The sequence below is a fragment of the Manis javanica genome, chromosome 12, assembly GCF_040802235.1.
Source record: "Manis javanica isolate MJ-LG chromosome 12, MJ_LKY, whole genome shotgun sequence".
Taxonomy (NCBI): Eukaryota; Metazoa; Chordata; class Mammalia; order Pholidota; family Manidae; genus Manis; species Manis javanica.
This window is the reverse complement of record NC_133167.1, coordinates 69,524,745-69,813,102: the sequence shown is the minus strand read 5'-3', so window position 1 is coordinate 69,813,102 and position 288,358 is coordinate 69,524,745. Positions and strand designations below refer to the sequence as shown.

Below are 288,358 nucleotides of genomic sequence, written 5' to 3'. Positions count from 1 at the left end.
AACTGGAGTTAACATTGAATTGAGCCTTAGTCTCACTACCACCTCCTTAAATCCTTGCCTCCAAAAGGTAGTTATGCTGAATAAGGGACTCCTGCATATCTTAATTTTGGTGGATTCTTGGCAGGTAGTCAGAAGAAGATATTTGAAGTCATAGAAGCTTTTCAGAGTGCCTGTTTAAACCACAACTTTTATGAAAATATGTAAGTTTCCAACTAGGATTTCATGGGTCTCAAACAGGGCTAACACTCCCCCCCCCCCCACAGACATATATATGGGTGTTCAGGTAGTCATTAGATGGATGAAGAACAAATAGCAATAAGAAGGTGCAGGCACATTCCAATAATCCATTTCATCCCCAGTTATAAATCCTAAAAAGATAGGACATGCTAGACAGCAAGGCATATGTGAGGAAAGGTTGTTGTCCCAACAGTGGGATGGGGGGCACCAGAGGTGCCAGGTTTTGACAGTGAACAGCTGTCCCCCCAAGAAAGCATTCCTGCCCAGTTCCTAGGAACCAGAACTGGGCAGCACGCAGGCTGAGAGTCTTGACTACAGTGTTCTTACAAATACATTAAGGGAAAGTAGCATTACCCCCACAAGCAAGAAAGGCCTCATCATTGCAGAGTGAAGATTTGTACTTGGAAATGTAATGCTTCCCCAAGGAGAAACTTTCTCAAATAAATTTTTGACTTTTTAATAAAAGAAATAGCGTCCTCAGGTAAGGAGCAAAATGCATGTATTTTCCTAGGGTCCAGCACTTTGTAGCCCACCACTGGCCACTGAGCCAGTCTTGGGAGAAGGTGCTAAAATAAAAATGAAAGATACATGGGCAAGTGCTTCGAAGGGGTAAATAGTGTATGGCGTTTAGCAGTTATAATGATGGGCTTCGCCTCTGTCCTGTAAAATCCTCAGGGTGTGAGGAAGAGCTTAGGAAAAGCGCCTTTAAGGACTGAAAGAGCTTGCATTCACCTGTAGCTCTTGTTTCTTCTTAAAATTAGGACATTCCCTGAAATAGTGTGTGAGTCTCTTCTTTTTGAAATATTTGCAGTGGCTTTCCATCGAGTAAGGCTGGTGCTTATTAATTACAGGGATCTTACCTCACGGGTTGTTTGCCTGTAAGTTCCGTGTGCTGAAAGCTCTGGCAAAGCATTTGCCTACAACTTGGATTTTTCTGGAAGCTTGGATAAAAGAAAGTCACAATTGTTCTCATCAAATGAAAACAGATATACTGGAGTAGAAGGGAACATTAAGATATATTATTTTACTTATTTTTTTACATTATCCATACAAATTCTTATCCTAAAACTTCAAAAATTTTCCCTTTACAGTCAAATGAAGGTAGGAGCATTCACATATTGTCACCAGCCTTGGGGATACGTCTGTGGAAAACTCGAGAGGCTTTACCTAAATGTACAGCACAGACTCTCTGCCTGGTATTTTAAACTCCCTCATCATGTGGTCCTGACATTCCTCTTCAAACTTTTTCCACCAGCCTTTTATCTGAAATCTGCATGCAAGCTGGCAAGTCCACCCCCTCCCTGTCCCTGAGGCATGCCAAGCCCTGCACAATGCCCCAACCAACTCCTGAGTAAAGGTTGTCAGCACAGCCACGGGATGGCGGGGCAACAGAAGCACCAGGTTTTGATGGTGAATTCCTCATTGTCCACCACTTCTCCCTGACTTCTGGTTTTCCAAGTTCAACTTCAATAAACTCTCCTGCAACTTCTTAGTGGTTAACCTCTTCTCTAAACCACATCTATGTATTTTTTTCATGTAATTTTTCATTAGCAGCAAAATACATTGCATGGTTTAAAATATATATATATATATATATATATATATATATATATATATAGCTTTATTTTAATTATATTTATCATCTTCCCACCTTAGACTGAATATACCCAGCAGGGAGGACCTTTGGTATGCTCCACAACTGCTGTCCCGCTATCAAGCACGCAGTAACAGATGACAATACCTGGACAGGACGTTAGAGATCACTGAATCTGAATTTCTCACTTCGGAGATAAGAAAATAGAGACTAAAAAAAAGTGGCTGTGGAATGAATGTGAATGAGAGAAAAAGAGAGAGACAACCTTGACGACAAGACAGACAGTGATTTCATTGAATCTCTTTTTAGTTCTGGTGAAGGTTTTACATAAAACCCTCTACATTTAGGAGAAAGAGAGACAGACGGGGGACTGTCACTATAGCCTAAGGCACATAGATTAGGTCAGAAATATGGAATTTTGCGAATGGAAAGGATTGTTTTGTTTCCTCTTGGCCTCTGGGGATCTTTCCTGCTGATCTGAGAGAGGTCTGGTATTTCCTGCAGTCAGGAGGCACTGCATTCTTACAACTCCCTCCTCTAGACCAGCGCTAGGCTGGCCTCTGGTTTTAGGATGGCTTTATGTTGGAGTTCTACCCATTCATAAGCAAAACCCTAGTCCTACACCAGCCCTCTGAAGGTTTCTTGATGATCCTCTCCCCACAATTCCTGCATCAGCATGACATGTGTTTGCTCAGACGTGCTGAGCCCCTTCCCTGGCGTGATGCCATCTGCGAGGTCGGTCGTGGCCCAGAGCTTAATGCAGTGGGAGTGCTAAGGGTGGGGAGCTGCTCCAATAAGATACGGGGAGTGACCAGGTCTAGGTGGGTGCGGGAACTAGTGAAGAGAATGGAGCTGAGTCATTAGTAGAATCACCATCTGAACAGCGGCAGTCAGAGGAGTTCCCGGCCTCCGTCCCCACTGAGTGGGTTTCGGGACAATTACTCAGCCGAGCGGCACCACTGTGTCCAGGGCAGACTCCCGTGGTAAACAGGTTTGGTGAGTTCCCTGGCAACCATACAGAGTTGAGGTTTATGACTCTTAACTATAATGATTTCTGGGACAGGATTGGTTTCTCCAAAGACAAGTTTGTGCTCCCAGCTGGGTTGTCTGTATCTTAAAGTCCAAGGAAGTTCCCTGGATCTTCAACTGTGACGTTTTTCACTCTCCCCACTAATACTGCATGGGGACGGTCGGGTCCACACCACAGGACCATGCAAGAAGTATCCTTGCAGAAACTAACTCCAGGGCTTGTGCCTGTCACGGCTGTTAGGGTGCTCATGGAACACAAGTGACCACTGAGCCCTCACTTGGCTTAGTAAACAGGAAGGAAACAAACACTGATGGGGGCCTTTTGCTACAAGGAAATGCATACGTTGATTCTCCTGTCCAAGCAGGGCTGCTCCCTAGTAAGGCCCTCGGGAAGGCATGGGGCAGAAACGTAGTTGGGGAATTAAATAAATGAATAACCCTCTAAAGGCTTCTCCTTGCACTTGAACAAAGACATTTGAACATGGCTTTCTTGCATGATCTGGCCCTTGCTGACCTCACCTGGACAGGCCTGGCTTGTCAGCATTCTGCAGTGATCCCCCCACCTCTCAGCTCAGCCCATCTCACCGACTTCTAACACTCCAGAGAGCTCAGCTCAAATAGGATGCTGTAATTGAAACTCATGCAAGGTTGGGGCCTCTCGATGACATCCTTTTAGAACCGCATGTTATTTTTCCTTCCAGCACTTACCAAATATGACTATTTGATTAAATCCAACAACTTCACAAGACTGGAAGCTCCCCCAAAAGCAGACATCACATCTAGCTTATTTGTCATTCTGCACCCAGCGTCCAGAACTGTGCTGGATCTAAGCAGCCAGTGGACCACTAGATACTTAATTCGGGCATATGTTTCTATGTAGGTATTTGACTTGTCTTTTCACCTTGTCAAATTTGTGTTTAATGTTTGTTTGTTTTTAATTGGAAGTAGCATGGTACGGTAGAAAGATCACAGGCTGTGAAGTTAGATGTACCTCAATTTAAATGGAGCTGTTACATTTTATTTGTATAGGCTCAGGTGAAAGAGCTATCAGTTACTAATGTTCACTGGAACACCCACTTTCACTTGAAAGTATTCACTTGGCTTGATGGTGTCACTTTCTCATGTGTCTCCTTCTAAATGTCTGAACATTGCCTCATTTTTCCCCCTTTGACTCCAGAGTTCTATTCTGCATCCTCTTCTCACTGTACACCCTTTACATAGGGCTCTCATTTTGTCTTATAGTATCACAACTTAAACCTGCATTTTTCAGCCACCTTACTGATATGTCCACAAAAGCACAATATCAAAGTATTGTAGTTCACCCCAGAACCATGCTGTAGGGATGTGCAAGCATCATTTGTAATTTCTGTGTATTTTGAAGCTTAAGATAATATTTTTGTGCATTACTTATGGTTTGTTCATAATTACTGTAAAAAATGTATTTGGCACAGAACTAATTCAGATTCACTTACTCTAAAAAAGACAGATCCTGTAAATGTACAATCTATAATATACAGCTGATATACTGTCTATTGCAAGAAGAAACATCTAGCATTTTATTGAGTGATCTCAGAGATCAGAAATCCCTTCTAGTCCATCCATAGAACTTTGAGTTTAAATACAGTGTTCATCCATCAGATTCTAGACAGCTTCTCAGGGCAATAAAGTCCACAGGGAGGGAGATATGTGCTTTAAAAATAATTCCAAAAGAAGGTTCAGATATTAGGATAAGAAATATGTCACTCAGACAAATTTCTGTGTTAAGGAAGGCAACCACAAACTTAAAACAATCCGAAATGAAATGGCCTTCCTTTAAGAGGAAGAATAAAGATTTGACTGATAATGATCCAGCAAAAATCAAAGCTGCCATTCATCAAAGAGAAATTGTTTTCTTTGTATTTAAGCAGCCTCTGCCCAGACACACTTTGAGCTTTTGAATGATCCCAGGTTATAGTAAATGTTTTTCAGTTACTCTGCAGTCCTACAGAATAAGAAAGGCAAAAAGAAATCAGATTGTAGTTGTAGAAAGGAGAAGTGAACAGACCCTAGCCCCTGAGACTTGCTTTCCAACATACTTCTGCCCAACAACATGCTCATGTTATCTCAGAAATCAGTCATTGCTTGGAGACACCTGGAGGTAAGTGTCTAGCCTGAGTATTTCAGCCCCAGACAAGTTCACTGTGGATTCGATGAGACCAAGAAACAACAAGGGAACATTCTTAGGGTAAACGGGGTTATACCCAGCTTTATTCTCCCTGCCATAGGTCCAGCATTAGAACCACATCTGTGTCCAGCAGTCTGCAGGTCCGTAATCCACCTCCGTCTCTGCCTCCGCCCAGAGCACTGGGCAGTGCTCTTTATATAATGACTCAGTCAGTAATAGCTAATTGCCTGTGGGTGTGGAAGCAGTAGCCTAGCAGGAGACCAGTTACATCATCAAGTAGCTTAGGGTCAGGTGAGGATCCTGGTGGTGGGAACTTCCCTTTTTCCCACAGTGAGGTAACTAAGAAGATGTCTCATTTCGGCTCTCCTGAACACCCACAACACAACAGACACTAGAATAGTTGGCTTCAAAGGTATAGCCTAACTTCTCTCTTTTTTTTTAAATAGAAAAGTGCCGGGAGCCATGCTACTCAGGCTGTGTAGGGAAGCTCAGGCTGGAGGAAGACCCCTGCAAGGCAGGGGCCTTCGCAGCTGGCTCCCTCTATTACCCACCTTGATTTTGTTATTTTCCATTATACTATTAGCTTTGTTTTTGCTTGCATTGTTGTCAAAGACTAAGCTAACCTTTGCTAAGCAGCACAGAAAAGATGAGAACATAAACTTCCCAAAAGCTTTTCAGGACAGTGCTCCTGAAGAATAGAACACGCAGGGGCCAAATGGTGATCTTGGCATAAAGTACTGAAACCTACTGTTAGTTAGTCAAACATTGACCACCCCATTTCCACTGAGAATGCCCCCCTTGTTTACAATGCTAGTGAAACTAGTGACGGAAAATTTTATAGAAATAAAGTTATGAAAGAATATTGAATAGAATAACCCTGTTGACACTTAATTAATCATCTCATGTTTTCTTCCCTCTACTACTTCTATAGTTTGTTTTTCTTCTTTCCTAATCACAGCCCTTTACTAGAATTTGTGCCTCATACATGAAATTACCAAGCACCATGATTTTCCAGGAAGTAAAGATACCTCAAAACAAGTGCTGGGCATAGAAGCCATGGAGCATAAATCTGCAAAGAAGTGAAAAACTAACCTTTTCAAAGATAATTACTTCTCTCTCACTTACCAGCTTTACATCTCCCTGTATGGCCCCGTAAGATGGCTGGTTAGCCAGAGACGGGTAAGATTCCTCAAGGGAGGAACAACCTAAGACAGGCACAGTCACAGGGGGGCCATCAGGTGAGAAAAAGGGGGCCAACAGAGGTGAGGCTTAGAACCTCACCCCCCCAGTTTTGAGAGAAATCTTCTACACCTGTGGATGTTTTGTTGCCCTTGTTCAGCTTGGATTAAGACCTGGTCTGTAGGCACAGACCTGATCATCTACACCTGCCTTCTTACAGTTTTAAATCATGCTTTCTATCTATATCTTGCATTTACCTACTACATTAACACTTTATTAGATTCACATATGAAGTATAAAAATCAGATGAATAATTGTACATCTTATTAGACTTGTTTATAGTTTAAAGTTTGTAGTTAAAACAGAAACAGTTTCTATGATATGAATGGCCTTGCGTTGTTCACCATGTAAGAACTTGTTTAGTCCCTGCAGTAGCGGAGTCATAGAGAGCTGTGTAGCATATGTCAAGGAGATTTTGGTATCCACACAGAAGAGAGATATGTAGATAAGAAAGGGAAATTTAGTTTGTTGCCTACTGTGCCCTATAAAGGGGTATATGAGTTTATGATTTTAGATTGATTATAAATCGATTAAAGCCTCTAAGAATATTTTTGTGGAAAAAAATCCTAGCTAACTGTGGCACTAGGTAACCTGTATTTCACCCTGAAGCTGATAGACTCCATAGTCACTGCTACATACTGCACGCTCCTACAGTCACATGCACTACTTAGAAACTGCGTTGCATAGAAACGTAAATCACAATAGAGTACATGTTAATGAGAAAAGTTTTGGTCAAAGAACAGAAAAACAATCATCTGTCTAAAGCTTGACCAACCATGAATAGATTAGAAAGTAAAAGAAAGAAAAAAGCTTGCCTATACTTATTAACCAACTGTGTATTCTAATTAATCATCAAAATAATAAAAAATAATCATATGCTTTTGCAAAATAATATAAATAAAGCTGTCACCGGCACTTTGTCGAGAGAACACCTCCATCTGACTCCGTGTCCTGTCTCTCCGTGCGCCAACTCCATCCTGCACCTTTGGGCATCCCACCCCTAGGCTAGAGCTGGACTCCCGCAGAAAAGGAAGGGCAAGAAAAAAATAAAGAGAAATACTGAGAACACTTTCCACACAGACTCTACCCAACACCAGTAATCAGGTGTGCAACACACTTACATGCCCAGAGCTTAAGAGCAGAGCCTCGAAGAAACTGTCAATAATGGTGCCCGTGACCTGATTTAGTCCTTTGGCTTGTAGACAAACCCTTCAGGCATTTATTCAAGCCCATTTATGATAATGTTATGCTATTTTACATAAATTTCCATATTTGATAACTGAGCCAATACAGTAATCGGAATATGGAAACAAGCAGGCCTCACTTTCAACTATCACATGAATCATTTTACCCATTTGATGGATAGAAAGACTAACCAAATCGGTAATATGTCTACACAGGGGCTGGGCAGGGAATAGTATCCAGCACAACATATCCTGAGAAGGCCATACATAATAAAAAGCAAAAACCCTGCTGCCCTTAACAGACCAAGAAACAATTAAGTTCAGAATCTCTGGTGATAGAGAATGGAAGTTTTCCATTGTTATTTAAAATGGATACAATTCAAGCTGTGGTGTTTAAAGATGTCTCCAACTAGTGGGAGCTAATTATTTACTCCTTTCTCTCATTTCCAAGCCTATCCTCTGTTGTCTGGAGTCTCCTTTGCCAACTTTATTTTCATGAGCATCTGACACCAGAGAGCACTGGGGAGACAGAGACAGGGGGTGGGAAGAAGCCGGTGGAAACTCCTCCCTGTGCTCCAGCACCCAGGAGCAGTGCTCAGCAGCAACAGACAGTGATTGCAGCTCTCAGCAGCCCCGGCACCTGCCCCAGATTCTTCCTCAGTAACTGACCCACAAAACAGTGAACATGACTACGTGTCCTCTAGTTTGTGCCACTATATCTTGGATCATTCCTCGTGCAGCAATGGTAACCAGAACACTAGACTTTTTAAATTTGTCCTCTTGGTAGGTGGTCAGATAATATGTACTGAATAAAACATTACATGCAGAGAAACCAGCTGGGAGATGGTGGTGGCAAGATCCCAACAATATACTCAATTGACTCCCTAAATTTTCACTAAATTAACCCTGGAGTGAAGGAACAATTCAGAAACAGTTCAGAAAACAAATCCATCTATATAAAGTAGTTTTATCTCCTCTCTTAGTGAAGAGAAGATGGGTTTGTTTTGTTGCTTTTTAACTTTATAATTGAAAAAGCTGCTTGTTAAATATTGACACAAAGTAATCTCCACATTTCCTGTCCTACCAACTCAACTTCCTTTTCATTATCATCAGTTCCTGAGACTAGACTAGATTTTCATGCTGTTTCAAGAATTCAAGGAATTTGTATTTATCTCAAATCCCAGAATTAGTAGACTTCTGAAAAGTGATTGTTAAACAAGCTTTCATTTTTAACAGATCAGCCCAGACATTCCAGATGAAACTCAGATTTTAAATGTGTATGTGAACACCACAATAGCCCCTGGCACAGTGCCGCCCAGATCTCAGTTTCTGACATAACTCTCCAGTAAAAAGAACCAGGGCTCCTTAGAGAAGAGACGGATTCTTCAACTGGGAGATACACAAGAATACAAGAAGAGCCAGGCTCTCTTTGTAGTTTCAAAAAGTTAAGAACTGCTCAAAATATCTCCAAGTCCATATTGACAGGGGTGTGCTGAAGAGGGTCCAGGGAGTATGTTTGACATAGGAGCCGAATCAAATAGCTCCCAACATCCAAATTTAGAATAATTTGTGAATAATATAAATAATTATTGGGTTATAATCCATAGGATAAATATCCATGAATTCATACTTACATATAAATAAATGATGGAATAAATAAATAAATGGAGAGGACAGATAAATTTCCCATTTGGAAGAATTCAAAATAATTAATGCAGATATTCTGCTCTTAAGGAAGTGTACCATAACTCCTACTCCCCGCACTGTATTCTTTCCAAGCAAAGAGTAACTGTGCTGTGGAGAAACAAACACCACCTCAAGCCGGATGGTCATGTTTAACCTACCATAAATGAGTCACAGTCTGTGCCCTTGATTGGATGTGATAAGGGGATTTCGCCTCTGTGACTTTTTTCTAAAAACACATTGCCCCAATCCAATCATGAGAAAAACATAAAATTCCAATCGCTGGACAGTCTAAACACACCTGACCAGCACTCCTCAAAACCATCAAAGTTATCAAAAAGAAGGAAAGTTACAGAGATTGTCATAGCCAAATGGAGTCTAGGGAATACGAGACTGGTCACTATAATATGATACCCTGGGTGGGATCCTGGAACAGTTAAAGGACATTAGGGAAACATTGAAGATATCTGAATTGAGTGTTTACTTTAATTCATAATAATGTACTCATATTGGCTCATTAATTGTGACAAATGCACAAACTAATAAAAATCTTACTAGTAATGATAATAAGAAGGATTGGCATATACGGCCACCTTCACAATAGTCCTGTAAACCCAAAACTGTCCTAAAGTAAATTTATAGTTTTGAAAAATGTTCACGTGTAGTAAGTTTTGTCAACATTAAAAAAAGGTGACAAAATTCAATAAAGTGCTGAGCTACATGTTGACTGCCGTTGCGATGACTAGATTTGCAAGTACAAGCTGAATCTAGACGTGTGGCTGCTCATAAAGGGCCGCATCAAATCTGCCAAGTTTGGTGATTAAAAGGGTGGACGTTGCTATAGTAAGGCTGTTCCAAAAGTTTAGAAAACACGGCTTAGTCATCTGCCTATTCTCTCCTTCATTAAGTTTAATTTATGGATTATGAATTTCAGTGCAGTGAAACTGAAAACAACAGCAAATTGTTCCACAGCAGTGGGATGGCATGGGGGCTGAGGCCCACAGTTCTTAGAAACAAAGAGAGGAGATATTGAAAGAGAATAATGGTGTCACATTGTTGAACTGGTCCTGTAACAGAATAACTACACCTAACTGTCCCCTTGCCTTCCCACTTAGCTCTGTCCCAAGGCCATTGCAAAGAATTCACTTTAAGTATTCCATGGGTACTCGATTTTAACTGTTGTCTTAAACTTTGTGAAGTAATTAAAACTGCATTTTTTTTTAAGTTAAAGCAGAAACAGATCCCCATCTTACCGATGTAGTTGCAAGAAATTAAACTATTTTTCAATTGTAATATTTAAAATAAACTCCTAAAAAATGTGATACAAATGGGAAAAGTCTGCAGCTCTTCCAGAAGTGACTCTGAAGGCAATCTCTGTCACACTGGGGCAACAGGTCTACCTCAAAGGACAGAGAAACATAAATTAAGACCTAAACACTGACCACAAAAAGGGGAAGCCATCATTCAAGACAGAGAAGGTACTTTCCTCATGGAGCGTCACGGTTTTCCACTGGCTCCAGGTTAATTTGCTTCCCAAGCAGGGTTCTGAGAATGAATCCAATGGAATGATCAACATATTCAATTATTGAATTTAATAAATTTAAATTATTAAATTGCTGAACTATTTTTGAAAGTTTCTATTTCACTTCAGACTCTTGCCCTGCCTTCATCTACCCTGTCTGGCAGCCCCGCCTCGCCGTGGCTTCTACTCCAGCCTGTTTTTTATGAGAATCGGCAGGCTTTCCTTTAATCCCTGGCACAGAGAGAGCTGGGGCGCAGTCAGATCCTGAGGAGGAGCAGCATTTCCGATGACCCCTGGGGCTAAGGTAGCTGCCGTGGCAGGACTCATAGAGGCAAAAAGAAGAGCCTCCGAAGCCCAAGAAGAAAGGTTATCTCTTTACCTACAAAAGGGCAAAAGCAAGAGTGAGTAAGGTGGAGGCAAGAGCAGGTAGGAACCGAAAAAAATCAAGACTGTAAAACATCCTCAGGAATTTGGCAAATAGGATTCCCTTTAAAATTCATCTATTGGCCAAATGACTTTTTGAAAATTGACCTATCTTTCTTTTAACAATACCATACATTTTTCATGAAACCGAATTGTGGACTTTACTAAGAAGTCCTTTACTAAGAAGAAATTCTTCAGTTTTTATAAATTAACAGGGAAATGAACTTTTGCATAGCCATGCACACATTCCTCTTTCTGATTCGCTACACCACTTACCCTGTGCCTTGAGTGACAGCCCACAGTGATCTGGGTTTGGACATTTCTCTCTATTTAAGGGAGGCCAGAAGGTGGGGGAAGGAGAGAGGAACATCTTCCTTTTCTAACTTCTGAGTAAAACCGGCCTGCGTATGACTAGTGTCTTCTGTCTTCCTTGAAAGGAACCCACTCTGACCCCAGGAACCTCTTCAAAAGAATAATGTGATTCTCCTGTTATGAAATCATTTAGGAACTGATAACGACACTGGAGAACATGCCAGAGATCTGGGGCAGCAACCTCCCTAAATTCTATAGGATAAATTTCCACATCCTCAGAATAATATATAGGCCTGAATGATATCGTTGTGTTCTCCTCGGCAATCTGTTAGAAGGAAGAAGGGACTGGAAGGAGAGAGGGAAAGCTAGCTGGAACACCCTTTGGATATGGCCCACGTGGAGCCGTGTTGAGGTTACAAAATAAACATGCTCTCACCTTTTCACACTCGTCTCTCCCGGGAACAACCTTGTCCCTGTTCCCTGAATACACGGTACTTCACCTGACCTTCTTTCTGTGATCACCTCTCCTTTCTGACTCTCTGAACCCCACCTATTTGTCAGGGGCCAGTTTAACAGCCCCTTCTCTATGCCTTTCCCCACCACCCTGACCACTTTTCATCTATCCCTTCTATAAGTTTACGGCAAAAAACTAGGTTTAGGAAAGAAACTCATCTGAATTTTGAGCCCTTTTGATTTGTATAACTTAGAAGTTAATGAGCAACAATTGAATAGGACATTATCATTTTCTGTATCACATAATAAGAGCATGAACAGGCCCCCTAAATACAGCATCTTGCAGTTCATTTTCCATTTCCATGTTCGCAGCTGTTCTGCACTTGCTGCAGGAGCTCTTTAAAGGCCCACTTGGTAACCATGCAGATTAATGAATGAATGGACGGGTTAATGGTGCAGCGACAAACCGTTGCAGATGTGAATGGAAGAAGCCTGAGGACAGGAAGCGACAGAGCAAAAAATCAGATCAGAGCAATTTCACTGGCTCTCAGCTTTCTTCAGGGATTGGGGCTCGGTTGTTCTGGAAGAGCCACGGCACAGAAAGTGAGAGGACATCAAGAGAAAAACGAATGCTTTCATGAACATGGACCTCTGCATGCACAGCCTTCTGTGGACACTAAAGTCATGAGAGGAAAACCTAAAAAAAGTTTCCTTTCCCAGAACCCAACAGAAAAATAATCACTGCACATCTTTCTTCAATAGAGTCTGCATTTCCAGTAATGAGGAAGCTCAGACAACTCCATCTCCTGTTTATAGAAAACGTGTCATCACGAGAAGCAGGGAGAACTATGCATCTGGTTGACTTTCCTGTGAGCTATCACCCTCCCTCCAATGCCCTATTCTTTCAGAGTAGAGGTCATTGTCACTACCTGTAACCCAAAGACCATACTGGGACAACCGTCATGTTCCTCGAGGTCCATAAGGGAAGAAATTACACCTGCCTGAGATTTCATTTTATCCCACACTCAGGGGTTTTGGAAAGCAGGCTTTAAAGTTCAACACGGGGTTCATCTGAGCGAGCCCAGGATGCAGACTGGTTCGGCTTTCAGGAGCAAGCCTGCCTGAGTGCAGAGATCTCTTTTGTGTAAACTGAACCAAGATCAGTAACAGATGCAAGGCATTTGTGTTCTGACTGCCTTCAGCTGGCAAATGCCAACACTATACATTTGTTCCAGCGATACTGTTGTTCGCCAACGTACTGCAGAGACAGCATCGCCTGAATAATGCTGGCCGTTGTTACTGCTGACTATGTCACTCAGAGGAAGGGGACAGCATGTAATTCTGCCTCGGGTAATCTGCGTATGACAGGACTTCTAAAGTCTGCATAATTTCCTCACTGTGTCCAGATGTTGCACCACTTTACCAGTAATGCATATTTTAAAGAATGTGCCTTAATGGTTTATTTTGAAATCATTTTATGCATACACCATGTTTGTTTTATCATCCTCTGTGTGTGTGTGTGTGTGTGTAAATACTTTGCTCACCATTTGAGAATAAGTTGCAAAGAAAATGCCCTTCTACTTCAGTGTGTATTTTCTAAAAATAAGGGCATTCTCTTACAAATCCAGAGCATGGTTTTCCAAATCAGGAAACTTACAGAAGCTCTATTATCTAACCTACAGACCTTAGTCAAGTCTCATCATATCTCCCACTAAATTCTGGTAGCATAAGGATTTTTTTTCTGGCCCAGTCCAGGATTAGTGTTGCATTTGGTTGTCTTGTGTTTTTATTCTCCATTAATTCAAAATAGTTCTTCAGCCTATCATTGTCTTTTGTTATCCTAGTATTTTTTTGAGAGTAGGGCCATTTATGAAGAATAACACTCAATGGGGAATTTTCTGAAACCTCTCTGTGGTTAGATTTGCATTACATTTGTGGCAACAAGACCCAGAAGCGTTGTGCAATTCTCAGTGCATCCATCAGGAGGTATATGGTATCTATTTGTCTCACAGAGGGTTAAAATCTCTGAATAGTTTAAGGCATCCCAGAGTGAAGGTTCAGTTATGGGTGGAGCGTCCAGTAAATCTTTTCCATTGGATAAAAAAGACTCAGGTCAGAAGGAGACTAAGCAATGTGAGTCTCCCATCCAATATCAGTATAGCTGCAATTGAGGGGAGAAAGAGAGAGGAGAGGCAGAATACAGAAAGCAAAGACTAGCTCAAAAGAAGAATGTTTGGAAAATAATTGCAGCTATTGTAGAAAAAAATTATAGAGCTCAGAATTTAGGGAATCTGACCTGTGTCATTGACTAGAGATCTGCAGGATGAAGCTACCAGTAAGCCAAGTGATAATTGCACCTCCCCTCAGTACAAATGCATCAGATATACAGCCCTCTTTTATTTATGAGTGCAACCCGAGTCCCTTCCAACACTACCATCTTTCCAGAAATTGTTTTGGAATCCATAGGGTTCTTAAAAAGTAAAAACAACAACGAATAATGTACATTTCCATATGATGCATTTTCCTGACCTGGTTGTTTATTGCGGGGCTTCTCCAATCAGACCATAAGCTCCATAATGAAGGCAGGGAATTTGGGTTCTAAACAATCTGTTCCCAAAGCCCAAAACAGAAGCAGGTACTCTTATCATCAAAAGTTTAACTCCCACTTAAGAATTCCGAGAGAGAAAGTGTCTGCCTCAAAATTATGAGTAATAGTCTGTGTCTGAGGGATGGTAAAATTTCTTTTGTGTCCATTTTTCAGAAGATCTGTCTCCCACTATCACTCGGAAATGCCTCTTCTCTCAAGAACTCAATGAAAACTCCATGTCATGGAAAAGAAGGTTCCTTCGCATGTGCTTCAGCAATGTCACTGCCCTTGGGTGGTGGTGGGCTGTTCGCAGGGGGGACCAGGAAGAGCCTGGAAGTAACTACGGGTTGGTGGAGCAACAAGGACAATAATATATATTTGAAAACAGTCCAAGTATATATTTTGAAAAAAGGGGTGATTAAAAAAATAACCCAATTTACAATTTGAAAGTAGGGCAATCGTAGTAAAGAAGGTGAAATATATGAGAGATTAAGATAAACCTTTGAAAAAGGAGATAGTCACAATATAACCTTCATTCAGAAAGACATGCAAGGATATGATATGTAATATAGGTAAAAGTGTTATGATTTTTGTTCAAGGGATAAAACATGGCATATTTTTTTATTAGCATCTCATCTACTGATTCCAATCAGCCCCGTTGCCAGTGGCCACATTTTAGAAGAAATGCAGTGCTTTTGTCAATGCAGCTTTGTGTCAAACAGTCTAAAACTTAAAAACTCCATTTAAAAAGCTCTAAAGTGGGTTTTTCTTGAATTTTCTTGTCAAAATACTCATCTGCCTGGACTAAAGGAGATGTGACTGTTCAAGTTTTAAATGAACCCTTGTACCTTCCAACTGTTCCTAGGCAAGAAGTGGAAACTTTAAAAGCCTCTTAGTCTCTAAGGATGGTAAATTTTCCCAATGCCCTTCTCATATGTAGTCAAGGAGGATAATGAGAAAAGAACTTCCAGGGAGCTGCAGAGGACAGTGGACAACGGATCATGAGACACCCCCACCCCAGCAGTGACTGAGGTCCTGGTCAGAGAACATGCCACACACCCAAGGTAGACAGCCTCCTAAATATCTCCCCAGGGAATTCAGGAATGGCTGTCAATTTATACCTCTGTCAACTGTGTGCCAACCATTCTCCTCTCAGTAAAGAACAGTGTAGATGGATTTCCTAATCCTTTTCTACCCCTATATATTGGTGGTGTGTGTTGAGGGGGACCAATTAAGCTTGCATCAAGAGGCCTCACATTTGGACAAGAGGCAGAGGTGACGGCATGTTTTCCCTGACGATGAGACTCCTGAGCATCGTCTAGAGACACTAAACCTTGAGCTGGATGCATAACTGGACTTTTGGTTGTTCCCTGATTGGAAAGGGTTGTGAGCATTTGACATGCGGAAAGGAGAATGCACAGAATGTTTGGTGGTCAGAAGAGAAAACTGTGATCGGTCATTATGGCTGTGCATAAATACTCAATTTCTCCCCGCCTCAGGCATCCAGTAGGAATGGATTCTGTGCTTTATTTCCACTCTTGTAGTTAAAGGTGGTCAGTGACCTGTGTTGACCGGTAAGACACAAAGCAGGGCATCTGTGCCCTCCCGTACGCAGGCCTCAGGATTGGAGTGCTTATCACTATTTGCCTTTCCTCTCTGCCACAGCGCCGCCTGAGCCCCAGACTGAGGCTGCTCCATCAGCCTGGGCCTGGGGTGAGCAGAGGCAAAACAGAGCCCAAGGGGGGCCCTCAGGGCCTGTAGGAAGAGGAAGAATTTCTTCTTAAATTTTGCTGCACCCCAGCCATGAGATTTTAACATTGTTAATGCAGCCTATACTAACCTATCCTGACTAGTTCACTGACGATATTTTCTTAAGTATAAGTGCAATTATATTACCTGCAGAGTGACATCCTTTTTTCTAGGAAGAAAAGGGGAGAGAAGAGAGATACCTAAGAGAAGTGAACTAGAAGGAGAAAATGCAGATGATCTCTCTCAGTGAGAGAGAGACATGTCTAGGGAGGGAACTGTCTCTATGGGATTTAGCCCAAGTGCTTTGCGAAATTTTCGCAGTCATCCAAAAATAACTAATTTAGCTCTCGGGACAGCAGGTCATGTGCAAAGGGGACTTCCTATAACCCACAGAGCTGGGAAGATGGGAAAGCAAAGCATCAGCCAAGTCTTAAAATAACAAGGGCTAGCTTCTTGGACTCTTTCTGACCTAATAGCTCTTTGTGGTTAAAAATGAGACCAAAGAAAAATGAGTAGTCTCTCTTTTCTCACCATCAATCAGCAAACACTTCTAGGAGACAGGAGTGAGGCAGTCTTGTTTCTTTTTACCTTCCTCTGCTATGCATGTCAATAAGTAATTTTAAGTGGAAAAATAAATGTGAAAGAATGTCTAATTGAATGAAATCTGTATCAGTGGTTTGGGCCAAAGACATACCATTTTGGATACATACAAGTCATTTTTTGGCAGCTAAGTAGAGGATATAATGTAATACTCCTTTCACACATGCTTACACATTTAGGCCATCCCAAAGGCTCCTGATTCCATCATTTAAATATCCCATATCTGCTCCTATTCTCCAATTTCAGGGCTTCCTTTGGAGCCTCATTATGTCTTGCTTAGACTATGTCCATAGTTTACTAGTTGGACTACAAATCTTTATCTTCACCCCACAGTCCATCACCACACAGCCCTCTGAATGTGAAGCAGATTATTTATTTTCCTACTACAAAAATATTTTAGGCTTCAGTTAAAACATAATCAAATTCAACACTGTAGACAAGTTAAAGGAATCCACATCTTGGTTTATTTATACTCTCCAGTAAAGTTTTATCCACTTCATTCTTAGCCAAGCGCTGAATTTCCTGCATCACTTGGCTATTGTCTTCTCTTCATTTTCCTCAACACCTTGTAAATGTGCATGACCTGTTCCATACTATCCTTCAGCAAAGACCTGTCCGTCTGCCTGAAGATCCAAACATAACATCAGTTGACAACCTCTATTTATTGAGTGCCTCCCATATCCCAGGCAATGTGCTCTACATTACGGGTGTCCTAGGATTTAATTCTCACAGCCTTTTGAGACAAGTATCATGAGGGCCATCAGAAAACTGAAGCTTAGAGATACAAATTAAATGCACCTAAGTTCAGACAGCGAATAGAGTCGAGGGCTTGGGCAGATCCTGGGCTCTGCCTGAAGTCCATCACTGCCACCTGAAAATTACCTCAGACCAAACTCAAATGTCCACTCCTACCTCTCACCATCTTTCTGGCACCTTGAAGCAAAGTTCCCATATATTTTGCCCCAGATCCTCTTACAGAACTCAATATATTATAATTACTTATTACACATCCCTCTCTTCAAGTACACCATGAGTCCTTAAAAGTTAGATAATGTATTTTATTCAACTTTGCATTTTCTTTTGGGATATATATCATTGCCAAGTCTTCAGATTAGGCAAGAGAACTTAACAAATGTTAAGGAAAAGAAAAGTGGGTAAAGCATGAGGGCAAAAAGTCTGTTCACAGTGTGGGGTGGGGCACAGGCACAATTTGAAAACCAAAATCGTACAAACTCTGTTAACATTATGTGAGGGTGAAGATAATGTTCTATAGAGATATTATGCATTCCCAGAAAAAGGAAGAAGATGTAATGGAGTTTAGAAATGACAAAAGCAAGAAGTTACAGAGTTGATGAAATCTGAAATACTTAGGCATTTTTCAGTTTGGTTTGTTTTCATAAACACACCTTTGCAAAGCTCACAGGCTGTGTGATTGCCACTGCAGAGAGACAGCTGTGGTCAAAGTGGCAAGTAGATTCAAAGCAGGTATAAGTGGCAGGGACTGCCAATGCAATGAGCCAAAAAGAAGAATATAAAATAAAAATTAAGAAATAGAGTGCCAAAGACTTGCAGAAGCACATGATGATGATATAAAGACTGTGTGGACACAAACATTAATCAAGAGATCCATTCAATGAACTTTAGAAAGACATTAGCAGCCTCTCAGACACTTCAGTAATGTTGACCAAGGAATATTTTCATGCCCGGAAAAAGACTTTCAAATTTCTAGGCACTAGGCCACATAGAATATCAATTAATAGTAATGAACATCATAACAGTGCAAATAAGTACCAATGCAAGTCTGACTTTGAAGGCTAGGACAGATGCACTCTTATGCAACTTGCTGAAAAATAAACCACCAGGTCAACAAGAAAGCCTGAATCTTCCAGCAGACCCGCACAACCTGGTTCTAGGATATTAGCCAAATGTACCAGCCACTGTTAAAATGGGGAAGCATCTAAAATCCAGTCTGGTTCCACTTCCAGTGACCACAAATTATAAAAGTAAAAGAAGAGAATCAGGAAGAATAGTCCTTTGTTTTGCACAATCTGGCTTCAGGGATTGCAGGATGCAAATGGACACATTGCATGGATGAGAAAACCCACTCCTAGCAATGGAAACAATTCCAGAAGCAATGGGGTGTGCCTGGAAATTCAGCTTTGCAGAATTCTAAACAGAGGGAGGGGGCATCCAAGGTTAGTCAGCCAAAGCTGGCTGAGGAGAGAGAGTCCCTGAGTGAGAGGAGAGGCGGAAATGCTTGCAGAGTAAACAAACATCCAGCTTTTCCAAGAAAGCTTTTCTGAAACACCACGTGCACTAAACTTTCTCATCTGTTTTGCTACTTAAAGGAGTGAAATCAAGGCCACCAGCTCTCTTTTCGTAAAGTTATGCTCAGAAAGTCAATTTTGTACCAAAGGAACACCTGTAAAGCGTTTTCTGAATTAATATGGTTTAATATGGTTTATTGTGATTTGAGACCAGATTGTTAATGGCTCAATCAGCAACTATTTACTGGGGAACAATAAAGCACAAAGCCAGGGAGGCCCCAGGTGAGAACCAGAGTTTGATATGCATGTTTGAGAATGGCCCGTTGTGGGTCATTTTAGCACATTAGCAGGCACGTTAGTGTTTATTTGGAAGAAGGAAAATGAAAAGGTAAGTCTTGTAAAGGACTTATCTGGTTCTCACCTCCTTAAAAAATACACAAACTTATTTCTTAAGAATATTCTACACTCACTGACTTAACTTCCTCATCTCCAACTTATTCTTTTTAAAAAAGTACTTTGCATCTATTTTTTTAAATGCAAATACAGTTGGCCCTTAAAGAACATGGGTTTGAACCATATGGGGCCACTTACATGCAGATTTTTTTTCAATTAAGTACATTAGAAAAATATTTGGACATTTGCAACAATTTGAGAGAAGTATTTTCTTTCCTGTAGTTTACTTAAATGCAGGAATACAGTATATAATATACAAAGCATACAAAATATATGTTAATCTACTACTTTTGTTCTCGGTAAGGTTTTCCTGTCAACAGTAGGCTAGTGGTAGTTAAGTGTTTGGGGGAGTCAAAAGTTCTATGGGATTTTTGACTGTGAAGGGGTCCACAACTTTAACACCCACATTGTTCAACGTTCAGCTGTATTTAGGAAGTGCTACACATAGAAATATAACATATTTCTGTAGAAACAATAGAAATATAGAAATATTCTATAGAAATATGTAGAAAATAGGCATATGTATATCTACCAGATTGAGCAAACATCATTTTTTCCATATCTGTCTTACATTAGTGTTTAACAAAACAAAATATCACGGAAATACTTAAGAAGTTCCTCCCCATCCCATCATCCTTCCTCCTATCTGATTAGATAATCATTATTTTCAGGTGAAATATTGTTTCTATCTAATTGCTTCTGAATTATTTTGCTCCTTCTCTCCTCTGGGGTTCCATTAGGAGGCATTTCACTGAATGTTTATTTTTATTTATCCAGCTCAGGAATCCATACGATTCTTTACATTGAAGATTCACAGTGTTTTTTCAGGTCTGCGAATTCTTAGCTATTTATTATTCCGCACATTTCTTTGCCCAACTATTCACTTATTCTCTTCTTCTGAAGTTCTCACTAAATAGTGTCAGTCATCTCCATTCTATCTGCCATGATGCTCAAAATTTCCATTTTCCATTCCTTTATCTCAGTGGGTTATTTGCCTATAGTAATTGTCACAGACCAATCTCTCAGTTCACTGATTATTTATTCAATTGTGTTGAAAACTCTTTTTGGGGTTTTGTTTTGTTTTGTTGTTTTACACACAAATGGCCTTTATTGCTTGCAACCAGAAGTGGAAGAGGAGGGGATAGGACCCCTCGGCTCCTGGGGTGGATGCAGAGAGTCCGTAGCTGTCCTCGGACAGTTCAAAACTCCTTAGTCAATTGTGCTCAACAGGATGTTTAACTAAACTGTTGAGTATTTAGTTTCAATAACTGTGCTTTCATTTTTTTTAATTCTTTTTGTTTTTCTTTCAAAAAAGATTCTTTCTAAAATTCTCCCATTATAATTTTATTATGTCTTTTGATTCTTTGATAACTTTAAGCACATTTTGTAATTTTGCTCTTACTTCTAATTCTCGAGGCTTTATTCCTGGTGTTTATTATTAACCAGGTTCTCCTGCAGAACAGATTCCATTCTTGTGCGGCTTGTAATTTCTGTGGTGCCTCTTCGTTTAGTTGAGATACATTTTCGTGTGTGTGTGTGTGTGTGTGTGTGTGTGTGTGTGTGTGTGCATGTGTGAGCACGTGCACCCTGGGTGAAAAATCCTCCTAGAAAAAATTTTCTTTCTGTTTACTTAACTCAGTATCCCAGCCTATCTTCACTCTAAAATCAATATTTATGCCAGATTTTTCTCTCTATTTGGCTAAAGCATGGATTGGGGCTTTTGTTTCCTAATGATTATTCTTCCTCCCTACAGTTCCAAAAAGAAATCAGGATCCTTGTCTTTTCCTTGAGTTCAGTGGAAGAAGGTAGGGCAGCGCCATGGCCCAAGCATCGCGGTTAACTTCCCTGCCTGTAATGAAAAATGCTGTGATATAAAGAGTATAATAAGAGCAGGAGGGACTCCATCCTAAGGCTAAGATTACATTTTAAAAACCAAGGAGTTAGGAGGTAAGATTCCTAACATATTTTATAGTAATTAGCCAAAGACTGACCCTATCTTAAGGCAGGACAAGTAGTCCTAAATGATGGGTTCCCACTGCTTGAGGGTGACCACTATCTTGGAGAAGATACCTTGTGTTAAGTTTCTCTTACAGAATATCTAGAGGACTGACTTGGATAATGACAGAATGTCTCTCACTGGAGACAGACATCATGAGACCACATGTCAAACCCACGCACCCCCAAAATCCCCTCCCTGGCCTTTGCCCAGCTCTTGAAAACCTTAAGAGACAGATTTTTAAGCCTTTGAGCATGCCTCCTCTCTGAAGCTGCCCATACTCCCCTTTAAGTGTGTACTTTGCCTTAAATAAGGCCTTCTTGCTGCTCAATTTACTACATTTTGTCTCTGCATTCTTCCAAACCCCTTGGGAGGTTAATAAGAGACCCATTTTCTCTGTGGTAAGCATCGTTGTTACTACACTATTTCATTCAATTTTCTAGACTTAAGCACAAGTTTTGACTCTCTCTATTCTCCTTCAGACAAGTAGGGGAAGAGCTAAGATCTCTGATTTGGGCTTCCAAGTTCCTGCTGCCTGGGTGACCCAGATGGGACTGCCGCTGTAAGATCACGCTCTTTAGTAGCCTGCCCCCAAATCTCCTTTCTTTGCCCTGGGTAAGTTCTCAGAATATAATTTCACTCCCTCCAGTGCTCCTTAGCTCCCCCAAATCCTGGGGTGTTAGGGGCTCAGTTCCCACACCATGCAGATCCAGGCAGGCACTGGACACCAGGCGACCCTGGCTTCAGAAGTTGGCAAGGCATCTGCCCCATGCCAGGCAGGAGTTCAGTGGACTTCCCTCTCCTCCCCCACTCTTCCTTGCTCTCTACTCCCTGCACAGCTTCACGTGTGCTTTAATGAATTCCTTTCTTACCTACATTCATCTGACCTGTTCGTGAATTCTTTCTCAATCAGAGTCAAGCACCCTCCCTGTCCAGGTTGAGGTTTCACTAGTGAGCAGGGAGAGACCTCCCCAGATGCATCTGCCAGGCAACAGATGGGTGTATTTTAATTTTCCTTTTACTCACCGACCAACCATCCCCAGTTCTGAATTACATATTGCTTTTTCAAATGCACCTGAAGTCATGAATCCCACCTCTTCAGAGGCACGTTGCCCTGGTCCCCTGGAAGTTAAGCCTCATGGGGATTTAGTTCCCTCCTGGGCTACACTCATGAGCATGCCTTTTTGACTTTAAGATCTTTCTTTGTGTCTGGCATCAAGAAACTTTATCTTCTTTCTTTTTAGACCAAATATGTATTAAAATGTTTTTGTTTACATATTACCAGACACTGCCATGTATTGGTAGCAAGGTAGGCACATACCTCAACATGCCATGTTGTAAGACCCCAAAGTCAGTGCTTTTATTTATAAACTTTAATATTTAGACACGTGGTATGTGAGCCTCCTTTTATAGTTGTGGCCTAGGCCTTATAAACATTAGATATAGGACCACATGGGCTAGATCAACAAGTCCTTATAGGTCATTAAGAAAGTAGGTTAAGTTTATTCTTTATGTAATAGAAAATGTGAAGAGCATTTTAAGGCAGAATAGTCAAGTTAGTTGATTTTGGATTTAAAGGAATGATTCTCATGTTACGTGGAAAATTTGCTGTAGGGAACAAGAGTCAGTAGAAAGGACTAAATTAGAAGATTCTTATGATAATCTGGCAGTGTAGAATTGTGTTAAGACCAAAGTCTTCTGGAGACAGGCTTTTGAAGTGTAAAGTCCCTTCTTGGGCATAAGCTATGACCTTTTGAAAAGGAAAACCTCTGTCTTTGTGCTTCCTTATCAGCAAAATAGAAGTAAAAATAGCCTATTTCATTAATTTTTTTGTAAAATGATTAAGAAAAGCATGCAAAGCATTGCAACTGTGCCTAGCACTTGGTAAACACTACATGAGCATTAACCCTTCTTACTGAATGTGGAATAAGAAAGAGTGCAATTGAGGGTACCTCTCATGTTTTTGGTTCAAGCAACAGGATGGATAGTGGCAGCCCTGACCCAACTAAGAAACATTGAGAGGCCAGTGAGTTTTGGTGGAGAGAATGGAATCAAGAACTCAGCTTTACACTTAGTAAGTCTGCAATTTCCTTCAGACATTTAAGTAGGGGTTGGATGTTGTGTGAGCATCTGGGTAAAGGAGTCTTGTGGGAGGAACAGTTAATGGGTATAAACTGGGAACCAATGGTGCACTTGGCTGAGATCACCTAAGGAGTGAACAAATATTTAAGAGAAAAAACATACCAGGAAAGAGCCTTGAGACATGACATTTAATGGTTGGGAAGGAAAAGGCACCCAGCAAAAGAGAGTAAGAAGGAGCAGTGTGCTAGAAAGGGGACCAGACCAGTATGGCAGCGTGGAAGTCCTTAAGAAGGACTGTGTGGGCATTTGTGTAATGGGCACCTGAGAGGTCAGGTAAGGTGATCAAGCACCGACCATCAGATATGACACTGTGGGGGGCATGTCGGCCTTGATGGCAGTGGTTTCAAAAGCGTGATGAAAAAGTAAATATTGTCTGTCAAGTGTACTCAAGACAGAAAGACAAGTGGAGATCCGTGAACATAAACTCCTGAGGTGGTGTCTGCCACGATTTTCCCCTGTAAATTTACTCTTTCCTCATTTTGAAGTGAACCAGTAAGTTGTGGGTAGTTACTTTGATATTATGTACATATTCCATTTCAAGTAAAACATTCGATTTATTCATTCATTTATTTATATCAGACTAAGGCTCATGATTTCCTATTTTATTCAGTGAGTTACAATCTGTTACTATCATTATTTATTTTGATGCCCAAATTGTTCCTTATTTGCCTGGGGGAACCTTGCTCAAGCTGGCTTCTACAGCCTTTGACATGTATGCCTCCTTTATCCGCTTATGCTGTGACATCTCATGCCAGGCTGCCCTCTTGCAAGGGTTCCCTCCTTACCCTCCTTGGGGACATGACACTCTCTGTGTTCCCACCCCCAGTGCCCCAGCCACAGGGCCTTCTTTACCCGGTCAGGGCTCTGATGTACTACTTAGCACCACCTTGGGGCATACCACCCTGGTCAGACACCTACCTAATTCAGCTCCCCTTAATGACTTGTTCCAGAAGGGAAGAGAGTGGAGGGAAATACAGACCACAGAAAGGAAGTGATATGAAGGAAAAGAAAGGGAATTAAATGGAAGAGGTGGCAGGGAAGGGAGGGGAAGGGGAAGAGAAGCAGAAGAGGAGGAGGAGCTAAGAATCACCTCTTAGCTGGTCTTTCCACGCTCGCTCACGCCCCTCCCATACCCAGCATCCACAGGGCTGAGCGTTATTTGCAAAATATACTTCAAATCATGTCAGTGATTTGTTTATTCAAACTCTGGACCATGACCCAAGGGCCCAGCATTCCTGTCTCCTGAGGCTTCTCCACCGCCCCCATTCACTGCGATGCTGCTGCCTCAAGACCCTCTGACCTTTCAGAGTGTCGCACTGCCGAGTATGAGGTGACCTTAAAGTCCTCATCACGTGGCTTCCTGCATCTGGAATGCCTGCCTCCCTGCTCTTCTCCTGGCTAACTCCCACCTATGCCTCCAATCTCAGCTGTGCTGAACTTCCTCAGAGAGGCCATCTCCAACCTGACCAACTATAAAACATCTCCCTTGTTTCCTCTCTCAGCACCCACATCCCCCCTCATTGCACTCAACACAATGGGGAATTATGTGCTTGTTTTCTTTTTTCAATGTCGGTCTCATTCATTAAAGATACGATCCACTTTGTCCACCATTACGTAAGCAGGGCCTAACCTATAGAAGGTAATTAATGAGTATATGTGTCCAGATGAATTTCAGAATAAACTGATAAACACAGATAGCTTTTTTTAAGCCAGGCTTAAAAAGCCAGGCTGAACCATTAATCTACTGACTCTCAAATGCGTCTTTCTTAGAAATCATGCTTTCTCTCTGACCATGGTTACTTTTGAATCTGCTGCCTTGACCTTTAATGATGGTCTGGGAAATGTACACCAGAAATAATTCTTATTCTTGTGTCATCCTGCCATGCTTTATCCTAGAGACGGCCCCCAGAGGAGGCTGTTGGGTGATTTCCTGATTCTGAGACTCTAATGCTCACCAGGTGGGAATCACATTACAAAACCAAAAAGATCTCGCTAGGGCAAGATCACAATGAACGTGCTTCAGATCAGGGAGCCCAGGGGGACCACACTGCCTCTTCTACTACTGCAGGTAGTGATGTTTCCATGTACAAACGCTTCCCAAAGACCCGTCATTTCACATACAATTGCATTCACTTGTGTCATTTCACTGCATTCATTTACTTCAGCTTTGAGTTGAATATCTGGTGGATGTTACTGTTTTCAGTGTCCACATCTGGAAAATGAGTAAAGTAGTCCCACACTATTCCCGTCCAGGTGAGAGCTCTGAGCACCAGCACAGCAGATTCTTTGGCGAGAGTCCCACCCGAGTGATCCTAACTCTTGACGTGAGGACACCCTGCAGCCTTCTCTCTGCAGGTCCTGCCCTAGCAGACCACACATTCACACATGGAATATGCACAATAAGCACCTAAAACTGGGTAAAAACAGAGGAAGAATAAGCCCTCTGTCATGATTCGCCAATCCGTGGCTGAAAGAAGCCCTCTCCAGAGTTATGGGGAGGCAAGAGTGATGTCCAAATCTTAATGTCCCTTTTCCCTCCTCACCTCTCCCATCCTCAGAGCCCGAAGCTGTCGGACCTCAGTGCAGGCCCTCCTTCTGTGGCTACACATTACCATTCTGTGCTCAGGAAAGGGGACCTTGACAGAAGGGGCATTTGCCTATTTGAGTCTACTGAGGAAAATATCTGACATTCCTTTTCCCTTTCTGACTTCCTCTACTGCATCTGGGAATAAAAAGCCCAGGGCTTCTCCCAATCAGTGTCACGGAGTCACTTAGCCCTTCCTGAAGAGAAAGGCAGTCCATTGTGAGGAGTCACAGGCTGAGTCACCTGCTGACTAGAACTTTCTAAAAGGAAGTGCCTGTAGACAAGGACCTTCATACGCAGAACCCACTGCTGTTTGTTTTGGAGACCGCTTGCTCCAGAAACTTTGAAGAAAATATGCCTTGAGCTAAACACTCTATAAAGACCTGCTACAATTCCTGGTAGCCTGACCTCTTGGGGGTTTTGATTTCCTTTTTTATGTCAGAATCTGAGTGACCAAGTGGCCAGATGTTTCTGTTTTGCAAAGTCATTTCTAATGAGTGGTACGATGGCCCTTGCAACATCCTCCCTACCTCACAGACTGAGATTTGACGACGTTACAAGAGACTCCATCACCCACATGTTTTGGGAGTGTTTTGCTGATGTCTGGTTTCATGACACATTGACAGAAATTAGGATAATATTTTTGAGAGTCTGGACATACTTTTTTTTAACTGTAACAGTATTGCCTTTGCGGGATATCTGTCTCCAACTCAAACACTATATTTTATATTCTGACTCCCCAGTGAATACTAGTACTGCATTGTGCCTCACTCCCCAAAAGATTGGAGTCAACTTGCAAAACTGCAAGGGAAAATTTTGATTGGATTATAAAATGGAGCTTGGAAGGAGTTAAGAGAATAGCCTCATGGTGGGGAGCATGTCTTGGCTGAAAAAACCTGAACAGGAACCAGGCAGCAAAAGCCCTCCCCAAACCGGGGTTGGCTGCATTGTGGCGGGACGCTGGGAAGGTTTCACCTTTCCTACGTCTTCTTCTCCCCACTGGTTCGTGTCCAGAGCTAATGGGTCACCTTTGGTAGCAGTGTTTTCTCTGCCTCTGGTCAGGGGGGCCCAGGACTCAGGATGCCTCCCACAGGTCCATGCCTGACATTCTAGCAGCTCTACTTACTCCCTTGCTGACTCACACACGTATCAATGCAAAAGAGCTTAGTAAGTGCCTACAAGATTAATAATCTCTATTTTTTAAGCATCACTTTCTTATGTGCTGAGTTCCTAAACGACTGTGGTTATATAACACATTATATAATTACCACAGTGTATAATCATCTGTAAGATTAGTTATACTCCCCACATTTTAGAGAAGAGGGAGCTGAGCCTTAATGAGGTAAAATGATTCGCCGAACATCACACGGCTAATAAGCGGACGTGTTAGAACTCAGATCCCAGGTTTTGTTTTAGAGTCTTTGCTGCCTTTTTTCCACATTGCCTGCAAGGAAAACAGTACTGGTGAGGGTGTGGATGAATACCTGCCAAAATGAAAGCTCTGTATCTCCTACCATATTCTCCATGTTCTCTAATAAAGAACAAAAGATGGGTATTTATGAAACTCGTCAGAAATGACATATGGCAATAGATGAAAAGGTTTCAGAATTGAAAGCAGGGAATTGAAGAGGTATTTGTACACCCACCGTTCATAGCATGGTTATTCTCAGTACCAAAAGGCCAAGCAGCCTACAAGTCCTTGAAAGAATGGAGGGAGAGACCAAACGTGGTCTAGACGCCATGGGTTCTTTATCCTTAAAAAGGAAGGAAATTCTGATATGTGCTACAACACGGATGAACCCTGACGTGATGCCAGTCACGGAACACAAACACTGTCAGACTTCACGGATGTGAGGTGCTCCGAGTTAGCACACAGAGGCAGAACGTGGAGCCGTAGCTTCCAGGGGCTGGGGCAGGCGAACTGGGGAGTTACTGTTTCATGGGTGGAGTTTCAGTTGTACAGGATGAGAAGAGGTCTGTGGGCGATGCTTGGGACGTCGGCACCACCCTGTGAACGTGCCTTGTGCCACAGGCCTGCGCACCAAACAGGGTCAAGGTGGTAAGTTTGATGTTCTGTGTACTTCACCACAATTTCACAAAGTATCTGGGACCACACAGCGAAGACAAAGCTCTTGGCTGGTGCCAAGGCTGTGGGAGCCGTGGCTGAGGGAAGCACCAGGGCAAAAGAGGCCCTGGGAGGGGCGGGCGCTGGTGCGTGCTCCCCCCTCCCGGGAGCAGCCTTGTACAGTGCCATCACCCAGAATAGTCAGATTCCCGGCCATCCTTTCCTTTTGCTGAAGCCGGGGTGATTTTTCTGTAGTACAAACATCTTTTCTTTCTAAAACATTTCATTGACTCCTTTTACCCTCCAGACAAGTCAAAACCCTCTAATGTAGTCCAAGGCCTTTGGTGAACTGAACCCCCGACCCCCAGGTCCCCACCCTTCTCCCACCTTGTCCACTCCTCACATCTGGAGCCCCAGCCTTTCCTGAACAGCTTTCAGACCCTTAGATATCCTATTTTCCCTTAGGTTCTGGGCCTTACATACTCTACGCGGCCCCCTCTGTCCCACCTGCCCTTGCTGGACCCTCTTCTCTCCCTGATCACCTGGCTAGCTCTTTGCCATCCTTCAGGACTCAGGGGCCTCATCCCCACCAGGAAACTTGTATGGAGTCTGCCCAAGGCTGAGCAAAGTGCACGGCAATAGTACCTGGACTTCCTCCATCACAGCACTGACTATACTTCACTAAGCATCCTTTTTTTTGCTCTTTGTCCCCCAAAAGACTACAAGCTCGATGAGAATAAAGACTTTATAGGTTTTATTACTGTCTTCTCTGTAATGCATAGCACAGTGCCTGACATGTGGAGAACAGGCATTCAATAGTATCAGCTGAATAAATAACTTCAGTTAGAATCATGTTTAATTTTATGCAAATATCTACACAAGCACTTTCTTATTTTGTCCTCTTAAAAATTCTGCCAGAAGATTGAATAGATCTTAGAGCTCTTCTTTTGGAGATGTGGGAAGTGAGGTCTAAAAAAAATCAAGGCAACAGTGGAAGGTCACATGGATAGAAAGTAGTGGAGGGACACATGTTAGGGCCTCTGTTTATCACATACCTCAAGTCTTGGCTTCCGATTTCACGTAAGGAAGATTCCTGTTCTGTAGGTATCTCTTGATTTGTTTCTCTCCAAATGCAAAGGGCCTGTGTGTCTGCTGACTGTAGCAGACCCATAAGGGTTGCCTCCCACCCGCATTCCCACAGCCCGCCTCTGGGTTCACCTGCTGGTGGTGGGAGACAGTTTCCTGAATGTTGAGAACTTTCCATCTCAAGAACTTATGTTCTTCCTCACCTCGCCTGAGGGTCTTCCTCAGCACCACCTGCCCTTGCTCCCTGCAGACCGGGGCAACCCAGACGTGTGATGCCCTTGGGGACAACCCCCAATCAATGGGGTGGAAGTCACTGGACAAAAAGCAGCCACCACACTCCCTGGAGGGATGGTTCTGAGGTCGCTCCCTCCTCGGTCTTTTCCAGGGGCTCCATCAGGGCGGACCCCGGTTGCCTGCAGAGCTCAGCGCCCACACTAACACACCCTTCAGTGGACTTTCTCCTGCCCTGAGTATTACCAAGCTTTCATTTGCACTTCTAGAGATTTCCTCACCAATACATTACTGACACCCACGTCTTTTTCTCAGGGACTTCTTTTGGAGAAATCCAACCCTAGATATTAAGAAATTCGTGCAACTAAGAAAGACAAGGAAAAGAACACGGCTGTCTCTCCACCGCTTAGTCAGTGTCCCTGGAAGACATACTGCTGCCATATTCCTCACCTGCCTTGTCACCAGCTGATCTTTCGGGGCCTCTTCTATCTCTGAGAGTTCACTCACTCTACTCTGGGCTACACTTGCTCATCAAATGCCAAGCTTGGACGTGATTTTTCTTCCAATATGGTGTTCCTCCAGCTGCACAGATACCCTCAGGGCACTGACCTGCGGCCAGCTGGCAACTGGCACAGAGCGAGCAATCTCCAGCCTCCGTGCCAGTTCCCCGTGTCCTGTTTATCAAAGCTGTCTGGAATCACTGACTGGAATCCTAAGGGGAGGACAGACGTGGCTATCTACACTCTATTAGCTGCAGCAGACAAAGCCAGCGGCAGGGAAGAGCATGAACTGGCAGACATGCGCATTTAGTATTAGCCAGTCCCCGGCAAAGGCTGGGGAGGCGCCGCAGAATGCAAACGAGCAGCTCCCCGAACGCCCTGCGTCAACTATTGCACAGCAGGTTTCTGAAACCAGTTTCTGCAGAGCAGCTGACACATTTGTTTGTTCAAGGGGCATTTCTCTAAACTCCAAAGGTCAACTTAGTTGACGCATGTCAACGCCACCTCCACTGCATAGTGTGCGTCTCCCTTCCCCCTCTTCCTGAGGATGGGGGGCGGCTACCTGCTTGGCACCATCTGGGCTCCGTCTTCTTGTTTTCCTAACCTGGTGACTGCTCAGCCCTTGCAGGAAGATATCACGGGTGCAAGGAGGCACCTGTGTTTCACAGGCAGTGGGTTACCTTTAATCAAACTTTGGGCATTTCAGTAACTTTTGTCTTATTTATCCTCATATCCCATTCCTATGCAGAGTGTCTGGCATTTAGCAGATGCTCATTAAATATTTGTTGAGTCCTTGGATGTGCGCACGGATGTATTAATGAGTGTATGCATTATTCTTTCAGCTTAAAGGACTGAGGCTTGCACTATGAATATATTTCCTGAATAATTAGCTCTGTGTATAGTGGGTGCTCAAAAAATGTGAATTAGTGGATCCTTGATGTGCCTAAAGGGCTTTGCAGAGAATAAATTATGATGGAGGCCTCTGTCTATATCCTCACTTTGCTGTTGGTGAATCACATGTTGTACCCACTGAGGGGTTATAATCTCATATGAGTGATTCTTGCAATAGTTTGCCCAGCTGAGATTGGTAGGGCATCCTTCTCGTTGGGTTTTTTATTTCAGCATATGTCTTTTTCTCCTATCCTGTCTTGTAAAAGTCTTTGGAGGCATCTAGGCAGGGTTAGAAAGGAGGGGGAGACCAGGACTATAATTAGGTTCCAGACAAATCCCTTAATTGAATAAGAGTTGGTCTGTGGTCTTAAGTGAAAGCAATTAGTCCCCAAGGGGAAATTCTAGTTATGTTATCTATAGTACACTGTGGGCATGCAATACATTTTATAAAGCCATAATAACGTAATAGGTACAATCACTCATGGTTATCTTTATCCATTTAAAGCTGTTTCAGAGTGCCATAGCAAATACAGCTTCCTCTTTTCACTTTACAAGTATGCTGTAGAGTTAAGATAATTTGTTTTTCTACTTTCATATAGCCTTATTTCCAGAAAGTTGCATAAATAGCCTACGTTGAGTCAGCATTTATTATAGTTGAACATAATGATAATAATACTGATAGCAGCTGCCATTTTTGAGTATTTACTATGTGTTGGATTCTGTCCTCATGCTTTATATGCACAACCTTATTTGTCCTTTGGATGTGTTAATTGGTATTTGGATGTTTTTGAGCCATTTATTATTATTTTCAGTTTGCATATGAGGAAATAGAAATTTGATCGGTATCATAGCTGATAAATAATAGCCTGATTCAAAATTCCTGGATTTTAATTAGTTTACTAGTACATGTGCAGAAACATTTTACAGAAGGTTAAAATTAGGAGTCGTTTTAAAAAGTGGACCTGGAATAACAACAGCTATCATCAGATGCCTTGTTAAGTATATTATGTTATATTATGTAAGTTGTCTCATTTAATATTTAAACTTTGCACCTAATTAATTAGATACTATGGTCCCTTTATATAGATGAGAAAATTTGAGCTCCTAAAGGTCATGTGATTTTCTATAGACCACAGCAGCTCAATAGTAGAGCTGTGACCTAGACCAGCTCTGTCTGACCTTGAAGCTCTATCAGCATGCCCATAACCCTACCGTGTCTAGTAAGGTGGAAATTACCCAAGTATCTATAATAGACATTTATCATTTTTTATGTGCACAACATTCACTCCCCCCTCCTTCTTAACACCTCAATTTTGCACTTTAGTTTTTGCTGGGGCAGTGGTCGATGATCTTCTTGTGTATATACCGTTGTTGGGATAGTGAATCCATGTTCCTACCTTTAACTGAAGAACCCGGAAAGACCAGATTTTATCTCCCATCAACTCAGGTGGATGAGATGCAAGGTAAATTTGACCATTGGAATATTCCTTTTTTTTTTTTTTTCAGGAAGCTGAATCTTGATGGTCTGACACAGGTAGAGAAGATATGATTAGAATGTATGAGTCTCACTTCTTTTCCATCAAATTCCCCAGCTGTGAGGTTACTCATGTGATTCTTACATCACTAGACCATCACTCAGGCATAGCCCTGAAGCATAATAAAGAAAGGAAATTCCTCCGTGAGCTGGATTTTGGAGAGTACATTTTATCAACGTTGCTTAGAGAGATGGTCTGAGATAAGGTCCTCACTCAATCATGGGCGTGACCAATAGTCTGGTCAGATGATGAGGAGCTGGGAAGGAGTCTGATAGGGAACTGGTGACAAGGAAGTTTGGGGAGGAGGTAGATAGATGCACCTTAAAGAATGGGCCCTATATTGTTTAGGATTGCTTTCTGCTCACTACCCCAGAAAACCCTACAAAACAGTAACCAGACAAAATGGAAAATCACATTTTGTTGCTTTGGTTTGTTTTCTATTCTCACATAAAATATATTGTAGGCGGGGATCCAGGACTGACATAACCACTCCCTGGTCAGCATGGTCACTTTAAGTCGTCTGCTGAAACTGCACCAAATTATGGTCTAGGCACTGGAGGAGAAGGGAGAAAAGCAGAAATGGGAGCAGGTATCTCCCAGCTGAGTCGGCCTTTTTTAAGCAGTCTTCCTGGAAATTCCATACACTGTCTCCATTTCCATCTCCTCTTCCAGAACTCAGCTTCATGGCTACACTGAGATATAATGGTGGCTGAGAAGCACAGCTTTTTAGCTAGACGGTGAAAGGAAAGGAGCAACACATAGCAGCAATTCACCGGAGAGTTCCGCTTTATTAGGGAAAGGTGCTGGGTTATATAGGAGGGGGCATGAATTGATTGAGGTGTCACTTCTACGGGGCTGGTGGCTGTTGGCTAGGTGCTGGGATTGGGAGGGGGGCGAGAGGTGATTGGGCTTCAGGTGGCGCCGGCGGGAACTGAGGACCCCGAAGAGAAGCCGAAAGTTTGCCATCTTACTGGTGGGGACCCTTCATTCCCCCCTTTCTCCTCTATGGGTTTGTGGACATTGCTTTCTCTCTGGCTGCTTCCTGCTGAACAGGGGCAGAGAAGGGAGTGAGGGCTTGAGGATTGGGAGGAAAGGGTTGATAGGACTCCCCGCAGTAAGGACGAGTAGATGTGGACTTCTTCACGTTTGGAAATCAATGAAGGTTCCCTGTAACTACAGGTTGAGGACCTGTTGATTCCAATGGTGCCAAGAGGATATGGGTGTCAGGACCCAGGCGTCTGCAGCCATTGTTTCCAGGAACAGTTTCCAGTGGAGAGAGGGGTCCATCTCAGCGTGTGGTGAGGAGGTCACGTGAGGGTGAGGGATCGTCTGTGGCCAGAAGCTGGTAGTTCCTGAGTAAAAGCTGGTTGAAAGCTCGATTAGAGATTTTTCTGACTTGGGATTTGATAAACTTTATTATACAGGGTAAGAAGAGACAGGCGAGAAGAATGATTATTATGGGGCCTGCAATGGGCCAGAGCCAGGTGAGGAGGGGGTTTGTTAGTATTGAAGAGAATGGGTTGGAATTGGAAGCAGAGTGGAGACTGGAGGCAAGGTCGGTGAGTTTGGTGATGTCAGTTTCTACAATGCTGATTCGTTGATGTAATAACAGCACTATTCCCAGAGGAAGACGCAGGTGCCACCCTTCTCGGTTGTAAGCAGATCTAGGGTCCGCCGGTTTTGAAGGGTGACCTTAGCTAGCGAAGTGACCTGTCTTTGGAGAGAGGCTAGGGAATCAGCAGTGGATGTCAGGGCTCCCTCAAGTTTGGCGTTGAGATCTCTAACTGCCTATAGAGAGTGACCCAAGGCTTCTCCCGAAAACCCTGCCCCAATGGCTGAGGTGATCAAAGAGATACTGACCATGATGGGAAGGAAAGCAGCCCTTTTTGTGTGCGAGGGCAAGGGAGGTTGGAGCTCAAGGAATTCTGCCATGCTGTAAAGTGTAAGCTGTGGGATTAGGGTGACGAGAATGCAGGGTGTATCGGAGTTGAGAGGCACTGAGTTGAAAAGACTGCCATTACACTAAAAGAAGTGTCCCGGTTGCGTAAAAGTCTTAGAGCCAGAGGTAGGGGTGTAGGTAGAGAGGCAGTGAAGTGCACTGGAGGGGGGTGGAGTTGGGCCTACACAGTGGTGGATGGTGAGATTATCTGGTATTCTGGTTCTCATAGGAGTATGTCTGCCAGGGGGCAGAGGGGTTGTTTTTCTGCATGGAAGGAGTAGTTGGAAATATTAAGGGGCATGGCGGCCAGCAGTGGGCGCTGTAGTGATGCGCACAAGAAACAATTCGCTGTGTTAAGGGTGTGGTTGAGAAAGATGGTGGTGTCCTGAATGAGCTGTAATGAAGAGTAGGAGAAATGGGAAGAGGGGTGGGGATAAGAAGATGAAGAGGCACCGTCAAGAGTTTGGATAATGACTTTTTCAGAATATCTGCTATCTGATGCAACTTGAGAGATCTGGGAATGAGAGGGAACATACTTTTGAGAGATATGAATGGTACCGTGGGGGTCGAGGACTCAGGTCGAGGACCTGAGGCTGTGACTCTGGCAGCTCATCGAGAGTCCCAGGGATCTGGGATTGATAAGGAGAATGAGCCGTTAGGATATTTTATGAAACGGTTGGAGGAGTAATACTGTGGGTACCGGGAGTTACTCATGTAGTGAATGGCACAAGACCAGTAAGTAGGGATATCTCCTGTAGGTGTCTGGCCATCGCCTGCAATAGGCTTGTTTTTGGTCATAGAGGAAGCAGAGGTAGGGAGAATAAGGGTAGCTGCTAGTGAACACTTCGGTGGAGGGAGGAAAGTGGAGGTATAAAGGCTCAGAGCAGCTTTTCAGAGGGCAGTCTGGTGTGGCAATGAGGGCAGTAACTTTTGTTTGATGCTGTGTGTAAGTCTCTCTGACTTTGAATCGCTATACAAAGGAGGCTGGGGTGGTGGGGAAGACAATAGGAATGAGGAAAAAAAGCGAGAGAGCAGTAAAGGAGGAAAAAGTTATGATTCAGGTATGGATGGCAAAGGGGGTGAACAGGATTTTGGAGGAAAGAGGACAGTAAGGTCAGGAGTCTGGAGGGAGGGAGAATCTGTAAACTTTTGTAGGTTAAGAGATTTTTTAGGTGATGTGGGGACAGAATGGTAAGGGGCGCCCTGAATGTCAGTTTATGAGCTTCTTTCTGCAAGAGCTGTCTAGTGGCTAATGCTCGTAGGCAGGAGCCTCATCTCCGAACTGCGGGGTCTAATTGCTTGGAGAGATAAGCTACTGGGGCAAAGGATGGGCCATAATATTGGCCTAGGACTCTTAGAGCTTGACTGGACCTCTCATGAATGTATAATGAGAAGGGCTTCGACAAATCAGGAAGATGGAGAGCTGGGGCTTCTACAAGGGCTTGACGGAGCTTAATGAAGGAGTGTCGGGGTGAGGAGGATAATGGTTTTTTAGGGGGGCTTTTGCTGAGGTCGTATAGGGGTCTTGCCAACAGGGAGCAGGGAGAAGTTAGGGATCTATGCTCTAAAATATCTAGCTAAGCTTAGAAAGGAAAGGATTTCTGTCTTGGTTTTGGGAATGGGCAGGTCAGCGAGGAGCTATTTTCTGTCTAAGGTAATGGACTTTCTTTGTTGAGATAGAAGGAATCTGAGGTAAGTGACAGAAGGGGAAGAGATTTGAGCTTTGACGGGGGATACTCAGTAACTTCTGGAAGCTAGAAGGTTAAGTAGGGAGGCAGTGTCAAGTTGAGACTGTTCTCACGAGAGACTGCAGAGTAGAAGATTGTCTATGTATTATAAGGTGGACTTGGAGTGATCATGATGAAACTGTTTGAGGTCCTGAGCTAGGACCTGTCTAAAAATATGGGGACTATCTCGGAAGCTTTGTGGCAAAACTGTCCAAGTGAGTTGTTCAGAATGTCTTGTGTATGGGTCCATCTAGGTGCAAATGAAAAAATCTTGGGAGCAGGGGTCTAGAGGGATAGAAAAATGGGTCCTTGAGATCTAGGACTGAGAAGTGGGGAGCCGAGGCAGGGATCTGCGATAAAAGGCTATATGGATTTGGAACTAAGGGATGGATAGGGACAACGGCTGTGTTGATGAGGTGAAGGTCTTGGACAAGGCGGAAAGATCTGTTGGTTTTTTTAACAGCTAATATGGGGGTTTTAAATGGGGAGTGAGTGGGTCTGAGGTAATTTTTGTTTAAGAGATCTTGAATGATGGGTTGGAGGCCTATGAGGGCTGAAGTGGTTAGGGGGTATTGGGCCTGACAGATATACTGAGAGGGGTCACGTAATTTGATAGAGGCAGGGGGACATAGGGCCACGGAGGGGCTTGTAATGTCCTAAACTTGGGGATTTACAGGGTGTATGAGGGCGGAACCGGAGCTTTCATTTGGTAGAGGGGGGTTGTTGGCTATGAGGGCCATCAGAAAGGGAGTACTGGGGGCTGTGGGAGTGGATATAGTTATGGAAAAGTGGAGGAGGTAAAGGATGTCCCATCTTAGTAAAGGGATGGGACACTGGGGCATAACCAGGAAGGAGTGGGAGAAAGGTATGGGATTGTCTTGGATTGTGCATAAAGGGGGGGGAGGTTAATGGGAAAATCTGTTTACCTCTTACCCTGACTATAGGAGTAATGGCAGGCATGGTAGGGCCCCGGTATTCTCGCAAGACTGAGAAGGTGGCTCCTGTGTCTAGGAGGAAGGAGATGGGGCGACTGTCTACTGTTAAAGTAACCCTGGGCTCCTGTTTGGTGATGGAAATGGTCAGGCGAGAAGCCCCCGGGCCCCATCAATTTTCTTCTGCCAGCCCCACTACGGCAGGCTTAGGAAGGGGGTTGTTCGTCCAGCCTCCCCTTCGGGTGTTTGGGCAATCAGACCCCCAGTGGCCCTTTTTGTGGCATCTGGGGCATGGGGTGGTAGGAGATCTGGGGGAGGGGCACACCCTTGACCAATGTCCCTCTTTTCCACACTTGAAACAAGCTCCTGGGGGGGGCTTGTTTGTAGAGGGGCGCCCAGGTTGTGGTTTTATCAGCTGGGCCAACATTTGGAAATTGGCCTGATCAGCCTTTTGTTTACGGCATTCTTTCTCCTCTTCCCGCTTATGGAAGACTTTAAAGGCCACTGTTAGGATCTCAGTCTGTGGGGTAGCGGGGCCCTGTTCTAACTTTTTGAGTTTAGCTTTAATGTCGGGGTAGCCTTGAGCTAGGAAGTATGTCATAAGGACATGTCTTCCTTCAGGTGTTTCTGGGTCCAGGCTGGTATACTGTAATAGGGCTTGAGTGAGTCTGTCTAAGAACTCGGAGGGGGTTTCGTCTCTCTTTTGAATTATGTCTTGAATTATGTCTTGAATTATGTCTTGATTTATGTCTTGAATTTTGAATTATGTCTTGGAGCTTTTGAAAATTGACTACTTTACGAGCTGCCTTTTTCAGACCTGCTATTAAGCAGGAGGCAAAAATATCTTGAGAGCTGAGACTCATGGCGGTGTTATAATCTCAGTGTGGGTCTTGTTTCGGGACAGCAGTGGGGCCAGGGGGATAGGTGGGGTCAGTCCTGTGGGTTTCGGTAGCATGCATTTGGGCGAAGTCCCAAACTCGTCTATGCTCTTCAGGGAGGAGGGTATTGGCTAGGAGCATGAAAATGTCATGATGTGTGAGGCTGTAAGACTGGAGGGTCCATTGAAACTCCCTGATGTATGTCGTGGGATCAGTGGAAAAGGAACTCAGGCATTTCTCTAGTTGGGCTAAATCTCTTAAGGAGAAAGGGATGTGAACACGCACGATGCCTTCGGATCTTGCTACTTCTCAGAGGGGGGCGATAATTTTGGGAGGCCTTCGGGACTGAGTCTGAGGGGGACTGAAGGGTTCTGGCTGAGTCTGTGGGGGAGTGGCGCGGTCTAACCGTGCCTAGTCGAGCAGGTCCTGAAGTGCAGAAGGGGGGCAAAGAAAATAAAGAAAGATAGAATCAGACCCATGTGTTGCCAGCCTGCAGCCCAGCTGCTTGCCTCTGCTGCTCTAGTTGGGCTTGAACTCATGACTCTGAGGTTAAGAGTCCCATGCTCTACTAACTGAGCTACAGCAGGGCTCTGGTTAATTGCTTATGGAATACGTAAACAGAATGTTCTTTGTTCTCTATTCCTACTACATTGGCAAGTGGGGGAAGGGCATACTTAGAAGCACGGCAGTGTTTCTACACATCTTCAAGGCCTCCCTATTTTCAGAGTGAGGAGTCTTGGCAAGATATGTTTTCGTGGGCAGATAACTTCTAAGGACTGCACCCGTTGTTCTCTAGCTTGTGCTTTCCCATGCTGCATTCAGACATGGGGGAAGGTGCTTTAAAGGGGGGCTGAAAGGCTCAGGCTTAATCTGCGGGGGACGAAGGCGGAGGAGGTGAGATGGGGGAGGAGATGGTGGGGGAGGAAGGGAGAAGGGCTGTTGTAGGAGAAGAAGGGGAAGGGAGTGAACGGGAGGCTTCTGCGGGGGCGGTGGCTTGCAGGCTAGGATAACTTGGGAGGGGGCGGGGAGAGGAGGAGGCAGAAAGCTTCGATATAGGGAATCTCCTTCCATTTTTTCAGGCGCTTGCAGTAGTTAAAGAGATCGTGAGTGATGTTAGGATCAAGAGTTCCCCCTGCGGGCTATTGGTTGTTATTGTCTAGGGGGTATGTCGGCCAATCTTGGGAGCAGTATTTACGGAGAAGTTTTGGTTTTATATCAGGTGTCAGGGAGAGGGTAGCCAGATGCTTAAGCAGGCATTCAAGAGGTGAACCTTCAGGGAGGGATGAGGAGGCTCCCATGGCTAAAGGACAGAGAAGGAGACAAACAGGGGAAGACAAACAGAAATCCTTGGACCGGAGGCAGACAGCAAGGAGACAAAGGGCGTCCCCGATGATCCTTGGTGGTCTGCGGAAACTCGTATATGAGTCGGAATTTCTTGGGAAGTGTGGGTCGTCACCCAGACTTCCCTAAGAAGGCAGAGTGCCGGAGTCACGAGGTATCTAGTGCTAGGCGTTTTCGGCGGACGGAGCAGAAGGAGGAGGGGGGGAAAAAGGAGCGTTCTCATCCACAAAGGAGTCACCTCATTTATGGCTGTTGGAGGGGGATGCCTGAGAGTCGGCCGCAGCCGTGAAGGCCTGAGGCGGGGATTTATGACTGTCGGAGGAGGGGCCTGAGTGTCCGCCGCAGCCGTAAAGGCTTGAGGTGGGGATTTATGGCTGTTGGAGGAGGGGCCTGAGCGTCCGCCGCAGCCGTGAAGGCCTGAGGCGGGGATTTATGGCTGTCAGAGGAGGGGCCTGAGGGTCTGCCGCAGCCGTGAAGGCCTGAGGCGGGGAGAGTTCCCTCCTCATCCCTGAGTGTCAGGGCCTTGCCGGACGATCACGGTCAATGGCACTGCGATAGCTCGGTGAAGAGTGGCCCACTCCGGGGGGAAAACTTACCTAAAGGCCAGAGAGGAGTGGTGAGTGTGAGGAGCTAGCGCCGGAAAAAGAGGACGAGGGCAAGCTGCTGCTGGTGTCGGGGGGGAAGACGGGGCCCAGTTGGGGTGTCCCGTCTCCCGGGTTTCGGCACCAATGAAAGGAAAGGAGCAACACATAGCAGCAATTCACCAGAGAGTTCCGCTTTATTAGGGAAAGGTGCTGGGTTATATAGGAAGGGGCATGAATTGATTGAGGTGTCACTTCTACGGGGCTGGTGGCTGTTGGCTAGGTGCTGGGATTGGGAGGGGGGCGAGAGGTGATTGGGCTTCAGGTGGCGCCGGCGGGAACTGAGGACCCCGAAGAGAAGCCGGAAGTTTGCCATCTTACTGGTGGGGACCCTTCAGACGGTTTGATGCCCTGAGTAAGATCAACACTTGTATATAACTTATCATCAACAGTTCACCACTGCAAAAGGGGCTCTTCGTAATGAAGTGGAGAGACTTGTTTTATATGAAGTTCCTTTAGTGGTCACCCCAGAGTTTGCTCAACACACCGGTGATCAAAGCAGCCATGTCAGCATGGAGCCTGTGCATCGGCTCAGCCTCAGGACATCCCCTCACCACGGCCAGCGTGCGACTGACCGCCACTGACTACCCAGGAGGCCCCCTCTGCCAAGCGCTCAGTTTGGCCCCATTTGTTGTTAAGAGAACGAAGCAAGAAGACAGCAAACGGCTCACCTCAGGCCCTTTCCTGTAGGAAGAGGGCAGAGACTTGATTTTACCGGCACAAACACTTTTTCTAGATCTGAATTGTTTTCGGTGTCTGTCATGTCTTTGCCAGCATGCAAGCTGTGAGCTTGCGGGAGTCCTTCGTTATACACCATCGTGGGACGTCGCACCTTCATGACATCAAAGTTACTGCCTCATCGTCCAAGTAGTGAGGCAAGGATCCTGTGCTATTGTTTTTCCTCTTTTTTTCAAAGTGGTTATTCATGGAATTTCTTTAAACTTACGGTGATCCTCCTTCAGTGTGAGCTAAATATCCAAAATGCAGGTGTTTCTTTCTTCTCCACTGTCACCTACTTGACCCTGGGTCCCAAGAGGACAGGGTGACACAGTACAAAACCTGGCTCACTAAGGAGCAGGGCCTAGACATAGAGCGGATTTCCTTAGAAGGGCATGTGGGCGGAGCAGGGAAGGATACCCCCCAGGAGCGTGGCTCTGCTGGAAGAATGCTGGGGAAGCTCCAGACCCTGCAGGCCTGCTGCACTGCCTGTATCTCATTTGCATTCCTTTTCTGTTAACACGTCTTTGGTTTCAAAACACGGAAGTGCACCTGAAGTACTAATACGGACATACTTCTTCAGCTTAAGTATTTTCTTTTCAAGAGCTTCCTGATGTTCTGAATGGCTTTCCCATCTCAGCTGTGTGAGCAGGTAGAGTCGCTGTGCCCTTTCAGGTCAAGTGGGAAGGGCGAAGAGAACTGAGAGGGGAATGAGATGCGGAGAGAGAGCCGTGAACCGCAGTGGGCAGGCGGCAGGGAGGCCAGGAGGGAGGCCCTACAACTAGGTTATAAAACAAACACGGATCCAGGGGCGTGGCCAGACCGACAAACTTAGCACCTGGGAGAATATAAAACCCTACCCAGGAATCTATGCGCATGAGCTTTTGTTAATATCTTTGAGGTCGCATCCGGCAGAGTTAGTCGAGGAAGCCAGGTGCAGATTCCAGGACACGTTCACAGTGCAGACAAGTCATTGTAGAGAGCAGGTCATTATGTCTGGGTTTTGTTTTCTTTTTAATTTAATATTATTTATTGGCTTAGGTAGCTAGAAAGTCCGAGGGCAGAATGGGCTTCATTACAGTGGCTTGGAGCATCTCTTCTAAGCTCTCTCCCTCTGCCCCTCTCCCTCCCCATCCCCTCTTGACTCTACCTCCCTGTTTTTGGGGGGTTTGTCCTCACACAAGCCCTTTCCATAGTCAACTCCAAATCCACAGTCTCGGGAACCTCTCCCAGCATCCAGATACCCCAAGTCGAAGAGTCTGACTGGCCTTCTTTGGGCCACATGCCCAGCCCCAGGGCCTGGGTGACAGAGCGCTCTGTTCAGATGTGGTCCAGTCACCTGCCCACACCTGTGGGCAGGAGAATAGGAACTGGCCCCATGCATTCCATTGGGAATACATCCAGTGGAAAACAAGCCATTCTTACCTTGACCCTGACGTACTAAAGGGAGAGCGAGGGTGTTCTTGCTGGTAAGACAGAGCCAGGCACCCGGGGAGGTAGGACTTGGGTGTGGAAGCATTAGAATGTTTGAGAGGGCTGCATAATAGGAAACATGAATGAAGGAGGGTGCAGCAGACAGGAAAACATTTAGCCTCAGCATGTTAGGAAAGATGATGGCAGCTATACATGGAACAATTGTGACATGGAGATACTACATTGGGATAGTTACACAGAAGGTCAAAGGAGGACGAATAAGAGGTCTGAATTCCCCATGGACCACACAGGGCTGTCCCTGGATATCATATCTACCCCCAGGGTTTGGTTTCGTGGAGTAAGAAGTCTTCTGTTTCAGGAAGAAATGAGAAACAGACTGTGATAGGCCAGCCTGGTATCCTCCTCATCCTGGAGCTGAAGAAACTGAAAATCTGGACCCAGGAGAGCTTCTTGTTGCAGGAGTGAGCTAGCATAGGATCAGGCCGGAAATACAGCATATACAGCAAGTCCTGTTGAGACCCCTGAGGCTCAAGGACTAACCGGGCGGGGGTTCAGACTCCTTTTACCTGGTAGCCACACCAAACGGTCCTGTGTCATTTTGTATCAGAGTTTCGTGGTCTGTTGGTACCCACAAAGCATAGTTCTGGTTTTGAAAGGTGCCTCAAAACACTAGTAGTGTGAACTTTTTATCTGACGTTCTGGATATACTAAAAGCTCATTGAAGACATGTCTTGAGGCCAGTGTATATGTGAGACCTACATAGACTTATCTATCTATATCTATCTATATTTATCCATCCATCTATGTATCTATGTATCTATCTATCTGTCTACATCTATCTATCTATATCTATCCATTCATCTATCTATCTATCTATCTATCATCTATCTATCTACCTATTTTATCTAGTGCCTGGCCTACAAAAGGTTCTTCAAAAATTATGTTTTTGATGGTCTAGAAATGAATGTCCTGAGAATTAGACATCTGAAGCACGTCCTTGGTTTAGAAGCATAAAATCTAGTCTCTGTTGTTTTTCTCCTTCTACAACCACTAAATTCTATTCCTATGCTAATATATAAAAGCTTATATCCTGACAGGGATTCAGCCCCAGAGTTGTAAGCAGCACCCACATCAGGCAGCCCTTTAATGGGGTTGCTGAGAATCTCCATCTAGGATCTATTCCTCTATGCCTGGGTTGATAATCCAAGCCTTCTTTTTCTCTTTGAACAGAGAAATCCAGGTGTATAGCTTTGTGGTCTCATTAGGACTTCAGAGATGGGCGTCAAAAACCACCTGACCAAATCTTATCCTGCTTTCCCCGCCAGGGAGGCCCCGTTGGCAGCCGGGGAGAATAATTCAAAGCCACACGTGTGGAATTCCTCTATCACCACTGCAGTGAAGGCACTTTCGCAGTGACCCGGACTCTGGATGGATCCCAACGCTAGGAGGACAGATGGCGAATGCACACTCCTGCCCGACCCCGAGGAGCCCTGGCGGTGGCCACCTGGGTGGCGGTGGACGAGGAGAGGCTGTGTAAGGAGTGGCTTCTGTTGAGATGAAATGGGACATCTGCATTCATTTTCCTCTCCCTCTGCTCTGTGTGAGGGGACTTCTTGCCCACGCCCTTGTCTTTTAAATGAAAGCCTTCTAAAGTACATGGAACTCTTTATGGACCATGAATTAAAGACTAGAGCTGAGTGGCCTGGCAACGAAGAGTGACTCACTGGTGAAAATCTCTACGCAAAGCCATTAGTGTACATTCGCCAACTAGGGCCACGCGATCCTGTGTCTCTGGGATTCAGCTGCCAGGTGGCTCAGAGACAAAGCCCTGGGACAAGAGAGAAGCTGTTAAAAGCTGAGGCTAATGGAACCAGTCCCCTGTTGTTCCATTCGGGAGAGACAGAGACAGGCTAGTATATCACACACTCCTCTCCTTCTTCACAGACAACGGGCACCCAGGATTTGAGATGTCTTCTCCTTTGACAAGTACTTCTCCCAAAAGTACAACACAGAGCCCATCGCCTTTGGAGTCAAAAAAATCTCAGTGTGGCTCCAGCTCTGGTGCTTAGAGTGGGTGGCCACCTACTGCCTTTGAGCTGCATTTTCTTGACCCACCAAATGGGGATAATAATAGCAGCCATCCTTCCAGGCTGTGGTTAAAAATTAAATGGAATCATATTTGCAAAAGCATTTTATAAATCATATATTTATTAGTTTATACCCTGAACATTTCTAAGCTATTCCTGATGCTCTTAGTCTCTCAGCATCTAGAACTTGGTCTGATGCAAATTCAAACAAGATTTTGCTAGTATGAGAGTGTGGTGAGGGGAGGCCTTGCAGAGCCATCCGCCCCAGGCTGCAGAGCAGTAAGGAGGCTCCCGTTTCCCCGGAAAGGTAGCTTTTCCCTTGTACTCAAGGCTGTAGTTGTGTTTACACTGCTGACTGTAATCTACTGCAAATGGGCTCTCCCCACACACCCCAGAGCCTACTCATACTTCCCTTCACTCAAAGAATGTTTACGAAGTACTGCCTATGATAGGCATGAAGGGCAGGGAAGTGACTTCATGAAACTCCTAGCTGAATGGAGACAACATCCTTAGCAGATCGTTACTAGCAGATAATTACACTTGTCACATGAGGTAAATCCAGCAATAGAGGCAAGCCTGTGGTGTCAGCACACAGGTGGGCAGGGATGGGGCACAGATGGGTGCAGGAAGGGCCTGAATGGAGTCTTTAGAGATTTGTAAACAGAAGAGGTAGGTGCTCAGGATTCCAGCCTCTCCCTACATGGAAGAGATGGACTCATTACCTATCATAACTCATAATATGATTTAAAGTAGCACTAGTCACTCAAAGGTTCAGCGGTATTGTTTGGAAGGAACAGATGTCCATGGAATACACAGGGCTTGTTCAACGGGGCTAGTAGCTGCAGGGTGGACATTTAAGGTAAGGGAGAGGATGGATTTGTCTGGTAAATTTCACAGTTAAAAAAGCATAATTAATTGGTCAATTATGTATCATCCTGTTTATCACTAACGTTGCCTTGTTTAATGCAAACAGGCAGAGTACAGCCTAAAAGGCAGTGAAGCAACTCAGGCTTAGAAGAGTTCCTGATTGATATTATAAATGCACCCAGCACCTGCATCTCCCATGATCATGACAGAATCACTGAATGTTACAAGGAGAGGCCTTGGGGATCAACCAGTCTAGCCCACCACCTGGCAGCTGAAGAAACTGAGCCTCGGTGAGGAGCGGCAGTGTGCCTAGGATGGGCCACCAGAGGGGGTCATAAAATCATTTAGCCTGGCTATGCACATTTATTTGCAAAATATCCTGATTTGCATTAAACATTTTCCAGCACTGCCTATTCTAACTTGTGAAGAGATAGTTTATCTATTAATTTTAGCATCACTTAGGAAACACACCAAACTAGTGTCAAGGCCCAGGGCCAGTCTTTCCTCTGATAAAATCACAATCAGTCAGGAATTGATTTGGGATTTTGCCGTTTTGAGGAAACCGTCGCCTTTCCTGCGTCTTTGGTCCAAGCTGTCCTGATTATTTTTTTAAATGGCTGCCATTTCACAACAGTATTGCTGTTTTCCTGAGACCTGAATTTCTTTTCTATTTCTGTTGAAGCTTAATGGTGCAGCAGACTGATCAAAAGGAAATATTTCCTTTTATGATACATGCAAACACTTTTCTCCACGTTTTTGGAGAAGGATGGCAATGTGGGTAACCAAAACAATGATTTTTGTAGGCGTCTTATGCTTCATATTCAGATGATTATAGAGAACTGAAGGTTTCCCCTTTCAGAAAGCAAAACTCTCTTTCGTTAAATGTGCGATGAATTATAGGTAGTGGTTCATGGTGCTCTTGATGACAAGGAAAAGAGGAAACACCATAGACCAGCGGTCTGCAAACTTGACCTTGGAATACCATCACCTGAGAACCTGTTAGACAAGCAAATGCTCAGGCTGAACCCCAAACCTCGTGCCTCAGAAACTCAGGGAGTGGTCATGCAATCTGTGTTCTACCAAGTTCCAGGCAATTCTGATGGAGGGCTAAAGTTTCAGACCTAGGCTACTGGAAACGTACAGAGTGCAGTCCATCTGAAGAAATCATGCCTGACTAGGGAACAGGTAGAGTTTCTTCCAATGTGAGAGCAGCTGGTTACACAGGCAAGGCCTTTTCTGTATCAGTGTAGCAGCGAGTTGAAGGTGATATTACAGCTTGGAGAGCAAGTTCTTGGCCCTCAGGGAGGTGTGGGCTGTCCTGGACCCTGATCTCATTCCCTGTTCCCGTCAAAGGTTGCAAACTCCTGTTACTCCCTTCTCTCTCCCTTGAAAATTTGCTCGCACTGTTTAATAACTATACTTAAGGCTTTAATCCTCTTACAACTCAGGTTCCTTCAGTGAGGTTAATACTTCATCCTGTGCCAATCTCTTATGTGATGGAGGAAGTCTTAGATTTTTCCTGAGGAAGAGTTTGGAGGAACACCTGGGACACTGAGAAAATTGGACTATTTTAGGAAGGGATAATATAAATGGGTTTTGTTGCCTACCTCAACATGTGTTCATTCTCCTTCTTCCTTGTATAACAGAACCCTATTGTCTTCTGGGTTGGTGCCTTTTCTGTTAAAGGATTCCATTTGCCAGTCTCTGTTGTACCCAGGAAGGCTGTGAGACTAAGATAGAGTCAGTAAGAAAGTAAAACATATATAAGGGACTTCTTGGAAGTATCCTCAAAATAAAAAAAAAATAGAGAAAAATGTCCTTCTTTCCCTTTTTCTTCTCATGACCTGGAAGCAGGTATAAAGGCTGGAGCTCCAGCAGCCATCTTCAAACATGAGGTAGAAGAAGCCTCCTGAAGATGTCAGAGCAGAGAGAGGGCAACTTGAGTCATTAATGACTCTATGAAGTCACTATTCCATCCCTGTATATTTTAAAACATAAGAGAGAAACAAATTTCTACACTTGGGATTTATTTTAATAATATAAAATACAACATTTCCTGATAGAAGAGATGTCACCAAGTTGGGGGTTGGCAGTACAGAAAGAGGAAGTTAGACATGTGGAAGCTAAACTTCCCTTGTGTTACAGCTTAGCCAATATTGTCAGGCAGTACGATATTGCATTATTTTTCCCAGAAAATTAGCTCCCCCACTGCCATGATGCTTATGAGTTTTTATCTCTGTAAATCCTAGTTAGTTTTTTCAAAAGCTATCGTATCTCCACTTCTATCAGACTATTGTAAGATATCAAAACAATATTGACATGATTCTCGTTTGAGTTTATTTCATTAAGAATTTGGGAGTGGGATTGGAGAAGTTCTTACACAGTGAATATGACATTCATCAGCGCCACGAAGATTAATTCCCTAAAAAGATGGAAATGCAATACCATGGAAATTTCTCAGTTTTTCCAAAGGCCTTTCTTTGGGGTTCTTGGATCCTGAATTTCCACTTCTAGATGAAACCCAAATAGCAATAATAATAGAGCAAACAGTTATGTAACATTTGCTCTGCAGAGACACTAGTCCAAATGCTTCACATATATGAACTCATTTAATCATCATAACCTACAATGTAAGTGTTGTTCTTACCCTAAAATTGACAACACACATAGACATTACAAATATATTAAATAGAGGAACTGGAACTTGTACCCAGGCAGATGACATAGAAAGGAAGGATATTATGAGTAGATTTGTGTGGGCTTCATACTCTGTATTGAGGTCACTAATCCCGAATTTATGCTTACTCTGTGTCTGAGGGGGATTGTGTGGTCATAGTCTTGATTTGTTGTTTAAATTAGTTTCATATTAGAATATGACTTTCTTTTTATAATTATAAAAATTCATAGTTGTTATTTAAAAATCCAACCTTTATTTCTCATTGGTAATTAATGGACATGGGAGATGATGCACAAGGACCCTTTAAGTGTGCTTTCTATTATGTTTGTTTTGTATTTTAAAAGAAGGTTGAACTTGGTGACAAGCAGATGACCTAGATGTCACACTGCCCGGTCCATTCAGTGCCTCAGGGTGTCCACACTTTGTCCTCCGGAGTTGGGATGCGAAGTCAGTGTTTGCCACACCAGGGCCTTGAAGGGGACCTCCCATCTGTGTGTGCAGACCATGTCACTGAGCTCTTAGGATCATAGGCAATGCACACTACTCGCACATGGCTCAATGCAGCAGAGCTGGGTCAGGCATGGGATGCGGGGACGATGAGGAGAGAAATATTTCTTCAGTGATGGTATTTGTCTTTTCTTATAGACAAAACCCCAACTAATCTCCTTCTAAGCCCAAGGCAGTTCTGTGGCTTTTCCTGTTGCAGTATTTATGTGATCTTTATAATGCTTAGTCCTATTACTGATCTGCTTTTCACAATTTGGCAGCATTTAAACTTCCCTAAAAGTAAAGATTCTCGGATAACACTCATCACTGAGGTGGGATGAAGAATTTCTCTCCAGCTTAAAAAAAAAATGCATTCATCTTTTTCTTTTTAATAAAGGAAAATATTAAAAGAGGGGTACAAATTACCCCCAGGTTTACCAACCCAGAATAGCCCTATTAAAATTCACAAATAAATCATGTAAGATTCGCTTTCGGACACAGAAACATCTATCTGGAGAGATTCAATGTGGTCCTGGTTGGAGGCAGGGCCTTCATGATAACCTCTTACCGCTTCTCCTCATCCTACTGTGCAGTAAGAGATTCTTCTAGAAAACAGGAAAAATCTTTGGCCAAGTGAGAGGGGCTGGGAATCCGCACGGGGCTGGGAGCTCGGTGCTGAGTATTGTGGCTCGCTATTGCTCTCTGGTGGCCACAGGTCACACCTACAGGCAGGGCTCAAAGCAAGCACTCAGTGGAGACAGGCAATCCCCTGCAGATGCTTGCCATGGCCTGGGGTATGTACCAGTTCAAATATATCCACATGCCATCTATTCACATATTTAAAAGTTAGTCAAGATATAAAGTCATTAAATAAAAGGCGTTCTATCATCCTACATGGAAAAAAATATTTTCAAAATGACCTGGAAGCCCATATTCAGGTTAAAAGTCTGACTCCTTAAATTCCATAGATAACATGGATATACAGGGACCCAGGGCCTCGGGTCTGGCCTAACTGCTCCCAGCTGTGCTCCTTGGCATACCTGCAGGGATTGCTCCGCCGTGCCCAAGCCACCCCAGCCAGGGGGCTAAGCTCATCCACATTTCTGCAAAGAGCCCTCCCCTCCCCACACACTCAAGTTTGATTTTTCACATTGTCAATATCATGATCGTGTTTCCTGAATTCTTTTGAGAAGTTTAAATATTAAAATGAGGACAATTTCATGCTATTTGTCTAATTAGTCATACTGTTAATTACTAGTAATTGCCACTGTTAACTAGCCATTTTATTTCAATAATAGCATTTATGCAACAAAAAAGTAATGCTGAGTGTAGCAATTTCAAATGGATACTTTTCATATGTTAATGATAATTATTTAGTTTACTCGTGAGTTAGTTATCAAATAATTTAGTTAATTAATTTAACGGTAAAATAACACATATGTGCCAATGATTTGTATTTATTACCATCATCATCCTTGTCATTATTATTTTGGCTGGTATAGCTATATCCCCATTTGGTTCTCCAAAATGCTGGTCATCCTAAAGGCAAGCCCTACCAACCCCACTACTCCTTACCTTGTGGAGGGTCAGAATGGGGTCTAAGGGCCAACTGCAAATGGCTCCCAATGTACAGTGCAGGTCAAAGCTCTGATTGATACCTTTAGGAGAGAAAAGAAAACTCGTTTTGGGCAATTAAAGGCAAATACATAATCAAGTTTGGTTTGAAATCTATGTAGCTGCCACTGAACCATGTAGGCCAATAGATTTGTGAACTTGTAAAGGAAATTAGTTTGCAGAACAAAATTCATTTATTTTTGATGATGCTTGCTTTCAAGAACCCAGTATTTTAATGTTCCTGGAAGCGGATGCTAAACTGCAAAAATTAACTAGCGATTGCATTTCAGAAAGCAATGATATCCGACTTCTTTATTAAGTTTACTGTTAAGTGAGCAGAGAAAGAGAAGAGCATTTCTTCCATTAGCAAAGTAAATAGGACATCTGTGCACAAGAAAATGCAAGACAGAATTGGGTGGGTGAAATTCATTATTGTGGAAGGAATCATTGGTTTGTAGGTACTGAAATTTGTATGTCCTGGATCTTAAATTGGATAGGATCTTACAGGTTTTAAGCATTTCTTGGTTGCTGTTGTTTAGTTTTATTTTTATATTAACCTTGTATCAGTTGTTTTGAGACAACAAAAAAACAAATTTCAGACTGTCAGTAAGGGAAGGACTCAGTTTCTGATCCTTGCTGCCTCGATGTGATGCTCTGAGTGGGGACATCATTGGGCCCAAGTTTGTGGGTACAGGCCTGGGAATCAGGATGGCACAGGGCCTGTGAGCCCCACAGAGTGAGCATTACTTATTAGCCAGGATATCTAGCTGGTATTCCCTTGATTTTTTTTGTTTGCTTGCTTTTAAAATCATCCCTGAGTCTTTACTAAGTCTCCTAAAAATGCTCAAACTACCAATGGGTGTCGCACAAGAGGGAAAGGAATCCATGCCGCAGGAGGTGGTAGGGCAACCATGGGGAAGGAGGGTCTTGCACACGGGGGTGAAGACTTCAAGGCCTTGTCCTTCCTCCCAGGTGAAGATGTGCTTTACATCAGTCTCAACCTCAGCAACTTTCATTAAGGGGGACCATGGTTTCGCTCCATGTGGATCACCAGCATGGACAGCCTTCACTTGTAAACTGAGTCAGATTTTTCTGGTGAAATCCTTCCTTCTCTCTGGTGGCTTCTGTCCAATCCACTGCTGCCTCCTTTCCTGGCATCTTTTAGGGAATAGCTATACTCTGTGCCATTTTTTCACCTCCTCTCCATCATAGCAAAGGGAGATTCTTCTCTAATAGAGGGGGCTCAGAGAGTAGGCCCGATACCATCACTTACCCTAAGTAGGGTTCTTCTCAGGGAGGCTTGGGATGGCTCATTGCGTTTGTCACCATGGCCAGATACTTGGTCAGAAATTATTCTGGATGATTCTGTAAGGGTGTTTCATTTGGATGAGATGAGCACTTAAACTGGTGGACTTTGAATGAAGCAGACTGCTCTTCATACTGTGGGCGGGCTTTTTGTAATCTGTTAAAGACCTGGAGAGAACAAGACAGACCTTTCTGGAGCAAGAAGGAATCCCGCCACCACTCAGCCTTTGGCCCTGAACCGCAGCCCTGGTTTTCCCCCGGGTCTCCAGCCTGCTAGTCTACCTTGCAGATTTGGAAATGGTCAGCTCCATAACCTCATGGACCAATTCCTTCAAATAAAGCAATGTCTCTCTCCCTCTCTCCCTCCTCCAATGTGTGTATACGTACACACACACACACACACACACATATATATATATACACACACACGCAACATGAAATATCATCACAGTAATAATACCATTTGCTCAGAGCCTGCTCCCTAACAAACATATACCAGCTTTACTTTTCACCAAAATGTTTCAAGGTGGCTATTAGTATCCTCAATCACACACGTGATTGTCGTAACTCAGAAATGTTAATCAAGGTGAATGGCTTATGTTGTAAGTAAACAGCAGAGTAAAGGTTCGAAACTGCCTTTCTCTAGTTTCTCAGTCTACACGTCTGTTATTTCTTCAAGCTTGCAGGAGCATCCTCAAATAATAATAATGATAATTAGTAATAATAAAATTATTTCTACCAGATAGACATTTTTTCACTGGTGTGGATGCCCTTTATCCCTAGAAATCTTGAGAAAAATGCATTCTCTCTGTGCTTTACTTTCACGATTACACCATAAGCTAGAAACAGAACTCCCTAGCCCCCAAAAATCAAACCTCGACATGTGAATCAGGAGTTGGTTCATTGGCAAATAAACCACTTCTGTTTGTGTTATGTCATCTTTGTGCAATGACAACAAAAACACATTTTGAAAGCTTTGCAAGATAAAACTTTATGAATTTCTCTTTCCACTCCACTCACTCTATCTGGTTTCGAATCATTAGCCAACGTGCGTCCCTGTTGTGTCCACACTTCACTCAGTCCACTTTCTTGGCCCCTGGCATATGCCCAGCTCAGGAAGGGAAGGCATTCATATTCACGGATACTGAGGTAGCCCAGTTAGAAAAGCAGATCAAAGAGAAGTAAATAGATCCTTGGTCATTTTTTACGAGACTTTTCCAAGACCAGGGTGGCTTGTGGAGAGAAATGGCTTTTTGAGTTACGAGAGCCCCAGTCTTCTGAGCTGAGATCTGACATAAGCCATAGGCAGAGAGGACAGGTCCAACTCAGGGTTGCACTTGGGGCGCCCAGACTAGGTGGTCTTGGCCCTGTCATGCCCGACCTCCCCATTTCTAGCTAGACCAAGCCCTTGGGGGACTATGGGACAGCAGGAGCCCTTCTGGTACCCCAAGTGGAAGACACTAGTCCATGACTTCTTACCAAGGATGCTGAGTGTTCACAAGAGCCCAGAATCCGCTCCTGCCTACCCCCCCACCCCACCCCCGCACACGACCACGGCACGGGGGAGTTGGGGCGGCTGCCTCCCAGAGGACGTGGGAAATAGTCAAATGTTTTTCCAAGTGGCGTGACTACAGGGCCTTGAGGGTTGAGCAATCTGAAAGGCCTCTTACAGAGGATGAGACGTGCTGGGTGCTCCACCTGATCAGTACCCACATTGTTGGGGGGAGGGGCTGCTTAGCAGGCGCTACGCTGCGCAGAATCTGCTCCTAATGATCAGACACTGCTCCCTGGTGCCATGATGCTGATGAGCCCTCTGGGATTTAGATATTAGTGCAGATGTGTGTGTGTGTGTGTGTGTGTGTGTGTGTACAGTGGGGGCAAGCCTAATTCATGGAGTTTATCCTAAATTGGCAAGATGAATGTTTTCTAGTTCTCTGCTGTTAGGTGGAATGAGACCTTGAAAGAGAAACTAAGGTCAATAAAAAAATTACACTCATTTGCACACTACATGTCCTTTTACTATTTATTGCCATTTTGCTCATTTCCAAAAAGTCATTTAATTCATTTCACCAATACAAACTTTCAGTGGAAGGAAAAGAGTCCTTCTTCTGAAAATAAAGAAGAAAACTAAAATACAAGATGCAAACTTCTGAGCCGCGAGGAGGTCCCCACCGTCCCCGCTTCATCCTGATGACTTCCAAGCCTTCCTGCTGGCCTCCACCCTCCGCGTCTCCCCAGGAGCATTTCCAAACTCCCACAGGGACAAAGGTGACAAAATGCTCTGCTCTGATCCCTCCACCCAAACTCAGGAGGAACTTCACGTGCTTTTAAGTGAAAGAAAGCATGCATAAATATTTCATTTGTTTTTCCAAGAAATCAACATGGTGATCTGTCCACAGTCAGTTTTATTTGGTTTTTGAAATTCAGATTGGTTTTCTGTTACTTTGAAAATTGAATAAGGGTACACTCCTCCTCTGTGGGGTTCTCACTGAGGGAATTTCCAAAGTGGTTTGCTATGAACCAGCGATCCAGCAGGGAAAGGGGAGTTTCTGGTCATGAAAACCTTCCTTCTGTAAACACTAACTGCTCTCACCAAAGGAGAAGATGGTGGTCTACCAAGCAGGCGCATGGATGGGGCTGAGGTCCCTTGGGATCATCCCAGACAGGACTCTTGAGCCTCGATCCCCAGGCCCACCTGCCTCCCAATGGGGAGACTGTCAGGGGGATGTATTTTCTGGGTTTGCATTGTTGGGAGGACGGCAGTCTCTTAATCACTTTGGTGGAGAACTGCCTCTAAGGTCTTATCTCTGACACTCTTGAGGAAGCTCAGAACCATGGTACCCCCTGTGCCAGTCCCTTCTAGAGCCCGGGGTGGCCCTGGGAGGTGGCTCGGTCTCTTGCCCTTTGCTTTGGCTGCTGCTGTGACAATGTATTTGGTCACCACGGTGAGGTGATAGCTGCGCAGCTCGGCCAGGGCCTCCAGACACTGGTTATAGGCTGCCAGAAGTTGTCCGTCTCCAGAGGCCAGGATGTGGTCCCTCAGTGAAGGAGCTAAGTGGATTTCTTCTATGAAGGCCTTATGAGAGGGAGGCATGTAGTCCCGCATTCTGTGCAGAAATTCAGCTGAAAGAAACAACCCAGGACAATGCTGTAGCCCGACGTGGAAAGGTAAGGGAGTCTGCCTGCTTCTGCAGACATCAGTGCTGCAAAAACCATCACCCTTGCGGTCCAGTCTACTTCTCTGGCTCTTTTGCTGGTAGACTTCAAAAACTCAAATGCATATTCCTGACTGTTGACAGGACACAGGGAAGGAAAAAAGAAGCTAGGACATCTCGTATAACAGGGTTGGATATAGCTATCAGTCAGTGTGTAAATATTTATCACATACCAAGTGTGGGCAAAGAATCCTGCTGGCAACTGGGAGGGAGATTCACAAATGTGAGACATGAACCCTTTGACCCATGAGCTAAATACTGAATTTTGCTTCCTGTGTTCTTTGTTCTAGAGGGAGTGCTAAGAAGAGCAAAGTAATAGCGTTTATAAGGGCACGAGAATAAAGAACAAGCAACTGTTTTAATAGTGGCCTCTTGAATCAACGTGTTTAAAACTCATTCAGTAGATATTTATAGGAAATACAGTAGATTGCTTATAGGATTAAAATTATTCACAGTAAGTGAACTGCTAACATCACCAAACCAAAAATCCATGAAAAATTATTAAAATTCTAGAGAACTGGACCCCATGGCATCAAATTCCAGTCATTCTTCTTCTAATCTAATCTGAAAACTCTGCGCTATGAAATGCCTTTGTACAGCTTTTGGGCATTTGGCTTGATGCTGGCAGGTAAGGAAATGAGGACTTTCAAGCTTGTGAAATGGTCTGCCCTCTTCTGGTCTAAGTCCATGAGGCTTGAGGTGCCTGACCTTCATGGGAAATGCTGTAGCCCGGGAGCTCAGCCCATCCCCAGCTCCAGCCAGACTCAGCAACTTCGTGCCACAGGAAGCTACTGCCTAACGATGCAAACAAAATTAAGGGGAACAGCTGGAAATAGAGCGATGTTTTAAGCTTTGGAAAGGAAATCCAATATCCTGCTGAGCCGTGATGTTAACTGACTTGACACAATAACATTTGGCAAGCACAGACTTTCTTGGTTGATTTGGGGAAATAGAGACTTTATGACATTTTAATTTACCCCTGGTTTTATCCATTGGTAACAACACCTCTGTTCTTCTTCCCTGTTAAGGAAGAAAAAGAAGAAAAATGTCTGACTTACCACTTCCCTTGCTATGACGGACGCCTAAGAACGCATCAAAGGCGTGGAGCACTGAGCTCTGAGCCGCGCTCCCTCCAGAGTATTTCAGCGGCTCTCCAGAGACTCCTTCATAGATCAACCCCGCAGGCAGCGCTGGGTTATCTTTCCAACTAAGCAAGAGTAAAAGTCAGAGAGAAGAATTGGGCACCAGGAGTTAAGACTATGTGCTCGGATATGGAAACAGCAAGGAGGCTAACGTGATTTCAACGGGGAATTTTAGGCCCATACGCTGGACATCATTGTAAAATACGCACTTTAGCATCATCTTGACCTCAACCTCAAAACAGGCCATAGACTCAGCCCTTCTCTTTCCTCATTTAAAGGATTGTTCAGGGGAAGTAAAGGGTATTTAGAAAGGAATCTTTGGCATTGGTCCCAGGACATATTCATTGGGAAAAATTCAATTATAAAGTTGACATCGGTGATGATCAACAGCAACAACACAGGGCTCTGGAATCGTTTCCAGTGCCTCTGCTTCTCTCTGCTTCGATGACTTGATACCTGTGACTCCACATGTAGAGCTCAGAAAATACGCTCACACCCAAACACACGCACATGCACATACACATCTTTGTGCTTCCCTGAAACACTTATAACAATTGTCACATGAAACCAGCACTTTTAAGCAGTACCTGGTTTGTGGAAATGCCTTTATCAAGCACTTTGTTGGTTGTACATACTGGTGATGAGGGCAGCAACAGAGAGAAAACAGACAGCCCCACAGGTACCAACGCTAAAGTCACAGGCATGGACAATGTCAGGGAGTGAGGCCCAGAGAAGGGACTTTGCCTCACCCCTCCTCTCTGTCTCTGTCTCTGTCTCTGTCTCTCTGTCTGTCTCTCATTCCTTCTCCTCTTCTACTCCTAGGTTCCATTTCTTCATCTTCTTATTTCAAGTCCCCCTCTTTCTACCTGTATTTTACTATTTTACCCAGTTTCTTGTCTGATTTGTATAAGATTTTTAAACAATGCAGAGTATATGTGGATGACTCCATAATGAGACAAATAGCACCAAGAACATGCTCTCTTTGCATCAACAATGCTTCACACTTTATGAAGCACCTTCACATCCATCTTCACATTTAGCCTCTTTTGAGGAGATCGAGGCAGGTATTTTTAAATCCATTTTACAGCTAAAGAAACAAAGACTCAAAGCAGTGAAATCTCCAAGGCCACATGGTTAGAAAATGGGGGAACCAGAACTTCAATCTGAAACTTGTAATTTTCTACTTTCATTGTCTCAAGACCCCCTCTACCCATGTGGATTTCAATTTTCACTAAGGAATAGAATCTTTTTTTCCTGTTGGCAAGAACAAGCTGCCATCCCTGTGTTAACTGTTTAAAGAACAGGCTCACACTGATGTCTCACCTTCTTCCTATAATTATCAAAGTCGTTTTGCTCAACAGAAGGGTAACACACACATCGCACACATACAAAAGCTAGAGACAGACTGCTCAGCTTGCTGTGCGTGACCTTTTTCAGATACTTCTCTGACGTAGGAAATGCAATGAAGAGCTGGGCTGTTTTCTTCGGGGGCTGGCTGGGGGGTGGCTGGTCTGTAGTTTTCATGGGGTGAATGTCAGAGTGGCCTTTACAGCTGGACAGAGATGAGGGGCAGCAGGCAGGGAGGGTGCAAGTGGGAGTAGCAGAGGAAAGATTCTGATTTTTAAGATCCTAACCTGTTGCAGCTGTTAGGAGAGAGAGCTCTCTTTCAGGCAGATATGAAATTTAATCTCAACTTTGACGTTTTTTAACTGTGAGCCGTGGCTTAGTTAATTAACCTCTCCAGGCCTCGGCTTGTGAGTTGTATTAGTATGCACCTTATTGGGGTGTTGTGAGAACTAATTAAAATCATACCTGCTTGGTGTCTGGAACATATTAAGCATTTGATATTTGATAATCTGTAAATGATGTCACAGAGCCGTTTGGGGTTCCTTCACTAGTTACTAGTTCCTTCCCATCGTGACCACATCTAAGTGCCGGACTCTCCCAGGGCTCAGTCCTTGGACTTCTCCCGTCTCTCTTCCTGCACCATCTTATCTAGTCACATGGATTTATTAGGACTATTTAGGACTATTTGCCATTTTGCACCTATACCTGAACCTGTCCCCTATATTCCAGACTCAAACACTCAGCTAGACAGCCCCACAGGAATGAACACATCCGGGCTCCCGGTTTCCTCTCCCTTTTGCCAAACTTATCCCTCCCATAATATTCCCCATCAGAGAAAAGGGAGACTCTACTCTTTCAGTGAAACAGGTGAAAAACCTTAGAATCATCTTCAGCTGGGTTCTTTCTCTTCCATTCTCACGCTCTGAGAGCGCATCCTGTCTGCAATCCATATGCAGAAATGTTTCTCCATGCCTCTGCGTGTAGTGATGGCTTCTTAAATACTCTGCGGGCTTCCATTCTTATTCTCAAATAGTCTGTTTTCCACTAAGAAAACAGAATGATGATTTGAGACTTAAGACAGATCATGCTGCTCTTCTCAAAGCCCACCACTGTCGCCCTCCCCACTCAGAAAAGCAGCCTGTGAGCCCCTGCATGATCTTGCCTCCTGCTATCATTTGTATCCTTTTTATCCTGCCCACATTCACTCCATCCAAGTACTGCTGGCTTCCTTGCAACTCTTCACCCATGACAAGCATGCTCCAGCCTCAGGGTCACTGTAATTTCTGTTCCTTTTGCTTGGAGCAGGTATGGGCTTAAATGGCTTGTTCCTCACTTCCTCCAGGTATCTGCTTAAATGTCACTTAGAAGTGTGTGGCATTCCCAGGTCGCAGTAAAGAAGAAACTTTGGCCACCACACACTTAAATCTCCAAAAACATGTATCCAACTTTACATTTTCCCATATCACTTATCTTCATAATACATATCTTATGACACTTGCTCATATCTCATTTATTTATTCATTGTCTCCCATCATTGAAATGTAAGCTCCACAAGAATGAAGTGCCTGTTTTGGTTTACAGCTCCATTCCCAGCACCCATTAAATATTTGATGAATGAATGAATTTAAAATAGTATTCTATAATTGTATACATCTAGAATATGTAGGCCCAGGTGCATTTCTTGAAAGGAACTGGCCATGAGATGCTCAAACGGCCAAGAGACATCATTTAATTTCCATCTACATCTCAACCTGAGGAGGATGTGTAGGAACCACATTAAAGTAAAAAAGGATAGAAGAAGACACCTACTTTCAAGACCATGTTCTCCACCTATGATGAGATTGGGGAAGGGAAATTGGGTTTCTCTAGACAGCCAAGGACTGCTCCCATGTTTTCTTAGGCCCAAACTGCTGTTTGTGAAGGAATGGAATTATTTTCTTTTCAAATCTCTGTAGACAAGGTTATTTATAGCCTTTCTCGTAGCATGTTTCTAGCAAAAAAAAAAGGGGGGAAGCTTAAACAGAAAAAAAGAAAAAAATGAAATGACTTTTTTTTCCACAGGGGCTGATAACTTCCTTGAGAAACTTAATGAGATTGGAAAATAAAAGGAGTATGTTTCATCTACAGATGAAATCTGTCAACTCTCTTAAGAAAAATGTTTTTATAAAGTAAATACATATAATAAGCAAAACATAGGACAAATCAGGAACACAGGAGAAAATTTAGACTTTTAAGGTAACCCTATTGGGAATTCTCAATAATCCAGAGTTTTGGACATTAACACTTACCAATACGTTTAGGATTTGGTAGTTTAGCTATATGGGAAATACTTTTGAGGATCAGAAACAGAAGGGAGACATTTATGTAGATCATAGATAAAATGTATCACTGGCCCAGAACTTATTTAATAAAAACAAAGTCACCCTCTGGTGCCCATCTAATCATGGTAGGTAGAATTCTAAAAATATCACCCTAAGATGCCCATTCTATTTTCTAGAATTGTTAATATTATGAGATATCATGACTGTCAATCTAATAGATGATGTGGCAGATGTAATAAAGGTTACTAATCAGTTGACCTTAATATAAGGAGTTATCCTGAATTACCTAGGTGAGCGGAATCCAATCACATAAGACCTTAAAAGCAGAGCATTTTCTCTGGCTAGTGACAGAAGGAGCAATCAGAGAGATCTGAAATACTAGAAGGCTTGGAAGGGCCATTGCTGAGTTGTAGGAAACTGCATGATAAGAGATGCAGGAAGCATCTAGAAGCTGAGGGTAGATCTTGGGTGACACCCAGCAAGGAAACAGAGACCTCAGTTCCAAACAAGAAATAAATTGGATTGTACGAGAAGCCTGAATGAGTTTGGAAGTGAATTATTCCCCAGATTCTCCAGCTAAAGGCTCAGTCCAACAGGTATCCTGACTTCAGCCTTTTGAGAGCCTGCACAGAGAACCAAACTGAGCTCACCTAGATTCCTGACCTACAGAAATGTGAGATAATAAATGTGTGCTGTTTTAAGTTGTTAAATTTGGGATGATTCATTATGTAACAGTGGAAAAACAATACAAACTTAGAAAGCAAAGTGAAGGTCCTGTCTGTTCCACCATCTGCCTTCATAACAAGGGGACAGAGAAAGGATAGAGCTTCCTGGTGACACACGGGGCTTTTTATTTTTCCTATCTTCGAGGTGGGGTTCTTAGGCAAAAACAAATGGATCTAATATGATATCCTAAGGATATAAATATTAAGCTTCCAATGCCATTTGCCATGCAGAGGGTACTCTACTTCTTCCCCTAAGGGGGCTCCAGGGAATTACTTTGCTGGTGAGGGTCACTAGGTGTTTTTCTCCTCTAGGAAACATCTGTCTGTCCCTCCCCTTATATATTTAGAAAATGCTACAGAGGCCTCATGCAAGATAACAGTTGAACTATACTTACCCAGAGAGAAAGATCCGGATGACTGCATAAAATATGTCTGGATCTACATAATCTGGAGGAGCAATCAAAATGTGAACTTTACTACAGGCAACAAAACAATTGGTTACATGTGCTGGGGCCCTGCTGCTCTCCTAGGGCCGCCTCTATCTGAGGCACACGGACACTGGAATGGAAGCAGCTGCGAGAGGGGGGCAGAATGTTCTCTTATGTCGTCCCCCCTCGTGGGCGCTTGCAGGACTTTTAAACTATTCCAAATGCTGCCCTTTCCGATTTGCGGTATTTCCCTTTTCTGAGCTTAATAACAAAAACAAAATGAGAGATCAAGGCCATCTTTAAAAAATTAATATTTTACACAGACGCAATGTTGGAGAGACTGTGGGAAGCAGGAAAGAGGAAAGCAGAAAGGCTTTCACAGGAGAGGAAACTGAAGTCGTCGAAGCCCCAGCACACTTGTGGGCAGTCAGCGGGGACCAGGGGCCTCGGGGTGGTCTCTTGTTCAGGGTTTGCCAGCCCAGGTCAGATGCAGGTTCATTTAGCTCCCTGCTTGTCTAGATTCATTCATCTGTGTAGCTATTTTTGAATCTAAGCCAATGATTGGGGATAACAGATCCCATTCGTTTATTAACTTATATGTAAGGAAGCATGTCCCCACTTTTGTCCTGTATTTCTTTTCATCTACTCCTGAAGTTCACATAATGGGACCCCTCTGTGACCTGACATGTTTCATTCATTCCTGTCTATGTCTCTTTGTTTCTGAAAGAAAGAGACATCTGTTCCATGAGACCTAAATCATGGCATTTCCATACCCCCAGTTGCCCTTTTCTACCATCACACCTCGTCTCTGGGCCTCCATCTCATTTTCTCTGACACCCCAGGGGCTCAGGTAACACATGTCTCCCTCCAGACCGAGGGTATCCCAATGCTCCTGGGTGGCCACATTCTCTCTGCTCTTCTGTGATGATGCCCCAGGGGCTGGACTTCCCTTTGGGCCTTATTTCTGGGTCTTTCCCACTTGGTGCTCAGGTCCCACAAAAATGCCAAGTATTATGTACAAATTTTTGCTGGAGCAGTAAGAAATGGAAATAATTTATTATTTTACTCAACTTACCAGATGGAAAGATGAAATGTCAAATGATCATTGTAATAGATGTTAAATAATTTTGATGTAAAAAAATGTCAATAGATATAAAGAAAATACATTAATAACTAAAACCAAAAAAAATGTTAGTTAATTTGGGATAGGAGGGTACATCCTGGAACTGATACAAGGAATTGTAACTCTGGGGGAAAATCCTAGGGCAAATACCTTTGAAACCGAAATCAGTCAAAGGAAGAAATAAAGTGGGAGAAACCCTTTTATTTCTTACAAGCAGTCTTCCACTTCTGCACCCCCGTGTCTCTCATGACCAGGCTGCAGAAGAAGAGCCCCCACCCAGGCTCTCTGGTCCAGATAAACCCTCACTTGCCCTTATAATTACCCATTGATATGGAGATAGACTACCCTTCTCCACCCCCTGGAAACACTCATTGTACGGAGATGCACTAAAGCCAGGAGAGAGATTCTGGAAACGCTGCAATTTTACCCACAGAAAACCTACCATATTTATTATATTCAGTGTTAAAATACTAAAAAGTAACTCTTTTAAAATGTGAGATAAAACAAAGATCTATTCAACACTCTATTAGACTAGCCAGAAGGATAAGGAAAAAAATGTTTAAGATATTAAAGCTATAAGTATCATAAATGAAGAAACAAAACAATAATCTCAAATGATATTTCTGCATAGAAAACCCTGACACCCCAGATAATCTGCAGATAATTATTAGAATTAATAAGTGTTTATGAAGATGCTAGATTCAAGGTTGATATTCTAACTTCAATTTCATTCTATAAACCAGCCACAGTTGGGAGTTAGTTAAATCAAAAGACACCATATTCACCAGAAATAAAAATACAAACTTACAGAATATAGCAGAAGATATCTGTATCTTACCTTGAAATAAATTTTTAAAAATTAAAAGTGTGTGTCTAGTTCATGGACAAGAAAACATGGCATCAAAATCTAAGAGAATAAATGTATCTAAAGAAGAATTTTCTATCTGGGCACATTTCAGACCATGTGACAACAGAATACCCAGGAACACATCCTTTGAGGTAACTTGTCCAGGAACCTTAGTTAATGTTTTTATGCTATTCTCTACTTGTCTGCCTGCCTTGATCCTAAGACGGAAAGACTAGATATAACATCAAAATCATACCACTTTTTCCAAATTTATGTATAGATTTAACACAATTCAAGCACAATTCCTAACAGAGGTTTTTTTCATGGAATTTGACAAGCTGATTCCAACTGTTTAAACGGAAGGTAAGGGTTAAACAGTACAGGCACCTCCTCTGAAAAAGAAGAGCATAGCGAGGGGGTTTTCTCCACCTCAACAGGAGAAATACTTAGGAAGCTGCAGTTACTAAGGCAGATGATGTGGACATTGGGCAAAACAAACAAGAAACAGAACAAAGAGCCTACAAACAGATCAGCCATTAAAGAAAACCTGGTGTCAGACCACGCTAATCCCATAGAGCAGCAATCACAGAAGGGAAATGACGTATTTCCTCTGTCAACCTACATACAGCTACTAATTATATGTGAACAAAGGAGTGAATTGTGAAAGAACAACGCTTTCAGAGGAAAATGTTTGTGACGTGTGATTATGAAATAATACCTTAGGCAAGACCTCCTAACACAGAGAGACTTTTACAAAAGAAATGACAGATACTTGGCCTGTATTTAAATTAAGAACGTCTGCCTTCAAACGGCACAAGTAGACAAACCAAAACATTTGCAACATGTACAACTAACAAAACTGAGCCGCCGGAGCCGCAGGAAGAAACGAGAGAAGAAGAGGGTTTGGAAATCCAGGAACGCAGGCGTGACGTCATCATCACGGTGGTAGACGAGTTTTCTCTTTCTCCCAAAGGACACTGATTTAGATGACCTCATAGGGACAAGGGAGCCTTGGCGAGGTCCAGGACCCAACAGGGAAGTTCCAGAAACCGCTGGAGGAAAAAACCCAAGCTCGGGCGCCCTGGAAAGGGCCAGAACGTCTCCCATCACTGACATGGCCTCTCCCACGAGGTGGCGAAGCCAGGTGCGCGGAGGCCTTGCTGGCCTGCGACTCCTCCTGTGAAGGCGGTGCCCGCCCGTGAGCGAGCGGCTGCCTCCCCCGCCGCAGGGGCGCTGCCAGAGACCCGCTTCCCTCCAGCCCGCCCAGGACGCGGAGGTGGGCGGCGCGCCGGAGCCTGGGGTGGGGGTGGCTGGGCGAGAAGGGCCGGATGGGCTGCCGGAGGGGATTAAAGGCCGCGAGCCCTACTCAACACCTCACAGACTCCATCCAGAAACCCTCCCAGGAGCCCCTGGGATGCCACACCTGCCGATCCCCCAGCTGGGCCCCATCTCGGCACCCCCGCCACGCCAATCGTGGCCAGCTCCTGTGTCCCTCCTGAGAGCCGCACGGATGAGTCCTGGCAGAGTGTTAGGGCGCACGTGCAGCCGGTGGCTGACTGTGGGGCTGGGGGAGCGCACACGCAGGAGCGAGAGTTCAGCCCTGCCCCTGGGAAAGCCAAGGGATGCCTGGGAGCGCCTGGTTTGCAGGACCGAGAGGAGGCGTATGCAACTAGGACAATTGCCACAAGGGGGAGCAAGAAGCGTGCAGCAAGCGCCTCCACAGACGGTCCCGGGAAGCCTCAGGACCCTAGCAGGGCTGACGAATGAACCCAGTCAGCAAAGACGCACTGAAGCCTGTCCCAGGTGTACGTGCACTCGGCAAAAAAGAGGAAAAACAAACTCAGAAGCAGAGTAGGCTGGTGGTTGCAGAGTCTACGCTGAGTAGTGGAGAAAATGAACATAGAATGTTGGTCTAAGGATACAGATTTGCAGTTAAAAGAAGAATAAGGTCTGGGGAGCTGATGTACAGCTTGGTGACTGTAGTTAACAGCACCACATTGTACAATTACGGTCACATCACCACACTGTACACTCAAGAGTTGCTAAGAGAGTAGATCTGAAATGTTCTCACCACAAAAACAGTGACAAAAAGCAATTACGTGAGGGGACAGATGTATCAATTGACCTTATCACGGCAATCATCTCCCAGTGTATAAACATGTATCAAATCATTGCATTATCATGCACTGCAACACTTATACCCACTGTTATATGTCAATTATATCTCAGTAAAGCTGGGGGGCGGGGAAGCACTGTAGTATTAAAAAAGGAGAGTACATATACCAGATTCATAATCAGTCAGTCAGTGAGTAACTGAATGAATGAATAAAGCTGACAATATTAAGGGCTGGTAAGGGGGGACTTCAAGTGAGTACAAACACTTGGAGACCAGCTTCGTGCCAGTCAGTAAAACTGATGATACATGTGCATTTCAACTAAGCTCTACAGGGGCTCTATGCTTGAATATTTGTAGCAGTGCTGCTTGTAATAGCAAAACCAAAACCAAACCAAACACCAAAAAAAAGAAGAAACCCAGAAATAAGCCGGGAAATAAATTATAGTAAAAGTACACCCCCAAAAAATGCTATATAGCAGTGAAAATGTACTTTGTCTATATGACTCATATTGATAGCGTCTTGGTGAAATAGGCAAGTGACAGGAAGAAAACATACATTTTAATTCCTTGCACAGAAAATTCAAAAACACTCAAAACAAAATAATACGCTGTTTAGGAATAATCCTCAGATAGGGTAATTATTGCAAAGTGAAAGTGAAGGATTAGTGTCATAATCAGGATGATGGTAACTGGAAGACACGTTCAGGGGGACGAGGGCAAAAGAAACACACAGAAGGCTTCAAAGATTTTGGTGATGGTCTGTTAAGTTGAAAGCTGGGTATGAGACTGTTTATTTTACAATTTTTCCATAGATTCAACTTACAGATTCTATATGAATCTACATTCACTACTTTATTAGAAAAAGAAAAGAATCTAGGGCCCAGGATAGTGCTCTGTTATCGACACCTAGGACAGAGTAATCGGACTGCACACCTAATGGTCACGACTGCCAAACTGTCTCTTTTTCACCTAATTCCAACTTTCAAAGCCAGGTATTTCACCGTTGCTTTAAATATGTCATCGTTTGTGACCTATTTCAAAGCAATGTCATCATGCTTCCCCTGTATTTTCTGTTTTGTAAACCAATCCACAAACCAAGCAGAACTTGATTCAATCTTCCTGCTGTCAGATCTCTCCTGAGGTGTCACGGTTTTTCTTTAACCAGCTTTGAAATCATACACACATCCATGACACTGCCTTCTGCCTCTAAGCACACCTAAGTCTACCAACCCTCAGTCCTTTCCTTGATGTCCCTTGTTCATGTCTTCCGTTGCTGTCCTTGCTCCAGTTCCTTCTCCTCTCCCCAGGTTTGGTAGCCTTGTTGGGAGGGTTTAAGCAGCTGTATGTGCCTGGATGAAACCAGCGCTTCAATTGGAAGTGACTTAAATCTGAAGGAGGGGTTAACAAGGCAGAGAGTATGAAGGGAAGAACGTTAGAAGCAGTAGCACAGTGCATGCACAAGACTTAAAATGGAAGACATTTCTTTTCAGGAACTGAAATATAGTGTCAGAGAGAATAAGTGGGGGGACACACGGCATCAAATGAAGCTAAATTAAAATTAAAATAGCCTGTAGTCACATCATGCTGGGTCTTGCAGAACAGCTTAAGGATTTTGACCCTATCCTTAGAATAATGGGTAAGCTATCTTGCTCAGTAGAAATATAACGTGATGGACATACATAATTTTAAATTTTCTAGCAGTCATATTTCAAAAGGTAAAAAAATTGGCAAAATTAATATCATTATTATATTTTATTTAATACCTATGTCCAAAGTATTGTCATTTCAGCAGGTAATCAAAATAAAACTTAATGAGTTTTTTAAAATAAGTTTTGAAATCCTGTGTGTACACTTACAGACCTTAAATTTTATTTTGTACTTCAAGGGTATTTCATTTTGATGTTTAATTTTCAACAATTAAGTGAAATGTAGCCTATTCAGTAATAAAGGTGGGTTTAACAGAAAACTATTTTACACTGATTCCATTTTTAAAAATCTTGACTACAGTTCATTAAAATTAAACACAATTAAAAATTTAGTTCTCCAGCCACACCAGCCACATTTCACGTGGTCAATGGCTATAGGCTACCACACTGCATTGTGCCAGGAGACAAACTAAGGGCAAAAATGATGCAACCTGGTTTACACATTTAAAAGTTTATTCCAGGTCTGCATAGAGAATGAATTAGATTAGATGAAGGGCAGATGAGGGACAGGATTCGGAAGGTTATTGCAGGCATCCTGGCAAGTTATGATAAGAGCCAGGTCCAGAGTAATAATGGAAGGAACAGGGAGTGCGGAGGCATAGATGATATTCCAGAAAAGTCTTCCATTTGTGGCGATGGAGTGTTTTTTACTTGTACCAATCGTTCCACTAAGAACAACCAAAAAAGCTGGATAAAATATGAAAACTTCTTAAAGGCATCAAAGCGCTGAAAAAGAGAGCACAGAACCACCAAGCAAAAACATAATAGAAAGTGGGAACCCAGGGAGGGAGGCAGCAAACTAGAGAGGCAAAGCCACCTTTCCCTGAAGGCATCTGCCAATCCAGGAAAACCTGGGCCCTGGTTTCAGCGGCCCCTCTGTTGGGTGGGGCCTGTAAGTCAGGCCCTGGTCCCAGCCATGGTGAGGAATTTTTTCACGGTGCCCTCCTCATATTAACTTGGAGCATCCCAAGTACTTAGATCCTCAATTTCAGTGTGACTCCAAACTACGTGCCACAGGAGACAAAAATTAACGTTACCTTGGCACTGAGCCAAATGGTAATAAGAAAAATCTGTCCCTGAAAAGCTGTGACCCTTTTTTGGCACATGTCAACCCCAGTTCAACTGCCTGATTGGTCCTTGGGCCTTCACTTATGACCTTCATTTAAGATGGTCCAAAATGTTAATGTCCATAAGGACCAGAAGAACCAAACGCAAATATTTATTTACCCTAGTCACAGAAAGACTGCCTACAAAAGATGTTTCAAGGACAATGAGCATTACATAGCAAAAAAAAGAAATTTTTTTAATGAGAACGCAAAACAATCAAGCACACCAAAGCATGACAACCAGCCATGAGGCCCAACAGCAAAGAAAGAACAATGAAGGAAAAGGGAAACAGACATAGGTTTCAAATACTGTAATTATCAGCTACAGATTCTAAAACAGCCACACTTACTATGTTTAAGAAAGCCAAAAGCAAGCTTGAAAATATCTATAAGAAGCAGAAAGTTATACAAAATGAAGTAGCAGGTTAGAAAATAATACAATATAATTTATGCAAATGAAAAAATAATCCATTCAGTGTATCTGTTTAGCAGCAGACTGGAAGCAGGTGAAAATCAATTAATTAGATCAGAAGAATGAATCCAGAATGCAGCACAGAGAAATAAGGAGATGGAAAGTAGCAGCAAGACTGTAAGAGAATGGAGGACAAGGTGGGAAAGTCTAACATTCAATCAAAGTTCCAAGAGAGAAGAAGATAATAGGGCATAGATGATTTGTGAGGGTTTAATGATGGGACTTTTCAAAGTGATGAATCACATCAATTAGAGAAGCATAATGAAGCCTAAACATAATATACTGAACAACATGAAATACAGAGAGAAACTCTTATGTGCAGACAGGACAAAGGTAGATCGCCTCCAAACAAGGAACAGTTTGACTGACAGCTAACTCCTGAACGGTGACTATGGAAGCCAGAAGATATGGTACTGATTTACTCAATAATGAAAAGAATATAATTGCTCACAAAAATATCCTTCAGGAACTGGAATGAAATATGGCAACTTGTCAGATGAGTTTGTCAGCTGCAGACCATCACTAAAGGAAATCTTACAGGCAGAAGAAATGTGTATAAAGGAATAAAAAGCAAATGTTATAAATTTGTAAGCAAACCTGAGGAATCTTAACTGTTTTAAAACAGTAACAATCATTGTAGATTTTTAGATGTCTTTGATGGATGATATTCAGTGTTCATGTTTCCTTACTTCCCTATGAAATCAAAATTGGTTTTGTGTACGTATGGGAGCACATGCTTCTGGACTAGATGTGTGGATGCGATGAAGTTGAATTCAAGGTGAGAGATGGTTGCTCAGATAATTTAGGTATAGTCAGATTACTATGTGTAAATAATCCATGAATGAAGCCAACTTTAGAAATATAAACATAGAGACTACGTGGTATTCAATAGAGAAGAATTCCAGTGTTAATTATTTTCCAGTTGGGTATAGACAAACTAAGCTCACAGATTAAGAAGGAAAATTCCTGAGATAGAATTAAGTGCACCAATCAGAAGGGGAGGGTAGCAGAAGTTCACAGGACAGTTCAGTTCCAATTCACCCATTTAAAAAGCCTGATGTAAACAACATACCAAATTGTTAAAAGGAAACATTTTGACTCCTTCTCAAAAGGAGTCTCCTATTAAAAGAAAAATTCTTGCAGCTACCCAGAGGTCAAGCATAAGCTAGAAATTGTGTTGATTCGGAACAAAAGGCAAGCCAAAAATTTCCATGGCTTTTTGGAGAAAAAACTAGCCCTCAGCTTTGCTGTGAGAGAAAACAAATTCTTAAGAGAACAAGACCTGTTAACAAATACACCAAAAGATATGCCTGTATAATCTGGATGCTTGAAAATCAGAACGTACTTCAGCCTCTTGAGGGAGCACAATGCTCGGAACTGGTGGAGCTCTCTAAAACCAGCGAGAAAAGAAACGCTGGCACGGATCCTGCAGGTGCATGACGCTGTCACGTAGCAGGCGAGGCACGCTGAGGTGCGCATGGCTGATACGTGCAGGTCGGGACATCCGCCCTTTGGGGAGTCAGGCGCAGCATCCTCACTCACAGCCTGGAGGCCTCAGAGCAGCCACCTTTTCTAGCCTTGCCTCAGGGCTGTGCCATGTCCCTTCTGATGCGTTTGCATCGGATTGATTGTAAGCATGTCCCAAGCCCACCTAAATCACAAGCAAGGAGACTCCGCCCGTCGAGAAAGGCATGTCAATGTCATGTTGTAAAGGAGACCTTGGGATGGAAGATGTGGCTAAGTTTGGAAAATGCAGGCTGATACATTCATCAATTTTACTGAAGAGACTACAAGCAAAAATTTTGAAATAAATTATGTCCATGTAGGAAAATTTGACTTTGGAGAGAAAAGTCTGCAGTAGCCCTGACACCTCCCAAAGGCCATCAGACCTCTTGCAAAGGTGCTCATGGGAGCCTCAGAGCTGGCCTGGACTGACGTGATTCTGGAAACGAGTGCTAGGAAAGCGGGTGGCAGACACACGGCCATGCTGTCCTGCTCTGGCACACGCTCTGGTCTGAAGACGCTGGAAGGTACCTCTAATGGACTTGATATCCTGAGGAATAAGCTCAGCGTATCTTGGAAAGCTAAAATCCACCTCACTAGGTTTGGAGAGCTTGTTCGGCAGGGGACCTACCTCCTGAGGGCATCAGGGGGGCTTTAAAATCAAAATTCAGGGAAATGGAGGAAAGGAATGTAAAACAGGGAAACGTAAAACAGGGAACCTAACTGTGGCTTCAGATAGGCTTCTGCTACAGAGCCTGGGATGGTAAATAAATGTACTTTTTTAATAAGAGGCAATTAAGCTGGGCACCACCTGGTCCCCTCTCCCCCCTGTCGGGTCTCCTGTGAACGCTCCCCCTAGAATCCCCTTTTCTTTGGGTGAAGCAGAATTTCAGACATCTGATGCTCAGATGCTCTAACCTGGTTCAACAGATGACACCCTTCTCCCCACCTTTCTTAAACTCACACCAGATACATTTTCTGGATTATTCTGATAGAAGAAGTTGAAGGGCTGCCCAGAGACTAGAGACGAATGCAGAATGTAGTCACGAGAATAAGATGTAACCAATTGCAGGAAGGCCCGCATGTACAACAGCGCACCCCTGCTCGAGCCACGGAGAAGGTCGCCGGACTAGACCTACATCCTAGGCAGTTATCTTAGGACCCCCACGAGAAAAAAGGAATAAAGAGGGCTTTAAAGAGAGTTCAAGGCTTGCCTCATCACAATTCTGCCCAGCAGGAGCTAACATTGCTGGGTGGAGCGCACCTGAGTCGTGCACCCATCCCTTCCTCCCACGCCTCATACAAGACCTCAACATGCAAAGAAATATGTGACCATCAAAGAGAGGAAAGCACCCTAATACCAAGAGAACAGAAGGAGCAAACCCACAAAACCAACCGTGCAAACAGGTCATTTTCCAAAGTCTGCACAACCGGCTTCCTTAAAACAAGACTAATACAGCAGCGCCATCTCGTGGACGCTGCCCAACCTGCAGGCCCGCTGTCCCCAGGAGAAGCGCCCAGCCTTCAGGAGCCTCGTACCGTGCATTTGTCCTAAGGTTCTGGTGATATCCTGAATGGAGAGTCTCAGCTGCTGCAGGGCTTGGAGCAGGGAGTTCTGGCTGCGCTGCAAGATGGAGTTCACTCCCTGAGCAAGTGCCTGGGAAGGAGATTCACGCACTCAATTCATTCACGTTCACTGAAAGCCTGGGGAGGTGGCGGGCGCTGCAGAGCTGTGGCCATCTGGGAAGGAAGGGCGCGGCCTGCCTTCTGGGCTGTTTGACAGGCCTCCCCTGGACGTGCTCCTGACCAGCATGTGCTGGGAGGTGGGCCTGAGAGCAGGAATCTCTCCGGGCACCTCCCAGACAGACCCGGTTCGGTCTCTCCAGCTCTTCCCCTGATTGCTGCTGCCATACCTCACAGGTGCCCAACTCTATCAATTTGGTCCTTCCTTCGGTACATGGTGATTATCTCTACTTCTGCATCCTGAGCTAAGGCACCCTTCCTCCGGAGCTCTATCTTACATAAACTAAGATTCCCATGGCGCGCTCTGCTCCAGGGCCCTCTCCTCCGAAGCCTTCCTTGTCCCTGCTGGTCTCTACACTACCTGGGCTGCATTTGAAAGACCAAAATATTTTATTCTCTATCTTCAGTGGACCAAGCACATAGATGCGAGGTAAGCGGACCATAGTTTCACTTTTGAGAGTGCAAGGGCCGGCCATAATAATCATGTTCCCTCCTAGTCACCCTATGAGGTCAGAGTAAGCACTCAAAATACGCTTTACCAGGGAAGGTGGCGAGAAAAGACAAAAATCTAGCTCAAATACCTTTAGGCAAGGCCGAAATTCTCTAGCTGATCACTTTGCCTCCACCACCTTTGCCTTACACCAGACTTTCTTTACCTCCCTGATCCCCGAAGGAAATCAAGTCTGCAGCCCCCAAGGGCCAGGTAATCTCAGTCTCAGTGACAGTTCACTTTCCTCTGAGCCTTTGCATAGCATTTCTCTCTGCCAGGAATCAGATGCATGCGCTCTCTCGCTCTCTCTCTCCTATTCCTATACATCACTCAGCTTTTAACTTCAGCTGTCATTTTCCCTGAGAAGCTTTCCCTGATCCTTCAAGCCTGGCTTAGGTTTCACACATCTTTTCATGAACCACTGCTGTTTTTCAGTGTTTTACGGTACATCAACCCGTCTTCCTCCACTGGATCGTGAGCTTCTGTGGGGACCGCAACAATGCCTGCCTCGTCTTCCCGTATCCCCTTGCCTAGAACAATGCACATGTGCTGGAGGGATGAAGGGCCAACTCCAGGTTTTACAGAAGTTGGTATCTCTGTGGGTGAGAACTTAGATCTCCTTAGGCGTAACCCAGTAGGACAAGGCCTGTGCTCACCTATGTTGATTAATTCACTGCAGGTAAAGGTTGTGGGTGGAACGAAACACTCCAACTGATTTCTCATTTTGGAAAGAAAGGAAGTGCCATGAGTGAGACGCTACCTTAATCCCAGGTACGGCCACTTTCTCCACCAAAACAGTCACCAGGATGAAACCACGCAGGCTTTCCCCCCCAGGAAACAACATGATGGTGTCCAAGTTGCTAGGGAGGGAGATGAGCATACTGTTAGAAGGTTTCACGCTGAGTGTGTGAGGCCCACAGGCTGCCGCTGCTCATTTTTGGCTCTTTCTTTCTAGTCTTTTCTTTTTTTTATGCATTGATTATGTAGTTTAAATGCTACCATACAATTTGGGCTTCTTTTGTTTTACTCTAAGCTTTTGAAGTTAGCATGCATTCTCAAGTGAGTGAAGGATTTCTGATAACTTACCTGATATCCAGGGTTCTAGTTAAATTTCAGTTATGGACAACCACAGAGAGAAAAAGAAAAGAAAAGAACAAATCAGTTTGTAAACCAGATATGGCTTCCAGGGCTCACATGTACAGGGGCATGCACACTCGTGGGCAAATGCACGTGTAGACACACACACATCCATTCTCACTTGGGATGTCACAGGTTCAGACTCGACTCTGGGCCCGAAGGGGAGCAGAATATGCCACCCCAAAATAAACCACCTTGGCATATTGTTTATCTGGAATCATCTATGGTAAATAAAAGCTAGTTTGCCTTTGTTGGTTTAATTAAAATATACATGCCTTCAGAGTTATCAGCATTAAATATAATGCAGACATGTGGCGAGTCAAATAAGTTCATATTATCTCTTACAAAATTTGTCAGCAAGGAAAATAGTTTGGGATGATGGCTGACTTTGTCTAAAGTCTCCTGAAGTTTTGTGCACAGTCTAAACATAATCATTAGGACCAAGTGACTCTAATAGCTATAGATGGGTTAAAAGCCCATAGGTGAACTTTTCAGCAGTAAGTATATTTACCAAATATTTTTGGTAACTTAAAGCCTTGGAGTTTTATTAACTTAAGTTAAATGATGGGTACTTATTAACTATCTAGATCATTTCTAGATAAGATAAAATCCTGAGACATTAATTACTGGACACAGATTTATCTACTTTGGGCTTCCTATTACAGAAAAACTAGATATTTGTGTCTGTTAGTAATCATGTCCTGTGCCACACTGAAAGTCCACACTATCAAAAAGCATATGTTTCTAGAAGTTACAAAATGTATTCATAAATTTGCCAAGTTAAAGAATGCTGGTGTAACAGTTCACCCATGCTTATTTCCTAGTTTTCACTAGAAATTAAAGTTTATAAGAGTTAAGAAATTCTAGTGAATACATATAATTAAAGCTACTAGAAATAAGAGAAACAACTTTCTTTGCAAGGAAAGTAGGATATGTTTTGGGGTAAGAAAGGTATGAGGTGTGGAGTTGTATTTTTGTTAAGGGGATAGAAAGCAAATCTGTTTCCTAAAGTAAAAACTGATTATTTCAGAATGGGAAGGAAAAAAAATGAAGGACAAACCAAATGTTTGTAGAAAGTTGGTGGGGGGGGGAATTTGACCTTGTGTAGTCAGACTGGATAAAAATTGAATATAGCTATAAGGTTTTTAAAAAATAAGCTTTAATATCAAAAGTTTGTCTCTACTATTCTTTCATCTGCCAAAAGGACAGAGTTTTCTTGGACTATTGGTCTGCTCTTGATAGAATATTTTAAGAGGTTTTTCTTTACCTTCTAAGTTATCTGCCCAGATCACAAAGATTTCATGTTCTAGTAACATAATGTCCTGTACTTCATGTTGTCTTTCTCAGGTCTTGACTTAACTGAGACTTCGTATTAAGAGCTAAGTTTTGCTTAAAACTATGTAACCTATGTTTGCCTTTAAAATCTTTTGCCACTTTAGTTAAATAGACAATTAAGTATTGTGTTCATAACAATAGGCTTGTATTTAGCCAAGTATCCAAATCTTTTGATAGTTTTGAGAAAGTTTCCCAAATCAAATTCTAAGCAAAGTGTATTGATCTGGCAGTAACTTGGGGTTTTCCACGGAGCCCTAGGACCATCTCAGAAGATTTGTTCTCTCCTTATGAAAAAGAGACATTACACTAAACTAGGTTTATTTTATATGTTAAATTACATGGGGAGCAAATGAGTAATGTCAAACCTCTTTATGTTAGATTTGTGTGGATATACATTATTGATGTAAGTGCTCCAGAAATTCGATAAAATTCCTAAAGTTCTGATAAATCCTAGTATAATGCTATTGGTCATAATTCTAGTTATGATCTTAAAATGTTTTGTGTCACAGAAACAACCAAATTTCCTTGTCAATAAGGACTTCTCATCAGATCTTTAGCTATGGCCATTTTTTAAGTTTTTTTGTCATTTTCAGAGATTATTGTTTCACTCTGATGCTTTTGCAGAATACTTCATCTTCCTAGAGATTCATGGAAAGGACTATTAATTACATGGGACTGAACAAACCGATAAGGATATTTACAATTTTTATATTTTATTTGAAATTTTATTGGTTCTTTTGTTTTTCCAGAAGAAATCTTTTTCTCTTTTCTTTAAAGTTGTATTGGCCATCAGTAAAATATATCTTTGTCAACAAGAATGAAACATTTATCTTTTTCTCCCTACTTGATGCCTCCAGAATTCCAAAACTCTTAGAGGAATATCCTTATTTTCATATTGTCAAGAAGAAAAACACACTTGACAATATGAAAATGATTGTCCAAAATGGAATCCATTATGCTAGGCCAAGCCACCAAACTGGGGCTCAATACCTAACCTGACTGCAGTTTAGGCCCGACCCCCCCCTGGAATGTGGTCTTTACCCATCAATCAGGAGTTTTCTGGCCAACAGCAGTAAGGTCATGTGCCACATGGACCCCCCTCCATTCCCCAAAAGATGGTGAGGTCGTCTGCACTGTAATACCTCCTGCTCTTCCCCCTAAGGGAGGGCGACTTTGCCTAAAACAAACCTTTCTTTTCTTTTGCTAATAACTTTCTTGCTCCACCCCCCTTCCAATAAAAACCTTCCATTCTGTACAGCTGCTCAAGAGCATCTCTCTACTTGCTTAGATGGTATTCTGCCTGGTTCATGAATGGCTTAATAAAACCAGTCAGATCTTCATATTTACTTCGTTGAATTTTTGTTCTTTACCAATTGCAATACAGATATTTACATAAATTCAATAGGAATCCTTTCTCCTTATAACAAATCTATAGGTATTGCATTGATGTAAATGATGGGTCCTTAGGTTGGCTTCCTGACTACAAGAGGCTTTGCAGCAAAACAGACATAAGAGAGCCTATATACACATGTCAAAGCTCATCAAGCTGTACACTAAGATTTGTGCATTTTATTGTATCTCAATAAAAAAATTAAAATAAAATAACCTATATGGTCAACTGTTATTCTTGCTACACTTTGTAAATAAACAGACTAATTTTAATGAGACTAAAGTTCATTTGGAAACAAATTAGTATTGCTTTGATTACATTTGAAGGAAATGGAGATAACTGTAGGAAAAAATATGTTTCATGTAAAGCTATGATGCACCCTTGTGAATATCAGATTCTAGGGCTGTTATTTGTCTTTGAGATTTCTTTTCTACCTGTAAACTAGCTGGATTCTGAGTTCTTCTAGCTTCCCCCAATATTTGGCTACATCTCTTTATACTAATATTTGCAATTTTCTCCCACGTTGAACTAGGACCCACTAAAAACAAAAGCTGGCCTTTGCCCTGCAGCCCTATGCCTGCATGTAAATGAGTTGGTATGACCTTCAGGGACATCATAACTCATGGCTAGGTGATCTTCATGCCTGTTTCCCTGCGGGCCGCTCAGTTTGCCTAAACACCCAATGGCATCATCAGAGACACTCAAACTGCAAAAGATGCTTCAACCCTGACTTCCAGAAATCTCAGCTGGCGGCCTCCTGGGCTCAGACACCGGTTTATAATTTGCTCCAGTCATGCATGAGCCTTGGTCTTTCATTTGTTTCTACAGGAATGCCACATTACATACCTGATTTCTTGCACAATATAGGCCTAACTTTCAGAGTCCAACTGCATTACAACTTACTAAAACGAGACACAACTGTTTAACTGAACTAACCTGTTTTCAAGATTATGAAATTAATTCAATGACATAATGAATCAATCTACTGACTTGGCTTATGGAGTATGACACTTTTTACAGTTTCACAGGCAAGACTAAAGGGGAACAGAATATAGCACCCCAAAATATGCCCCTCTGGCATACTGATTAATTTGAATTAAAGTTACTTAAGAAATACCCAGTGTAAGAACACGGACTTTCTTGGACCCTCTGAAAGCAGGAAATGAGTTCCCCGTGTGAAACATGTTCTCCCTGAACCAGGAGGGTAGAAGCCATCTTAATCACCAGACGTGGGGCATCAACGAACCTTATCACTGCCTCACCAGCTCACTACCCGAAGTCCAAATCCCTTTGTCTTGTCAATGCTCCACAGATTTGTTTTCCTGTCTAAAAGGGATAAAAACTGCCTTTTCTGGTCACTTCTTTGGATCTTATGTTTTCACGTGCTCCTATATGTACAAAATCAACTTTGTTTTTCTCCTGTTAGTCTGTTTTATGTTAAATTATCAGACCAACCAAAGAATGTAGAGAAGAAGGAGGGAAGTTCTCCACACTTACAGGCCACTGTGGCAGAGTGAGTCAGATCGCAGCTCACACACGAGGCCCACAGCTGGCCTCTGGCCATCACGACAAATTATCTCCTGCTTTTATGTACTTGTAATTACCACAAACCCACATTGTTGCTATGACTTTCTGTTCACCTTTTAGCACCTACCTTGGATCAAGTTCCGCCCCCTCGTCAATTCTGTTTGCCAATTTTGAAAGCCTGCATTGATGGAATTTCTTTGGCATTCTCAAGGGCTTATTGTTTGTGTCACTCTGATATTTTTCATCACTGCTTTTTCTTACTGTTTTAACATTCTGGGTGCACTTAGTTTCCATTTCATTTCTTCACAGTGCTTGGCCCTGTGCTAGAAATATTTAAAAACTCCAAAAAATAATTACCAAGCCGATTAACTGCTGAGCCCTGGGACAGCGTCCATGTCTCTGGGATCAAACTATCCTGTACTCTCATTCAAGAAGAAACTAGCTTTTTGTTGTATTCTTGACTTCACCATCCCAGGCCAGCCATACCTCACCCTCCTCTGCTCCTCTCTCTTTGACTCAGAAATCCAGCTTATTCAACATTGAATGCCTTGATCAGAATAATTTCTGCACAGATGTTTACCATATCTTCCCATCCAAATTCTGAGCAAGATTCAGCAGCTTTCCATGAGAATATTGGTCACCAACTTTGTTACTAAAGCAGAATCAGTCATAATTAATAATTATAGAAAATGTAAAATTCCAGGGCTCATAGTTTCTTAGAGAGACGAGCTAACCTCATCTCACGTCCTCCAAGGGGCATGTAAGTGAGTCCTAAAAGCTATGTTGCCTGTTAAGTGCCTAATCCTTTAAAGTAGATTCCTATCGTCTCTGGAAAAACTGGTGGCTCCCCACAGCCCTGATGGTGAGGAAGTTCCTCTCCTCTAACCTAAATTTCCCTTTAGCCATTTTAATAAATCACAAAAGTATTATCTCTCACATCCACAACCTGAAAATGTGGCTGCAATAATCAAGTCCAAAGGGAACACTTCACCTCTTTCACCCCCATTCTGGCTTTACTGGCATTTCTTGTTTGTCAAAAACTCATGCTGTTTCTTCTTTAGACAAATTCCCATGCTCCCACCCCACTTGTGGAATGAATGATGCCAGGTGGGTGAAATAGGCAGCATTATTAATCAAATTCTCTATCCGATGTACCTAAGGCACCTACTCTCACTTCATCCATGGTCATTCATTCACAATCACTATGTAAAATGACTTTTTTGAAGTCCCTGGTCCTAAATTGACTTGAACAGAGGGTGTCTTAGGGAGTAGGATACAGTGTTCTGAGAAACAATGAGTAAAGTCTGTTGATGTAGAAGCTTGCAGGTCAGTCTGAGAAATTCAGATTTGATACAGAAGCAACAAGAAAAAGTAGCCTGCACCCTTATCTTCAGGGTGGGCTGACAGGAAACCTCTGAGAACTTGATTTTTTGCTTGGGTTCAAGTTGATCCCTTCTTTGGAACCATAAAGCAGAAGACAGGCTTGATCTGTCTCTGATCTCTAATCAATGGGCCTTTGGTGTTGGGAGAGTAAAAGCCACAAGACAGCCCTTGACTCGGTTTCAATCTGCTCGGATCCTAAACCCTGTCTCCCCGCCTTACCTTTCAGGATTCCTAGTCATCCAGTTTGTCAGCACCAAGTCCGAGTGGACCAGGATAGGAGGGAGCCCCAGCTGCCTGGAGACTTCCACAAAGGGAAGGGCAAGACTTCTGGGCAGAACCTTTCAGATATAAAGCCAGACAATTAGAATATTCTAGAAAGAATGCAGCGGAGGAAGTAATCATGGCTATCTTTCATTCCAGCATTCTGTGGTAGAGAAATGGCCTGGGGATAAATCTGGGATGAGCTGAGGGCCCATATACGCCCACCTCCTCTCCTATGTTCTTCCTGTCAGCAACCTAATGGTTATATTGTTTATAAGTACAGTATGAAAGATACACGTTAAACTTAAATTACACCTTAAATTGTACATATGTGTGATTTCAATTACAAAACTGGAACACATAGGTACACATATAGTATAAAATAATCCCTGAAAATTGACTATGCAAAGAAGGGCATTACCAAATGTTTAAGCATGAATTGATGGCTGAAGTGATGAGCACTGGGGAAAAAAAATTGTCTCATTCTCTGTATCTATCTACTTATCTATACACAGGTATACAGTCAACCGTTGAACAACACAGGTTTAGGGATGCTGACCCCCGTCCACATATAACTTTCAACTTAACTACTAATAGCCTACTGTTGATTTTAAGGTGGCAAATGACACGATAGACTAGTATCTACACATATTTCATGCATTCATAACATACCTTTTTCTTAATGTTTTTATTGTTCCTAGGCTTCACAGTTCATCTGTGAGTTTTTTCAAATGGTTGCAAATCTCCAAGACAGCTTCCAATATAATGAAACAAATCCATGTGTAAGTGGATCTGTGCAGTTCAAACCCAAGTTGTTCAGGGTTAAGTGTATACATGTAGCTATGTAGATATGTGTGTATGTTTGTCTAAAACTAAAAGCACATATTTATGAGTGTGTATGTGAATGTATACACACACATACATTTATGTGTACTTGGGGAGAGGGATGGGAGAGGGGACACTGCAACCTGTCTGGTAGCCAAATCTGTCGCTCACCCCATAGGTTCACTTCAAGTAAGCCACCTCAAGACAGCCCCCATTCACCCCTGTGATGTCTGAGAAACACTCTGAAAAGGCTTTTCTACCCACAAATCCAGAAAAGCTTCTCAGAGACACCAGGAGGCAGTCTCTGTCTGTGAACAAGGCTGAATTCATGTAGATTGAATGCTCCCTTTCTCTCATTTCCATTTCTACTTCCCCCCAAGACAGAAGCATCTATTCAGGAAGACCTGCTTCTGCTTCTGCTTCTGCTTTCCCTTGGATTTTTAGGTTGACTCAGGACAGACTGTTTTTTAGGTAGAAAGCAATGAGCTTCAGAGTGTTTTAAAATTCACACTGAAGGTTAGCTTTCCTCGGGAGGCAGCCAATCAGCAGGGCCGTGTAGCAGTGAGTGGTCTACTTAGCTGAACAAATAAAGAAGGAGGTAAGAAGAAAGTAAGAGCTGATCACTGGAGGCTGAGAAGTGCAAGGACACACCTCGCAGCTGGAGGCCGCCTCCCCTGGCACCCTTGCCTCCCCCTTCCCCGCTGAGGGTTCTGGTTCAGAGAGCCGGAGAGGTGGGGAGGCCCAGGGAGACCTCTGCGGCGTGCCTAGATTTCAAACTTCCCCACAGCAGACACACTACTTTTTAAAGTTAGATGCTGACATTTAAAGTCTGAATCAGCTCTGTATTTTCCTTTTCTTTCCTTTCTTACTTTCTTTTCCTTTTCTCATGAGGAGTCTCCTATGTTTACTCAAAAGGTCCAGAAGAAGGGTCAGCGGGCAAACAAAATAGGCATGGGGTGCCAGTTAATCAGGGAGTATGAAAACAGGGGTACCTCCCTGATTCTGGAAAAGGTACATTTATAAAAAATGAAGGCAAGTAGCCATTCATACTGCAGCTAGTGAAACTCAGAGATTTCATGTCTCAAGTTTCAGGTTGAAACTATAAGAAGTTATGCAAAGACTCAGAAGATATTTAAGTAAATTATTAAGAGACAGACCAATAATTGGTAGAAAGAAAGAACTATTACAAAAAAGAAGATTAGTGTTGTAAATTATAACTGGTGCCTCTGGGGAAAGAAGGTTACATTCATGAAGTCAGAAGGTCTGGATCTGATGTTAGATTTTCCACTAACAGGCATTCTGACCTTGGACAAGGAATTTAATTTCTGTAGTTCTCAGCTGTCTGTAAAATGGGCACAGAGAGACTAAATTTACTTTACAGAATTGTGAAAATCTAGTGAGATAACTTAGGTGTGCGGGAGTACAAAATGCTGTGAAATGTAAGCTATTGTTATAGCAGGTAGATAGCCAGACATGAACAAGGAAGGGGTTAGGGACTTTGACTGGTGTTTACATTCAGTTAGATGCTTGTTTATATTCTAAAGACTCCTTGTAAATTATTCTCTAGGACCTGGGGAGGGAAGGTACAGATAAAAGACCTGGTAAAACTGAGTGGTTCCAACATGGAAGAGAGGTTGACCCTTACTTCACTTCTAAATACCTTATATGCTCATTAGCATACTAAAAATCATGCCCCTTGGCCCCATGACAGTCGAGGCTGACCATCTAGCGACAAAAGGAGGGTGTCACCCGAAACCTGGAAATCCCCTCTCTACTCCAAGAAACCCCACCTACCCCGAAGAATATTTCACCCCTGCTTCAACTCCAGCTAGGAGACACCACCCCAAACCTGCCCGTGCTGCCCACCTGTGCACGCGGCCACACTCCCCCGGTGAGTGTGTGCTTTTTCCTTACTACATGGCTCTGTGCCTGTACCTGCCCCACTTGCTCGTGAATTCCTTTTCAAGAATTCAGAGTCAAGAGCCCTCTGCCGGGTTGAGGTCTTACCTAGCATGCAAGGAGATGCCCCCAGATTAGATTTCCTGACAACACTATCGTCATGATTTTTATGAGCTCTCTTCAAATGCAACTCTTCAAACATCTTTGGAAGCAAGTGCCAGAAAAAAATTGATCTGAAAGGTAGTAAAAGGGAGAGAAGGCTACAGATGCTAAAGAAAATTAATCTCCTAATCACGGGGAGAAAAAAGTCTCTCATTTAGTTGGGTTCTTGCCTCCCTTCAACTGATATCCACAGGAAAGAACAAGACAGGAACCATTTTCCAGGAACGCGCTGCAATGCCGAGCAGAGTGTATTCCAGGCCAGCAAACATGCCAGATGACAAAATAGTCATCCCTGTGTCCCTTACCTCTCCGGGCTGTGTCTCTCCTTCCTGCCAGACATAGCCCATGGTAATAAAGCTCAGGACCAAGTGGGCGAGGCGCTGTTCCCGGTAACCCTTAAGGAACTGGCAGTTCAGAAGGGGCATCTGTTCAAGAGAATGTCCAGAAATTATCAGTAGCCAGGGTGGGGGTGGGCAACGGCTCTGTGATGTGAAGGGTTCCCTGAGTGTAAGGATGGGCTCCGTTTTGGTGACAGAGCTGAAAGCGTCCGTGTACACCCAGCTGTCCCGATCCCGGGATCCTGCAGCAGCAGCGGTGTTTCAGATGGCGTTGCTCAGGAAGTACCCAACTGCCCCACCTCAGCCCCCAACCTGTCTCCATGGCTGCTCACCATCACTGAAGTGACAACTCGGTTGGAGTGCTCTGGAATAATTGACTCCCCAGACAGAGAGCATTTATCAAATGGGGTCTCGCAGGGCAACTTTTACAATCCTGTCTTATCAAAGCACCTCTGCTTAACTTGGTACCATTTGATCCTAAAAACAGCCCTATGCTGTGGTTCCTCTCTCCACTTAACTCCTAAGTTACAATCAGCCCAGTGGAGTGAAGAATTTGACCAAGGCCCCGAGGGAGGCAGCTGAGCCGGCCAACCTTTGCTCCCGGCTGGTGTGAACACTGACCCTGGAGAGGTCTCTCCGCCTCTTCATGCCTGTTTCCTCAAAATGTGTCATCAGGGGGCTTAAAGATGGTGTTCTCATGGAAAGGCAACATCCCGGACATAAGTTAATCGTTGTTGACAATCTGCCCCTCCATAATATTGCCAGTTCCTCAGTGTTGCCTGTGTTGGCCCTGCCTGTCTTGGCTGCCACTTCCAGGCACACGGTTCTCCCTGCTCCTCTCTTTGCTTCCCCAGCTCTAGGCACAGCCTGGTTTCTCTTTCCAGATGCAGCTTTCTGAGTCCTAAGAGCCAGAAGGCGGGGTGAGCATCCAGTGTATCCCTTTAAGCTCCAGGAAGTGCCGGTGGGGCTCAGACCTGCCACTCCTCCAGCCCTGGCTTCTGAGGACCCACACCTGGAGCCTGTGCCGGGGAAGCCTTCCTCCACTCTCCGCTAGGGGGCAGCATTTCCGTATCGGTCAGCTCCATGCCAGCCAACATGTCCCTTCCTCCCCAAAACGCCCAGAGATAAAATGGCAAACGCAATGTGCCCTAGGCTTGAGACCTGGGGAAGGGAGGAGTAGGCTGCTAAGATGTTGCACTTTAACAGGAACTAGCCTGAGAATTCTAACAGTAGTGTTAGAGAACAAAATTCAAAAGAGTAAATTTGGAGATGTAATTGTCTTTACTAAGTGACTCATGAATCAGGCAGCGTCCCATATAGCAAGTTGTCTTGCCAATGAGCTTCAGCCCCAGGCAAGTTCACTACGGATTCAGGGAGCCAGAGAAATGACAATGGAATGCTCTTGGGGTAAAAGGGTTGATACCTAGTTTTATTCTCCTGCCAATAGGTGGAGCACTAGAAACACAACTGCATCCATCAGTCTGCAGGTCTGTAATCCACCTCGATCTCTGCCTCCGCCTAGAGGCTCTTATAAAGTGACTCAGTAGTAGCTCATTGCCTACAGGTGCGGAAGCAGTAGCCTAGCAGGAGGTCAATTACATCATCAAGTAGTTTAGGTTCAGGTAAAGATCCCAGCTATATGAACGTCCATTTTCCCCACACAAGTACAGACATGCTCCAAGGAGTTGTACAAAATCAAGGTTTTTATAGGAAGGGGTGGGAAAGCAAAAAGTTATCAACAAAAGAAAATGATTGTTTCAGGCAGGGTCACTTTCCCTTAGGGGGAAAGGAGAGAGTCTTATCATGCAGAGATCCCTGGCTTCTTCGCTTTCTTTGTGGGGGGAGGTGGATGGAGAGTGAGACAAGGGCCCTGGCTTTAGACAAGAGTAGGGTGAGGGCCTCCTGAAAAGAAGCAAAGCAAGTAAATCACAGTCAGAACAATGTAACAATGTGCAAGGAAACCCCTCCAAAACTCTGTGTTAAACATTAAGCAAAGTCAGAGTCACATTAATTCTCTAGGGTAAAAATATCAAACTAGGAATATAGGCATTCTTCAGTGAGATCAGTTAAAGCCCAAAAAGCCAGGAGTAACTTGGCCTGGGATGTTTGAATATTCCCCAGATAAAGGAAAGTATCTCATATCTTGTCAACGGGTTTCAGCCCCTGGCAAGTTCGCTGTGGATTCAGTGTGACCAAAGAAATTGACAGCAAAACGTTCTTTGGGGTGAAAGGGTTTATTACACGACTTGTTCTCCTGGCGGTAGGTCAAGCACTGACGTCTCTAGCTCCACGCAGAGCACTGGACCGAGCTCTCTATATAGCACAATAATAGCTTATTGCCTAAAGATGTGGAAGTGGTAGCCTAGCAACAGGCCTAACTGGCCTACATCATCAGGTGGTTCAAGTTCAGTAAGGATCCTGGCCATAGGAACCCCAACTTCTCCACACTCAGCATAGCCCATGTCTTTATTGTGTCAATTAAATCATGTCATTGTAAGATTCACTTTAGCCTGCTAAAAGGTCCACCTTATTTTTTTTAACTTCAACTATAGCTATTTTTCCTCCTCCATCCCCTAATTAAGTAATTTGCAAACTGGGCAGTTAATTTAGTGAGCAAGCCTAGCCATAAACAACATCGTAAAAGCAGAAAGGATTCCACCTTAAAGCTAAGACTGTATTTTAAAACCCAGGAAGTTAACAAGATTCTTAACTTATTCTTCAGCAAACAGACAATAACTCAGCCCACCGTAGGGGCAGGGCAGGTGGTCTTGATTGATACGCTCCCAGAGGGATGCTGCCATCCGGGGAAGGAATCAGAGCAGTAAATTTCTTGTGTTAAGTTAATTTGCAAAATTATCTGAAATAGAAAAGTTGTAATGTTTCATCAAAGATGAATATTTGGGGGACCACTTAGCAAGTCCGCACCCCTAGCCCTTTACCACATTCCTGAAAATCCCCAACCATTTATAAATCCCCTAAGCAGTGCACAACCACAGACTCCCTAGTCCCCTTCTGAGGTGCACCAGGAGCTCTTTCCTCTCACTTTATCTCTAAATAAAGCCTCTCCCTGGCTTTCCTGCCTTGAGTGTTTGTGAAGTTCATTGTTTGACTCCCCAAACAAGTACCCTGGCATCAAGAAGACCCATGTGACATATTACCTCAAGGGTGCTGACCAGAAAAATACCTGATTAACTTTTAAAAGGTCACATTCCTGGAACTGGTTGAAAGTAATAAAGTCTTGGTTTGGTGGACAAATGACTCCATCAGGGCTTGTTGCTTTTTTAACAATAGTTATTTATGAAGTATGTGTTATAAGGCTCTTACTAAAAAATGTCCTAGGCACAAAGGCTAAAAACTTTCCAGTCAGGATGGACAGAGAGGGTAAGATATTTGCCCAGGGTCACAAAGCCAGGGTGCTACTCCAGTTCCACAGACCATAATCTTGCTCTTTCAAGTGAGCACTACCTCTTAGGAATATGAGAGTCACATGTATAATTTAAATTTTCCAAGCAGCCACATTTTTTAAAAATAGTAAAAAGAAATAGGTGAAATTTGTTTTAATGACATATTTCATCTAGATCAATATGCCTACATTGTTATCAATACATAGTCAATGTGAAAAATATTGAAGTATTTTATAGTCTTTTTTTATAACATAGGGACCGAGGACAAAGGGAAAATGGAAGTTCCATGGCCAGGATCCTCGCCTGATACCCACTCTGTACGTGCAATGAGGTAACACTTAGCCTACTGCACAAGCTCATGCTTGCACACCCCTTAGTAATAAGCCATCACTGCCATTATGGCTGTAATGAAGAGTTCTGCCTGGTGCTGAGGGCAGAGAGACATGGGAGAGCAAAGCCTAGAGAAGAACAGAGAGCAGAGACTTAGGCTTGGTGGGGCAGAGGCACATGTGGTTCTAGCGTTTGACCTGCCACCGCGAGAGTAAAGCTTGGCAAGATCCCCTTTTTACACAAAATGTTCCGTTGTCTTTTATCAGTCTCACTATATCCACAGTGAAGTTACCCAGGGGCTGAAACCCTCAGGTGAGACACCACCCCAGGATGCTCCATAGCAGCACCCAGATTATTCTGAGCTGAGTACCAACCATCAAGGCCCAAAAGACTCAGAAACTTTTACCTCCCACCGGCCCAACTGCATAAAAGAATCCAGATGGTGGAACTGCTTCAGGAAGAGGGCCGGGGCCTTGGCTCTCCTAGAATGCCGGCCAGGGAGAGCAGACAGGGAGGGTGTGGCTGAGTCTGTTAAAAATTCTCTCTGTGCTCCATTTGTTTCTGTGTGGCTCATCAAGTATTTTGTTTATCAACCATTTATGCTTTCCATATTCCTGTGAATTCCCTCCCTTTCCCTTGGAAGTCTCAGGCCCCTACCCCCTTTTCTTTGGTTCAGGATGACCGATATTCCTCATTCTTCCTGACTGTCTTTGGACCCGTATCTGTGACTGCCCTGTGCATATGCAATTAAACTTTGGCTTTTTTCTCCTGTTCATCTGCCTCATATCAATTTAATTCTTAGACCAGCTCAAAGAATCTTGGGGGGCAGAGGAAATTTCTTCCTCACCAACAATAGTGAGCCTTCAAAATAGAGTATCTTCCATCTCAGTTTTTCCTAGCCAGATTTCAAGAGCTCAACAACCACCAGTGGCTACCGGCTAAGAACAATGGAGCCTTAAGGTAAAGGAATAATGTCCAAGTTGAGAGAGAATGTCCCTCTAGGCTTAAGGTTTTTCTGGAAACTCCTTGCACATTTCTAGAGTCCCTGGGCTCTGCCCTCCATGCAAGTATACAAATTACAAAAAAAGAAAAAAGAACTTAGAGCAAAAGACAAAACAAAGTATTAGGGATTTTTTTTCCCCAAAAAATAGATAAAATGGTTAGGGAGAGAGTATCGTAAACATTATTTCCCTCCGTAAGATAGTCAACTTGGTTTTGTGCAAAAGACAACTATTATGTCAAGATGAAATCAAACTGAACTGGTTCTGCAAAGCGTTTACGCTCCACCTTATAATAGAACACTTTGCAGAACCAGTTCAGTTTGATTTCATCTTGACATAATAGTTGTCTTTTGCACTTCACAACAGTGAGCTGGCATATTTTCTGATTTCTTAATACTCATTCTAATCTTGTTTGGGGCAAGCATGAAGGAGACTGGTTTGAGAACACTTCAGTTATTATACAAAAGGAGGAGTCCATATATCCCCAGTTTGGTCTCAGTAAGCCTCCTCTGGCCAGCATTGGCCTCGCTGAATGACAGCTTCATTAGTCGCCCATTACTTCACTGGTGCCAACATTAAAGTATTTAAAAAGTGCTACCGTTAGCCCTTTTTTATTGTCTGATGAGAGTGTAGCTTTTGATGTCTTTTGAAAAATGTATTTTAAAAATGTGTATACAACTAATGGAATGTCACTGTAAAAAAAACCAAATACCTACATATATAAATACACAAATATAATATACATATGTACACAAATACATACATGTAATATAGAGTAGAAAATGATTTTTACTAACCTCAGTATCACTCTACAGACATAACCTCCACTAAAAGTTCAGTCTCTCTACTTCTACCTTTCTATCTATAAATTTTAATTATACCATCATATTTAAACTGTTATATATTAAATATATATTGTTATTGTACACATATTTAGGTACATTTGATATCATCATATTAGTTATGCATTTGTATACATCAGATACAGTTTTATACTGTTATACATCTTTTTTTTAGTAAACTACACACAACTATGCACACACACGCACAGCAAGAGAGGAAAGAAACGCCCATATACATTGTAATTCTGCTCTCTTATTCATAACATGGGAGAATTTTTGTGAGGACTTTTGAAATAGCCCTTTCATATTTCCTACCATACAGTAATGTTCAATACATATTTATTCGTCCCTCCAATCTCTTCTCTATGTGTCTGAATCTCACCAGTTCAGAGCACCATGTGATTTCAGAGATGTAAGAAATGTTTTCTACCCTCCAAAATTTTCCCTGCTACAAAAACCCCATAAGAGATACAGGAGATGTATAGATCGCCAGAGTCTATAAAGGTAGAAAACAAAACCTAAGAATTTATGTTCCTGTTACATAAAGTCTCACTGACATGACCAAAGAAATACAAAAAGAAGAAGAAAGAAAAACAGCTGTAAGTGCAGGAAAACAAAAGAAAGCAGAGCAGTGGGAAAAAATCTAAAGGATTTCTTGTGTCCTATTAAGCAGACTAGATCAGATTCACAAACAAGTCTGTAAAGCCAAACCAAACATTCAACCAAAGCAGCAAGAAGACCCCCTGGAGACTGTCTGCCCCACCTCTGACGAGCAGGGCATAGAAGCAAAGGGGGAGCCTGGGCAGTTTGCAGGAAGGCAGATTAAGGTTCCATTTGTGACCCACACCGTCCTCTGTACCAGGTTTTCTTCAGCCTTATTCCATTCAATCGTCGTGAGTAGAGGGAAGAACTTCCTGAGCTGGTGTTCTCCGTGTGTTAAACATCAGTGAGACAAAGCCCAGCTGACTTCTGGCTGCTGAAAACATGGGATATGAAAAGACAGCGTAGTATGGAGAGAAATTAAGCCCCTGAAACATCTCCGGGGTTGAATAGTGCCCACCCCTGAGAAACCAAGTCCACTCAGAATCTGTGAATGAGACCTTATTTGGAAAGAGGGTCTTTACTGATGTAATCAGGATAAATGAGGTCATACTGCATCAGGGTCCATTTTAAATGCAATATGACTGGTGTCCTTATAAGAAGAAGGCAGTTTGGACACAGACACACAGGAAAGAACCACCTGAAGATACAGGCAGAGATTGTAGTGACGTGATGGTGAGGGAGATGGGGCCTTTGGAAGGTGTATTAGGGTTCTCTGGAGAAACGGAACCAATAGGATATTTAGAGTATATAGAAAGAAATTTGTTATGAGAGATGGGTCACTTGATGAAGGAGGCTGAGAAGTCCCATAAGCTGCTGCCTGCAAGTTGGAAACCCTGGAAAACTAAGAACCAGAGGAGCCAATGGTGTAGGTCCCAGGCTGAGTCCAGAGGTCCAAGAACCAGGAGTACTGATGTCTGAGGCTGGGAGAAGATGGCTGTCTAAGCTCAGGCAGAGAGCACGCTGACCCGTCCTCCACTTTTCTATTCAGGCCCTAAATGGATTGGAGATGCCCTCCCAAACTGGTGAGGGTGCATTTTCTTTATTCAATCAACTGATTCAAATGTTAATTTCTTCCAGAACACCCTCACAGACACACCCAGAAACAACATTTTACCAGCTACCTGAGCATCCCTTAGCCTAGTCAAGCTGATTTGCAAAATTGACAAAACAGAAAGCAGTTGGGTCCTGAGGATGGATGGCTCATGTGAAGATACAAGAAGACAGTGTTTGCAACCTAGAAGAGGGCTCTCATCAGAACCTAACCCTGCAGGCACCCTGATCTCCATCTTTCAGCTTCCCAAACTGTAAGAAGTAAATTTCCATTGTCTCTAAGTCACTCTATGGTACTTTGCTGTAGCAGCCTGAACTGACTTCGGTGAGTTGTAGCCATATGATACAATGGTATTCAGTGACAAAAATGAACGAGCTATTGATTTAGTCAACACAGATAAACTGTAAATACATTTTGCTAAGTTAAACATGTCAGACTCAAAAGGCTGCATGTTGTATGATTTCTTTCACATGACTTTCTGGAAAAGGCAAAACTATAAGAACAGAAAACAGATGAATGTTTACTAAGAATTGAGGCGGAACAAGTGGTTGACCACGATCAACTCTTTTAGGATGGTGTAACTGCTCTGTGTGGTAATCAGGTGGCAGGTACATGATTCTAGGCCTTTACAAAACTCATAGCATTGTACACAAAGAGTGAATTGCATGGAAATTAAAAAATTAACCAGAATGCTGAGGGATCCTGAGGTAGAATGCAGATTATGGTAAATGAACCTAACTGTACTATAGATGTAAGACATGACTTCATGGAAGAGGGTGGGGGTTAAAGCAGTGACCTAAGTTACTATGGAAAATGATGCTGTGAGTGGAATCTATAAGACTGAATTAAAAAGGAACTGTACATAATCACTGTTTCTAGTTGGTTCATTTGTATTTCATGGGGTACAGGTTAACAATTCTGAAATTACTTGTATATCATTAGGTTGGACAAGTAAGTAAATGGATGGTAGGTGAAATGTCACTTTCAGAGAGAAAAGTTACAAATTAGCAAGAGGGGAAGATTAGATTCAACATGTGATGTGGATTAGAGTTAGAGACATCAGTATGAAGTCATGTTTAGCATTATATGTATATATGGATACATACATGGATGAATAGATAAATGTGGATATTTAAATATTTTATGTGTGTGTGTATATATATATATATATATATACATATATATATATATATATATATAAAATACATGTATACACACATACACATACACACACACACATTTCCTAGCTTTGGCCACTGTGAGGATCTAGAAGCAGTGGAACCCAATAGCAATAAGCAAACGCAGTAGAAATAAGCTAATATGCTGTGAAATGAGAAAGGATTTCTAAAATAATGTGTGCATGCATGTGTGTGTATGAACACATTTTTGTGGCCAAAGTATGTCAATTTGATGGAGCTAAAAATTCCCTATTTCGCTTTAACAACAAAATGTACTTGTGTGGAAGTTGTAAAAGTAAAATCACGTTTAGTTTACTATACTAAAAAAGTTGATCTGGGTCATAGTTACATGAGTGTGTAGACATATCAAAATTCATTGAACTATACACTCAAAAATATTTGTGCATTTTGTTGTATCTGCCTCAGTTAAAAAAGTAAGTAAGCAGGAGCAGTAAAACAAATGAACAGCAACAAAAAAAATGTATGTTTAAGAGAAAATTAAGGAAATTTGTTTTACAAATCAAATAAAAACAAAAATATATATTTAAGAGCAAGTTAAGTAAATTTGCCTTATTGGTTGTCATGACATATTATAAAACTATAAAAATTGAGATCAAATTATAGTGGGGCAGCAATAAATAAAGAGAAACAAAAACCTCAATATAGAACCTACATAGAGGCCCAAGTATATATGGAATCTTAATATATAACAGAGATGACATGACAGATCAGAAGGGAATATAATGGTTCTAGAATGACTGATTATGTACACACATAGCATGTATCCAGCAAAATGAAGCACAGAGAGGCAGACATGGGGGCTGCAAAGGTTTTGGTAAATTTCTACTTCTTAAGCTGGATGATGGGTAAAAATAAGTGTCTATTTGTGTATATTCTTTAAGCTGTAGATAGCTAGTTCATGTATTTAATTTTTATGCATGTGATTATCCTTTTCATAATTAAAAAATCATAAGATGCTCTTCAAAGTGTTCAGTGGAAAAATATAGTACAAACACATTGCCCCGCATTGTGCTGTAGATTCTAAAGAGATGTTCACACTGTGTTTGAGGAGCTCCTCAATCAATATTTTTGCTCTAAGAAGGAAAATCACATACTTGTCTCTCCCAACATATCTGAGGCTGGAAACTGTTTAAATGCAAGCTGACATCACTGAGAAAGGTTAAGTGTTCAATAGGTAGATGGCCTTTCCAATGTGACAGAGCCCACAGATTTAGTTTTTCTATTTTTAGTCCAACTTCATTTACACTAATTCATGAGTTGTTAATACTCCTGTCAGAAGGGTCACATAATTATGTGCTTATGTTTCCAAAGTCATTCACAATGCAGAATAAATTGGCTTAGGAATAAAATGTGGTTATATTTTTATTCATTTGTGAAAAAGTTATTAATAATATATCTGTGTAATATATCTAATCAAAATAAAAATGTTCATTATTTTCAAAATAAAATATTAAAAGAGAATGATAAACTCAGGAACTAATTTAGAATATTTATGCCAGACAAAGATCAGGATTGTAATATGAAATTGTGTTCCATCAGATCAATAAGATGATCAATGGGAAAAAACAGGTCAAGGATTAAGTAACTTGTTCAAAGTTATGTAGCTACTAACTGATAAAACCAAGATTCAAACTCAGGTCTTCCTTAATCAAAATCTATGGTCTTCCTGTTACATGTTCTTACTATTCCTGTGGGTGATGCCAGTTCTCCTGGGACTAGGAAGTTTCACTGTCCCCTACCTACTCTTGGGAAACCCTATTCATCTTATCTCATGTGTGGTATCTACAGACTTACCAATTATTTCTGAAGAACCTGCCCACCCTGACTTTATAAGTCAGACATTCTCTTGACTCAGCTACTCCATGGGACCGCCATGGTGAAATCAGTGTAGACGCCTCACTCAGAAGCAGAGGACACCGGCCGTGAGACCTGGAATGAGGACACCGTGAACTGCTATGCTTTTCCTTCCCTATTTAGAGCTTATCTACTAGCTTGCTTATAATTCCCAACCAGACGGTCTACCTTCTTTAAACACTTGTTGAGCGTTTTATACCTTCCGGGTATTGTTTGCGCAGGCTCTGAGAATTTTAGGGAAGCATGTCATAACAGGAAACAGTCATTCTACAGGTCAGGAAGGTTAAGAAAACTCTGTTCGGAACTCACCGGCAATGACTGGTGCCCCAGGTCAACTGGTCTAGTTCCATAATGCTGAGAATGCAAAGTGGCATGAGAATGAAAATAAGGTGTGAGCAGAGGTCGAAGAGAAGACTTTTAAAAAGATATACCTTGTTCACTTGAGTGCGGAGCTGGTGAATCTCAATCAAGTGAGGAAGTTCTTTCACGATTTCCATCCAAGGCCTATAATGATCTGGAAGTTCTTTCTGCATATTCAAAAAAAGGAACAGTTCAGTATTTTAGACCTTACACCTATTGAGGAAGCACCTTCGAGGAAGTAACTGGCTTCAGATTTCAATCTTAAGGACTTATTCCAGTCTTAAGAACTTAAGGTAAATTTCAGGTCAATTCAGTTCAACAGATATCAAGAATTCACTCTATGCTGGGTCCTAGGCAAGACCCTGTAAACAGAGATGACTAAAATACAGCCATTGCACTCAAGAAACATACCTACGATGGAAAAAAAACATAGTCAGATATATCCCAATGTAGAATAACGTGTTCAATTATCGATGTGTGTATAAGCTTAAGAACTTACACAGAAGAGGAAGTGGTTAATTGTGTCAACTGTTGTGGGTAATCAAAGGAACTATTTGTCAAAATATGAATTAGTGCCAGTTTCACAGTTTTAAAGTGACTCTTCTAGGTAGACATTTGAAGACAGGAAGACAGTGCCACAGAAGGGTTGGGGGCATAAATAGAGATAACCATGCTCCCTGGGCTGCAAGTGATGCGGTATTACTAGAACATAAAGCTCAATAGAAAGGATGATGGTAGATGTGACTAGAAAAATCAGATCAAATGTGCTTTCTGTAGAAAACATAACAATTTTCTTTTCATGTAAGTTGGTGACATGGTTTAAGTTGAATTTTAGGAAGATAACTTTGCTTGTAGGACTTTGTTATAAAGTCAGTTTAGGAAGCCTGTGAAATACTGTTCAAGGACCAATCCTAGGCAACGGTAGTGATTTTGGAAAGGCGAAGGCATGCAGCCAAGAGATATTAAGAAAGTAAAATTGAAATGATGTGATGCTTAAATTTACAGGCAAGGGTACTAAAGGCAAGATGATTCCTAGTCCAATAGCACCTTTTATGTGCCTGGTCTGGGCCCATGATTTAGCCAAGAACATGAGCCAGATTTCTGCAACCCTGACTCTGTCCCAGGAAGGCAAACTACACCTATTACTGTAAATAGTTTTATTACAACTCAGCCACACTCATTTGTTTTCATATTGTCTGTGACTGGTTTTGCATTATAGCCGCACAGTTGGGTATTTTCAACAGAAAACAAGTAGCATGCAAAGCTTAAAGTATTTATTTACCATCAAGCCCTTTACAGAAAAAGTTTGCCAACTCCTGCTCTGTCCCCATCGTCTGGGCCTCCTTTTTCAGGGTACAATCTGCATGACTCAGTGTTATGTATCAGGGTTAAGAAGGAAAGGAGGTAAGGATGATTTCTGTGTGTATCAATTAGGCAACTGGATGAACTGGTGGGAACACAGATTGAAATAGTAAAGTGGGAGGAGGTCAAAGACAGGGCATAAAAATATTGAATTTATTTTTAATATCTGTGGAATGTCAAGATCTGGCTATATGCTGGGCAGCTGCATATATAGTTTAAAGTTCAGGGGAGAATATTAGAAATATGCAATTAGGAGTTATAACTGTAGTAAAAACTCCACACATAGTTAAACCACAGAGTACATAAAGTCATTCAGGAGAAGGTGTAAAACTGAAAGGAGAAGAAAGCCTGGAATAGCACACTGGGAAATATTTACAAGGCAGGCAGAGGAACTGAATCTAGCAATACAGATCAGCAAGCAGGACACTTCTAGAGTTTCAGGGAACCAAAGAGTGTCACCCGACAGCAGTAAGACATTAGAGGATTTCACAGAAGCCGGGACTCATCAGAGATCAATGACGTCATTAGGAAGTTGAAGTAAGATTGTCCCCTTTGAAAAGAGGACCAGAAGCTAAAAAGCTGCTGACATATATCAGTTTTTATATGCACAGCATAGAAATTTAGGTCAGGGCCATGGAAGAGGAGTTCAAATTTGAGTGTGTTGGGGAGGTAAGAAAGTGGAGACTGAGATATAATGAGTCATAAGAAATACATAGCTGGTCATTCAGATGACCGACTATATATTTTCCAGGTGTATTTGGTCTTTGTCCACAGTTCCTGAAAACCTGTTAGAATCTTTAAGGTGAAATGGATGTCTTTTCATGTTAATGAGAGACTTTTGGACCCCACCAAGGGCAGGGGTTCAAGGTTCAATCAGCCAATGGTCAATAATTCAGTCAATCATGACTGTGCGATGAAGCCCTCACAAAAACCCTGGAGAAGAGCTTATCATTCTCTTGGATCCTGCTTCTCTGTCAGAGAGAGATTCTACACTTGGAGAATCAGGACACCTTCCCATGCCACCGAGCCAGGCCCCAAGCTCCGTGATGATAGTAGCGCCTTTATTTGGGACCTTGCCCCATGTCTCTCTTCATCTGGTTGTCATCTTGTATCCTTTATGGTGTGCTTTATTAAACTGGTAAATGTAAGAGTTAGGTTCCTGAGTTCTGGGAGCTGCTCAGCAAATTCATCAAACCTAAGGGGGAGGTCGTGGGAACCTTCAATCTGTACCTGGTAGGTCCAAAGCACAGGGAACTAACTGCCTGGGTCTTGTGACCAGCGTCTGGAGTTGAGGGTGGGGGGCAGTCTTGTAGGATGAAGCCCTTAACCTGGGGAATCTGGTGCTGTCTCTGGGCAGATAGCATCAGAATTGAGTTGAATTCTCAGATTCCCTGCTGATATTCAAGAATTGCTTAGTATTGTGCATGGAAAGACCCCCCCCACCCCCACTCCACACACGTTAGAATCAGGTCCAGGGACCTGAAAGGAGTTAGACTGTTATACTGCTGTATACTATTGCTGTGTATAAAAGAACATTTTTGTTATATAGGAAGGAAAACACATCAAAAACAAAACATACAAATTACTTTTTTTAGCAGAGCCGTAAGGCACTTGCAAAGGGGACATTTGTGTTTGAGAGCTCTCTCTGTTTAAGAATGAGAAAGTTGAATGGTTGAGCCTGCTACTGGAAGAGGTTGAAGACAATGGCGAGAAGAGAGTAATTAAAGGAAAAATACATTGGAGGAAGGAAAGAAGGAGAGTGAGAACCCAAAGGGGGCATCTGGCTTTGAAATGACAGAAAGAAAAAGTCTGGAATTTGAGGAAATCCACTTTTTATGAACTCAATCTCAGCAAACGGGAGTGCCGATCAGGTTACATGACTTGAGAGGAGTGGGTGTTAAGTTAATTGTAGAAGGAAAAGGAACAAGAAATAAAACATAAAAATACATATATAAACAACATATTACAATGTATAGTATTATTTTACTATACTTTTATACTTTGATAATGTAGAACAACCAGGGAAGTTCAAAAAGTTTAAGTTTGGATAAGTATAGGTCTGTAAATTACCCATAAATCACTTTTGAGACAGGTGACCCTCTGTCTCAAAAATCTGAGATAAAACTGGGTTCAGGCTCCTGCTTTATTCACAACCAGGGTGAATCTAGTATCCAGACCATCATCTCTGAAAATGATAGACCTTATTTAATCCTCTCATCCTAGTCTTTGGCCCTGAGTCAATTCAGAACACCCCAGGCACCCTCTACTAGCTTTCTCAACAAATTGAATTACACCAGACATGATAAGCTTTATCTTTGCCCTAGAATGGGTGTTCATAGGGAGGGAATGCCACCCTGCTCTTGCCCATCTTCTTCACTTGGCGCCACAGCTCCTGGGAGGCCATCCACTCTGCTATCCTTTCTCTTCTCACAGGGAGAAAAATGTTTATAAGCATGGTGGTCTAATTCTCTCAACAATGCTCAGCAGTAGGTACATAATTGAAGAATGCTGGTAATGAAATTGACCCACATTTGGGGGATTTACAGAATGGTGGCAGAGTTGAGAATGCCAGCAAAAATAAAGAGATTTATAGTAAACAGACTGTGGGCTGGAAAGTTGTTTTTCGTCTCATCTAGGTGATGCATAGGTTTCATGAACAAAAGTTGAGTGCAGGTCTAGAGGCAGTGGAATATAATATTCATAAAATAAATTCAAAGAGGTCGGGCCATGGTTTTCAGGAGGCTCTTCTAAAGTGGGCTTAAGAAAGGAAGTTGTAAGCAAATCCTCACACTGGCCCTTCCTTCTTGGATGTCTACATAGGGGATCCTATTGTGAGAATTAAAACATTCCAGATTTCTGGTTCCTGGCTCACGCGGAAATCCTTAAATACTATGTTTTTGCCTGAATCTAGGCTGCACTCTAATATTTGCTTTTTCTTTCCCCTTAGATGACTACAGGAATCTTCCCTTCCTCCTCTACCGCATCCTCTCCCTTGTTTAAAAAGTTCTGTTTGGACTTCTGTGTCACCCAGAAACACAAGAAAACCATGAGTTTTCAGATCTTCTGTGCTCTTAAAGTGTAGTGACTGGTCCAGCAGCGGCAGAACTTGTTATAAATGCAAATTACTGGGTCCCCCCCACAGCCTGCTGAGTCAGAGGCACTGGGTTGGGGCCCAGCAGTGTGTGTGTCTAGCAAACCCTGTACCCAAAGTTTAAACGTGAGCACCTTGAGAGTGATCACAAAGGGAAGAAAAGATTTTAAAGATGTTTCACAATCCATTAAAAATGTACCCTTCCTTCCTCAAGGGAGGAACAACCTAAGACAGGCACAGTCGCAGGGGGGCCATCAGGTGAGAATTTGGGGATCAACAGAGGTGAGGCTCAGAACCTCACCCCCCCTGCTTTGAGAGAAATCTTCTGCATCTGTGGATGTCTTGCTGCCCTTGTCTAGCCTGGATTAATACTTAGTCCATAGGCACACACCTGATCATCTGATCATCTATATTTGCCTTCTTACAGCACTAAACTATGTTTTCTACCTTTATCTTGCATCTACCTACCACTTCAGCATTTTATTAAAAATAAAAATAATAATAATAATAGGAGAAATGTGGGATCAACATATAAATCAAGTACAAAAATCAAATGAATATTCATATTTGACCTGATGGTTTATAGGTCATATTGCATGATCAAAACCGAAAGTTTCTGTGATGACTGCCCTTGTACTGTTCACCATGTAAGAATTTATTCACTCTGTAAGAATTCGTTCACCATGTAAGAACTTGTTCGTTATGCTTCAGAAGATTGGAGACTGACGAGAATTAGGCTTGAGATGGATTAATGATTGTACATTGAGCATTGACCCCCCTATACTGAATTTTATTGTTGTTAACAACCATTTGATCAATAAATATGAGAGATGCCCTCTCAAAAAAAAAAAAAAAAAAAAAAAAAAAAAAAAAAAAAAGAAGGAACTGCAACAAGTAGCTATAACAAGTTCCACTGTGAACTTGTATTATACTTATTTTTCAGCATAAAAATTGTTCCAAGTCCTTTGTTCAAAATAGAAGGAACAATCTGGATTTTAAAGGATTTCTGCTTAACCATTGACTCAAGACTCAGGATCAGCTTTCTCTTATCACCACTCACTATAATTAGTTAGTTGCCCTAATCAGACCTCTACTGGCACAAAAAGAGCAAGTGAAGCAGCCATACGTTTTGTTTGTTAAGCGCAGCTGAGCCTAGCTCAACAGAGTGTCAATTCAAAAGAGGGAAATAAAATATGCAGCAAAGTGGGGAGACAGGGAACAAAGAATCCAGTATGACAAATCACAGGAGAGCTACATAAGCATTCAGAATACCATCAAGAAGGTAAAAAAAGCCTAGAAAAGAGATAAATTGAAGGGGAAAGGATGAGAGGAGCCAGAAGGACCAATTTAAAACCAATGAGGAAATTTAAGACTTTATTTTAAATGAATATTTTTAAAGGTCAAGTTTAATGAAGCAGAATATATATACAATAAAATTTACTCTCTTTGTGCATAGTTCTATGAGTTTTAAACATCAAAAAAAAAAAAAAAAAAAAAAATGTACCCTTCCTTTTGGCTTTACCTCTAGAAACTGAAGTATCAAATTATGTTATTTTTTGATTGCCAGACTTTTTTTTAAAATTACAGTGTGGGAGAAGGGATTAGCTGATGATATTTTCACTACATAGCCCCTCTCTTGGTGATAGTTCATGCATATGTGTTATGTCTGTTTTAAAACTTGTCCAGTATGCCAATATACTACTAATGAATTTTGCTAATTGCTTATAATTTTCCTTCTTATTAACAAATCTGCAATAATCATTCTTATACATGTATTATTATTATGAATTATACATGTAATCATTATTAGGAATATTTTCTAGAATTTGTCTTGGATTAAAGATTCTGCACATGGAAAGACTAGAAGCTACTTCTTAATTTTTCTTCCAGAAAAATTACTGGTAGAAAAATCTCTTCCAGAAAAATTACATGGATTTGTGATTGCATTTAGAGTATATGATATACAATGGAAATGCCTTCTATGTATGATTCTAGCAATGCAGAGCGTTACCAAACATCTTTTGTTTCATAATGTTTTTAGGATAGAACATGTATTGTATTATTTGCTTTAAAATTCTATAGTTATTCTAATATTTCATAAACTTATTAAACTAACTCTCCATGAAATATACCTTTCTCAGAAAGGGATGATTAAAAATAATTATGGAAAATAATGTAATTATTTGTAAAAAATAATCAATGTTTATGGCAAGACAGTCAAAAAAGCACAGAATTTATAAGTTGGAAAGTAGAAGTAGTCTCATTTCCATCTTCCTGTCTAACAGTGACAACTCTTGAAGTTTCTTGTGTAATTTTTCAGAAATTTTATATGCTATCATACTACTGTCTAAATTTTAATTTCTGTGATTATTATTGAGTTCGAATATCTCATCAGCTTTGACCATTGCATTTTGTGGGCCTGTGAAATTGCTGTGAACAAGGCAGTCCCACAAATTGGTGTTTTTTCATTTATGCCACTGGGTTTTAAATGATGCTTAGGAAGTTCTTTCCATGCCAACATCATTTGTTTTAGAGTAGTTCTAGTTTAAATGCTGATGCTTACACCTCTAATCCATACACATTTATGTGGTACATGCTATGAGTTAGGACATATTAGCTCATAATTTCCATTTTGAAACAGAGCAAGTTGAAGGGTTGGAGACTTTCATGAGGTTACACACCTGATCGGTGGCCAGGTCAAACCTATTCTGATTCAAAGTTCAGTGTACACTCCAAAAACCTCCTCAGAGTCAACACGTGGAAAACAGTGGGGATGAGAGGATGTAAGAGAGGACGGAGAGCTGGCGCAAGGGGAATGAAGGGCTGGTGCCAAGGGGACAGGAAACTGAAAGAAACTGTGCATGTTTCCTCCCCCTCATTCCAATAATTGGAAGACCCAGAAGTGGGATGGACATAAATAATAACACCTTTGGCTATCCTTTCATCATAAAAGCCAATTTTCTTATTTGACATTATTTTTTTTCTAGACTTTTATGTCTGTCAAAGTATAATTTTCAAACATTTTTTTAAATGACTCATACAAGTATAAGACATACATTCAAAACAAATTTAGTTCATCACTGAGGAAATCTACAGGGTGGTAAATGTATCCATAAGCAACGGGGGCGTTTACAGAGTTTTGAAAAAAAAAAAGTTGAACTCAAATTACTAAGTTAAATATTAGTTATCATCAGCTAATGTCCAATAGGGCAGTATAATCATAAGCTTTAGGGTTATATCTTCTACTCAACAGAAACCGTTTGCAACTCTTTTGTACATAAATTTACAAGGTAATATGTAACTTCAAAGGTTGGCCATAATCAATAATAAGTAGCATGTCAAACAAGGGGACATTCTTTAGATAATTAAATAACCCTAGAGTAAGACAGTGCTCCAGGTTGGTACTGAATGAACACACAGCCATCCTGTTGCTTTATTTCAGATACCTTTTCTTAACACATTTGTAATCTAAAACAGAATAGACTTATATTAATAAATATAAATAAAGTATCCTACAGAAATAATAAACTCTGTTAGATTAACACTTTGGTTCAGTGGTTGGTGGGTAAAATAGGTAAAGGAGATAAAGAGGCACAAAATCTCAATCATAATATAAATTAGACATGGGGATGAAGTACAGCATAGAGAATATAGTCAATAATTCTGTAACATCTTTCTATGTTGATAGATAGTAACTACCTTAGCTGCCGTGAGTGTTTTCTATTTGGGCAAGAGTGGAGACTAGGCAGAGGAGGAGGCCATAGTCCTGGAGAGAAATGACGGTGGACTGAGCTCGGGTGGAAATAGAGAAAGGTGACCAGCTAGGAGACACGTTTCAGAGCGAGGGCTGATTTCATTCATTATCAAGTGACCCATTTGTGAATACTGAAGATAATGGTGAGGCTTGAGGGAAAAAGTGTAGTTCAAGTTAACACAAGTTCCAAGTCAGCATTTACTAAATAGTAATTACTGTTATTATACTATTATATACAATAATGGGGCCGTAATAGGAAATGAAAACTCCATTCTTAAGGAAATATAAGAGAATGGCATAAACACATTTTGCTGATAAATTTGAAATTCTGAATTGAATCTCCATTTGGAAAATTGTAAAAGATCGATATTTTTTTCCGTCTAGAAGTAGGCAACCTCAACAGACTGATAAACAGAGAGAAAATGTAATAAAAAACTAAACACCTAAAATTTCTCTAGTCTCAAGAATTATGATCTCTGTTCTGTTCCCGAGCATAGAAAAAGATGAGGGAGCATTTCATGGACCTAGTGAAGGTGACGTAACCTTAGGACTAACCCTCGAAATGATAGCACTACCGTTACGTATGAATACAAAAGGGTAACTTAAATAAAGTCCCTTCAAATTGAATTTAATGCTGCGTTAAAAGACCATCCATTTTGATCATTACTGTGAGTCTAGCTTAACATTAAAAGGTTGTTATTATAAATCAGGAAAACCTAAAAAAGTTTGGAGAGAAGGTTTTGATATGCTGCTTAAGGACCTACTGCAGTAAAATAAATGATTGCTAAAATGCCTTCTAAGGAAACAGGACTTGACGATAGTTTTTTTTTTTCCTTGAAGGATGGGTAAACAGATCTGGGACCGAAGCTCAACAGCTAGCTGCAGAGTAGCTTCCACAGATAAAAGCTCACCTTCTCTGCCTCTCTTTCCACGTGGAGGAGAGCTCAGCCATTCCTCCCATTAAACACTGGACATTAAAGACTATACCTTATAATTAGCACCAAATTAGTTAGTCCACCTGGAGTGCCCAAGTCTTTGGTTCTGGCCTCCTAGTCTACCAGAAGTTTCTTCAGTCTGGGAGTACAGAGTTCACACTGGTCTCCTTCATGCCTGTATCTTAAGGTCTTCAAACATAGAAAATAGGGCAAAAACATTCACTAAACTGAAGCAGTGTAAAGTGCCATAAAATAATTGAAAGAGTAGTCAATCCAGGGAGACCATTATTTTCACACTAGAGAAAAATAGAGCAAAATTATTAGCATGAAGGATGGGAAGGGTTCTAACCCTTCACCTTCAAAATTAGCTAATGATTACAAGTTATTTTTAGGAACAAGATAGGGAATTTCTGTGTAAGTGGTTTGGTTTGAATTAAAACATCAAGGGTGAAGAGCCATAAAAGTTTCACATATCAGTTTTATTTATAAAGAGAGGAAATTGAAGTGAACCAAAATGTCAATGCTACTTAAATTTCAGTGTTATATCACACACAGAGATTTGATGCAACCATTGAAATTACAGTAAGACTGATTAATTTCAGGGAAAGGTTTATTTTATAGTATTGAGTTAAAAATGCAGAAAACAGATTTGGATATGCAATAGGATTACAACTTTACAACTTTTTGAATACACACACACACACAGATGTACACACTCTGAGATAAATTACCCCAAACACCAGAGGTATTTTGATTCTGTGGTGGAGCTGTAAATGATCAGTTTCATACTTCTTAACATTTTCCAATTTTTGTTTAATGTACTTTTATAAGTTTAGTAATAAAATCACCACACTTAGAGTACTTTTTCATAAAAATATTGGAACTAATGAGCTGCCATACTTCACTATTCTGCCAGCTTCTAAAGATTAGTAGTAAAATAAACACTAAAAAGAAATGTGAAAAAAAATTCCCAAGAGTGGATGGTTAACTTATGGGACTCATTAACATGAGGTTATACAGCACTGAAAGATTTTTGTCAATAATAAAGCCACCAAATGTTATTAAAAGCACTTGAGAGCTATTTAGGGTAATCAAATGTTTCAAAGTCAAATTAAGATGTACAGTTGATAGATCTTGGCCTAATTATGGGGTGAAATGTTCTATTTCAAACTGGTCATGACAGGAAATCTGGTCTCTATGGCCCTGACTTCTCCTACCGTCACTAAGATCCAGAGCTGGGCAGTCCTAGTATTTAGTTCTGTGCTCAAACCAGAGTGTCAGAATTTCAAGGGGCTTTACTTAGTAGTAATATCTAACCTTTATTTCTTAACTTGATCCTCATAGCATACCCATGGAAAATAGATTCAAAAAAATTCAATATGACTTATTAGTTTTAAAACTGGTAAGAAATTTAGCTGGAATTCAAACTCAAACAGTGTGACTGTTGAAGAGTCTGTGCCATTAATCACAACTTGTCACACTGACTACCTACTATTTAGAGTAATGAATAGAACTGTCATAAAGTAAAAATATTCATGGATCCCAGAGAATAATTTCCCAAGGATCCAAAGACCTCAGCTGGAAAAAAAGGAAGAAAGAAACTAAAAATATAATTTCATGGAAATGTCTTCAATTGCAAGTTGTCATGGCAACATAAAATTTTGTTTTTCTACTTAGTCAGACAATAAAAACACAAAATTAAATGTCTTCAGTATTTATACAGTCTCAAGAATACCCCTGCTCCTCTTCCTTTCCCCACTCCACAGGCCACACAGTGGGAAACATGATTCCGGTTTATCCTTTCAACTTTGTGCAGGAGAAATGACTCCTTCCCATGCAGCTGCGGTCACCTGATTCCCGTGCTCACATAGAAAACACAAGGCTGGAGCTGGAGCTCAGGTGGGCTCGGTGGCCTACCCTTTGCCCACATGATGTTTTCTCATATTCAGCTGAGATTTCCTCAGACCCAAAAACTACAGTTTTGCAGCTTAGATTATGACTCTTCTCTGGAATATTGAGATCATAGTGCTGCATGTGACTTAACGTTATGCTGGCAAAACCAGTCAGTGATATTGCACTGTCCGGGTGTCTCCTAGATCATTTGATATTTTGCATCCTCACTTTTCACTGTCTTTCCCCCTCCAACACCTGCACGGTCCAGGTTGGGAATCTCAGGAAGAGACAGTGTTTTCATTCTGGTTCTCCAGGTCCCTGCCTCCCTTTAACCCTTTATTCTTTCCCCTCCTCATTCCCTGGAGCAGATTCAACGGTGCCCCAACCCCTCAAATATATATATATATGTCCACTTGGAAACTGTGAACGTGACCTTCTTTGGAAAAAGGGTCTTCACTGATGTAATTTAGTTAAAGATGAGGTCATCCGGGATGCGGGTGGATCCGGTGAGAGCAGAACTTATTGGCGAAGACATGGCCGGGAGGGGAGAGACAGACGGGAGGCTACGAGCCGAGTGGACTCATCCTACCACAAGCACGGAACACCTGGGGCCTCGAGCAGATGGGAGAGGCGGGGAGGGACTCCCACACTGAGCCTTGGAAGGAGTGGGCCTGCCCACACCCTGATTTCAGACTTCTGACCTCCAGAACTCTGAGAGAACACATTTCTGTTGTTTGAGCCCCTCAAAACTGGGGTAATTTATTACAGCTCCTGGAGGAAACGAATACACTCGCCTGAACCTCATTTTGCCTGAAAACAGCCGATAGGTGTTTTCCAGGGCCTGGGTTTTGCATCAGTTCTTAGGATCTGTCCGCTCACCTCCGCCAGGGTTGTCTTGAGTTCCTCTTAGTGAGAAAACTCAAAGTCGCTTCACTGTTTAAAATCTCCGTTTCCAGAGGACTGCTTGGGCTCTCCTTGATCTCACTTCCTTTACCCTTCTGTCCATTTCCCTTGGGCTCTGCTAACCATTCTTTGGATCTTTAATTTTGGCACAGAAATCCGCACCCCACCTAACCTCCCCAGCAAAGTCAAACACACTCTGCTTTGCTGATTATCTGTGAACTGTGATGACATCTGATCTCTTTGTCTCTACTACTTCCCCATCGTGGCCTCAAACCCCCACTCAACATAATGAAGCATGCCCCAGATACTAGCAGAGATGGCAATTTCTCAAGGAAATACCTGAATTCTCCTTAGGATTTATGTCTGCAAACCTCAGCCTCCTTCAACAGCTATTTTTCTTCTTTTCCTTTTAAGCATCAGGAGTCCACTGCTGTACTTTGAATTTCCCCAGCATAGTACATATGTATTTATTTTTCCTAAATGGTTGCTTGATCACTACAAAGAATAAACTTCCTAACCTTCCCTGACTATTTGCACTAGTCCTTTTCTTCTGCTCCATTCTGGCGCATTTCCAATCTCCACTTCCTTTCTTTTCTCATTTAAACTACCTCTAAGCTCTTCTGGGAGTTTGTCACAGCCATGCACCTTTATTTCCAGAGCAGTCTCTGAAATGCAGCCTCTCATCTCTCCCTTGGTCCTGCCCTGTCCTCTGTGTATTCTGTGATTTTCAAGTACTGAACTTTCTAGAGTAACTGTTGGAAGTCCGTCTCTGGCATGAGCATGGTTGAAAGCTTTCCAAGTGATTTGGGTGTGCAGTCCAGAAGCCAGAGCTCTAACCCACCCTGCACTTAACATTCTGGAAATACTCAAATGCCAATTGCAACTCCTTTCTCCCAGATGCATGAAATCCAAATTCCTGAGCCTCCCATTCGAGGTCTCAATTCTTCCCCAATCTAATCTCTTGCTATAATCTACCTTGATATCTGCTTTCCTGCCAAGCTAATTTCCTTGTATTCTTTACGTCTAAAGAAAAATGACCCCCTCCCACCCAAACACAAATGCACGCACGCACACAACATGCGATCGACCAAAGGACTTTTTTGGCGCATTTACAGACATAAGTCTGAGAGGTTTCTATTTTCCACGCTGAAACGCTGGATGCAAGAAATGTTGATAGAAACGGGGCAGGGCTAGAGTATTTGAAACCAAGTCAACCCCTCCCCCAAGCCAGAATGTTTATTTCTTCATTAGCTCACTGTTTTCTTCAGAGAGATTTTAAAACTAGTATTTATAGTAAGCAACTAAGTTTACTGAAGAAGCAGCTTTGTACTGGCTGATATGGAAGCACACACCCTCCCATTACTTGGGCTTTAGACTAAAGCACAGCATATTCACGCCCTGAACAATGTCAGTGACAGATGGTTACCCTCCTGGGCAGCGGTTGCAATGCTGTTGTCTGGTGATGTGCTGACAGCCTCTCCCCTGAGGAGGGGAGCAGCTTGGAAACATCCTGGGGAAAAATTCCTTCTCCCACCTTTTCTCAGAAATGGAGATGTTTACAGTTTTCACCCAAATGAAAGAAAACTAAAAGTGAAACTACATTTTTACAAGTCTGACATATGGTTATGATGCAGGAAATCCAGTTTACTAGGGGATTTTTTATATCAGCTCAGGAATGGAAATGTCTATGGAATCTCCATCTACTGAATCACAGGACAGATTGAACTGGCTCAGAATGTCATAAGCACTGTTGTTTCTCAACAGAGGAAACAACAAAGAGGGGAACTCTGCTTGTGGCCCTACCCAGGGTTTACGCACCTCACAATGTGATTTTTCCTCATGTAGGTGTACACAGTTAATCCCCAAAACAGTGTGTTGAACTATTGGCCTTTTTTCCCCCTTGTGAACCACCGTGGGAATATTCCTGAATCTAATTACATACAGAGTGGAGTTTTTAATGAGCACTGGATTGAGTCTGCAGAACTGCATTCTAGTCCCTACACCGGATTTATCAAAGCGCTTCATGCCCCACAGTAGCAATCCAGTGGAGATGGCACCTGATCCCCATTCGATGCTTTTGATTCACTCAGGGCCACAAGACTTACTAAGTCCCAGTTAGGGTGACCGACAGAATCTGGTTTGCCCAGAACTTTCCTGGTTTAGCACTGAAAAATCCCACATCTTGGGGACCCCTGTGGTCCAGCAAATGGAGACCCTTGGTCAGGCTGGTGGCAGTGTCAGAGAACACAGTCCAGGACAGGGGCTACAACTCAACTCCACATGACACCCTGAAGTCATTCTTTTCAAGGCTCAAGGGACCTGCAGATCTCACAACAACAGTTCTCTGGGGAGCCGTGGGGCCAGCAAACAGGTCAGACCTTCACTCGTATTCATATTAACGCTCAGAGGCGAAGAAGCACTGGAGTAGGTATTCAATCAAAGCTCACCAAATTCCAGGCCATTCTTTGATACCGTTAACTGACGAATTAGACTTAGGAGGGAAAAATTGGATCTAGTAAGTTCTGGCAAGGACTACAATCTTAGATCCCTGGGCTCTTAGCCAGGTAGTCCTGGCCCTTGTTTACACTGTAGTGGAAAAAAAGATGTCAAAAGTCCCAAATACTAGTTCTGCTTTTGCCACTAATATGACTTTGGACAAGCCTACTTCCTCGCGACTTCAGCTTGCCCCAAAGTTAAAGGGTTTCTAAGGACTCCTACAGTTTTAACGTTTACATTCAAAGGGTAAAGTGTTGATAAGGGTTAGCTGATGGAACAGAATGGCATTACCAGATAAGCCTCAGCAGAATTAAGAAATAAATATTTGTTCTCAAGCATTCCTTTCTCTTCTGAACAATTTCTGAGAAGACCTAATTCCTCCTCCCAGGCCCTGAAAGCACTCCAAGCATATTGTGTTCACTCTTTTCTCCCCCTAGCAAGTCATGATAAACTGATTTGCTCAGATAATTGCTCTCTATTGAAGTTCTGTCTTTTTCTGGATGACTTCAGTTTTCTCAGAAGTTTACTGAGCCAATTGACAATCTATTTTGTTTTTTAAAATAACTGGCATTAGAACATTCTACTAAACACTCCTCTGCTGTTACCACCACTTCTCTTTTGTTAGTTACACAGAGCTCTTTGAAGCTCCTTTTCCATGCTTTTATATGACATGTCTCTTAATGATTACATAAATTAAACACACAAACAAATCAGCAGTTCAAGGAACCTATTCTGACCTGATCCAAGACTCTATCCTTACCAGAGGATTTGGAAGAAGAAAGCCGTAATCTTCAGAAATGTGAAATCTTCCTAACGTCAATAACGGTGGTGTCTTCAAATTCTGACTTGGAAGCTCCATAATTTTCTTCGAAGTATCGGCACTGAAGTGGCTACTGAGGAGAGAGCTGCTCCAAATGCATCAAAGACCTCAGTCAAGGGAGCTTGAAAGGCATATTTTCGTTGTAGTTAGTCAAACTGTGTCTCAGCAATGGGGGGAACTTTGGACCGAGGTTGACCCTCCATCAGAGCGGACTCTGATGCAAGGCTGAGTAAACAATTTGACTGCTGATTAAAACAAACAGGCCAGCCAAAGCACCTCAGAAAAGAATCCCTCCATTTTTGTCCTACATTTGTATATAAGAAGACTGGTTTTAAATGCAGAGATAAAATTCTACTTCAGAAAAGGGGAAATGACCCAGACCTTAAGTCATGACTGATCCCGAATGCCCTGCCAGGAATCTGGTCCACAATGAAATTTGACAAATCTATCCCAAAGGAGTGAATCATTACAACTAGAAGTTACTTACATTTAGACAGATATTCTGGATGGGTGTACAGTAGAGTGGGGCGGAAGACCAACTCCAACTCTCTCCGTAAGTCAGGTGCCTGCACGTAGTTGGAAAAACATTCCAAGGTTATGAGTGCTTTGATCTACTTAAAGAAATAATACTTCTAATCACTTTTTCAAATCTCCAATTGCGTTAAAGGAAGATATGTATATGTTTTTTTAAGTTTAGCCAATGAGGTAGTGGCTAACAAACTTGAGAAGAGCCTGAACAGATCAGATCATTTGCTTTTCCCCTCTTCTTTCATCCAACATCTTTTGGGAACCTACCAGTAAGGTGGGTGATTCTACCTAGAAGTAGATACCACTCTTACTAATTTGGCAGGTTAGTCATCGCCGCACACACACGTGAATACGGTCATTGTCTTCATCCATTGCCGTCATCCATTGTCTGCTGATTATCAGCAGAGTGAGGACTGGAGGCGAGGTACCTTGATTTCCAAGCCATTGCTCTGTCCACTCCATCAGGCTGCCAGGCTCTTTGCCAGAAGTACCGTGATGGTTTGAATTCACTTCGTGCGGAGCCAGTGACAGGTCCCAGCTTGGAGATCTGCACTGGGCAAATTCTGCAGGCTTTGCCTTTTCTAGTGGCCCCTGAATTTAGTCATAGGTTGAAAACAAATTTATTTGGAAACTAACTAATCTATTCACACCTGTTTTCTAAGATAAATATGAAAGCTAAACCTAGGAAGTGATCTGATAATTCATTAACAATTCCCCCCAGGGTTCAGCTTTGAAGGTTGTATGTCAAAAGTAGCCTAATTGGTTTATGGCTCTGCAGGCACTTGCACAATCCTCGGTAATCCCGCTCCCCCCACTCAGTATCCAACCAGCTCAGAGTTCAGTGTCTTATGCCTCCTAAATGTAATTTCTCAAACTTGCTATCATCTTCTTGTTCTTTCCATGAATGTCAGATGACAAGATGGCCCAGTTATTTTTGTTTATGCTGTCATATCGTTTTCCTCCATTCCCTCTGCACCCTCTCAAGAATTTACTGTAACATTATAAAAGCATAGAATATAAACCGTCAGAACTGAAAGAAACATTTTAGTAAAAGATCTCATTCGACACCCTCATTAAATACAGGGAAAAGCTGAGACTTATGAAAGTGAAATGACTTCTCAAATGTCACCCCAGCAGTTCGCATCAGAACTGCACTAGAATTTTGACTTCCTGCGTCACAGCCCGGTACTCTCACTGTTAACTTAGCCAGGACTGCCCGCGGGCGAATCTCTGCTCTATCACCTATCAGCTACGTGGCTTTTTAACAGATGTGGTTTAAAATTGCAAGCCTATTTCCACATCTGGAATAATAATGTTCGTCTCAGGGACATTTTGTGATGAATAAATGAGAAACCAAAAGTGAAGCACTGGTTAGACAACAGTAAATGTTATTTTTCTCCTGCTCTTTTTGCTAAATTCTGGAAATCCTTTTTTAATATCATGTTTTTCTGGTTTTCTTTCCTATCATTCTGGTTATAATATCTTTTTTATGTCAGTTGCTGTCTCCTTTTTATATTTCAGCCCTGAACATATAGATATTTGCAGTGTTATTATAAACATTTCTCTACCTCTGTGTTCTTATGTATTTCTCCCTGATCTTAACCATCAATTCTATGCCCAGTTTCCCAAGTTTGCATATTCAGTCTTGACTGCTTTTGTTGCCAAGGTTTAGATGCATGGTACCTGTGGGTCAGCGGACACCTTGGGTCCTGCCATAAAAAGTCTTTCAAGAGCTTCTTACTGTAAAGTAAAAAAAGTTCAAATATCCTTGGCCTGGCATTCAAAGATGTCCATACCTGACCCCAAGCACCTTTCTAACTGTGCAAAATTCTGCAGTCACCTTGGACTCTTTCACCTCACGTTTCAAGTTCTAGCTGCTTTGACTATTACACATACCCTTGTCTCATCCTTTCTGTTAAATTGTAAGCCCCTTGAAGAATCCACGTCGAACCCAATTTTGTATTTTCCTTTAGCAGCAAGCCAGGGTCTGGTACTCAATAAATGCTTGTTATATGAATGATCTCTCACAGTCTCACTGTGGACTATATTTTTAGAACTGGGGGCTTCAAGCCAGTGATAGTATGTGCTTATCTCTGTTGTACTATGGTCAGCCCAGCCCCAGAGACTTACTCTTCAGTATGGAGCACAGCGGCCACACACTCCAGGAAGCTCTGCTTGGCATCTTGTTTATTAAGAGGAAGGTGGTTAAACATAAGCATGCCTAGAAACTTCCTGTCTTACCAGTGGGGCTCGAAGTTTCAGAGTCCTGGGTTTTATAATTAGCTTGCACATGACTTGCAGGAGTATCAGTACCTAAGAAAGGTTGTTTGTTTTAGACTGGCTACCAGGGCCTTTGGAAATGGAGCAGGCAGTATTCACAAAAAGGAGAAAAAAATTCCCAACGGAAATTTTTAAGAGGTCGTTTACACGTTTACCGGATGGCAATTTCAGATAGATTTAGCTTCAGTTTCAAACTGACGAAATCCAAAATCTGAAAAGTCAGAAGCAGTCAGCCCAGACGGCGCTAGAACACTGAGACTATCCTTGTATCGCCCAGTAATTACTTCTTTGTTCATAAATTCCATGGGACTTCCCAGTCCCTTCTGGTCAACTTTCCAGGCATCTGACATTTTGCCTCCCTTTTTTTTTTTCTTCTCTTTTTGACATCAGTTTACTGTTGGTGGTCTCTACAGTTCCGGTCCTAACTCCCTCTCTTCCCAATTTGTTCCCTTTCCTGGGTGATCACATCCATTCAGAGACTTCAGCCATCATCTCCAGGCTGATGAATCCCAACATTTTGTCTCTAGTTGGATTTATCCTACCATCTCCTAGACATCTTCACTTGACTGCTCTATAGAGTTCCCTCTGAAATATCTTGACACATCAACCGTATACTAGGTACCTTCCCCGTTACCAGAAGAGCAAAGGCTTATAAAACCTCCAGCGCCCAGCTCAAGGGCTTGAGCAGAGATCCTGCTGCCTAGTGGCCAGTCTCCTGCTATACTTAACACTCATTCCCTCTTCATTAGAAAAATGCCCATCTTCCTCATCTTGTCCGTGTCTCGGGGAGTGGTCTCTCTCAGTTTGAGGGCCCAGTGAAGAATGAAGACCTAAGAACACTTGTTCAAAATTATTCAGAATTCTAAGACACTGATAGTAGGGCCCTAAGCCAAGTGTGGGGACCTTCTGCAAGTCCCTACGTGACTGCATAGGTTGAGTGCCCATGAAGCTGGCCCTAATATCTCTGTGGCCACAGCTGACCAGTTAGAGACCTGGGAAGCATGTGCACCTTGCATCCAACAGAGCTCCAATCTTGCCAGTTTTCCTGCCCTAATATTTCCCAAGTTTCCCTTTATCCCCGATCCCAACACCATTGTTTTCCTTTCCTTGCCATTTACTATTAGAATATTATATCATAATAAACCCCTAACTGATCTCTCTGCCTCAAATCTAACTTCAAAATGCTTTCCCATCTTTTCAGACTTGGATGACTTTTACAATCTCCAAGTTTGTGACCCTGCCTTTATCCCACCCTACGATCTTTCTAACTATTACCAGTCATTTAAATATTTATTTATTTATTAAATCTCTTCATTTAAATATGATTTGAATAGGCAAATATAATAAAGTCCTTTCTCTGCTTAAAATCTTTCCCTTTGTTTTCAGGATAAATTGAAACTACTTCAGTGCACAGCCCTTGAAGTCAGGAACAGTTTAGCTTCCCTGACCTGTCAACCTTGTTCTTTAACAGTTCAACCATGTGGAACCATGTGTACTTCCTCAAAGAGCACACGGTGAGCTGCTGTTCTTTTCACATCCTTCATTCTCTACGTGGAATTTTCTGAATTTTCTTTCATTTTCATATATACTAATCACACTTTAAAACTCATCTCACATACTACTCATCTAGGAAAGTCTACTCTTACCACACACTCTTTGCGATGTTGCCCTCTCCATCCCTGTTGTGTCCATGGAAAGCCCCATTTTCCCTCTCCCACTGCTAGTCGGAGTCAGAAAGTACCGCTCTTTGCCCTTGGACTCTCTCTTTATAGTTTTGGCTCTTATTCCATTGTGTTGAGATAATCCATGTGACCATTTCCCCACTAGTGAGCTCCCTGAAGGTAGGGCTGGTACCCTCAATCTTTCTATCTCTACTGTCTAGTGCAGAAACTAGCATAGTATGGTTGCTTATTAAATGGTTATTGAACAAATATTAATTAAGGTAGAGACTCTGATGTTTATAGGGTTAGTTTTAACTCCATTAGGGAAATAATACTTGAGTCAACACAGTATTCATATATTTCTTCTCTTAACGGCCAATATTTAAAATGCAGTGCTGTGTGTGTATGATGCATAGATGAAAAAGCCATGAATCCTACCTATAGGGAACTGACAAATTGGCAAGAGAAATAAACACACACACATACACACACACACACACACAGCCATAATCATTACATGAGAGCAAAAATGACATACTAAAAGAGAAATAAATAATCTCTGGGAACACAGCTGAGAGATAATTCTTCACAAATTAATCCTTCATTTGGGTTTGAAGAATGGCCTGGAAGAGTGGTTTCCAAATAGAAATGACAGGTGGCAGGCGGTTGTAGCAGCACAGCCATATCACTGCGGCGCTTCCCAAGTCCGTGGGGCTTTGACTTGACCCGGAGAATTAGAGGGTCTGGTTTGTGTATTCTCCAAAAGCCACTCTCCTCAAAGACAAGTTATTCTGGTATTGTCTTCCTCATTTCTCCTGCCTCCAAGACTTGTAAATCACCACAAAACAAGAAAAAGAGCTCCTCTTCTGACTAACTGGCAGGGTTAAGGGTTAAAGAATTAAAACAATGCCACTGAGTGAAAACACTTTGTAAACTTTATATATATATATATATATATATATATATATATGCGCACACACAGTTATTATATCAAAATCTCATTAGCTTGGAATATATGTATATATACTCTCACATGTATTTTATGTCCTCTTTCAAGCTATAAGCTTTACTTTCTCCTATTAAGGTATAAGATTTCTCAGTTTTTTCAACCATCTGACTTAAATCTTCTCCTTTGGGTACTTTTTTCCTTAATTGAAGTTAGATGATATACAATATTATATTGGTTTCAAGTATACGACATAGTGATTCAACAGTTATCTATGTTATTAAATCCTCACCTCAACTGGTGTACTTACTATCTGTCAACACAGAAAGATGTTACAGAGTCATTGACTATCTTTTGGGTACTTTTGCCGCATCATAAAAACCAAACCTCAAAATCAGCACCAAGGTAATTTTCCATAAAAATTCATTAACAGTACCTTGTAAAAGAGATGATTTTTAGAGACTTAAAATTTTAGAAGCTGAACAAATCTGGTAACATAGTCCTATTTCTTCCAATAATTTTCTGGTGAATTGTCAAGCATTGTACCTCCTGATGTTTCCAGTAGATGACCACATTTTACCAGCAAGAGAAAGCCTTTTCCTACATCTGGGTAATAAATGCTAATCACATTTCCATCCCTAGGTGCACAAACAATGGCTTTAGAAACTTGGCACACACCTTCTCCAACTGTAGTACATTCACCACTCCATTTGGTTCATAGTCTGATTGATTTTACACGTAAATAGTTAAAGGAGATGTAATGGCTCACAAAGTACATTTCTGATAATCTAACAGAGGCTCTACACATCAGGTTTTGCTTTATCCTGCAAAAAATAATTAGCATTTCATAATCTGCCAATACCTCTTTATTGAATGCGTTTTTGACTGTGTCAGTGTCCAAAGGGGGCCTCCCAATAAATAAAGCATGTAGCCAATAGACCAAACATTATCCAAGTCCATGTGCACTTTGAGTTGCAATTTCTGGGGTGAGTGTAATTAAGACTTCTGTATAAAATAGAGTGCTTTTTACATGGCATTTTCAACTGAGTTAATAGCCCAAACTTGGCCATTATTCATAAGTAAGAGACCAGTTTCTGATATAATACGTCATGAAACTAAAAATACAACATTCTTCTGACAATCTGGTGCATGAAGTTTAAGCTTTGCGTTTTGAAAAGGCTTTCATCCTGTTCTTTAGATTGGTGTCCCTTTTGCTATTATGGTGCATTTCTAGTACGAGGTACACATCATCGCTATCTTCCAAATAGTTATAAAGCACCAAAGTAGAAGGATCTTCCAATTGGTAATGTGTGGACTCTATACCACTCCAAATTTCTTATCTATTATTTTGACTACAACTTCCAAGCCAGTGTGAATGAACTCAGCTCTGTAGCTACCAGCAAATGATCCTCTTCTGAGCAGGTTCTAGCTTTCCAATTTCCTATCTTCTCTCCCACCCAGGTCGCCACATTTCCAGGCATCGGCTCAGTGCCTGGTAGGCCCCCATTAAGCTCAGCCCCCACAACTGTGACTCCAGTGGCAAAAGCACAACCAGAAAAAAAGGTCTCCAGGGCATCTGCCAGGCCAGGAGGATGCAGACCCGAGCTCTCATTTAAAAAAACCAGCTTGGGCTGGTTGCCCCACAGGGCAGCAATGGGAACAAAAGCAGGTTGTTACCACCCCTTGTGGGGAAAATTTTTCTTTCAGGGAGGTTGTAGTGTGTGGTAGTTTGACATTTGCTGGAGTCAGATTGCCTGGATTTAATCTGTTATTTATGTACCATATACTTATATGACCATGTACATGTATTTATAGGGCCGTATACTAGCTGTGTGGCTTTTGAAAGCTGCTGAATTCCATCAGGTCTCAATTTCTTAAAAGTAGCTAGTATTTACCTCAATGGCTCACTGAAATGATTAGTGAATGGGTATGTGTTAGCTGTGTACAAGAGTTTGCTGTATTTTCAGAGGCTTTGGAAAAGGAGTCATGCATTGTATAGGCCATTGTGACTGAGTTGGCAAGAACTTTCGAGACTATTGAGTGCATATTTCTATGCCAAATTTCTAACTTTTCAGTTGTTTATTGTAACATAAAACAATTCCACGGAAATGAGCTCATTTCTATCTTCAGCTCATGGCTGACCAACAATGACTGTATGCATCTTTGCACCAGCTCTTATAGGAGTATAGGAGGATGTGAGGAGTTCAGAGCAATGTGAATTGAACAATATTCTCTCTGTGCCATGTAGTATTATATTCTGTGTATTAGAGTGAGAAAACTGGGTTATAAATTATACATAAGAAACTTCAGTCATTAATTGTGCACAAGTTAATTATAGAAGGAAGGGGATAAAGATTACCTCATTTTCTGAACCCTAGATATTAAAAATATACATAGTTTAAGCTAAATTCTACTCACTTAGAGAAAACAACTGCAAGTGTCCAATTCTACAAGGACATAGACTGGAATGGATTCTCGTTAATTCCATTCACACAGGATCCATGTTGCTGCGAACTCATTACATCTAGCTAAAACCTCGGAGTGTGGGTGACTCCCCTCCCCTCCGCGGGCCCTGCAGAGCAGCACCCACTGGGATGAGCAGACACCACAAGGCCTGCAGTGCAGCAGTAGCAGGCCTTCTGTAGAGACATACCCAGCGCTTTGTTGAGTCTCTTCTAGTCAAGAGATTGTTAATTATCAAATATCTATTATTTGGACATACAGAAGATAACAGACTGAGGAACAAGTGTCCACACTCTCTGTGGAGAGCTTGGAGCTGATTTCAGTCACTCTATTACCTGTATAGCAACAGAGCAGTGTCAGCAGCGATCCTTCTGCCTACATCTCCTCCCCTGGGTCAGGTGGCTGTGATGTAAAGGAGGAGGTGTGTGCGCAGGGTCTTGCTGAGGGAACCATAGATGCTCTGCATCTCCAGGCGATTCCACACCTACTAGGTGCAACCGGCTCTGGGGGAGAAATGCCTGAGATAGCCCTGTGTTGTGTAGTTGTGGAGTCAGAATGACCGGTATGGAAGACAGGGCAGAAAAAAATCTTGGCACCAATAAATCTTCAGCAATTTACTCACTTATGTTCTAGTATTACTTTATAGGTTCCTAACACTTCAGTATTAACTTTCATTCAGTCCTCACAGTAACCTTGTGATGAGGCAGGACACATACCATGCCCTTCTTACAGAAATACAAAGTGACTTGTCTAAGGTCACTAAGCTGATAGATGTCCAAAGTGGAATCCACCACCTTGGTCTCCTGACTGAATTTAGTGCTTTCTAAACTGCAGCAAACCCTGTGGCATGATGATCTACCTTCTGGATCATCCTTCAAGAATTGTACACATGTGCACATACATGTATGTGTTTGGGATGTATGTATGCATATATGCATAGTTTTTCATTATAACTTCATATGTGCTCATTGCAGCAACATTGGCAGGAGAATAAAGAAGAAAATGTGTCCCTAAAAACTCTTACTATTGTCATTTGGTGTATTTTCCAAGGAATCAAGTGAAATTTTGCTCTGAGCAGAGAGATTTCACTTGATATCATTGGGTGAGGGTGTATTTGAGAAATAAAATGTCCAAACAGTTTTCAGAAGTTTGACTTTATAAGTATGTGACTATATTTCCTTCCTCAGCTATGCTTGGGCGCACTCAACACAGCTCCTTATCGCTGGGCTTTTCGTGATTTGAGACTTGCTGATCCTGCACCCGGACAGCCATTCTGCTTTTTGTCTCTTCTCATCTTTAACAGTATGTCCAAGTTCTGGCTGAGCATCTAGCATCTCATGAGATCCCGTCAGTCATCTCCTTTTCTCTCTGTCCCCTTTCCAAAACTCCATTCCTCTCTAACCCATTGTAAGTCAAGTGAAAAAGAGTTGTCAAAACTCATAACATTCTTCTCCCATTTTTAACTAATCGTGTGACCCTAAGTACATTGCTTCCCTCCTCTGAGCCTCAACTTTGTCATCTTTAAAATGACTCTGACTCATATGATTTCCTCTCCAGACCTAGCTTTCTTACATCCCATCATTAAATACCTTTGTGCCAGAGTGTGAGTGCCTGATAACTTTGACTTCCCGGGAGAAACTGACCAGAGAAAAGTGACCTCTTCTTGTTAGCCCAGATCAATTTATTCATAAATTCACTCAATCCTCTATGTATATTCACTCAACAGATATTTGCTAAGTATTTTCTAAAGACTGGAGGTACCTGGGTCTGGTCACAGGTACAGAGTGCCCCTGGCATCATGTATCAAGAGTACAGACAAGTAAACAGGTAATCATAAAAAATGTGATTCTATTAGAGGGGAAGTACAGCAATCTATTAGACTCGCTGAAGTGTAGCAGTACAGAGTAGGTCTCATCTGGAGGAACAGTTGATTATAGTTATGAATAAGGCAACTTTTAGAGATTTTATTAGCTTTTATTGAATTTCATCATTACATTGTAATTAGACAATATAGATGATAAATGTTTTTAATGGAATTACCTCTTGGTGTTCTCATACAGGGCCTGAGCAGGTATCAGAAAAGATATTTTGAACTCTTTTATAATACACTGTTAAGTAGTTGTTGCATTTCATTCATGGAGCTTATATAATGAACAGTGACATTAACATATATAGACATCTTTGTCTGGACAAAATGTACCCTTGTTTGGGTTACACTACTTTTCCTACAATAGGAATCTTTCAGTTGTTTGTTTTACATTCCCTAGGAAAGCCATGACATCAGTGCCTCCAGTTCCCTTATTTTCCATTTCCGATGGCTCTTCAGATGTTTCGTTGCTCTTGGCTGACTTTGCAGGATTCACAATGTACTTCTCTACTATCTTCAGGTGGTACTCTCTCAGGGAGACCATAGCTTTGACACACTTATTGTAAGACGCCTTCAGGCTGGCATCACCTTTCAAAAGAACAAACTGACGGACTGAGAAGCCTGACTCCAATGAGACAAGAAATTTCCGGTGAGCTGGTGGCATATATTTTCTCATATCCTGAAGGAATTCAGCATCAGATTCTGAAGGAACAAGAAAAAGATGAGTTAGCAGGGAGGCTGAAGCATTCCCCAGTCCAGGGATAAGGGCAGAATGAGGTCAGCTGGTGAGAGATCACAGGCCCAAAGCACAGCATGAGGCAATGCGTTCACAGCAGTCCTATTAGAAGACTTTCTTCTTGCTACCAGTAAGGTAATCATTGTAAAATATACTTAATTCTGAAAACCATGTGAGCTCAACTCTTTCTTTCATGCTAAGACTTTTGCTAGCTCTTCCTTTCTCACTTTCCTTCTGTTTTTTGTTCAGACATATTTGTATGGAAGCACTTAAAATTCATGAAGTAAACAAAAGATTAGAAGGAACTATCCAAAATTGCAAAGAAGGTTGGTACTTAAAAAAGCAAAAACAGAAAGAACGGGACTGTCCAGGCAGCAGGATGGCTGAAGGAGAGCAGTGCTAAGCCTCTCCTTGATGCTGAGGTCTCCATTCTCCAAATTCAACTCCCTGTCCTAACTCATTTGCAGGTGACTTTCTCCTTCTAAATCTGCTGTGCATTTTCAGACAAGTGCTCCTGGCTTCACCACAGTTGATCAGAACTTACATACATATTCAAGTATCAAGACTGAGAGGGTGATGAACTTGCATTCGAGTTCTGGCTTCCCTGCTTTCTAGCTGGTTAACAGGCAGCCAGTCACCTCTCTCCTTTAAGTTTGTGCTGCTTCATCTATGAAATGGAATGACAGCAATAAAGTCTCTACTTTCCTGATTCTCCTGAAAGCATCAGATGAGCTCAGAGGAGTGCTAATGGAAAGGACTTTTTATATATATATAAAATATTATTGCATTAACATACAAGATGATTATTATTTGTTGTTATCTACTCACTTTTACCAGAGTTCTGCTGGATGCCCAGCAGGACGTCGAAGCACTGAAAGATGCTGCTTTGGGCTGCACTGCCCCCTGCAAACATCTGTGGGGTGTTCTCAACACCTTCATACAGCAGACCCTCCGACAGCAGGGGGTTACCTTTCCAGCTAGGCCAGGAAGGAAAAAAGAATCATTATTTGGATTAATTGCCAAATTTTCAGGTATAAAATCTTGCAGTAGAGGATGAATGGAAGGAGACAAGAGATAGAAGGAGACACGAACTTCTTCCACACTCCCTCTTCCTCTCATCCTTATGCATGAGAATAATAAAGAACATGGTTCTGAGCAAATCTGGCCTAAGGATTCTGTGAATGGAACCTTATCTTTACACTAGTGAAGATCCCCCAGTGCATACGCCTGGCCAAGTAATAACAGACAAAATTGTCTATTCTTTCTCTACAGTATGGATTTTAGGTTACCAATTGTTTCCTAAACCCAAGTGGAGGACTATCAGTGGGATCTTGGTGTGTGCTGTATGTTAATTGTTTAAGAGAAAACAAATTTCACATGTAAAACCACATACCCAGACAAGTATATGCGAAGAACATTGAAGAACTGGTTTGGGTCCACGTATTCTGTGAAGAGATAGAATGTGTTTAATTAAGCAGCATCAGTGATATCAGAGGAAATCAAGCCCTTGTAAACAACAGATTTGGGATTTCAGCACAGGGTGCAGGGGAGGCATTAGGTCACTCTGCACATAAAGTCCTGAGGACAAGCTCTGACTCATCTGTCCTCTCCCAGGGGAGCCCGTGTCCACTTCACGGGGTCTTCCACAAGGCTAACCCTCAGCTTGAGTCAAAGCACCTGAGTCCTCCCACCACTCACCCTCACGAGGTCAGTTTCTTTAAGGCCCCTTCATGTGCTTACTGATATAACAGAGAAACTACATACCTAAGGGAAGAAACAAACCTAAACAAAAACAGAAAGAAAAACCCCAGTTTCCCTATGGACCACAGACCTGGGACTCTCCCTCCCCAAAGCTTGCCAACATCTTTGATCGGAAGATAAATCTTGCCAAGTACTGAAGAGCAGAAACGCAGAGCCCAGCAACACACAAGGCACACACTTGTTGGGGCTGTCCAGTGGCGCCCATTTCCTTTTACACATTTTTGTTTATTCACTCTTTTAATTATTGGTGTTTTTTAGCTGCTAATTGTGCAAACACTTTTGAGCTCAGTGGGTTTTCTGTATTGTTTTCTAGTGAACTAGTGGTAAAGCAGAATTTGCAGAGCTCCTATCAAACTGAGCCAAAATTTGTCACAACTTAAAAATGTACCTCTGAGTGAGTACCTTTGGCAAGTTTCTCCATGGTTTTTAGTAGGTGACAAAGACATTTCTTAGAGATGAATAGACCTATCTTGGAATTCTGGCTTCTCAAGGTATTACTTGTCATATTTCTTGTCACTCCAAACTTAAATTCTCTTATAAAATGGACTGAATAAAACCCACCACAGGAGAGTGTAATGATTTAGAGAGATAAAATAGATCAGGTGAAAACATACCCACCAAATGAGAGTTGGTTTAGCTTCCATTTTCTCAACAACTCTATGTTTCAGATAATCAGAAACCTTTGACTGTCATACGATACTTACCATGCATTTGGTGAAACTCTTTAAGGGCTTTGCGCAGACAAGAAGTTATCTCAAGCAGTGCCTTCTCCAAAATACCATGGTCCTCGTGTTTTATTGCACTGAATATAGCAGGAATTACCTTTAAAAATAAAAAATACAAAACACAAACACTTAAGATTTCCTGGCACTAAACACTGGCGTAGAATAAAATTCTCCTAAATCTTAATCCCTAAATTTGGGATTTCTTTCTTTCTTGGGATGGTTATCTGATAGTTGGATGAATTTCCTTTTATTAATGAAGCTTGGGATGTCTTTATTCATTTACTAGAGATAAGTTTATATAGTTTGATTTATTTCTATTTCTAATCAAAACTATTAGATTTATATCAATATGTGATATAGTTCCATGCCAAATTGCATTGAAAACATTTCTCTCTTACTGGGGTTTCAAGTTTGATTCTAAATTCATAGCTCTTACATTTTGTATTCTAGGTGATCCACAAAAATAAATAAAATATTTCTACCAGATGATCCTTTACCTCCAATTAAATAATCAAATGCTGTATTTAGTCAAGATAAAGTTATTTCAAGTGTAATATAGCTTAGTTACTAAGTGATTGCTCTGCTTATGTGTATCAAGATGTAAATTTTCAGTAGGGATGGACATACTTTGATTGCAGAAGCAGCTGCTATTTCCACCAACAGAGAAACCAGGAAGAATCCCTTACTGCAATCCCCACCAGGAAATGAGAACAGAATGTCCATGTTCCTAAAAAATTAGTCAAGGGAGTCAAGAATTTAGCAAAAATGTTGGTAATTTTTGAGTACTTTATAGTTTTCAAACATTTTTGTTTATCCTATTTTATTTTCAAACTAATCTTGTGAGATAAGTATGGCAGGTTTTACTACCCCCATTATGTAGCTGGGAATATTAATGTTAGGTCCGTTGTCTAAGATAATATAATTAATAATAGGTTAAACTGGAACTTGAGATTCCGTTCTGGAACTTGGAACTAGAAATTTCAAGACTATTTCTGTTTGTTACCTCATTAATTTTTCACATACATATATATTGCCATATTTATATGCAGATATTCAATATTTATTGAGAAGTGTGAAAGGTTTCAATTTAAGAGTAGTCTTCTGCTTAAATAAATATATTCATATCTATAATTTTATCTGTGAACCTGATTCAGTTTCTCAGTGGTTTATCTGCCTTACAAAGGAATTGACCAGGAAATTGAAAGAACTGCTTAGCCCCAATTTTTTTTGCTATTCACGTTTTGCATTGATGCAGACATGGTATCTGTGTATCTATGAGTTTCATGGTGATTAAATTCAGGACTCTGAAGCCAGACCACTTCTGTAGCTTGCTGTATGACATTGAACAAGAAATTTGAGGTTTCTGCCTCAGTGTACCCATCTGTAAAGTGGGACTGATGACACTACTCTTGCATTGAAAAACCTCCCATAGCTTCCCATGTATTTCAAAACAAATGGTTAAATCCCTTATCCCAGCCCAAGTCCAACATAACCTTTTTTCCATACATTTATTTCTTCATCCCTTTCCTACGCTGTTCTTTTCATCATTCACGATTTATCAGCAACACTAGCCTTCCTTCAGTTCCCTAATGCACCAGGGCATTTGCCACCTAAAGGCCCTCCTCCTTGCTGCTGCTTCCACTGTGAACACTGTCGTCTTCTCCTTCGAGTTATTGCCTACTCACTCTTCTGAACTCAGCTTAAATAACTTGCTACAGGATTCCTCCTTCATCCCTTTCATTTGGTTAGAATTTCTAGTAGTTTATCTTCTCACACCTTCTCTTAACCACCTAGCAATTTACATAACTTTCATATATCTGCTTTTCCCCCCATTAGTCTGGCTTCACCAGGGCAGGCTTATGCCTATGAAATTTATCTTGGTTTCCCTAGCTCTTAGCCTCTGCTTAGCATACAGATCAAAATAGTACAGATTGGGTCAAAAAGAACAGATTTATGTTTCTGAGGTCATTAAACCATAGACACACAGATGAATGTGCATTTCATATTTATGCATATTAATTTAAATTTTACATATGCAACTATTTTTGTATATATCTGTAATATAATATCAACAGATACAGTCATATCATAGTCATAGATATAATTAAGGACTGGGATTTTTTGTTCTTTAAACAATTACTTGAATTACTCCTTGCCTGAATTCAATTGGTCTTTCAAAAAATACATTTAAATCTATTTTCACCTTAAATAACAATTCTTAGAATATAATGAGAAACAAATACTTACTCGTAAGTCATGGGCCTTATGAAAGTAGTCATGAAGCAATGGACCAGTTGGAAGAAGAGAAAGAAAATCAATTTAAAAATAAATGGTTTTGAGTTACTATTGTTCAATGGAATACTACTGATGTATCAAAAGTAAGACATGACAGACTGAGGAAAAAAAGATATATTTACATTTTTCAAGTAGGTATCTCAGACACTTTATTTAGGGCTTTATAAGTGAACTAACAAATTAAATACTCAGGGAACACATGTGCATGGTCAAAGTTAGTTGTTACTAATATGAAACTGTTCTAGATCAAATCCTTTTGTTTCGTGGCATTCCCATGTCTAGAATACTCCTGTACAGATGCTCACCCAGAGCCCTGGGAGACCACAACTCTCTTGACCCTTTACTGTGCAGGGCCTAGATTCTCAACAGGCTCATGTGAAAGCCCAGAGGTAGCCATCTCTATGGCTGAAGATGCGTTGACACCTAAACTCAAATGGACAGTTAAAAATTAAATATGTAGAATCTCAAAAACACACTAAGCAGAGGGAAGCCAGACACAAAAGAGTACATACTCTAGGATTCCAATGAAATCCAATAACAGAAAAAACTAATTTTTGATATGACAGGTCAGAATATATTAGCCTGGGGATAGGGAAGAGAACTGAAAGGAAAGAGCCACGGAAGAATTTTCTGAAGTGATAGAAATATTCTTATCTTGTTTACGGTTACACGTGTGTATCTAATAGTCATATTCATCAAAATGAACACTTAAGATTGGTGCATTTCATTGGTGTTACTTATATATATCTCTCTCATACATGTTCAATGCATTTGTGGTTATAAAAACACCAAAGAAACTGTACCCCAAAAACACAGAGGAAAGCTGTGCTGCCCCAAATTAAACCACTAACTCCCTTCTGATTTAAATAGCATACAGTCCTGTAATTCCCATAATAATTGCAGATTACACACCCACTAGGATCCTTTTTCTTCCAGTTTGCCAAGACACAGTCTGCATAAACCAGAATGGGAGGCAGCCCCAGCTTCTTAGAGAGTTGGCAGTAAGGAATAGCAATGTTTCTTGGCAGAACCTAATTAAAACACAATACTTAGTATTAACTTTTGAAGCATGTTACACATTTTCTTCTGCTTCCTGAGTGCCAAAACAATAGCCGTTCTATGTAATGACACTTGAAATGTGTTAAAGAGAAAGCCTCTGGCCAAGAGTGATTCACCTGTGCTGAGCCAGGTGTTTAGCCTAATTACAATTATCAACCTCCTTCAGAAAAGTAGCCCTAACAGTCAATCAGAAATTTTCTGGTCAGCACCAGGGAGGTAATCCATCACATGAGCCTTCTCCATCCTCCTCCCCCTCAAAAAAGAAGAAGTCATCTGCTTAAGACCCCCTACTTCTCCCTACTGGAGGATAACCTTTCATGAAACACTTTTTCTTTTGCCCCCCTCCCACCCCCCACCCCCATGCCTTTTCTGTAAAAACCTTCTGTGTTGTATACAGTTCTTGGGAGCATCTCTCTACTTACTAGATGGCATACTGCCCAATTCATGAATTGTTTAATAAAGACAATTATCTTCAAATTTAATCTGTTCAGTTTCGTTTCTTAACAGATAAAACAAATGGAAGTTTCTCTTCCTCATTCTGTAACTTAATCCCAGTAATTGTTGAATGTTTATAGTTTAGATTTGTGTTGATGTGGACATAAATTGATCATAGAGAGAGAGAAGATAGACCCTGGACTTCCTAAGGTCCTATGAGTTATTTGTACTCCACGTAGTAAAAGGCTCCCAAAACCCCACAGGCAATCCTGATGGGAAAGTGCACTTTGTGTACCCAAGCTGTGTTCTCTAACTGCTGTATTGTCATGAAGCTGGCATTTTATTCTTTATCTGCCTGACTTCTTCATGTAACTATCATTTTGTTTTTAATCAAATGATCCAATGTAATAATTATTAAGATCATCCTTGTCATCAGAGTCTATGATTGGAGTGTATCTAACTGGGCAAAGGACAGGAATGGGTGGCCCCAACGGGGCAGTGGGCGGTAGGATTTGAGTGGTAGAGAACCGTTCCACAGTTCTGTGAAAATTGTGGGAGCTACAACCCAAGTCACTTCAGATTAGCTTCATCTACTTCAGATGAGGTTTTAACCAAGAGAACAAAATATAAGAATAAAATAACTGACTATCAAAGTAGCACCTGAAAGTGGGCTTCCCATGGAAGAGCTTGTGCCTCCGAGAATTAAAACATTTTGGTTGGCAAATAATTTACGTGTGTTTCACAGGGAAATAAAATTTGGCCTCTCTGATTTAGGGATAGATCAAAGGGAAACAAAAAGGGAGGAAGTTTAATTGAAAAATTAATTGAAATGACTTAAGGGAAATGAAGGAAAGGTTCAAACACATCTTAATGTATTTATATTCATTCATGCAGCTACTATGAAGCTCAGAGGCTAATTTCTTGCCCATTCTCAAGCAAAATGTGCCTTCATTGAGGTATTTTATTTGTTATCCATTTCTTTTCTCTTTCCTACAAATCTGTCACTTATTTTTATTTTTTTGTATGTATTTTTATTGCCAGTTTCTAAAATCCTTTTCAAGATGAGGTAGCATACAAAAACTGGATAACTTTAAAAAATACATTTTCATGTTTTATTTTATAATTCTTATCTTAAGTCTGACAAATTATCTTTTGATCATCCCATGTACATTCTGGTCTCCACATTTTTGCTAGTCCTCTTTCTCTTTCTTTTCTACTCCTCTCCTCTTTGGATAAGCCCAACCAATCTTCCAAGAAATAATTCCAGGTCCCACTTCTTCCTTGAAGCTTTCCATGATCATGTAGCTGGTCTCTCCTGCTGTCATTATTGATGCACAATGCCTGTGCACTTAGCTAGTCTCATATCCTAGGAAGTCTAGGCAGATTGTGTGCTTAGCTAGAGTCTAAGCTACGTGTAAAGACCATAACTAATCTTAACTTTGTATGTCATCACAGAATCTAGACAAAACCCTTTAATGATTACAAATGTTAGGCAGAAAGACAGACTTGAGCAGGATGAAAAGAGGGTGAAGCCCACCAAGAATTCAGGTTGTTAATCAGATAAAGCCGGAGAGCCAAAGATAACTCAGAGGATTAATTAAAGCCACAGGGACCAAGAGTGACTTGAATGCACAGACACTCCCCAGATAAGGAACCTCAGAGTACAGGCAACCCCCAGATGACAAAAATTCCCCAGATAAAAATGTCAGCACACAGCCCATGTCTTCAATCCTCCAATCAGATCAAGCCCCCAAGGTCAAAGAATGTCAATCAGGGACTTCTGTGCCCTGCCAAAAATCCCATAAAAGAACCCTCACAGTAGCCTACCTTTGCCTACCTTGACTCTGGCCTCTTCCTCCCTTGGAATGTATTCAAACTTGCCGTGTCTGCCTTGACCCTGGCCCACTCCTCCCTTCGAGAGTAATCAAATAAACCTGCCTTTATCTGCCTTGACCCTGGCCTACTCCTCTTTGGGTTGTATTCAAATACAACTTTCATTCTGCTTTACTACTGTGTCTCTGCCTTTAATTTCTTTGTGACCAAGGAGAATGAACTCAACCCCCAACATAAGGAACTATGTACAAGGTGTTCCCATGATCGTGCAAAGCAACTTCTCTAAGAGTGAATCATCACACAGGAAAACTATATGTGCTGTTCTGTTGTGGGGGATTGAGCTTGTTCTCCTTCGTTCCTGTTCCTGCTGCAACAAAGAATTGAAGGGCAGAGACACAGTGGTGAAGCAGGGTAAAAGTTTTATTTGAATGCGCTCCCAGGGAGGAGCAGGCCTGAGTCAAGGCAGATAAAGGCAGGTTTATTTGATTACACTCCCAGGGAGGAGCAGGCCTGAGCCATGGTAGGTAAAGGCAGATTTATTTGATTACACTCCCAGGGAGGAGTGGGCTAGGGTCAAGATAGACAAGGGCAGGCTACCAAGGAGCATGAACTTGCAAGCCCAATTCAGAGCGCTCAGCAGCCCCTCCCTACTTACCTGAAATAGGACCAAGAAAGTGAAGGTGTAAGTCTGGAGGGTTAGAGTGAAATAGCAAAGGAACAAAGACACCGCTGGAAGAGCACAGAGACAAAATGTTATGTTGAAGGGCAAGAAAGATTTACTTAAAAGTTACACACTTAGAGAAGAAAAAGTGTGGGAGTCTTGAGAGAGGAGGTATGCTGAAAGGCTGGGGTTTCTGTCTTTTAAGCACTTCTCAAGAATGTGACAAAGGGCTAGGGGGTACAGACTTGTCCCTGGTCTCAAAATCTTATCTCTGGTGAGAGACACCGTGTCTCCTCTACTCTGTTATCAGTCCTCCAGCTGATTCCGCTAAATAAACTTCACACAAGAAATTTATTGATCCGGCTCCTCCCCAGGATGGTGACTTTTCTCTGCGGATATGTCTGTTACGCCTGTTTGCCTTGCTTTAAGGTCGTTGAGAGGTACTGTCTGTTTACTAAAGAATACATTAGGAACCTTCTTAACTCCCTGGTTTTTAGAGTGGAATTCCTCCTGTTCTTACTATAACTGTTTATCTTTGGATTTTTTTGAAAATTAATCCTGAAGCTTGTCTCCTATTCTGGTTACAAATTACTTGATGAGGGGGGAGGAGGAGGAGGAAAAAACAGCGTACAGGTTAAGTGAAGGAATAAGCTGGGTCTTTCAGCAGGCTAAAGTGAATCTTAGCTCTGACTGACAATGAAGACACTGGCTGCGCTCAGATACTTTCCTTTATCTGGGTAAGATCCTGACATTCCAAGTCGCTCCTGGTCTTTGGAGCTTTAACTGATTAACTCATTAACTCTGTGAATCTTTTCTGGCTCTCTAGTTTTATCTGGTTAACTCTTTTTTGAGTCCCTCTAGTGGGCTTTACTGGCCTTATTCTCCCTCCACTCTGCTCATATCTATTTTTCTGCCCTAACAGTTCTATCTTTAAACAAGGTGTGGAAAAAAAAACAACCTTTATATGTGTCCAAAAAGAAAAAAAAAACCTTTCACTAAATGGCAGAAGGTGCTTACAGAATCTATTTTATCACTTTGTGTTTTAAAGGTTATTATAATTTATATTGGTTTCATGTGATTAGAGAGTTGCCAGATAAAATACAAGACGGTATTTTAAATGTAAAGTTATCCGCTGTTGCTGAGAGCAGTGTGAAACCACTATATTCTTCTACATTGATGGGGTGAGATGAGCATTAAGAAGAGTCATAAAATGTTCCTATCTCCCAAAGTCATAGACAGAGAGAAATGTTTCATATTCAAATATATTGACTATAGTGTCATTTACAATGGTAAAATATTAAAAGCAAGCAAAACATTTATCAATAAAGTATTGGATAAATAGAGTTCAGGAACTCAATGAAAAAAATTACAAAGTGATTTCAAATGATGACTGGGATGGTTTTGTTAGAAGCCCCAGGTCCCAGAGAGAGTGCGGGGCCAGGTCACCAAGCTGGAGCTTCGTGCTGGACCTGATTACAGTTTCAGCCCCTCCAAGGAATGGAATTTTAAACTAATCAATCTGGAATCCCCTAATCACAGGTGAGTTAATCTGCATTAAACCCCTGTTCCTTCCCCTAAGGGAAAGGGACCTTGCCTGAAACAATCCCTTCTTTTCTTTTGCTAATAACTTCTTGCCCCCTCTGCACCCACCTCCTCTTTCCCATAGAAATCCTCCATTTCGAACAACTCCCTGAAGCATTTGTCTGCTTGCTTCCTGGGAGCCTCCTAATTCATGAACCAATCCATAAAGCCAATTCAATCTTCAAGCACTCAGCTGAATTTTGCTTTTTTCACACTGTGCAGTAACTAAAAAGTGCTCACAATATAATTTCAGTGAAAGAAGCAGTACATGCATGCATATGCACATGACAGAGCAAGGGTGTTACAGAAATAAAAGATTAAAAATCCAATAGTGAAAGAGTTGACATGTTAAGTCAGTGATTTATTGTTTTCCTTTACCTTTCTTCCTGTTACTCAAGCTTCACAAAATGCAGCTATTGTACTTTAAGAATTCTTTTAGGTTAAATGTAAATTGGACGTACATACAAGTAGTGTAAGAAAAAGTGGAAAATCTGCAAACCTTCCGAATATCTCCATCTCCTTGATTCCACACATATGCCATGGTGATGTACCCCAGCACCAGATGGGCAAGTCGCTGAGACTTGTACCCTTGGAGGCCATCAATGCTGAGCATAGGTAACTGAGAATAAAAGGACAGGTTGACTTAACATGGGTGACATTATAGCTTCAAAACCAAATTAAAAATGCTAAGAAACTATCCTAGAAGAAGACAAATGGAATAGTTTCTTCAAACCTCCTCAACTCTTGCACGTAGTTGGCCAGTCTCAATCACTTCTGTCAGATTTCTGGCAATGAGAATCCAGGCATCATAAGGCTTAGGTAGCTCCTCCTTGAAAAAAAAAAAAAAAAAGAATTGAAGAGGAAAAAAATGTAGTGAGAATGTTCAATATTTTTATCTGAGTCATGGGTACATGAGTATATACACATGTTAAAATTCATCAAGCTGTACATTTTATTGTCTGTACATCAATATAAAAATAATTTTTTAAAAGCAATAGGACTTTTATTTACTAGAGGAAGTTTTTGTAAAATAGTTTAGCCCCCCATTGATTGTCTATCTTGCCTCTAAATCAGTTTTGTGCAACACTGTCCTGACACACACTTAGCTGTCTAGTGACACCAGCCCGTGCACTGTCCTCTGCATATTCAGAGCGCAGGACCATCTCTGTGATCCTCCCCCAAAGCATTCTCATCTGCTTCTTTTTCAAAGTTCACCTCAAAACTTCCACTAAAATCCGACTGCGCCAGTCTACACTCATCCCCAATTACGTGTCCTATTGTTGCCAGGCAGCTGCATCTGGGGTGGCCTCTCCCTGCATACCAGGTGAAGCCTCAGCCTGGACAGGGGAGGGTTCTTGACTGTGAAGGAGAAAGAATTCTTGAGTAGGTGACAAAGGAATTCATTGAAATGAGAGCAGCAGGGAAGGGCAGTGGCCTTGCAGGCACCAAGGAACAGGAAAAGTGCAGAGAGAAAGTTCTCAGCCTAGGGCAGGTTCCCTTGCCAACCCTTGAAGCCAGGGTCACCTGGCATCCGATGTCCACGTGGACCTGCACAGCATGGGGACTAACCCCTACCACCTTAGGGCTGGGGGGAGCGGTGGAGCACCGGATGGAGTGACGTGATGTTCTGAGACCTTCCCAACAAAAGGAGACTTTCAGGCAGGCTACCGGTTCATGGGATTAAAGACGCTGGCATGAGAAGTGAGACAGAAACCTCCTCCCAAACTACATATAATATGAAAATATAGCAAATACAACTAACCCTGAAAGAGTGGCAGGAAAGACCACTTACTACATCTGGTAGACTGTCTACATGTGGGGAAAAGAGAAGATCTCACGGAAAAGGCTAAAGCAGCAAAGCCACCATCTGTCAAGACCCAAGCCCTTCCCCCAGCCCAGTTTACCAGGGGGAAGGGAGAGAAATGGAGTGGGGAAGAGGTGAAGGCCTGAGACTGCTGAACACCCAGCCCTGGAGATGCGCTCTGTGAGTACAAACCTACAGGCAGGCTCCTGAGAGCCGACTGCACAGCTGCAGTTCCGTCTGGTCCCCCAGGGGGGGGAACTCACAGGCTCACGTTCAGAGCGCTCAGCAGCCCCTCCCCGAGTATCAGGAGTAAAGCAGAGACAGAGTGAAGGCTTGGAAATAAAATGAAATAGTAAAGAGACAAAATGCAATAATTCGAGCAGTGAGAAAGCTTTATTTAAAAGTAAGCACTTAAAAGAAAGGGAAGTGCTGGCATCCTCAGAAAGGAGGTGTGCTGAAAAGTTGGGGATTCTGTTGTTTGAGGCTTCCAAGAATGGAGCAAAGGGCAGTGGTGTGGGGTGCTGGGTGTAGGCTTGACTTGTGGTCTCATGATGTCTCTCCAGCGGAGAATACTGCATCCTCATCCACGGTCAGTCCTCTAGATAATCGTATAAGAAAAACTTAACACCAGAAGTTTACTGATCTGGTTCTTCTCTAAGATAGTGGTTACCCTCAAGCACTGGGAACGTACTGATTGGGACTGCTTGCTCTGCCTTAACATAGGGTGGGTTATTGTCTGATTACCAAGAAATATGTTAGGAATCTTACCTCCTAATTCTCTGATTTTTAAAATGGATTGTTAGCCTTAAATGGGGTCCCTCCTGTTCTTACTATATTGTTTATATCTCAGCATGTTTCATCGTAGGCAGGGAAAGTTAATCATGATGCTTATCCCATGTCCCTGCCCTATCTCACTATGGATTATACCTTTCCACATTAAGTAATTTATTGTTACCTGCTTTTTTGTTCCTCCTTGGCTAGATTTTAATTTTTTTGGAATGGAAGAAAAATAACATTTATAAGATGTCAGTAGTAGACTAGACTCTTTCCTCAATAATTTCTCATTTTAACTATTATAAGGACCTAAAAAGCTGATGGTTATCTCCATATCCTAAATAAGCAAAGCAAGGCTCACTTTACATAATCTGCTTTGTATAGTTCATCATGATTTAATCATAAATGCTTCCAACTTGCAAAAAATCAATGCTCTTTTTGTATCTCACTACCCACTGGCAAGGATTTTATCATGCTTTAAATTCTCTGTTTCTTACAGGACCTGGTGTAGTACTAGACAGGTAGGATGTACACATATACATGGCAATTACCTCCTGGGTTGGTACTATAGGCTTATTTTTGCCCAGTAAGTGCAAATGGAATCCAAATAAAAGTGCCTCCCTGGATCTTAACATATTTATAATCTCTCCCCAAAGGAAAACATAAACACAAAAGACCTAGGCAATACCCTGAAATGAGATTCAAATCCCTGAAAAACCCCCATATGCCCTTTCCCCAAGCCTCCTTCATTAAGCTTCATTCCAGACACACGTTGGGTCATTAATACTGAATGATGGGAATGGGGTGCAAATCAAGAGATTAACTCAAACCAACAAGGGTGAGGTTTTAAGCTTCAAAACAAAGTTAATATGAGAGGTAAGTTATAAAACAAGAAGACAAATAAATAAAGCATAAAATTCAAACATGTTGAGGGGCTGCAGATAACTGGACAGTCTAAAACTGTTAGGGCAGATTTTTAGCAATGAAACATCCAGAAAGTATATTCACTAGTCAGTCACCTTTCTTGTGTGCTCCGAATTTTTCTTCCTAGCCACTCAAATGCTGTGCACTGGTGTTTCAAGTAAACCACTATATATTTATTTTGTTATGTGTTTCACTATGTAGCACACCCAAATTTGGGGTTGTCGCTATTTTCCCCAAAATAATAAATACCTTTTTTTTTTGTTGTTACATGTCATGATTAGTATCCTATCTGACAGAACTTTGAACAAATATAAAATTCAATCAATAATATATTTTTGGTTCAGAGGATGCCTAAATAGTATGATATGAGTTAGTGAAGAATAACACAGAGGGCCAGTCAACTTTCTGCCAGGTTAAAGGAAGCATTTGGGCACCTATATGGGATCAGAAGACACATTACTTTCCTTTGGAATAGAAAGCTGACAGGTTATAAAAGGCAGAATGGACATTTTTGAGCTCGTAATATCTAGGCAAGATCTTCCATGAAGAAATAAAAGTAGGTCTCCATTTTTTTTTTCTTGTTTCAGGACACTGAATCTAATTCCCTAAGCATTTCAAGTAGCAGTACTTTTTTTTTTAAGTAGCTCAGGAAAAGTTGTTTTGCTTCTGTTTGGGCGCTTTGCATTAGGCCTTGAAATCTGTTCTAGAAGTCTGCATGATTAAAACTGTTTCAGTGTCTAAGAGAACTGAACCTGGAAAAAGAAAAAGAAAAAAAAGGAATAGACTTGATAGGAGGTTTCTAGTTTCTGAAAAATATTTTTTCTTGTACACTTGATAAGTACATCAAAATCATCCAATTCTGGCAACTCAGTGTGCTTATACAGAGCCCGAGCAAGTCTGAATAATAACTAACTTGCAAATACAAAGCAAACTAGGTGCTTTTAGCAATACAATTATAGCATTTAATTCTTTTTCTTAACTTAGTATTAGAAGAGGAAAAGTAGATGGGGAGGGAGAAGTTGCTTTAGATTTGACTGTCTTACACAAGGTATTACACAAGGATGGTATTTCTAAGTACAGTTAGGTTGTAGTTTCTGATTTAAAATAAATTTGCTGCACTTAAAGGTACTCTCTCGAGTGTGGACTCTAATCCACAAATAATTAGAGATACACTGGTATATAGGATTGTCACAACATGTTAATTTGGCTCCTAGAAACCCCCTCCTGAAATCTCGTGTACTTTATTAGGCCTGAGTGGGAAGTGGGTATGTCTTGTGATCTCTTCTCTTCAGAGAGGCAGCATAGCATACTGGTTTTAAAGTCATGCCCTCTGGAGCCAGACTAGTTAAGCTCACATCCTCTCTGCCATTGTTAGCTGTGTGAGTTCGGAAAATCACTTGAATTCTGCACAGCTTACGTGTCTCATCAGGAAAATGAGGTTAACACCATACATATCTTTTAGGATGGTTGTGAAGATATAATAAGTTACTATTGTAAGTTGCTTGAAAACACCTTATGAATGTTTGATAATTAAAATTGAAGATTAGATGGTTTTCATGGTATTCTTTGGAAGACAATGTAGGGAAATGTAGGATTTAGGGTAAACATTTACTCTACATGTCTCACACTCTGTAGGAAAAACTTGTAACAGAAGAAAAAATAGTAGCTGAGAGTCTCACTTGAATCTTATGCTTAACAACAAGCAATATTAATACAACACAAAATTGCCTAATGTGTCATCTCAAACCCTAATTCAAGTAGGAACATATACTTCATGCAATTTAAGGTGTATCAGCCAAGAAAGGGGGTTCCTCTGATGCATGGATCATTTCTTACTTTATTTTTTTTTTCAAAATGCCTTCTGAAAATGAAAATTTTTTAAAGCCAGAATACTCCTATAGTTTCCTTATCTCATTGCTTTCTGTATCTGTGTTAAATAAGTAAGGAGTATATCAGTCTCCCTTTCTAGACAGAAAATTTCAAGAAAATTAGGTGATCTATCAAAGCTCTGCTCCAATTTTGGCTCCACTTTATCCTGCTTCAGTCTTCTTCAAATACAAATTACTGAACCAAATCTGTTCAACAGAAGTTAATTTGCCCAGGTAAGTAATGGTCAAGAAAATGTTTTTGCCCATATTTCGGTTCCCTCTCTTACCAGTGGATTTGGCAGAGCGAATCCCACACCTTCATCTATTTCGTATTCTTTAAAAATCTTCTGAGGATCTTCCAGAAGAGATGCCTTATCACATGCCATCTTCCAGTCCTCTCCTGTGATCCTCTCAGCCTCTGAGCAGTTTCAGAACATCTATTTATTACAGAGGTTGCCATAGCCAATGACCACAAACGAGGCAATGAGAAATGACTTCCACTTTTGGAGTAGTTTCATTTTCTTTATTTGGAATTTGCTAAACAATAAAACCACAGGAGCATTACTATCCATCATAAGAAGAAACTGAAAGTTTATATTCCATATCAAATATTTATCATTGAGCATATCATTTGCTTACTGCCATTAGTGTGGTCAGGAAGGGCCTGCTTGAAATAACAGAGACCAGGAAAATAAGTCACCAGAAAAGAACATTTTTATTGTATGGAAACTTCTAAATCTTCAATTAAAATAATGAATTTGACCAAAGCTAGATTTCTAAGCTATCATGTAGTTTTTACTGTCACTGGCTTTATTTTAAGCTTCGAAGGATTCTTGGAACTCTTGTTTGCAGTAGTCATGAAATGCAGTCTGTGGGTTGGTGAACTATTAGTAGGAAAAAATGCAAGCACATGAAGAATTTAGAAAGATTCTGACCTCTACCCCTGCCCATTTTTCTTAATGCAGTCTTTTACCTGGGTTCACAATGACACAGTTCTTCTCTATGTTCCTAGTAAGTCATTTTCAGAAAGATTTTCCTGCATCCCTACTATATATCTGACTGCTAGGACTGCTGAGGCTTTGTAATATATTACAAGTTGGAAAAAAAAAAGGTTACAATGCCTTGAAAATGTTTCTTGCAAGAGGTAGAAATGACATTTGGTAAAGGTTTTCAGAGTGCATGCGGGTCCATGATCAGTTGCAGGCGTTGTTCAGTCTAACAAAGCTGAAGCCAAAGCAGAAACCATATCGTTCCTTTTGATGATTAAAAGCAAAAAAGGGAAGGAGGTGGTGCTTGGTACATTCAAAGATAATGCAATTTTGTCATCCAGCTTATCAGTACTTCAAATAAATTTTAACGGTCCATGGTGTTGGCTTCCTTCTAGAATAGTTCTCATACTACTCTTTTCTTCCCTATTGTATCACAGCTTTTTTTCCTAAAGATGTAGTCTTACAAGAAGATCTTTTCTGTCCCATAAAGGGATGCAAAACTGAAACTACAATTACACAGAAAAGACACAACCATGACTGAACATCCTTAAAAGGAGTGATTCAGGAGGCTGATAGTTTTGAAACCAGGCCAAGGGGGAAAAAAACAAACACAAAAATAAGAACACTGGGACACTATTTTTTATCAACATCTAAATTTCATGTGGAAATCATCATTTATAGATACATATTTATATACAGTAAGCTATATAAATTTTAAGAGTTGGAAATTCGTGTTGGAAATAGAGGAGTAAATCCCCCTCTTGGAGTCTTCACGGATCTTTACAACGTGGCTGCTGAAAAGCAAATAAGATTAAAGAATTGATTATACACATAGGTCCTAGAAAGGGAGGCACAACAGGCCCGAAGGGCCACATGACCTCACTTTGGTCACAGCAGAGCGAGGACCTGTGGGCAAGCCCCTTTAGGGAGAGCCTTGGGTGGGGTAGTTTGTAGTAATGGAAGCACTGGCTTTGAACTACACGAATGGAACTAGATCAATGTGGAAAAGAGAAAAGGGGCAAAATGGGGACGGCATCCTGAGATTTATTGCGTCCACACACGTTAGGGATGAGCACCCAGAAATGGGAAATAATCAGATAAAAATCAGAGCGGGAGGGTGACTGCTGGCACTCAAGGGGTCATTGAGGCAACAAATAACAGCTTAACATGGCAAGATTAAATTACACTGTCCCATAGATTAGGACAGAGAATATTCCCATCATCTGAAATGCACCCTTTGTCTCTTTATTATCCCCTGTCACCACAGCTGTGTTGGAAATGGAGGAGAAAATCCCCCTCATGGAGTCTTCAATGGTCTTTCCAACATGGTCAAACACTAGTCCGATTTTTATCACTATAGATTTGCTGTGTGTCTGGTCTTGAACTTAGTATAAATGGAATCATACAATATGTATTTGCAGGGTCTGCCCTCTTTAGCACCACATAATGTTTCAGGGATTCATCCATGTTACATGTATTGATGATTTGTTCTCTTTCTTATTGCTCAGTAACTTTCCATTATATGAATACATCAGTTGCATTGTTTAACCATTCTCTTTAACCATTAATGGATATTTCATTTCTTTCCAGCTTTTGGAAATTATTATGAGTAAAGGTTCAGTGAACATTCTGATCCAAGTCTTTGTGTGGATATCTGAACTCATTGTGTTTAGGTCCCTGGCTAAGAGTAGGATTATTGTATAGTAACTTAGCTAAACAATTTTCCAAAGTGGCTTTCCATTCTATATTTCCATCAACATTATGAAATTTGTAGCCCCACATTCTCACCAACAATGTTTCCTCAGCACTTTAGTAAATACAAGAGGTATTGTAATGTGGATTCAATTTGCATTTCCCTTATGGCTAATAACATTGAGCACTTTTGATGAATGCTTATTTAGCACTCAGCTATCTTTAATGGTGTGCCTATTCAAGTCTTGGTAAACTCTTTTTACTGAATTTGATTTTCTTTTTATGATTGATTTGCAGTTGTGAATTCATTCTGGGTACACATACTGTTTCAGATATGTGTATGGAGAATATTTTCTCCAATTCTCTGGCTTGTTTTTTTACTTTCTTAATGATGTATTTTGATGAGGAGTCTTTCATTTTAAAGACCAATATATGAGCTTTTTTTAATGTTTGGGGAATTACAGAGTTATATCTAAGAAAATGTTGCCTGCTCCAAGTTCATGAAGACTCCTATATTTTCTGCTAGAAAACTTTGTAGTTACAGTTTTCACACTTAGGCCTATGATTCATCTTCAATTAATTTTTATATTGTTGAAGTTAAAATCTTTTCCATTTCTTTCCATTCCTTTCCTTCTTCCATTTCTTTAATTTTTTTCACTATATTAATAGTCCATTGTTCCAGCACCATTAGTTAAAATGACTCCTCTTTTATAGTGTTTTTTGGGGGAATGGGGGTGCTATTCTCTATCCTCAACATTTATTTAACCTAGAATCAAAAGCCTTCTTGGTTATTGATTGTCATTGCACTGAATCTTCAAATCAATTTAGGGAGAATTTATATCTTAACAATACTGAGTCTTTGATCCATGAATATAAATATAACTATCAATTTAATTATCTGTTCAAGTTCTCTTGAAAATTTTGGTTAATAGTCACTGTGGTAGTGTTGAAAATTGTGCCTAAGTATTTAATGTTTCCATAAATAGTAATTTCTCTTAAATTCATCTTTTAACTTTTTTCTAGTATGTAAGTACAATTGATATTTTTATATTGTCCCTTGACCTTTTCAGATACGCTTAATTGTTCTAGTTGGTTATTTGTATATTCTTTTATGTTCTGCGTAAATAATGACATCTTATGCAAATACAGTTTTATTTCCTCCTGTCATCTAATTTACAATCTTAGTGCAATGATTAGTTCCTCCAATACAAATAGATAAGAGTACATACTCTTGCCTTGCTTTTGACCTAGGGTGGGACATAGGCAGCCTTAGCATTTATGGCCCTGGTAAGGGGAAGTCAGGAGGGAACTAGGGTCAAGGCTCACAGTAAACAAGAAGCCACATCCTGGACATCTAGAGAAATCAGCATGAGAAACAAGGGGCCACCTCCTGAACATCAGAAGAATTCAGTACGAAACACAAAGGGGTCTTCCTAGCAACAAACCCCCTCCACCCCAAGAACTTCCTTCTTTTTGGTTTATAAACCCTAGACACTGCCACTCTAACAGCCTCCACTCTTGGAAGGCCCTCCTGTTTAGAGGGAGTCTTTATTCTTTCCTTTTCACTCATTCAAAGCTTTGCTGGTTGCTCCAAACTCTCATCTGCTGGCTGCATTCTTCATCACCTGCAAGGCACGATCCTGGGAAAAATGGCTTCTGAGCCAGTAACAAAAAGGTTCAGTATTTCACCACTGAGTATCAGAAAAAATGTATATATATATATATGTATTATATAGATTGTATATATAAATTCCATGTGGATACTTTTTAGTTACTTGAGGAAGCTTTTTCTTTTCTATTGTGGGTTGATGAAATTTTTAAAAAATAAAAATTGGTTTTAACATTATTGAGCACATTTTGAAATCATGAAGTGCTATATAGCTTTTCTACATCATTTAATTATAATGATAGATTTTTTTAATGTTACAGCTATGTTCGATTCTTAAACTAAATCTCTCTTGGTCATAATATATTATTTTTTTTATATATTGTTAGATTCTGTCCGTTAATGTTTTGTTGATTATTTAAAAATCTATGTTCTGGAGGGGTATTGGATCCTAGTTTTCTTTCTTTCATTTAAAAAAATGTTTTTGCTTTGTATTGTCCTTGCCAGATTTTGATATCAGGATTACACCGGTCTTCAAAAACATGAGTTGGAAGTATTTCTTGTTCCTCTATTCCCTGAAGGAGTTTGGGTAAAATTGATTACATTTTACTTGAAATTTTTCATAGAATATACTAACTAAGCAATATGGGGCTAGGAGTCTCTTTCATGTAGGAGTTTTAAATTATGGTTTCAACTTCTTTAACAAATTATAACTACTCCAATTTTACATATATTCTTGGGTCAGTTTTGGAAAGTTGTATTTTTTCAAGAAATTTAAATCTGTCCTCCACGTTACGGTACTGGAATAAGCAAGAGGCAGAAAAGGAAGTCCGGGACCCTCCTTGTCCTTGTGGCAGAGGAAGAAATTTCCCCTCTCTCTCAAGGTTCTTCTAGCTGGTCTAAGAATCAGAGTGAAAAACAATTACAGGAGAAAAAAACAAAGTTTAATTACATACGTACAGAAGCTCAATAATGAAACCAAAGAAGTGACCAAGGCAGGCAGCTATTATGCAGTTTGCACAAACAAACATAAATCTGGGAGGAATTGACAGGACAAAGAAAACTTAGGCTTGGGAGCTTCCGTTTGTAAAGAATTGTAAACAGTATTTGGGCTGGGGTGGTAAATAAGTAAAAAAGTAACCAGATTTGCTTATGTAGCCTTCTCTGTTCTGCAATCCCTGTCTCAGATGAAGGATGCCTTCTATGGTCCCAGGGCAGTGGGGGCAGCACCCTTCCCATGGGAGGTTTATTTCCTGGGTGAAGAAGACAGAGGAGGGTCAGACAGCCCCTTCTGACCCGGCTGTTTCTCCAGTTGTTTCAACTCAAAGTAATTGATATGCCGAAGTGGCACATGTGGGGCAGCCTGACCACGGTCCCCACAGTTCCCTCCTCCAAAACTTCACTGGAGGTTTCACATTAAAAATGGAAGTGTTAAGTTATTCTGCTTCTTGAATCAGCCTCCAGAGTCCTGACATTAAGTCAATTCTACTGAACTCATCGCTGAAGGCAGTGACGCAGGCCTGTTTCCAAAGTTAGGCCTAGGGTGCGGTTGATCAGGTATTAAATAAGAGACATTTCTATGGAAAGGGAAGAAGGAAAAAAAAGCCGATGGTTGGTGCAACTTCTAAACCCAGCATCTGAGGCCTGAGGGCTGTCAGTGAAAAGATTTCTAGATTCCAGGCTTGAAACATCTTCAGGCAGAGTGGTGGCAATCTGGCAGATTTTCCTGGTTTTTAGTTCAAATGTCTCTGGTGATCCTTTTTGGTTGTCCAAACAGCACCAGGCACAAAGATTGTCTAAACATGGGCTCTTGGGGTAATTTCTCTAAAGACATTCACATTTGGTTTGCACAGGAAAAAGGTCGATTTTAGTTCTCAATGATTCCAAGTCAGAAGGATGGGAGAAACATTGCAAACATTAGTTTGGAGCGTTGGAGCCAGACATCAGAGGAGACTAGAATTGAGGGTCTAGTCTAGTTTGCAATGAAGAGCATTAGAATCTAATGTCCCCAAAGGTGTGCTATGGAACATAATTTTTCTCTGTGAAATCATCCTCACTTTTTTCAGAGGTAACCAAACTAACACTGATCTGTTTGTAAAATAAGTTTAGCTTTTAAAAATTTGGCCTGATTGTTTACAGTGCAGCAAGAGTAACAATGGATCATATAGTCTCTTTTAAATGTGCTCTCTGGAACTTTTCAGAAGGACTGAACTTTTGAAACCTCTCAAGGCCAGAAGTGAAGCCAAATATTTGCCATTCAATTTCACCTAGAATATCTACAGATTTGGGTTAACTCGTCTCCTCTGGAGGTCTCTGGAATGTCCTGGCAGAAAGTGACCTTCTTTCCTCACCTGGTAAGGCTGCTCAGAACTCTGTAAGCAAGGTATCAGGCCACTATTTTCAAGGGGCTCTATTGGCTCTGTAAAGTCAACCTTAGTTCCTTAAAACTGGAGTGTCATGTCTCATGTCTAAGTCTATATATCTTTTTTCAGATACGACATCGCAGTCAAAGCACTGGTAATATGACCAGTGCTACAAGGAGAACAGGTTCTTACTGAGCTTACACAAACAAATATGCCATAAATATATAAAATACTCACTGAGAGTTTCCATATTTGTTTACAAAGGTATACCAAGAAACTGTAAGTCATGGAAGGCTTAAGGAAAAGCTTCCTTAAAGCTGGAAAAGCAAACATCAGAGAACCAGCAATGTTTCAAACAGGAGTCATAAAAATTATAATCATCTCCCTCAGCTCTTTCAGTCCCATGTTATTCATTCTTGTTCTGCTTGAATCCAGCCTTCCACTAGCTCTAGAAATTCCCACCCATTCACAGTTGGGATCTTGAGGCTATCAGAAATCTGTATTTTTCAGAAGTCCTTTCTATCAGTCTCCTTCAAGATGAAGTTCCCTTGTAGGGACACTTCTGTAAACACATCGAGTAAAATAATAAATATCTATAAATGACAGAAGACTTAAAAATGGCAGAGGTTAAAGATCTGATGAGATTTCATTATAATGCAAAAAATGTGGTTATTTCTATGACACATAACATTTTAAGTTAATAACATACCAGGACATATGAGATTTCTAGCAGTTTCATACAATTTTTGGAGCACTTATTTTAATAACTTATAGCTGCATAAATACCAAGTTTGAGCATTATTCATTTGACAATTGTTTCCATGTAATTCAACATACCGAATAGGCCTAATTAGCTTACTATCTCTCTTGCATGAGAAGAAAAATCTCCTGGCGTGTTTCAGGGGCCATCTGGAAAATTTCAGAGTTAGCTAGAGGTAAAAAGGGCATTTAGAATTTTATTTGGCAAGTTGTCAAAAATACCAAACTGTTGGACCACTTGATTAAATAGGATCACAGATAATTACGAATCAGTACTTTTTCATTTAACCAAAGAGAAAATTAAGATTTTCAAAAGACAAATACTGAAGGTTACATGGTTGTTAGCAAACATTAGCTCTTTTAATATTGAGAAGATTCGATGGTCTTAAGTAATCAAAGACCTAATTGAGACAACACAAAGCATAAGAAATTATTTTCATAAAACAATTAAGAGCAAGGAAAAACACTTCACTATCTCTTATTATCAAGAGCAGACTAATAGTCCAAGAAAATTTTGCTCTTTTAGTAGATGAAAGGGAATTAAGTTCCAGTTTTACATTAAGTACATTTGTAATATTAAAGTTTATTTTAAAACCCTTATAACAAATGCATTCATTCTTATCCAACTCCATCATTTAAAGATTATTTTGAAGTTTCCTTTTCCATAACTCATTTACAGCTTTCTTTTTACTTCCTGACTTTGTCCTCTTTTTCTTCTATAAATAACCAGCTTTCCTTTATGACAAAATTACTTACTTTCCTTCAACAAAAATGCCTTTCCATTCCTCACATCTTCTTTCACCTAAAGCACATATTCTACCTTTCTTGCATATGGGAATGTTTCCCATATTATTTCCAGTAGCCTAAATTACACTTACTAATTAGAATTTTAAATGCTTAGAAGCTTTAATTCCCAGTAAAAACTAAAAAGTAAGCAATTGAACTGTTACACCAGTATTCTTTAGATTGGCAAATTTATGAATACATTTCATAATTTCTAGAAATATGCTTCTTCATAGTACAATCTTTCAATAAAGCATAAAACATCTTTATATACAGACCCAAATTTATCTTCAGTTTCTCTGTAAGAAGGAAACCAGAAGTGGATGAACCTATATTTAATACTTGGTGTTTCATTATTTTATCTTATTTGGAAATGATCCAGATATTTAATGAATTTAACTTAAATTCATCACTCACCTCAGGAAAACTTTAAGGTTTTAGATTATCAAAAAGATTTGAGAAAACTACTTAAAAGTTAACCTACAAACCTTTTTATCTTATTAATATTTGATTTTTTTGTTTTTAACAATTATGTTCAAATAACCCTTAAAAATGTCATGAAAGAGACCAAAGCCAGTCCTTCTCCCAAGCCTTTTTTTAAAAACATTTTGTGACAGAGATAACATCTACTTGATTTTAAGTAAACCTAGACTAGAATAAAAGTTTTAATTTTAATGCTGATAACTTTAAAGATGTATCTATTTAAAATAAGCCATCAATCTTAAATTAGCTTTAATATTGAATATTATTTTCAAATCATCTGAACTTGAAAAACATTTGGGTTAGTTTCATGAATATTCAATTGATATAAGCTTTTATTGCTTTATGATAATTAAGTAGAACTCTTTTATAAATTAATTTTAGTGATACCATCCAGGGGTAGAAAAATGTTCCACATTGACAACATTGACACTCACAGAGAAACATATAGGCAAATGCAAACAAAGATTTTATAGCTCTTATTTTACTAATATTTGTTGAGAGGACAAGAGACCCAATTTCTAAATACCTCCCTCTCTCTCTACTTTTTCCTTCTGATGAGAAACTTCTTTCTAAAATTTGCATCTCAAAGAATAACTCTTAAGTTTAGAGAAGATGGGGTTAGAAATGTGTATTACAAACACACAGAGAAAGTATCCAAGTTTTAGCAAGGTTGTTGATTTTGTGGGGGAGGCATATTTGTCTGTTATCAGAGGTGCTAAAGTCTGGGCATAATAACCCTCTTATTTGTATTTTTAAAAAGGCCTTTCCTCTTTTTCTTCTTCAGTCCCAGACAATGGTGAGCTGTGTTTATATTCTAAAGACCTGGTAAGATTTACAACTTCAGAAGAAAGAACGCAAGTGTGTTTTGTTTTTTTCTAAGAGTTTTGAGATAATTGCTATTTAAAATGTTCTTCCTTTTCTTAAGTACAGGACAATTCTGTTTCAACATCCTGATCTATTATAATATCTACAAGCATTTTGAGAAGTACAGGCAACAGGGGATTGGTAAGGGGGCATGGATGGGCTTTGATGTGTTTTTATAAAGTCGCATCCCTCTTTTTGTAGAGATAATGTGAGACAAAGACAATTGTTTACAATTTCCCCCAAAGAACTGAATTACAGTCTTAATGGCAAGGGACTAGCCCACCTTTTTAACTGAATTTGCCTCTTTATTTTAGGGAGAATTTCAACTAGGATGGGAATCAAAGGATTTATGCTTTTGTAAAGTCTGTATAAAGCATTTTAACAAAAGCCTCCTTTCAAAGTATATAATTCAAATGTGGCTTCTACTAGCCCCTGAATATTGTCCTTTCATAGATCATTTGTAGGAGGTCCTAGGAGAAATTTTGGTTATCTGGTTGTGTGTGTGTGTAAAGGGCTGGGGAGGGGGTCCAGGAGAGGCCCTTTATCTTAATAACCATGAGCTAGAAGGACTTCCCTCAGCAGCCAGTCAAGGTCTCTATATGTGGAGTCAGGAATAGCATTTATCTTTCTAATTCCTCTCTAAACTCAGTAGGATCTTCTGAAAGTGGAGGTAGAAGGGCTTTACAATTTAATTTAAAAGATCTTCTATTCAAGGAACATGAATTTTTTCTTTCTTTCTTTCTTTCTTTTTTTTTTGGTAGGGAGTCTAAGATACATTTGCTCAGAACATTGCATAGGAATGCCTGAAGTTAACAGGGCCTGATTATAGAGCTCTGGAAGGTGTGAGCAAAGCAAGCCTTACTGTCAATCTCTGGTGGTTCTGTCAAATATATTTTCTGGCTTTTGGCATTTACATGAGTAATCTGTATTCTTTGGGTTAAGAGATTAGGTCAGAGTATTCTTATAAATCTCTATGGAAAGGAAGTTAGAACAGACAGATGGGGCTGGATTTCAAAGGGAATTTATGTTGGAGATGGACATTCATTTTTGTTCTAAGTCTAATTTCCATTCTTTTACCTTGTCAAGGGAATCCTTAACGTTAGACATTATACTAGTACAAATGAGAGCTCTTCCATAAGGAATATTTCTTTCAAATACAGCCAATTTAAAGGATCCATCATCTGGCCATGATGAGTAGGGTCTTAATAGAGACTCAATCTAATAAACGTTTTTTTTTTTTTTTTTTTTTTTTTAGAGGGCGTCTCTCATATTTATTGATCAAATGGTTGTTAACAACAATAAAATTCAGTATAGGGGGGTCAACGCTCAATGTACAATCATTAATCCATCTCAAGCCTAATTCTCGTCAGTATCCAATCTTCTGAAGCATAACAAACAAGTTCTTACATGGTGAACGAATTCTTACATAGTGAATAAATTCTTACATGGTGAACAGTACAAGGGCATTCATCACAGAAACTTTCGGTTTTGATCATGCATTATTACCTATAAACAATCAGGTCAAATATGAATATTCATTTGATTTTTGTACTTGATTTATATGTGGATCCCACATTTCTCCCTCTATTATTATTATTATTTTTATTTTTAATAAAATGCTGAAGTGGTAGGTAGATGCAAGATAAAGGTAGAAAACATAGTTTAGTGCTGTAAGAAGGCAAATGTAGATGATCAGATGATCAGGTGTGTGCCTATGGACTAAGTATTAATCCAGGCTAGACAAGGGCAGCAAGACATCCACGGATGCAGAAGATTTCTCTCAAAGCAGGGGGGGTGAGGTTCTGAGCCTCACCTCTGTTGATCCCCAAATTCTCACCTGATGGCCCCCCTGCGACTGTGCCTGTCTTAGGTTGTTCCTCCCTTGAGGAATCTTACCCGTCTCTGGCTAACCAGTCATCTTCCGGGGCCATACAGGGAAATGTAAAGTTGGTAAGTGAGAGAGAAGCCATATTGTTTGCAAAGGTTAGCTTTTTACTTCTTTGCAGATTTATGCCCTGTGGCTTCTATGCCCAGCACTTGTCTCGAGGTATCTTTACTACCTGGAGGAATTATGATACTCGGTAAATTCGATATGAGGCACGAATTCTATTTAAGGGTTGTAATTAGGAAGGAAGAAGAAAAGCTACAGATGTAGCATATGGAAGGAAACATGGGAGGATTGATTATTTCTTTGACATATCTTCTTGTAGAGTACCTTAAACTACTAACTACTTTGCACACACATATTAACATAATAGGAATACGGTGACATAAACAAAGCAAATCTATAATTACCATCCATCTCCAGTGAAGCCAAGAAAACCATTTAGGCACCCTAGGCATTTGTGAAAATTTATCTATGATATGATGGATATTGTCCAACTGTACTTGAACCATCAGACAAATTAAAGCAGCCCATTTCTGGGATCTGTTCACATCCCATATGTTCTTTTAACCATAGATAGTCTATAGTCATGAGATTTTGGAGTGCTACAACTTGCACCCCTCCCAACTCCTGGTTGAGTTCCAACAGTACAGATCCGTCAAATTCGTTGTCTCACTGTATGCACATGCCAGCCTAGACATCTCCCTCCTCATTCCTATGACAAGTCCAGGAGATGGTGGGCTGGATGCAGCCACAACCGCAGCATCGTCCGGATAACTGTGGAGGCTTTTTGATGATCATCCCCCTGCACAAGTCCTCCAGAGAGTGCTGATACCGGAAGCTCCTCCTCATATCGTATCTTAGTTCATTTTCTGGGTATCCAAGCTAGGCCTTGATCTTCTGCATAGAAACAAACAGACCCTTTGCCCACACTTTGACATGCCCTCTATACCACTGTGCAGAACTCATTGGAGGTCAGCACATAGTAACTGCTTTTTTTTTTTTTTAATTAAGAGAAAGGAATATTATCAGAAAAGAGTACCTCCATAGCTGATCATCTGACACCCTTTAAGTGATCAACATTAAGGATATTTAAAGCATGCGTTGATCTTTGATTTACCAATAGTTTTATCCCGTTAAGGAGTAATCTCCCTTTTCTTTCGTTGGTTCTTTTTTTTTTTTTTTTTTTAATTTTTAATCTATACTTACATGAAGAATACTATGTTTACTATGCTCTCCCCTATATCAGGTTCCCCCTAACAACCACATTACGGTTACTGTCCATCAGCTTAGCAAAATGTTGTAGAGTCACTACTTGTCCTCTCTGTGTTGTGCAGTCCACCCTCCCCTTTCTCCCTCTCCCCCATGCATGCTAATCTTAATACCCCCCTTCTTCTTCCCCCCCCTTATCCCTCCCTGCCCACCCATCCTCCCCAGTTCCTTTCCCTCTGGTACCTGTTAGTCCATTTTTGGGTTCTGTAATTCCGCTGCTGTTTTGTTCCTGCAGTTTTTCCTTTGTTCCTATACTCCTCAGATGAGTGACATCATTTGGTATTTCTCTTTCTCCACTTGGCTTATTTCACTGAGCATAATACTCTCCAGCTCCATCCATGTTGCTGCAAATGGTTGGATTTTTCCACTTCTTATGGCTGAGTAGTATTCCATTGTGTATATGTACCACATCTTCTTTATCCATTCATCTACCGATGGACATTTAGGTTGCTTCCAATTCTTGGCTATTGTAAATAGTGCTGCGATAAACATAGGAGTGCATCTGTCTTTCTCAAACTTGATTGCTGCGTTCTTAGGGTAAATTCCTAGGAGTGGAATTCCTGGGTCAAATGGTAGGTCTGTTTTGAGCATTTTGATGAACCTCCATACTGCTTTCCACAATGGTTGAACTAATTTACATTCCCACCAGCAGTGTAGGAGGGATCCCCTTTCTCCACAGCCTCTCCAACATTTGTTGTTGTTTGTCTTTTGGATGGCAGCTATCCTTACTGGTGTGAGGTGATACCTCATTGTAGTTTTAATTTGCATTTCTCTGATAATTAGCGATGTGGAGCATCTTTTCATGTGTCTCTTGGCCATCTGTATTTCTTTTTTGGAGAACTGTCTGTTCAGTTCCTCTGCCCATTTTTTAATTGGGTTATTTGTTTTTTGTTTGTTGAGGCGTGTGAGCTCTTTATATATTCTGGACGTCAAGCCTTTATCGGATCTGTCATTTTCAAATATATTCTCCCATACTGTAGGGTTCCTTTTTGTTCTATTGATGGTGTCTTTCGCTGTACAGAAGCTTTTCAGCTTAATGTAGTCCCACTTGCTCATTTTTGCTGTTGTTTTCCTTGCCCGGGGAGATATGTTCAAGAAAAGGTCACTCATGTTGATGTCTAAGAGGTTTTGGCCTATGTTTTTTTCCAAGAGTTTAATGGTTTCATGACTTACATTTAGGTCTTTGATCCATTTTGAGTTTACCTTTGTATATGGGGTTAGACAATGGTCCAGTTTCATTCTCCTACATGTAGCTGTCCAGTTTTGCCAGCACCATCTGTTGAAGAGACTGTCATTTTGCCATTGTATGTCCATGGCTCCTTTATCAAATATTAATTGACCATATATGTTTGGGTTAATTTCTGGGGTCTCTAATCTGTTCCACTGGTCTGTGGCTCTGTTCTTGTGCCAGTACCAAATTGTCTTGATTACTATGGCTTTGTAGTAGAGCTTGAAGTTGGGGAGTGAGATCCCCCCTACTTTATTCTTCTTTTTCAGGATTGCTTTGGCTATTCGGGGTCTTTGGTGTTTCCATATGAATTTTTGAATTATTTGTTCCAATTCATTGAAGAATGTTGCTGGTAATTTGAGAAGGATTGCATCAAATCTGTATATTGCTTTGGGCAGGATGGCCATTTTGACGATATTAATTCTTCCTAGCCATGAGCATGGGATGAGTTTCCATTTATTAGTGTCCCCTTTAATTTCTCTTAAGAGTGACTTGTAGTTTTCAGAGTATAAGTCTTTCACTTCTTTGGTTAGGTTTATTCCTAGGCATTTTATTCTTTTTGATGCAATGGTGAATGGAATTGTTTTCCTGATTTCTCTTTCTATTGATTCATTGTTAGTGTATAGGAAAGCTACAGATTTCTGTGTGTTAATTTTGTATCCTGCAACTTTGCTGTATTCCGATATCAGTTCTAGTAGTTTTGGAGTGGAGTCTTTAGGGTTTTTTATGTACAATATCATATCATCTGCAAATAGTGACAGTTTAACTTCTTTACCAATCTGGATTCCTTGTATTTCTTTGTTTTGTCTGATTGCCGTGGCTAGGACCTCCAGTACTATGTTAAATAACAGTGGGGAGAGTGGGCATCCCTGTCTGGTACCCGATCTCAGAGGAAATGCTTTCAGCTTCTCGCTGTTCAGTATAATGCTGGCTGTGGGTTTATCATATAAGGCCTTTATTATGTTGAGGTACTTGCCCTCTATTCCCATTTTGCTGAGAGTTTTTATCATGAATGGATGTTGAATTTTGTCAAATGCTTTTTCAGCATCTATGGAGATGATCATGTGGTTTTTGTCTTTCTTTTTGTTGATGTGGTGGATGATGTTGATGGATTTTTGAATGTTGTACCATCCTTGCATCCCTGGGATGAACCCCACTTGGTCATGGTGTATGATCCTTTTGATATACTGTTGAATTCTGTTTGCTAATATTTTATTGAGTATTTTTGCATCTACATTCATCAGGGATATTGGTCTGTAATTTTCTTTTTTGGTGGGGTCTTTGCCTGGTTTTGGTATTAGGGTGATGTTGGCCTCATAGAATGAGTTTGGGAGTATTCCCTCTTCTTCTATTTTGTGGAACACTTTTAGGAGAATGGGTATTATGTCTTCTCTGTGTGTCTGATAAAATTCCGAGGTAAATCCATCCGGCCCCAGGGTTTTGTTCTTGGGTAGTTTTTTGATTACTGTTTCAATTTCTTTGCTTGTAATTGGTTTGCTTAACTTTTGTGTTTCTTCCTTGGTCAGTCTTGGGAGGTTGTATTTTTCTAGGAAGTTGTCCATTTCTTCTAGGTTTTCCAGCTTGTTGGCATATAGGTTTTCATAGTAGTCTTTAATAATTCTTTGTATTTCTGTGGAGTCTGTCGTGATTTTTCCATTCTCATTTCTGATTATGTTGATTTGTGTTGACTCTCTTTTTCTCTTAATAAGTTGGGCTAGAGGCTTATCTATTTTGTTTATTTTCTCAAAGAACCAGCTCTTGGTTTCGTTGATTTTTGCTATTGTTTTATTCTTCTCAATTTTGTTTATTTCTTCTCTGATCTTTATTATGTCCCTCCTTCTGCTGACTTTAGGCCTCATTTGTACTTCTTTTTCCAGTTTTAATAATTGTGATGTTAGACTATTCATTTGGGATTGATCTTCCTTCTTCAAGTGTACCTGGATTGCTATATACTTTCCTCTTAAGACTGCTTTCGCTGCGTCCCACAGAAGTTGGGGCTTAGTGTTGTTATTGTCATTTGTTTCTATATATTCCTTGATCTCTTTTGATTTGTTCATTGATCCATTGATTATTTAGTAGCATGTTGTTAAGCCTCCATGTGTTTGTGAGCCTTTTTGTTTTCTTTGTAGAATTTATTTCTACTTTCATACCTTTGTGGTCTGAAAAATTGGTTGGTAGAATTTCAATATTTTGGAATTTACTGAGGCTCTTTTTGTGAGCTAGTATGTGGTCTATTCTGGAGAATGTTCCATGTGCACTTGAGAAGAATGTATATCCTGTTGCTTTTGGATGTAGAGTTCTATAGATGTCTATTAGGTCCATCTGTTCTAGTGTGTTGTTCAGTGCCTGTGTGTCTTTACTTATTTTCTGCCCAGTGGATCTATCCTTTGGGGTGAGTGGTGTGTTGAAGTCTCCTACAATGAATGCATTGCAGTCTATTTCCCTCTTTAGTTCTGTTAGTATTTGCTTCACATATGCTGGTGCTCCTGTATTGGGTGCATATATATTTAGAATGGTTATATCCTCTTGTTGGACTGAGCCCTTTATCATTATGTAGTATCCTTCTTTATCTCTTGTTACTTTCTTTGTTTTGAAGTCTATTTTGTCTGATATTAGTACTGCAACCCCTGCTTTCTTCTCACTGTTGTTTGCCTGAAATATGTTTTTCCATCCCTTTACTTTTAGTCTATGCTTATCTTTGGGTTTAAGGTGAGTTTCTTGTAAGCAGCATATAGATGGGTCTTGCTTTTTTATCCATTCTATTACTCTATGTCTTTTGATTGGTGCATTAAGTCCATTTACATTTAGGGTGACTATTGAGAGATATGTACTTATTGCCATTGCAGGCTTTAGATTCGTGGTTACCAAATGTTCAAGGTTAGCTTCTTTAGTATCTTACTGCCTAACTTAGCTCGCTTATTGAGCTGTTATATACACTGTCTGGAGATTCTTTTCTTCTCTCCCTTCTTATTCCTCCTCCTCCATTCTTCATATGTTGTGTGTTTTGTTCTGTGCTCTTTTTAGGGGTGCTCCCATCTAGAGCAGTCCCTGTAGGATGCCCTGTAGAGGTGGTTTGTGGGAAGCAAATTCCCTCAGCTTTTGCTTGTCTGGGAATTGTTTAATCCCGCCATCATATTTAAATGATGGTCGTGCTGGATACAGTATCCTTGGTTCAAGGCCCTTCTGTTTCATTGCATTAAGTATATCATGCCATTCTCTTCTGGCCTGTAGGGTTTCTGTCGAGAAGTCTGATGTTAGCCTGATGGGTTTTCCTTTATAGGTGACCTTTTTCTCTCTAGCTGCCTTTAAAACTCTTTCCTTGTCCTTGATCCTTGCCATTTTAATTACTATGTGTCTTGGTGTTGTCCTCCTTGGATCCTTTCTGTTGGGGGTTCTGTGTAATTCCATGGTCTGTTCAATTATTTCCTCCCCCAGTTTGGGGAAGTTTTCAGCAATTATTTCTTCAAAGAGACTTTCTATCCCTTTTCCTCTTTCTTCCTCTTCTGGTATCCCTATAATACGAATATTATTCCTTTTGTATTGGTCACATATTTCTCTTAGTGTTGTTTCATTCCTGGAGATCCTTTTATCTCTCTCTATGTCAGCTTCTATACATTCCTGTTCTCTGGCTTCTATTCCTTCAATGGCCTCTTGCATCTTATCCATTCTGCTTATAAATCCTTTCAGGGATTGTTTCACTTCTGTGATCTCCTTCCTGACATCTGTGATCTCCTTCCGGACTTCATCCCACTGCTCTTGCATTTTTCTCTGCATCTCATCCCATTGCTCTTGCATTTTTCTCTGCATCTCTGTCAGCATGTTCATGATTTTTTTTTAATTCTTTTTCAGGAGGACTGGTTAGGTCTGTCTCCTTCTCAGGTGTTGTCTCTGTGATCTTTGTCTGCCTGTAGTTTTGCCTTTTCATGGTGATAGAGATAGTTTGCAGAGCTGGTACAAGTGACCGCTGGAAGAGCTTCCCTTCTTGTTGGTTTGTGGCCTTTTCCTGGGAGAATAGCGACCTCTAGTGGCTTGTGCTGGGCAGCTGTGCACAGACAGGGCTTCTGCTTCCTGCCCAGTTGCTTTGGGGTTTATCTCCGCTGTTGCTGTGGGCTTGGCCTGGCTGGGGCTGTTCCTCCAAAATGGTGGAGCCCCGTTGGAGGGGGAGCGGCCGGGAGGCTATTTATCTCTGTAAGGGGCCTCTGTGCTCCCTGCTGCCCAGGGGGTTAGAGTGCCCAGAGATCCCCAGATTCCCTGCCTCTGGTCTAAGTGACCTGTCCTGCCCCTTTAAGACTTCCAAAAAGCACTCTCCAAACCAAAACAACAACAGCAACAATGAGAGAGGGAACAGAAAGGGAAAAAAAAAGGAAAAAACACGCGATTTTTTTTTTTTTTTTTGTCCTCAGGTGCCGGTCCCAGGCACCCGCTCACTGGTCCTGCTGCCCTGTCTCCCTAGCACCAGGGTCCCTGTCCTTTCAAAGCTTCCAAAAAGCACCCACCCACCGGTCCCGCAGGGAAGGAACGCTCGACACTGGGACCAGGCACTCGTCCCAGGCACCCGCTCACCAGTCCCGCCGCCCTGCCTCCCTAGCACCGTGGTCCCTGTCCCTTTAAGGCTTCCAAAAAGCACTCGCCAAAAAGAGAGAAAAAAGGGAAAAACGCGCGATTTCCTCCGTCCTCAGGTGCCGGTCTCAGGCACCCGCCCACCTAATAAACCTTTTTTTGGCAAGACCCAGAGGGAACTTCCAGGACTGAACCAGGGACGCAGGAGGGGTCCCTAGAGGCTGTAGATGATGACCGAAAAAGTTGATCCCATATTCTGAGAAAGCAGAGGCCTTCCTTGCACAGATGTAAGGATGGTGCAATGGGAATGTGTCTCCGGTCTCTCACAAATGTTACAGACCCACTAATTTGTGACACCGGGCAGGTGATACTGGAATGGGTCTTTTCCAGCAACAATAAGCAACCCAAATTGGGATTACAAAGGCTCTTTATGGGCTGGAACCTCTTATGACAAACTACCCTGAGAGGTGGCAGTCAGACAAAGAACAAGTTTCAGATCCACAGCCTCTGGGGCTGCCCAGCTGGTGTGCGCAGGTACGTGGAGCCTCCGGGGCCGAGACCAGAGAGAGCACTCTCACAGGTCACAAAGCCGGGCTCTCAAGACAGGTGACAAGACGAAGGGAAACTTCATCCTCTATGCACCTGATCAGCCTTAGCTAAGCCTTGGGCCTTCTCAGAAGCCATACTGATACCTAGGAGGGACATGCCATGGGGTTGGGGACTGCGTGGTGTTTTATAGTGTGCCTCATTGCACAGAAATTTTCTTAAGGTTTTCAGGAGACGTAGCGTCTATCTAACCCGTGCCCTGACCACCTCATCCCATCACGGGGGTCTTCTTGGGGTGGCAAGGTCCCTAACAGCTCTGAACTGCTCACCCAGTGCCTAGAAATTCTGCAGCTCTGGCTTCCAAGTTGTCCGTAGCAACAGCCTTGACCTCCTGTGCACATTTACAAATGACACAAAAGACACAAAGAAAACAAAGACCCTCTCCAGGAGGAAATGGATCAGCAAAAACCAAGAGCACTCGATCACACTTGCTAAGAGAAACCAAGCCCAAGGAACTCGTCCCACCAGTATTTTCTCCTGCTAATCTAATTTAAAGATTAAATCCCTAGACCCACAGACAGAGATTCGGGGGCACAGGCATGATACAAAATCTTACCTTCTGCACGCGGCCATCACGTGTCCCCGAATCTTTCAGCTGCAGCAGCCTCGGGACGAGCCCTCCCCACGGAGTTAAGGTCCCCAACCAACTATACCCGCCGCTGGGGAGGAATACATTTCTGCTACCCCTTGAGGTTCTTCTAGCTGGTCTAAGAGTCAAACTGACATGAGGTAGATTAACAGAAGAAAAAAATTAAAGTTTAATTATGTACAGGTGGAGGCACAGTGATATAATTGAGACCCAGAGAAATGAACAAGGCAGGCAGCTTTTATGCATTTTACACAAAGAAACATAAATCTGGGAGGAATTGACAAGACAAAGAAAACATGCTTGGGAGCGTCAGTTAGTAAGGAATCCTAAATAGCATTTGGGCTGGTAGTAAATTAGTAAAAAAAGTAACAAGGTGTGTTTATGCAGCCTTCTCAGCTCTGAATTCCCTGCTTCTGGTGATAATCATCCTTCTATGGTCCCAGGCCAGGAAGGGCACCCTTCACAGGGGAGATTTATTTCCTGGTTTCAAGCTGGAGGGGACAGAGCAGGGTCAGAGAATCCTGCTGCTTATGCTGTTTCTCCAGTTGTGCCAGTTCAAAGTGATCAAGAAGCCAAAGTGGCACATTTGGGGGCACCTGTCCGGGGTCCCTAGACCCTCACAGACACACTGATTTGGCAGCAGGACCAGATCCAGAAACCCCTTGAGATGCTATTGCCACTGGGGCCAAGGGGAAACAAATAGCTGAATTGAAGACAAGGAAAATTCATGGCACATTTACCATAATCTCTCCCCTGCTCAGGGCCACACCATCGGCAGGAAACCCACAGCTCCCAGCTTCTCTCTGAGGATGATGGAAGGAGAGGACTAGCCATGTGTCCAAAATTCAGATTACCTGATGGCCTACCCAGGGGCTGGTTTCTGTCTTGACTAAATCTGACTACCGATGGGAAAGGGCCCCAGGTTAAGGAACACTGAGAACAAAGTGGACAGTTTGAACAGCATAACCGCTTCCCCCGGGTCAGCGCAGAGCCCAGCCGGTGACAACTCCCCAACCCCAGCTTCTCCCCAGGAAGGAACGAGTAGAGTGTGCCTCCAAAATCTGGGCTTTCTGAGTGGCTGCCAGGGACTGGCTGCTGTTTCGCCCATTTGGAGAGCTGAGGGAACCTGGAAAACTCTGATGCCTGGGGGCCTGTAGGTAAAATTGCAATATTTCCAGAGTCTCTCGCCTGGCCTTAGTGCATCTCCACCTCAATAGGTGTTTCCAAGGGTGGAGAGAAGTAGGCCATTTCTGTATCAATAAGTAATTACAAGGGGGAATAGAGAGGTTGGGTGGGGCCTCTTCTTCTGCAGCCAGGTAGGGAGAGACGTTGATACTGGTTTCAAAGGTGGTTTACTCTGGGATTTTCCCCTCCAGAGTTACACCCAGCATCCAAGAGTATAGGTGGAATCATAAAAAGAAGAGCTAAAAAATGGCATGCACTTATTCTGGTATGAGCTGACAGAAGTTCTGGACTGTCCCTGAGCTATGCATGCACAGAACAGATCCAAAGAAGTATAGTAAACTTTTCAAGAACTGAATATAAATGACTGCCTAAATTGCAGACTAAACCCTGAGTGTTATATGCACCCAGCAGGCCCAAAGAGCATACAGAAGGCTTTGAACTGACTTTGAAACTATTTTACACAGAAGGTGAGACAGAATTCAAGGTCTGAACCTAACCAGCATGATTGCCTGCTAAAACTAACAAAAAATCAGCATTCTCTGGAGGATTTTAATAGGATCTAGAGACTCACTGCAATATAATGAGTCGTAAGAAATACGTGTTTGGTCATTCAGATGACCAAATGCATACCTCCCAGGTATATTTGGTCTTCACCCACTTTTCCTGTGGATGGTCTTTGTCCACAATCCAGAGACTTAACAGTAAAATGGGTGTCTTGTCATGTGAATGAGAAACTTTAAGACCCCCACCCAAGGGCAGGGACTCAAGGTTGAATCAGCCAATGGCCAATGATTTAGTCAATCATGACTATGCAATGAAGCCCTCACAAGAACCCTGGAGAAGAGCCTCTCATGCTCTTGGACCCTGCTTCTCTGTGGAGGGAGCTTCCACGCTTGGAGAGCCAGAACGCCACCACCTGCCACCGAGCCAGGCCCCCAGCCCCACTAGGACAGAAGCTCCTTTATTGGGGACCTTGCTGTGTCTCTCTTCATCTGCTGTTAACTTGTGTCCTTTGTGGTATTCATTATTAAACTGGTACATGTGCTTTCCTGGTTCTGTGAGTTGCTCCAGCAAGTTAATAGAACCTAGGCAGGAGGTCCTTGGAACTGCCAGTCTTAGCCAGTAGGTCAGAAGCATGGGTAAATGCCTGGGGCCTGCGGCTTGTGTCTGGAGTGGAGGGTGGAGGGCAGTCTTGTAGTACGGAGCCCTGACCTGGAGAATCTGGCTTGGGGTTCTGAAGGTCTCAGGCCTTTTCTGTGGATGTGCTTACTCCACATTTGTTCCCTCTGGAGGGGTAATTCTCAAGCTTTCTCTCAGTCTTACACAGCGAGGCAGAGGGCTGAGAGCCTCCTGTGTGTTTTCCCTAAGCTGGTGCCCTGAAATACTCATTTGTGTGCCTTCTCCCAATGCCACGTAGTCAGACCAGCTTTCTAGATGTGCTCTCTGGTCATGTGCCAAGACTGGTACTCACCAGCCATGGGCGCAGGGTAAGTGAGGTGCATGGACTTTGGGGATACCTATGGGCTTGTTGCAGGAGTCCACAAATAAGGCAACCCCAACAGCTCATGGGGGGGCTTCCTAATGGAGTCCACACAGTGCTTAGTAGGACCCACATCCTGTTGATGAGTTCTGTGCCCTGACTGCTGTCCTCTCAGCTTCTCCCACCCCCTCAGCCGTGCGGGTCACCTCAGTACTGAGAGGGTCAGGAAAGAAGGGGGTCTCTTAGTGTCCTGCATGACTGGGGAAGCCAGGTTCACTCACACACTCTCACTCCTCTTCATAGGAGAAATCATGGGCCCAGGAGGGTCTCTCTTGACACTGATCTGTGATGTCTTGGGCAGGGGGGCGGTCATGTGCACAAAGTGAAACAGTTTTTCTTACTCTCTTTTATGCATGCATTCTCAGAATTTATTGCTCCAGCAGTGCTGGAACTTTCCCACTGCACTGGAATCCCACAAAGGTACTCTCAATTGTGGGTGATCGTCAGAAGTGATGTTCAGTGAGGATGATGGTAGGACACTGCTATTTCACCATTTTGCAGACATTACTTTCCTCCATCAAATGCATATGGTTTTAGATAAAATTATCATCTCAAAATCTCCACCACCCTTTCTATGGCCTCGTGGCGGTTATGGACTTACTTCCTTGCTCCCTGACTTTGGCTTCTGCCATGAAACTTGCTTTGACTGTTGAGATGTACCTGTAGTGATGCTGTCAGAGTTTTAAAATGTGCTTTCACAGTGGGGCCTCTGAAACGTTAATCATCTCCAGGAAAAGACTCTAACTTGAGCAGCTACTAAGTCCCCAATGATGAACCCCTAATGCACAAGGCATTAGGCACAAAGCCCACCTAGATGGTCCTCAGGTCTGCAGCCTGACTTAGGATCCTCACAGGAAACAGGAACAAAACATTAATGAGTGTTTCTGAGTTTTGTAGTACTACACTTAACTGATACATACTCTGTGACCCATCAATTTCATTCCTTCGTATATTCCCAACAGAAATGCATGTAAATATTCACCAAAAGACATGAACCAGAATGTTCTCAATGTGTCACTATTTATTGCAGCTCTCCACAAGAAATTAACCAAATGTCCATAGATGAATGAATGGATAAAAAAATGTTGAGCAGAAGTGCCAGATACAAAAAGATACAGTTTCATCTTGTTATGTAAGGCACAACAGAAGACAAACTAATACATAGTGATGGAAGTCAAAATAATGATACAAAAAGATAGATACAGTTTCATCTTGTTATATAAGGAACAACAGACAAACTAATACATAGTGATGGAAGTCAAAATAATGGTTTATTTCTGCGTAATGAATAGAAATGAGTATAATGGTAGGATTCCAGATGTGATGGTAATGTTGTTTCTTTCTGTAGGCTCTGTTTTCACAGCTGCATTTATAAAAGCTAACTGATAGGGATTTCAGCATCATGGCAGAATGAGGCATTCCTTTTCATCTCCCCTTCAGTTTAATAGCTAGACATGCATAGTCTAAACTGAGCACCTCTGCACATTACCGCAGGAGGTGTCTACCCACCTGTGCAACCAGAAGCGGGCAGACAGAACCTCAGTGGGGACTGTGGCTCCAACAGGGTGGGTAAGCCTACCTCACCCCCACTCACTGCAATCAAGACAAAGAGAACCTGGAGGGTACAAACCTGGGCAGATGGCTGCAGTCAACAGAGATTATGTGGAGGCCCAGCCTGCCTGCCAGGAGAATCCAGATGCCATCTGAGTAGAATAGAGGAGATGGAGGGACTTGCCAAGTTGGTCTTCTTCCCCAGGGGACACTGAAAGGCACAGGGCTTATGGCAGAGTGAAAGGCAACCTCTCCTGGCAGGTGAGGTGGAAGGCAGAGTGGCGAGGGACCACCCGGTCCCCTAGTGTTCACGTTGCTGATAGAGGGACTTGTTTTTCTCAGCAGCACCCAGATTTCTTAGGAGGGATGTCTGCGGCTGAGAGGAAGGAGAGGAAAAGAAAGAAGGCAGACAAGATTAGTGAGCACTGAGGGAAGAGGTTTCTTGCTGTCTGTTTTGCAGTTGCATCAGGAGGTCCACAGAGACCTCTGGGAATGCCCCAGTCGAAGAGCCTCCTGCCAGACCTGTGGACATACCCACAGCCCCCCGTGCTAAGCCCAACCTTCTCCCATTCTGGTGCCAGCTCCTTGTGCATGCTCCTGATTGCATCCCAGAGAGCCAGCCCTAGCAGGAGAAACCACAACTTGACCTATGGCACCACCTCCTGGAATACGAAAGTAAGATTTCTAATTGCCAGCCTGTTGAATCATAACGACCAAAGTAGACATAAATTCTTAAGGCAGGAAGGTGTCTCCTACTTAAAATGCAAAAGCAGAAGCACGTATCATCAAACATTATATAAAATCAGGGAAACGTGGCATCAGAAAAACAAAATGGTAAGTCTCTAACAACCAAACTCAGAGTCATGGAGCATTGAGACTTAACTGATAAAGAATTCAAAATAGCTGTTATGAAACAATTCAGTGAGCAATGAGAAAATTCAGAAGGGTAATTCAAGGAAGTCTGGAACAAAATGAACGAACAGAAGAAGTTCTTTACCTAAGAGACTGAAATAATAAAAAAGCCGAACAGAAATTCTGGAGCTGAAGAACTCAGTGAATGAGATGAAACATGCAATAGAAAGCTTAGGTAACAAAGACCAGGTGGAAGACAGAATAAATGACTTGGAGGATAAGAACAGAGACAACTCGGTTAGAAGAGGATAGAGCACATAGGTAAGAATACTTGGTGTATCAGAATAATTGGAGGAGAAAGGGAGAAGGAACCAGGGAGTTTATTTAAAGATATAACAGCTGAGACCTTCCTAAATCTAGGATAGGAATTGGACATACAAGTGCATGAAGCTAATAGAACACCTTATTATCTTGATGCAAAAAGACTTTCTCTAAGACACATCATCACGAGACTCTCAGAAATCAATGATAAAAAAAGAATTTTAAAGACAGCAAGGGTAGAAAAGAAAGTAATGTACAGAGAGCCCCCATTAGGCTCTCAAGAGATTTCTCAACAAGTCTACAGACCAGGAGGGAGTGAAATGACATGACATATTCAAGGTGAAATTTGCCAACCAAGAATACTTTATCTGGCAAAGTTATCTTACAGATACAAAGGAAGGTGTTCCCTGTTGATTATGCCTAAATAAACCTGTAAGAAAAGAAAGTAATATGCAAAATATATAGTTATCTCAAAATTTAATGCCCGCTTACCATTTAGGTTTATATGTCTCCAGTTTTTGCTGTTGATGATTTCTTTTCCATATGAATGCATGCATTTGAGATTATACTTTTTATATTGAATCAATATGCATATATTTAAATAATTGTAATTTTACCAAATATTTTCATTTATTTTGTACCAGAATAATTTTTCCAGAATATATCATTCTCCACATTGCAGGATATGTGTCACTTAAATTTCTGTATTAAATGAGCTATCACATATTTATGATCTGACATAATAGCTTATAATTTATGTCTCCAAGAATCTCTTGATTCCATCATTTCCATATCTTGGAAGAGATTGAGGGTCACTATACGTCCAGGTGCACTTCGCTCTATCATCCACAGCTCCTGCCCTCACATAGCTTGTCTTCAGAGCATTTGAATTTCCCTTTACATTTGCTATCAAGAAGATAGGTGGAAACCAAGGAGAACATACACCTTTTTTCCTGTAAATTGCAAACTGCCTTCACATTAGCATCTTTTTTCTTCTTGCCTCAAATCTATAGCAATGCTTTCATTTATCAACCATTGAAAATTGTTGGGAAATTGCTACAGCATATGTCATGGCACTGTGGTTCATTCCACTCTTAGTATTTATCTCAAACTATGTTTTCTTCCCCCCTTGCATGTAATACAGTTTAACAAACTGTATAATAAATCAACAAAGAGTTTTTCAATCAGCATGTTGTTGTGGAGTACTTGCTACATACTAGACATTGTTCAAGGCATGGTGAGAAAACTAGACATTAAAAAAATATACAGCTGTCTCTGTGCAGTGCAGATTGCATTCTAATTAGAAAAATGTTACTATATTTACCATATTCTGTGTCCCACAACAGACACTGCCTCTCGAACATTTGGGAAGCTACATTTATTACACTTTAAATCTTAAATCTTTTGGAATAATGTTCCTCTGTCTCTTATTTTTCAAAAAATAGTAATAGATTATTAATATACTGTTTAAATCATGTCTCTTTCAAAGTGTGATTTAATTTTCTTTGTACTTTCATATTTTATTTTCTAAACACTCCTCATCCACCTTCACCCTTGCTAAGTTTCTTCTTTCCTAACTGAACCTTTTTAAAATATATGCTGAAATATTTCTAAATATTTCTGAAGTATTTGGCCCTGCTAAAAATAGAGGCTACTTCTTCTAATATCTGCATCACCTCACCTCACTTTTCTTCCTTCTTTTCTGCATGATGGCTTTTGTCCCTGCTATTCTGCCAGCTTCTAGCAAGGTCTATTTGGCTAACAGAAAAATGCACAGTTCAAAACCCCCTTCAAGTAAGGATTTGCTACCCAAGGAAGGAGTGTGGCTAGCTGGCAACCTCAAACGCTTAACTGCTGTAAGATCTGCCTCAGCTTTTGTGCCCACTGCATGACCTTTTGGGGGACGCAAGTTCAGGTACTGAGCAAGCCCCCCAAATGAAGACCTAACCTTTGTCTCCTTTGTTGGGCAAGCTCTGCTCTGGTCCTTCTCAGTCTTCGCTCTGGAGCAACCCTTTTAGATTGGCAGAAACGATAAGAGCTTTATTATGGTCCTGGGTTCTCTTTACCCAATTCTGCTGCCTCCTTTCTTTCAAGGATATCACTCCCTACAAAATATTCCGCTCTCAGTCTACCTCAGCATCTTCTTCCTGGAGAACACACGGCGACATTCGTTACTGACATATTACCAGAAATGCAGTAATCACCTCTCCTGTTCTCATGTTACTTGATCTCCAAGTAGCCTTGGAAGCCGCTGCTAATATTCCACTCTGACATGCTATTTTATTTTACGTGTAAACACCACAATATTGCCATCTTCTAACTCTTACAGTCCTTAATCTTTCTTACTTCCATTTTCTATCTGTAGTCTTTTCTCTGAATCCCCCAAACATCTGTACAGCCCATAATTTTGTTTTGGACCTCCTTTTCTTTCCACACGTTTCTGTTAGATGATCTTATTAACTGTTATCTCAGGTTCTTTTCTTATGTGTTCACAGATCTCTTTATTTCAACTCACACTGTGGGGCATCAGACTCATATTTCCCAGTGCCCACCCACTGTCTATACCTGCTGTTCCTCAAGTACCTCCGACTCACCAGATCTTTAACTGAACTCTATTCCCACTGTCTGTTCCATCTGCCTCTCTTAAAATTGGTGCCTCCCTGGCCCCAGTGGCTTGGTCATCTTAACCATTTCATCACCCTCCATATCCAGTTATTCAACAAAACTATTTTTCTTCATGAATATCTCTCAGATGGCCTTACTGCTTTTATTTTCCTTCCCACTCTCTAATCCTGAGGAGGTGGACAATTCTGGCCCACATGACGGAAAAGTCCCCTTCACAAACTTACTGCTTCCAGCCCTTATCATCTCAGTCCTGCCACCCCCAGAATATTACAAGTTACCATTCTCACACAAAAATCCAACACTTAGGTGCACTAACGTTCTCAGGAGATTTTAAGTAATTTAAGAATAAAGTCCTAACATGCACTAACATTGTGTGACTTTCACTTACCCAAACGTGGCTCAGATCTGCAATGTCACAACTACTCTTCAGCGTCACTTCTTATCTGTAGAGAAAATGAAATTCTCCCAGCTGCATTCCTAGAGAACTTTGGACATCCCACCAACAAAGAGTTTTTCATTGCTAGCTATGGCATCTCTTGTACATGTGCAATTTTCTGTTAGTTTGTGATTTATTTGGAAACAGGGATGCTGTCACACATATTTTGAAATCGGCCTAGTGCCCGGCTTGTAGTAAATATGTGAAAAATAATTGTTGAGGAAAATACAAATGATTTGAGTAGCTATAAGTCATTCAAACTGAGCTGTCAATATCAACAATGCAAATACAGTAATGAATTTAAATAATAAATATATATTTCCCCATTTGGTTACTTGACTGAGCAGCAGATATTTTTAGTGAAACTATAAACAACCACTTAATATTTATCATGCCTCTGTGACATATATTAGACTTCACAAATTTTATCAGGTTATAGACAATCAGGAAGGCATTTTACTTTAAGAGCAACATTATTAATCCTGATATAGTAAATACCATCAATTTTCATATAATTTGGCAAAGAAGATAAAACTACTAACTTTAAGATGTATGGAAATATTTAAATAAATTAAGTAAATATGGTACACAACAGTCATCACAACAAAGCTAAATGGTTAGGCTATAAATATGTTTGTGAAATAAAAAGAATTGGCTATTTTGAATTACATTTTCTTCTGTTACTCTTTGTTACTTGTATAAATATTTTCTTGATAAATAGACACTATGAATTAGAAAAAGCATGAAAAAAAGAATACTTTTTTTTAAAGGGAAAGACTAGTCCTACCCATTTTTCTATTTGGTTTCCTTTTACAAACTGAAAAAAAAAGCAATTATTTGGTTTGTGTTTAAATATTCCATAATAATTAAAATGGCCAAGATCAAGGACAGGAGAGAGTATTAAAAACAGTCAGGGAGAGAAAAAAGATCAGTTATAAAGGAAAGCTTATCAGGCTATCAGCAGACTTCTCAGCAGAAACATACAGGCCAAAAGGGAGTGGCATGATTTATTTAATGCAATGAAACAGGGGCCTCAAACCAAGAATACTCTACCTGACAAGATTATCATTTGCATTTGAAGAAGGGATTAAACAATTTCCAGATAAGCAAAAGTTGAGGGAATTTACCTCCCACAGACCATCTCCACAGTATATTTTGGAGGGACTGCTATAGATGGGAGTGCTTCTAAGGCTAAATAGCTGTCACCAGAGAAAATAAACCTAGAGTAAAAGAAGTAGACCAATTAATTACTAAGCAAATGCAAAATTTAAACAACTACCCACAAGGTGAGTCAAGTGATACACAAAGAGTACAGAATATGACACCTAACATATAAAGAGTAGAGGAGGAAGAAGAAAGAGGACAGGAGAAAAAAAAGAACCCTTAGGTTGTGTTTGAAATAACATAATAAACGAGTTAAGTTAGATTGTTAGATAGTAAAGAAGTTGCCCTTAAACCTTTGGTAATGATAAATCTAAAGCCTGCAATGGCAATAAGTACATATCTATTGATAATCATCCTAAATGTAAATGGACTGAATGCACCAATCAAAAGACATAGAGTCACTGAATGGATAAAAAAACAAGATCCATCTACATGCTGTTTACAAGAGAATCCCTTCAAACCCAAACACATACACAGACTAAAAGTGAAGGGATGGAAAAAGATATTTCATGCAACTAATAAGGAGAAAAAAGCAGGAGTTGCAGTACTTGTATCAGACAAAATAGACTTCAAAACAAAGAAAGTAAAAAGACACAAAGAAGGATATTACATAATAATAAAGGGGTCAGCCTAACAAGAGGATATATATACATGCATCTAATATAGGAGAACCTAAACATGAGAAACAAATACTAACAGAATTTAAGGGGGAAATAGAATGCAATGCATTCATTTTAGGAGACTTCAACACACCACTCACACCAAAAGATCAAACAGATGGAAAATCAGTAAGGAGACAGAGGCACTGAATAACTCATTAGAACAGATGGACCTCACGAACATTTACAGAACATTCCACCCAAAAGCAGCAGGACACACATTCTTCTCAAGTGTATATAGAACATTTTCCAGAATAGATCACATACTTGGCCATGTAAAAAGCCTCATTAAATTAAAAAGGATTGAAATTGTGCCAACCAGCTTCTCAGACCACAAACATATGAAACTAGAAATAAATTATGCAAAGAAAACAAAAAAGGCCATAAACATGTGGAGGCTTAAGAACATGCTCCTAAATAATCAATGGGTCAGTGACCAGATAAAAGCAAAATCAAGCAACATATGGAGACAAATGAGAACAACTCGACCACCCTAAAAACTGTGGATTCAGTGAAGGCAGTTCTAAGAGGAATGTATATAGCAACACAGGCTTACCTCAAGAAAGAACAATCCCAAATGAACAGTCTAAACTCACAATTAAGAAAACTAGAAAAAGAAGAACAAATGAGGCCCAAAGTCAGTAGAAGGAAGGACATAATAAAGATCAGAGCAGAAATACATAAAATTAAGAAGAATAAAACAACAGAAAGAATCTATGAAACCAGGAGCTGGTTCTTCAAGAAAATAAACAAAATAGATAAAACCCTAGCCAGACTTACCAAGAAAAAAGAGTGTACACACATAAACAGAATCAGAAATGAGAAAGGAAAAATCACTATGGACACCACAGAAATACAAAGAATTATTAGAGAATACTGTGAATAATTATTTGCCAACAAATTAGGTAACCTAGAAGAAATGTACAACTTTCTAGAAAAATGCAACTTTCCAAGACTGACCCAGGAAGAAACAGAAAATCTGAACCAATTACCAGCAATGAAATTGAATTTGTAATAAAAAAAAACTACCTAAGAACAAAATCCCTGGACCAGATGACTTCATCACCAAATTTTATGGGACATTTAGAGAAGACCTAATACTCACCTGCCATAACATCTTCCAAAAAGTAGAAAAGGAAGGAATACTTTCAAACTCATTCTATGAGGCCAGCATCACTCTAATACCAAAAAACAGGCAAACCACCACAAAAAAGAAAATTACAGACCAACATCCCTGATGAACATAGATGCAAAAATACTCAACAAAATATTAGCAAACCAAATTCAAAAATACATCAAGAGGATCATACACCATGTTCAAGTAGGATTCATCTCAGGGATGCAAGGATGGTACAACATTCAAAAATCCATCAACAGCATCCACCACATCAACAAAAGGACAAAAACTACATGATCATCTCCATAGACGCTGAAAAAGCATTTGACAAAATTCAACATCCATTCATGATAAAAACTCTCAACAAAATGGGTATAGAGGGCAAGTACCTCAACATAATAAAGGCCATATATGACAAATCCACAGCCAATATCATACTTAACAGTGAGAAACTGAAAGCCTTTCCTTTAAGATTGGGAACAAGACAAGGATGCCCACTCTCCACTTTTATTCAACATAGTTCTGGAGTCCTCACCACAGCCAACAGACAACACAGAGAAATAAAAGGCATCAAGATTGGTAAAGAAGATGTTAAAGTGTCACTGTTTGCAGATGAACTGTGCCATCATTATCTGGTCCCTAATATGTTACCCTTTATACAGCTGCACAGATCCCCTCTCTCCCCCATTCCTAACACCTGACAACCGCGGCACTGCTCCCCATCTTTCTAATTATGTTAGTTCATGAATATCAGATAAATGAAATTGTACAGTTTGTATCTCTTGGAGATTGGCTTTTTTCTCTCGTAGAATTTCCCCATGAACCACCTCAGGTTGTCGCATGTGTGAACACTTCATTCCTTTTTAGGGATAACTTGCATTCCTTTGTATGAATGTGTCAGCATTTATTTAATGATTCACCCACTAAAAGGACATTTTGGTGCCTCTCACCTCCAAATTTTACCTATCTTGAATACATCTGCAGTGAGCATTCATGCAGAACATTCTGCAAGAAAGTAAATTTTTTAGTTCTGTGGAAAACATCTCAAGAGAGAAGTTGTGTTGATGGTAAACCATTTATAGTTTTAAAGCCAAACTATTGCTGAGAATGGCTGTAACATTTGATATTCCTACCAATAATACATGAATCACCAAGTTTTTTGGCATCCTCACCTATATTTCATGATACCACTGATTTTCTTTTAGCCATTCTATTAGGTGTATATTAATATCTCATTGTGGTCTTAATTTGCATCCCCCTAATAGGTAATGATGCCACATATCATTAATATATAAGCTTGGCATCTTTATATTCTCTTCAGTGAAAAGTCTGTTCATGTCTTTTGCCCATTTCATATCTTTTTCTAATTGGACTGTTTGTATTTTTAGATGTTGAGTTCAGATTTTTTTATTGTTTTCTAGTCACAAGTCACATGTATTTTGTTGGTTATGTGACTTGAACATATCTTCTCCAAGTCTAAATTTTTTTCTCAGACCAAAGGTATTTTTAATTCTTACTTTATAAGGTCTGGTTTTTTTCTTTTTGGATCATGCTTTTGTGGTCCTGTGTATGAACTCTTTGTCAATCTTAAGTCCTGAATATTTTCTGCTATGATATATCTAGAATGTGTGTTTTCATATTTTACATTTAAGTCCATGATCCATTTTACATTACTTTTTATAAAGGATTGGAGATTAATTTTTTGGTTAATGGGTGTCCAATTTCCAGCACAGTTCTTTGATAAAGCTGACTCATCCATTTGTTTTTTGCACCTTATCAAAAATTAACTGGACATTTTCATGTTGCCGTATTTTTCAGTTCTGTGCTCAGTTGTCATTCTCTCCACCAGTGCTACACTGTTCTGATTATTGTAGTTGTACAGTAGCGTTTAACATTGGAAAAGCGATTCCTCTCACTTTACTCTTCTTTTCCAAGTTCTAGGGTCTTTCCTTTCCATATACATTTTAGAATAAGCTTGTCTGTGTATACAAAAAGTATTGCTGTGATTTTGATATAAGTTGTATTAAACTTATGGATGAATTTTACAGAAATGAAACCACATACTTACAGTCACTGATTTTTGGCAAGGGTGCCAAGGCAATTCAGTGGTCTTTCCAACAATTGGTGTTGAGACAAGTAGATATCCACATGGAAAGGAAAGAAGTTAGATTGCTACATTATAACAATCACAAAAGTTAACTGAAAATGGATCATAGATCCAAATGTAAGGGCTAAACTTATAAAACAGAACATGTATAAGGAAATCTTTGTGACCTTGGCATAGGCTATGTTATAGAAGACACCGGAGCACAAAGAAGCAAGAGACTGATTGAACTACATCAAGATTAAGAATTTTTGTGCTGCCTATGGTACATCTAAGAAAGTGAAAGAAAAACTACAATATGGGATACACATATTAGCAAATCTTTTATCTCATGTGGGAATTATATCCAGAATATATAAAAAACACTTATAAGTCCATAAAAAAGACAAAGTGCAATTAAAATTGGGAAGGGCTTTAAAGAAATACATCACCAAAGAGGAAATAAGCCCATGAAAGGATGCTCAACATCTTAGGAAAATGCAAATCAAAACCACAATGAGCTGCTACCCCACACATTAGAATGATTATTAATGACACAGGTAACACGTGTTACTAGTGAGGCTGTGGAGAAATTGGGATCTCCTTGGTCTCTGTTTCCAGCACTGCTCAAACTCTAGTCTCTCCTTTCTATTCTTGACCTAGTAAAAGCTGCTGTCTAATAATCAGCTGCAGATTGTCCCATAAGATTGTCCCATACCCTGTGTCTGTATTGTCCTTCTCTCTCTGCCAAGAACTTCCGGGAGACCCCCCAGTGCTTCTGCGGGCCTCAGTGCACAGGGCATCTTCCTCTCCAGTGCCACCCTGCAGATCCCAGCCGTTTCTGCTGCTGAGAACAGAGCCTTTGCCTCCTGAACGCAGTGAGAATGCTATGCTTTGCTCAGGCCTGTGATTCTCTGTGCTCAGATCAGCCGATTGGCCACAGGTAGAATTGTATTTTCATAAAAACACCCTCATGTTTTCCTTCCTTTAGATGTTAGAGTTTCCGATGTCCTGTTGAAATCCAGAAACCATTTCCCTCATGTATTTTGCCCTGTTTTATATTTTCTTATAAAAAGGCTTGGTTGGCACCACTTACTGGAAAAATTTAATCCTGGCCAAAGTGGAAGCCCTGTCTTTCTTCCTTGGGGTAATGGATAGTGCCCAATTAATCCAATAATAATTAGGTCCAATTTCTTTAATCAGCCCTTGGAGTGATTAAGCACATGAGAGGGAAGCTCCACTTCCAAAATGGTCACTTTTGTGAAGGTGCACTAATGGGGCAGTGACCTTTTCTGATGGATGAGGCAGGGAAAGCAGAACTTTCCATGGTGGGTTCCACCCTAGCAGAACACTGCTGCACAGTGGCTCCATTTCAGTATTTCTGCACATTTGTGCCAATTTCCTTACTGTAATATATAAAACATCCTGAATCACCTTCTTTTAGGGAAATCACTTTTTGTCAGGGGCATTCATTTGCATTTAATACCATCATAGTTGTTTTTGTGATAATTCTGACAGATTAATTTAATTTTTTGTATTTTAGTCACCTGATTTATTTCTTCCATTTAACTGAAACAGATTTCCATAGATTTTTCTAATTGTGCTGTCTTTATAACATCTAGAGGAAAATCTATTTTTTAAATTAATAGTCAAAATTTGAACAATATAATCTTATACAGATAGTATGGAAATTAAACCTAGTCTGCTATCATTGTTTTTTTAAATTAATCTTCCATTATGTCAATAATTTTTCATTAAATCACTTTTAAAATAGTTCTTTTTTTGGCCTATTTTTTAAGTGTGTACTTAGGATAAATATCAATTTTATGCATTCTAAGAAATTTATAGGATGGAATATGATAGAAGAAAATACATTAGTATATAGCACAATATATCACATATATATTATATGTTATGTAAATATGTAATTTAAAATAAATTTATGTCAATTATGTGGAAAGACAGAGAGTGAGAGACAGAGAGATACAGAGATGACAAATATATAAAGCCCTTTGAGGAAAAACACTTTTAAAATTAAGTTTATTCATTTTCTGACTGTATTATCTGAATCCCCAGTTTATATAATGCAAATGACTAATATGCTTTGAATATCATTTTTGACAGGTTAAAAGGCACTTTCATGTTTTCAGGTAAAAATTTTGTGAAACCATGTTCTGTTCCTCGAAGAAATGGCCTTGATCAGTTTCTACGTTTTTCTACCTTTCCTTATTTTAATGGCCGTCATTGTTCTTAAATGGAATAAAATGAGATTTTGGAAAAGAGAGGCAACAACAAGTGGAGAGTAAGTACAAATTTTTTATATAATATTTAAAATGCATTATGGGAAGAATTCAGATGTAATTCCGAAGTACTACAAGTAAGGGCTCTTGGATTGATTGGGCTAATGTTTAGAAATATTATCTGAGTATATCCCAGTGTCTTTCAGATTTCAGAATGTTTGTTATCCTTCCTGTTCTTATAGGACCAGAACCAACTGAAAGTACGCAGTCAGTGCTCAGTGCTGTTCACAGAGAAAGCCACGTGGGCTAGAGTTTCTGTAGGAGGTTCTGGCTGCTCTCCAAGCAACCCCATTCCCAGCATTGCCATTCAGTTGTGCCAAGGAGATCAATACATACAGGGAAGCAGGTTTGGTGACTAGAATATGGAGAAGGTGGGAAAACTATAAGATGGCCAAGAAGGAGGGAGAGAACATGAGACAGACCACTGCCCATTTAACACTTAATCAATATAATATTGCTCATATGTTTCTAAAATTAGAATTAAGGTACTTGCATAGCTGTTGCTTTGTAGAGCAGAACTTGGTTAGGTCTTTATTCTCATTAGGTATGACTGGGAGATGACATATTTTGGGTGTCTGATGTAAGGAGGTGATATGTACACACTGTGAAATGATCAGTGTGACATGACATATAGTTAACATCTGTCACTGAATGTAGTCAAAAAAAGCTTTTTCTTATGATTTTTAAGATCTATTTTCTTAGCAAGTGTAGTCCGTATGTTGTGCATTACATCATCATGACTTTTTAATTTTTATTTTGGAAGCTTGTACCTTTTGACCCTCTTCACCCATTTAGCCCACCCCCTGCTCCTGCCAACTGACAGTCTGTTCTCTGTATCTATCTGCTTGTTTTTGTTTTTAATGCTTATATTCCACATATGAGTGAGATAATTATTTGTCTTTTTGACTTATTTTACTTCAGAGTTTTTTCATTACAACACGAATACAAACCACAATTTGCTTAGTGAATATTTTAGGAAAATGAGAATGCCAAAGTAAGGATAAGTAAATGGGTCTCATTCCTCCAAACTAATGGAAAATGTCTGTCTCTCACTTGTGTAGATGGAGATAAAATAATGGTATAAAAAAATTTCCATCAACACCTCTGTTTCCCAAGTTAGTTAGTTTTATTTACCCACAAGTTAGTAACACCCAGTTAAAGTCAGGGTAGAATTCTGCATGAGGCACATGGACATTTACATAATCACCATCCAGTTGCTCTAAGTGGACTGGATGGAAGGCTGTCTGGCAGAATCTCCCTGTGCTCTTACTTAAGGCACCTTGGACAAACCTCACTGGTTGCTAGAAGTAACCTGACTTTTGTGTCCTAAGGGAGTAACAAAATCTGGTCCTGACAGCCTCCGTTTCAGAGCAATAAGTGGTTTTGGGCTGCACAGGTAAGAGATGACGTGGAGCTGACGCCCAAAGGGTGGCGACGGCCTGGCTGGTTGGGAACCAGGTCCTGCTCCCGTTTCCCAAGGGCCTTGTGGTCGACATCATGTCCTGGTCTGTGGCCTTTCTCTCCAAAATGGATGCTCTGCTTGCACATGGCCCAGCAGACCTTCCTGAATCCTTTCTAGATTCACTTTCAAATAAAACACCGATAATCTGTCCACAGTCAATGCCTTGTAGTTCCTACTCCAGGAGACAGAAGGAGCTAGCTGTGCAGGTGGACCTAAATTCAGCCAGTGTTCTGCTGGATTTACACCCCTGAGTGAGGTGCTCAAACCTGACCTTACCTGTGGCCCAGGAACTGAAGCCATGTAAGGTGAGCCTGAGCACCGGACACTCTTCCTCCTCATCAGGCACTGGGTGTGGGAAGGAGCCCAAGAAAAACTGGAGACTCTGAAAATACCACCAAATGGAACTGAATGTAGCTGAAAGACACAGAAGCCTCCTTACAGGCCACAATAATGAAAGTGAAGTTAGTTATTCACATAGTTATTTGATAGAAATAGTATAATTACAGATATGATAATTTAAGAATTTTAAGATTTACATTTAAATTATCTTTCTAACTTTGGGGAAGTATCATCATATCATAGATATATTAATATCTCATTCTGTCTTCCATGTAGACAAAATAGAAAAAGTACTATATGGATTTTTAGTTTGAAATTTTAAACATGTTTAACTTCTTTGAAAATTAGATTTACATTAGAAAGAGACTGAACAGTAGAATATATGATCAATGAGTGGGATGTGGGAAGGAAGGTGGATATTGGTAATTGTTAATTGAGTAATTACTACAAATCTAGCATTTTTTACTTGACTTTGTTTAAGGCTACAGTGTTTCCTAACCCTAAAAACAACGCTATTTCTCTTACACAGATCTCTGTCAGAAGACAGCAATAATGACAGCAATCAGTCGTACAGATAAAAGGTGAATTAAAGGGATCAAACTATTGACAAAATAATATCATGAGAAATTTTATTACATCTTTAGCAATACTTTAGTGTAAGAAAACTATTGTTCCCATATTTCATCATCCAGATTCCTATTTTCCAATATAATATACCAAAACAAAGACTAAAACAAAGCGTTTGATGTCAATTTTGTTTTAAAGTAATTTAGAAATCGGTAATGTTAACTGATGTTAGGCAGCCATCCACGAACTCCCGTACTTAAGGCTCTGGGGCTAGAGTGACCGAGTGGAGGGAGTAAGGGATGAGTGTGGTTTTGAACATGTGTGTGTGGAACATGTGTTGGAAATGCATGGAGGACTTTTGGAAGTACTCTTCCTCTGCAGATAAAAATAGACAAATTAACAGTAATTATTATCTATCTCCTCACATATTTTTATTGTTCTTGTCCTCTCTGTTTTCTTGATTTTCTTTTACCATGTGAACTGTAGAGATTGTGTACATGAAACACACATAAACTCCAGCTTATAATATCCTTTAAATGTGGCTTCACAGATGATAAGGAAAAATAAACGGGTTTGCAAATTTCGCAGACACAGGCATAGATGGTGACAGTATAACCAGCGTCTTTTTTACTAAATACTTGCTACACCTGTGGTTGCATAGTAAAATTTGACAGCTTTGTTGACAGTCAAAACTTAGCATTTTTATTTTTCTTTATTTCTTTTACAACAGTGACTGAAGAATAATGTCAAAAGCCATAGGTTGGAGAAAAGGTATTACCAAGACCCTCACCGTTACCTGACCTGATGCAAGAACGAGAAAAAACAATCGGCTCTTCACTCCTTTTGTTGTGGCTCCAAGCTCTCAATTTCACAAACCCAAATAAATCCTGGGAGTGACAGCACGTAGGCTGGGGGCTGCGGGCTCTTCCTGCCGCCGCGATCCCCTGGGAGGAAGCAGGCGGCTCCGCCCCTCGGGGGACTCGGAGGCCCCCCACCCGGCTGAACCCCCACTGCCCGCCGCCGCCGCGCGGGGTGCCGGGCCGCCCGCTGCTCCCGCCGCGGAGAGGACCCCGCAGCCCGCGCCCCGCCGGGAACTCAGGGCTCCCCTGCCCTCTCCGCTCCGGGCTTTGGGGTACTGAGAGGTGGGGCCGCGGGAAGGCCGGCGCCGGGCGCCCAGAGAGTCGCCAGCGCCCATCCCGCCTTCGGGAATTGCCCCCGCTGAGCCCCGGGTCGTAGGTAACCTTGTGCTTCCTGGGCCTCAGGTGAGGCGGGATGCAGGAGCCTCGGTCCCGGGGGCGCCGGACTGGCTGCTCCTTCGCCCCCGAGGCCCAGCTTGTCCGGGCGCGATGTCCTTGCCCTGGGGCCGGGCACCCCGTCTTCCTCTCACCGAGACGGGTGCCCCTCCGCGTGCCGCCCGGCGCCGCGCACGCCTCCGTCAGTGCCCACGGGGCCGCCGGGTCAGAGCGCCCCGGGGGCGTCGGGGAAGGGGGTCGGAGCGCCGCGGCTTTGTCCGGTCGGCGGCCGCGCAACTGCGGCAGCAACCTTCCACACAGACGTTCGCGGGGCTCCTTCCTCTGCTCCCCGCCGGGCGGACGCAGCGCCGGAGACCCTGGACCCGCGGCTGCAGGCGGCGCAGGCCGCGTCGCCCGCGCTCCTCGAGGCCGGGACACCGGCCGGTCAGCGCCGCCCCGCGCCCGCCGCGAGCCTGGGGCCGCCAACGGTCCGCAGCGACGCCCCGGACATGCCGCTGCTGCTCGGCCTGCTCGGCCTGCTCGGCCTGCTCTCCGGGCTGGCGCCGCCGCCCGCCCGCCTGGGTAAGGCCCGGGGACCCCCGCCCGCCGCCCGCTCCGCGCGTCCGCGCGGGTCCCAGCCTGCCACCCGCCCGGCGGGACCGGACTCCAGGACGCGGCCGCTGACCCGCAGCCGGGGTTCCGGGCCCGTCCCCCGCGGGCCGATGGGCTGAGGCTCCGGGGGGCGCCTGGTCTGTTCCCCTCAGACCCCGGGGGCAGCAGGCCGACGCGGCTGTGCAGAGGAGCAGGGCGTCCACGGTCTCTGCTTGTTTGTTCCTGAGCCGTTTTCAATGTGCCACCGAAAATCCAGCGAAAGTTGTGGACCGCAGGGAGGGTGGGCGCACAGGGGTCAGTTTACTTGCAATTTGAGACCCGGCCCTGGACTCAGGGTTAAGAACCCATGCTTGGCTGACACAGTTCTTGTTGCAAAAACACCGATTTTCTTACTTTTCCTTACTGCAGAGACTGAAGGAATATTCCTGCATGTCACGGTTCCACGGAAAGTAAGGTCAAACCAGAGTGTTGATTCAGAAAAGCAGGTAAAGGATCAGGAATATTTGATAATTAAAAATTTTAAGACAGTGTTTGTTCATCTATGTGTTAAGTCTGATGGCACTGATTTGTATTCACGTGCCAAGCACACAGTTTTCACGGTGCTCCTGTCTCAGGGCATTTGGATCCAACCTGCCCACACACTGCTTGCTCCTGTGTCCCCTTTTCCTCTGCGTCTCTTCTGATCGCAGTGTTCAAGAAATATCAAATGCTTCTCAGAAATCATACCGGAAAAAGAAAAAATCAATATGGAATAAGTATAACGATGGTCCAGCCTGCAGTTTATAAACATTTGTTCATGGCCACTGAGCGCAGAGAAACTGGTGGGGAGCAAAATTCAGACCTACAAGTGTGACCTGGAAGCATCAGGCTTAGTAAAAGCAGTGGCCAAAGAAAAGAAGAAAGGGAAATACGTAAGAATGTCACATTTGCCCTATTATGATGAAAAAGATCAGAATAAATATTAACTGGAAACAGAAGTTGAAAAATTGCTTACGTGCAATACAAAAGAAAGTGATTCAATTGAAAGCATTTGACTTGAATATTTTCTTGATTAAAATGCTTCAAATTGGCATAGTTACAATGCCTTATCTCACAAACTGAGAGTCACAATACAGAATTTAGATTTCCATGCGGTTAATGTGGTGTGGTCCATGTATGTAGTCCATAACCCTGAGAACATTTTTTGAGGTTGAAGGAAAAGTTTTGAAATAAGAGTAAGTTGAAAATTAAGAATCCATTTTAAGTAAACTATCTTTTGTTGAAAAACTCCTTATATAAAAGTTATATATTTTTTTCTTCTGTTTTTTCTGTTTTTACATTGTCATGGACAATCACTTTAAACTTCATATTGCTTACTTCAGATTGCCTGTCACAATGCATATAGCAGCTATGCAGGACATGAGACAGGTTTCCCTGGAGGACGTGTTGTGTCCATACCTGTCTACACATGTTGGATTCCGTATGGAATTCCAGAAGCCATTCTTCCGGTGGTAGGGTGTGCTTACTGTTCTCATATTTCTTAGAGTAGACCTCCCTTTGTCTCTCCTGCTCTCTTCCTTTAATCTGTTATTACCCCATTTCTTTTTTTAAATTAGACTTAAAAGGATTCTTTTTCATGGATTTCCAGTGTGTCATGATAAGCACATATTCTACTAAAGCAATGGCTTGGATTTTGTGATATTACAGTAATTATGCAGAACTTTCTTGGGTTTGCCCAGATATATTTGTGGAAACCATAATGCCATTATTGGAATAACTCTGGGAAGTGACCCCTCAGCTAAGGAGAGCTGACCTCAGTTACAGTGGGTTCATTTCATCCTGTGGCCTTCCTGCCAAAGACTGTGTGGAACAACAGTACTTTATTAGTCATTGCAGTGAGGGGCACATACTCCACAGGGAACCCTGGGGTATGTCAGCAAGGGGGTGTTAGAAAGGCCTAATAAGACTTTGACTTGTGTTAGGGGTTTGGATGTGGTTAGCAAATAGAGGTAATTCAATGATTATGTATCTTCATAAATCTCATCTAGGAGAAAGGAATCCTAATATAGTGCTAAAGTTGTAATTGGTCAAGAAGTAACAGCATCTGATGTTAGCCCAGGAAAGACTTATTTGGTCATTTTCTCTGGCTTGGAAAATGTTAATATTTTGTTTGTATTCAGACATGATTGCAAAGTGATCTTGTTTTCCTCTTGATTCATAATTGTCTCAACAGCAGAACGCCAAGGCTCCTTGACAGTGTCAAGCCAGCTCTTCAATATCAGAACTGCTTTCTCTTTTTCATTCCTTTTGTAATTAATTTACATTGGTCATGTTTGACTTTAAGGCTACACCTATATCAAGTATTGACATTATAAATGACAGGATAAGACTACTGAGATATATATGTATATATTAAGTTCAAGTTGTTGTGGTAGAGTTTGGGAAGAACTATCTAAGCAGCATATTTCAGCTGACTGTTGATTTTATGTTTGTACATCTGTCTATGTCCAATTGGAGTTAAACAAGGAGGCCATTAGACTGGGTGGCTTTAGTGCCTTCTGTAGCCTCCATAAGTAAACCAAAGCCTAAGGCAAAATTAGTGCACCAGAACCTGAACAAATGAGAACTACAACTACTCACAAACAACCAAATAACTAAATTTTCCCAAAAGGCATGTGTTTAAGCAATAGCCAATTAAATTATTTGCTTTGCTTCCATGTCTTTTCTATAAAAATATCTGCCTGTACCCCCTCCCATGAAGTGCCTCTAACCACTTTTTATGAGGATTAAAAATATGTGTAAAACTCTCAGAACATTCATTGCAGGTATGTTTTTCCAGAAATGTTTCTGTTACTAAAAGGCTTTCATCTAATGCTATATTTAAATACTGCCTTTTGTAGTTAACCAAGAAAACTTGGACACCTTGATATGCCCAGTTTGTGGGAGAACCTGGGCTAGACCCTTGCTGTCCATATTTGTCATCGAGTGCTCTTTTCAGTCATATAACATTGTTTCTTTTATTACAAAAAAAGAATTAATGGGCCTCAGTTTGTCTTTTTACAGTTCTGGTGATAGAAGTTATAATAACTGTGTAATATGTTAATATTCTTCTTCTTACAACTTAAAATGATTTTATTCCATTATATGTAATTTTGTATATCATGTGGCTGATTTACAAATAAAGCTTAACTATAACATTCCATAAGAGATAAAAAACACAGGGAGATATTTGCCTAACCTGAAGCCAAACACAAATTTTTTCCAATTGCATAAGACCTGACACTATTATGAATTAAGGTATATAAATAAATGCATAAAGAAAGTAATAAGGAGACTGAAATTGGTGTAGTGTCCCAGAGATACTGGCAATTGATGTAGTGGATCTGTGATTTAAAAATTTCAAACATGCCCCACATTACTATTGCCATTTTGTGCATTGTTTTCTGGCTATTTGGTAGATTCATAGCTCCTTGTTTCTCATTCTGCTGTCTTTTTCTGTCAGTATGCTTTGACATTTTATCCTGTTCTTTTGTGTAATTACTACAAGTTTTCCCCGTAATGTTACCATGAGGCCTACGTAAAATATCTTCAAATTATAAAACCCTATTTTAAGCTGATAACTTAAAATAAATAGGCTTCCTAAATTTTATCCGTATATTTCTCCTCCTACTCACATTTTAATTGTTGTTATAATTTATGTATTTTCATATTGTGTAAATAATAACAGATTATTATAGTTATGGTTATTTTTACTATGTTTCTTTTATTAACTTTTAAACTAGAGTTGTAACAGTACCATGTTACAGAATCTAATTTTGACCCTATATTTGCCATTACCGGTGAATTTTATGCTATCTTTTTAATGTTTTTGTGACATTAATAAGCATCCTTTACTTTCTCTCAAATAAATCCCTTTAAATTTCTTTCAAGGTAGGTCAAGTGTCAATGAACTCCCTAGGGTTTTTTGTTGTTGTTTAGTAAAGTCTTTTATTCCTCTTTCATTTCTGGAGGATCGTTTTGCTGTGTGTATAGAATCCTTGGTTGACAAATTCTTTTCCTTTCAGTATTTTGAAGACATCATCTCATTCTCTTCTGGCCTGTAAAGTTTCTGTTAAGAAATCTGCCAATAAGATTTCTGCTCTCTTATGCGGAGCCCCTTTTTGTAACTTCTTTTTCTTGCTTCTTTTAAATTCTTTGTCTTTGAATTTTGACAAGTGAATTATAATGTCTCAGAGTAGCCCTATTCAAGTTCAACCTATTTGGTGTCCTTTGGGACTTACGGATCTGATGTCAAGTTCTCTCCCCGTGTTTGGGAAATTTTCAGTCATTATTGCTTTAAATATACTTTCTGTCCCTTTCTCTTTCTCTTCTCCTGCTAGAATTTCCATAAGGTAAATATTGGGGTTTTTTTCATTGTTTCCCACAAGTCCCATGGACTTTCTTCACTTTTCTTCATAGTTTTATCTTTTGCTCCTCAGACTAGACGTGCATAATAATATAAGGCATACCTCGTTTTATTGTACTTTGCTTTTTGAGCTTCACAAGTATTGCATTTTTTTACAAAATGAACTTTGTGGCAACCTTGCATCAAGCAAGTCAGTTGGCATCATTTTTCCAAAAGCATTTGTTCACTTCCTGTATCTTTGTCACATTTTGGTAATTCTCACAGTATTTCAAAATTTTTTATTATTACTTTATTTGTTATGGTCATCTTTCATGTTACTATTGAAATTGTTTTGGGGTGCCATGAAGTAGTGTCCATATAACAATAAGCTTAATAAATGTGTGTTTTCTGACTGTTTCACAGACTGGCTGTGGTTAGTGTTGAGAAAAAAGCCTATTTTGATACTATACCCATTTTTAAATTGGATTTTTATTTGTACAGAGCTGTCTAAGTTCTTTGCGTTTTGGATATTAACTCCTTATTGGATGTATGATTTGCAATTAGTGGCCTTTTTGTTTTAATGATGGTTTCCTTTGTTGTGAAGAAGCTTTTCGGCTTGATAGAGTTCCATTTATTTTTGCCTTGGTTTCCCTTGCCTTTGGAGTCAGATCCAAAAAAAATGCTGAAAGTGATGTCAGGGAGTTTGCCTAGGAGTTTGACTGATGTCAAGAAAACCTACATTTTCTTCTAGGAGTTTTATGGTTTCAGGTCTTACACGCAAGTCTTTAATCCATTTTGAGTTAATTTGTAGGTATGATGTTAAAGAGTGGTCTAGTCTCATTCTTTTGCATGTGGCTGACTAGTTTCCCTTGCACCATTTCTTGAAGGGACTCTCCTTTTTCCATCATATGTTCTTGGATCCTTTGTCATAAATTAATTGTCCATATATGTGTGGGTTAATTTCTGGGCTCTCAATTCTCTTCCTTTGATTTATGTAACTATTTTTGTGCCAGTACCTTACTGTTTTGATTACTGTCATTTTATAGTTTGAAGTCAAGGATGTGATACCTCCAGCTTTGTTGTTCTTTGTCAATATTGCCTTAGCTATTCAGGATCTTTTGTGGTTCCATACAAATTTTAAAATTATTTGTAGTTCTGTGAACTATGCCATTGGAATTTTGATAGGGATCACATTGAATCTGTATATTGCTTTAGGTAATATGTACATTTTAACAATATCCTATTCTAACCTATGCACATGAAATATCTCCCCATTCTCACCTATGTGCATGAAATATCTCCCCATTTATTTGTGTCTTCTTTAATTTCTTTCATCAGTATCTTACAGTTTTCAATTAACAGATTTTTTTTACCTCCTTGGTTAAATTTATTCACAGGTATTTTATTATTTTTGTTGCAGTTGTAAATAGGATAGTTTTCTTAATTTCTCTTTTTGTTACTTTATTTGTATATAGAAATTTAACATATTTTTGCATATTGAGTTTGTATCCTGAAACTTCACTGATTTGTTACTAGTTTTAACAGTTTTTTTGTAGAGCTGTTAGGGTTTTCTATATGTAATATCACATCATCTGAAAACAGTTGCAGTTTTACTTGTTTGTTTCCAATTTGGATGTTTTCTTTCTTGTGTTGCCTAATTGCTGTGGCTGGGACTTCCAACACTGTATCAAATAAAGCTGCAACAGTAAGCATGTTAGCTGTGCATTTGTCACATATGGCCTTTATTATGTTGAGGTGTGTTCCCTCTATACACACTTTGTCGAAAGTTTTTATCATAATTGGGTGTTGAATTTTACCAAATGCTTTTTCTGCACCTATTAAAATGTTGATACAATTTTTATTCATTTTGTCACTGTTGTATATCAAGTTGACTGACTGGCAGATGTTGAATCATCCTTGCATCATGGAATAAATCCCACTTGATTGTGGTATATGATCCTTTTAGTGTATTGTCTAATTTGGTTTGCTAATATTTTGGGGATTTTTTGCATCTATGTCCATCAGAGCTTTAGCCTGTACTTTTCTTTTTTTTGTGGCGTACTTGTCTGGTTTCGGTATCAAGGTAATGCTGACTTCATAAAATGAGTTTGGAAGTATTCCCTCTTCTTCAGTTCTAGGAAGAGTTTGAGAAGAATAGGTATTAAATCTTTGAATGTTTGGTAGAATTCGCCACTGAAGACATGTGGACTTTTGTTTGTTGGGAGGTTTTTGATTATTGATTCATCTCCTTACTAGTAATTCATCATTTTCTCAACATTTCATATAAATGCACTAAAAAAACTGCTTCTCTGCCTGCATCTTTGAAATACATATTTATAACAACTGCATTTTGCTGCCTACATCTTTGTAGTTGAACAAGGCTAGAGAAAATTATCCTCACTTAATTCATGGCTGTTCTCACCTAATTCATGACCATTATTGATTCATCTCCTTACTAGTATTTCTTCATGACTCAGTCTTGGAAGATTGTGTGTCTCTGGTAATTTATATGTTTCTTCTAGGTTGTCCAAATTTTGGCTTATAACTGTTTATAGTAGTCTCTTACATAGAAAGCTATTCTCTATGTAGTTGTGTATTTGTTGTGTTCCTGGGAGTGAGGAAGTTCAGGATCTTCCCACATCCCTATCTTGAACCCAACCCCGAGTGAATCACTTTTTGGTTGACATGAGTGAAGTATACTGATTTACTTTATATATTTCTGATTTACTGAATCATCTTCATTTATTTTCCTTATTTTAGGTGATTTATATCATTACAATTGATGAAAAAACATACATGCTGCATCTCAGAAAACAGTAAGATATGATTTTCCCTTAATGCTTAGATTTGTCTTTTTAAGTGTTTTGTATACTATTTAAATTTAAGAATGCTGTATAATGTAGACTGTTTAACCAATCCATTTTTCAATTTAATTCCTTAAGTCTTGAATGTTAGATCTATGACAATATTGCATTTTAATTTTCCAGCTTGTTATTTTCAAATTAAGAAATAAGGCACATATTTGTAAATCAACTGAATATAAACATTGAACCCAAGAACTACAAGTTATATATTAAGGATGCTCAGTGTGAAATCAAACACAGTTACTCATCAAGTGGTTATTGGTGGAAAATTCAACTGGCTGCATACATTTTATTAATTATATGTGTATTTATTCTTAACAACTTTATTGGGTACATTTCAGATATCATAAAACTCATGTTTAATTCAATAATTTTTAATAACTTTATGCAGTGTTGTGACCATCAACCATAAATCAGTTTCAGATCATTTCATTCTCCACATAAGATTCTTTATGCCATTTCACATTTATTCCCTGTTCACATCCACCACTTCAGGCAACAATCAATCTACTTTCAGTCTCCCAATCTGCATTTTCTCAACATTTCATATAAATGCACTAAAAAAACTGCTTCTCTGCCTGCATCTTTGAAATACATATTTATAACAACTGCATTTTGCTGCCTACATCTTTGTAGTTGAAAAGGCTAGAGAAAATTATCCTCACTTAATTCATGGCTGTTCTCACCTAATTCATGACCATTAAACTCATGTTGGTCTTTAATGTCTCTACAACTCTATTAAAAGTGTTTGTTGGTAAGGCTATCAATGACCTTCATGTCTCAGAATGCCAGTTATTTAGTCTTCATTTTTCTTGACCAGTTGGCAACACTTTATATAACTAATCTGTGCCTCCTCCAAAAATACTCTCTTCATTTGGCTTCCAGAATACCACAGATTTCCGGTTTAACTCAACGTAGTGCTTACTCCTTCTCAGGCTCTTTATTTTTTTATTTGTTTTTCAGATTCTTCCTCATCTACGCAGTCTTACAGTACTCCATGGTACTATTCTTATCTTGTGTTTTTCTAGCTACATTGAATCACCTGGTTACTTCATCCTGTCCTGTGGCTTTGAAGAACATTTATATATTCATTACTCTGAAACACATATCACTCCTTTATTCCTATACAATGAAAATTATATTCACTTATCTGACTACTTATTTGATAGCTGAGTATTTGCTAGAGTTCTCACACTTAGCATGTCCAAAATATAATTCCTCTTACAAAATGTATCCTTCCCCAAATCATCTCAGTAAGCGGCAACTCTGTTCTTCCACTTCACTTCCTCAGAACAAAAGCTTTGAAATCATCCTTGACATCTTTCTTTATTTTGTTTTCCCCCACATCTAGTGGATTATTAAATCCCACATGTTCTACCTTCAAAATACACCCAAAATTGGACTTCCACCCCTGCTGTTGTCCTAATTTAAGCTACCATCACATCCTGCCTGGATTGCTGTGATAGCCTAACTGCTGTCCCTACTTCTGCTTATTTGCAGTATTCAGTCCAAGTCTATTAATTAAGTTGGTTTGTCATTTATCTGCTGAGAATCTTCTGATACCTTCTTGTCTCTGCCACACCATCTCTTACTTCTGTCTCTTGTCATCAGTCCACACTCCATTGTGGGCACATTGCCCCCTGGCTATTCTTTGAATACACAAAGCATATTTCTGCCCCAGGGTCTTTGCACTTACCCCTAATTCCATCTGGAACAACATTTCTGTGTCATTCTACACGGATTGTTTTCAGGTCTTTAATTCAAGCAGACCTTTCAGTGCCATCTATCTGCATTTTGCAAACAATCTCCCTCACCTAGTTCTTATTTATCATCACCTAACATGCTAGCAGTATGTATCCCTCACTGTCATGAAGACCGGTGTTTTGTCTTTTGTTCACTGTTGTATCCCAGTACCTAGAAGAAGATCTGTCAGTAGGCACTAAGTATTTGTTGAATGAAGAAATATGCAGGCACACACACAAATACCTGATACAGAGGATTCAGAGTCTATTAACAGGATATTACTTAACAGGATATTAATAGGATATCCTATTTAACAGGATATCATTGTTAAAAGCCTGAACTTTCTGATACAACAGTTTTATGAATTTAAAATTAAAATTACTCTAAGGCATATTATTATATTAATCCTATATATTTCACATTTATGTTTATTATTTTAATGTTTATATTCATATTAGATTAATGACAACCATTTTTTATTTTTGTTTTCCTTAGCTCATTTTTATCCCAGAACTTCGTGGTTTATTCATATAATGAAACTGGATCTTTGCATTCTGAATCTTCATATTTTAAGGTAAGACTCAGATATCAGTATTTTTTATCATCTGTTTCCTTATCATAGTGGACACAGCATTACCACTGGGATATGTTTGTTCCATGTTGACAATTTAAAACAAATATTTTATTCCATATAACTATGACCTGTCATGTGGTTGATTTTTGTACAAAAGGAATAGCATGTGATAGAGATGAAGCCCAGGCTGAGAGCATCCTGATGGCACCTAGGTAAAGGGGGTTGTTGAAAGCTCTTCTTGAAAATATGCATTAATACATCAGTTTTCTATTGTGTTATTTTCAAACCTTTCAATATTTTGATCCATTCATAATGTTTGCCCATATATTTTTTATTCACAAAGAATTTATTTATTTGCCTTTCTGTATTGTTTTTTCAGATGCATTGCCATTACCAAGGATATGTTTCCAATTTTCCATACTCAGCTGCAACGCTCAGTATCTGCTCTGGACTCAGGTAATAGCCTCTTAGAGGATTTGTGCAGACGGAGAACTTAGGATAAACTTTGAAATGAAACTTAGCTGAAAGACACAAATCTGGGGAAGTTTACGGGGAATCCTAATCTCCTTTTCCTTTATAATGGCCTTACATTTTTACATTAGTATTAGTAGTTGGCCCTTAGCACCCGTTCAAGTGAAGTCTCTCCAGGGAATCGTGACTGGGAACATTTTCAAGATACTTTGCCAAAGGGGGTTAGTTTTAGTGAAGGAAACTTTAGAACTAATTATTAGTCTTGCATTATCTACCAATTATCTCAAGTAGTTATGGAAAATGACATTAATTAGTTATTTAATTAGGCACATATTATGCTTTCAGCTTAGATGCACTCAGCATCAGACATAAAACTAATTGAGAAAATCCTTTGGAGGAAAAGAGCAGGGATAGGTGATTTTCATCACTGATGGTAGCAGGGAGAAGATACTAAATTTATCAGGTAGGCAGGTCTAGAGCAGAGAAGAAAGACTCTTTCTAATTTTGGCTGCCTAATTTCCAGAATTCACTCAAGTCAACTCAGAAAACTGGTATTCTCTGAATGTGGTTTTTCATAGATATCAGCCTCTTTGGATACCCACCCTATATGGCTGCTTTCCCTTATTCCAACCTTTGTAAGAACAGAGACTTTATTCTTAAAATTCTCAACCAATATCTTGGTTCCCAGCAAATATTTGGCCTTAATTAATATATCTTCAATGAAGGTGACAAGTATACAGAAAATATAAATACTTTCAATACATCTAGTTCTTTAATATGTGAGCAGAACTACGGTGGATGTGGTAGACTGAAAAAATGGGAATAGAAAGTGGGTTTAAAATATATTCCTTACTGTGATTCCTTATTTCTCACATTTGGGATTATAGATTTGATGGGGTCATTTACAGGGTTTTTATGTCATTGCTTTCTAAATAATCAGGGGATTCCTTCAGTTTGAAAACATCACCTATGGAATTGAGCCATTGGAATCTTCAGCAAGATTTGAGCACATAATTTATCAAGTGAAAAATGGAAATCCAGATATACCAATGTTAGCAGAAAATTATAGCTATATTTGGCAGAAAGACCAGCCCTACAAAATTCATTTAAGTTCACAGGTAAGTGTGATGGTTCTCATGTAATGAAATTATTTCTGTAGAATTTTGTTGTGAAAAGGAACTACTTGGCCATTGAATAAGAATATTAAATTTATTATCTTCTTACCTTAAATAAAACATCCATATTCCATCTAAAACTTATGGAAAATTGCACAAAATGTATCTAAAGCTTATTGTTTTTATTGTGTATTATGTTACATTTCTTCTACTTTTATTCAAACAAAAATGCTTGTTATTGACTAAAATGTAGAAACATAGGAAGAAGAGAGTCACTATTAGTTACCACTACCTTCATAAAATTACTTTTAATATTTTGGCATATAGCTTTACATACTACCAGAAGAAGTCTTTCTAAAATAAATAATCATTTGTTATTAAACTCTCTTAACTTACCTATAGGCTGGATTGGTTGACAGATGTTTTCTTCCATCAGTTTGAATATTTCAATTCATTGTCTTCTGGCTTCCTTGGTCTTTGATGGAAAATCAACTATTATTAATCTTACTGAGGATTCCTTATACAGATGGGTTCTTTGTTGCTTCTGCCAAAATTCTCTCTTTGTCTTGGCCTTATGGCAGTTTTTTTAATGTGTCTTTAAATGGATCTCTGAATTTATCCTCCTTGTAGTTTACTGAGATTCTTAGAAATGTAAATTCGTATTTTTCATCAAATGTGGAAAATTTTTGGCATTAGTTCTGTGAATATTCTCTTGTCATTTATTTATCTCCTCGCTTTCTGGTAGTCCCCATTACATGTATGTTAACGTATTAGTTTCTGGTCTTTTTTGTTCCACTCTTTTTTCTTTCTCTTTCTCAGACTGTTTAATCTCATTTTATATATCACCAAGCTCCCTGATTCTTTCTTTTGTCTGCTCAATACTGCTGTTGAAGCTCTCTATTGGATATTTCATTTCAAATATTTTCAATACCAGAATTTCTATTTATTTCTTAATAATTCCTATGCCTTTCTTGATATTCTCTATTTAGTGGGACATCATTATAATACTTCCCTTGCTTTAGTTCTACATGGTTCCTTTTAGTTCTTTGAAATCATTTAAAATTAATTTAAAGTATTTTTCTAGTAAGTCTAACATCTACTCCTCCTCAAAGACAGTTTTCATTGATGGCCTTTTTCCTGTATACCTCTCTTGGTCCTTTTCATGTCTCGTAACTTTTTGAAAAATGAAATGAGTCATTCCAAATAATATAATGTGGTGACTCTGAAAATAAGATTCTTCTCCATCCCCAAATATTATTGCTTCTTGTTGTAGTTGTTTGTTCTGTGAATTTTTTGAATGGTTCTCTAAAATCTGTTGTCTTTTGTTGTGTGTAGCCGCTGAAGCCTCTATTCTTTTATCTTATTGGACAGTTAATGATCAGGCAGTGTTCTTTAAATGCTCAGACCCAGTAATTTCTCAGTCATTGCCAAGAGTGTCTGTGTGCATGTTGCCACATACCCTTTTCATTCAGCCAGGCGGATAACAACTCTGCTTCTCATGTCACATTCTGCTTGCAAGGGCTTGAAATGAAGATTGGCCAGAGGTTTTTTTTTTTAAGGTCTTTCCTAAGCATGTACACAAGCTTGGGTATGCACTTAGCCTGATCATGTGTGTTACAGCTTTTCAAAGCTGTGTGGATCTGATTTTCTGGCTTTGCCTTTTAAGTGAGTGTTTTTGTTCTGTTTATTTTTGACTGTCCCACTGTTACTCACTGCCTTGGACAACTCTGAAGGTTAAAAAAAAAAAAGTGCCAGTAATTGTTTCCAACAAATGCCTTTGGGAAAAAAGTTTTTCATGCTGGGTGAGATGTGATTCAGGTCAAGTACAGACTAGCTGGAAGTGGGTCTTCTAGGAACCACAGAAAGCTCAGATCACATTTCTCTGGAAAGGAGATTTCGAAGATGCTACAGCCACATTCTGCTATTCTTGCAGTTGCCATCTGCTGGTATTCACTGCAAATGTCCGCTATTAGTTTTCAAGTACTGGGAGAAGAGACAAAGACAAATGTAAATCTCACAATCACTATTTTTACTGAGCTAAGTAATTTTTCTTGAACAAACAGTTCCTAGAATTCTGTAAGCCTTTGGTTAATTTTTAGGGCTCTGAAAAAGTTGATTCTAACCATTTTTGCCAATTCTCTTGTTGGTTTCTTGGAGGAGAGAGTTTTTGGAGATTCTCACCCTTATTTTCACCTTTGTCACTGCATTTCATGATATGAATATTTAATATATATACACTATGTGTACTATATACACATATATAGTACATATTTATAATCTCTTAATATAACATGTTTTTTAATTTTCCTTGATCCATGGGAAATTTAGAAATGTGCATATTTGGGGATTTTCTAGATATATTTTTGGTACTAATTTGTAATTGAATTTCATGTTTTTACTTTTACACTGACTTTATCAATATAAAATACTGCCATTTTTAATTGACTTTATCACATTCAGATAATGCATCTGTACATATGTTTCTCTACGTATCAAGCAGTTGTTTTATGGAGTGTTGTACAAATGTCTGTTAGGTCAATTTGTTTATATTCTTCAAAACTTATGTTTTCCACATCTTTGTTTCTCCTAGGAAATTTGTAGTTTATGTCTGTTGTCATTACATCTTCCTGTGGGGCATTTTTGAGCTTTTTATGCATTTTTCATTTTTCAGTGATATGTCATTATTGAATCTTATATTAAAATTATCCAGGATAAGTTTGGCACACTTTCACTATTTACTTTCAGACACACGTTGGTTTTGTCTAGTCGTTAGTGGAAACATTATAATAATAGATTTCTGTCTGAGAGGCAAGCAGAGAGAACCCCTTTCTCTTTTCCTGACCATTTCCAATTGCAAGGTTAACAATTTCTTACAAAGAACAGAATGCAGAGGTACTGGCGATAAAATAAAGTGTGCTGAGACACATGTTGGTAGGGACCACCAACTCTTTCTGTAGTGGTTGTGGTAGAAGTATTTGATGTTGAACTACATGTGACATGACCTTGCTTGATTAATATTTTCCCTTAGTGCCTTTAACCTATTAATTAAAGTTGCTTTAAATCTTTTTCCTGATAGTTTCAGCACCTTGTCATTTATCAGTCTGACTCTTATGAGCTATAGCTTTCATATCACATTTCTTCCTGCCTGTCTGTATTCCTTCTCAATTTTTTTTTGGATGAAAGCTAAACATGTTACAAAAGGCAGTAGCCGCTGAATTAAATTAATTATTATTATTATTTTTTGGCTTGGAGATGAGCACACCTTTCTTTCTGCTGTGTCTTTAGTTTGAAAGTGTGTGTTAATGTAGTCAGATGTAGGTCTGTTTCTGTGCATTGTGGCCATGGCTACCCTTAGTGTACCAGCCAGAGGGGGATCGTCAGTTCCCTTTAGTGATATCTTATGTTTATTGGGAATGATAATTTGCAAGAGGGATGCCTGTTCTCTGCTTGGCTTTGGATTTCTCCACTTGGCATTGTTTTGTATCTTTATTGATAAAGTCTGTCTCTTTCCCATTCCCCTGCTCTCTTTACTGTAATTTTTTCTTGACACATTGTAGCACAGGATGAGGGCTTGGCATGGATCAGAGAACCGAGGAATTCTGGGAAGTTTAGGATGAGACTCAGTGTTAGGAAGGCACTTGCCTGGAGTTGGGGATATAGTCTCCACAAATGTCGCTATGTCCATCCTCCAGAAGTCACACTGGGCCCAGCAAGTTTCTCTTCCTCTCCCTCCATAACTAGAGCTTCCTTACCCAGTGCCCCAGGCTGCAGCCCTCAGTAAATCAAGGCTTTTCTATCATAAAGGAGGCAGAGATGAGTTTGGGGAGAGTTTCTGCAGGGGCCATTGTTCTTCCCTGCCAGCCAGCACCACGAGGGACTCTTGCCCAGTATATTCCACGGTCTTCATTGTGCGTAGCTTGTGGGGTTCCTGGAGGAAGCTATGAAACTGTAAGCATGAACATTCGGTTCTCTGCCACCCCATCCAGCCAATACCCAGAGAGTGTTGGGTAGAGAGTTTTTTCAAGAAGCTGGCCAGTTGGAAGATGGAAGTATTAGTGTCCTGAAGGCCCATCTTCATTCAGGGTTGGTTTCAAGCTCCCTTTATGCTGGGGAAGGGGCAGCAGGAGGGGAGCAGGAGATGACGGACAACTGCGGACATTGGAGCGCCAGTGAGGGCTGAGGGAGGTCGTGAAATTCCCCGCGTCGGCTGACTCCCGCCAGCACAGGTGGTCATGGTGTCTCTACAAATCCTTGATGAGACAATCATTATTTTGTACATATTTTCTTATCTTTCTGGGGGACACAAGCCTCGGGCAAGGGGTATTTGCTGATCTCTAGCTGTAGGCAGAGCTATTAACAAGCCTACCTGCAGGCCTGCAGGTTTTTTGCGAATCTAAAAGGAGTGTCAGTTAAGGGTCTTGTGGCAATTTTCAGTTCCACTGCTTGGTTTGCCTTTGTGCTGTTTCTATCTGTAAACTCCAGGAACAAAACAGACCCACAGGGACAGTTTCCACATCTATGCAGTCACCCTTTCCCTTTCCTGGCAGCCTGCGAGGAGCCAGACCCCAGCTCATAACTCCCTCTGGAGTGGTTACAAAACCAACTACTTTTATGGCTCCCAGAGATTTCGCCCTTTGATGCCAGCCCGAACTTGGCCTTTAGAAATTCAGCAAAACAGTTTTAAATGTATTACCCATTTAATCAACCTTGAACAAAGTCAGACATTGTAATGAAAATGTTAAGATGATACTGAGAGATGTTATTGTTCCAAAATATCAGAAATATTAGAGGGACATACAGGCAAGAAACTGAAGTACGTAAGTATTTATCAAGAACTAGGGTTTTGCTTACACTATTTTTTATTACTGAAAAACTTTGAAAAATTTTTGACTTTGTATACTCAGATAATGTATGTATACAGTTAGAAGAAACCTACTCTTGAAAATAACTTTTGAGTAGAAATATTTCTAGGTCTACCAAAGTAATAAAATTGAACTAAATCTCAATTTCAATAATTATATAATTTATATTTCTTGTGAACCCCCTTCCCACTCCACATTATTTCAGTCTGAACAATACATTATTTGGTCACCATTGTTATAAAGAACTAGTAAGTGTTGAAAAATTGCAGAGAATGTGATAAAAAAGTGCTTGAAACCAAACTCAAAATCTTATGAGGGACAATGAGAGTTAAGAGCACTTCCTTTCCTACAAAATTCCCTGTGTGCATGTAGTCAGACAGACAGATAATAACAATATTAGATGCGTGGGGTGCAGGCATACTGCACTTCCCTATGGAAATATAAACGAACTTATTTAAACCAAGGCTCTACCAACTGAGTCCAGTTTATTTGCTTGTTTATTTTAACCCACGCTATTTTATGATACACCCAACCTTTGTACCCCTCTTACTCTTACATTTAGGGATCAATGTATTAGGATCAAGTACGAAACTTTTGTTTCTTTACAATTTTTCTATGTGAAATGGCATTTCAGTGTGTGAGAAAATTAGTTCACAAAAAAATTGCCATTATAAGTGCTACACAATGATGTAGTAAATTGATTTATAGCTCACTGACTTGGCACAATCCAGGATTATTCATCCCATCAAATGGCACACATGGCTGATGCCCCAGAGCTAAGGAATTATTTCTGATATTTTACTCTCTGTTCTTTCCTGTATGCACATACAGTTAATACAAGTCACACTGTTTATCTGAATTTCTGGGTAGACTATGAGTTCTCAAACATTTCCTGTTATTTTCTGCTGAATGAAAGGAAGACAACAGTCCAGTTCTCTAGTGTGAACTGGTATACATTGGTCATGAGATGAAGACAACAGAATGTGCATGTTTATATTTACTTTCCTATTCAGTATTAATAGGGAGTACTGATTCCTACATTACTCTAGCAGGCTCACTGCATCCCTTTAAACTTGGAATATGTTTCCAAGTGCAATTCTCTGATTGGAAATTAATTTTTATACTTAAGTCCTCATGATGGTACTATATGCAACCTTTTTTACCTTCTTTACGTGTCACTCTTTGCACTTAAGAAATTCAACACATGATTAACATTTGATAAATCCCATTTCTTTTTTTTTCAGGAAAAAATTATTTCAAAACTATTACCTCAATATCTAAAAATGCACATCATAGTGGAAAAAGCTTTGGTAAGTGAAATTTCCTGCTCCTATCTGCCCTTCCAGGCTCCTTTCCCCCTTCTTTTTTTCTGTCTCTTTCTTTAAACTTATTGAAAATTTTTCCTTAATTTCAAATATTTCATGGACTTTTAAATTTTCAAATAAAGATATATTATTTTAGGTGTTACTCAGCCATGACTAGCCTAGATTGCCGTACACTGTCTCCCTCGCTCCCCGTCCTCAGCCTTGACCGCACTGCCTAGCAGCCTTGTGCTGCCCTTAACCTGCTCTAGCCTCTCAGGCTACATTGTTTTCTTTGAGCATACCTGACAGTGATCAGCTTACTAATTCATTTAATATAATTTTCCAACTTTATGGCAGAATAATGGACAAATATAATGGTATATATTTAAAGTACACAATGTGATGATTTATCTATGTATACACTGTCCATTAATAGCCAGGATCAAGATAATTAATACATCCATCACTTCACATAGTTCACTCTCTCTTCCCTGTGTGTGTGTGTGTGTGTGTGTGTGCACATGTGTGTGCATGTTGAGAACACTTAAGATCTACTCACAGCAACCTTTAAGTATACAATGCTATTACTAACTCTAGTCACCATGCAGTCCATGGGAGCTTCAGAACTTGTAGTTCAGAACTTCTTATAACAGAACTTCTTATAACTTTGACCTACCCTTCTCATTTCTCCTTCCTCCAGTCACTGGCATTCTGTTTCTATGATACCAGCTTTTTTGTTTTTTATATTCTATGTGCAAGTGATACCATGCGCTTTTGCCTTTCTCTGTCTGGCCTACTGCACGGAGCCTTATGCCCTCCAGGTGCATCATGTTGTTGCAAATGGGAGGGTTTCCTCCTTTTTTATGACTGAATAATATTCCCTTGTATCTGTATGTATACCTTTCCTTGTCTGTTCATCCACTAATGGACACTTAGATTATTTCCATCCATAGGCAAGTGTGAAAAAGGCTGCAGTGAACTTGAGAGTGCAGATCGCCCTCCTGACAGTGGTAAAAATTCACATGGTATTTTCTTTGTAGTACTTACCAAGGGTTTATCAACTGTACTCATCTTTTCATAGAAACTGTTTGGATTTCTTGATTTTTTAATGTTCATTTCTCAGTTTATTGCTTTCCTCTTTTCTTTGTTATTTCCTCCCTGCTGCTCTGATTTAGATCGGATCACTGATTTCATCCATTACTTACTTTCTAATGTGTTCCTGGTTAAAATTTTATCTTTAGTCAAAGAGCAGATATACAATACAGGGTTTTTTTGTTGTTTCTAGTAAAACAAATTTTGATATGCCTGATTTCCATCAAGATTTAGTTTTTTTTTAAGTCATTTTCTTATTCATTTGTACGTGTGGATGTATGTGTTTGACCCTTGAGTAATTTAGAGTTGTATTGGTTAGATTCAAGTTATTTGGGGGTTTCTAGGTTATATTTTTGTTGTTCATATTTAGTTTTATTCCATATTAGTAAAAGAGCATGATCTGAATGATGTAAAATCTTTGATATGTATTGTGACTCCCTTTTTAGCCCACTATATGGTCAATGTTGTAAATGTTCTGTTTACATTTGGAAAGGGTTTATATATCCTGCATTGTTGGTTGTACTGCTGTACATACTAATGAAGCAAATATTTTAACTCTGCTATTCAGGCCCTCTGTGTTCACTGAGTCCTTTTGTCCTATCAGTTCCTGAAATAGTTAATATCTTGAACTGTTATTGTGGGTTTCTTAAATTCTTTTAATTGTGTCAATTTTGTTTTCCACATTTTATCATCTGTATTACTTCCTACTAATTAAGCATTGCTGTGTGTTCTTTATATACCAAGAATTTTGGCCTCGTGAAATAAAACCTTCGAAGCTAATGATATCTTCCAAAGTGTCATGACGAACTTCGTATAGGAAATTATATATTCTACTCTTTGATGATCTTCAGTTTCATAAATAGGATTTTTCTTATTTGTGTGTTGTATAGGAGTATATATATAAGCTGCCTAATTCAGTGCCTTTTGTATTACCAGGAAGACATCATTTTGTCTGGAATATATCTAATTTTTAATTCATCCAATAGAAGTATGTAATTTTACATTACTTCTCTTATTAACACTCATGAGTAGTCCATCCATTTCAATTCTATTGCAACTGTGAGTGAACAAGCTATACAGATTTCTAAGATTTGGTAGGAGTCCTTATTTTCAATTTGTAGAATTGACAACTTTTGCAGAGGTTTTAAGCATTTTCAAAATATGAATGCAAAGAACAAATGTACTAATTAAGCTCCCAAATAACATGAGTCCGTATCTTCTCCAAAATTTACCAGTTTCAGAGACCAACTTTTCCTTTCTCCTTCCATTTACATTATTTTGTTTTATTTTATTTATTTATTTTTTTTTTGAGAGGGCATCTCTCATATTTATTGATCAAATGGTTGTTAACAACAGTAAAATTCAGTATAGGGGGGTCAACACTCAATGTACAATCATTAATCCATCTCAAGCCTAATTCTCGTCAGTCTCCAATCTTCTGAAGCATATTTTGTTTTATTTTTTATCAAACCTTTTCAAATCATTTATTCCACATAATTTTTACTTTACATCATTGGGATTTCTTCCTTTTTGCCTATCGGTATATATTTTTTAATGTTTTCTTCATTTGCTCTTCTTAATTTCCTAAGAATGCCCAGGAGATACTGTGTCAGCTAGAAAATTTCTAGCTGAAGAAAGCCTTTACCATAGAGCAGAATGTGGAAAATCATTTTCATACCACTTGATTTAGATTGTTTTTGCACAAGAGTGTTTAAAATATTAAAAAGTGAGAATCTATTTTGAATGCTCACTTATGATTTTTTCTTTTCATTGTTTTCTTTTATTGTAAGTGTAATCGTCTTCATAGTAGCATACTTCAAATTGTTTGACAGATCCTATGGTTTGGTTTTCCTGCCTGTTATCATCAAGATATATCCACTATACACAACAATTTCTGTCATTCACATTTTAAAAGAATCATAAAAAATTTGTTTTCCAGTATAATTATATGGGATCAGAAATGATGGCTGTAACACAGAAAATTATCCAGATTATTGGCCTTGTCAACACTGTAAGTTTTAACACTTTTACATTGATAATTTTATGAAAATTCATTAAAAATAATTTCCATTTTATCATGACTAATTAATGACTTAAAGGCCCTTAATTAGTTTCATATCCAAAATAGTCAACTGAACTTTTTCTTCATTCATTATGCACTGTTTTGATGTAATAATTTGTTACTTGAATAAATATACCACAAATCTTATCTTTAGATGTTTTCTCAGTTCAAACTGACTGTGATATTGTCTTCTTTGGAACTGTGGAGAGATAAAAACCAAATTCCTACCAGTGGGGATGCTGATGATTTATTACAAAGATTTGTGACATGGAACCAGGGCTCTCTTACCCTATGGCCCCACGACACAGCATTCTTGCTTATGTAAGAACTATACATAAATAATTCTATTAATTTGATAATTTAATGCATCTATCATGGATGTCAGCTTTCTGTAGGCCCTTTGGAGATGTTAAATTAAACTTAGCCTTTGTCATAGTTGTGATAGTGTAGTTGGAAATATGATAAAAATAACAACATGAATCATTTCACTCAGTATATTTCGGAGCATAATTTATGTGAAAAGATCTATGTTTCATGAACTTTCATTATATGAATGATACTACAGAACAAATATAATGCATAGCTTATTAATGATGTAAAAATTGACACTCTTCTGTTAGTATTGCCTATATATATTAATACATTTCATGTCTACTGTTCGACATGAAGAGGGGTTTGGATTTTTTGGTTATATTTAATTTTAACAAGTGCTTACCTTTAGGACAGGCAGGATGTCTTTTTCCAATAATTAAAAATCCCTTTTGTTTTAACTTTTAGTGTAACAGTGAATGCAGAGTAAGGGAAATTGAGGAGAATTAGAGATAATAAAATTATATCAAGTCCAGGAGATAGATGAGGGAAGAAAATCGGTACTATAGCAAGTAATAGTTTTTGGTGACTTGAGCACTTTATATATTAGATATTATCCAGGTCAAAAATATATTTGAAAGATCATTTATGGAAGGGAGATATAATTTAATAAGAAAGCCAGTGAGTTGTTCTGAATAATCATGCTAATAAAAAAGGCAATATGTAATCACTGCTGTAATGCTGTAGTTACAGGAAACATCCTAAATATGTGGGAGCAACATTTCCTGGCACAATATGCAATAAAAGCTATGATGCAGGTATTGCTGTGGTATGTAACTTTAATCCTTCTTTACTATTTCCCTAAACTTTATAGTATATTTTATATTCTCTTATGTAGTTAAGTGATGTATAATAACTTGATTTTTTTTTCTCATATATGTATTTATTATTTTGGGGGAACATCATTTTAATCTCAAAAACTTTATTTAAATATAAATTTAAAACATAAGGAAAATAACATCAACAAACATCAGTGTACTCATTCATACGTGCATCACATTTTCTAAGGACAAAAAATAGAACAAAATTAAAGCCTCCTGTAGGTCACGTTCAAATTTAAGATGTAGCAAAAATCATAAATTTGTGCTTGCCATTTTGTGCATTCTTTTTTTTTCAACTTTAAGATGTTTAATTGGATAGAAAATAAGCTATAACTTAAAATTTGAGAAATAGAGTGGTCTATATTTTCATATGCATACTTTAAAAGGAGAATATTTTGTAAATTACCTTCAGCTCATGCAACATGTTCAAAACAGTGGCACCTGTATTTCCTCTTCTAAATATTAATATATTTTAAGTTATTTTCTTTATTTTTGCTCTAAGATAATGAAAATTTTATAAAATATTACCTCAGAAAGTTGATAATTGAGAAGGGATTTGGAAACTATTCTCCCTGAATATTTTCTTTTTTTTTTTGAGAGGGCATCTCTCATATTTATTGATCAAATGGTTGTTAACAACAATAAAATTCTGTATAGGGGACTCAATGCACAATCATTAATCAACCCCAAGCCTAATTTTCAACAGTCTCCAATCTTCTGAAGCATAACGAACAAGTTCTTACATGGTGAACAAATTCTTACATAGTGAATAAGTTCTTACATGGTGAACAGTGCAAGGGCAGTCATCACAGAAACTTTTGATTTTGACCATGCATCATGAATTATAAACCATCAGGTCAATTATGATTATTCGTTTGATTTTTATACTTGATTTATATATGAATCCCACATTTCTCCCTTATTATTATTATTATTTTTTTAATAAAATGCTGAAGTGGTAGGTAGATGCAAGATAAAGGTAGAAAACATAGTTTAGTGCTGTAAGAGGGCAAATGTAGATGATCAGATGGACTAAGTATTAATCCAAGCTAGACAAGGGCAACAAAACATCCACAGATGCAGAAGATTTCTCTCAAAACAGGGGGGGTGAGGTTCTAAGCCTCACCTCTGTTGATCCGCAATTTCTCACCTGATGACCCCCCTGCGACTGTGCCTGTCTTAGGTTGTTCCTCCCTTGAGGAATCTTACCCATCTCTGGCTAACCGGTCATCTTCCGGGGCCATACAGGGAAATGTAAAGTTGGCAAGTGAGAGAGAAGCAATATTGTTGGAAAAGGTTAGTTTTTTACTTCTTTGCCGATTTATGCCCTGTGGCTTCTATGCCCAGCATTTGTCTTGAGGTATCTTTACCACTTGGAAGAATTATGATACTCAGTAATTTCGATATGAGGCACGAAACTGTGCATTCTTAATAGTGTTGTTACAATATATGTATCCATTAACCACGTATTGTTGTTCTGCATTGTTCTTATTTTATATACCATTTCAGAACTATTTTTAAAGATGTATACATGTGGAAACATTACTGCAATCACTTTTTACTTAAAGATTTTTATTTTGTCAAGTAACACACATATACTTATAAACACAAATGGTTTTTACAAGACTAATAATGAAAAAAAACTTAAGTCAGTTCCTTGTAAATCCCCCCTGAATTCTGTTTCCCATTTTTTAAACTTTTCCTTCGGGCATGTCCTTTTTTGTTTGTTTGTTTTAAATAAAAGTTGTGTTGAAGTACATTGTGAAAGATAATTAAGGGAAAGCTCATTAATATGGCATTGGGAGGCCTGCAGGGAGAGCTCGCCCACTCGCCAGGCCTCCAAATCTCAGGCCCCACTAGAAGGTAGGGGCTGGGGGGAAGCCGTCATACTGTTTTAGCTACTTTCCTCTACCCAGCAGGAGGAAGCACAGTTTGTACCTTCTGCCTCCCCACAAAGGCCCAGCCAACAGGAAGCCATGATCTGTGGGACTCCCAGTTTACTCCAATGGACTTGTTGCTTAGAAACAGCCCTCCCAACTCGGCCCCTTCCTCTATAAGAGTTTCTCTCTTTTGTTCTGTGAACTTGCCTATGGTTTTGCTTGTTCCAGATTGCAATCTTTGCTACTCTCCCCCCTGATAAACCCATTTTTGCCAGTAAACAAATTGATTATTTTATTTTTAAGGTTAACAGCATCATGTATAGAGAACATTGTACAAGTCATACCTGAAAAGCACAATCTTAATTTTGGCTAAGTCAAATACATGGGTATATAATACATCACAGAGAAAAAAAATGGAATATTGGCAGCACTTCAGAACACCCCTATAACTCATGCCTCCTCCCACTTATTAACCATACCGAAGAAAACCTCTGTCCTGACACCTGTCTCCATTGGTTAGTGTGAAATTTTTTTGAGCCTTATGTAAATGAAATAATACAGTGTGTATTCCATGTCTGCCATTTTTTGCTCAGAATTAATTCTGTGAAAGTTATCCATGTTTACATGTGTAGGGGTAATTTGTTCATTCTTTTACTCTATATTTCTGAATAACGTGTCCATGGAGTTTTTTACATAATTCAAATCTAGACATTATCTATTGTTTTCCTATTATCAAAGTGAGAATTTAACATCCTAACAGCTCATCATATCTACACTCTGCCTCTTCCATTCTTCCTCTATAGTTATATAGCTTATTAGAATTGCGTTTTATTTTCTGAGAAGCCAAATAATGACTTGAGATTAAATTGCTTTTATTACATAACTTTTGGTTGGTCCCAAATAAATAATTGCATCATACTGTTTTTACCCAAAATCTTGAATAAAATTAAAAATTGCCTCTAATTTTCTACATTTCAGACATTCCTCTCTTTAACCCAAGACATTTCTTTTTTTTACCACCAATCTTTGTTAGACTTTTGGCATAGCTGGTGTTCAAGAATCTCTCTCTTATCTCCTTTGTAATATGTACATTCTTCTTTCATGACTTGCTATATTGATAGAATACATATTCCTATAATTTACTGAAAAAGTAAATAGGTATTAAATTGTTGGGGAGTTGCATTATTGAAAATGTATTTAATTATTTTAAAAGATTGTTCAGTTAATTTTAGTTTTAAAACAATTGTACCTCAGAATTTTAAAGGTCTTCTCCTTTGTCTCTTAGCTTCTATTTAGAAATCCAGTGTCATTCTTAGTCTCATTCATTGTGTATGTGGCCTACTTGTTTTCTCTGTGGAAACATTGACTTGGTGTCTTTTATGATCCAATATGCTGGTTATGTTGAAGCCCTTTCAATCTGGATGCTAATTTACTTTTGACTTGAGAAACTTTACTATATTATATATTTGATAATTTTTTCTCTCTTTCATTTTGGATATTTGTGAGTTATGTATTAGAGCATTTGACTTATGTCATTTGTTTTCTCAAATTTTTTTCTTTATACATCGTGTAATATTTCCTAATATTCATATTTTGGATCAGTCACTCACCACATCCTCTCAGACCTATTTCCTGCTTATCCCTGCCCTGCTCTGTCTCACAGGGAACTATACATTCCCCAGCTGCATTGCTATTTGGCTATTAAGTATGTTCAGCAATGTGGATGATTAGAGGGCAGAAATGTCATGGAATCTCTACGTACTGGCCCTATACACATGGTGGTGTGGGAGTGTATTTATTATGCTCATTACACTCGCCCTTGACTGTGCTTCTTGTGATCACTGTCCTCTAGGCTGGGAGAGACAGTTACATGAGTTGTGTGATACACTATAGGATTCTCCGTATGGATTCTGTCCCTGCTTGGAAGTGTCTCAGAGCTACTGCTTCCTGGTCCTGTGAAGCAGCTCTGTGGGCTCACCTCCTGCTGAACAGCACTTATTTGTGGATTCTGTCCATAGCTCCTCATTCATACATCCTGTCCTGGTGTTGGTGGCAACATTCTGCTTTCCAGATCTCAGAGTTGCCTCCTCATCTTCTGTTGCTTCATCTATATTTTGTTACCTGTCAACCAGGTGCTTTTATTAAACTATTTCTTCTTGGATTCTGTGCTGACTTTAAAGTAGTCTGTCTCTCTTTATCTCTCTCTTTCTTCCTCTTTTTGTTAACGTCTAGGCCAATATAGCTGAGAATCATGTCCCAAATGAATTAGCCATGTCACAGAATCAAAATCAACTTGGCTCCACACCTGTTATTCTATAATTAGGGCATTAACTGGAAAGGAGTGAGACCTTAGATTTGGGATGGTAACATTGGACAAACTAAGATGCATCTAATAAGTCTAAAACCCCCAAGCCCTTCTAAAAATTTTGTCCACTGAAGCAGCTGATCCTCCTCTGTGTGGTGAGATGGACCTTCTTGCTTCTCTTATTTAGAAATCATGCAATGGCCTCATTTCAGTTGGATGCCTTATCATGACATCTATTCACTGTAATCTCTCAATTGGCAAAGTTTTTATGTAAAGGGCCAGATGGTGAATGCTTTAGGCTTCCTGGGCCATATAAACTGTGTCACAGCTACTCAGCTCTGCCATTATGGTACAAAAGCCAGTGTACGAAGGGTGTAAATTTATGAGCATGACCATGTTTCAGCAAATGTTATTGATGAATACTGAAATATCAATCTCATATAATCTTCACCTGTTACAAAATATTATTTTTCTTTTGATTTTTTTCAGCTGTTGAAAAATATATAAAATTTTAAATACATTCTTATTGACAGACTGTACTGGTCACAGGCTGGGTTTGGTCTATGAACCATAATTTCCCCACCTCTACCCTATTCCCATCAACCCTTATGCTCACAGATTAATAATAAAAGTTGTAAGAGCTTCCCTGGAAGGTGGTAGTTTATAAGCCAAAACAATTTATGAGATTTTGCTAATTTATATTGATACGTTCTGGGGAACATGGAAGGAAATAGATACTGAAGGTTCTAGACAAAGAAGTATGGGATGATCTTTGGTTCAAATTAAATTTATTAGCAGAGGTGAAAATACTTGAGATTTTGGATTTAGTGTGTTCTCTCTAACATTTGGGAGTGGCTGTAACAGTTACACTGATTGACTGAAACATGTGATTAGTGGTGGTATATTTGCAATGAAGTTGGCATAATAAAAAGAAAGGAATTCACAGGCCTATACACAAGGTGCTATGGGAGTGTATTTATGATGCTCATTACACTCGCCCTTGACTGTGCTGCTTGTGGTCACAGTCCTCTGTAGGCAGGGAGAGACAGTTATATGAGTTGTTTGGTACACTATGGGGTTCTCTGTGTAGATAATTAGGTCATCAGATGGAGATAATGTTATTTATTCCATTCCAATCTGCCTGCCTCTTATTTCCTTTGACATATTCCACTGGCCAGAATCCTCTTATTGAATAGAAGAGGTGAGTCCTAATCCTTGCTGTGTTCCCAATCTTGAAGGGAATGTATTTTCATTCTTTCACAGTTTCATATGATGCTAGCTGTAGGTTTTTGTTAGAGGCCCTTTACTAGAGTAAGGAAGCTCCCTTCCATACTCACTTTAATGATAGGTTTTTTTATTTGGTTATTTGGTATACCAGAAATGGATGTTGTATTTGTCAAATGCCTTTTTTTGCATGTATACACTCATATGGTTTTTATTCTTTAGTCTGTTGATATGGTGAGTATATTATTGATGGATTTTTCATTTGTTGAACCAGCTTTGCATTCCTAGAATAAACCTCACTTGGTCTTAATACATTCTTTTTTTTATGTTGGATTAGATTTGGTAAAATTTGTTAAGAAATTTTGCATTTATGTTGATGAGGTGTATTAAACTGAAGCTGTCTTTTTCATAAGGAGTATTTTTTTATTTGATATCAGGGTAATCATGATTGTATAAAATGAGTGTATTTTCTCTATTTCTGTCTTTTTTTCTTGAGTTTATGTACAGCATAGAAAACAGAAAAACTATAGAAAAATTGACAAAACTAGTTTTTAAAAAAGATAAAATTATCTAAACATACTAAGCATCAAAAAGAGAAGATTTAAATAAATAAAATCAGAATTGAAAGAGGAGACATTACATTGATTTTGCACCATTGTCAAAAATCACTTGAGTATATTTGTCTGGAATCTCTTGTCTGTTTCATTGATCTATTTGTCTATCTTTCTGATGTTACATTGTTTTGATTATTCTAAATATATGGTAAGACTTAAAATTGGGCAAATTGATTCTATTTCAAAATTGTTTTCACTATTCTAATTACTGAGCCTTTCTATTTAAATTTTAGAATCATTTTTTTAAAAAACATGGCAATGATTTGATAGGCGTTCATTAAACCTATAGATCAATTTGGGGAGAATTGACCTCTTTACTCTGTTGTAATTTTTAAGCCATGAACATGCTTTGTTTCTCTATTTCCTTTGGACTTACTTGTTCAGCATTTTCTGATTTTAAGCATATAGTTCCTATACATGTTTTGTTTTCTTTATATTATTATGGGGCTGAATTATGTCTTCCCAAAATAATATATTAAAATTCCACCCCTAGTACCTAAGAATGTGACTGTATTTGGAGACAGGGCCTTTAAAGAGGTAATGAATGTAAAATGAAGTCATATGGAGGTTACTAATCCAATGTGACTGCTTTTCTTATAAAAGAGATTAGGACACAGACACACTCTGAGAATGGATCACGTGACCACAGACACCGGTCATCTGTAAGCCAGAGAGAAAGGCCTTAGATGTAACCAGCCCTGTCAACTTGATCTGGGACTTCTAGCCTTCAGAATTATGAGAAAATTAATTACTATTGTTTAAACCACCTACTTTGTGGTACTTTGTTATGGAAGCCCTAGTAAACTGATAGATATGCCTAAATATTTTCACTTTTTTAGAGAAATTATAAATGGTATTGTTTTCAATGTTTGTTTTATTCATTCTGTGCTAATATAAATATGATGGATTTGTGTTTGTTGAACTTGTATCCAAGTTCAACTTGTGTCAAGTTCCATTTGACTGTGTATCAGCATTTTATCATTTTACTGCTCACTTTCTAAGCTCTCATTTTTAGTTTTCTGAGCTTTTATTTTTAATATCACTTGAGATTTTCACATATTACATAGATAATTATGTCTTCCACAACTAGGGACAGTTTGGTTTTTTTCTTTCTAATCTGTGTGCTTTTATTGACTTACTGTATTGGCTAGTACTTCTAACACTATGGTCAATAGGAGTGGTAAGAGTGGATGTGATAGATAGATACATACATATATATAAAGAGATAAATAGAAAGATACTTTTTTGACGTAAATTGTTTAAAAATGTGTTGTGCAGTATCTGTGTGTCATGAGTTTGGAGATTTTCCTGTTCTAACTTAATTCTTTTATACTCAGAGAATGCATATTGTATTCTTTAAGTTCTTTTACAGTTGTTTTGTTTTATTAAATGGGATATGGTCTCAGTGAATACTCAATGTGTGTATGAAAAAATGTGTATCATGCTGTGGTTAAGTGTTCTATAAATGCCAGTTTATAGACATTGTTTGGTGGTGGTGTTCATGTCTTCTAAACAATTTTTGATTTTTTATCTATTTTTTTATCACTTATTGTGAGAGTGTTGTTGAAGTCTCCAACTGTCTATTTGTATATGTGTTCTTTTCACTGTGTCAGTTTTTGCTTTGTAAGTCTTGCAGTTCTGTTGTTTGGTGCCTGATTTAAGGTTATTAAGTTTTATTGGTGAAGTGAACCTTTTTATTATGTTATAATACCCTTTGTCCTTGATAATTTTTTCTTTGACATTAACTTGCAACTGTTATTAGTAAAGCCTCTCTGGCCTTCTTGTGATAAATATTGACATATATTTTTTCTTAACTTACTTTTATCTTATGTAAGTTTATATAAACAGCATATAGTTGGGTCATTTTTTCCCCTGAATTTTGCTAGTCTGTGGCTTTTAATGGGTATGTTTAGACAGTTTGCATTAAATCTAATTGTTGACATGTTTCTATCCCAGTCTGTCATTTTAGTATTTGTTTTATGTTTTACATTTTCAGTCCTCTGAGTTGGCATTAAAAGTTCAGCTTCTGTTTCCTACATCTTGCCCTAAAAAATGACAGCCAGCCAAATATCATCTCTCATGTTCGTACTCCGTCTTTAACCTCCATTCAAATTCTGATACTAAGATTTTCCCTTTCTTTTAAACTTAGCTCTTGTAGAGCAATAGGAGAAAGTGTCTATTAACTGATAATTCCATGTTGCTCCATAATATTCCATGTTTTCATTCACACACATATACTATCTTTTTTCTCTTTAGGTATGAATTACTTAAATTTTACTCACTATAAATTTCAATTGATGTAGACAAATTAGAGAAGTTCTAGGAATTTTGCTTATAATAGATTAAAGAGATGAGAAAAATTTCTTGATTTATCAAAGTTAATGTGAAATGCCACTTTACACTGCTACTAAACTTTTTTTCATACCTCCTCATTCCAAATTTCCTCATCATTGCTTTGTCTCTGTCTCTGACTCCTGCCGGGTTATGTCTTCACTCATGTGCTACCAGCGCTGGCCGGGGTCCCACACAGCCGCCCCACGCGTCACCATGCTGCTGGATCATTCCCCAGACTCTGTAGCTCAGCCAAAATATCAATTCCACAAATAGGTTGTTCTAACCATCTTATCTATATCCACCTCAAAATTCTTTACTGGAGCACTTCATTTTCTTCAGAGCACTTTACATGACCTCTCTCTGTTTGGGAAGTTGGTTGTCAATTTCCTGTGCATTTTCTTTATTCCTTTCTTTAATATAAGTTCCAGGTGTAGACAACATCCATTTCTTGCATGCGCGCCACTATATTCCTATCTATTGTAGGGCCTGACACATGTGCATATTGAATTAAAATGTGTTAATGGGAGGGGCTGATTTAATGGAAAGTTAAATAAATGTGTTTCATATTGATTCCATTGGAAATACTAAATGTGTTTAGGGCTATAGAAGCCAGGCATGCCAAATTTTAAACAAGAGACTGTTGGTAGTTTCATTACTTTTTACATTTTGTGCTTCTTAATCTATTAACTAGTATGGATATGCATATCAATGACATATCAAAATAAGATGTAAAATAGCTTAACATAGACAATATTAAAATACAAATATTTTACAGGAATAAAAATGGTTTATTTCTTGATGTGTTTTCTTCTTATATGATTGTTTTCCCTTTGATTCTCTTTAGTATCCAGATGCAATAACTTTGGAGGGATTTTCAGTTATTATAGCTCAACTACTTGGCCTTAAAATTGGATTAACATATGATGACATCAATAAGTGTTTTTGTCCAAGAGCTACGTGCATAATGAATCATGAAGCATTGTAAGGCTTCTTTTTATTCATAATTAACTTTATATATATTTATGAGGTTGTTTACAACATGTAATGAATTTATTCCTTATACTCCTTATAGTCAACTCCACATCAAAAATTGGAAAGGTATGTTTTGCACACAGAGATTCACATTAACAAATTTGTTTAAGTGACATAAAACTACAGAAAGCAGTAAATGCCACTATTGAGAAATACTCACTCAAAAGAATTAGAGGGAAAATTTTAAGATTTATGAAGACCATGAAATATTGTGTAAACATATGATTCTACTGTTTGACTCTTGTAGTAAGTTGTTGCTCAAGGCAAAGATGTCTAACATCTACCTGAATGATATAACATAGTACTGGCAGTTTTAGCTAGTATTTTAAAGGAAAGAAAAAGGAGGAAAGATTTGAAGAGGACAAACATTGTCTTTATTTGCTGGCATTATAATTGACTACCTACTTAAATCAACAGAATCAGTATATAGTTAGAACAATAACAATATCAAAAACTCACTCGGATGATCATTCTAGAAAAACAGCATATGTATACCAGCACTAAGGATATAGGTAAACCTACTATAAAATCGCTGATATTTCCAGAAGAGGCTTATAAATTCAGCACAATCCCCAAAAATATTTAGACTGTTTTTAGGAGCTTGATAAACTATATGGGATGTGTAATAATGGAGATGATAAATACAAACTTTTGGGGAGTATGAAGTGGAATTTATGATCAAAAGAGAGCTTGTATGGATGGGAAACACTATCATCTTTATAGTCAACTCCACATCAGACTGATAGAAATGAAGAGAAAAGTAGGAAAAGATGATGTTATATATAAAGAAGACTTAAAAAGCAAAATCACTGAGTAAATCAGGATAGAATCTAGTGCATAAGTGGAGGGTCTGGCTTTAATTAAAGCTGGGTATATTCAATTATTGTGATAAGGTCTGGGGAGAGTAAATAGATAAAGATGTATGTAATTTAGTTGATGGAGGTGCAAAGATGAGGACAGTCTCTTCTGATAGGGAGCTGAAGACAAGGAATGTAAGAGCTTTGTTAGAAGACATAGAACACTTGGTCTTGGAGACTAGAAAATAGAAATGATTTAGGAAGTGCGATAGGATTGCTGGGCCTTTTGAAGACACCCTTAGAATTTGTAAGTACAAATTGAGTATGAAATCAAATGCTGTATTTTTTTATATTGGTCCATTTAATTTCAGCTACTGAAGTGCGTATGTAAAGAATGAATAGTTGATCTTTTGCTAAGTTAACTTCCATGGATTCAGAAAGAGTTAAGGCTGCAGGAGAAGCTGTGTTCCCCTGATATAATTACTTCAGTTTTTTCCTACCCCACAGTGGGAGCTTTGGAAAGAAATTAAAGTATTTTGAGACAGCTGCCTTAGCTCACCTTATTTTATAATTGTCTTTAGGCCTGGATGGTAATCTTCCCCACAGATAGCCAATCAATTAATATTTACTTTGAAATGTCTTATGTCTATTAAAATTCTATATACTTAGTCATTTGTATATATAATATATATGTGTTATATCTATATATTCTTTTTCTTATTAAGGTATCATTGATACACACTCTTATGAAGGTTTCACAAGAAAAACGATGTGGTTATTACATTCACCCTTACTGGGTCCCCCCCATACCCCACTGCAGTCACTGTCCATCAGTGTAGTAAGATGCCACAGAGTCCCTACTTGTCTTCTCTGAGCTACAGTGTCTTCCCTGTGACCCCACACACACCATGTGCACCAATCATGATACCGCACAGTCCCCTTCTCCCTCCCTCCAAACCTGCCCTCCCTCACCCCTTCCTTTTGGTAATCACTAGTCCCTTCTTGGAGCCTGTGAGTCTGCTGCTATTTTGTTCCCTCAGTTTTGCTTCATTGTTATACTCCACAAATGATGTAAATCATTTGGTATTTGTCTTTCTCTGCCTGACTTATTTCACTGAGCATAATACCCTCTAGCTCCATCCATGTTTTTGCAAATGGTAGGATTTTTTTCTTTCTTATGGCTGAATAGTATTGCACTGTGTATATGTACCTTGTCTTCTTTATCCATTCATCTACTGATGGGCACTTAGGTTGCTTTCATATCTTGGCTATTGTAAATAGTGCTGCAATAAACATAGGAATGCATATATCTTTTTGAATCTCAAAACTTGTTTTCTTTGGGTAAATTGCTAGGAGTGGAATTCCTGGGTCAAATGGTATTTCTACTTATAATTTTTTGAGGAACTTCCAGACTGCTTTCCACAATAGTTGAACTAGCTTACATTCCCACCAGCAGTGTAGGAGGGTTCCTCTTTCTCAACATCCTCACCAGTATTTGCTGTTCCTAGTCTTTTCTATGTTGGCCATCCTAACTGATGTGAGGTGATATCTCATTGTGGTTTTAATTTGCATTTCCCTGATAATTAGTGATGTGGAGCATCTTTTCTTGTGCCTGTTGGCCATCTGAATTTCTTTTTTGGAGGATTGTCTGTTCATATCCTCTGCCCATTTTTTAAATAGGGTTATTTGCTTTATGAGTGTTGAGACATGTGAGTTATTTATATATTTTGGATGTTAACCCCTTGTCAGATATGTCATTTACAAATATATTCTCCCATACTGTAGGATACCTTTTTGATGCAGTTGTTAATGGAATTGTTTTCCTGTTCTGCTGATGGTGTCCTTTACTGTACAGAAGCTTTTTAGCTTGATGTAGTCCCATGTGTGTTCATTTTTGCTTTTGTTTCCCTTGCCCAAGGAGATGCATTCAGGAAAAAGTTCTTGATGTTTATATTCAAGAGATTTTTACCTATGTTTCCTTCTAAGAGCTTTATGGTTTCATGATTTACATTCAGGTCTTTGATCCATTTTCAGTTTACTTTTATGTATGGGGTTAGACAATAATCCAGTTTCATTCTCTTGCATGTAGCTGTCCAGTTTTGCCAACACCAGCTGTTGAAGAGGCCGTCATTTCCCTATTGAATGTCCATGGCTACTTAACATATATAAATTGACCATATATGTTTGGGGTTATATCTGGGCTCTCTAGTCTGTTCCATTGATCTATGGGCATGTTCTTGTGCCAGTACCAAATTGTCTTGAGTACTGTGGCTTTGTAGTAGAGCTTGAAGTTAGGGAGCATAATTCATCCACTTTATTCTTCCTTCTCAGGATTGCTTGGCTATTCGGGGTCTTTTGTGGCTCCATATGAATATTAGAACTATTTGTTCAAGTTTGTTGAAGAATGCTGTTGGTATTTTGATAGGGATTGCATTGAATCTGTAGATTACCTTAGGCAGGATGGCCATTTTGACAATATTAATTCTTCCTATCCATGAACACGAGATGTGTTTCCATTTATTGGAATCTAATTTCTCTCATGAGTGTCTTGTAGTTTTCAGAGTATAGGTCTTTCATTTCCTTGTTTAGGTTTATTCCTAGGTATTTTATTCTTTTTGATGCAATTATGAATGGAATTGTTTTCCTGATTTCTCTTTCTGCTAGTTCATTGTTAGTGTATAGGAATGCAACAGATTTCTGTGTATTATTTTGTATCCTGCAACTTGGCTGAATTTAGATATTAGATCTAGTAGTTTTGGAGTGGATTCTTTAGGGTTTTTTATGTACAGTATCATGTCATCTGCAAACAGGGACAATTTAACTTCTTCTTTGCCTATCTGAATGCCTTTTATTTCTTTGTGTTGTCTGATTGCTGTGGCTAGGACCTCCAGAACTATGTTGAATAAAAGTGAGGAGAGTGGGCATCCTTGTCTTGTTTCTGATCTTAAAGGAAAAGTTTTCAGCTTTTCACTGTTAAGTATGATGATGGCTATGGATTTGTCATGTATGGCCTTTCTTATTTTGAGGTACTTGCCCTGTATACACATTTTGTTGAGAGTTTTTATCATGATTGGATGTCGAATTTTGTCAAATGTTTTTTCAGCATCTATGGAGATGACATGTGGTTTTTGTCCTTCTTTTTGTTGATGTGGTGAATGATGTTGATGATTTTAGAATGTTGTTCCATCCTTGCATCCCTGGAATAAATCCTACTTGATCATGATGGGTGATCTTTTTTATGTATTTTTAAATTTGGTTTGCCAATATTTTGTTGAGTATATTTGCATCTATGCTCCTCAGGATATTCACTTTTAGTCTGTGGTTTTCTTTTTTTGTGGTATCTTTGCCTGGTTTTGGTATTAGACTGATGTTGGCCTCATGGAATGAGTTTGGGAATATTCCTTCCTCTTCTACTTTTTAGAAAACTTTAAGGATAATGGGTATTAGGTCTTCACTAAATGTTTGATAAAATTCATCAGTGAAACCATCTGTTCCAGGGTAGATTTTTGATTACCAATTCAATTTCATTGCTGGTAATTGGTCTATTCAGATTTTCTGTTTCTTCCTAGGTCAGCCTTGGAAGGTTGTATTTTTCTAGAAGGTTGTCCATTTCTTCTAGGTTATCCAGTTTTTTAGCATGTAGTTTTTCATAGTATTCTCTCATAATTCTTTGTATTTATGTGATGTCTGTAGTGATTTTTCCTTTCTCATTTTTGATTCTGTTTATGTGTGTAGACTCTCTCTTTTTCTTGGTAAGTCTGGCTAGGGGGTTATCTATTTTGTTTATTTCCTTGAAGAACCGGTTCCTGCTTTCATTGATTCTTTCAGTTGTTTTATTCTTCTCAATTTTATTTATTTATTTATGCTCTAATCTTTATTATGTCCCTCCTTTTACTGACTTTAGGCCTCGTTTGTTCTTCTTTTTCTAGAAGAAGGTCATGTTTGTGCTCACTTTTTTGGTCCCTTCCATTATTTCTATATTCTTTTTACTGACTCCACATTAATTCAATTGATATAAACTTTTATTATGACAGTTCAAACCCCTTTTCTAAATTTCAGAAACCTACCTCACAGCTTGAAGTACAGCATGGTCCAGAACCACATTTTGCTGAGCCTTTCAGTTTACATGTTTTGTAATCACAGCACTCTTTAAATAGACATTCCTAAAATTTCATAAGAAGAAATACCATTCTAGTTCAACCACTTAACAGCTGTTTCTGAATCAACTTTTTAAATCCTTGCTTGTATTCAACTTTTCAATTATACATTCTAGTTATATTTTTAAAAAGTTGTTCTTCTTTTTCTAGTTTTGTTAATTGTGAGTTTAGACTGTTCATATGGGATTGTCCTTCTTTCCTGAAGTAGGTCTGTATTGCAATATACTTCCCTCTTAGCACGGCCTTCGCTGCATCCCACAGATTTTTTGTGGTGTTGAATTGTTGTTGTCATTTGTCTCCATATATTACTTGATCTCTGTTTTTATTTGGTCATTGATCCATTGGTTATTAGGAGCATGTTGTGAAGCTTCCAGTGTTAGTGAGATTTTTCATTTTCTTTGCGTAATTTATTCCTAGTTTCATTCCTTTGTGATCTGAGAAGCTGGTTGGTACAATTTCAATCTTTCTGAATTTACTGAGGATCTTTTTGTGGCCTGCTATATGATCTATTCTTGAAAATGTTCCATGTGCACTTGAGAAGAATGTGTATCCTGCTGCTTTTGGGTGAAGTGTTCTGTAGATGTCTGTTATGTCCACCTGTTCTAATATGCTGTTCAGTGCCTCTGTCTCCTTACTTAATTTCTGTCTGGTTGATCTGTCCTTTGGAGTGAATGGTGTGTTGAAGTCTCCTAGAATGAATGCATTGCATTCTATTTCCCCTTTTAATTCTGTTAGTATTTGTTTCACATATGTAGGTGCTCTTGTGTTGGGTGCATAGATATTTATAATGGTTATATCCTCTTGTTGGATGGACCCCTTTATCATTATGTAATGTTCTTTTTTGCTTCTTGTGACTTTCTTTGATTTGAAGTCCACTTTGTCTGATACAAGTACTACAACCCCTGATTTTTTTCTCCCTATTAGTTGCATGAAATATCTTTTTCCATCCCTTCACTTTTAGCCTGTGTATGTGTTTGTGTTTGAAGCGAGTCTCTTATAGGCAGCATTTAGATGGATCTTGTTTTTTAATCCATTCAGTGACTGTATGTCTTTTGATTGGTGCATTCAGACCATTTACATTTAGGGTGGTTATCGATAGATATGTACTTATTGCCATTGCAGGCTTTAGATTCATGGTTACCAAAGGTTCAAGGTTAATTCCCTTACTATTTAACAGTCTAATTTAACTCACTTAGTATGCTATTACAAACATAAAGTTTCTTTTTTTACCCTCCATTTTCTTCCTCCTCCTCTTCTATATATTTATTTTAAAAGAATATTAAATGTTAACATAATGTTAAAGATTAGCAATGATAAATGAAAATTTAACCATGGCTGACTTCACCTCTGCCAAAGTACAAGGGTTTCATTTGAGCCATCTCAAAATTCATACTGTCACATGTGGAGCATTATTTAGACGTGGTTTTATTTGCATGATTGATTTACCTGAGGAATGTTATTTTATTTTAGGGGATCCAGTGGTATAAAGATTTTTAGCAACTGTAGCATGCATGACTATAAATATTTTATTTCAAAACTTGAGGCGAAATGTCTTCAGAACTTACCAAAGTTGCAACCATCATATCAAAATCAATCAGTGTGTGGTAATGGGATTCTGGAACCTGACGAAGAATGTGACTGTGGCAGTGAAGAGGTGAGTAATATACCATCTGAAATAGGAGCACAATTTGTTGTGTTTTCAGTAAGTTGTTGTCATGGTATATACGGAATGATATGCACCTATGTCCTCCACATAGAACTTAGATATGAAATGAGGATGAGATATGTCAGTCACTTTCCCACCCCTCTTCAGTAGAGAAGACAAATTAATCATGAAAACTTGGTTTGCACACACTCTTCCCGATTATGCCAGCAGAGAGATTTTTGACTACATAGGTTTAATGGATGCCTTTTTTTCCACTTCTTTCCTAACTCAGATGCCCTCAGTGTCTGTTTTCTCTTTAGACTTCTCTGGAATTTCATTGTCTTGTGGTTGCAAGAATGTCAAAACATTATAATGTGTGTTTCTTAATTATTTCCAAACATTTTTGCATTTCTGTTTCAAGATGTGTGAAATTTGTTCTATTTGCTCACTTCTAAATATAGATATGCCGTCTACCACAGGTCCATCAACCAAAAGTTCAATGTATACTATTCTCAGCAGATAGGAACAACATTTAGTGTATTAAACATCATTATTGTGTAATATTTAACAATTGTCCTCTATTTAAATAAAAGTTTCTTCATAATTACTCCCCCAGCAGTTACATGAATTTCTTATCCACCTACAGAAACAGCTGGCCACCACTTTTTTACATAAAATTAAACCCCTACAAGTTCTCTTAATTATCCACCATTCCCCAAAGTAAAGAATGTGTGTGTGCATGTCTCTGTACATATGTATATAGGTTTTCCAATTATCTCAGACCTTCCACTGTCATCTTGCAATTCATCTACCCTTAAATATGGTGCCAATTACCTGCCAAAAAATCCAGTTATTTTTCAAGAAGGATAGAATAAAACAATGTAATCTGGGACAAGGTCTGCACATTGTGAGATTCCACAGCTCCAGGCAGACCAGCTCACAGCAGATACTGTCAGTGCCCCACCAGTTCCTCCTAGGCACTGACTGTCCCTGCAGAATGTTTTTGCTCTAAGTATCCGGTCTCCCTGTTGGCTTCTCCTGCCCTCAGTAACATGCTCAGCCACAGGTAGGATGGGCTTAACATGCTCAGGACTTATGCACCTGTGATCAACATCTGTGATCATGATGGATGAAGAAAGAAAGCAAAGTCACTCTAATTATGTCTAACAGGGAAACCTTGAAAATCGTCCAAGTCACAAAAATGGCTGAACAGTCTCCTGTCCTGGCTAACAGGAGTAATTCCTGCTTCTTTACTGGTTTCAATGTCAGCATTGGAATAGTCTTTTCTTCTTCAAGAAAAGAATCCAGTAATAGATGTACCCCTGTTTTCTGATAACCTCTAAGCTAGCAAAGTCCAGATTCCTTAAGCCTTTCCCCATATCACCTAACAAGAGCCCATATCCTATAATTATACCTTCTTTTGAGGTGTCCACAGTTATCATGGTGTGTATTCTCCTTTTGCTAAAACTAGCAATAAATCCAATTTGTTCAGCTTATAGATGTATTCTAGATGGTCCTTAGGAAAATGACGTTGACACCTATATCTTCATAAATATCCCCCATTTGATACAAATACAGCTCTTTTTATGTACCCTCCCACACACATGCAGGTGTGTATATTTATTTGTTCCTGTATTCACAAATATAATAACTAGTAATAAATATTTGAACAATTATTCCACAAAATATAGAGATACATTTCAGAAAAAATTAACCTAAAGTTTTTAAAAAACAAAATATCAGAAGAAAGCATTGATAATATTTTATAATCTTGGCATAATGGAAGTCTTGGTAAGGAGACAAAAAACCCAATGTGCATAAAGAGAACATTGCAAATTATCCCAAATGGCAGGCACCATTAAAAAGTCAAACAATAGACTGCAAAGAAATGTTATAAACATATAAAAAGGAGAAAGGATAACTGGATAATATATAAAAGCTGTTCCTATTATTTAGTGGGGAAAAGACAGGGAAAAAGAATGTATTTAATTCACAAATAAAATTATACAAAATTCAAATTCATGCTCAAACTCACTAGTTAGCAGAGTAATAATGACAATGAACAGTGAGGCACCGTCTCCCCATTAGCTTGTTATAAGTTAAGCTGATAAGTTGTAATCAGTATGGATGACCATGGTTGGCAGAGCATCCTTGTTTACTGCTCATATACATACGTACATTCATGTAACGGTACTGAACTTTGGAACATAAACACTGAAAGATACCAAGTGATTACCCCTGGAAAATCTGGGCAATATGTGTTTACCCAACCCTAAGGCCATTCTACTTATGGCTGAGCATGTACCGAGGTTACATATCCAACATATTTCTTCTTATGAAATAACTACAGCTTTTACTCTAAACTTTCTATATTCTAGGATGGGAATATTTGTAAATACATATCGATTCACATAAACACATGAAAAAGTAGAAACAAACAAATGGAAAATTAAAGAAGAATCCTGCCTTCATTCTAACTGGCAAGATCTTTGAAGCTAGATTTTTGAGTAAATGGAACATGTTTGATTTAAAAAATATATAAAAATATTAAAGAATTGCATCACTACAATGTATTTACATGGAAACAATATTTGGTTTGTTGACATTATTTATCACCTAATTTGAATAATAGTTGACTGTCATTTACCTTTTAAAACTTATATGTACTGACATATCTTTTTCTGTTCATTTCTATTATAGTGAAATGATTACTGTCCTAAATGTATTTTTATTATATTGCCTAACTCTAACCCTAGTCACAAAGGAAAACTTTAGTAAACAAATCACTAAAAAGAAATTGGGGAGAGTTTTCTCTTGGGAATTCATACTTCTCCTCCCAAGATTTTGTTCTTGTTATTAATTACCAAATATTTCAGGTAATAAATTATTACCTGACATATATAATAAAAATATTAATTACCAAATATTTCAGGTAATAAATTTAATGATGAACTGATATTTTAGATGTTATTTAGTTCTTGTACATGCTTTTGGATAGTATTGAAATAGTAAAATACTAAAGCTTCATTGAATATAACTAGAATGTATAATTGAAAAGTTGAATACAAGCGAGGATTTAAAAAGTTGATTCAGAAACAGCTGTTAGTTGGTTTAACTAGAATGATATTTCTTCTTATGAAATTTTAGGAATGTCTATTTAAGGAGTGCTGTGATTACAAAACATGTAAACTGAAAGGCTCAGCGAAATGTGGTTCTGGACCATGCTGTACCTCAAGCTGTGAGGTAGGTTTCTGAAATTTAGAAAAGGGGTTTGAACTGTCATAATAAAAGTTTATATTCATTGAATTAATGTGGAGTCAGTAAAAAGAATATAGAAGTAATGGAAGGGACCAAAAAAGTGAGCACAAACATGACCACAGGTGGATAGGAAAGCAACTATGAAATAAGAAGGCATCTTATATTGGTACTGATCACTCTACTGTGTTGAAACCACAGCTTACCATCTTCTAAATTATCAGATAAAGTGCTGGATAAACATACACATTACTATATCAAGATATATCAACTCTTGGGGAAATTGTGAAGTCAAATAAATGGTGTATGACCAATTGTGGGAAAAAAATTCTAACACGAATAACAGACAAAATGTGTAGCAGACTAAACATGTCAGATATAGAATATGCAAAGAATTCTCACACACTGATAAGTAAAAGACAAATCACACACACACAGTAAAAGACAAATCACACACACACACACACACACACACACACACACACACACACACACACACAAACATAAGCCAAGGGAGCCCCCAGGATATTTTCAACAATGAAAATAGAATTATTCAATGAATACACTGATGGTCTGCAGTATTAAAATATGGGCTTAACATATATATAATAATATATATAATAATTATAATTATAATTATAACATAAATAATAATTCATTAATAATCAATAATAATATATAATAATTATATAATCATTAATAATCATAATTATATTATAATTATATAATTTATATATATTATAATATAAATTATATTATATTATAATTAATAATAATAGTTAATATAATGATATAATTGATGATAATAATAATATAATAATTACATAATTATATTATATAATGATTATATAATAATATATATAATAATTATAATTATAATTATAACATAAATAATAATTCAATATCCTAAAGCAGTCGTCCAAATGGCAATTTTACACACAATATCAGATATTGGGGAAGGAGTGGGGATGAAGATCATGCTTGGACAGTGTTGTGGAATTTTGAATTACTATAATCCCTCTGGTGAACAATATTTGCATATCTCTGAGTAGAGTATAAATTATCAAGTTAATTGATTATCACCAGTTCTCTCATGTATATACCTTAGAAACATGCACATGTATGGAAAATTCAGTAAAGAATATTAATTATAGAATTATTTGTAAAATCAAATCATAAAAGCAAACAGTATTTATTGGTATTGGATGGCACATAAATGTACATTGTATAAGAGGTATTTAACAAATGCAGGCTAAATATACATATGCTAATACGACATTATCTTCAAGATAAGTTGGGATAAGAAAGCAAGTGGCATGATACAAAGATTTCATAATTCCAGTTCTGGTATATTATATACACATAAATGCTCCCTATATTCTTTTTGCCCAATTCTTCAATAACTTATAATTTATTATAGTAAAATTATTTCAATGAACACTTTTAAGTATTATGGCAAGCATATTCAGTCTTATAATTTAACACCACAATCAAGGGATAGGCAGCCTCACCACTACTCCCCCAGAAATGCCCCTGTTCCCCACTGCAGGCAGTCCACACTTCCACCCCAAGGGACCACAGGTCTGTCTCCTGCATCTGTAATTTTGCTTTTGCAAAATACAATATAAACTGAATCATTATATGGGTAAACATTATAATTAGGCATCTTAGCATAATGCATTTGAGATTCACTCATGTGGTGGTGTTTCTTACTTTTTTCTTTTTGTGTTGCTGAATAGTATTGTAAGCATGCACCACAGTGTGTTAATCCTTCCCCCAGCTGAGGAACACCCAGGTTTTCAGTTTGTGGTGACGCAGATACAGCCACTATAAACAGTCTTCATAAGCAAATTTTGTATGAACATAGTTTTATTTCACTTAAATATCTATAAGGGAGATTGCTGGGTCATGCTGTAAATGTATATTGAATTTCATAGGACACTGAAACCTATTTTTCAACATGGCCAACCTATTCTGAGTACCCGTAGCATTGATGAGACATGCAGTTGCTCTGCAAACTAAATGTAAACTCTAAAACCATACGACATAGGGTTTCATTTTATGTTTGCTACTGGTGTATTGTTTATACTTTAAAACTCATTTTACTGTTTGTCTCGAGTTTACAATTCTTTGATTATTCAGTCTGATTTCATATAATACACCACTTCATGTGTAGTGAATTAATCTCAGAACACTCCCATAAACTAGAAACACAAAATATACTGTTACTATTTTTGCTTTATATAGTCTTTTATCTTTTAGAGCCCGTAAAATAAGGAAAGTAAGAAAACTTTATTATTAACATCATTTATTCCATTTCCAGCTCTCTTTTTCCTTTTGTAGATTTCTGTTTACTGTCACATCGCTTGTGCCTAAAGACCTCCCTTTACTCTTTCCTGTAATTTAGGTCTGCTGAAAATGAATTCTCTCAATTATTATTGACCTAGGAAAGTCTTTATCTCTCATACATTTTTGGAATATAGATTTCCCAGGTATGGCATTCTAGCTTGGAAGCTTCTTTTTATCTTGTCATTTTGAAGATGCCACTTCATTCCTTACCCATCTTTGTCTCAATCTGTGAAGTGCTAATTCAGTCAAACTGGACTGTAGAATGTCTCTGAGTGTATGAGAGCATATATAGTGGGTCAGCATTTGGACCTGTGAATTTCATTGTGGAAGGCAATGGATGACCGACGGAATCAACAGGCCATAATATTTGACAGCTGCTCTACTCTTTACCTGAGCTATGCAAGAAGGCCCTTCTGCTCTCAGATAATTAAATATGATGATGATGGTCATAACCTATTTCATACATTGATTCCATGTGTTATTCTAAGCACTTTTTAAATATTAATTCCATTTAATACTAACAATCCTCTGACAGAATGATTATTATCTCAAGTTTACAAATGAGGAAACTGCAAAACAGATTCTGTACCTCAGCCACACAAATAAGCTAGTAAAAATCCGAGCGAGGGATTTTAGGGCTGTTTGGCTCCTGGGTCTCTCCAAGAACAAAAAGACAGAGGCAATGTTCCTCCAGTTTTGAGGGACAGGTGTGTTTAAACTAATCTGTCCCCCTCCAAAAGCCGGTAGAGTTGGATGGCCTCCTCCTGAGAGGAGAACACAAAGCAGTTGCAAATCCTCTGTTGGAAAGGATCCTTTCGTATCTCTGAGAGAGTTACTTTTCTTCAGGCTGCATAATGAACACTGTACCTGATTTTTCCTTCAAAAAACTCAGAGCCGTGGGAACTCTGGGATTCCCTCAAGTATCCACGATCAGGCAAATTTTATTTGTAAATTCTCTTGAGTAGGTAACTGAGGGTGGTCATTCGCAGGACATGATTTTCTTTCTCTTTTTCCCTCGTAGATATCAGTGGCGGGCACTCCATGCAGAAAGAGTGTTGATCATGAGTGTGATTTCACAGAATATTGCAATGGGACCTCCAGTACTTGCGTCCCGGACACCTACGCGCTCAATGGCCAGCTGTGCAGGTCGGAGACCGCGTTCTGCTATGACGGACGGTGCCAAACTGCTGATAAACAGTGTGCCCAGGTATTTGGAAAAGGTACTGCTCCAGCTCATGTGTTTCTTTTACCTTAACCTGGGACCCTCCAGAGGATATACTACTTATCACACCTCTAGAAGTGGAGGAACCTGAAGCACAAGGTCAAGAAAGATTAAATTTCAATTAAAGGTTTGTTTTTGTAGGAGTGTTTGAGATTTTCCAGAATAGTCTTGCACATTCCTTTTCTCATGGTTTGGTCTGGTTTTCAGTGATTAGCTACCTAGGCAGAAATCTATATGATGGCTCATGATTTACAGAGAGATTGGAATGGCAAGTCAGTAGCTTCTGAAATTTGCTTAGATTCCTTTTATGTTCATGGCCTACTTTTTTTTTTTTTTTGAGAGGGCATCTCATACTTATTGATCAAATGGTTGTTAACAACAATAAAATTCAGTATACGGGGGTCAATGCTCAATGTACAATCATTAATCCATCTCAAGCCTAATTCTTGTCAGTCTCCAATCTTCTGAAGCATAATGAACAAGTTCTTACATGGTGAACGAATTCTTACATAGTGAATAAATTCTTACATGGTGAACAGTACAAGGGCATTCATCACAGAAACTTTCGGTTTTGATCACGCATTATGACCCATAAACAATCAGGTGAAATATGAATATTCATTTGATTTTTGTACTTGATTTATATGTGGATCCCACATTTCTCCCTCTATTATTTTTATTATTTTTATTTTTAATAAAATGCTGAAGTGGTAGGTAGATGCAAGATAAAGGTAGAAAACATAGTTTAGTGCTGTAAGAGGGCAAATGTAGATGATCAGATGATCAGGTGTGTGCCTATGGACCAAGTATTAATCCAGGCTAGACAAGGGCAGCAAGACATCCACAGATGCAGAAGATTTCTCTCAAAGCAGGGGGGGTGAGGTTCTGAGCCTCACCTCTGTTGATCCCCATATTTTCACCTGATGGCCCCCCTGCGACTGTGCCTGTCTTAGGTTGTTCCTCCCTTGAGGGATCTTACCCGTCTCTGGCTAACCAGTCATCTTCCGGGGCCATACAGGGAAATGTAAAGTTGGTAAGTGAGAGAGAAGCCATATTGTTTGAAAAGGTTAGCTTTTTACTTCTTTGCAGATTTATGCCCTGTGGCTTCTGTGCCCAGCACTTGTCTCGAGGTATCTTTACCACCTGGAGGAATTATGATACTCGGTAAATTCGATATGAGGCACGAATTCTATTTAAGGGTTGTAATTAGGAAGGAAGAAGAAAAGCTATAGATGTAGCATATGGAAGGAAACATGGGAGGATTGATTATTTCTTTGACATATCTTCTTGTAGAGTACCTTAAGTATGTATAGGTTTTAAACTACTAACTAATTTACACACACATATTAACATAATAGGAATACGGTGACATAAACAAAGCAAATCTATAATTACCATCCATCTCCAGTGAAGCCAAGAAAACCATTCAGGCACCCTAGGCATTTGTGAAAATTTATCTATGATATGATGGATATTGTCCAATTGTACTTGAACAGTCTGAGAAAAATCAGTCAAAGCAGCCCATTTCTGGGATCTGTTCACATCCCATATGTTCTTTTAACCGTAGATAGTCTACAGTCATGATATTTTGGAGTACTACAACTTGCACCCCTCCCAACTCCTGGGTGAGTTCCAACAGTACAGATCCAGTCAAATTCGTTGTCTCACTGTATGCACATGCCAGCCTAGACATCTCCCTCCTCATTCCTATGGCAAGTCCAGGAGACAGTGGGCTGGATGCAGCCACATCCGCAGCATTGTCTGGATCCCTGTGGAGGCTTTTTGATGATCATCCCCTGGCACAAGTCCTCCAGAGAGTGCTGATGCCGGAAGCTCCTCCTCATATCGTATCTTAATTCATTTTCTGGGTATGCAAGCTAGGCCTTGATCTTCTGCATAGAAACAAACAGACCCTTTGCCCACACTTTGACATGCCCTCTATACCACTGTGCAGAACTCATTGGAGGTCAGCACACAGTAACTGCATTTTTTTTTTAAGAGAAAGGAATATTATCAGAAAAGAATACCTCCATAGCTGATCATCTGACACCCTTTAAGTGATCAACATTAAGGATATTTAAAGCATGCGTTGATCTGTGATTTACCAATAGTTTTATCCTATCAAGGAGTAATCCCCCTTTTCTTTCTTTCTTTCTTTCTTTTTTTTTTTTTTTTAATTTTTAATCTACACTTACATGAAGAATATTATGTTTACTATGCTCTCCCCTCTATCAGGTCCCCCCTAACAACCACATTACGGTTACTGTCCATCAGCTTAGCAAAATGTTGTAGAGTCACTACTTGTCCTCTCTGTGTTGTGCAGCCCACCCTCCCCTTTCTCCTTCCCCACCATGCATGCTAATCTTAATACCCCCCTTCTTCTTCCCCCTCTTATCCCTCCCTGCCCACCCATCCTCCCCAGTTCCTTTCCCTTTGGTACCTGTTAGTCCATTTTTGGGTTCTGTAATTCCGCTGCTGTTTTGTTCCTTCAGTTTTTCCTTTGTTCCTATACTCCTCAGATGAGTGAAATCATTTGGTATTTCTCTTTCTCCGCTTGGCTTATTTCACTGAACATAATACTCTCCAGCTCCATCCATGTTGCTGCAAATGGTTGGATTTTTCCACTTCTTATGGCTGAGTAGTATTCCATTGTGTATATGTACCACATTTTCTTTATCCATTCATCTACCGATGGACATTTAGGTTGCTTCCAATTCTTGGCTATTGTAAATAGTGCTGCGATAAACATAGGGGTGCATCTGTCTTTCTCAAACTTGATTGCTGCGTTCTTAGGGTAAATTCCTAGGAGTGGAATTCCTGTGTCAAATGGTAGGTCTGTTTTGAGCATTTTGATGAACCTCCATACTGCTTTCCACAATGGTTGAACTAATTTACATTCCCACCAGCAGTGTAGGAGGGTTCCCCTTTCTCCACAGCCTCGCCAACATTTGCTGTTGTTTGTCTTTTGGATGGCAGCTATCCTTACTGGTGTGAGGTGATACCTCATTGTAGTTTTAATTTGCATTTCTCTGATAATTAGCGATGTGGAGCATCTTTTCATGTGTCTCTTGGCCATCTGTATTTCTTTTTTGGAGAAATATCTGTTCAGTTCTTCTGCCCATTTTTTAATTGGGTTATTAGTTTTTTGTTTGTTGAGGCATGTGAGCTCTTTATATATTCTGGACGTCAAGCCTTTATCAGATCTGTCATTTTCAAATATATTCTCCCATACTGTAGGGTTCCTTTTTGTTCTATTGATGGTGTCTTTAACTATACAGAAACTTTTCAGCTTAATGTAGTCCCACTTGCTCATTTTTGCTGTTGTTTTCCTTGCCCGGGGAGATATGTTCAAGAAGAGGTCACTCATGTTGATGTCTAAGAGGTTTTTGCCTATGTTTTTTTCCAAGAGTTTAATGGTTTCATGACTTACATTCAGGTCTTTGATCCATTTTGAGTTTACCTTTGTATATGGGGTTAGACAATGGTCCAGTTTCATTCTCCTACATGTAGCTGTCCAGTTTTGCCAGCACCACCTGTTGAAGAGACTGTCATTTTGCCATTGTATGTCCATGGCTCCTTTATCAAATATTAATTGACCATATTTGTTTGGGTTAATTTCTGGAGTCTCTAATCTGTTGCACTGGTCTGTGGCTCTGTTCTTCTGCCAGTACCAAATTGTCTTGATTACTATGGCTTTGTAGTAGAGCTTGAAGTTGGGGAGTGAGAGCCCCCCTACTTTATTCTTCTTTTTCAGGATTGCTTTGGCTATTCAGGGTCTTTGGTGTTTCCATATGAATTTTTGAATTATTTGTTCCAATTCATTGAAGAATGTTGCTGGTAATTTGATAGGGATTGCATCAAATCTGTATATTGCTTTGGGCAGGATGGCCATTTTGACGATATTAATTCTTCCTAGCCATGAGCATGGGATGAGTTTCCATTTATTAGTGTCCCCTTTAATTTCTCTTAAGAGTGACTTGTAGTGTTCAGAGTATAAGTCTTTCACTTCTTTGGTTAGGTTTATTCCTAGGTATTTTATTCTTTTTGATGCAATAGTGAATGGAATTGTTTTCCTGATTTCTCTTTCTATTGATTCATTGTTAGTGTATAGGAAAGCTACAGATTTCTGTGTGTTAATTTTGTATCCTGCAACTTTGCTGTATTCCGATATCAGTTCTAGTAGTTTTGGAGTGGAGTCTTTAGGGTTTTTTTATGTACAGTATCATATCATCTGCAAATAGTGACAGTTTTAACTTCTTCTTTACCAATCTGGATTCCTTGTATTTCTTTGTTTTGTCTGATTGCCGTGGCTAGGACCTGCAGTACTTTGTTAAATAACAGTGGGGAGAGTGGGCATCCCTGTCTGGTTCCCGATCTCAGAGGAAATGCTTTCAGCTTCTCGCTGTTCAGTATAATGCTGGCTGTGGGTTTATCATATATGGCCTTTATTATGTTGAGGTACTTGCCCTCTATTCCCATTTTGCTGAGAGTTTTTATCATGAATGGATGTTGAAGTTTGTCAAATGCTTTTTCAGCATCTATGGAGATGATCATGTGGTTTTTGTCTTTCTTTTTGTTGATGTGGTGGATGATGTTGATGGATTTTTGAATGTTGTACCATCCTTGCATCCCTGGGATGAACCCCACTTGGTCATGGTGTATGATCCTTTTGATATACTGTTGAATTCTGTTTGCATCTACATTCATCAGGGATATTGGTCTGTAATTTTCTTTTCTGGTGGGGTCTTTGCCTGGTTTTGGTATTAGGGTGATGTTGGCTTCATAGAATGAGTTTGGGAGTATTCCCTCTTCTTCTATTTTGTGGAACACTTTAAGGAGAATGGGTATTATGTCTTCTCTGTGTGTCTGATAAAATTCCGAGGTAAATCCGTCCGGTCCCGGGGTTTTGTTCTTGGGTAGTTTTTTGATTACCGTTTCAATGTCTTTGCTCATAATTGGTTTGTTTAACTTTTGTGTTTCTTCCTTGGTCAGTCTTGGGAGGTTGTATTTTTCTAGGAAGTTGTCCATTTCTTCTAGGTTTTCCAGCTTGTTGACATATAGGTTTTCATAGTAGTCTTTAATAATTCTTTGTATTTCTGTGGAGTCTGTCGTGATTTTTCCATTCTCATTTCTGATTATGTTGATTTGTGTTGATTCTCTTTTTCTCGTAATAAGTTGGGCTAGAGGCTTATCTATTTTGTTTATTTTCTCGAAGAACCAGCTCTTGGTTTCGTTGATTTTTGCTATTGTTTTATTCTTCTCAATTTTGTTTATTTCTTCTCTGATCTTTATTATGTCCCTCCTTCTGCTGACTTTAGGCCTCATTTGTTCTTCTTTTTCCAGTTTTGATAATTGTGGTGTTAGACTATTCATTTGGGATTGTTCTTTCTTCTTCAAGTGTGCCTGGATTGCTATATACTTTCCTCTTAAGACTGCTTTCGCTGCGTCCCACAGAAGTTGGGGCTTTGTGTTGTTGTTGTCATTTGTTTCTATATATTCCTTGATCTCTATTTTGATTTGTTCATTGATCCATTGATTATTTAGAAGCATGTTGTTAAGCCTCCATGTGTTTGTGAGCCTTTTTGTTTTCTTTGTAGAATTTATTTCTACTTTTATACCTTTGTGGTCTGAAAAATTGGATGGTAGAATTTCAATATTTTGGAATTTACTGAGGCTCTTTTTGTGAGTTAGTATGTGGTCTATTCTGGAGAATGTTCCATGTGCACTTGAGAAGAATGTATATCCTGTTGCTTTTGGATGTAGAGTTCTATAGATGTCTATTAGGTCCATCTGTTCTAGTGTGTTGTTCAGTGCCTGTGTGTCCTTACTTATTTTCTGCCCAGTGGATCTATCCTTTGGGGTGAGTGGTGTGTTGAAGTCTCCTACAATGAATGCATTGCAGTCTATTTCCCTCTTTAGTTCTGTTAGTATTTGCTTCACATATGCTGATGCTCCTGTGTTGGGTGCATATATATTTAGAATGGTTATATCCTCTTGTTGGACTGAGCCCTTTATCATTATGTAGTATCCTTCTTTATCTCTTGTTACTTTCTTTGTTTTGAAGTCTATTTTGTCTGATATTAGTACTGCAACCCCTGCTTTCTTCTCACTGTTGTTTGCCTGAAATATGGTTTTTCATCCCTTGACTTTTAGTGTGTGCTTGTCTTTGGGTTTGAGGTGAGTTTCTTGTAAGCAGCATATAGATGGGTCTTGCTTTTTTATCCATTCTATTACTCTGTGTCTTTTGATTGGTGCATTAAGTCCATTTACATTTAGGGTGACTATTGAGAGATATGTACTTATTGCCATTGCAGGCTTTAGATTCGTGGTTACCAAAGGTTCAAGGTTAGCTTCTTTAGTATCTTACTGCCTAACTTAGCTCGCTTATTGAGCTGTTATATACACTGTCTGGAGATTCTTTTCTTCTCTCCCTTCTTATTCCTCCTCCTCCATTCTTCATATGTTGTGTGTTTTGTTCTGTGCTCTTTTTAGGGGTGCCCCCATCTAGAGCAGTCCCTGTAGGATGCCCTGTAGAGGTGGTTTGTAGGAAGCAAATTCCCTCAGCTTTTGCTTGTCTGGGAATTGTTTAATCCTGCCATCATATTTAAATGATAGTCGTGCTGGATACAGTATCCTTGGTTCAAGGCCCTTCTGTTTCATTGCATTAAGTATATCATGCCATTCTCTTCTGGCCTGTAGGGTTTCTGTCGAGAAGTCTGATGTTAGCCTGATGGGTTTTCCTTTATAGGTGACCTTTTTCTCTCTAGCTGCCTTTAAAACTCTTTCCTTGTCCTTGATCCTTGCCATTTTAATTACTATGTGTCTTGGTCTTGTCCTCCTTGGATCCTTTCTGTTGGTGGTTCTGTGTAATTCCATGGTCTGTTCAATTATTTCCTCCCCCAGTTTGGGGAAGTTTTCAGCAATTATTTCTTCAAAGAGACTATCCCTTTTCCTCTTTCTTCTTCTTCTGGTATCCCTATAATACGAATATTATTCCTTTTGGATTGGTCACATAGTTCTCTTAGTGTTGTTTCATTCCTGGAGATCCTTTTATCTCTCTCTATGTCAGCTTCTATACGTTCCTGTTCTCTGGCTTCTATTCCTTCAATGGCCTCTTGCATCTTATCCATTCTGCTTATAAATCCTTCCAGGGATTGTTTCACTTCTGTGATCTCCTTCCTGACATCTGTGATCTCCTTCCGGACTTCATCCCAATGCTCTTGCATTTTTCTCTGCATCTCATCCCATTGCTCTTGCATTTTTCTCTGCATCTCTGTCAGCATGTTCATGATTTTTATTTTGAATTCTTTTTCAGGAGGACTGGTAAGGTCTGTCTCCTTCTCAGGTGTTGTCTCTGTGATCTTTGTCTGCCTGTAGTTTTGCCTTTTCATGGTGATAGAGATAGTTTGCAGAGCTGGTACAAGTGACCGCTGGAAGAGCTTCCCTTCTTGTTGGTTTGTGGCCTTCCTCTCCTGGGAGAATAGCGACCTCTAGTGGCTTGTGCTGGGCAGCTGTGTGCAGATAGGGCTTCTGCTTCCTGCCCGGTTGCTATGGGGTTTATCTCCGCTGTTGCTGTGGGCTTGGCCTGGCTGGGGCTGCTCCTCCAAAATGGTGGAGCCCCATTGGAGGGGGAGTGGCCGGGAGGCTATTTATCTCTGTAAGGGGCCTCTGTGCTCCCTGCTGCCCAGGGGGTTAGAGTGCCCAGAGATCCCCAGATTCCCTGCCTCTGGTCTAAGTGACCTGTCCTGCCCCTTTAAGACTTCCAAAAAGCACTCTCCAAACCAAAACAACAACAGCAACAATGAGAGAGGGAACAGAAAAAAAAAAAAAAAGAAGGAAAAAACACGTGATTTTTTTTTTTTGTCCTCAGCAGCCAGTCCCAGGCACCCGCTCACTGGTCCTGCTGCCCTGTCTCCCTAGCACCAGGGTCCTTGTCCTTTCAAGGCTTCCAAAAAGCATCCGCCCACCGGTCCCGCAGTGAAAAACGCGCGATATTCTTTGTCCTCAGGCGCCGGTCCCAGGCACCCGCTCACCAGTCCCGCTGCCCTGCCTCCCTAGCACCGGGGTCCCTGTCCCTTTAAGGCTTCCAAAAAGCACTCGCCAAAAAGAGGGAAAAAAAGGGGTAAAACACGCGATTTCCTCCATCCTCAGGTGCCGGTCTAGGGCACCCGCCCACCGGTCCCACAGGGAAAAACACGTGATATTCTTTGTCCTCAGGCGCCGGTCCCAGGCACCCGTTCACCGGTCCTGCTGCTCTGCCTCCCTAGCACCAGGGTCCCTGTCCCTTTAAGGCTTCCAAAAAGCACTCGCCAAAAAGAGAAAAAAAAACAAAGGGGAAAACGCACGATTTCCTCTGTCCTCAGGCGCCAGTCTCAGGCACCCGCCCTCTGGTCCCGCAGGGAAAAATGTGGGATATTCTTTGTCCTCAGGCGCCAGTCCCAGGCACCCGCTCACTGGTCCCGCCACCCTGCCTCCCTATCAATGGGGTCCCTGTCCCTTTAAGGCTTCCAAAAAGCACTCGCCAAAAAAAAAACCGCTCCAGTTTCTTTCCACCCGCCAGGAGCCGGGGGGAGGGGCGCTCGGGTCCCGCCGGGCCGGGGCTTGTATCTTACCCCCTTTGCAAGGCGCTGGGTACTTTCACGTGTGGATGTGGTCTGGATGTTGTCCTGTGTCCTGTGGTCTCTATTTTAGGAATATTTTTCTTTGTTATATTTTCATAGCTCTATGTGTTTTGGGGAGGAGATTTCCACTGCTCTACTCACGCCGCCATCCTGGCTCTGCCCCTCATGGTCTACTTTTAATTTGAAAGGTTCAGAGTGAATTTCATTCAAGTATAATCATATTTCCTCGCTGAAGAACTGCTAGAGTAACAGTAGTCATAGGTCACTGATGAAAATTCATTTTATATTTTGCTTTTTAAACAGGTTTTGAGAGTACTTCAACTAAGACTCACGCAGATATGCTTGCCTTGAGGCAGTAATTATTCACAATACCCCAATATGATTTTGTATTTTTAGAAAATAAGTTAAATTTGAATAAATCAAAATCACCCAAGGAAATACCCTCAGAGTCATTCGCTCATTGAGCAAAGTAAAATGTATACCATCGAGTTTCAGTGATCTGCCCAGAAGTAACATAAATACAGTTCGTACCAAAGGACGTGGTATGTGGTCCATACAGTCTTCCTAATCAAAAGTTGTCTTTAGGATCCCGTTGCAGATCAGGCACCTTCACCACCATGCAGTGGCCACAGAGCCCTGGCCATCTGGGCTGCAGCCGCCGCCCCTTCTGGGCGCTGTAGGTCCAGGGCGCCCCTTTTCACTTGCTGTTTTCCTTCAGGGCTTACTTGCATTTGAAGATCCACGATCAGGCATATTTTCAGGAGCCTCTAAGACACGCTCCTTTTTAAGATTAAGTAAAACTTTTAACCACAATTGAGTTACTTGACATTTGACGTCTGTCCAAGTTCTAGTAAGAACATGTCTAGCTCAGACTTGACCATTCGTGTATTTCCTCTTCTAATATATACTCTAATGTCCCCACAAAACTGAGCCAAACGGGTCAATAGTTAGATCTTTTGATTCAGTTCATTCATTCCCCTTTTATTCATTTATTCAGCTCCCATCTGGAGGAGGCATTTCTTCTTGTTTTTATGTTACTAAAAACTAGAAGGCAAACGTCTGCTTGTAAGGTAGTCTGCTATATGAGACCTGTGAATGAACAGTTGCTTATATTTTGCATTATTTCTTTAGGTAAATTTAAACTTTTAAAGCAACTGTAGAAGTTTAACCAGATTGGTCATATTTTCCCATGAAAAATATATTTACGGAGTATGTGCATAGAGATGGCAGTATTCAATAAAACAGGCATAGCCACGTGGTTATTAGACTCATGGAGCATGTGATCAGGAGACAAAGACAGCAAGTACATAGACACAAAAAAAGCAGGAGGCCTCGCACTGGGCTAAGTGCAGCTAATGAAAAGATAATAGGATGCAGAAAGGAACATGAGGTGTAGTGGACAAGAACAATACTGCCTGCTGCCATCAGACGGTGTTGAGCTACCAGCTTGCTCCTGCAGAATCTGTCTCAACTGCACAGACGCACCTTACCCAAGGGCGCCCACTTCCCACCACAGCACACATCCGGTTATGCGGTCATATTAATGAAGGTAGGGTATAAAGGCCTAGGCAGGTGGCCCGATAGGCACCTGTCAGGCATGTACTCCGGTGGGCTATTCATGCCACCCGTGGGCCGCATCTCACTTGCCGTCTCCGCTCCATCCCGCTTCCTTCCTCTCACTTCCAGATGTTTGGATCACTAATAAATGGCTCGCATGTCGTATCTCACCTAGATGCTGGCTTCTGGAGACTCTAACCACTAACAGTTGGTACTCACAGTGATGTGAGGAAAAAGCCTATGAGATAAAATTTCAAAAGTAAATCACTTGCTGCCAGGCCATTGGTGAGCACCCCAACACTGGTGGAATTTGAGAATACACTCCCTGAGTGACCTGAGATGGTGTACCCGTGAAGGAGCATGCATTAGCCAGTACCGCTGGGGTATAGGCGGGAAATAGCAACTGTACAGAAAATGGCATGGGATGGCTATCACTCAGCAACACTGAAATCTAGGAAAAGGTAACAGGTGTGCATTTGAAATCAAAGTGTGAGCTGGAAGGCTTTCCCTGTATAAAGAGGCTCCCATCTCTTAAAATCTGAGGTTAGAAAAAGTTGACAGAACTCCAGAGAAGGTTCAATTCTCAATCAAGCCTGTTTTGCCAGGGTTAGGTTCTGGTGGGGAAAAGAATGGAACCTGCATTTGGGATGAGAACAGATGAAAAACTGGCCCCCCAAATTTTGAGCCTCCACACTTCTCTGAAATTCTTGATTCTGTAGAATGATGCAGCCCTGTTCCTTCACACCACAGCCCTTCCCTAGTAAGAATGGTGAAAGTATCTTCCCCTTGCTTAAAGATAATGCAGAAGCCTGTCACTCACAGCACAAACTACATCCCTATTCGATCCTGCCCCTCCCCACCCTGGCCGCTAGCTGAAAACAGAGGGAAGCCAGAGCAGCAGGGAGCCGGGCTGTGCTGGAACTTACCCGGGAGTACGGGGACTACTCCCCAACATAGTGCAGGTCCTACACAGCCGTTCCTACCAGTATCAAGGGAGGGCACAGGGGCCTGGATTCTGCAAGAGCTCAGTCATAAGACTGGACAGGGGAACATTAAGAGTGGATAGGAGAGAGTTTGTTGATTTGGGAGCACTCTCCCAAGATATGGGATTTAACATCCTGGCAAGGATCCTAGAAGATAACAAACATTTCCATTAGGATTATTTCCAGAAGCATGGAAAAAAGCACGATGGCTCACTCAAAGTTAAGTGTCAGAATTGTTACAGGAAAGGATTACAAGGTTCAGAGAAGTGGAGATGCTTGACTGCATATACTGTATATGTATGGCCAAATAATTAGGCCCAACAGGAAGGCCCAAGGCATAGGGAATGAGCTGCTCAGAGGAAGGCCAGAGTCACTAGACATTTCTACAGTGGCTTTCTCTGTCGGCCAGGGCTGATGGTAGGAGATGCTATTAAAGAAGCAGGCTCATTGAGAGCAATGGACGTGATAAGATCTTGAAAAATCCAGGCCAGATAGCAGTGCCTGACTGCCAGAAACCAGATGGATAAAATTATTGTAAGTAATAGGGACAGAGTGGCAGACATGGAAAGCTGATCTATACACAGTCAGGGACATGGTTAGTAGATAGGATTTCTATTCTGTTGTGTTCTTTGGGCAGTCAGCAAGGGTATTACCGAGTTTGTGCTATCAAAAGAAACAAAAAATGGGTGACTATTAAACTGAGGAGAGTTACCTTAATGAATGGCATAATCCCATGTCCAATTCTGAATCTAAGCCAATTTTCAGAAACAAGACTCATTGACTTAAAGCAGGGTTAAGGGTCCAGAAGGAAAATACCACACCTTGGCAAATGTACATGTAAACAATTCCTCTAAAACATCCCCAGATGGACATGAAACCATTTAATCAGGTATCTGTTCACTGGGGAAATACCTAAGCATTTTGAAAACTGGTGGACAAAGAATCTGAATTGATGTGACTACCTGGAAATCCAGGGAATGAATATAGTCCTTCCCAAGTTTCAGTTTACAAGGGGTCCACTAGATCCAAGTCCACTGGTAGTCATTTCTCAGTCCCAAAGGGCATCCTTGGGGCTGGCCCATCAGTGGTTTGTGCAGTACCATTACTAGGTCCTTGTTCTGTGTGGTGAGGCCATGGACAACGTGTCTGTAACTGTAGGGGGTTTCCAAATACTGGTGCTCCCCTCAAAGGGTGGTTGGCTGTGTAACATCTACATGTAGTTACTCAGTCTGATCCCTGCGGAAGCCAGATGGTCCCCAGAAGATAATAGTAATCTACTGCAAATGCAGCCAAGTGGTAGCTTAAGTAATTGCATCCCCCTGAGGTCTCTCTGCTCGAGCAGGTCAGCATGGCCTCAGATATATGGTAGGAGTGTAGCCATTGGTTTGGCAAATATAATCTTTTCTATTCCTATTTGAAAAAAGAAAACTAGAAACAGTTTGCAATCACGTGGAAGGGACGATGCCGTTAATTTCCAGTCTTGCTTCAGAGCTATGTTTACGCTCCTTCCCCCAGGCATCATGTAGCTGAAGAGATGTAGACATCACAGAAAATATCACATTGATCCACTCCATTAGTGATTTTGTACTGATCCAGCTAAATAAGCGAAGCATAGGTAGAATGGTGGGGGGTCTAAGTAAACACATGTGTTGCAAAGGGCAGGAAATAGACCCTCAAAAAGCTCAGGAACCTGTCACATCAGTAAAATTGCTAGGAGTCCGGTGGTCAGAAGCATGACCTGATACCCAATAGAAAGTTAAAAATTCACTATATGCACCTTACGTCTCATATGACAAAGAAGGGTAACGCTGGTGGGCCTTTGGGTCCCAGAGGCAGCAGACTCCCCATGGAGAAGGACTGCTCAGCTCCATTTACCAGGTGGCATTAAACGCGGCTGATGTTGAGTGACGTGAAGAGCAGGAAAGGGCTCTGCAGCACGTCCAAGCTGCCAGGCGAGCATCCCTGAATTTTGAATCATAAAACATCACTGATCCAATAATATTAGAGGCGTAGGTTGTGAGGGGAAAAATGCCATGTGGGGCTTGTACTGGGCTTCTTTGGGAGAGTGACAGTGAAGTTCCCTGGGGTTCTAGACCGAGGCTGTGCACTCTGAACCAGAGAATGATACCACTTTGACAAAAAACTGGGCACACTATTGCTCCTCGTGGAGACGGCGAAGCTGACTTTCATACACCAAGTGACCATGTGTTCAGGACTGTGCATCATAAGCTTAGTTATGTCAGAGCCACTGAGTTGGATGAGTAGATAGACGGGAGTCACTCATTCATCTGGATTCATGCACAAGCGAAGAGGGCGTAGAAGAGCAACCCATGAGCAGGAAGTCCAGAACTGTACATCTCTCTCCACCTTCCCCCTTGGCTTCTCCGTCGGTTCATACCTGTGGACACGTGGGGCCTCACTATGACAAGCCTCGGCTCTTGTTGTAGATGTGTCGGCTCACTAAATCGGTTATGAGCTGAAAAAGGACAGTAGCCATAGCATAGCCTCCCTCGGGGGGATGCCTGGTCCACCATTTCCTGTGGAAGGAGACAAGGTCAGAAGTTAGGTCACAGATGGCCTCACGGACAATGAATGAGGGCCCAGCTGGTCAGCGGGGCGCCCGGACGCGGGACCCTGGGAAGGCTAGAGCCCGGAGTTCTGTGACGGAGCTGTGTGGATAGACACGTAGGAATAAACAGGAGATGTGAAGATCTCATTCCACCAGGTTAGCAGCCGCCAAAGAGCGCCCACCACGGGAAAGACAGAAAACCACCCAAGGGACACAATGACTCGGGCGATTCACGTCGGCCAGCCCCGTCACCGTCTGCCCTGGCGCCTGGAGGGTGGACACATTTCTGGGCTTTGTCTTTTTTTATTATTACTATTACTTCTTCTGAGATAACTGCATCTTCCCCAAGGTGAGCTCCTCTCTGCCTGGGCACTCACCCCGTGTGGTCCAGTGCAGCCGTCAAGACACAATTTGGTTCCTTGCCCCTTCGCTTAAGGCAACAAGTCCCTGAAGGACATTATCTCCTTTTAAATGACTGAGAAAATGGTTTCTCCAAATGTTTCATCCTCACAAAGCACGTATTCCTCTCCTTTCAGCCTCTGACGATAGTTTTCTTCACACCTACTGCCAGGCTTCAGTTACAGAGCCACATGATTTAGATATGGTTTGTAATAGAAATCTATTCAAGGTACCAGTTCCTATGTTTAATGAAATGGAAATAACCTTAAAATCCTGAGGCTCACATGTCCACTGCAGCTATTCTTCTCCCCCACACTGCCTTTGCTGTGACTCCAGACTCACAGCTAAGGCCATGCTTGCAATACCACTTATCCCTCATCAGAGAAAAAGAGTATGTTGCTCGTTGTACTAGTCCTGAAGGTTTCCACCCATAAATGACAAGCGTCAATTCTCTCATTCCATTAAGCAGAGCAAGTTGCAATGTCTATCTTAATCTCCACTGGACTAGGAAGTATGCATTCTCACTGGGAGGGGTAGGAAATTGTTTTCAACAATAATATGATTTACTGCAATAGATACAGTCCTTTTCTATTTTCTGTTCAGTAAGCCAACTGTTAACTTTCTACCTGCATTTACAGGCACGCACACAGAGAAAATGATCAAGTTCATGATTTTTCTGTTTATCCAATAAGTTTTTATTAGCTTTTTATAGACAAAAATTTTAATTTGGACTACCTGTTTGCATTTTAAGGTGCTCAAGGAGCTCCGTTTGCCTGTTTTGAAGAAGTTAATTCTCTGCGTGATAGTCCCGGAAAGTGCGGTTTTAAAAATTCACAACCATTGCCTTGCAAACAGAAGTATGTATATAAAAGTGATTGTTTCATTGAGTCATAAAAATTACTGTTTCTTGTCAAGAGACAAGATAGAAATGGACAGTAAATCTTATACCAGGAGAATAGTTTCACTTAACATTTTCCATTTATTTTCCTTCTATGCAATTCAGTTTCCTTTTTCCTCAGTATTGTTCTAATAATGAGACTAGACTAAAGAAAGGCTGGTGTTTATTACCAGAGAGAGGAAGTGCGCATAAACTGCCCAAAATCAGAAATTTGTGCTCTATATGGAAACTTTAAATTTAGGTTTTTTTATTAAGTTAATTGATAATGATGCTAAATAAAGCAAGTGCTTTGAATTTTTAAGACATAGGACTGATGAAACAGAGTTTTATTTTGTGTTTGTTCTTGTTTTATTTCCAAAACACTGTTATGTAAAACAGTACCTATGGATAGCTAACCTTGGAGTACTGGAACACTGTTTTTCTATCAACTATATAGAATAAAGCGATTATGGCAGGGACCATGGGCATAATCAGAAGGGACTCTAGGATGCACGGAGAGGAAATAAATGCCATCAGCCACTGTCAGAAAACGGTGGGTAACAAATGACCAGACTGGCTAACCTGTATCAAAGTGGGCTTAGGTGATGAATTTTCCCAAAGAAGGGGCAAGATACGATGACCTCTCTAACACCGTTGGAGACGAGGCAACAAAGCTGAGCTCTGAAACAGGAAATGAAGTCCTGTCTGCACATAAAGTTCAGAATTTTTCAATTCTGCTACAGTGCTAATTAATTGGATTGCATTTAATTTTGTGCACTGTAAGATAATATTATTTTGGCATATTTTTTGGCTTTATATCATCAAACAAACAACATCTATGCTACCATCTATTAAGATAATACTTATTTGGAATTAGGCATCATTTAAGAATAAAATAATGAGGAATTTTCTGCTTTCCATTTCCAGGGATGTTCTCTGTGGAAAACTAGCTTGTGTTTGGCCACATAAGAATACTTACAAAACTGATGTTCAATCTGCAGTTTATTCATATATTCAAGGGCACGAATGTCTCTCTGTAACTACAGAGTCATTAGTGAGATCAGATGGAAGAGATCATGCCTATGTAGCTGATGGCACTATCTGTGGTGCGCAAATGGTAACAAAACATGTTCATTTATATTTAGCCATGTTAAATTATGTAATTTTATCAGATATGTATTGAACGATGACTATCACAATTACACTGAGTGGATTTGAACCTCGTGCTGCCACTTATTTCCCATATGATACTAAAAAGATAAACTAAACCTCCATTATCCAGTAACTTTGATTTTTTAATTAACTTGTCATCACTCCTTACATGAGAAAAAAATGCCTGTGTTTTAAGCACAAGATACCACTAACAGGTGATATTTTTAGATCTTTGAGTTATAACAGCTTTAAAGTACAGAATTCTAATTTAGAGTTTGCAATATTCCATGCTTCCCAAATAAACATAATTGAGCTTTCATTTTATTTAAATTATATGCTTACATGTAAATCAAAATGTCAGGGTGAGAAGTTTGGAAGAATCAAACAAGAAGTCTGTAATAGGAAAGCATGATTACAGCGACGTACAAGCTTATATGTGCATATATACATATGAACATTTACATTCATGTAGTCACAAAATCAAGGCAGAACAAAAATGGCTCAGAGGCTTATTCAATCTGGAAGTATGAGTGCACACATTACAGAAAACATACGGCATCTGAGATTTAAAGAGTATTTCATGTATATGGCACTCAGCACTTACTTATGAATTAAAAATAAAACCTAGACATGATGACTCAATAAGCCAGCTTTTTTTAGTGTCATGCTGTGTATTAATAACTTTTATCTTTTTTATTGAAGTATAATTGACATAAATATTACATTAGTTTCCAGTATACAACATAATAACTCAACAGTTGTGTACACTGTAAAATGATCACCCCAGCAAGTGTAATTACATTAGTGTAATTAAGTAAGTGTAAAAGTGAATGCAATATTATTGACTATACTCCCTGTGCTGTACATTACCTCTCTGTGCCTTCTTTATTTTATAACTGGAAGTTTGTACTTCTTGATCCTGTTCCCCCATTTTGTACCCCTCAACCCTGCTTACCTTTGGCAACCACATATCAAACAGAAAACATCTGTGTCTATGAGTCTGTGTTTTGTTTGATTTGTTTTGTTTTTTTAGATTCCACATATAAGTGAAATCATGTGGCATCTGTCTTTGTCTGAATTGTCACCTAGCATAATAGCTTCAAGGTCCATCCATGTTGTCACAAATGTCAAGATTCATTCTTTTTTATGAAACTGGAAGTTTGTATCTCCTTATCCCCTTCACCTATTTTGCCCATCTCCCAACCCCTCCCTGTACAACTACCAGCTTGTTCTCTGTGTTCATGAGTCTATTTCTGTTTTGTCTGTTTGTTTTTCATGTGCTTGTTGGCCATCCCTATATCTTCCTTGGAGAAATATCTATTTTTGTCTCCTTTGGCCATTATTTTTGAGTGTTGGTTTTTGTTACTGAGATTTAGGAATTCTATATATATTCTGGATATTAATCCCTTATCAGATATATGATTTGTTAATCATTTCTCCTATTCTGTGTGTTGCCTTTTCAGTCTCTTGATAGTGTCCTTTGACACCTGAAAGTCTTTCTAATTTTGATTAAGTCCAGAGTATGTGTTCTTTTTTGTTACCTGTGATTTTGGTATCATATAAAAAAAGCATTTCTAAATTAATGTTAGGAAGCTTTTTCCTGTGTCTGCTAAGAGTTTCATAGTTTTAACTCTTCTGCTTGGGTCTTTGATCACTTTGAGTTAATTTTTGTAAGATAAGTGTAAGATAAGGGTCTAAGTTCATTCTTTTGATATCTAGTTTTCCCAGTACTATTTGTTGAAGAGACTGTTCCATGCCATTGAAGAGTCTTGGCAGCCTTATTGAAAATCATTTGACCATATTTACAAGGCTTTATACCTGGGCTCCCTAATCTAATCCATTGGTCAATGTGACCAGTTAACTTTTCTCTTGCCAGATTATTTTGATCAATATCATAATAAAGATTCATGACAATTTACAACCCAAAATATTACTTATATTTGAAACCCAAACAAAATCACTGAATTATGTTCTAATTTTTGAAGGGACAAATAATTAACATTAATCTAACCAATTATTCACAGCAGAACATTAACATAATATAGAAAACTCCCAATGGACATTCTCAATTCAATTCCCAATTGTAGGTGTCAAAACAAATTATATGATATCATTACATAAACTATGTCAAGGCAAACATCCTCAGATGTTTTTCTTAAATTTATTGTTTAGAATTTTGTATTGGACTTGCAGAATCAGAGTAATATGGAATCAAAAGTCTCTACATGACTAATCTCATATATCTACATATATAAAACATAATTCTTATATTACATCAAATTTGTGGATGACTATGAAATATTATGTTTGTTTTATTATAGTATTGTGTAAATAAAACCTGCAAGGAAGTTCATTTAATGGGATATAACTGTAATGCCACTACAAAATGCAAAGGGAATGGGGTAAGTAATATTTTTTTTTTTGTAGCTCTAAATTGCAAGTTATATTGTGGGCAATTCAAAGTAAAAATGTATTCTGTTTGGAAGAATTGCAAATCTAGGTTACCTTTAAACTGACCTTGCCTAAAAATAGCTAATATAAAGAAAGTCAGCTGAGCTAATTCAAACACTATTAAATGACTTATACTATATGTGTTGAATTTATGAATTAGTAAAAATGAATTAGAACAACTTATGATTAGAAACATGTTTAAATGAAAAACATTTATTCTTTTCTTATGCCAATAAACACATTTTACCTAGATTGTGAACATATTTTATCATTCCTCATATTCTTCATAATTAAAATGTATGGCTACATAATAATTTACAGAGAGTATACTTAAAAAATGTTGACATGGTAGAGAATTTTCCGATTGTTCTTATGAAGAGGCTTCTAATAGGCAGTGTATCCTCATGCGAAAGAACTTTTTGTTTCCTCTCAACTGCTTCTGTGTTTTTGTCTGGTAATACAAATTTTTTGTTACTTTTACATGTCATTTTCATATCTTCACATTTATAATTTTGCTTTTTGTTTTCTTATTTTCCTAAAAGAAAATAAGTATACTGCAGTCAACATAAGACTGATCCCAAATTCACCAAATTTACTAGTATTCAACTTTATAACTTTTAAACTGATTGGAATGAGACTATGTAAAATGTCTCTGCATTGCCTTCAGTGTTCTGTGGGCTTTATCTTAATATTAACACGTTGATGTTATCCTTTATGTTAATGTGCTCCTTAATGTCAATGTTATCATCTTTAAATTCAGCAAACAAAATAACTACACTTTTTATTTTTACTTTCTATAACAGTTATTGGCCTGGTCTTTTTCTTTCTTGTTCAATCATCTGTTTTAAGTCTTCAGCCTTAATGTATTTTATAACATCTCAGAGTTAGAGATTGTAGATTATTGATACTTTGTTTTATTGAATACAAATTTGTTTTCTTAATTTATTACTACTTGTATTCCTGTTTTATTTTTACTTAAGACTTTTTGGATGTTTTTCCTTTTGATAAAACTTTTTACCATGAAATATGACACACATAAAAGAAATAAATAAAACTTCTACATTCATTTTTAAATTTTCTCTACAATGTTACATTTCATGATTAAAATGTTTAAGAAGGAAAACTATTTAAAAGTAATGTATAAGAACAAAGAAAAAAACTGAAGGAACAAAAAACAGCAGCAGAATCACAGAACCCAAGAATGGACTAACAGTTACCCAAGGGAAAAGGACTAAGGAGGGTGGGTGGGAAGGGAGGGACAAGGGGGGAAAAGGGGCATTACGATTAGCAGACATAATGTAGGGGGTGGAGGGCCTGAGGAGGGCTGTACAACACAGAGAAGAGAAGTAGTGATTCTATAGCACCTCACTACACTGATGGACAGGGACTGTAATGGGGTGTTGGGGGGACTTGATGATGGGGGGAGTATAGTAACCATAATGTCATTCATTGTAGATTAATTATACCAAAATAAAAAATAAAAAAAGTAATTGATCAAGAAAAATCTAAATAAATCCAAGAGAATCTCTGTTTTCTTCCCAGTGACATCTCAACAGATAGTCAACTCTATCACTGACAGTGCATGGAATTTATTTATAACTCCTTCATTTACAATTCCAGTTCAGTTTTATGAGCATGTAATTGTTCAGAAATCTCCATTATGAAATTTTGGCAGTTATTGAAGTATTCTTTCTTTATTTGTGATATACTTTTCTTTATTAATAAGATTTCCATTTTTTTGGAACAGTTTTGGGTTCACAGCAAAATTGGGAAGTCCAGTCTCCCCATATATCTCTCTTGCTCCCACACATGCATAACCTACAGCATTACCAACATCCTGCACCAAAATGGTGCATTTGTTATAAACGATGAGCCTGCACTGATGCACCATTATGGCCCAAAGTCCATAGTTTACCTTAGAGTCACTCTTGGTGTTGCACATTCTATGGGTTTGGACAAATGTATAGTGACATGTATCCATCATGATGATATCATACAGAGTATTTTTCCCAGCCTAAAAATCCTTTGTGCTTCTCCACTCATCCCCCCTCCTCCCTCAACCTATGAAAACCACTGATCTTTTTACCATGTCCATAGTTTTGCCTTTTCCAGAATGTCATAGACTTGAAAACAAGCAGTATGTCACCTATTCAGAGTGGTTTCTTTCCCTTAATAACATGCATGTAACGTTCCTTCATGCCTTTTTGTGGTTTGGTAGCTCATTTCTTTTTAGTGCTAAATAATATTCCATTATCTAGATATACCACAGCTTATTCATTCAGCTACTAAAAGACATCTTGGTTACTATCAAGTATTTGCTGTTATCAGTAAAGTTTCTTAAATACCCATGTGCAGGTTTTTGTTGTTGTTGTTGTTGTTATCATTAATCTTTTACATGAAGATTAATTACACAATTACATGAAGAACATTATGTTTACTAGGGTCCCCCCTTCACCAAGTCCCCCCAACAAACCCCATTACAGTACTGTCCATCAGTGTAGTAAGATGTTGTAGAATCACTACTTGTCTTCTCTGTGTTGCACAGCCCTCCCCATGCCTCCCCCCACATTATACATGCTAATCGTAATGCCCTCTTTATTTTTCCTCACCCTTATTCCTCCCTTCCCACCCATCGTCCCCAGTCCCTTTCCCTTTGGTAACTGTTAGTCCATTCTTGGGTTCTGTGCTTCTGCTGCTGTTTTGTTCCTTCAGTTTTTCTTTGTTGTTATACTCCACATATGAGTGAAATCATTTGATACTTGTCTTTCTCTGCCTGGCTTATTTCACTGAGCATAATACCCTCTAGCTCCATCCATGTTGTTGCAAATAGTAGGATTTGTTTTCTTCCTATGGCTGAATAATATTCCATTGTATATATGTACCACATCTTCTTTATCCATTCACCTACTGATGGACACTTAGGTTGCTTCCATTTCTTGGCTATTGTAAATAGTGCTGCGATAAACATAGGGGTGCATCTGTCTTTTTCAAACTGGGCTCCATGTGCAGGTTTTGGCATGGACATATTTTAAACTCTTTTGGGTGTGTGTATTTTTCTCTTGATCAGTCTCCCAACCACTAATTTCCAGAATAAAATCAACCATGGCCTTTTTAAAATTTAATTTTTAATATATTGTTTGATGTATTAATTCCTATTTTATGAATGAGACTAATTTTTAAGTTTTATATCTTATACTTAATGTAAAATGAGTTGAAAGGATGTTTCTTTATTAGTTATTTTTAAAAACAATTAATATACATTTTGAAAGCTATTCAGGTTACAGAAAAATAAATGAAAAGCACAAAGAGCTACCATTGTTCCCTCACTCCCTCTCCCCATGCCTGCTTAGTGTGGTGCATTTGTTACAATTTGTGAGCCAATGTCTAAAAATATTATTAACTAAAGTCTATGGTTTACATTGCAGTCAACTCTTTTATGCATTATATGTTATGAAATATAACATGGTTCCGTCATTACAGTATCATGCAAGATAGTTACAGTGCCCTAAAAATCCCATGCTCCACATAGTCAACCTTTCCTCCTTCCCCACAAGCTTCTAGCAACAAAAGATCTTTTCACTGTTTCCATAGTTTTGCCTTTTCCAAAATGTCACAGAGTTGGAATCATACAGTGTGTGTATGTGTGTGTATGCATATATTTTTGTGGCTTCATAACTTCCTTTTTTCATGGAATAATATTCCATTGCATGATGTACCATAGCCTATTTATCAATTTTGGTTTCTTATAACCTTTACAATCATGAATAAAGGCACTATAAACATTCATGTTTTTGTGTGTACATAAGTTATGAACTCACTTGGTTAAATACCAGGAAGCCCAATCACTGGATTATATGGTTATGGCATGTTTATTTTTTTAAGAAATTACTTATAAAGTAGTTGTATCCTTTTGCATTCCCAACCAACAAGGAATTAAATTCTTGTTGTTCCACATCCTCACCAGTGCTTGGTGATTTTGGTGTTTTGGATTTAACCCATTCTAATTATTGGGTAGTGGTAAGTCATCGGTGTTTAAATTTGTAATTCCATAATGACATATGATGTTGAGCATCTTTTCTTATGCTTATTTGCCATTTTTTCTTATGTTTCCTTGCCCTTCATCTTCTTTGGTATGGTGTCTGTTTTGATCTTCTGCCCATTAAAAAATATTGGGTTGTTTGTTATCTTATTGTTGGGTTTTAAGAGTTCTTTGCATATTTTGGACCAGACCTTTATGTGTTGGACATATCTGCCTAAAATATTTTTTCCCAGTCTGTGGCTGTTGTTTCATTCTCTGAACAGTGTCTTTAACAGAGTAAAAGTATTTAATTTTGGTGAATTCCATGTCTTTCTTTCATAGAATATGCTTTTCGTGCTATATCTAAACAGTCATCTGCAAATCCAAGGCAACTAGATTTTCTCTTAGGTTACCTTCTAGGAGTTGTATAGTTTTATATTTGACATTTAGCTCTATGATCCATTTTGATTTTATGAAAGTCATAATTTTTTTTTGCACGTGAATATCCAACACTAAAAGGAAGATCATTGTCTCTCCATTGAATTGCCTTTGCTCCATTATCAAAGATCAGTTGACTCTGTCTACGCGGGTCTAACTCTGGTCTATGCTGTTGCATTGATGTGTTTGTCTATTTCTGTGCTCATACTATACTATCTTAACTATTACAGCTTTATAGTAAGTATTCCTGTCAAGTTGCCAAAGTGATCTTGTTTTTGTTTAGTATTCTGTTGGCCATTCTGGGCCTTTTGCCTATCCATGTAAACATGAGTTTGCCTTATCAGTTTGTCAATATCTGAAAAATAACTAACTGGGATTTTGAATGGAATTGTGTTGACTTTATAGATCACATTGGGAAGAACTGACATCCTGACAATATTGAGTCATCATATCCATGTAGCTAGAATATCTTGTATTTATAAAGATCTTTGAGTTTCCTTCATTAGACTTTTGCAGTTTTCCTCATATGGATTGTGGATATATTTTGTTCAATTTATAACCAAGTATTTCTTTTTTTGGTGCTCATGTAAATGGTGTTGTATTTTTAATTTCCAGTTCCAATTTTGTATTGTGTATAGATGGGCAATTGACTTTTGTGTTTTGACCTTTCATTGTGCAGCCTTGTGTAATCACTTATTGGTTCTTGTAGCTTTTTTGTTGATTTTTTGGTATTGTTTTCATAGGCTGTCATGTCATCTGAGAACAAAGACAATTTTATTTCTTCCCAATTTTTGCATCTTTTATTTCCTGCTCTTACCTTATTGCATTAATTAGGACTTCTAGTATAATATCGAACAGGAGCGGAAGGAGGAAACATTGCTTCCTTGTTCTTGATCTTAGCAGGAATACTTTTAGCTCCTCACTCTTTTTAAATATATTTCTCCAATGTAGTAAGCCATGTTAATTTGTGCATTTCTAACTAAGACAGAAATTTCTGTGTATTTCAAAATAAAACTAAACCTTAGAGAGGGTCGTATTCAAATTAACAAAAGTAATAAAAACATTCAGTCCCTGGAAACCAAGAAAGGGGATACATGCCACAACCCAGGGAACACTTTCCCATGTTCCTTTTTCCTCTTCTTCACAATTTTCTTTCATGTCATTTCATGCTGGAGCCTCTCATCTGCCACCTTCTACCCCCAACACACAGGCAAAAACTCACAAAATAAATCCTGTTTTTCTCTAAACCCCCAACTTACTCTCTTCTTTCCCTTTGTTCTCTTCTTCCTCTTTCTCCCTCAACATTGTCTCTTTTTTACTCTCTTTCATTTGCTTTTCCTTTTCTCCTTCGGCTTCCCCCTCTTCTCTTTGTATTCTTAGCTTTACTCCTTCTCGGCCCTTCCCATTTTTATGGAGATGTTATTGACACATAGCATAATATTCATTTCAGGTGTACAACACAGTGATGCAATATCTGTATATATTGCAAAGTGGTCACCACAGTAAGTCTAGTTAAATCCATCACCACACATAGTCACACCTTTTTTTTCTTGTGATGAGGACTTTTAAGATCTACTTTCTCAGCAAATTTCAAAAATGCAGTACAATATCATTACCTACAGTCTCACCATGCTGTACATTACATCTCATGACTTATTTATTTTATAATTGGAAGTTTGTACCTTTTGACCCCCCTTCAGCCATTTAGCCCACCCCCATCTCCTGCCTCTGCAACCACCAATCTGTTCTCTGTATCTATGAGCATGTTTTTTTTATAATTCCACATGTGAGATCATATAGAATGTGTGATATTTGTGAAAAATTCTAAATTCACCCAATGACGTGCTCTCCTCTGTGAGTATGATGGTCATAATTTAATGACTCCTATTTGTTAAAAGATGATTGGGGAAGACAAAGTAATTATCAAAAACAGTCAATATATAGGGATCGGAAATATACTATCACGTATGTAGTGATTTTTGTCATTCATTATTGTGTTGTCAAAATTTTCACTAATTTTTCTAACCCCTTTTTCATATTTACAGTATTATTAAACCTAGAAAAAGTGACTTTTATTCTTTATAACTTAGGTATTTATATGTAAGAGGTAAAGACTAACATGATTTATAGTAATTATGTGTTTTTCTGTTTCAGATATGTAATAACTTAGGTAATTGTCATTGCTTTCCGGGCTATAGGCCTCCAGATTGTGATTTCCAAATTGGTTCACCAGGGGGAAGTATTGATGATGGAAATGTTCAGAAATCTAGTAAGAAGAAATTAAATTTTTTAAACCACACAGAATGTCATTTTATGAAATAACTAAAGAAATATACTGCCAAGTCAAATTTTATGATCTGTGTAATTCTAAAAGTTATCTTGAATAGTGGCCTCAATCAAATTAGTGTTACACAATGTTTGTGATGAGATTTTCTGAGATATTCAGTTTCAGTCAACTTAGTTAAACAAGTTAGAGTACTCAAAAAACTTTAAATTTTTTATATAAAATTATAAATTTTTATATATAAATATGTAAGTATTATAAAGGTAATAGCATGAATGCAAAACAAATCCAAATATGGAAGAATGACACTACACAAGTGATTTGCATCCCATATTATTAAAAACCTTGTAGGAAGCAACTATAGGATAAAGTTTTCATTTTGAATGAAATTTGGAAAAGACATGGCAAAGTATAAATAAAGTAGCAAATCATATTTTGACTGATGAAGTCCATGTTTATACTCTCGCTTGTTCCCATGAATGAAGGTAAGTGCCAGAGCATATCTACTAATTAAATTATTCAATCATCATTAATACATTACCTCCACAAAATGTTATTAAGTGTAAGTGTCAGGGAAGGCAATAATATTGATATCCACAATTCAGAAAGTCTCTTCAAGCAAAAAAGTGAAGAGCAGTTTTCATAACATGAGGAATGAAGGTAAATTACTTAGCACTACTCTTGATTATAAAAGCTTGAAGTAAACTGAAAGAGAAGATAAATAAGTCATCACATAATATCAAATATTTATTAGTAATAACAAATAAGGCATGATAATCAGTTGTGTCTGGCACAAGCACCAGAATGGATAATGATGGTTTATCCATGTTTTCATAAATGAATCAGGATAGACAAAGCATGAAGATAATGAATTTGACTTTGAATAGACAGCGTGTAGGTCACATGTAGAAGAACCCACGTGAAGATGTCCACAGGAATCCACGGGTGTTTGATAATAGTTTCAACTAAGTAGGGATGTCAGAGATTGGTAATCCTTAGATTATAATTTGCTTATAATTAATTAAAGTAATTTGTGAGATGGTAAAAATGTGTTCCTTTTTATGTGGCATAAGAGATTTGAGTATAATTTCAGGGACATAATTTCTAGATTATTGCTGATTCTTGAAAGAAAGATAATAAAAAGGAGTAGTCCCAAGGCCTTCTGTTTCTGGCCATGACAGAATAATACTAGAGAATTAGATGAGGTATTTGTTACCAGATAATAAATAGTATAGGACTATGACCCTTGAGATAAGGGACATACATGCATAAGACTCAGCATTGTGTCTTTAAGACAGTATTAGCCATTCTTGCCTACCGTGTAATGGGTGATTCAGATGAAAAGGACAAAGAATGTGCAGGAAAGACACTTGAAGAAACTATGACCCCAAATTTCCTAAACAAGATGGAAAACACCAACGTTCAGTTACAAGAAGCTAAGTAGACCTCAAGATGGATAGATATAAAAAACTTTACGCCTAAGAAAATCATAATCAGGCTTCTGAAAACCAATGGTGTAGAAAAAAATTTTAGAGCAGCTTGAGCTGGACTTCTGTTGTCCTGCAATGTAGAGGGAGGAGATCAAGAAAACCGCTCCTCCAAAAGCCGCCAAAAGGACGGGCCACCTGTCAAACGAACCACTTCAGTTCTATGGAAACTAACCAAAACCACACTAAAAAGTTGTTTCCTCATGAAAACCACTTCAGCTAGCAAGAGTGAGTCCGTGGCTTCCTGCGCTGCGGCCGCCCCGTCTCCGCAGGCCCAGCTCTGTCACCGCGGCAGGTCAGCCAGGACGCGGCAAGAGGTGAAAGCCGCGAGCTTTGCCGTCGCTCTCCGTTGGTTTCCTTTAAGGAGGAAAACTGTGAATTCGGCGGGAGAGGGATGGGGGTTTTCCCACAGTCCATTCCCTTCTCAGTTTTTAACTTAAGTCCTGTTAATGTATTACCCTTCAAAATATTGATGTTATAAATAAGTTGAATGTGGTCAGCAAAACTCAAGACATGTATACAATACCATAAAAATTAATATGTGTAAAAGACAAACAGGAGATCTATGAAAAATGCACCATTGTCATTTTGGGTCATGGGCTTAGGTATGGTTCTATCTCCCCCATAAGAGTTTGCAGCATATTGAAGTTTCTATTATGTTTTTATGCATATTTATGCAAATATATGATTAAAGTGAAAGAAACACACTTGAAATACTCAGTGAATATCCACTGAATTCTATGTTTCATTTCTAGATACAATTTTTATTAAAAAAGGCTACAATGCACAAAAGAACAACTGGCTTATTCTGAGTTTCCTCATTCTTCTGCCCTTTTGTGTAATTTTCACCGTTATGATTATGAAGCAAAATGAAATGAGAAAAGTATGCAACATAGAGAACACAGAATATGAAGGGTAAATATAAATATACAAATAATGTATTATCTTAAACTGCACCGGTCACTGACCAGTGTCATAAATTCATAGATGTACTGTACATTTCTTATATTTATTCCTAAGTCTGTGCTATTTATAATTAGTGTAAATGCCATTTTTACTATTTTGTTTTCTAATAGTTTGCTGTTAGCATGTTGGAGCAACTCAAAATTTGGACTATCCTAGAGCTGTTTTCCTGATAACTGTTCCACTCTGTGCTAGGAACTTAGTATATCAGAGAAGAATTTATTTGGTTTATGATTTTTTTTTTGAGAGGGCATCTCTCATATTTATTGATCAAATGGTTGTTAACAACAATAAAATTCTGTATAGGGGAGTCAATGCTCAAAGCACAATCATTAATCCACCCCAAGCCTAATTCTCGTCAGTCTCCAATCTTCTGAAGCATAACAAACAAATTCTTACATAGTGAATAAGTTCTTACATGGTGAACAGTGCAAGGGCATTCATCACAGAAACTTTCAGTTTTGATCACGCATTATGAACTATAAACAATCAGGTCAAATATGAATATTCGTTTGATTTTTATACTTGATTTATATGTGGATCCCACATTTCTCACTTTATTATTATTATTTTTATTTTTAATAAAATGCTGAAGTGGTAGGTAGATGCAAGATAAAGGTAGAAAACATAGTTTAGTGTTGTAAGAGAGCAAATGTAGATGATCAGGTGTGTGCCTATAGACTATGTGCTAATCCAAGCTAGACAAGGGCATTAAAACATCCACAGATGCAGAAGATTTCCCTCAAAACAGGGGGGGTGAGGTTCTGAGCCTCACCTCTGTTGATCCCCAATTTCTCACCAGATGGCCCCCCTGCGACTGTGCCTGTCTGAGGTTGTTCCTCCCTTAAGGAATCTTACCAATCTCTGGCTAACCAGTCATCTTCTGGGGCCATACAGGGAGATGTAAAGTTGGTAAGTGAGAGAGAAGCCATATTGTTTGAAAAGGTTAGCTTTTTACTTCTTTGCAGATTTATGCCCTGTGGCTTCTATACCCAGCATTTGTCTTGAGGTATCTTTACCACTTGGCGGAATTATGATACTCGGTAAATTCGATATGAGGCACGAATTCTATTTAAGGGTTGTAATTAGAAAAGAAGAAGAAAAGCTATAGAGGTAGCAGATGGAAGAAAACATGGGAGGATTGATTATTTCTTTGACATATCTTCTTGTAGAGTAACTTAAGCATGTATAGGTTTTAAACTACTAATTAAATTGCACACACACATTAACATAATAGGAATACAGTTACATAACCAAAGCAGATCTATAATAACCAGCCATCTCCAGTGAAGCCAAGAAAACCAGTTAGTCACCCTAGGCATTTGTGAAAATTTGTCTATGATATGATGGATATTGTCCAACTGTACTTGAACAGTCTGAGAGAAATCAGACAAATTAAAACACCCCATTCCTGGGACCTATTCACATCCCATATGTTCTTTTAACAGTAGATACTCTGTAGTTGTAAGATTTTGGAGCGCTACAACTTGCACTTCTCCTAATTTTTGGTTGAGTTCCAACAGTATAGATCCAGTCAAATTTGTTGTTTTACTGAAAGCACAGGCCAGCTTAGATATCTCCTTCTTCATTCCAATGGCAAGTCCAGGAACCGGTGGGGTGGATGCAGCTACAACTGCAGCATTGCCTGGATCTTTGTTGAGGTTTTTTGATGATCATCTTCTGGTATGACTCTTCCAGAGAGTGCTGATGTTGGAAGTTCTTCTTCATATCGTATCTTAGTTCATTTTCTGGGTAGCCAAATTAGGCTTTGATCCTCTGTATAAAAACAAACAGACCCTTTGCCTACACTTTTATATGCCCTTTATACCATTGTGTAGAACTCATTGGAGGTCACCACACAGGAACTGCTTTTTTTTTTTCAGAGAAAGGAATATTATCAGAAAAGTGTACCTCCATAGCCGATCATCTGACACCCTTTAAATAATCAAAATTAAGGATATTTAAAGCATGCATTAATCTTTGATTTACAGTTAGTTTTATCCTATCAAGGAGTAATCCCACTTTTCTTTCTTTTTTTTTTATCTTTAATCTACACTTACATGAAGAATATTATGTTTACTAGGCTCTCCCCTATACCAGGTCCCCCCTATAAACCACTTCACAGTCACCGTCAATCAGCATAGCAAAACACCATAGAAGCACCACACATCCTCTCTGTGCTGCACAGCCCTCCCCTTTCTCCCTCCCCCACATGCATGCTAACCTTAATACCCCCTTTCATCTTCCCCCCCTTATCCCTCCCTACTCACCCATCCTCCCCATTCCCCCTCCCTTTGGTACCTGTTAGTCCATTTTTGGGTTCTGTAATTCCACTGCTGTTTTGTTCCTTCAGTTTTTCCTTTGTTCTTATACTCCACAAATGAGTGAAATCATTTGGTATTTCTCTTTCTCCATTTAGTTTATTGCATTGAGCATAATACCCTCCAGCTCCATCCATGTTGCTGCAAATGGTAGGATTTGCCCTCTTCTTATGGCTGAGTAGTATTCCATTGTGTATATATACCACATCTTCTTTATCCATTCATCTACCGATGGACATTTAGGTTGCTTCCAATTCTTGGCTATTGTAAATAATGCTGCAATAAACATAGGGGTGCATCTGTCTTTCTCAAACTTGATTGCTGCGTTCTTAGGGTAAATTCCTAGGAGTGGAATTCCTGTGTCAAATGGTAGGTCTGTTTTGAGCATTTTGATGAACCTCCATACTGCTTTCCACAATGGTTGAACTAATTTACATTCCCACCAGCAGTGTAGGAGGGTTCCCCTTTCTCCACAGCCTCGCCAACATTTGTTATTGTTTGTCTTTTGGATGGCAGCCATCCTTACTGGTGTGAGGTGATATCTCATTGTAGTTTTAATTTGCATTTATCTGATAATTAGCGATGTGGAGCATCTTTTCATGTGTCTCTTGGCCATCTGTATTTCTTTTTTGGAGAAATATCTGTTCAGTTCTTCTGCCCATTTTTTAATTGGATTATTTGTTTTTTGTTTGTTGAGGTGTGTGAGCTCTTTATATATTTTGGACGTCAAGCCTTTATCTGTCATTTACAAATATATTCTCCCATACTGTAGGGTTCCTTTTTGTTCTATTGATGGTGTCTTTTGCTGTAAAGAAGCTTTTCAGCTTAATGTAGACCCACTTGTTCATTTTTGCTGTCATTTCGCCATTGTATGTCCATGGCTCCTTTGTCAAATATTAATTGACCACATATGTTTGGGTTAATTTCTGGGGTCTCTAATCTGTTCCACTGGTCTGTGGCTCTGTTCTTGTGCCAGTACCAAATTGTCTTGATTACTATGGCTTTGTAGTAGAGCTTGAAGTTGGGGAGTGAGATCCCACCCACTTTATTCTTCCTTGTCAGGATTGCTTTGGCTATTCGGGGTCTTTGGTGTTTCATATGAATTTTTGAATTATTTGTTCCAGTTCATTGAAGAACGTTGCTGGTAATTTGATAGGGATTGCATCAAATCTGTATATTGCTTTGGGCAGGATGGCCATTTTGATGATATTAATTCTTCCTAGCCATGAGCATGGGTTGAGTTTCCATTTGTTAATGTCTCCTTTAATTTCTCTTAAGAGTGACTTGTAGTTTTCAGGGTATAGGTCTTTCACTTCTTTGGTTAGGTTTATTCCTAGGTATTTTATTCTTTTTGATGCAATTGTGAAAGGAATTGTTTTCCTCATTTCTCTTTCTATTGGTTTATTGTTAGTATATAGGAAAGCTACAGATTTCTGTGTGTTAATTTTGTATCCTGCAACTTTGCTGTATTCTGATATCAGTTCTAGTAGTTTTGGAGTGGAGTCTTTAGGGTTTTTTATGTACAATATCATATCATCTGCAAATAGTGACAGTTTAACTTCTTCTTTACCAATCTGGATTCCTTGTATTTCTTTGTTTTGTCTGATTGCCGTGGCTAGGACCTCCAGTACTATGTTAAATAACAGTGGGGAGAGTGGGCATCCCTGTCTTGTTCCCGATCTCAGAGGAAAAGCTTTCAGCTGCTCGCTGTTCAGTATGATGTTGGCTGTGGGCTTATCATATATGGCCTTTATTATGTTGAGGTACTTGCCCTCTATTCCCATTTTGCTGAGAGTTTTTATCATGAATGGATGTTGAATTTTGTCAAATGCTTTTTCAGCATCTATGGAGATGATCATGTGGTCTTTGTCTTTCTTTTTGTTGATGTGGTGGATGATGTTGATGGATTTTTGAATGTGTTGTACCATCCTTGAATCCCTGGGATGAATCCCACTTGGTCATGGTGTATGATCCTTTTGATATACTGTTGAATTCTGTTTGCTAATATTTTATTGAGTATTTTTACATCTACATTCATCAGGGATATTGGTCTGTAATTTTCTTTTTTGGTGAGGTCTTTGCCTGGTTTTGGTATTAGGGTGATGTTGGCTTCATAGAATGAGTTTGGGAGTATTCCCTCCTCTTCTATTTTTTGGAAAACTTTAAGGAGAATGGGTATTATGTCTTCTCTGTGTGTCTGATAAAATTCTGAGGTAAATCTGTCCGGCCCCGGTGTTTTGTTCTTGGGTAGTTTTTTGATTACCGTTTCAATTTCTTTGCTCGTAATTGGTTTGTTTAACTTTTGTGTTTCTTCCTTGGTCAGTCTTGGGAGGTTGTATTTTTCTAGGAAGTTGTCCATTTCTTCTAGGTTTTCCAGCTTTTTGGCATATAGGTTTTCATAGTAGTCTTTGATAATTCTTTGTATTTCTGTGGAGTCTGTCGTGATTTTTCCATTCTCATTTCTGATTCTGTTGATTTGTGTTGATTCTCTTTTTCTCGTAATAAGTTGGGCTAGAGGCTTATCTATTTTGTTTATTTTCTCAAAGAACCAGCTCTTGGTTTCGTTGATTTTTGCTATTGTTTTATTCTTCTCAATTTTGTTTACTTCTTCTCTGATCTTTATTATGTCCCTCCTTCTGCTGACTTTAGGCCTCATTTGTTCTTCTTTTTCCAGTTTCGATAATTGTGATGTTAGAATATTCATTTGGGATTGTTCTTCCTTCTTCAAGTGTGCGTGGATCGCTGTATACTTTCCTCTCAAGACTGCTTTCGCTGTGTCCCACAGAAGTTGGGGCTTTGTGTTGTTGTTGTCATTTGTTTCTATATATTCCTTGATCTCTATTTTGATTTGTTCATTGATCCATTGATTATTTAGAAGCATGTTGTTAAGCCTCCATGTGTTTGTGAGCCTTTTTGTTTTCTTTGTAGAATTTATTTCTAGTTTTATACCTTTTTGATCTGAAAAATTGGTTGGTAGAATTTCAATATTTTGGAATTTACTGAGGCTTTTTTTGTGGGCTAGTATGTGTTCTATTCTGGAGAATGTTCCATGTGCACTTGAGAAGAATGTATATCCTGTTGCTTTTGGATGTAGAGTTCTATAGATGTCTATTAGGTCCATCTGGTCTAGTGTGTTGTTCAGTGCCTGTGTGTCCTTACTTATTTTCTGCCCGGTGGATCTATCCTTTGGGGTGAGTGATGTGTTGAAGTCTCCTACAATGAATGCATTGCAGTCTATTTCCCTCTTTAGTTCTGTTAGTATTTGTTTCACATATGCTGGTGCTCCTGTGTTGGGTGCATATATATTTAGAATGGTTATATCCTCTTGTTGGACTGAGCCCTTTATCATTATGTAGTGTCCTTCTTTATCCCTTGTTACTTTCTTTGTTTTGAAGTCTATTTTGTCTGATATTAGTACTGCAACCCCTGCTTTCTTCTCACTGTTGTTTGCCTGAAATATGTTTTTCCATCCCTTGACTTTTAGTCTATCCTTGTCTTTGGGTTTAAGGTGAGTTTCTTGTAAGCAGCATATAGATGGGTCTTGCTTTTTTATCCATTCTATTACTCTGTGTCTTTTGATTGGTGCATTAAGTCCATTTACATTTAGGGTGACTATTGAGAGATATGTACTTATTGCCATTGCAGGCTTTAGATTCTTGGTTACCAAAGGTTCAAGGTTAGCTTCTTTAGTATCTTACTGCCTAACTTAGCTCGCTTATTGAGCTGTTATATACACTGTCTGGAGATTCTTTTCTTCTCTCCCTTCTTATTCCTCCTCCTCCATTCTTCATATGTTGTGTGTTTTGTTCTGTGCTCTTTTTAGGAGGGTTCCCATCTAGAGCAGTCCTTGTAAGATGCCCTGTAGAGGTGGTTTGTGGGATGCAAATTCCCTCAGCTTTTGCTTGTCTGGGAATTGTTTAATCCTGCCATCATGTTTAAATGATAGTCGTGCTGGATACAGTATCCTTGGTTCAAGGCCCTTCTGTTTCATTGTATTAAATATATCATGCCATTCTCTTCTGGCCTGTAGGGTTTCTGTCGAGAAGTCTGATGATAGCCTGATGGGTTTTCCTTTATAGGTGACCTTTTTCTCTCTAGCTGCCTTTAAAACTCTTTCCTTGTCCTTGATCCTTGCCATTTTAATTATTATGTGTCTTGGTGTTGTCCTCCTTGGATCCTTTCTGTTGGGGGTTCTGTGTATTCCTGTGTTCTATTCGATTATTTCCTCCCCCAGTTTGGGGATGTTTTCAGCAATTATTTCTTTAAAGACACTTTCTATCCCTTTTCCTCTCTCTTCTTCTTCTGGTACCCCTATAACACGGATATTGTTCCTTTTGGATTGGTCACATAGTTCTCTTAGTATTGCTTCGTTCCTGGTGATCCTTTTATCTCTCTCCATGTCAGCTTCTATACGTTCCTGTTATCTGGTTTCTATTCCTTCAATGGCCTCTTGCATCTTATCCATTCTGCTTATAAATCCTTCCAGGGTTTGTTTCACTTCTGTGATCCCTTCCTGACATCTGTGATCTCCCTCCGGACTTCATCCCATTGCTTTTGCATTTTTCTCTGCATCTCTGTCAGCATGTTCATGATTTTTACTTTGAATTCTTTTTCAGGAAGACTGGTTACGTCTGTCTCCTTCTCTGGTGTTGTCTCTGTTATCTTGGTCTGCCTGAAATTTTGCCTTTTCATGGCAATAGAGATAGTTTGCAGAGCTGGCACAAGTGACGGCTGGAAGAACTTCCCTTTTTGTTGGTTTATGGCCTTCCTCCCCTGGGAGAACAGCAACCTCTAGTGGCTTGTGGTGGGCAGCTGTGTGTAGACAGGGCTTCTGCTTCCTGCCCGGCTGCTATGGAGTTTATCTCTGCTATTGCTGTGGGCGTGTCCTGGTTCCAGCTGCTGCTCCAAAATGGGGGAGCCCTGTTGGAGGGGGAGTGGCTGGGAGGGTATTTGTCTTCATAAGGGGCCTCCGTGCTCCCTGCTGCCCAGGGGGTTAGGGTGCTGAGAGATCCCCAGATTCCCTGCCTCTGGACTAAGTGTCCTGCCCTGCCCCTTTAAGACTTCCAAAAAGCACTCTCCAAACCAAAACAACAACAGCAACAAAAAAAAAATTTAAATAAATAACTTTTTTAAAAAAGAAAAGAAAAACACAAGATTTTCTTTGTCCTCAGGCGCTGTTCTCAGGCACCCACTCACTGGTCTTGCTGCCCTGTTTCCCTAGTATTGGGGTCCCTGTCCCTTTAAGACTTCCAAAAAGCACTTGCCAAAAAAAAAAAAGAGGAAAAAAGAAAAATTGCCACTCCCTTTTCTTTGTTGTCTGGCGTTGGCCTCAGGCACCCGCTCACCGGTCCTGCCACCCTGTTTCCCTAGTATCCAGGACCCCACGCATGCACTGTGTCTGCACTCTGGTCCGGAAGCCTGGGGCTGGGTGTTCAGCAGTCCTGGGCTCCTTCTCCCTTCCACTCAGACCTCTCTCTTCCTGCTGGGCGCTGGGGGTAGGGGCATTCGGCTCCTGCCAGGCGGGGCTTGTATCTTACCCCCTTCATGAGGCACTGGGTTCTCACAGGTGTGGATGTGGTCTGGATGTTGTCCTGTGTCCTCTGGTCTCTATTTTAGGAAGAGTTGTCTTTGTTATATTTTCATAGATATATGTGGTTTTGGGAGGAGATTTCTGCTGCTCTACTCATGCTGCCATCTTGGCTCCACCTCTTGGTGCATGATTTTAAGTTCTTTTCCAAGTGGGATCTAAATTACATATTGGTGTTGGTTTTCTTCAGGGAAACCCTGTTTTAATTTAGAAGGTGTGTGAAAACTTTCATTAATAAATTCTTTGAACCTCACAATTTTTCTATTGAAGTCTCAGAACACTGTAACACTTCCTATTAGTATTCTCAAATGCTGTAAAAAAAATCTCCCTTCAGTATTCCCTTCAAATTAGATACTATTTCTTACAAATTTATACCTGCCATTCTTACATCTATGTCTCTTCTGACCAAACATTTAACTCACTGAAGGCAAGAAACCCTCATTTAAGTACCTAAAAGTAACCTTACAAATGTCAGTTTTCTTGAAAGCTACCACCATTAAGTGGTCCACTTAATGAAAAATCTTTCATTTGTACACACATAACATGTGTACTGTTGAGGGAAGTAATGGACCGTACGTAGTCTCTGAAAGCAGAAGTGACTTAATTTTGGCCTTTCATGATTCTTTGCAGAGAAAAAGAGAAAAGAAAATTCGAAGAAAGGCCTCATGGGTAATATCACTGGGGGGATCTGAGTAATGCCCATGCTCAGTACATCTCCCCAATCCAGAACTTCCCCCTGCTGAGCCTTAGTGATGCCCCCTTATGACCTCTCCCAGCAGACCTGGGAGGTGCACCTTCAGGCCTTGCATCTTTATGTCTTCTACAAGTAATATATATATATATTGGAGCCATTAAAAATGTTATTTTAACCAGCTGGAAATAAAAATATTTCACCTTGTGGCAATATATTCATTTACATCATGTATTTCCTTCTTAAGTTTATAAAGGACTTCAAGCTTAGCTGATTCTGGAATAGCTAGCATAGAACCATCTGTCCTGTCTGGAGTCACGAGGGACTTCGTTAGCAGGGCAACTAGGCTGGAGCCTTACAAAGTCCTATTTCCCTCCCTTTACTTAATTTCGTGATACTTGATGCTACAGGTAAGACAATCTTGCCTCTGAAGTACTGCCACCACTACTTTGTATATATGGAGTGTATGAGAGCTGAATTACCTGGTTTTCCCCCTTTGTTTATTTTCTTAGTTTTCCAAGGGAACTTTTTATCCATCTTTTTGTTATATTTTTGGATGGCCTCTGCAAACATGCCCTCTCAGTCCTGCTCTTCACAACACTCTCAATCTTTCATTGAGTGAATTTAACATAAAATATTAATAGACAAAATATTGGGCCTTCTTATAAAATATGTGAATCTGATTCACTTGTCTTTCTGCCTGTCATAAAAACAGTCATTGAAATTAACAATATAACACACTAAGAAAATTTTATGTTAAGTGAAACACTGAAGACACTAAGGAAGGAGCACACTGGGTATCACAAAGTGGGGAAAGGGCCAGCCGGGCTGGGAGAGTTAAAGAAGGATACTAGGAGATCCTCATTAATCTTTTTGGCTTCACACACAACCTGGAAATAATGGATGACTGTGACCGACAAAGTGTTACATGGTAACAGATAGACAGGTGGGTACTTTAAAATAAGTAAATAAATAATTAGTGAAAGAAATTTCTGAGAAATGCAATTCCTTTCATACATAACATGTTCTGTTGGTCCCCACTTGGGTTCAAGAAATTATGTCCCTCTGTAACACACAGCAGTTACATATCTATAAAACCATATATATAACTACATAAAGAATTATTTAACTATATATATAGATAGACATAAACACACACATATATGTACACTTTCTTATATAGAAGCAATGTAATATTCCTAATTAATTTGCTTTTTATATGCATTTGTTAATTAGTTTTGAGAAAATCCATATCTGGTATATGGGCTGGTACATTTAGGATAATTTTGGTTGAAAATAATAGAAAAGACTGAGTATCTCCTTTTCTATAGTCTCAGTTCAAACCATCATCTTCAGATAGTCTTCCCTTTTGTTGGGAAGATGGATGATTCTTAGATGTTTCTTAGAAGGGTAAGTAGTCCACCTAAAATGCTAAACATTCTAATGGGTGTGAGGTAGTAGCTCATTGTGGTTTTTATTTACATTTCCCTATGATTAATGATTTGAGCATCCTTTAATGTGGTGATAGGCCATTTCTAAATCTTCTTTTGGAGAAATATCTATTCAAATCCTGGTCAATCAGTTTGGGGTTTTTTTTGGTTTAGTTTTTATTTTGTTCAGTTTTGGGTGTTCTCTGTAAATTCTGGGAAATAATCCCTTATAAGGGAAATTTTCTCCCATTTTTTAAATTTGCCTTTTACTCTATTAAGGTACAAAATAATTGAAAGTAGGGTCTTTAAGAGAGATTTGTACCTCCGTGTTAATCACAACATTACTCACAATAGCTAAAAGGTGGAAGCAACCCACGTGTCCATGATAGATGAATGGATGAGCAAGATGCGGTGGTCTAGACAGACACTGGAAATTTGGGGGGTGCAATATCCAGCCATAAAAAGAAGGAAATTCTGACAACTGCTACAACATGGATAAACTTTAAGGACATCATGCTAAGTGAAATAAGGCAGTCACAATGGACAAACACTGTATGATTCCACTTACATGAGGCACCCAGAGCAGTAACATTCCTAGAAACAGTTAGTATAATGGTGGTTGCCAGGGCTTGTGGGGAGGAGGGAAAAGGGAGTTCCTGTTTAATGGGTATACAGTTTCAGCCTTATGAGTTTTGGAGCTGGTTGGTGGTGATTGGGTAACTGTGAATTTATTTAGTAGCAATGAACTATACACTTAAATGTGGTTAATATGATAAATTTTAGGTTATGTGTATTTTAACCACACTAAAAAATATTTTGGGAAAAAAAAAAACCCTGAAACTAGGCAAGCCACCAACCTGCATATTAAAACTTGAAAGTTCTTTCCAAGTTAACTCTATTTGCCGTTCAGTGTGGAACTCCATATTAACTGGGAAAAATTTCTGTTTAGCCTTTCACTTAGACTCTCCCTAAGCCATAGGTTTTTCTAAGAAACAAAAGCATACCAAACTGAATAAGTGGATTTCAATTGTTTTCCAGTCATTTCATGGGTGAAATTATTTCGCCTCATACTTAAATTATAAATCGGTACTAAAGTAGTAAATCATGTAATGTTTAACATTTTAGTTGGACTACTTACTGTTCTAAGAAACATCTTAACTACTATTGATTTTTGATATCCTCGTAGTGTGAGTGTGGTTTTGAGCTGCACCTTAAATTAGAACTCTGGCAGTAGGCTGACTGACATAGGCAGTGGTCTGCTACTAAAAATACTGTGAATTTCTATTTTCTGTTCTCCTTCACTACAGTAATTCAGCCATTGTGCCAGAAAACCATGACCTGGATTATGCCAAGAAGTTGACCAGCAAATGTCCTGTTTCCAGAGAATGTGAGCTCAATAACCCTTGCGTTACCCCCGAATGCGATTAAAATGTCAAATGTTTGGAAACCAAACACCACGTGGGCAGGAGCACAGCGGGTCTGCGATTATCTCCTGCCGCGGACGGTGGAGGGGCCGGCGGCTGCACCTGCGTGTCCGGCTCCTCAGAGCCCCGCCCCGCTTCTGGAGCACAGCCCCTCCCCCGGCACAGGACGCAGGCCCCTCCCCATGCCCCGCCTCCGAGGGCAGCCACGCCGCCTTACCTGTATCCCCGTATGAGCACCGTCCCCCGGGGTGCAGGCCCCGTCCCTCCGCCGCACTCCGCTGGGAAGCTCAGCCCTGCCTCTTCCACAACCGCCTGCGCAGTGGCGGTTGGACGGCCGCCCGGTGCTGCCTGTGCTGCTGACCCTCTCAGGCCTGGGCCGGCTGACCCCCGTGGGCCCTCGTGAGCGCAGGAGCCCGCTCCTCGGGGGGCGGGGGTGCCCGGGCGGGCGGCGGTGCCGGGGGCCGCGGGGCCTGACGGCCGGAGAGCTCCGCTCGGGCCTGGGCACGGTGTCCCGCCCTGGCCTGACCCTGCACCCGCGAGAGAGGGCGCGCACCCTCTGCGGAGGTGCGGAGGGGGACCCGGTCGGGGGCTTCTGAGACCAGCCCTTCACCTACGCCCCTTCTGGGGAAGCCTCGGAGGGTGCTGTCCGGCCCTGGGGACGCTCACACACGTTTTCCTTACTGCAGACGCTGGAACATCACTTCTGCAAGTTACAGAACCACAGAAGATCGAGACACACACCAGTGATGATGTTTCTTACATGCATGCCGTTAAGAACACATTCTGTATATTTTCTGTGTATTTTAAATAAATTGATACATATCCATTCTTTAAGATTATATTTGTATTCATATTTACTTTGTTAATGAGTTACGTTGTATGAATAAGAGCAATCGTTTTGGTATTTTAATTTTTTTCATTATTTCCCAAGTAATATATAAACGTAGTGGAAATATTTTTAAAATACAGACTCAGGAAAAAAAGTGACAAAAATTTCTCTCTCTAAAAAATGTATAATTTAAATACTCTTACATAAGTGAGATCATACTAACACGTTTGATTCTTGGGGTAGGTAGGTTCTGTATCAAGTCCCACCACACGGAGTCAGCTAATGCTGAATCATTGCTTCAAGGGGAAGTATGTAGATGTCCCATACAGATCATCTTAAATTCTAAAAGCAACTCATCCGGGGAGATTCTATTTTCTCTAGGTCACAAAGGAGCAAAGGACGTGAAAAGTCAGAAGTGAGAGTGACTTAATGTTAAACAACGGGCAAAGGACCTGAACAGACATTTCCCGTAGAAGATGGCCAACAGGCACAGGAAGAGGTGCTCCGCATCACTGGTCCTCCGGGAGATGCAAACCCAAGCCCGGATGAGACAGCGCCTCACGCCTGTTAGAATGGCTGGTACCCAAAAGACAGGAACTAGCCGGTGCTGGCGAGGATGTGAAGAATAAGGAAATAAGTACTCTGCTGGTGGGAGTATAAATCAGTGCAGCCACTACGGAAAACAGTACGGTTTGTCATAAAACTAAAAATACAAAGACCATATGACCTCATAAATGCCACTTCTGGGAATTTACCTGAAGAAAAAAACCCCACTAATTTGAAAAGATACCCACCTCTATGTTTATTGCAGCACTGTGAAAATTATGAACAAACATCTTTTAAAAAATAAAAATTTATTTCGGAAAAGGAGGAAAATCCAAGGAATTTAATAATTACAGAAAAATAAACTTTTTGAAAAACAAAAATAGAAAAGTTCCCATTTACTCTTCACTGAGTCTCCATGTCCAAATACTTCCCAGATGTTCTAACAGATAGCGTTTCTTATGCTTTAAAAATTTTTCCAGTGCCTGTGTCAAACTGTTTTAAATCCAGTAGTGTCTAGCATAATCTGAAAATAAAAATACACCAATATCCCAATTTTGAAATTTAACTTCAAATAGCTGATTTGATAATTCACTCTATGCATGCATATTACATAAAAGCTAGATTTATATCAGAAAGTACTGATTTTTAGTTAACATTGCAGGAATATCACAATTCTAACTTAAAGATATAAAGTGTGGACTGTTTATGTGAATTGCAATATTTTATATAATTTTTAACTGTTCCGTGATGTTTTATAAATTCTATAGTGGCTGGCCCAGTTAAATTCTTAATGGCCAGAAGTAGAAGTCACGTCCTTTTCCTATAATAATAGGTATCTCATAATTGACCCAAGAAAAATTAGATCCAGTTTTAAAATTTGCTTTCGGAGTAATTAAGGCAATAAAAAGGAAACGCCAGCTCTGATACATCTTTAGTGGAGACAGAGGAGGCTGGGAAGCAGAGAGCAATGAAACAAGCTCTATCTACCATAGCATAACTGCTTCACATTAGCTTAAACACAATGTTTTTGCACGACTATTTCCAGTTAATTTTTATGTTATATAAAACTTTCCTAATTTCTTTTAAGTAAATCTCTTCTAATCAAATTGTACATATGATGTTTTTCATAAGTTACAGAATCCTTGTCTCTTAATTAAGATATTAAATTCATTAATGTAAGTTATTTTGGTTGTGATTTTGGTTGCTTAATAATGTATTCTTATGAATCTGGTTTGTTCATTTGGACAAAATTTCCATATATTTTATTTTTCTAATTATCTTAGTTTTATAAAACCTACACACACCTATTTTTATAATTAAAATAATCAAAATTATAATATCATGATATGGAACATGTGAAGTTTTAACTTAGTAACTATCATTAAATGCTTGTTAAAATGAGGTTATCAGGCATGTCAATAATTTTACATTTTAATAAAATGTAACATTAAAATTTTCCCCCTTTTACTCTATTTTTTAAAGTCCAGAACCCATTTTTGAATAATAATATCAATACCAGTGGATTTTACAAAACAGTTTATAGAGTGGAATATGATAAAATAGACCACACAAAGATGAAATATAAAAATTAATGTAGACATATAAAGATTAAAAATGAATTATGCCAGTTATATTTTTATGTGTATTGAGTTTAAAAAACATAATTCATGTTGACATAGTCATAAAATATTGGAAAAGACTTGTAAAGTCAACTTTACTCCATGACTTTGCCATTTGAGCTCAAATTTATATAATTACCACTATGCCTTGAATATCATTTTTGTATATATCATTTAGATTTTAAACTATTATACCAGTATAATCTCTTCATTGTTCATTAGTTGCTATCTTGAACTAAAGCAACCAATTTTTATTTTCTCTAGAGAAAATTTGAAAGCAGACCAAGAACAATATAGCTACTTTTTGTCCACAAGTATACAAGTACATATCTCTTTTGAAAGAAATTGCATTTTACAGTTTAATTTAGTTGAACACATAATCTTGTAACTTTATAATCTTGAAATGATACTAGTTTATGTAAACCAGTTAAGCCAATAGGATTTAAGAAATTCAAATTGATCAGGTTTACCATGAAAAAATATATCCAAGACCAGCAAAATTTAGAATATTGTAGAAACATCTTTATTTTTAATAGCAATTTTAGGTTCACAACTGAACTGAATGGACAACAGAGTTCCCCTGTAACCTCTGCTCCTACAAATGCATGGCCTCCCCAACTACCATCCCACATCAGATCAGTACATTTATTAAAATCAATGACCCTGCATTGACATACCGTTATCACCCAAAAGTCAAAGTTTACATTAGGGTTCACTCTTGGTATTCCACATTCCATGGGTTTTGACAGGTCTATGGCATGGGTCCACTCTTACAGTACCATGCGGAGTCACTTCACTGCCCTAGAGATCCCTTGTGCTCCACCTGTTCATCCTTCTTCCCCACCAGACTCTGGCAACCGCTGATCTTTAACTATCTCCATACTTCTGTCTTTTCCAGAATGTCATATAGTTGTTATCAGACAGTAGATAATCTTTTCAGATTGGCTTAATTACCTAGCATTATGCATTTACATTTCCTTCATGTCATTTCATGGTCTGACAGCTCATTTCTTTGCATCACTGAATAATTTTCCATTTTATTGATCTACCAGAGGTTGCTTATTCATTCATCTTGAGGGAATCCTTTACTGCTTCCAATTTTGGCAACTATGAAGAAAACTGTTATATGCATCTGTGTGATTTTGTGTGGACTTAAGTTTCCCACTCACTGGGTAAATACCAAGGAGCATGAGGCTGGATCATAGGTAAGAGTACATTTGGTTTTGAAAGAAAGTGCCAGACTGTTTTCCAATGTGGCATGCTGTTTTGCATTCCCTTTGAAGATCACTTCTGAAAATGTAAAAGGTATTCTGATATTGTAGCTCAGAATATACCTTTGTTTATAAAACAATGTGGTGTTCTTCCAAAAAAAATAGCATTTTTCTATTTGCCTTCATGTTAACTGCTGTCATGGCTCTGAAATGAAATAAAGGTATTCAGAAGATAAATTTTGGAAGAGAGGGAAGTGCAAGAAGAGATTCAATAAAATCACTTTTATATTTAGTATTAAAAATGCATTATAAGTACTATTCAAATTAATTCACAACAAGTCCGGACTATTGCTTGGATTGGATTAATGTTTATAAATACTGAACACAAGAAGAATGTCTCATATATACTGATTTTATTTTCAGATTTCAGGTAGTTAGACACCCATTATGTTCCTAGAAGCCCAGGAACAACCAAAGCTGCTCAGTAAACCCAACATCCATCCAATAGGAAGCCATGTCAGCTGTGATTACAGATTTTTTTCCCTTCCCTGTAACATGGTAAAACCAAACCACAATCTGTTTAGTGACCCTTAAGGGAAAAAAGAAGGCTGACTTATGGAAGGAAAACTTGGGTCCATGGGAAAAGAAAATGGCTTTTCACTTTTGTAAAGGATATAATGGTATAAAATCTCCCTCAGCACCTTTTAATATACCAAGCTAATTAATTTTAAATCCAAGTTAGCACAAACTAGAAAAATTCGGACTAGTATTCTGTGTGATTTATATAGATATTTACACAAATTGGTAGAAATGAACAGAACTGAAGGATTCCTACCTGGCACAGGTGTTTTGCAAGCTCTCTCTTAAGCCACTGTGAAAATATCTCCATGGTTTCTAGAAAGTAACCCCAGCTTTTGGAAGAGATATTATAAGAGATTATTTGGTCAAACATCACAAAATCTGGTGTCACAAACTGTGTAAGCAATTCCACCGAAACAATGGAGGCTGTGTAAGTACCATAAACTACAACTAAATGCAGCTGAAGGACTTACAGGCCTAATGAAGGAGCAGCGGAGGTGGGATTGTAGTCCAAACAGCCATTTACATAGTTATTGGTGGAAATATAACTATGGAAAGAAATGTTAGAAACTGGAAGACTTACACGCAACTCATCAAGTTTTAGAGAAACATCATTGTAGATACATATTTTATCCCAACTTTCATGCAGACAACATTCAGGAAAATAGTAAATGGATTTTTACTTTGATATCCAAAAAGCACTTAATAGTGCTTACCCTTTTTAAATTTCTGACCAATTGTAGAAAAAGACCTACTGTTGGATGTAACCACCAGTTGGTTGTGGGAAGTAAAGTGGTATTAACACATCTGAATTGAGTAGTTAGCACGAATCTTGCTTTTTTTCTTGGTTATGCTCAAAATCATGGTATTTCCTATAACTGATGCTACTTTTTTGTATACAATTCTACAGCAGAAGGCAGCAATAGTAAGAGCAATCTGCCACAGGGTTCAAGGCAAATTAAGGAATGTAATTATTGATCAATGGATATAGCTCATCAAATGAGTTTTTATATTTAAAAATACCCCAGGTAGGAGGCATGTTATCCTCATAATTCATCATCTTGACTCCTGTTTTTCAATTTCATATGCCAAATCAAGAACTAAGATAAAGCACCTTTTGATGTTGTATTTTTATATTGAGAACTATTTAATGTTAATATTATCCAGAGATTTTACCAAAATTGTTATAAAGCACTTTTAATATCTTCAAATATTTATGAGCAATCATCTATCTTGACTCCAGCCTCAATTACTCTACCCCTTGTTATTAATTTCTTTCTCCTACTTCTATAATGTTACTAATATTGCAAACTTATTGACTACTTCCTGGGTACTTCTGTGTGTCACATTCCACCTGGTACACTTACACAGATTGCCTCTCTATATACATTTCTTGCTAAGATCTTGTTATCCATATTTTAGAAATGAGGAAACAGAGACAAAGAATTTAAATAATTTCTTATATTTATAGAGTTAGTAAGTTAGGGAATTGGAGTTAAATTAAGGTAATCAGACTCCATAGCTGAAGTCCTCAAGAACTCCACAATTCTGAAATATATATCTTGAGACACAAACATTGGGGATAGACAATTGAATTTACATGTGTGAAGGTCTTATCAGATGCTGGGAAAAGGCTCAATGCGTCCTCCAAGCCATGAAGACAAGCCTTTATAACAAGATGAGGTAGCATAGGCATCCAAACATATTTCTCAGAGAATTAATTCTTACATATAAATAGTAACACTTGACATGTTAGGCCTCACTCAGAGCAAATGCAACAATTCAACAGAGACCAAGAGTTGGTCCAGTTGCCTATGTAGCTGCCATTCCCACAGATCTGACAGTTAAATAGGTCTGTTACTTTACTGGCACTAATCTCTAGTCCAGTTGCTACCTGCTGTTCGATTCTGTTACATATAAGAAGCAAGAGAAGGCTCTGCCTCAGGTCCAGGCTGCAAGGCAAGCTGCTCTGCCATTTGTGCCACACGGCCCAGCAGACACAATGGTGCCTGAAGTGGCCGTGGCAGATGGGCTGCCGTCTGGAGCCTTTGGCAGGCCCATTGGGTGCGTCACAGTGTAGGCCTGTAGGATTTTGGAGAAAGGCCCTGCCACAGCACAGATAATACTCTCCTTTGCAGAAACCGCTCTTGGGTCTGCTACTGGGCCTTAGTAGAGAGCGAGTGCTTGACTGTGGACCACCAGGTTACTATACAACCTCAGCTGCCCCTCATGAACCAGGTGTTTTCTGAACCACCAAGCCATAAAATTGGTTGTGCACAGAAATACTCCACCATCAGATGGAAGTGGTAAATATATGACCAAGCAGGCCTTGAAGGTACAGGTAGGTTACCCGAGAAAGTGGTCTAAATGCCCGTGGGTCCCACTACTGCTCCGCTGCCTTCTTTCCCCAAGTTTGCATGTCTGGCCAGGGGTTCCTTGCCATCAGCTGACAGAGGAAGGGACAACTTGGGCCTAGCTTACAGATGATGCCTCACGGTGCAGAGGCACCACTCAAAAGTGGGCAGTACAGCCCTTATCTTCAGCAACCTGGAAGGACAGTGGTGAAGGGCAATCCTCCCAAGAAAGCAGAACGTCCGGCATCGTACCTGGTTGTGCACTCTGACTAGAAGGAGAATTAGCCAGACATGTGATTATATATGAACCCACAGTTTGGCTGGATGCTCAGGGACTTAGAAAGGACCATGTGGAAAGCTGGCGACAAATTTGGAGAAGAAGTTGTATGTGGATAGACCTCTCTGAATGGGCAAAAATGTGACGATATTTGTGGATGCTCACCAAAAGGTGACCTCAGCGGAGGAAGATGCTAATAATCAGGTGAGAGGGTGACCCACTCTGGGGACAGCAGTCGGCCTCTTTCCCTTGCTACACCTGGTATCACCTGACGGGCTCGTGATCGAAGTGCCATGGTGGCAGGAATGGAGGTTATGGATGGGCTCAGCAGGAGGGACCTCCACTCACCAGCCCCGCTTGGCTGCAGTCACTGATGAGCGCTCATCTACCAGCAGCCGACTTCAGTGCTGAGCCCCAGATACGGCAACATTCCCAACGATCAGTCTGCCACCCGGTGGCAGGTGGATTCCACTGGACCACTTCATCGTGGAAGAGGCACTGATTTACCCTTATTGGCAAAGACACCCTGGATTTGGATTTGCCTTCCCTATATGCAATGCTTCTGCCAGAACTACCATCCACGGACTTACAGAACACCTTACCCACCATCATGTTATACTACTCAGCATTTTTTCTGACCAAGGAACTAACTTCACAGCAAAAGCAGCATGGCAATGAGCCTGGACGAATGCAATTCACTGGTTCCCCACCAGCTGCAGCAGCTGGCTTGGCGGAATGGTAGAATGGCTTTTTGAACACTCAGTTGCAGCATCAGCTAAGTAGCAATACCTTTCAGGGCTGGGCAAGGCTCTCTAGAGGACTGTATATGCTCCGAATCAGTGTTCAATATGTGGTGCTATTTCTCCCATATCCAGGATTCATGAGTCTAGGAATGGAAAGCTGGAAATAGGAATGACAACACTATTACTCCAAGCCACCCACTAGCAAAAAAATTTTGCCTCCTGTTTCCACAACTCTAAGCTCTGCTGGCCTAGAGGCATTAGTCCCAGAAGGAGGAACGCTCTCACTGGGAATCACAACCGTGATTCCTTGAACTGGAAGTTAAAATGGCTGACTGGTCTCACTGGGCTCCTCATGCCTCTGAATCTACAGGCAAAGAAGGGAACTAAGGTGTTGGCTGGGGTGACTGACCCTGATTACCAAGGGGAGATTGGACAGCCACTCCACAAAGGACGGAAGAAAGAGTATGTGTGCAATGCAGGAGATCCCCTATGATATCTCTCAGCACTACTATGCCCTGTAATTAAGGTCAGCAGAAAGCTACAACTGCTGCTAATGGTCCAGGCCCTTCAGAAGTGATGGTCTGGGTCACCGAGCCAGCTCAGGTGCTTGTTGGAGTCAGAGGAAATACAGAATGGGTAGTCGAAGAAAGTGGTTATAAACACCAGCTACAACCGCATGAGCAGCTACAGAAACAAGGACGGTAATGTCATGAGTGTTTCCTCCTTATCTTGTTATGAATACATTTGGGTATGTGTGTGTATGTGTGTATATAAAGCAAATACCTTAGCTTTTCTCCCCTATTTTATTCCCTTAGCATGTAACATAATATGTACTGATTTTATATCAGTATTCTACTATTGCTAATTTACATCATAGTATTTAAGTTATGGGATGTAAAGAGAATCACCATCCCTTAAGGGTTTTATCTCCTCTCCTGGGGAAGGGATTAGTCCATTTTCGGCTGTATGCAGGATAGTTGTATCATGGTAAGCAGAGTTAAACCTTCATTGGAGAATGAGTATTGCTTAAGGAGATGCATAAGCCAAGTTGACAAGGGGTAGGCTTGTGATGGTTTGTGATGGTTAATTTTATATGTTAACTTAAGGATGCCCAGATATCTGATAAAACTTTATTTCTGGGTGTATCTGTGAGTGTGCCCCTGGGTGGATTAATATTTGGATCATTAGACTGAGTGAAGAGCATTAACCTCACCAGTGGGAGTGGCATCATCCAACCTGTTGAGGGCCTGAATAAAGAGATCAAGGAAGGATGACTGGGCTCTCTGCTTGAGCTGAGCTATCCGTCTTCTCCTGTCCTTGGACATCCAATGGCACTCCTGATTCTTGGGTTTTTACCCAGAACTTACCACCATTGGCTGCCCAGCTCTAGGTCTTCAGTCTCAGACTGAATTTCACCACCAGCTTCCCCGGTTTGCCAGCTTGCAGACGGCAGATCATAGGAGCCAGTTCCTATAATAAATCTCATTTTTCTATCACCCATCCATTTTTCTGTCATCTGTCTGTCTATAGCTATCTGTCATCATCTACTGTTTCTATCTGTATCTGTCATCTATCTATCTCCTATTGGGTCTGTTTCTCAGGAGAACACTGACTAATGCATTTTTATTATTGTCGCATCCTCTTAGATTGACCCTTAACATTATGATATATTCTTCTTTAGTTCCATTAATGCTTTCAGTGTTTCAAGCCTTATTTTGTATAAAGTTTTTGTATAAAGTTCCATGGTATATATTTTTCTATCTTTTACTTTGAACATTTATATAACTAAAATTGCAGTGTATGATTTAGAATTTTTTCCAAACCTCAGGATTATTGTTTTCTGATTGACTGTGAACCATCTGATTGTAATATAATTACATAGCATTGCAATTTAAAATGTAACAGTGGCCTTTAATCATGGCATTGCATTTATTATATTATAGCCTTTCCTTGTCTCATGCTTACTGATTAAAAGACAGTGCCTATTAGCAGAATTAGTATGAGATAATTTTAAAAATAAGAAATGTAAAATATAAAAACTCATAAACATGCATTTCTTACAAATAAGTTATTCTATGGAATTACATATATGTAAAAGTTATATATAAAAATGTCTATTTTTTGTAAGATCAAAATGATAATATACAGGTTTTGAATCTCAGGCAATCAGCAACGCATGTAAATTTTCTTTTCCATTTTCCTGTCCATTGAAGATAATTACTCTGAAAGAATAAATGAGGAAAAAAAGTCTGTGTGAAAAAAATGGCATGAGGTATTATTAGGAAATAGAGTTCTATCATGTAATTTATTTCTAACCAACATTTTGGATACACAAATGCTAAAGGATTAAACATTAGAAAATTTTAAACAATAACATAGTAAGAAAGAAAATTCTTAAATTACAAATTGAAATGTCATGTATAGTTTCCATGTCTATATTATAGCTTACAATATTGAGAAATATTATTCTCCAATTTAATGTATAAACAGCTATATGATCATTGCCTTTAAATATGTATTTACATTATGTATATTTATCTAAGACATTAAAATTCCTCTGTTCCTCTGTCTGTCCCTCTCCTCCTTAGAAATTTGACACTCACTGTGATAACGTGGATTCACTGTTTTCCAAGCTACGCTTTGGATTCACTCTCACTTCCAGGTTGCCTAAATGTTTAAAATAAATATAATCACTTAAAATGTTATTTTCCTCAAGATTTTTCTGCAAAATTGTATATGCTACCTATCAGTATTGAAACAGTTTTAAATTCCTGTCTGGGATCTGGGAGCAACTACAACTTCAGAATATTTTACCACCTAGAACATCTTTCAACTGATAAGCAAGACTAACATGAGAAAAAAATTCAGTAACACAGTTTACTGGAAAACAAACTCCTATCATTTTCATACTCATAATATTGTTAGCTAAATTACTTTAAACTATTTTTGCAATTAGTTTGCTGCCGGATTTACTTCTACTAACATCGCTAGCTACATTCCCCCTAAAGATATTTGATACCAGTTTTTCCCACAATAAAGTTATCCAATAGGAGAAAATTGCTTTTTAACATTGAATTATTAGCTATTTTATGTGCTGCATATTATTTTAGCAATTTACCTAAACTTTCAACATGTTTCTATGAAATGTAAGCAATTTTAATGTTTTTTATCCTTGAAACATATTTTTAGACATTTCTAAGGTTGTTTAATGAAAAACTTTAATTTTTTTCCAAAGATGAGTCTTAGGTATAATCTAGATTTTTAGTCTTAGTCATATGTTGATTTTTAATCTTTTTCACTTCTGGATGCCTGTCAATTTAACTGCATAAAAGGCTAACTCCTGAATTTTCCTGCTATCTTTTAATAAAACAGTACATGCAAAATTATTTGAAGTGTATAAAAATGAAATATTAAAATAACAATGTTTAATACATATTTAATAATTAAGAACAAATAATAAGTAAATAAACATTAACTAGAAGTAATTTCCATTTAATTTTACTCTTAACAGATTCCAGGTTGTTACAAGATTAAAATTGCTGACCTTCTAAAAAATTGTTCTCATTATGCATTATATCAATCATTCATATATTAAACATTGCATGTTTATATGAAGGTAAAAATTAAATCCAAATTATTGCTAGTTACATCATCATGATGTTATTTATTAGTAAGTCATACGTATGCTGAAAAATTATAAAAGAAACAAATCTTAAATATGAAATCAATATACTCATCGCTTGTATCCTCCTCCTCAGTTCTCTGTTTTTTCCTTTCGAAATAATCTTTGAGCAGGGTACCAATCAATATAGAGAGAAACAGAATGACTAAGAAAACCAGATATTTTATAAGTCTGAATTGAAAGGCTTCTTTCTTTCTAGGAAAGAAAACACAAGTGATTTGAAAGCAATCGCCACGAACAAGGTAAAGACATTTCTGTATATTTTAATATGGACTGTTAGCATAACAATTTTGAACTACTTTATAATTTTATGGTTAACATGTTTTTAACGTGCAGTAGATACATTGACAACATAAATGCCCAGACTCTTCTCTCACATAAAAGCTCCATCCCTTGCTTTTTTTATGGAGAACCTTCTGTTCAGAACTGCCTGATAAGGTAGATGGAAAGAATTTAAGTGAGATCCCAATAAGAACTGAGTTTTTCCTCAATACTCTGTTTTTAGTAAGAAATACTGTGCATAAAATAAGATTTTCATGAAGTCCAAACAATCTTGTCCTTTATTTCATTGATATGTATTTCACATCTTACCTAAAAAGATACTGCTTGCCCCAAGGTCATGTAGAAGTTTCTCTGTGTTCCTTCAGGAAGATAACATAGTTTGAGCTTCTGCATTTAGATTTGTGATCTATCCCATATGAATTGTTGAAATTTTGATGTGCATTTGGTTTATACCCAGTTGTTACAGTACAGAGTTTGGAACACACTTTCCTTCCCCACTGAACTTTTTATTTTTCTTGGAAAATTGATTAACCACACATTAATGGGCATATTTTTAGAGTCCCTATACCATTCCATAGGTCTGTGTGTCTATCCTTTACCAGTGCCACTCTGTCTTCATTCTTGACGCTGTGTACTAAGCCTATACTGTACTACATTCAATGTAGGGCAAATAGACTAAATTGTTCTTTGTTGTTCTTTTAGGGGGTTGCTTGGGGATCCTAAGCAGTTTCACGTACGGTTTATATTCAAATTGTTAATATCGAATATTAAATTCTTAGTATCTAATAAAGGGTTTTATGATTGGGTTTCTGTAATCTGTAGCCTAAATTTGGTGAGAATTGACATCTTAGCAATAACAGATCTTCCAATAAGTGAACAAGGCATATTTCTCCATTTATCTGTTTGTGTAACACCGATCTGCATTTTTGTTTTAGGTTAAGTGTAAAGGACTTGCACATGTTTTGTTAAATTCCTAATATTTTATATTTTGATAGTATTGTAAATAGAACTGATTTCAGGTTGATTTCTATTTACTGCTGCTGTTAGATAGCAATACTCCTGACGTTTGAACACTGTTTCTTTTGACCTTTCAAAAGATATTTATTACTTCTAGGAGTATTTTGGTAGACTTGTTAGGATTTCTATGTACTTAATCACATCATCTGCAGTCTCATGTCACCCTTTCCAATCTGTACCCTCTTGATTTCTTGTCCTTTCGCTATTGCACTGGCTAGGATTTACAGTAAAATGTTGAACAGAGATGGTGAGAGCAGAGTTTATTGCCTTGCTCCCATTTTTTTAAAAGAAATGTTTCATCTTAAGATATATTAGCTACGTGTTTGGTTGGTGCTTTCCTATCAGTCTAATGAGATTTACTTCAATCTATTTCAGCTTTTAAAAAAATTCATAAATAGGTGTTGAATTTTGTCAGATGATTTTTCTGCATCAAATGCAAAAAAACAATATACTTTAAAAATCTTTTGTTGATTTGGTGAATTGTATTGATTGACTTTCAAATGGTGGAAGAGTCTCACATGCCTAAGAAACCCCAGTTCGTCTGGTTTATCAACCTTTAAATATAGGTAGCGCTGTTACATGAGCTAATATTTTGTTGAGCATGTTTACATCTATGTTCATGAAAGACACTGCTCTGCAATTATTTTCTTTGTTAACCTCCTCGTATGGAGTTGGCGTCAGAGCTATGCTTTCCTCATACAATAAGGCAATAGAAGTCCCTTCCATCACTGTTTTTTAAAATGGTATTTCTTCCTTGAAAAAGTTTGGTGGAATATGAAACCATCTACATGTGTATTTCTTTTTATTTTTCTAATTTAAAAAAAAACAAATCAAATTCACATTTTGTCTTCTGGCTACTTGGTTACACCCTTGGATTTATTATCCTTTTCTTTAAGGAATAGCTATTTTTTTTGCATCTGAATAGCTTTATCAGCATGCTTCTTGCCCATGATTGATTGGGACTCATAGATACTATCTTGATCACTATCATCTGATCTAATTCCTTTAGAAATGTATGCATTTCTTGCATATCAAACAAAACAATACACCCCATTAAATAAAGGGCACACCCACAAATGTCTGAGATAAAACCTTTTCCTACATGGGTGAAGCTGCTATGAAGTAACTTTTTAAGATTCTTAGCATCCTTATTGTTTGAGAGTTTCTATGATGTCTTCCAATATTAGAAGGGAAACTTAGAAGACGTTTTGTATACACAAAGGTGTCTAAGAGGCATCACTTTTAAGTTTTACTGAGGTTTTAATAGAAGGCATTATAGTTATATGTTTGACTTAATTTTTCTCTGAGGTCAACTTTAATTGCTCAGTATCTCAAATTTATCTTTCAGTCATTTCTTACTTTTAAGAACATGCTGCTGAAAGAGCCCAGGAACAAGAATGTTTTATTTTCAAACCAGAAATAAAATCCTAGCTCTTTTATATTTGATCTACCTTTTACTTGAAAATTAAACTCTTCCTTCATTATTACTGTCTTGTATTTTACATAGGTAACTGCAGTCACCTACCTGGAAATCTTTACAATTTACCTGGAGATCTTGATGACTAGAACCATGAATTCTATTTTCCACATTAGCATAGGCAGCAATGAGGCCAAAAAGTTCACAACTTCATAATGAATGTTCTTTTTTCTCCAGTTTCTAATAACATCTTTTAAAGCTGTATTTGAATTGCTCACCAACAGTCTTCTAAAGACAATTTCAATATATGCTAATAGTCTTCAGCTGTTTCTTAGAAGTCTTTCTACCTTCTGTGCACTATCTAATTCCAAAGCTAAGAATACATGTTTTAGATTCTTTTTATGTAAATACACCATCTAGTTAACAAATTGTTTTCTACTATATATGTACAGAGAGAGAGAGAGAGTAAGGTGCAAGAAATTACCCCCCAAATCATTTAATTTTGTTCATTTTGTCATAATGAATTGGGCGAGAGGTTGGTTTCATAGTTGTATTTTTTGGTCTCATTGTATTCAGAATTCATACAGAGCACATGATTTTCAACAGTGTTCCAATAATGAGAGTTCCAATAACTGGTATGCTAAGAGTCAGTCAGAATCTGCAGGAAGGCCATAGAAGTCCTGGAACCTCACTTCTGTACATTTAAAAAATGCTATTCCACGTATAGCTGACATACTATTTTCAGGTGTACACATTATAAAATGCTCACCATGGTAAATGCAGTTACCATCCATCACCATACTGAGCTATTACAACATTATTGCCTACATTCCCCATGCTGTACATTTCATCCCTGTGACTTACTTATTTTATAACCTGACATTTGTACCTCTTAATCCTCTTTACCTACTTTTCCTGTTCCCCCATGTCCCTCCCTTCTGGCAAAAATCAGTTTGTTCTCTGTATTTATGAGTCCATTTCTAGGCTTTTTAAAATGGTTTGTTATTCTCTTTTGCTTTTTTTAAGATAACACATATAAGTGCAATCATATGGTATTTGTCTTTCTTTGTATTATTTCACTTAGCATAAAATTCTCTATGTCCATCCATGTTCTCATGAATGGCAAGATTTCATTCTTTTTTATGGTTCAGTAATATTCTTTGATCAGTCATATTACTAACACCAACCTGAATTCTAGGAAAAAAGCACTCTCTTTTGCTCTTTGGGGAAGTGGTGTGTGTGTACATGGACAGAAGCAATTAATTGCTATCGATCTAAAAGTAAGTTATTGCCAGGTAACTGTTACTACAAGAGAGGAATAGCATTAAATATATGATAACATTTTTCACTTAATCATTACTTCCATATTGCCTCAAAGATGATATTTCAAACACTGGAATGAACATGGAAATGCTAAAACAACATCTGGCTCAAAATCCTGGAAAACCTGCTTTAACTATCTATAAGTTTAGGTTTTTAAATTAAAGAAGTCTAGCCCTAAGCACCATTGGATATGCTGGCTTACTTTAAAATCCATCCCTGCTCTGAAAAAAATTGTAAGAAACTACATCCTTAGGCTCCTTGACCTTCTTTCTGTCTTCTAGTTAAAGTTGGCCAGTGGGAGCCACTGGATCACATTTGGAAGGTCACAAAAGGAAAGCAGACATGGTGTACTTACTCACCTTCCTCTCCAGCATCTCCCATAGAGGTCTGTATGTTTCATACCATCAACTCTGCCAGACAGTACTTCTCACTGAGAGCTAGATACCGATATGTAGACCTGACCACAGTTACACGTCAAGCTAGATGGCTCAGATTCTGGTTCTAGAAATGCCACCTCCTTTGTACTATCCCTCCAGCCCCATTTGGTGCGGATTCCTGTTGTCACTAATCTCAGGGTTGCTTCCCCAGTCTGTGATTGGTCCCCATCTCTGTCATTAATGTGTTACTTAAAGCCTTCGATTGAATTCCATCTGTATGAAGGACTAAAGTGATTATTTTTCCCTGATTTTTAGGCCCTTATCAACATATCTTACTTATACAATACATGTTACCTACGTTAAAGTACTCCCTGAAATTAAAACATAAACTAAATAGCCATATATGTTTTATTATTTAATGGCCAAACATTCTCTAAATATAAATTAGTAGGCAAAGTATGATTTATTTTTTAAAAGTTGATAAATTGAAATGTTTTAATTATATTTTCAATTTGTTATTAATACTAGGTAAGCTGTCTTGAGGTGGAATATTGCCACTGTCAATACTTCCACCAGGCCATGCATCTTGAGCAAGTTGGCAATTTGGAGGTAAGTATGTGGGGTTACAGTGACAGTGTTTTTTATTATTGCATATCTGAAGCCAGAAAAAGATCACTGCATAAGATAAGTACCTAGAAGTTTTTGCATTCGAGTAGAATTCTAAAATAATACTTGGCTCAGATAAGGTTGATTTTCTTAAGTGGTTTATGAGTGTGTGAATGTCGTTGTGTATATGTGTGTTTAATGTGTGTTTGCTTTCTTAGGATGACGCTCAATGATTTCTACCCTGGCCTTGATGTACTGGTACTTACACCATGAGAATTGCATTTTTCTGCAGTACAGTCATAGCCCAGGAATCCAACATCTACACATTCCTTATTCCTGCAAGCCTGAAAAGGGAATAGCCAAAGTAAGTTGACTGTATTTGGCACTTAATTAAAGGAATTTCACATTATACTGACATAAGAGGTACTCATTTAGCAACAATATTAATACGCCAACAATAAATGATTAATTCATAGCACTACTGCTTCCAGCACTAGATGAGACTGATTACTTGAGAGTAAACAAAACAACAAAAGTATATTCCTTGCTTATCCTGGGATAGAAGGTAAATATATGAAATAAATAAAAGCAAAAATAAATATGTGATAAATACTACAGTTTATGAAAGGATAAAATACAGGGAATTTACCTAACATACGAGAACAGTAAAAAAATGTTATTGAGTCTTGATTTTGAACAGGACTTAATTAAGCATAGAAATAAAAGGCAAGTACTTACAGGAAAAGAAATATTTAAAATAAAATTACACCATGACGTAGTATGCAACCTTTGAGAAATATTAAGGGCAGTATAGTTGTTAGATAGCAGCCATTCAATCATTAACTAAATATTTAAGAACTACAATGTGCATGGCCCTGAGAATGGTGCAGTAAACAAACAAAATCTCATATTGCTCATTTTGCAGTAAAAGATACAGAAACACCAAAGAAAGCAAAAGCGAAATGTGATGTGGCAGAAGTTGTTATGGCAGGATTGTGTAGGGTCTTACAGACTTAGCCAAAGCTGGCTACAACTTACAAAGAAATTGGTTGTATTAAGAGATTCAATTGGAAGATGGAAAGCCAATAAAAGTAGGTTTTGGAAAAGAGAATGGAAATGGAAAGAGAAAATACAGACAGGCAGACTAGAATGCCATAATAGATGTCCAATAAATGACAACCATTGTGTGAAATGGAGTAATAGAGGTGCAGATGGAAACCAGTGGTTGTATTTTAGATATAGTTAAAAAGTTTAATTTCTTTCAGCAATATATTGTGGGTTTCATTGTACAAGTTTTATACCTCTTTGGTCAATTTTACTCCTAAGTATTCTTTTTCTTTTTGATACTATGGTAAATGGAATTGGTTACTTAATTTCCTTTTGAGATTTTTAATTGCTAATGCATAGAAACAAACTCTTTGCCCACACTTTGACATGCCCTCTATACCACTGTGCAGAACTCATTGGAGGTCAGCACACAGGAACTGCTTTTTTTTTTTTTTATTAAGAGAAAGGAATATTATCAGAAAAGAGTACCTCCATAGCTGATCATCTGACACCCTTTAAGTGATCAACATTAAGGATATTTAAAGCATGTGTTGATCTTTGATTTACCAATAGTTTTATCCTATCAAGGAGTAATCCCCCTTTTCTTTCTTTCTTTCTTTTTTTTTTTAATCTTTAATCTACACTTAGATGAAGAATACTATGTTTACTATGCTCTCCCCTATATCAGGTCCCCCCTAAAAACCACATTACGGTTACTGTCCATCAGCTTAGCAAAATGTTGTAGAGTCACTACTTGTCCTCTCTGTGTTGTGCAGCCCACCCTCCCCTTTCTCCCTCCCCACCATGCATGCTAATCTTAATACCCCCCTTCTTCTTCCCCCCCCCTTATCCCTCCCTGCCCACCCATCCTCCCCAGTTCCTTTCCCTCTGGTACCTGTTAGTCCATTTTTGGGTTCTGTAATTCCGCTGCTGTTTTGTTCCTTCAGTTTTTCCTTTGTTCTTATACTCCTCAGATGAGTGAAATCATTTGGTATTTCTCTTTCTCCGCTTGGCTTATTTCACTGAGCATAGTATTCTCCAGCTCCATCCATGTTGCTGCAAATGGTTGGATTTTTCCACTTCTTATGGCTGAGTAGTATTCCATTGTGTATATGTACCACATTTTCTTTATCCATTCATCTACCGATGGACATTTAGGTTGCTTCCAATTCTTGGCTATTGTAAATAGTGCTGCGATAAACATAGGGGTGCATCTGTCTTTCTCAAACTTGATTGCTGCGTTCTTAGGGTAAATTCCTAGGAGTGGAATTCCTGTGTCAAATGGTAGGTCTGTTTTGAGCATTTTGATGAACCTCCATACTGCTTTCCACAATGGTTGAACTAATTTACATTCCCACCAGCAGTGTAGGAGGGTTCCCCTTTCTCCACAGCCTCACCAACATTTGTTGCTGTTTGTCTTTTGGATGGCAGCTATCCTTACTGGTGTGAGGTGATACCTCATTGTAGTTTTAATTTGCATTTCTCTGATAATTAGCGATGTGGAGCATCTTTTCATGTGTCTCTTGGCCATCTGTATTTCTTTTTTAGAGAACTGTCTGTTCAGTTCCTCTGCCCATTTTTTAATTGGGTTATTTGTTTTTGTTTGTTGAGGCGTGTGAGCTTTTTATATATTCTGGACGTCAAGCCTTTATCGGATCTGTCATTTTCAAATATATTCTCCCATACTGTAGGGTTCCTTTTTGTTCTATTGATGGTGTCTTTCACTGTACAGAAGCTTTTCAGCTTAATGTAGTCCCACTTGCTCATTTTTGCTGTTGTTTTCCTTGCCCGGGGAGATATGTTCAAGAAGAGGTCACTCATGTTTATGTCTAAGAGGTTTTTGCCTATGTTTTTTTCCAAGAGTTTAATGGTTTCATGACTTACATTCAGGTCTTTGATCCATTTTGAGTTTACCTTTGTATATGGGGTTAGACAATGGTCCAGTTTCATTCTCCTACATGTAGCTGTCCAGTTTTGCTAGCACCATCTGTTGAAGAGACTGTCATTTTGCCATTGTATGTCCATGGCTCCTATCAAATATTAATTGACCATATATGTTTGGGTTAATTTCTGGAGTCTCTAATCTGTTCCACTGGTCTGTGGCTCTGTTCTTGTGCCAGTACCAAATTGTCTTGATTACTATGGCTTTGTAGTAGAGCTTGAAGTTGGGGAGTGAGATCCCCCCTACTTTATTCTTCTTTTTCAGGATTGCTTTGGCTATTCGGGGTCTTTGGTGTTGCCATATGAATTTTTGAATTATTTGTTCCAATTCATTGAAGAATGTTGCTGGTAATTTGAGAGGGATTGCATCAAATCTGTATATTGCTTTGGGCAGGATGGCCATTTTGACGATATTAATTCTTCCTAGCCATGAGCATGGGATGAGTTTCCATTTATTAGTGTCCCCTTTAATTTCTCTTAAGAGCGACTTGTAGTTTTCAGAGTATAAGTCTTTCACTTCTTTGGTTAGGTTTATTCCTAGGTATTTTATTCTTTTTGATGCAATGGTGAATGGAATTGTTTTCCTGATTTCTCTTTCTATTGTTTCATTGTTAGTGTATAGGAAAGCTACAGATTTCTGTGTGTTAATTTTGTATCCTGCAACTTTGCTGTATTCCTATATCAGTTCTAGTAGTTTTGGAGTGGAGTCTTTAGGGTTTTTTATGTACAGTATCATATCATCTGCAAATAGTGACAGTTTAACTTCTTCTTTACCAATCTGGATTCCTTGTATTTCTTTGTTTTGTCTGATTGCTGTGGCTAGGACCTCCAGTACTATGTTAAATAACAGTGGGGAGAGTGGGCATCCCTGTCTTGTTCCCGATCTCAGAGGAAATGCTTTCAGCTTCTCGCTGTTCAGTATAATGTTGGCTGTGGGTTTATCATATATGGCCTTTATTATGTTGAGGTACTTGCCCTCTATTTCCATTATGCTGAGAGTTTTTATCATGAATGGATGTTGAATTTTGTCAAATGCTTTTTCAGCATCTATGGAGATGATCATATGGTTTTTGTCTTTCTTTTTGTTGATGTGGTGGATGATGTTGATGGATTTTCGAATGTTGTACCATCCTTGCATCCCTGGGATGAATCCCACTTGGTCATGGTGTATGATCCTTTTGATATACTGTTGAATTCTGCTTGCTAATATTTTATTGAGTATTTTTGCATCTACATTCATCAGGGATATTGGTCTGTAATTTTCTTTTTTGGTGGGGTCTTTGCCTGGTTTTGGTATTAGGGTGATGTTGGCTTCATAGAATGAGTTTGGGAGTATTCCCTCTTCTTCTATTTTTTGAAACACTTTAAGGAGAATGGGTATTATGTCTTCTCTGTGTGTCTGATAAAATTCCGAGGTAAATCCGTCCGGCCCCGGTGTTTTGTTCTTGGGTAGTTTTTTGATTACCGTTTCAATTTCTTTGCTCGTAATTGGTTTGTTTAACTTTTGTGTTTCTTCCTTGGTCAGTCTTGGGAGGTTGTATTTTTCTAGGAAGTTGTCCATTTCTTCTAGGTTTTCCAGCTTGTTGGCATATAGGTTTTCATAGTAGTCTTTAATAATTCTTTGTATTTCTGTGGAGTCTGTCGTGATTTTTCCATTCTCATTTCTGATTATGTTGATTTGTGTTGATTCTCTTTTTCTCGTAATAAGTTGGGCTAGAGGCTTATCTATTTTGTTTATTTTCTCAAAGAACCAGCTCTTGGTTTCGTTGATTTTTGCTATGGTTTTATTCTTCTCAATTTTGTTTATTTCTTCTCTGATCTTTATTATGTCCCTCCTTCTGCTGACTTTAGGCCTCATTTGTTCTTCTTTTTCCAGTTTTGATAATTGTGGTGTTAGACTATTCATTTGGGATTGTTCTTCCTTCTTCAAGTGTGCCTGGATTGCTATATACTTTCCTCTTAAGACTGCTTTCGCTGCGTCCCACAGAAGTTGGGGCTTAGTGTTGTTGTTGTCATTTGTTTCTATATATTCCTTGATCTCTATTTTGATTTGTTCATTGATCCATTGATTATTTAGAAGCATGTTGTTAAGCCTCCATGTGTTTTTGAGCCTTTTTGTTTTCTTTGTAGAATTTATTTCTACTTTTATACCTTTGTGGTCTGAAAATTGGTTGGTAGAATTTCAATATTTTGGAATTTACTGAGGCTCTTTTTGTGAGCTAGTATGTGGTCTATTCTGGAGAATGTTCCATGTGCACTTGAGAAGAATGTATATCCTGTTGCTTTTGGATGTAGAGTTCTATAGATGTCTATTAGGTCCATCTGGTCTAGTGTGTTGTTCAGTGCCTGTGTGTCCTTACTTATTTTCTGCCCGGTGGATCTATCCTTTGGGGTGAGTGGTGTGTTGAAGTCTCCTACAATGAATGCATTGCAGTCTATTTCCCTCTTTAGTTCCGTTAGTATTTGTTTCACATATGCTGGTGCTCCTGTGTTGGGTGCATATATATTTAGAATGGTTATATCCTCTTGTTGGACTGAGCCCTTTATCATTATGTAGTGTCCTTCTTTATCCCTTGTTACTTTCTTTGTTTTGAAGTCTATTTTGTCTGATATTAGTACTGCAACGCCTGCTTTCTTCTCACTGTTGTTTGCCTGAAATATGTTTTTCCATCCCTTGACTTTTAGTCTGTGCTTGTCTTTGGGTTTAAGGTGAGTTTCTTGTAAGCAGCATATAGATGGGTCTTGCTTTTTTATCCATTCTATTACTCTGTGTCTTTTGATTGGTGCATTAAGTCCATTTACATTTAGGGTGACTATTGAGAGATATGTACTTATTGCCATTGCAGGCTTTAGATTCGTGGTTACCAAATGTTCAAGGTTAGCTTCTTTAGTATCTTACTGCCTAAACTTAGCTCGCTTATTGAGCTGTTATATACACTGTCTGGAGATTCTTTTCTTCTCTCCCTTCTTATTCCTCCTCCTCCATTCTTCATATGTTGGATGTTTTGTTCTGTGCTCTGTTTAGGAGTGCTCCCATCTAGAGCAGTCCCTGTAGGATGCCCTGTAGAGGTGGTTTGTGGGAAGCAAATTCCCTCAGCTTTTGCTTGTCTGGAAATTGTTTAATCCCGCCATCATATTTAAATGATAGTCGTGCTGGATACAGTATCCTTGGTTCAAGGCCCTTCTGTTTCATTGCATTAAATATATCAAGCAGCATTATTTTTTGAGCTGTATATCATCAAGGAATATTCTGCCTCAAAGTAAAAAAAAATGTTCACTGAATTCATAGCAAGATTGATTGATGGTAAATGAAAGGACACAATTGGAAATATTTTTATTAAAAATTCTCTAAATAATATTTTCAATATTTCATAGAGATTCTGTACTTTTGAAAATATGACCTTTATATGCTAATTTTTAAAGTCAGGGAGTAAATTTGCTTGCATAGGTTTTGCTAAATATTACTGAGTATGTAAAGACATTATTAACGGTGTGTGATAATTTGAGAACACATAACCAGTTAAGACTTAAGAGAAATATGCTGATGATAAACAGATGGTCAGGTTATTTTGAGTGGTTATGGTAATAGTTGTAGCTCTGGACACAATCTAGTGATGCTATAGTTAGAAACATGTCTGTTCTGTTAGAATGGTGCCTTAACACCTAGCTAGAATGGCAGAGAAATGAGATATATAATTTTCAGAGCTATTGTCTAATTCTCAGAAATGTTAAGTAATCTTTGAACTAGAAAAGAAAACAGTTGAGAAAGGGTTGATGGTATTATTGGTATTCTTTTTGTGCAACGAAATTATTTTTCCTGCTTTAACATGCTTACTTCAGTTGCACCATGCAGAATGGCCAAGGAGAAATACCATCCAAAGTAGAAATGTAGCTACAGAACCACAGAAGTTATTTATCACCATATAAAATTAATATAATATACAGAAAATAAAGGTTTTTCAACCAAACTCTCTGAAATAGGTTTCCTGTTTTGAGATAAGAAAGATAATGAGGCTTCCTATTCCTGCCACTAGGGCAGAATAGGATTCTGGAGAAATCTTCTTGTATAGAGAAACTAAAATAGTGAATAAACTAAAAAATGTGTACATATTGATTTTAAAAACACATGGTCATACTGGAGATTAAATAAATATTATTTTTTAGGGTCAGAAAATGTGAGACAGTGTTATTCCACAAAGTAACCAAAAATGAAGCCAGCATTCCTTTAGGGGCCATCAGTGACCAAGCACATAGGATTTAAATGATCATGTGCAACCAACATCACTGACAGAATTATAAGCAGGTTTACCAAATCCTGAAAAAATAATCTAGAGAGTGACATCAGCAAAACAGTATACTTGGAAACAATCCTCAAGTCCTTGTTCTTCCTTGGAGATATTTAAAAAGAAGAAGAAAAAATACTGGCTAAAATAACCTATAGGAGCTCTGGAAGCAGTCAGAGGTATATAGGCAACTAAGTAAATGCCCAATCAAGAATAAGCCACATTCAAAATAGTTGACAATTTTGTGACATTTTTTCTCACCCTTACCACCCTCCTTCCCTACTGTATTACAGGCTTGGTCTGGAAGAGGCAATAGCTGAGTTCCTAGTTTCCTCCTCTGAAAACTGAAGAGAACAGAGAAGACCTTATTTTCATCATTATAACCTATCTGGGAGAACCTGAAGGACTGATTTCAGTTTCACCTAAGTCAGGTCTCAGAAGCAGGGAAACATTGGGAACCTCTCAGGAAAGCTACAGGGAGACTGAGCAAGAGAATACGGGTAGAGACATACAATAAACCATCCAAAGCTCCAAGGAGATGCTGACAGGACACTATTTGGAAAAATAAGACATTTGAAAGCATCCACGTATGTGGGAAATCAAAAATTCTACACAGAGTTCCAGCAAAGAAACATACTCACAAAAGTCCTGACAAGATAGTTAGCTTTCTCCTCAGGGAGATGCCAAGGTTCAAAGCTCATCCAACAAATTTAGTAAAGGGCTGTTCCATCACAGAGCCAATATGCAGACACTGGGAGAAGTGGCTGTTTCTTCAAATGTCAAATTTTCAACAAAAAAATCACAAGGTATAAGTAGACAGGAATACATGATCCATTCAAAGGAAAACAATAAAATGACAAACTGTTATTTTCAAGTAACTGTACTACATGTGCTGAAAAAAAAGCTAAGTGAAAACATGGATAAAGAATAAAAGGAAATGAGGAAAATGATATATGAACAAAATGAGTATATCAACAAAGAGGTTGCAATTATACATAAAAACAAAAATAAATTATGGTGCTGAAAAAAATGCAGTAACAGTTGAAAAATTCACCCAGGTGGATTTAACACCAGATTTACACAGGCAGAAGAATCATTGAACTTGATGACATTTAAATTTTCAAATCTGAAGTGCAGACAGAAAAGAGAATGAATTAAAAATAACCAAGTCTCAAGGACTTATTGTATAGTATACCATCAGGCTGATCAATATACACAGTATGGGAGTCCCTGAATGAGCTAAGAATGGAAACGGGTAAGGAGATTATCTGAAGAAATGGTGGCTGAAAATGCCCCATATTTGAAGAAATACATGAATCTGCAAACCCTAAAAAACAATGAATTCTAAGTAGGATAAACATGAAAACACTCACACCAAGACATGACATAATCAAACTGTCAAATGCCAAAGAAAAAGAGAATCTAGATAGCAGCAAGTGAGAAGTGAATGATCATGCATAAGAGATCCTCAACAAGATTACAGTAGATTTCCCAGCAGAAATAATTGAAGACAGTGACTGGTTATCTATTTGAAGTACTGAAAGGATAAAAAGAAACCCCCTAAACAAAAACCTGCTTACTAGGAATTCTATATCCAGAAAATTTTTCTTTTGCAAATAAATGGAAAAAACATTGGGAAAAAATGGAGGAGTTTGAAGGCAAATGGAGAAGAATGAACACACACACTAAAGAAGCAATAAACAAAATACAACTAACCTTGAAAATGACTTGAAGACTGAAGAACAGACCATCTATACCTGGTGAAGAAGAGAAGACCACACAGAGAGGGGTAAAGTTGCAGAGCTGCAATGGATCAGAACCCAAGCCCTTCCCCCATACCAGCCTACAAGTGGGAGGAAGAAAAATGGGAGGGAATCAGTGCTCACAAATTCTGCACACCTGGCCCTGAAGATCTGTTGTGGGAACACAAGTCTGCACTACATTGGGCTTTGGTGATTAACAGGGCAGGACACCAGGAGAGTTGAAGCACTCTGGGAGGCTGAGACACTGCTGCTTTTGGAGGACAGGCATGCTCCCTCGGTCCTGCGGGGACCCAACACAGAGGTGGCAGTTTGAAAGATTTACCAGTAGGATTTGGATTATCTGGGCACCACAGGACACCTTCTTCATAAAGCCATTACTCTCCAGACCAGGAAGCATAGCTGATCTATCTAATACAAAGGAAGAAACCCAGAAACCCAAACAATATGAGGAGGCAGAGGAATATGTTTCAAACAAAAGAACAGGATAAGACACCACAGAGACGGCTAGATGAAACAAAGATCACCAATCTTCTTGATAAAGATTTCAAAGTAACAGTCATAAATATGCTCACTGACCTGCAGAAAATAATTGGTGATCTCAGTGCGAACTTCAACAAAGAGACAGAAAATTTCAAAAAGAGCTACTCAGAGCTGAAGAATACAGTAATTGAAGTGAAAAATACAATGGTGGGCATAGATGAACAATAGACTGCTGCAAGTAGAGGAGGCAATCGATGAGATGGAAATTAGAGAATAGGAAAACAATGAAGTGAGGACCAGAGAGAAAAGGGAATCTCTAGAAACAATAGGATGCTAAGAGAGCTGAATGATAACTCCAAATGAAACAATATTTGCATAATAGGGGTGCTAGAAGAAGAAGAGAGAGACGAAGAGTTAGAAAGGCTCTTTGAGGAAATAAAATTGTTGAAAACTTCTCCAATCTGGCAAAAGAAATAGACACTCAGGTCATGGAATCACAGAGAGCCACTAACAAAAAGAATCCCTGGAATTCAATGCCCAGGAATACAATGTAAAATAAGTAAAATGAAAAAAATTAAGGATAATGAAAGAGTATTGAAAGCAGCCAGAGAGGAAAAAAAATGATTACTTATAAGGGAAATCCCATCAGGTTCTCAGCAGGTTCTCAGCACAGATTTACAGGCCAGAAGGGAGTGGTATGAAATATTTAATGTATTGGAACAGAAGAGCCTTCAACTAAGAATCCTCTACCCAGCAAGATTATCATTCAAATTTGAAGGAGAGATTAATCATTTCACAGATAAACATAGGCTGAAGGAATTTATAACCACTAAACTGGCATTATATGATATGTTGAAGGGACTGTTGTATAAGGAAATGTTCCTAAGGCTAAATAGTTTTCATCAGTCAAAAACACACAGGAAAGATAGTAGACCAATTACTTACCAAACAAGCATGACATTAAAACAAAACAAAAAGCAACTGCACAAAAAATCAGTCAAGAGACACAAAAAATGCAGATTATGACATCTAAAAAAGTGTGGAGGAAGAAAAAAGAAGTACTTTTAGATTACATTTCAAACACAGCAATCATCAACTTAATATATACTTAGAAAACCACAGATGAACCTTATGGTAACCACAAACCTAATGCCTATAACAGATACACAAAAAAAATTTTTTTAAAGGAATCCAAGGGTAACACTAAAGAAAACCATTAAATAACAAGAGAATAGTGTAAGAGGAAGAAAGGAACAGAGAGGAACTACAAAAATAACCAGAAAATAATTAATAAAACAGAAATAAACACATATGTATCAATAATTACCTTAAATGTAAATGGACTAAATATATCAATCAAAAGAAATAGGGTGGCAGAATGGATAAAGAAACAAGACCCATCTATATGCTGCCTACAAGAAACTCATTTCAGACCTAAAGACACACATAGACTGAAAATGAAGGGATGGAAAAAGATATTTCATGCTAATAAAAGGAAGAAAAAGACAGGAGTAGCAGTACATATATCAGACAAAATAGACTTCAAAACAATGAAAGTAACAGGAGCCAATGAAGGACATTGCATAATGATAAGGGATCAGTCCAACAAGAGGATATAATAATTATAAATACCTATGCATCCAATATAGGAGCACCTAGATATGTAAAACAAAAACTGAGAGAATTAAAGGGGGAAGTAGACTGGATCTCATTCATATTAGGATACTTTAACACACCACATCAATTGAGCAACCAGATACAAAATAAATAAGGAAATAGAGGCACTGAACAACACATTAGATCAGAGGGACTTAACATACATCTACAGAACATTCCACCCAAAAGCAGAGGGATACACATTTTTCTCCAGTGGCCATGGAATATTCTCCACAATAAACCACATATCAGGACACAAAAAGAACCTCAATAAATTAAAAAAGATTGAAATTGTATCATGCATCTTTTTAGATCACAATGGTATGAAACTAGAAATAAATCACATGAAGGAAACAAAAAAAACCCACAAACACATGGAGGCTAAATAACATGCTTCTAAATAATCAATAGATCAGAGAACAAATCAAAGAAGAAATCAAGCAATACATGGAGACAAATGAAAACAAGAATACAACAGTTCAAATATGTGGGATGCTACAAAACTGGGTCTGAGATGGAAGTACACAGCAATACAGGCCCACCTCAAGAAACAAGAAAAATCCCAAACAGTCTAAACTCACAGCTAAAGAAACTAGAAAAAGAAGAACAAAGGAAACCCAAAGTTAGTACAAGGAAGAACGTAATAAAGATCAGAGCAGAAATAAATAAAATAGGCAAGAATGAAACAATAGATAAAATCAATGAAACCAAGAGCTGGTTCTTTGAGAAGATAAACAAAATAGAGAAACCCCTAACCAGACTTACCAAGAAAAAAAGAGTACACACATAAACAAAATCGAAATGAAGAAGGAATAGTTACAACTGACACCACAGAAATACAAAGAATTATCAGAGAATTATATGAAAAAAATGTATGCCAATAAATAGGACAACCTAGAAGAAATGAACAAATTCCTAGAAAAGTACAATCTTCTAAGACTGACGTAGGAAGAAGCAGGAAATCTGGACAGACCAATTAATTACCAGTAACAAAATTGAATTAGTAATAAAAAAACTCCCAACAAACAAAAGTTCAGGACCAGATGGCTTCACAGCTGAATTCTACCAAACATTTAAAGAAGAGCTGATAACCCATCCTTCTTAAAGCATTCCAGAAAGTGGAAGAGGAGGGAATAGTTCCAAACTAATTCTACAACTATTTTTTTTATACTTAGTCACTAATGTCTGAGATTTTGAAACAATACGTATGGAACCCACTATCTCTTTCTTTTCTTGGTTGATGAAAAGAATTTTGAAATTTCTTGTGACATTGTATCCATTCTAATCCAAATGAACATTATACATGAAGCACTTAAAAAACAATTAACATTCTAATTTGAAGGTTATATAAAATGGTGAAGAGCACTAACATGCAGCTAGTTGGATCATCTTTTGATAACAGAAATGTATGATACACATGAAGCCAAAGTTTTACGGCCACTACTTGGATAAAACCTTGTGTGATCTCCTCCCCCCCACTCTATCTCCCTACCTTGGAACAGAAACTTCTCCATCATCATGTATGTTTTTTTAAATGATGAACAGTAGTCTGTTTTCAAGCTGCTGAAGTAGATGCCTATTTGGTTTCTCATCGGCTTGGTCATGAATACTGTAGTAGATTAGTGACTGCCAGATACCTCACTGTGTTTACTGACTGGGTAAATAAGGATGGCATGCCACCTTTTCCCCCCTTAGCTCTTTCCAGTAACGCTTGAAGTGTGAGATAGTTAGAATTCTATCAACCATCTTGAAAGTACAAGGAAGAGTGTCACTGTATGGAATCTAGAGCTGGAAACTAGACCGAGTCTGGATCTTTGATGATGTGGCGGGACCCCATAACCTCTCGACTTAAACCATACGCTGTTGAAACCATTCTTAGTGGTTTCTGTTTCCTGTGCAATTTCTAACTCTTCACAAAACCAATGTTAGGCTGATTAGAAATATTGGAGAGTTCAAAATCAAAGACAGCTTAGCCAATAATTTGGGAAATATTCTGCAAAGTAAATTTCATGGAAGCAAACTTATTACAAGGTTTTAAAATTGAATTTTTGTGTATGAATCTGAAGTGACTCTTTTTCTTCACTTCACTGAGTATATTAGCTATTCCCCAAGTTATCAGATAAAGACATTTAAAATATGGATACATTCATAATGGTACTAAGTTGTGAAACACTGTGGTTTCATTTGTACCTGGTTACAACCAAAACATGGAATTTTTACTCCTCACTCACTCACACAAAAAAATTCTTCTGCTCCCAAGTCAATTATATTTTGGCTTTCCCTCTGTTTTTAAGGAAGTGACTTAATACATCATGGTTCTTATTAGATGAGAGAGGCTTTATAAATTAAAATTTAGACATGAGAATAATTTGAGGTTAAGTAGCATATATTTCATAGAGGACAGATCTAGGCAGATAGAAAATGTTGATACATATCTATATGTACTATATGGAATGACAGAAGAGCAAAATCAGATGGAATGCTTTTGTAAAAATATATAGTTAGGATAGCTAGATAAGTATTTTATATTTGTGTTGAAAGTTTCAGGAAATGGAAGGTTCAGTGATGGAAGGCTCAGGAAAATGGGAAGAATAGTTGTGTCTCAAATATGTGCCTTCAAATGATTTTTGCTTTAGGTGTGTGGTCTTTTATTATATTCATCACAAAAGTGGGCATGTAGTACTTTAAGAGCTATTTTAAAGTAATTATATTAAAAGATAATTCATGACATTAAAAATACTCTCTGTGTATTATGGTATAACTTGATAAAATGCAGTGAATGAATAGCATGAATTTCAATGCAGCAAACATCATTTCCATGAAAAAATACTAAACTAAATAAGCAGTGAAATATTCATAGCACTATCATCTGTGCTTGAAGGCAGATTATATTTTTTTGTTGTATAAAAAGTTTTTATTTTCAGTTTCCTATTTCTTTATTTTTGAAATCCAATGTGCACTTAAACTATGAGGAAAATAGTAAATAGGTACTTAAAGTATAAAATATTAGGTAGTTATTGGGGAATAAAAGACAACATACCTTATTTGAATCACAAACAGTTCCATCTCTCACCCACATTTTTGT

The 288,358-nt window shown here is 39.5% G+C and overlaps 3 protein-coding genes across 20 annotated transcripts; 1 reads left to right on the top strand and 2 right to left on the bottom strand.

The window, feature by feature from the left end:
* Positions 1–53,184: 53,184 nt before the first annotated feature.
* Positions 53,185–108,746, bottom strand: IDO2 (indoleamine 2,3-dioxygenase 2). Of its 8 annotated transcripts, XM_073218829.1 has the most exons (12): positions 108,567–108,746; positions 108,098–108,176; positions 92,428–92,523; positions 92,306–92,350; positions 81,680–81,799; positions 78,447–78,565; positions 72,542–72,556; positions 72,216–72,315; positions 70,762–70,879; positions 60,317–60,368; positions 55,445–55,593; positions 53,185–54,294 (listed from the first exon to the last, which is right to left on the bottom strand). In XM_073218829.1, the coding sequence occupies exons 1-12, from the start codon at positions 108,581–108,583 to the stop codon at positions 53,939–53,941; spliced, it is 1,266 nt and encodes a 421-aa protein (XP_073074930.1). In that variant the 5' UTR covers positions 108,584–108,746; the 3' UTR covers positions 53,185–53,938. The 8 variants fall into 8 exon arrangements, with proteins under 8 accessions (XP_073074930.1, XP_073074931.1, XP_017517371.2 ...); XM_073218830.1 differs by lacking the exon at positions 92,306–92,350 and having other exon boundaries at positions 108,567–108,737; XM_017661882.3 differs by lacking the exons at positions 108,098–108,176; positions 108,567–108,746 and adding an exon at positions 107,551–107,792.
* Positions 108,747–117,441: 8,695 nt separating this feature from the next.
* Positions 117,442–134,277, bottom strand: IDO1 (indoleamine 2,3-dioxygenase 1). Its single transcript, XM_017661889.3, has 10 exons — positions 134,099–134,277; positions 129,175–129,270; positions 128,941–129,060; positions 123,785–123,903; positions 122,825–122,839; positions 121,205–121,304; positions 120,557–120,674; positions 119,485–119,536; positions 118,920–119,068; positions 117,442–118,057 (listed from the first exon to the last, which is right to left on the bottom strand). The coding sequence occupies exons 1-10, from the start codon at positions 134,195–134,197 to the stop codon at positions 117,714–117,716; spliced, it is 1,212 nt and encodes a 403-aa protein (XP_017517378.1). The 5' UTR covers positions 134,198–134,277; the 3' UTR covers positions 117,442–117,713.
* ADAM18 (ADAM metallopeptidase domain 18) lies at positions 129,856–258,075 on the top strand. Of its 11 annotated transcripts, none has more exons than XM_073218823.1 (25): positions 129,856–130,425; positions 169,174–169,325; positions 169,506–171,090; positions 171,654–171,705; positions 172,422–172,462; positions 173,944–174,020; positions 180,659–180,714; positions 183,001–183,079; positions 183,459–183,535; positions 184,491–184,668; positions 190,772–190,837; positions 193,863–193,934; positions 194,140–194,306; positions 195,042–195,123; positions 204,377–204,513; positions 210,989–211,172; positions 214,311–214,406; positions 217,789–217,987; positions 232,870–232,975; positions 233,923–234,112; positions 236,469–236,549; positions 243,209–243,323; positions 245,581–245,740; positions 257,125–257,204; positions 257,928–258,075. In XM_073218823.1, the coding sequence occupies exons 5-25, from the start codon at positions 172,435–172,437 to the stop codon at positions 258,050–258,052; spliced, it is 2,355 nt and encodes a 784-aa protein (XP_073074924.1). In that variant the 5' UTR covers positions 129,856–130,425; positions 169,174–169,325; positions 169,506–171,090; positions 171,654–171,705; positions 172,422–172,434; the 3' UTR covers positions 258,053–258,075. The 11 variants fall into 11 exon arrangements, 9 of the variants coding, with proteins under 9 accessions (XP_073074924.1, XP_073074923.1, XP_073074925.1 ...); XM_073218822.1 differs by having other exon boundaries at positions 169,148–169,325; XM_073218824.1 differs by lacking the exons at positions 129,856–130,425; positions 169,174–169,325; positions 169,506–171,090; positions 171,654–171,705 and having other exon boundaries at positions 171,803–172,462.
* Positions 258,076–288,358: the final 30,283 nt, after the last annotated feature.

Coding starts and splice junctions, on each gene's coding strand:
- IDO2 (XM_017661882.3), bottom strand. CDS start 107,649: ATGGAGCTTCCAAGTCAGAATTTGAAGACACCACCGTTATTGACGTTA. Junction 60,369..70,761: donor AACCTTAGGACAAATGCACG/GTACGAGGCTCC, acceptor TTGCTCCTCCAG/ATTATGTAGATCCAGACATA. Junction 54,295..55,444: donor CCGTCATAGCAAGGGAAGTG/GTAAGTCAGACA, acceptor TGTTTCTTTCAG/CTGAATTTCTGCACAGAATG.
- IDO1 (XM_017661889.3), bottom strand. CDS start 134,197: ATGGCATGTGATAAGGCATCTCTTCTGGAAGATCCTCAGAAGATTTTT. Junction 119,537..120,556: donor AGAGTTTCACCAAATGCATG/GTAAGTATCGTA, acceptor ATCTCTTCACAG/AATACGTGGACCCAAACCAG. Junction 119,069..119,484: donor CTTCGCATATACTTGTCTGG/GTATGTGGTTTT, acceptor TTCCTGGCCTAG/CTGGAAAGGTAACCCCCTGC.
- ADAM18 (XM_073218820.1), top strand. CDS start 173,433: ATGCCGCTGCTGCTCGGCCTGCTCGGCCTGCTCGGCCTGCTCTCCGGG. Junction 214,407..217,788: donor GCTGTACCTCAAGCTGTGAG/GTAGGTTTCTGA, acceptor TTTCCCTCGTAG/ATATCAGTGGCGGGCACTCC. Junction 257,205..257,927: donor ATGTCCTGTTTCCAGAGAAT/GTGAGCTCAATA, acceptor TCCTTACTGCAG/ACGCTGGAACATCACTTCTG.